General features: G+C 43.5%; 3 protein-coding genes, 1 long non-coding RNA gene, 1 other non-coding gene and 1 pseudogene across 12 annotated transcripts; 3 read left to right on the top strand and 3 right to left on the bottom strand.

Moving 5' to 3' along the window:
• Window positions 1–8,801: 8,801 nt before the first annotated feature.
• Window positions 8,802–33,477, bottom strand: LOC103350544 (V-set domain-containing T-cell activation inhibitor 1). 3 transcript variants are annotated; one of them, XM_008266867.5, is made up of 5 exons: window positions 31,882–33,477; window positions 28,859–28,911; window positions 24,767–25,174; window positions 23,242–23,526; window positions 8,802–9,111 (listed from the first exon to the last, which is right to left on the bottom strand). In XM_008266867.5, the coding sequence occupies exons 2-5, from the start codon at window positions 28,908–28,910 to the stop codon at window positions 9,077–9,079; spliced, it is 780 nt and encodes a 259-aa protein (XP_008265089.1). In that variant the 5' UTR covers window position 28,911; window positions 31,882–33,477; the 3' UTR covers window positions 8,802–9,076. The 3 variants fall into 3 exon arrangements, with proteins under 3 accessions (XP_008265089.1, XP_051674954.1, XP_089187885.1); XM_051818994.3 differs by lacking the exon at window positions 31,882–33,477 and adding an exon at window positions 30,284–30,355; XM_089331759.1 differs by lacking the exons at window positions 24,767–25,174; window positions 28,859–28,911; window positions 31,882–33,477 and adding an exon at window positions 23,629–23,973.
• Window positions 33,478–38,538: 5,061 nt separating this feature from the next.
• Window positions 38,539–62,544, top strand: LRRC58 (leucine rich repeat containing 58). 2 transcript variants are annotated; one of them, XM_002716657.6, is made up of 4 exons: window positions 38,539–39,310; window positions 51,322–51,450; window positions 52,775–53,052; window positions 56,755–62,544. In XM_002716657.6, the coding sequence occupies exons 1-4, from the start codon at window positions 38,811–38,813 to the stop codon at window positions 56,961–56,963; spliced, it is 1,116 nt and encodes a 371-aa protein (XP_002716703.1). In that variant the 5' UTR covers window positions 38,539–38,810; the 3' UTR covers window positions 56,964–62,544. The 2 variants fall into 2 exon arrangements, with proteins under 2 accessions (XP_002716703.1, XP_089187884.1); XM_089331758.1 differs by lacking the exons at window positions 51,322–51,450; window positions 52,775–53,052; window positions 56,755–62,544 and adding an exon at window positions 39,583–39,860 and having other exon boundaries at window positions 38,676–39,310.
• A 17,042-nt stretch (window positions 62,545–79,586) lies between these two features.
• LOC138849291 (uncharacterized) lies at window positions 79,587–93,635 on the bottom strand. 2 transcript variants are annotated; one of them, XR_016233127.1, is made up of 3 exons: window positions 93,424–93,588; window positions 92,354–92,450; window positions 79,587–79,914 (listed from the first exon to the last, which is right to left on the bottom strand). It is a non-coding gene; the product is annotated as an uncharacterized LOC138849291 (long non-coding RNA). The 2 variants fall into 2 exon arrangements; XR_011387910.2 differs by lacking the exons at window positions 79,587–79,914; window positions 92,354–92,450 and adding an exon at window positions 84,883–85,313 and having other exon boundaries at window positions 93,424–93,635.
• A 453-nt stretch (window positions 93,636–94,088) lies between these two features.
• On the top strand, window positions 94,089–208,733 carry GPR156 (G protein-coupled receptor 156). Of its 2 annotated transcripts, XM_002716658.6 has the most exons (10): window positions 94,089–94,478; window positions 142,790–143,239; window positions 143,419–143,555; window positions 179,101–179,230; window positions 179,514–179,624; window positions 188,017–188,142; window positions 189,089–189,184; window positions 192,345–192,581; window positions 200,055–200,213; window positions 205,772–208,733. In XM_002716658.6, the coding sequence occupies exons 2-10, from the start codon at window positions 143,144–143,146 to the stop codon at window positions 207,083–207,085; spliced, it is 2,406 nt and encodes an 801-aa protein (XP_002716704.3). In that variant the 5' UTR covers window positions 94,089–94,478; window positions 142,790–143,143; the 3' UTR covers window positions 207,086–208,733. The 2 variants fall into 2 exon arrangements, with proteins under 2 accessions (XP_002716704.3, XP_008265094.3); XM_008266872.5 differs by lacking the exons at window positions 94,089–94,478; window positions 142,790–143,239 and adding an exon at window positions 163,907–163,989 and having other exon boundaries at window positions 143,437–143,555.
• On the top strand, window positions 109,480–110,247 carry LOC127482825 (transcription initiation factor TFIID subunit 12 pseudogene; annotated as a pseudogene). The gene has a single exon (XR_016232099.1). The product of XR_016232099.1 is annotated as a transcription initiation factor TFIID subunit 12 pseudogene (transcript).
• Window positions 208,734–233,880: 25,147 nt separating the features above from the next.
• LOC103350545 (uncharacterized) lies at window positions 233,881–287,734 on the bottom strand. Of its 2 annotated transcripts, none has more exons than XR_016233126.1 (3): window positions 287,208–287,734; window positions 286,823–286,932; window positions 233,881–234,009 (listed from the first exon to the last, which is right to left on the bottom strand). It is a non-coding gene; the product is annotated as an uncharacterized LOC103350545 (transcript). The 2 variants fall into 2 exon arrangements; XR_016233125.1 differs by lacking the exon at window positions 233,881–234,009 and adding an exon at window positions 278,406–278,544 and having other exon boundaries at window positions 287,208–287,519.
• Between the last annotated feature and the right edge of the window lie 624 nt (window positions 287,735–288,358).

The following is a 288,358-nucleotide window of genomic DNA, read 5'->3' as shown; positions in this document are numbered from 1 at the left end:
TTTAACACTTTTGGAATGGAAGAAGTAATATGTAATATTATAATACATACACTCAGTAAAAAAGAAATCCAAGTTGTATCAAAGAATATATAAGAATAAACTCTCTTAGAGGGGATGTACATTTATGAATCTGCTTATAATTGCCAATTATAAAAGAGGTTGTACCATTAAATACTCCCACCAGAAGTACATATACAGAGCGTGTCTGTTGCCCTACAGTTTTGCAAACAGTGTGCATCCAAAACTTTTATTGCCTCCAACAGAGGAAAAATTATTAACTCTTTGCTGCTTTTAAAAACATTTAGTTTATTATTCTCTTCATGACATTGAGCATCTTCCTATAAATTATCAGATCTTATCTTTCCCTTTCATTTCCTTCGACTGTTCTTCTGTTGGTTGTTGACCTTTTCTTAGGCTTGATTTGTAAGAAGCCTTCATTAGTACATCATTAGCCTACTGTCTGCATGAGTGTGGTGAATATTTTCCCCAAGTTTTCTCCCCCTTTGACTTTATTGTTGGTATTCTTTGCCTTGTAGAAAACTTCACTATTTATATAAAGCAATTTATCCCTCTTTTTCCTCCTGTCTTTAGGACAAAAGAACTTTCAGATCTGTGCCATTGTCAAAGCATAGGACAGAAAGCTGATTGTCAGGGGCAACCTCTGAACCTGTCAGACAAAGAGTGCAGAGAATGTCCACTCCAGAAAAGGACTGAGCCTGGCCCAGTGCAGTCATTGCTGAAGTTAGGGAGTGTCCAAGCCAGACCAAAGGTTGTAAGGAAGGATGTATCCCAGGACAGATCATCCAATCAGTAGACTATTCCAACCAGAGAGAGTACAAACCTGACCACAATCATTCTATGATCCATTCTGTTCTATGATTGGTTAAGGGTGATTTCCAGTTCTTTTTGTGAAAGAAAAGTAGAAACTGAGATCAATACCATTAATATTAATTCAGAAAATATTTTTTGTTTCCCTGCTATGTTCCAGGCATTTTTCTAAAGTGCTTGGAAAAAAAGATAATGACTTCAGCCATTGTTCAGCTTACATTCTAGCAGAGAGAGATTGACAATAGACATAAGAAATAAGTAAAGTTTATGATGTGTGAGAAGGTGATCAGAGCTATGTATGGCAAGAGAGGGATTGGGAAAGTGTGGAGTGAGAGTCTCCATTTGCAATTTCAGATTCATTGAGAATGTGAACAAAGACTTGAGCCTGAGGGAATCAGCTGTGTGATGTGGAAACAAGGGCATTCCAGGTGACATAGGTGTGCAGGAGAGTCAGTTTGGCAGGGCTACAGTGAATGAGGGAGAGAGCACAGAATACCAGGGCAAAGAGGAGATGGGGCAGGGAAACCGACTGAGTGTGTTTTGTGTTCCTAAAAGGCCACACCAGGACTTTGACTTTTACACTGAGTAAGTGAGGTGGAGGTGTTTCTAGGTTGTTATATGAAAATATGCAGAGTAAACCCTAGGTGATTCTCATTCTGCAAGTGTGCCCAATCATTCTCCAAAACTTCTTCAATACGTTTATGACAGCTGAATTCTACCCTCTCTAATACGTTGGTTTATACAGCCACCCACTTTAGGTTTTATCAAGATTCTGATACACCATAGACAAAAAAGAGTTGTTTCCTGTAATGCATGTATGGAAGAGCTTTAGGTATGTAAATACCATCAATGTCTGTGAGCAAAAAATATTGATACATATCCTGTTAACAGGTGAGACCAAGGAAGTCCAAATACATGAAGTGAGCGTGTAGGATGGAACAGACATTTACTGAGGATTGAGTGCCAGGTCCTGGCAAAGGGAACTAGGACTGGAATTGAACTTGGTCTCCCGAGGAGACAGACACAGCAGTCTGTATGGTATCTACTGATTATACCACCACGAGACAAGAGACAAGCACAAGCTGAAATTTGCACAATAGAGTTTACCTAGTCAAAGTCCACTGGGAGGGAGTAGTGCGTGCTGAGATGCAGGCAAGTGGGAGAGGGAAAACAAGCTTCAGGTCCAGACCTACATCTGAAGGCTCCTCGCTTACTTGTTGTACAGCCTGGAGTAACTCAGAGTCTCTGTACGTGTATTTCCCCATCTGTAAAATGGAAGCAATCAGAATTTGTATTTCACAGCATTGATATAGGAAAGAAATGAATGAAAGAACATATTTTAAAGGGGTAGATGTGCTAAGTGTTAGCCTTTGTTGTTGCTGTTGCTCTTCTTGTCCACCGAATGGAGGTAGCAATAATCCTTCATAACATTGCTGTGTAGATTAAATGAAGTAAATGTAGAGTGACTACTCAATAAAAAGCAATTGCTGTTGGCCCTGTCACATATATTGATGACCTTACACAGACTGTATCCTAAAGACAATAGAGGGCTAATGAAGATTTAATGGAGGAGAAAGCCATGATCAGATTCAGTTTAAGAAGAAATCTTCAATTCTGACGCAGCACAGGAAGGAGCAAGACCCAGCAGTAACTCAGTTAGGAGGCTGTATCAGGAATGAGGCAAGAAGTAATGGGGATTTGAATCGAGATAATGCAGTGGGGTTGACAGAAGGTTAAGGAAGCAGCATTGACAGGAATGGTTCTTGACTGGTTAATAGGAGTTAAGATGGAAGCAATGATCAAGAATGACTCGAGGGCCAGTGTTGTGGCATAGCGGGTTAAGCTGCCACCTGTAACACCAGCATCCCATATGGGTGCCTGGTTTGAATCCCAGCTACTCTTCAGATCCAGCTCCCTGCTAATGTGCCTAGGAAAGCTACAGAGGAGGGCCTAGGTGCTTTGAGTGCCTGCACCCACATAGGTGGTCTGGAAGAAGCTCTTGGCTCCTGACTTCAACCCGGCCCAGCCCCAGCCATTGCGGCCATTTGGGGGGTGAACCAGCAGATCTCTTTCTCTCTCTCTCTCTCTCTCTCTCTCTCTCTGTAACTCTACTTTTCAAATAAATAAAATTTTTTAAAAGATTTATTTATTTATTTGGCAGGTAGAGTTACAGACAATGAGAGAGAGAGACAGAGAAAGGTCTTCCTTCCATTGGTTCACTCCCCAGATGGCTGCTGCGGCTGGCACTGCGCTGATCCGAAGCCAGGAGCCAGGTGCTTCCTCCTGGTCTCCCATGCGCGTGCAGGAGCCCAAGCACTTGGGCCATCCTCCACTGCCTTCCCAGGCCACAGCAGAGAGCGGGAAGAGGAGCAACCAGGACTAGAAATCGGCGCCCATATGGGATGCTGGCGCCGCAGGCGGAGGATTAGCCAAGTGAGCCATGGCGCCGGGCCCGAAATAAATAAATCTTAAGAAAAAAAAAAAAGAAGAATGACTCCAAAGGTCTGTCTTGGACAACTTTATAGATAGTGGTGTTGTTTTCTGGGTGCGGGAAAAGAACAGGAGAAGTCAGTTGGCTGAGGGAGGAAGGAATGGAAGACAATAAATTCAGTTTTTCAGCTTGAATGTGAGTTGCCATGAGACATCCAAATGGAGATGTCTCGTGTACAGTTGGACAGAAAGTTTTTGGAAGAGATATGAGTTGGTGAGATAGATCTGGAAATAGACAATGTACAGATGGTATTCCTGCGTGGGGACACGTGGCCCGTGGAGAATGTATGAAGTACAAAAAAGGGGGAAAATGTTGTGTAGTTGGTCATAAAGAAAAGCCTTGTCAGAAACTCTGGGTGTATGTGTTTCTCTGGTTTCTTCATGGCACCATTAACCAAAAGGGTACACAGATAGAAAACAATGGCACAATGTGTTGGGTTTGTCTATGAGAGCAAAACATGTGGAGAATCCAGAGGAGAAATGACACTGTAGGTTCCATCTAGAAGTTGAAACTTATAAGGAACAACCCACATATAGAATGCAGAAAGGTAACTCATTGGAATATAGGTCAAATGAAGTTAGGAGGAGAACAAGAAGTGCACCCTGATGCTTACCTCTGGAATGCACAGGCCTTATCTGGTGGCCTTTGGTGATTAGATAACAAACCTACAGAAACTTGACAGTGCTGGGGCTGAAAAGAATGGACAGGGTCAGTGTTGTGGTGCAGCAGGTTAAGCCACCACTTGCAACACAAACATCCCATATTGGAGTGCTGGTTCAAATCCTGGCTGCTCCACTTCTGACCCAGCTCTCTGCTAATGCACTTGAGAAGGTATGCATGATGGCCCAAGTACTTGGGCCCCTGTCATCCATGTGGGACACCCAGATAGAGTTCCTGGCTCCTGGTTTCTGCTTTGCCCAGTCCTGGCTGTTGTGACCATTTGGGGATTGAACTAGAAGTTATCATCCATTTGTACATCCCTATCAATCTATCTATCATCAATCTAATCCTCTTCCTGTCATTCTTTCAAATAAATAAATAGAAAAATAAATAAATAGAATGGACAAGTATTGCCAGAAAAATAAGAAAGTCAAGATTGAAATAAAAATATTTAGTCAGAAAATTTGTACAAAATTGTTAAGAAAATGCAATGTTTGGAAGTAAATTTTTGTCTACAAAAGAAAAACTTTATCTTTCTAGGTCCTGGCATAGATTTAAGTTGCACACATGACTCAGGCATTTGGCACAGTGGTTAAGATATCACTCAGACACTCACTTCCCATATCGGGGTAGCAGGGTTCAAGTCCTAGCTCTACTCCCAATTCTTCTTTCCTACTAATGTGCACTCTCGGAGGCAGCAGATGGTAGTGTTAGTACTTGGGTTACCCATGTTGGAGATCCAGATTGAGTTCCCAGCTCCTGACCACCCGACCCAGCCCCAGTGGTTGTGGGTATTTAGGGAGTGAATCAGTGATGTAAGATCTCTGTGTGTGTGTGTGTGTGTGTGTGTACATGTGTCTATCTCTACCTATCCCCTTCTCTACTTTTCAGGTGAAATTAAAACAAATTTTTTAAAAATTTGAATTATACACTGTTGCTGTGGATTTGTTATGAGAGGAGGAGCATGGTGGGGACAAGAGATGTGGAGTCACCACACAGACCCTGCGAGTCAGGTGAAAGAGGGCCAGAAGCGAGTAGCCCTCAAACTCATTTATTTCAGTTGGTACAGCAGCTTATATAGCCAAGGCAGCCAATCCAGTCAAGGGGCAGTTTATGCCCTAACCAATCACAGCCTGCTGCCAGGCAGTTTCCGAAGCCATCCAATCAAAGCCTATTGCCAGGCAGGCTCCGTTGCCAGCGGCCATCTTGGCATGGCTTTCTCATTCCACCACAATACTCATTAGAAGAATTTGTTCTTTTCCAAGGACCTGGGACAATTCAAGACAAAATCTGTTTGCTTGTCGCTCCCCCTCTTCGCGGAGGAACGACACTAGACCCTGCGCTGTTCTTTTGTCTGCTCGGCCCTTCCCGGGTTTGCTGCTGGTCCTTCCCGGGTTGGCTGCCGATCCCTCCACCTCCGTGGAGGGGTGGCTCCCCCTGCCACTTTCCCCACTTCCGCGGGGGAGTGGCACACCGCCAGCTGGCTCTCTCGGGGGCTGCTCAGATGTTATCCGGATGTTCCTGGTGCATGTTGTCTCTCTCCTCCTTTATAGTCCTCTTCCACCAATCCCAACTCTGCTGCCCACATGCCGAGCACGCTGCTCTCCTCCAGTCAGGAGCAGCTCCTGCAGCTTGTCAAGTTGGTGAGAGGCAGCTGTGTAGAAGTTGTTTACTCCTCTCCCAGCGCCATATTGTGGGAGAGCAGATGCATAGAATAAGTCTTAATTCCAGTAATTTAGTCTAGTCTGCGTTGCTCCCCACATTTGCTCCAAAATTTTTCTATAAGACTTCACAAAGTTGGTAACCAGCGACCTTTATATCCTCACATATTCTTTGTTTTTCATAAATACCGGTCATTTTAATTTTACATTTCAGTATCTTCCTAACTCATCTGCATTGAGACAGCATTCTTTTTTTTTTTTTTTAGATTTATTTATTTATTTGAAAGTTTGAGTTACACAGAGAGAGAAGGAGAGGCAGAAAGAGAGAGAGAGAGAGGTCTTCTGTCCACTGGTTCACTCCAAAATCAGTCACAATGGCCAGATCTGCGCCAATCCAAAGCCAGGAGCCAGGAGCTTCCTCCAGGTCTCCCACGCGGGTGTAGGGGCCAAGGACTGGGGCCATCTTCTACTGCTTTCCCTGGCCATAGCAGAGAGCTGGATTGGAAGTGGAGTAGCTGGGACTTGAACTGGTACCCATATGGGATGTCGGCACTGCAGGCAGTGGCTTTACCCGCCACACCACAGCTCCAGTCCTGGGACATCATTCTTACTGTGATTGAAAATACACTGAGAGATAATATATTGTAGTGCTTAAGAACTAAGCTTACTAGGTTTAAACCCTGGCTGTGTTCCTACCCTTTATGCTTCTGAAAGATACTTAATTTCTCTGTGCAATTTTCCCTTTAATGTGGCACAATAATAGTATCTACCTCATTTTTTCTCAAGATTAAATAGGCTAACGTATGTAATTTTTTTCAAACACTTTCTGGCACATAGAAAGTTCTATGCAACTGTCAAGTCATCATTATTATTACTAATTACATTTTCATCTATTATGTATTCTCCCAGTTCTTACAGTTACCCTGTGAAACAGATATTTATAAATAAGGAACACACAAATCATAAAATTTAAGGAACTTTTCCAGGACTACACACCTAGCAATATACAGAGTCATGATTCAAAGCCGATTCCTTTCATGTTCATGCTCCATTGTCACCATGTTCCCTTTGATTTTACACTTGATCTTAACCAAAAGATCGAGAAGTGATTCTTTTATTTTCAATATCATCACTTCAATGTGAGCCATTAATTCCTAGGCAATGTTCTCTATGATGTTAATTGCTCAATACACATAATTAATCAATACGTTGCTCCACGTAGTTCTAATCGTCTGTGCATCCTCCTGCTTTAAGTAGTTAATGTTGAGTGAAGCTCAGGCCAGGTTTCTGTGATTCTCTGAAACGTTAGCCCCAGTCCAACTTGGTCTCCCCAGAAATGCTACCTCTAAGAGTCCTGCCAGCCAGTATGGTTTCCCTATAAACCTTTAGAACACACCTCAAGGGTTCAGCTTGGTGAAAATTTATCCCAGGAATGCAGATTTCAGGTTTGCACAACTGCACACATCTCCCTGGCGTGCTCCTTCTTCCTGTGATGTGCTATGTGGAAGTTTTAGAAACATACAAATGCTGTATTCCCACTGAAATGATTTCATCCTCTGAATCCAATAATGCAAAAAACAAAGTAGGTTTTGAGTCCATTAAAATCTCTAATTCCTGGACAGTTGTTTTTCTTCTCCCTCATTTTACAATTACCTTTTTCTCCTTTCTTCTATAACCTAAGCTTGATACCTAGCAGCCAGAAAAGACATTGTCCCCCAGAACTCCCAAGAAGGAACACAGAAGGATGTCTTGGTCAGTTTGTGCTTCTACCTCAAAATACCATCGTCGGAGCGGTTCATAAGCAAAAATGCATGGCTCACAATTCTTGGAGCTATGAAGTCCAAGATCAGGGTGCTGACAGACTGAGTCTCTGATAAGGGCCCCCTTGTTGCTTCATACATGGCAGCTTCTCCCTGAGCTTTCAGTGGCAGAGAGGACAGGAGACCTCTCAGGCCTCACTAGCGAGGTCACTAATCCCATTCATGAGGGCTCCACCCTCACAAACGAATCATTTCCCAAAGCCTCCTCCTCCTCCTACCATCACTTAGGAAATTAGAATTTCAACATATGAATTCGAGGGAGTCTCAAACATTTGGATCCCAGCAGATGAGAATCTATGTGCAGAAATAAAAGACATAGGAGAGGTGTGGCAGGCAAGGTATAGGAAAAATAGACTTTAACATCAATTGGGCAAATCAGAAAAGTTCAAAGGTTAGTCTTGCCTTCTTTGAATTTACAGGATTTCCACAGCCTTTGTCCAGTAATGTCCAGAGAAGACTTAAACAGATATAATTTATATCCATAATTGTTTTTAAATTATCTATTTATTTATGTATCTTAGAGGCATAATGAGAGACTGAGAACTCCCATTGGCTAGTTCACTCCCCAAATGTCTAGTGCTGGAGCTGGGCCAGGCTGAAGCCAGGAGCCTGGAATTCTATCCAGGTCTTCCAGGTGGGTGACAGAGACCCAAGTACTAGATCCATCACCTATACCTCCTAGGGTGTACATTAGCAGAAAACTGGAATCAGGTGCAGAGTTGGAACTTGAACCAAGCACCTGATATTGGATGTGTGTATCCCAAGCAGTGTCTTAACTGCTACAACAAATGCTCACCCCATAATGTTTCTGGGGTCAGTGTCGTGGCACAGTGGGTTAAGCCACCTGCTATGATGCTGGCATCTTATATGAGCACTCTCCCGGCTGCTCTACTTCCAATCCAGCTCCCTGCTAATGCACCTGGGGAAATCAGTAGACAATGGCTCAAGTGCTCAGCCCCTGCCACCCATGTGGGAGACCTGGATGAAGCTCCTGGCTCCTGGCTTCAGCCTGGCTCAGCCTGGATATTGCAGCCATTTGGGGAATGAACCAGCACATGGAAGATCTCTCCATCTGTCTGTGCCTTTCAAATAAATTTTTCCTTGTGTCAGTAAGGTGCCCATATACCATCATTACCAGAAACAAGAACAAAAGGCCTGGTTTTGGGACAGCCTATAGCAGGTTTCCCTGCTCTGAACTCCCCAACCAGGCACCCATCACTGAAGTATCACCCCAATGAAAAACACACAAAGTAGACCATTTATCAGGCTTTTAATCTGCTTTCACTTTGCAGTTAAGATTTTTGAATTTTACTCAGAATTTAACACATGAGAGGCATAAGGTCAAATAAAAACATGAACTTTATTAATAAAACAGAGAAATAGTGATAAAGAAACAGACTTCAACACACAAACCTAGGACAGGCAAAATACAGGAACTCTAATTATTTCACAGTACACAGGTAACATCCAGCAGACTGGGTCTGTTTCTTCCTTCGTTTCTTTTGTTTATGACAGGATGAGTGTCTAGGATAAAAAGAGACTCATCCACAAGAGAAAACTGGGACTCCGGGGGCTCAAGGCAAGACAGGCCCTTGGGCAGACGTTACTCAGATGTCTCAATAGTAGTCATACGTATGGGGATACTTTCTCTCTGTTTAAAAAAAAAAAGGAAACACAGTAGATTAGTTTTGCATTAGCGGGCAAACCCTGTGTCCAGTTTCAATGCATTTCTTGAAAGTCACACAGAAAAGAATGATCATGAACAATGAATTCTTTGGCCCCCACTGAAAGTGGTAGCCATTGGGTAACTCATTCACCTTCGTTTACAAGATGCCATCCTAACTCACCCTCCTACAAGGCCAGCAATTAGCGTTTGGAAAACCATTATAGAAGAGCAAACAGAAAAGGGAAGTGAGTGGGCTTATATTTCTGACAGAGAAGGGAAACAGGAGAAGCACAGAACCAGGGCCATAGCATGGCTGTCCTGTGTCGGTTGGGCTTGTGGGCCTAAGACACCCAGAAGAGACGCTGATGTCATCAGGTCAGCAAATGCCACCGCATTCCAGGGTGTTCCAGCAGGAAATCAGCCCAGGTAAGAGAAGGGCTGCAGAGCTTGTTTGATAGTTTGTGTGTTGTGGGGTAGGAAGGAGGAGGATATTCCCAATGGACCCTAAGACAACGAATCAAAAGGATATGCATTCTCACTTCACGGCTCTACATTATTTTGCATTTCTAGGGACAGGATGATTAGACTTGAAAGTTAAGAGCTAACAGCTACTGTGAGTACCGAGTATCTGTCAGGACCCAGAAAAGAGGAAAATTCTGTCCCTGCTCATGATTCACAGTCTTGTGACAAGGTGAATAATCTTCTGTTGTCCATATTCCCCCTCCCACCATTCAGTGATGTTAGCTGTTGGCTCTGTCCTAATTTTGGTGTCACTATCTCATACATGATCCATCTTTTGACTTCTTTGGGCCCTGATCTCTACTCTTCCAAAGATCTTTTCCTCCATCTCAGAACTTAGATGATATCACTAGGAACAATCAAAACCTCTCCACTACCTCAATTTCAAGCATATTACCCTTCAGCCACTACCTTCTATTCTTCCAACTCATTCTCTCTAGTACCCCAACTCTAACAACTCTCTGGCTGCCTTCAGGACCCAGAATCCAATAATCCTACCACTTTTTTTTGCCATCCTCCTCCTACTCTGCATCCTTTATCCTTTTCACCCCAGCTTAAAGTCCATGGCTGATCATTATAGTCATTTGAGAGCATGCATCCGTCTTCTTTGTCATGCATGGGTGGCAAAACCCTAACATCTGGTTAACCAAACCCTCTTGCCATCCTATGCCTATGTCAGGCAGCTAAATGAAGCTGCTGAGTGTTCTCACTTTCAATTCATGACCATGAACCTCAAGAATGCCTTTCATACCTAACCACAAATCCTGTTCCACAAGCATTTCTTTAGTTATTTTCTCTTGCTCTCCTAGATGACTATGTCACCCCTTCTCCTCAACATCGTCATGCCCATCCTCACGGTCAGCTGATGACTTGCTTCCTATTTCACCAGGAAAGTTAAAAGCAAGTACAAGAAAATTTCCACAAACTCCCCCTACTGCACTACCTACCTTTCGGCATCTATGCCCACATACCTTGTCTCACCTCCTTTTACGTGCTCTTGCCTAAGACAAACACTCTAATTGTGTACTAGACCCCATCCTTCTGCCTATGAAAAGACATTACTCAGCAGTTCTTCCCCTTCTCCTAGACAAGTTGTGACTGGTTGCAGTGGGGAGAAGGGTTGGATGCTGGAGCGAATTTTGTGAGTTCTTTGCCTCAACTTAGTATAGAAATAAAAAGCCAGGAAACATTTTGAGAAGAGGCAGAAACTTATTTGGCAGAAAAGAAACTTTTAACTGATTGGCAAGCAACAGAGAAAGCATCTGATCAAGGAGGAGACTAGGCAGAGTGCCTGAGCAGGACACTGGCATTGAGGAAGTGCCCTGGGTTTTTAAGACACTGCTGTTTTGTTTTGTTTTGTTTTTTCCATTGGGTCATTCAGGGGTGGGGGGTGCTCGTTGGATGGGGATTTAACATACTATATGTTGACTGGCTTAGGGCTTATGGAGATAGTGGGTATCTCCTGGAGACAGTCTGTCTCCTTAGGGGCTCAGCCCCCTCCTCTGTCAGCTCTGCACCCACCCTGGAGGTGCGATTTAAAGCCACAAGGTCACACCTGCAGCACAAGAAGCTCTTAGCGGGGGAGATGCCAGTCGGTCTGTAAACAAGCTTTCCAGCCGCAGCTGGCAGCGGGCTTGTGAAGCACACTCCACCTATGTCTGAGGGGCCCCCGGACCCCCGGCCCCACTGGACGGCCTCACAAGTCTATTCTCTCTCTTGTTCATTACCAATGTGCAAGCATGCTATTATCTCTGTCATCTAAAGGGTGGAGGATGGGACACTACAACTTCTCCAGTTAATACACATTTCTCTGCTGTCCCTTTTGAAGCAAAATGTCCTTTCTTTTAGGGCTTCAGGGATCTGTTCTCAGTTCCCAAAAGTTGTCCATATTCCTTCTTTCAAATGATCTATTCCCAGTCCTCACCTTTCTTGACCCATCAATAACTCTCAACACAGTCAAAACCAGATCCTTCCTGGAACACTTGCTTCGTTTGGTTCCCAGGTCCTGACACTCTCTTAGTCTCCTTTCTACTTTACTGCCCACTTCTTGCTGTCCTCCTTCTCTGGCTTCTCTTCATCTCCTGAACCTACAAATGCCAGAGGTCCCAGGATTAGTTCCTTAGTTCTCCATCTATACCTCCTCCTTTGTTGATCCCAGCCAGTCTCATAATTTGAAATACTATCTATAGGCTGACACTCCCAGGTTCCCGTTTTAAGCCTGGACCTCTTTCCTAAACTACAACTTCATACTCTACCCCCTACTTAACATTTCCCCTCAAACATCTCACAAGGGCATCTCCAACTTCACATATTCCCAACCCAAACTCCAGCGCTGCCTACACAGAGCACTTGCTGATTCCAGCCTTCCAGCTGCTCAGGGGAAAAGTCTCAGGCATCAAAGATTCCTCTCTTTCCCTTCTATCCATGGTCTCATGTGCCCGCAAACCCTAGTTGCTCTACCTTCACACACACACACATGAAACCCAGTCCTTCCTCACTGTACACTACTAACACCTTGTGCCAGGCCTCCATCTTCTCTTTCCTGGATTCCTACTGGGCACCCTCCTCTTACCCTTGCCTCTCTTGGGTCTATTCTCAAGAGTAACTAGAAAGGAAAGCCCCCTCTCCAATATGTTAGATCATTTAACTCTGGAATTTTAAACTCTCTTATGGCTTTCCATCTCTTTCCACAGTGTGAGCAAAAACCCAAAGCCTTACAATGGCTTATCAGGCACCACACAATCAAGCCTATGGTTATCTTTCTGCTACCAGAGCACCCCTTCCAGCCCCAAGGAACGGCTCCCTAACCGCCTTCAAATCCTTGTTAAAATTTAACCACTCAATGAGGCTTTCTCTGGACAGCCTATTTAAAATTACAATCATCCCCCCTCTCACTTTAGTTTCCTTCCCTACCTTATTTTTTCTCCCTACATAACTATTCACCATCTGATACACTACATACATTTTATTTTATACTGAAAGCACACATATAGAAACATATATGCTAAGTGTCCAACTCAATTAATTTTCACAAACTCAATAGAACCCTATAACCAGGACAAATATCATGAAAGAGACCAACACCTTAGGAGTCTCCTTATGTTCTCTTCTAATCACTATTGTCCCGTACCTCAGTAGAGATGAATGTTTCCTGTTTTTGTATTTCATCCAAATGGACTCATGCGGTGACACACTATATATTTTAATGCTCTATTTACTGTCTATTTTCCCTATAACTGGCATATAAAATTTAAGATGTCAGGAATTTGTTTTATTCACTGCTGCCTTTCCAGGATCTAAAAGAGTACTTGGCATAGCACTACAACCTAACTATTGTTCAATGAGTGAATGAATGAAATATTGTATGAATTGAAATGAGAGTAAGAGTGTATCAGGGCTTAAAGTCTGGGCCAAATCTGGAAGGAAGAGCAGGAGTTCAAGAAGCAGAACAAGAAAACAAAGGCATTCCAAGAAGACCAGTTTGTCAAAGGTCTGGCCCAGTGCATCAGAGCAAAGAGCAATGGCCATGTGCTGAAAAACAGGCAGATGCCAGATCTTGTACAAATAAGTACAAGAGAAGGGGTAAAGAAAAATAAAATACAGGGCCTTTCAGGCATTTCTAGGACTTTTTTTTAAAGGTGTTGAAATTTTAAGGGGATAAGAAACAGAGGTTTCTTTGAATTCAGTTAATTAGTTACATATCTTAGAGTTCTCAGAAGAGAGTCTGAGGCCCCCGGTATTCTGTTCAAAGACCTCTAAATTACTCCTGAATATGTGGGAGAGACTGAAAAGTCTGGGGATGGAAACCCCTCTTTTCTGTCCTTGGAAGGAACGGCCAACTCAAATGGGAAACTTAAATTTATGAGTCTATCTGGTTAGTCTTGTTTTACTGGACTGGGGCAAGGAGCCAAGAGCTCTGCCTTCCTCACCTGCTGGACGCGGCTTTGAGGAGAGGCTACCCCCATCCACACAGGGAGAGATAGGACAGAGGTGCTCTGGGTGTCTTCACTCCCCCAAAAGCCGACACCTTTCATCTGTACTTCTCAAACTTGAGAGCAGATTAAACACTCAGCGGCCTTGTTAAATCACAAATTGCCAGGTCCACTCCTGGAGATTTTCATTCAGTAGGTCTCGGGCGAGCCCTGAGAGTTTGCATTTCCACAAACTCCCAAGTGGTGTCGATGTCGCTGACCGTGGCAATGTGTGCAGAGGCACTACTCTATGCAATGCTAGCCTGCTAGGCCAGGTGAGCAAGCCCTGCTGCACCCAGTTTCTCGCCACCATTACTCTTCTCGCTCTGCAGTGCTCCCTCATTTAGTTCAGACTGACTGCCCCAGAAGGTAGGAGTTATATCTATCTCACTCATGTCCATGTTGAAGTGCCTCTATCTGATACTGCCAAGGCATTCTACCAGTATTTGCTGAGTTAATAAATGATGACTCCAGTTGGCTTCCAAAAAGCACAGAGCAATAGGAAAGGGAGTGGCCACTAAGGCCATGGTTCTGGCTCCTTTCTTCTACACATAAGCATGGAAAATATGAGGGAGTTCTTTAGTTTCTTCTTTCTGCTCTCAGAGAGGTTTGAATGCTTTGCTCACCACCTTTGAGATTCTACTTTCCCATCAATTAAATGTAGGATTGCCAGATAAAATATAGGACACCCCGTTAAATATGAGTTCCATATAAATGACAATTTTAGTATACAAATATAGTGATATTGGCTTAGTTGAAATTCAAACTTAAATAGGCAACCTGTATATTTCCTAAATCTGGAAAAACTACTTATATGTAAATAGTAATATTACTTACCTCATGGTGCCCCTACAAGGGTTAAATAAAGCCTTAGACTAGCAAATAGAACCAAATAAGAGCTCTATCTAAGCAGTTGCTATTATTTTTATTATCCCATACAACCCCCACACAACACAGAATCCTGGCTGGATATTCAACACTCTTTTTCAGAAACCTATTTCAGTTTTGAAAACCTTTTTCATGATATTTAGAATTCGTGTTTAAATTTATGCTTATTCCATTTTAGTCTCATGAAGAGCTAGCTAATCACCTACTACATCAAGAGCCTTTAAATATCTAAGCTCAAAATAAAGTAATCTCTTAATCTTTTCTTCTTAGGATAAAGTCCCAATTATTTGATCCTTCAGTATAATGAAGCTGTTTATCATCTCTGAAGTCTTTTCTAATTCCTTATATTATATTTTTCTTTAAGTAGAAAAATATATGTTTATTATAAAAAACTATTAAAAAGGTGAAAGACTATTCTTTCTTCTTGCAGCATTATCAGAATTTTCCACAATCAGTGTGTTTATAAAATAGCACTGCTTTTTTTTCTATTTAGAATTTCCTTTCCTCATTTTTGTCATTTTATACTTAGCCAATTATGCCTGGTCAACTTATTTAAATAACTTTCATGACTTATTGGTAATTTTGTCCATTATTAGTCAATTATTTTATGATTCTGGATCATAAACACCATAATCTGTTTTCCCATCCTCTAAAGACAAGTGCTCATAAATCATAAAATACTGGAATAACAAAAGTAATAATGAGGACATTATTAATGATGACGGTATCTAACATTTACTTAGTATACTATGTTCCAAGAACTATGTTCAGAACTTTAACTTTATGAAGTCTTTTAATCTCCAGCAATGCCATGAGGAAAACAGTGTTATTACCAACCCACAATCTTTTCTGCTCTGGTTGTTGGACAGTTGCTCCAGCGGGAGTTCTTGCTAAGGTCATGAGAGATCTGCAAGTCACTCAATGACATAAACATTTTCTGTCTATATCTAACTTGGCCAACATATATTGCAACTTCTTCCAGTCTTCTCTTATTTCCTCTTCCTTATTTTTTTTCTTTTCTCTTTATCTGTCTTACAGTAAGGTGAGTCTGAACCATTACACCCTTCAAAACTACAACAGTCGAAAAATTAATACTAAAGTTGACTTCACTTCTTTTGTTTGTGTCACATACCTGCTCTTTTCTCTCCAAGCTCACTTAATCTCAGGGTCTCCACATTTTATTTTGCATTTTCTTAAAAGTGTAGCATTTTTTTAAAAAAAATCATTTATTTATTTATTCGAAAGGGTTACAGAGAGAGAGGGAGAGATGACAGACTGAGAGAGTTCTTCTATCTACTGGCTCACTCTCCAAATGGCTGTAATGGCCTAGGCTGACATCAGGAGCCCAGAATTCCATTCAAGTCTCCCACATGAGTGGCAGGAACCCAAGCACTTGAGTCATCTTCCACTGACTTCTCAGGGGCATTAGCATGCAGCTGGATCAGAAGCAGAACTCTGTGCTCACATGGGATGCCAGCATCACAGGAGGGGGTTTAACCTGCTGCACCACAACACTGCCCCCCAAAAGTGTAGCTTTGAGTAGGAAGACAACATGTGCTCATGGGTTAAAATAACCCATGTTATTAAACCCATGGTTTTAAAGATGGCAATGCTAATCTGAAAGATATTATACTTAGTGAAATAAGCCAGTCCCAAAGGGACAAATACCATATGTTCTCCCTGATCTGTGACAACTAACAGAGCACCTAAAAGGAAACCTGTAGAAGTGAAACTGACACTATGAAAAACAGCTCTTGTCTTGACTGTTGAGTTTATTATTTCATTTTAGTTATTTTTTATTATTTTTTTCTCTACTTAATAACATTAGTTGAACTCCTTCCTTACTTAACATAGAATTAATCATAAATGTTGAAAATAGATCCCTCTTAAAAACAGAGTGGGAAAGAGAGAGGGAGGAGCTGTACACATCGGCACACATTCCTACAGACTTACCACTAAGGGTGAAGCTAAAAACTTGCCATGAGACTCCAAATCCCATTTAGCTGGGTGGCACTAATCCCATCTTATGTGATAAAGTGATCGTATTAAGTATGGAATGGATCATATGGATAGGACCATAAGTCAAAGGGATCACATAAATAACACCAAGTGCTTGGTAATAACAATAGATAGAATTACAAAGGAGAGAAAGTTCCAACATAGCAGACTCATAGAGTGACAAATGCCCTAAACAGCACTCTGACCTCAGAATCAGCCCCTATGGCATTCAGATCTGACAGTATTTCAGGCATGGAAAGCCAAGACATAGTGGCAAAAACGGTTCTGCATGAAAGATCTGTGAGACCCCAGTGGAAAGAAGGGCCATCAAAGAAGGATGTACTTTTCTCTGAAGGGAGGAGAGAACTTCCACTTTGCATATGGCCCTGTCTAAAAACCTACGGAGTTTGTGAACTCAAAAGGCTTCCATAGCCTTGACAGCTCATGTCAAGAGCCTTGAATGATCACTGATGTCATAAATAAGAGTGTCAGTTGTTAAATCAACAACAGGATGGCAACTCATGACAAGAGCCTCGGGTGATAACTGACGCCATAAATAAGAGTGTCAATTGTTAAATCAACAACAGGAGTTACTGTGCACTTACTCCCCATGTAGGATCTCTGTCCTTAATGTGTTGTACTATGTGAATTAACGGTATAACTAGTACTCAAACAGTACTTTATACTTTGTGTTTCTGTGTGGGTGCAAACTGTTGAAATCTTTACTTAGTATATACTAAACTGATCTTCTATATTTATAAAGGTAATTGAAAATGTATTTTGATGTGAATGGGATGGGAGAGGGAATGGGAGATGGCATGGTTGCTGGTGGGAGGGAGGTTATGGGGGGAAAAAGCTGCTACAATCCAAAAGTTGTACTTTGGAAATTTATATTTATTCAATAAAAGTTTTAAAAAATCAACAATAGGAATCATTTTGCATTTGTTCCCCATGTTGGACCTCTGTCTTTAATGAGGTGCACTATGAGAATTAACAGTAAAACTTGTCTTCAAACTGTACTTTATACTTTGTGTGTCTGTGTGGGTGCAAATAGTTGAAATCTCTACTTAGTATAGAGTTGGTTTTATGAATATAAAGTCAATTAAAAATGAATCTTAATGAAAAAATGGAATGAGAGAAGGAGTGGGAGGTGAGATGGGAGTGGGGATGGGAGGGTGGCGGGAATGGGAGGAACACTATATCCCTAAAAGCTGTACATATGAAATTTGTATTCATTAAATAAAAACCTGTAAAAAGTTAAAAAAATATACAGATGGCAATGCTACCAAAATTGATCTACAGATTCAGCTTGATCCCTATCAAAATTTCAACTTACTTTTAACTAAAAGTTGATAACGACCCCTATCATAATATTCATATGGAAATGTAAGGGCTACAGAATACCAAAACATTTTTGAAAAAGAATAAAACTGAAGGAGTCACATTTCTAATGATCAAAACTTAACAATAATGAGCTGAAAACAGAACTCAGTAATGGGGTGGGCCTTTTACCTGGCAGTTAAAATGTAGGTTGAGATTCCCACATCCCATGTCAGAGTGCCTGCATTTGAGTTCTGACTCTGGTCCTAATTCTGGTTTCCTGCTAACGCACAACTTGGGAGGCAGCAGCAGATGGCTCAGGTACTTGGGTCCCTGCCACCCACATGGAGACCTATGGATTGTGTTCCCAGCTCCCAACTTCAGCATGTCCCATCCCAGCTGTTGCAGGCATCTGGGGACTGAACCAGTAGATGTAAGCTTCTAAGTAAATTAAAAAAAAAAAATTAAAAATAAATCAACAGAATGAAATTTAGGAAACAACAAATATTTGGGAATTAAACAACACACTCCTAAATAACCAAAAGATTAAAGAAAAAACATCAAGAGGTATTAAAAATACTTTAAGATGAAATAAAACATAGCAAAACTTATAGCTAAATCATTGCCAGAATGGAAATTTACCATTGTAAAAGCCCATATAAAATGGAAGAAAATTCACAAATCAGTAACCTAAACTTCCAACCTAAGTTACTAGAAAAAAAGAAAATAAGGGGGACAGTGTTGTGGCATAGCAGTTTCTTTTTAAAAAGATTTATTTTATTTATTTGAAAGACAGAGTTACAGAGAGAGGAGGAGCCAGAGAGAAAGAGAGAGAGAGTGAGAGAGAGAAAGGTCTTCCATCTGCTAGTTCACTCCCCAAATGACTGCAATGGCCAAAGCTGATCCAAAGCCAAGAGCCAGGAGCTGCCTCTGGGTCTCTCACGCAGGTATAGGGGCCCAAGGACTTGGGCCATCCTCTACTGCTTTCTAAGGCCATAGCAGAGAGCTGGATCAGAAGTGGAGCAGTTGGGTCTTGAACCGGCACCCCAATGGGATGGGGACGCTGCAGGGCAGGCTTTAACCCTCTGCACCATAGCGCCAGCCCCATGGCATAGCAGTTTGAGCTACCACATGCAATGCCAGAATTCCATCGCATAGTGCTAGTTTGAGTACTGGTTACTGTGTTTCCAGTCCAGCTTCCTGCAAAGTACTTGGACCTTTGCCATGGCTCCCGGCTTGAGCCTGGCATAGCTCTAGCTGTTGCAGCCATCTGGGGAGTGAACCAGTGGTTGGAAGATCTCTCTCTCTCTCTCTCTCTCTCTCTTTCTCTCCCCGTCTCTCTCTCAACTTCATCAAAATCAGGAACTTTTCTGCTTCAAAGGACATTATCAGGACTGGCGTTGTGATGCAGTGAGCTAAGCTGCCTCCAGCAATGCTGACATCCCATATGAGCACCAGTTCAAGTCACAGCTGCTCTACTTCTGATCCAGCCCCCTACTAATGCACCTGAGAAGATGGCCCAAGTGCTTGGGCCCCTGCATCCACATGGGAGACCTGGATGAAGTTCCAGGCTCCTGACTCTGGCCTGGCCATTGCAGCCATTTGGGGAATGAACCAGTGGATGGAAGATCTCTCTCTCTCTCTCTCTCTCTCTCTCTCTAACTCTGCCTTTCAAATAAATAAATAAATAAATAAATCTTTAAAAAAGGACATTATCACAGGAGGGAAGAAAATACCTGTAAGTCATATATTTGCAATGAATTAGTATTAAAAATATATATGAACTCTTTTCATTAAGAAAAAGACAAATAACCTACTATAATGGGCACTTCTATAAACAGACACTTCAAATAAGATATACAAATCACCAATAGGCAAATGAAAAGATGATAAACGTCATTTGCCACCAGAGAGAAGTAACTCAAAACTACAAACACCACTCATACCTATCAGGACGGCTACCATGGCAAAGACAGATAACAGTGAGAGCTGGCAAGGATGTTAAGAAATCACCCTTTGCTGAACTCATATATTGCTGGTGGGGATTTAAAATTGTGCAGACACTTAGAAAGCTTAGCAGTTTTTCAAAAGGTTAAAAAGTAGTATGACTCAAATCTACTCCTAGGTATAAACCCAAGATAAGTGAAATTCCAGAGAAAAGCTGTACACAAATGTTCATAGCAGTATCTTTCAATCCAATGAATTTTCAAAAAGTGTAATACCTGAATCTCTACCAACTGATGATAGATAAATAAAATATGGTATATCCATCCAAATGGAGCAATAAAAGGGAAGAAGTATTCTTGTATGCTACAACATGGGCAAACATTGAAAACATTATACTCAGTGAGAGAAGCTAGTTACTAAAGACCACATATCATATATGATTCCATGTATTTGAAAGGCCAAAACAGGCAAACCTAGATAGTTAGAAAGTAGTTAGTGGTGGCTTAGGACCGGGAGACATGGTAGAGGGAATGGAGAGTGACTGCAAAGGTACAGGGCTTCTTTTAGGGTGAGGAACATATTGTAAAATTATAAAGTGATGGTTGCACAACTTCCTGAATGCACTAAAACAATTGTACTCTTCATATGTGTGAATTTTATTGCATGTGAATTATATTTCATAAAGTTGTTAAAAATCATTTTTTAAAGTACAGCCTTTTTGCAGACTATAAAAATAATCATATTCATTACAGCATTTACACTAAAGAAACAAGTACAAAGATGAAAATAAAATTGCCTATAATTCTATCATGCAGAAGTAGCAGGAAATTATTGTTAATAATTATGATTATAATAATAATTCCTATATTTTTAATCTGCATATAAACAACCCGGGCTCATGTTATACACATCAACTTATAGTCTGCCTTTAAAACTTTTACCATTGCTGGGTCTCCGCTGTGGCACAGCCGGTTAAGCCACAGCTTGTGAAACCAGCATCTCATCTTGGAGTGCTGGTTCAAGACCTCACTGCTCTGCTTCTGATCCAGCTCCCTGCTAATGCACTGGAGAAGGCAGCAGAAAATGACCTAAGTGTTTGAGCTCCTGCCACCCACATTGAAAATTGGGATAGAGTTCCTGGCTCCTGGCTTCGGCTTGACCTAGCCCCAGCTGTTGCAGTCATTTGAGGAGTGAACCAGTAGATGGAGGAAATCTCTCTCTGTGTCTCTCTGTAATTACCTTCAAGTAAATAAAACATATCTTTTTTAAAAATGCTAACATTGTGAGCCTTTTCCCATGTCATTAAAAGTACAAAATGAATACTTTCAACAGCTGTATAATATTCACAGCTGGTTACTGGGAGATCCAAGATTGCAATAGCGTCTTGAATGTTTTGATTAGGTTACAGGTCCACACAGACTACACCTCAAAGCTGACCAACTGGCCTCGCCATGAAGCCAACGCCCTTAACACTTCTTGTGCAGAGGCTGTACGACCTTGGACAGCACTCTCACCTCTATGGACTTCTGCTTTCTCCTCCCAAGAACTGTGGCTGGCAGAAGATGATGGCTAAAGTACCCGCCACATCTAACCCTCCCCCACCCTGGGTCTTGGTAAGGATCTCTGTCAGGACACAAGAAGGGAGGAATTACTTTAGGCAGGAAGTTTGTTCATCAGCATCACTCTCTCCTTGATGAGGAGACAGGCGGAGTCACTGTGGCACCACAGATCACTGACCATGGCCTGAGGCTGTGGACACTGTAAAACCAGGAATATAAGGCCTCTGCATCCACCAAGCTGCAGTGGAAAACACCGAGGCCTTTCTGAGGGTCAGACCTGGGGTAAAGTCCTGGATTCTAACGCTATCCGCTGTGCAGCCTCTGACCAATAATCCACCTTCTCTCAGCCTGTTTCTTCCTCTGCTAAGTGGGATAATTTAAGTATCTAACTCAGAGATCACTGTGTGGTTAAGTGTGGCAGGCAAGACCACCTCAGTCCACACTGGCATATGGGACACATTCAGTCAACACTGGTTCTTTTTCTTACGTGCTTCAGCAAGTCCCTGAGTACAGACAGTTAAGAAGAAATACATAGCTCTATAAAAATTATCCATCAGATTTTCTCCCAAGGACCTTGTCATGGGACTGCAGGGGGCCACAGCACATAGTTATAGGCCTCTGACAGGGCCACATCAGGACTGCCCAGGGTGTGTGGTGGAAGCAGTAACCTCATTTCTTGCCTCATGACTCATCACACAGGGTCACCCCTTCTCCACACAGATACGGCTTAGATCTACTCAGGTATCAATGAACCCAGTGGGGGATAAAAAAAAATCAATAAAACTCAGCTGGCGCCGTGGCTCACTTGGTTAATCCTCCACCTGCGGTGCCGGCATCCCATATGGGCGCCGGGTTCTAGTCCCGGTTGCTCTCTTCCAATCCAGCTCTCTACTGTGGCCTGGGAGGGCAGTGGAGGATGGCTCAAGTGCTTGGGTCCCTGCACCCCATGGGAGACCAGGAAGAAGCATCTGGTTCCTGGCTTCAGATCAGGGCAGTGCCGGCCGTAGCGGCCATTTGGGGAATGAACCAACGGAAGATGACCTTTCGCTCTGTCTCTCTCTCTCACTGTCTATAACTCTGTCAAATAAATTTTTTAAAAAATCAATAAAGCTCAAAAGCTTTGGATTCAGAAAGAATGGGTTTGGGGCCAGCACTGTGGCACAGCAGGTAAAGCTGCCACCTGAAGTGCTGGCATCCCATATCAGCACTGGTTCAAGTCCTGGCTGTGCCTCCACTTCTGATCCAGCTCTCTGCTATGGCCTGGGAAAGCAGTGGAAGATGGCCCAAGTCTTTGGGCCCCTGCACCTGTGTGGGAGACCTGGAAGAAGCTCCTGGCTTCAGATTGGCACAGCTGTGGCCATTGTGGCCATCTGGGGGAGTGAACCAACGAATGGAAGACCTCTCTCTCTCTTAGCCTCTGCCTCTCTATAACTCTGCCTTTCAAATAAAATAAATAACTCTTAAAAAAATAGATTAAAACAAAAAGAATGGGTTTGAATGCTGACTCTTGTGCTTCCTCACATAGCAGGGAGACAGTCATGCCAATCACTGCTCAGAGCTGAGGAAGGTCAGGCACATGGTGACAGAGGCTCTCAGTGGCCGCCGGACCTCTCAGCCTGTCACATCACAAAGCCGATGCTCCTAGCAGAAGCCCCGCGCACGGTCACAGCCCTGTGTGTCAGGGTGAAAGCTGCCGGTCCCTGAGACACGGCCATTTCTCCAACCCAGAGAGATTCCACCTCGTCCCCTTTTCCAGCCCTGGGCCACCAACTGGTGTTCCTGAGGCTTCTGGACATCCCCAAGGTGCCCAGGAGTGCCTGACACACTTGGCGTTGAGTAAATATTAATGAGAGATGACCTCTTGGTGATGAAGCGTACCCCCCCTCCCGCTCCTCTTTCAGCCGTGCACTTACTTGGGTACTTGCGGATGATTCTGAAGGGCTGGTTGTTCACATCTGTCTCTGTAATGTAGCAGACGTATTTCTCATTTAACTTGACGGGGAATTTCAGGACAGAGAAGACCCTGTAGAAGCCGTTCATCTGCTCCTCCAGAACCTCCACGGTACTGTGGTTGCTCAGGTCCCTCTCTGCGCGGTCCAGCCAAGTCACATTGGGTGCGAGATACCAGCCCTTGGACATGCACGTGGCCACGTCCTCATCGTCCACTTTAGCAAACTGCACCTGGGGCATTTCAGAGTCTGGTTGGAAAAAAATAACAAAACAATTAGTTCCTTTCTTTCAGTCCCAGGAGTCTCAGGCTGGCATAGATCTTGCCCTAGGTTTTTAGATTAACCCCTTACTTAAGCAACACATCGTGAGGCTCCCCATGCCTAAAGTCCCGGTCCAAACAGAGTGAGAGAAGAACAGGAAACTTGCATGCCCTGGCCTTCCATGTCTCATCTATTCCTGCTGTTTTGGGGTCTTCCCTCCTCTGGGTTAGTGCACTTCAGTCTCTGGGTTGGCCTCAGATACTCTGCTGAGGCCCATGATGACTGACTCTCACCACCACCTTTCCCATCTCTCCCAGCTCTCATCCTGGAGGAATTCTGCCATGCTTTCCCCAAACCCCATCAGATCCCCCATGGGAAGAAGACAGCTCTTCATGCAACCCTGTGAAGTGTAGGGATCCTTGGGGCACCATGGAGAGCCTCTGATCCGGTCCAACCTGTATTTTTTAGTGAGAAAAGCTGAATGAGCTACTGCTCAAAGTCATCCAGAATTAGAACCTGGGCCTCGTGACTCCTAAAGCAGGGCTCTGCTCACTAAACTACACGTCACACCTGAGTTTTCATGCAGATTTATTGTATCATATTTTGGGGATTAACTCATTTGCAGAGTCTAGAATCAGACTAGTGCTTTTTTTATCCTTGCTTTTTTTAAAAATGTTATGTTTGTATGAATGAATGACATGTACAGGTACAAATACAGCACCTTTTGTTCAGCGGGATATCTTTTTGAAATGTTTATTTGTTTTTATTCATTTGAAAGGCAGAGTACCAGAGAATGAGAAGGAGAAAGAGAGAGAGAGAGAGAGAGAGAGAGAGAGAATGAGATCTTCCATCTGCTGGTTCACTCTCCAAATGCCTGCAATAGCCAGGAGCCTACAACTCCACCTGGGTTTCCCAAATGGGTGGTAGGGGCTGCCTTCCAGGATGTACGCTGGCAGGAAGCTGAACTGGAAGCAGAGAAACTGGGACTCCAACAAGGCACCCTGATAGGGAAGCAGGCATCCCGAGTGGCAGCTTATCGTGTTGTCCCCCTCCCCCAACAATATCTTAGCTAAGAACTGACATTCCAAACCCCTGTCATTGTGAGGGCAAGAAGAACCTATAACAATGCGAGTAACAGAGAAAAAGTAAGAACAGCCAAAAATGGACAGCTCATCCTTAGGAACAGAGGCAGAGCTTGAAACCAAATTTGCCCAAATAGTTCCCTTACCTTCTACTATTAGCTTAATTCTACTTTCACCTCTTCCATCTGGTGTGACAGCTGAGCACTTGTAGACAGCTTCATCCAAGAAATCCACATTTCTTAGTAAAAGTGACAGAGTCCCCTCGGAAATTTCATCTCGATCCACAGAGACTCTTCCTTCATACAAGGAGTTCTGGTCTTCCAGTTGCTCTGTGTTATTGTGAAAATGGTAAACCAACTTCGAAAAAACTTCAAAAAAATCATAGTACCTGTAAAAGCGGTAATATTCTTTATCATCCTCTACCTCATATTCTTCTCTGATGTCTTCTCTTTCCCAAGAAAATTCAAGATTTTCTGTGTCCTCCACAAAGGAGAAATGGCAAGAGAGGGTAACATCAGTGAATGGGTGGGCCCGCAACTCCTCTTCTGTAGACACTGAGAACGTCAAAGGAGTGAAGTTAGTCAAGACCAACCAACACTGCATCAGGCAAGGCTTGACCACAAAGAAACGAAACCACTCATGCTGTTTCAAGCAGAAGGTGATTTAGGACAGGGAACTACACACTGAAGGCCAGAAGATTGGGCCCACAGAAGGACATGGAAGGTGTGATGCGCAACGCGTGTGTTCTGTTCTCCCCATTATGCATGGCAGAGAAGAACCCCTACACAGCTGGTCTGCCTCTGCCTTACTAGGAATCTGCTGAATCAGGAAGTCATCACCACAGGTGTTGCTTCCAGAGCCAAACTGCACTTGTTGGATTCACACTAGCAAAAGGCAGGATGCTTCAATCACCATCATCTTTCTCCCCACTTCAATCGGTTGTCAACTGAATCAATGAACAAGTGTATCTGATTGGCAGAGTCCAAGTCACTCCTAGAACCCTAACTGCAAATGAGTCTCAGAAATGTTGGTTTTGTTTGTTTGTTTCTTTTTTACTCTCCAGCTTCAGTGATAAGGAAAGCAGGTAAGAAAGTCAGAAATGGATGCCCAGTCCTTCAATCTGCTCTGCTGGCCATATAAGCTAACCATACTGGGCAGGGTTAGCAAGAGGAAGAGCTGAAGGAAGTGGAGAATAGATCTGTGCACTATGTACTTTTCATAAAATCATGACATGATTCAATATTTCAAACTGTTGTCCCCAGATGTCGCCACTAATGGCCAGGTAAAGACCGAATCAGTAGCTCTCGCCTTTCACTTCAATCAGAATAATCCCTCTCTAATTTACTTTATCAATTAAGCGCCGAAATCAGAATTCTTTTGTCAAATGACTGTTACTGAAATACAAAACTGATTCCCAGGAAGAAAAATTGTCCACAGTCATAAGATCAGACACTGGTAGCACACAGAAAGAAATAAGACCTCCTAGAAATTAAAAAAGATATTTAGGACATAGTTAGCAAGTTTTTGAGCCTAAAAGACTAATGAAACCCCCGATTTGAGCAAGAGTAATGAGACAAGCCTACAAAAGTAGGTTTTCTAATAAGAAGGCAATTTTTTTTTCTCCTAGAGATACTGCAGGTGACAAGCAGTGGAAAGGAGTGTGAGCACAGTAAGGTTACTGTTTGATGTCACCGGGAAAGAGGAAACAAAAGAAAAATCTATGTGGAGCACCAAGAGTAAACCCCAACAATATGTTAGATGAGGAAGCTTGCAAGCCACCAGCCCAGCAAGGAGCAGCTGAGACACCGCCAGTAGGGGGCATTCTAGCTGAATAGCAGATTCAATTCCAGCGGCTGCAATCACAGGCCTGTTGGAGGGATCATGTGGTTATGTGGCCATGCATCATTCTGGGTGCATCTGTGAGGGTATTCGGGATGAAATTAACATTTGAATGGGTAGATCCAGGAAAGCAGATCCCCTCTAATGTGAGTGGCCCTTGTCTACTCAGCTGAAGTCCTCAAGTGGATAAGAAGGTGGGTCCTCCTACAAGTAAGGTGGAACTCTTCCTGTTGCATTGCTTGCGCTTTCTTTTCCTGTGTGCAGACTCCAGCTGGAACATGGGCTCTTGGAACTTGAGCCTTTGGGCTCAGAACTCCACCATGGGCTCTCTGGGGCCTCCAGCTCGCTGAATGCAGGCCTTGGTACTTCTCGGCCTCCATATTGCACAGGCCGATTCCTTATGATCAGTTTCTCCCTTTCCCATCCCCTCAGGTTTTTCTGTTTCTCTGCAGAATCCTGACTGTGTCAGGTAACATCTACCTAAAATGTGTGAAACATATTCTAAGAGATTTTCTGGCACTAATGCATTTCATCTGCATGCTGACAAAGAGGTGGTTACTATTAGTATCCCTGGCTTACTACTGAAAGAACCAAGGTCACGGTGGGCTGAAGTGAACCGCTCAAGGACACACAGCTAGTGAGCAGCAAGGCTTTGTTTCAAACCCAGGTACCCTGGCTCCGAACATGCTCTTTCAGCTCCTAATCACAGGCCCTCATTCTAACTTTGACAAATGAATCAATGATGCATTAGAAGAATGAATGAATATAAGGAAGACAGGATGGAAGGAAGCAGACAAGGAGAAGCTATTTGTATAAACTGTATAAGAATGGATTTGCAAATTAAAAAAAAAAGTGTTTTCTTGCTCAGATCATTGTGATTTTTCTGATGCAACTATCATCAACTATTTTATTTTTTTTAATCCTGGTCTGCAGAATTGTAAATTCAAGTTCTAGTTTCAAGTACCGCCTTCCTCATGTTTTGTGTTCTCTGTGAGTTACAGTTTCCTCATGTGTAATTAGGAAAATAACACCTGCCCCAGGGTTGTTATGAAATACCTTGGGATCCTTTTTCATGTTCAGGGACTGTTTTTATCTGACACGGCTGAGTCATTTTTCCAGAGCGTCAGAAGGAGCAAAGTGAAGTGCCCCTTCTCCCAACCACTTAAGCTGGTCCTTGATTCTACTCAGGTGGTCTAGCTACAGCTGTACCCTTTCTGGCCCCAGAGGAAAGTCCTGATTTAGGAATGCAAGCCAATGAATCATGAAACGCGATCTACTGCTGATGTAACTGGAAATACAAAAGCCAGCTTCTGACTGTCTGCAGATGGTCCTACTTGAATCTGAATAACTCCTTTGTGTATTGCAATTCATGTTATTTCTAGACCATTGTATCTCTACTTACCCAAGCCCTAAGGGGCTGCGGCAAAAGCTTGGTAAAAACCTAATAATATAGGAAAATACAGGGAGAACCGTAGAAAGATACTAGGCTAAAGCACGTACTATGGGATCTGGCACATAGGAATAGGTTGTCAATATTGCTGTGAGATGTTAAGATATTATTACAAGTAACAGACATACCCTTTTGTTTCTCACCTACATACTTTCCTTTCATTTATTTGATTAGGTTTTCCCTGAGTGGATTACCACCTCACTTAGCCTTGGTGGACAAGGGCTTGCTCTAATCCCTGAGCAGATCCGCCCTCTTTAAGGGACTGGCAGAGCAAACTGTCACAGGTCCCTGAGAGATGGCACATGATTGAAGGCTGTCCATATGTTTGGTCACTTTGCAGAATAGTTATACTGCAGGGTTTGAGTACATCATATTTTCTTTTCTCTTTTTTTCTTTTTAGAAATGTTTACTTAAATACTTTTGTTTTTCAGAATTACATGAACATTTCCAACACCTATATATTGTTCATCACTAAGCATTTTGAAGAACTGAACATCAAGAGTTACATAGACCCTGTGTTGACTGCCCATACGGATTTTTCTGAATTGATCTGATATTCTGCAAATATATTCTTAAAAATCAGCACTTGTCAAGAGTCACTTGAAGGAGTTTAGTTTTGGTTTTTTGTTTTTTGCTGCTTGGGGAGTTCATACTGTAGATGTGAAGAAGATTAGTCATCAAGATTTGGCTTCAAATGGACAAATCAAATGGGGGGCGGTGAGGTAGGAACTTTTCTTACATTAAAAAAAAAAGAGAAAGAGAGTAGAATAAACAATGAGCTTTACAATACGTGTCTGCTACTTTCCTGCACTCTTTACCAGTCCTGTGTAGAGAATGTAGTAGGTGTTTGTCATTCCCATTTAACAAATGAAAAGACTGAGTTTGGAGGGATTAAGTGATTTGCTTTCTGGCCTCTAAACCACCGTTTTCCTCACTAAAAGTGACTCACCTGCACCATGAACAAGTAGAAGTATGCTGACAGTCACCACAAAGAAAGACATTCTGTAAGGAACAAAAAGAAAGGCAAAATGTAATTTAAGGCCTTCCACAATGAACAGTTCACTGTATTCCCTGGGTTTTTTTTTATACAAAGTTTGCAATATATGATTTGGTTAAAATAATTTGTTATAAAAATTCTGCTTACAAATTAAACTATAGAAGTATCCAAAGTCTAGAAAGAAAAGCAGAAAATCTGCAGCAGCCAAGAAAGAATGTGGTCCCCAGAGTCACCTGCTACAGGCTCAAAGGACGTCTCAATACAGGTGATACCTCTAGACCGCAGCCTGCTGTTCACTCAGGCTGACCTCAGGCTGACCCTGTGCAGGTCTGTATGTCCTACTATACAAATCTAGTGTTCTATTTCTATAATGTGCCAAATCTTGCTCTAAGTAAGCTGCGCTGAATTCATTTGGATCCACAGTCATCCCTGAAGGCCCAGTGACAGCTTCCCAAGCAATGATCACTGGCCTCTCTACGTGTTGCTGGGCCAAGGTGAAGGTGGAGGAGATGTGAGCAGTAAATATACAAATGGACCTGGAAAGTTATGGAGCCATGCTTCCAAATGGAGAATAATAACCAAGAGATGGCAGCAACCCAGTTCACCCAGCCTGGGTTGTATTTTGACAGGAGTGACATTAATGGACCTAGGACAGTTATGACAGCTCCGGAAGGGCCAGGAGAAAGGGCCCAAGGAAGGCTCAGGCCCTTCTAGAAGCTCTGACTTAATACACACTACACACAGGTAAAGCCTCTAATACTCACAAGTTGAATCCAGCCTACCTCTCTAGCCCCGTCTTTCACTACTCCCTCACATTTTAAGTTCCACAAGCAGCATCCCAAAGTCATGGTGCTGTCTAAACCCTCTGTGCCTGGCACAGTCCCCATCAACACTGCCTTCAACCCATTTTCCATTACTCAAACCTCTGCCCAAATAGCACTTTCCAAAGCTCTCCCCAGCCCCTTATCCAGTTAATGATTCCTTCTTTGTCTTGAACACACTTTTATGGTTCCATGAATCACATTATATGGCCATTTTTTCTTCACATGTTCTTTCCTCACTTACTAACTCAAAGGAAGAAAGGTAGCTGTTATCTATGAAGGAGAAAACCCCACCACAATCCTTCAGTCTACAATACAACATAAAGTAGTGTCTGTATTGCAAGTGCTTGCAAAGACTCAGTTTAATCGTCAAGATAAGCCTAGGAAGCAGGTGCTATTATTCCCATTTTATGGGTGAGAAAAGTAAGGCATAGGGAGCATAAGCAATTCATCCAGGGTCACACAGAACCAAGACTCTCACCCTTTAGATTAGCTGAAGCCTGGGCATTCCACCTCAACTCTGTCCTCACAAACCTCTCCAAATGTGACCACAAACCTAAAGAAGCCCCATCACCCAGGACATCCGCCAAGGGGCCAGGAATTTCATGGGCCAATGAAGCAGATGGCTGTGCAGTATTACAATAAGTCATTTTCCTAGAGACCTATTCAGCCCTGGAAAATATTTGCTCTGTGGGTTGAATATTAACAGACACAGAAGTCCTCAGATGAAGAGCAGGTTAAAGCAGCAGCCCTTGCCAGCCAATAACTCTTCTGGGGTTAGTAGAACAAGTGGAAAGATTCATTGCCAAATCAATACACTCTAACTAGGAACATGGCTAGTGATTGACATCATCTACTGATTTCAAGAGTTCTTCTTTGTGGTAGACATTGAACAAAAATTTTCATGTACCTAAAATAATATAAAATGTAAAAGAGAATATGGCAGATAACCACTGCTAGTGCTATATATAGTGTAATCTAACATGAATTTTCAACTCAATAAAACATAATTATGGATTTCTAAGAGACAAACATTTTTAATCATTAGGAGACATAAATCCTTAAGCCTTCCAGATCCTCCCCCCAACCAAGATGTAATATATATTTGCTCCTCTGCACTTCCACTGCTTTTGTACTGCTTTGTACTGCTCTCATTCCTTCAATAAAGCTTATTTTTAGTGACTCTACTATGAGGGCACTTAAAAAAGTTCATGGGGAATGGAATTAAAAGATAGGTTCATTTTAGTGCAAAAAAATCCATGCATATGAGAAGTCTTCAGCAAATTCTCTGAAAATCCATATTCTGGAACAACTAGGCATGAATTTCAAGAATTTTTTTGCACCCAAACAAATTTCTTTTAATTCAATTTCCCCACAAACATTGTGAAGTATACTATTAATATATGTTCATCATAGAAGTTGCTTTAAAAATAGAAAGGAATAGAGAATATAAAATTACTTTTAGTTCACTCAGACAACCACTATTATCATTTTGGAGTATTCTTTTCAGTATTTTATATGTGGACTTTCTGATACACCTAAGTTTGTATATTCAATTTAATGCCCAGTTTAATTTTCCTCATCACACTATTTTGTGTTTCTCCATCATTAAATAATAGTTTAACCTGAACTATTTAGTCTTCTAGTTATTTATTTGCTTATCTTATCATCCCTACTAGGCTGTAAGGTTTGTAAGGTTCTCCTGGTCTTTCACATATCATCTTGGTGTTCCATACATCATGGGTACCCAACAAGTGTTTCTTGAATTATCTGAATCAAACTGAAGTCTGGTGTAAAATTCTTATAAAGTTTCACTATATATAATAGGAAAAAGTAAAAAAAGACACATGAACAAAAAGACACAAAAGAAATTCACATGCTACTAAAGACGAGCATAAATTATGCCAAAACAGAAAATCCTAACAGTACGCCTAGGTCTTAGGTCCAGGGCTTGTGCTCTTGTCACCTCTGGTTTGCGGAAAAACAATAAGAAGTCTGAAGCAGCTCTATGTGGTGACACAGCATAGAGGGACCAGGCACAATGCGAATAGATACCTGAACACTCCAGTGCATGACTGGTCATTAGGTTTTCCGGTTCACCATATGGCCAACAATTATTCCCAAATAAATAGTCCCTTTATCCACAGAGCTTACCTGTATCACTGCTGGTCCCTCTGATCAGCGGGGTGAAGGCAAGTGAGGCGGAGTCAGCGCATCTTTGAAGGGACCGTTGCGTTGCGTAGCAATCCCCAGGGAGAGGGCTTGGCTATAATCAAGCTGTTACTGCAAGGGCTCAGCAAAGTGCTCTGTGAGACTTAATATTTCTACAGCTATATTTATTGGCCTGAGAAGTGTTTGTAAGAATTCTGGTAGAAGAATGGAACTAAAAGAACACCATAATTTCTGATGTTGCGGAATTACTTACTTTGCACTCATTTTCTAAAAATCACATTTTCAGAGGATAATAAAATAACATAGGAAAATGCTCACTATACAGCTTTCGGTAAAAAAAAAAAAAATACAAAACTTTACACACATACACACACACAATGGGGTACAAAGAATGAGAGTACAAGAAGAAGAGAGCAATAGGAATTTATCCTTTGTATCTCCCGTTTGATGTCATTTCCATCAGCCGTTAGGCTGCAGTTCCACAGTGGCCAGTTCTTTATCAGGAAGCCTTGTCCTCTGCCCTCCCACAGCACGTGCACTACCATCTGGATCTGAATGGGCTGACCTGGTCCTGGTACTCAGCAGGTGACGGCTTGAGGTCCATTGCTCTTGGTCAGTAGAGGGTTCCTCACCCTGCCTTTCTGTGAATGACGCACTTAGTGCCCGGCCTGGGTCTGCAGAACCTCAAGGTTCCTCCAATTACCTTCAGTGGCTGAGCGAAGGAGAAACACCTCTGCAATTTCAACATAAGGTGAATGCTACATCCACGAACATGAACAGTTGAGGGCTTTTTGTTCTTGTTTAGCTTCTGCAGCACCCTGTATAAATGTTTTTACATAGTAGGCCCTCACTAAAATAACTAAAGAATGGAATATAGTGGAGAGGCATGAAATAACTGTGACCACTGTGTGTCACTTCTCTCCTTTCTGCTACAGAGCCTGAGGCTTGACCTACATTTCTTTCATTCTGAGGCCCAGGAGGAGCATCCTAACGTGACCACAATGTTAAGAAAGTGTGAAGAGTGTTTTGTCCTCAGATATAAGGCTACTTCTACAGGCATCACATCCCACAGACTCTCCCAAGCTGTACTGCCTTTTAATGGGCCACTAAGGGCATGGGGCCTGGAACTCCCAACAAGAGAAGAACCAGAGGCAACAACCTTACCTGGTTTTCATTACCTGTCTATCCACAGGGCATAGACAAATCGTCATTTCAAAGTTTACCCCCCTTCTCCTCTGGGCCATATTATAACACATACCTTTGACTTCTGAGGCAAAGTTAAGATTTTAAATATTTTCTGCCATTATTCTCTGAAACGTGGCCATACTTGGCCATTGTAACCACCAGTAGAAAGCATGCCAGTCAAACCAGACCCTTCATAACTTCCTATATAGGTACTGTAATTTTCTCCTTGTCTTTGTCATTCTTTCTCAAGAAATACCATTCTTTCCATCAGTTTCATATCCTCATCCCATCTCTGCCAATATCCTACCACCCCCTGAAGGCTGAATGTGTGTTTTGCCTTTGAACTTTGATGGCATTTTGTCATGCCTTTGTATTAACAGTTACCAAATGCTACTTTTTTTTTTTTTTTTTTTTTTTTTTTTTTTTTTTTAATTTTTGACAGGCAGAGTGGACAGTGAGAGAGAGAGACAGAGAGAGAAAGGTCTTCCTTTGCCGTTGGTTCACCCTCCAATGGCCGCCGCTGCAGCCGGCGCACCGCGCTGATCCGATGGCAGGAGCCAGGAGCCAGGTGCTTTTCCTGGTCTCCCATGGGGTGCAGGGCCCAAGCACCTGGGCCATCCTCCACTGCACTCCCTGGCCATAGCAGAGAGCTGGCCTGGAAGAGGGGCAACCGGGACAGAATCCGGCGCCCCAACCGGGACTAGAACCCGGTGTGCCGGCGCCGCAAGGTGGAGGATTAGCCTATTGAGCCACGGCGCCGGCTACCAAATGCTACTTTAATATTTTAATTACTTTGGTGTTATTTTAAAAAATAACTGGATTGTAACATAATTCATCAAATGAGTGCACAATTCAATGGCTGATAGTATTTCAAAGGCTTGCAATGGCTCTTTAAGATATAGAATATACGTAACAGTGTGGATGATGAAATCAATGTGCAGAGAAATTAAGCAACAAAATTAAGTAAAGAGAAATTTGATTTCTACAGGTGTGTTTTGAAACTTTGAACTGGTAAAGGCAAAGTCCACTCTTCTAACCACATACCCATATTCTGCCTCCCAGCCAGCATGGTTATGAAAGCGTTCTCCCTTCAGATCACTTACTGGGTTTTCAGCAGTCAATAGGTCAATAGGGTACATCTAAAGTAGGTATGCCAAAATTATTCATGTGTTTTATTTCATTCACTCACGATTTACTGAATGCCTACTCTGTCTCACAGGATGTAATTCGAAACAGACACATCTCCCGCCTGCTGGGAGCCCAGCCCAGGTGGCTGAAGGAGAGGGACATTCGTTTGGTCGCCTACCTTTTCCCAATAACTTCTAGTTGGGATACTTATCCTGAGATGTTTTCCATTTGACCAAGCATATACAGCATAATGGTCAACTTTTGCCAAGTGGAGAAACAGGCCAAGCACTTTTCCACCTCCCTGTAATCCCGGGTCCTTTCCCCAGGTAATGCATCATGTGGTCTCCTGGGACCCTCAAGTACCCCAGCAGACTTTCAGCTAGCAACAGATGGACCCCATTGTCAGCAGGATCCACAGGCTCCCAAAGCTGGCTCACCTCCCAGAAGGTCGTCACGACACTGCAGCTGATTGGATGGTTTCAAGGAACACCGCAGGTTTGGTGTGTGCTGCTTGCCCGAGGCTCATCTCAAAGCACTGAAGAAAGACAGTTCTGCGGTAGCTCAAAGAGGGCTTCTTACAATGAGCAATAAGGAAACTCTCACGTTAACCCAGTTGTTAGCAAAGCTAGCCTCGGAGAAGCTGTACTTAGAGTGTCATTCTGGACATAAGGCAGCCTGAGTCCTCGGCAGTGGTATTTTATGAATCTGCACTTACGAGGAGTCTACAAAAATTTTGCGGAAAAGTCACATTATTAAAAAACTGTGCATGGATTTCAAAACTTTCCTGCAATAAATGTGTATTATAGCTCCATTTTCCAAGGACTTTTTGAGGTACCTTTGTATGTTCCACAATCAATAAAAATTAGCAGCTCTGTATGTGTCTACTTCTTTCTGATCTGCTACCAATTAGGATTCCCTCTAAGTTCTTTAAATTCCTGGGAAAGAATGTAGGAAAAAATGACCTCTGCTTTTATCCATTTGGGCAGTGTCTTAAAACCAATAAGCCACCTGCCAGTCTGCCAACAGGCTTACCTCGTCAGATAGATCCACCACGGTTCTAAACGGTGGTGGTCCTGGAGCAGGGCCATGTGATATAATTTTCTATGATAAATTTCATTTGATTCATATGCCTCTCATCCAAGTGCCCTACTCCAGTTTTGTGTCAGAGGCCCACAAAACTCCCAACCCCAAACAAATACCCTACAATCCTAACAGTTCCAGTACTTTGAAGTACCATAAATAGATGAATTCCATTTGTTATACTGATCACACTCTATTTGCAAATCTTATAATTGCTTTGAATCATTTTTTTAAAGATTACGCTGGGTGCAAGAGAACAGTGTGGTGCAATGGAAGGATCATGGACTCTGGAGCCCTGTGGACCCAAGGCTGAACTGCTACCAGGCCTCTTACTCTCTGCGTGATGCCAGTTACCCAGCACTTCTGAGCCTCAGCTTCCTTGTCTCTAACACAGGGAAACAAATTTCCTTTTGATAAATTTGATGCGGTCAATAAAATTGCATTTAAAATTCTTGATAATATAGGTGCTTTATAAATATAACTTCAACTAAAACAGTATTTATAAATACATTCAGCTATTCAAAAGATAGAGTATCTACTTCGAACCAGACATGTGTTACAGATGGAAGACAGAGTAGTGAGAAAAGCAGTTTCTCTCTACGAGGATCTTACAATCCAATCTAATTATTTAAAAAAAAAAAAAAAAAAGAAGAGTTAACTAGGACACTGAATACAATCAATTCAAATTATCTGCAATAAATCATCCGAGGTAGTGGTAGGGTATGTGCTACTTATGGGGTAGAATACAAAAATGAATAAAGATATATAGATAGATAATTTGGATCAGAGATAAGCATTTTTTACTGAAATTTATAGTTTTCTTACCAATTGTTTCAAAAAGCCAGACACTGTAACTTTCAGAAGATGGTTTCTGAGTTTTTTTTCTGTCAATAATCTCGTTACATTTATCTTAAATTCAATAACTAGATAGTTGAGTCTTCATTATAGCAAAATAGTTCATACTACAGCTCAGCAAGCAGTAGGCTTTCAAAATCTATCAGTTCACTTACTTCTTTCCTGTACACCAGCTTTATTCTTGCAACTTCCGTAGTTACTGTCCTGAAGTATTCAACTTTCTCCCCAGGAGGCATCTTTATTACTAGGAATATCTTTTCCCCTTTAATTTCAATGATTTGTAAACTTAATAATTCTATTTTTGAATCACATTCAAATTATTTTCCTCATTTTACATTATTCTTTATCACATTCTCAAATCATAGAACTTTATTATTATTATCATTAAAGGTTTATTTATTTAAAAGGCAGTTACAGGCCGGCACCGTGGCTCACTAGGCTAATCCTCTGCCTTGCGGCACCGGCACACCGGGTTCTAGTCCCGGTTGGGGGGCCGGATTCTGTTCCGGTTGCTCCTCTTCCAGGCCAGTTCTCTGCTGTGGCCTGGGAGTGCAGTGGAGGATGGCCCAAGTGCTTGGGCCCTGCACCCTATGGGAGACCAGGAGAAGCACCTGGCTCCTGGCATCGGATCAGCGCGGTACGCCGGCCGCAGCGCGCCGGCCATGGCGGCCATTGGAGGGTGAACAAATGGCAAAGGAAGACCTTTCTCTCTGTCTCTCTCTCTCTCTCACTGTCCACTCTGCCTGTCAAAAAAAAAAAAAAAAAAAAAAAAAAAAAAAGCAGTTACAGAGAAGCAGAGGCAGAAGAGAGAGAGGGAGAGAGAGGGAGAGTCTTCCATCTGCTGGTTCACTCCCCAAGTGGCTGCTCAATGGCCAGAGCTGGGCTGACCCGAAGCCAGGAGCCAGAGCTTTTTCTGGGTCTCCCATGCAGATGCAGGGTTCCAAGGACTTGGGTCATCCTCTACTGCTTTCCCAGGCCATAGCACAGAGCTGGATCAGAAGTGGAGCAGCTGGGACTCGAAGCAGCGTCCATATGGGGTATGGACACTGCAGGTGGCGGCTTTACCCACTAGGCCAAAGCACTGGCCCCTATTTATTGCTATTAATATTATTTATTTTAAAGAGTTACAGAGAAAGGAAAGAGAGAAAGAGATCTTCCAAGTGCTGGTTCACTTCCCAAATGGCCACAACAGCCAGGGCTGGGTTTGGCCGGAGCCAGGAGCTTCTTCCGGGTCTCCCATATGGGTGCAGGGGCCCAGGGACTGCTGCTTTCCCAGGCTCACTAGAGCAGGGATCTGGATCGGAAGTGGAGCAACCAGGACTGGAACCAGTGCCAACTTGGGATACCGTAAGTGCAGGTAGTGGCTTAACCTGCTGAGTCACAGTGCTGGCCCCAGAACACTATTAGTTTAAAATCATTGCAGTTTTCACATACTAGGGCAACTGCCAGAATGTTAGCTTGATCCAAAACAAGGCCTATTTTATAAAGGACTCTTTCAAGCAGGAGACTCCAGAATGTAGGTTTTACAAACATTCCACCCTTGGATTAAATTGAGTTTATCCTCCAGTGACTACAATTCAACCAGAAGTGAAAGTTAGGTTCTGGCTAAGAGACATAACATTTCTCAAATGACTGGCAAGAAAAACTTTTATCCTTCTTTCTTTAGGAGAAAAGCAACTTAATGTCATTGATTACAACCAATCATTTAAGTTTCTTATGCATACACTTTGCTAGAAAATGAAAAAGCGCAGTATTTTTCTCATTCCTACTCATGACTTGTAAACATTATAAAAACTAATTTCAGAAAACACTGAGTTTGGAACAAAGATGAAAATATATCACTTAAAATTACCAAATTAAAGCCAGTTAGGATTTTTCCACCACGATTGTCAGATTCATTCTTAATCACAATTTAGAGCAACGACCAGAGGTGCAAGTACAATTAGGACAGGCAAAACGTCCTTACTTGCCATATCTCTAGACTTTTTTCGTTTTAAAACAATCCTTTACCGCAAGTAGCCTAGGTATTACCCGTATTTTATGGCTGGAATCTCTGAAATCAAAACCCTCGTCCAAAGCCACCAGGCTATTTAATAACAGGGTTCTGATTTCTAGCCCAGCTATTGCCCTTTGTTAATTCCCAGACTTCTAATGCCTTGGGTTGGCTGTGACCAAGTTGAACCACACGAAATTCCTGCGTTCTCAAAGAACCCTGCAGTCCAGGGGCCCCAGTCCGCACGGGGCGACCGAGTGGGCGGCGCGCCCATGACGCGCGGACCCACAGGCCAGATAACCAGTCTCCTGCGGCTGTTTACAGGGGCGGTCCTGGCGCCTGGGGGCAGGGCAGCAGCCTCCAGCCCCTATAAAGCCGAGCCGCCCGGGCCGGCCCCCAGCCAAAGGACAACGGAGCGGGCCCGGGACGGCTCCCCCAGCGCCGCGCGCCCCCACGCCGCCCTGATCTCAGGCCGCCCGCGCCGTGCGCCACGTGAGGCGGAGCCCGCCCCCGAGCAGCGCGCGCACCGCGGCGCCTCGCGTCGCGTGACTCGGCCAGGGCGCGCGGGGTTAGCGGCCGCCCGCGCCACTTCCGACGCAGCCGTCGGTTCAGGTTCCGGGGCGCAGCGGCGCGCCAGGCCTGGGGATCGCCGCGCAGGGCGGTGGCCAGGATGGAGGAGGCCGGAGCGGGGGTGGCCACGAACGGGGAAGCAGAACTGAACTGGTCCCGCCTCAGCGTGTCTCTCGAGACGCTCGAGTCGGAGCTGGAGGCGCGGGGCGAGGAGCGGCGGGGCACGCGGGAGGCGCTGCTGCGGCTGCTGCTGCCCCACAACCGTCTGGTGTCGCTGCCGCGGGCGCTGGGCAGCGGCTTTCCGCACCTCCAGCTGCTGGACGTGAGCGGCAACGCGTTGACCGCGCTCGGGCCGGAGCTGCTGGCGCTGCGCGGCCTGCGCACGCTGCTGGCCAGGAACAACCGCCTCGGCGGGCCTGGTGCGTTGCCCAAGGGCCTGGCCCAGTCCCCGCTCCGCCACAGCCTCCAGGTGCTCAACCTCAGCGGCAACTGCTTCCAGGAGGTGCCCCCCTCGCTGCTGGAGCTGCGCGCGCTGCAGACCCTCAGCCTGGGCGGCAACCAGCTGCAGAGCATCCCTGCCGAGATCGAGAACTTGCAGAGGTGAGCGGGGGCCCTGCCAGGGGCCGGGTGAGGGTGGGGGCTAGGAGAGCCTGGGGCGGGGTCTGGGGACCCCGTGACCCCGAGCCTGGGCGCCCTGCGTCTGTCATTAACTCTTCTTCCAGGCTCTCTTTTACCTGTTGGGTGGTCAGTCAAGCCCGACCGGCCCAGCAAATTGCAGTAAAGGTATCCTAAGATTGCGTTTGCAACACCGTTTGCTTGTTGCTTTTGATCTAAGCAGATTTGCGAAGCAGTTTTTTTCTCTTCTTCCTTAGGTGTGGAGAGTGATCTGAACTGCTACTCCAGATGGTGTAAATCTTACTTGCTCAAAAGCCTCGCTACCTATAGGTCAAAGGACATGCCCCTTAGCATGACCTGACTTTCCATTGCATTGCCAATTCTCTCTTCCCTGTAGCAAGAGAAGCACTGTTCGTTTGTGGAGCTCAGTGAGCCATGCACGTTCTCAGCATATAGGGGAAGCTGCCCGCAGGCACCCGGTGGCACCTAGTGGGTACTAAATAAGTATGTATGGAATAGATGCATTGTCTCTGCATGTGCTGTTCGCTTTGCCTGGAATGAGTTTTTTTGCTTGGCAAACTCCTATTCATCTTTCAGAACCTGTCTCAAGGGTCACCTCCGTGATTTCCTCCTTTAATGCTCCCTGGACAACTATTCCCTAAAGTGTGCTTCTGTACCTCATTCATCCCACCATTACCTTTACCTTACTGAATATTATTCCTTGTCTTTGGAGGCTGCCTGCCTCAACCTTACTGGATTTTTCAGTTAATGGAAGGAGGCAGAGACGCAAGATAAGAAAAGTCGCTAAAAGGTGCCCCAAGCGGGAGAGTGAAAACCGAAGGGTCTTCTGCTTTTAAAACATTTTCATACCCTTTCTTGAATTTTCAACAACAACAGGATCTTATCTCTGAATGAGACCTCAGAGTTAAGTGTAATGAGAAGACCATTGGTCTGGGAATAAGAACTCTTGGTGTCCCAGCCTTGGGCAAATCACTTAACATAGCCTACCATGGCTTCCTAATCTGCAAATGAGGCACTTGGACAAGATGTCCTTTTGTTCACCTTTCGGCAGATGCTGATGGAGTTGCTGGAGTTGCTGGAGTTGCTGACAGGTGTCGGGCACTGTCCCAGGTGCTGGGGGTGTGGTGGTGGACATGGTCTTCCCCTCATGGAGCTAACAAACCAGTGGAGAAGACGGACATTCAACAACTGACTATAAGCCTAATTATAATTACAATGGCTATAAGTTCTAGAAGACATGTAAGATGTCTTGAAACAAAATAGCAGGGAAACCTGACATATTTTGGTCCTTGAACAAGTGACATTTGAATTAAGCTTTTGAAGGGAGGCTAAGAATAACTGGGGGTGGCAGACATAGGGATCAGCCCTGTTGGAAGGAACAGCATATGTGAAAGCTCAGAGGCAAGAAGGAGAGTAGCCAAAAATCTGAAGGGTAGACATGGGACATACTAGGAAGTGATCTAGAGAGAAAGTGGCCAGTCAGGCCATGGTAGGTCCTGAGGGAGGTGGTGAAGTTTGGATTTTATTTCAAGTGCACACGGAAGAGTTCTAAGCACCTGTGTCTTGTTGCTGTGCAAGACTGAAGTAGGGAGAGGGTGGTGAGATGAGAGACAGTCGAGGCCATCCATTAGGGTGAGAGATGATGGCTTATGCCAGGATGATATCTGGAGAGATGGTAAGACAGAAAAGTGGGAGAGAGCTTTAGAGATAAAAGTGATAGGCCTTGGTTCCTTTGGATTTTAGTGTTAGGTGTTTCCAACCTTCTCAATTTGAATTTTCTCAATAGAAGAGGAACCCAGGGCAAGTGTTAGTTCCATGACATGGTTAAAAAGGTAGATAGGCAAATGATGCAGCAGGCTGTCATAGGTGCTCTAAATATATTTTTCCTGCCTTATTATTTTATAGGATATTATCTTTTTTTGAAGTGATATGTATTTTTATTTATTTCTTATTACCAAGAAGCCTTCTATTTAAGGAATACAAACATCATGCATTTCATATATACAGATTCAGGAACATAGTGATTCTTCCCACCCTACCCTCCTGCCCACCCATGCTCCCGCCCTTCTTCCTCCTCCCTCTCCTATTCCCATTCTTACTTTTTACAAAGATCTATTTTCAGTTAACTTTATACTCCTAAGATTAACCCTACACTAAGTAAAGAGTTAAAGAGTTCAACAAATAGAATGAAAAAAAAAAAAAAGACACTGTTCCTCAACAGTTGAGACAAGGGCTATTCAAAATCATCTCATCTCAAAGTATTGATTTCACTTCTATAGATTACCTTTTGGGTGCTCTATTAGTTACCACAGATCAGAGAGAATATAGAATATTCGTCTTTTTGGGACTGGCTTCTAAATATCCTTTTAATTCTCACAATGGTCTATGAGATAACATACACCCCTCCCCGCCTTTGAGAGGAAGAATTTGAGGCTCAGAGAAACAAAGTCACAAGATGGCAAATGTGTAGTAAGTGGTAGGACTAAATTTGGCCTCTGGAGTCTCTGACTGCAAGCCATGAATTTTCCACAGTGGCAGAGGAGGACTGGAGCCTGAATCTTTGAGCGACTGCTGTGCACTAAATGCAATCAGGGGCATTGATCACAGCATTGGTACGGCCTGCTTACCCCTGTTTTCTGAGCTGACAGCTGTGTACCTGTGTTTATTGATCATTGTGCCTTTGGCTCTAGGAATGTGGGATCTTTGTTATCAGTTTTTTCATTTTTCAGCTTTATGCTCTTATTGTTTTTTAGTGATAAAAACATTAGGAGTTTAGCCCATAAAGGGTCATGTAGAAATGTACTCCAAGAGATAGAAACAGCCTTGGTGATAGTCTGATTCAAACCCTGCCTCTGCACCCCTTCTTTTTATGGGTGATTGTTTCATCATTTATTATTGGTGACTTGCTTGAGGCCAGATAGCCACAGAGTTAGCTGATTCAATCCTCAAAGACTGCTAAATATTCACTACTAAAATACAGCATCAAAGTTTCAAAATGTAGAAGTAGGGGTTCAGTTATTTAAACCACGGGGTAACTGTTCAAGAACTCCATCTTCTCGAAGAAGATACATGAGTTCTCTAAGCCTCATTGGTGGGAGTTCTGATGTGTGGTATACCATGTTCATTCTTAAACCGGGTCTAGTGTTTTGGCAAATAAGAAGCTACCTGTCCTCTTTAAGAGCCATTGTTGGGGGCTGGCACTGTGGCATAGTGGATTAAAGCCATGGTCTACAGTGCCAGCATCCCATGTGGGTACTAGTTCAAGTGCTGGCTGTTTCACTTCTGATCCAGCTCTCTGCTAATGCACCTGGAAAAGCAGCAGGGGATGACCCAAGTCCTTGGGCCTCTGCACCCAAGTGGGAGACCTGGAAAAAGCTCCTGGTTTTTGGCTTGGTCCAGCTTGGTTGTTGAAGCCACTGGAAGAGTGAACCAGTGGATAGAAGATCTCTCTGTCTTTCCTCTTTCTCTGTAACTCTTGTTTTTCAAATAAATAAATAAATCTATTTTTAAAAAGCAATTTTTAAAAGAATGAGTAATAGATAATACAGGGACACTGACCTTTTTCTCCTATCCTTCATTTTTCCAGGAAGGAATAACAGATAAATGTTCTTGGTTTAACTGATGTCATTGATCTCTGCAGATTTAGCAGGATGTCTTTAGTTGTGGGGTTGGTTTTGCTTTTTTGGGGAGGGTACCTTGGTTTTTTAAAAAATTTTTATTTTTTTATTTACTTGAGAGGTAAGAGTTACAGACAGTGAGAGGAAGAGACAGAGAGTAAGGTCTTCCTTCCGTTGGTTCACTCCCCAAATAGCCGCAATGGCTGGAGCTGTGCCAATCCGAAACCAGAATCCAGGAGCTTCTTCCCGGTCTCCCTTGCGGGTGCAGGGGCCCAAGCACTTGAGCCATCTTCTTCTACTTTCCCAGGCCACAGCAGAGAGCTGGATTGGAAGAGGAGCAGCCGGGATTCGAAACAGTGCCCATATGGGATGCCGGCACTTCAGGCAGAGGATTAACCTACTATGCCACAGCGCCGGCCCCTGGTACCTTGTTGATATTTTCCCGTAGTGGCAAAACCTTAAAAAAAAAGAAAAAAGTTTCTGAAAGTTTACTTTTGAGGTATATCACACATGTAGTTTTTAAAAATAATAAACTTCATATCTTCTGGAGTAAATTAGGTTTTCAGTGTGAACTATAATGTTCTGAATCTAGATTCTATCCATCAAACTGAGTTATTCTTCGGCAAATGTAGTAAATGCAACTGTTTGGTATATGGGTAAACTTGCTGTTTTATAATGCTAAAAATTGTTATAATTTGTATTTTGACCATTTCTTCCTCTGAATTCTTACTCTTCATTATTCTTAACTCAGATATTAATTGAGGAAGAGCTTAGTAACTTATCACCCAATGAATAATAGACTTTATTCTTATCTATTTACTTATATATTTGGGAGGAAGACAGAGAACTCCCCATCTGCTGGTTCTCTCCCCAAATGCCTGCAACACTTGGGGCTGGGCTGGGACTGGACCAGAAGCCAGGAATTTAATCCAGGTCTCCTATGTGGGTGTCAGAGACCCAATCGCTTGAGGCATCACATCTGTGTCTTCCAGGGTTTGCACTGGTGGAAAGCTGGGGTCAGGGGTAGGAGCTGGGAGTCAAACCCAGGCATTTCGATGTAAGAAAGAGTTACCTTAACCAGTGGGCTAAGTGCTGCTTCATTGGTCAAGTTTTTATGAAAGAAAGGTAAGGCTGGTCTGTTCACACCAAACAGATAGGAAAGAAGTCATTCCATAAATGTGGTGAATGATTTTTCTGTACTTGTCAAACACCAAAAGAATAGAATTGTTCCAACCCTAATTAACAGAGGTGCAATGTTGGCAGATTACAGTTTTGCTTAAAATTCAACGATAGTTTCCTTCCTCCTTACAGAAAGTATGTTTGGAAATAGGAGCATATATTTTAGAAATCTCATTCTCACAAATCATTGAAAGATTTCAAGGCTCTAGAACTTTCGACATTACTTGAGTTTTAAATAAGTCTCAGAGTGTAACTTTAGTATTCTAGTTGTGTAATCTGGTTATTGATACCCATCAATTGCAAAACAAGTCTTAGGGTACATAATTTCAAAATTGTGTACTTGCTTTTATGTTTTAGAACTTTGGATCTTTCTCTGCCAAAGTCATAGCTACTTTTTGGAATCCTTTCTGTCTGTGTACTTTCTCTGCCCATTCCCATGGAGAGAAGACATTAAGTAGCAACTGACCACTAGAGACCAGTTTCTGTTCTTGTGTCTCAGCAAGTTTAGACTGCTATACAAAATAATAAACTGGGTGATTTATAAACAACAGGAATTTATTCTTAACAGTTCTAGAGGCTGGGAATTCCAAGATAGGAGTACTGGTAGGTTCCATGTCTAATGAGGGCTTACTTCTCCCTGTATCCTCATATGACAGAGAGGAAGCAGGCTCTCAGGATTACTACAAAGACACGAATCTCATTCACGAGGGTCTATCCTTGTAATCTCATTTAATACTAGGCACCTTCCAAAGACCCCACTTTGTAATACCACATTAAGGGGTAAAGTTTTGATTTGAATTTTGTGAGGACATATATGTTGACTCTATAACATTGGCCTAAGTACATAGAAAGGACACTCTTCCCTTCTTCACTTCAATTGTCATTGTTCCCCCAATAAACTATTTTGCAAGTTGTTTATCAGATCCTTTATTGAAACAACTTTCAAGTTTGTTAAACTTTTTTCCTCCAGTTAGTGTTCTTACTACCCTTTTTCTAGGATAGTTTCTGTGATTTAAACTCCAAATCATTCTATTCTATTCTATTCTATTCATTTTCATCATTGAAAAATAGGAACTTCTGAATAACTGAGCATTAGCTTATTCCATCTTCAATAGAGTCAAAAAGCCTTGCCTAGGAACTTTTTTTCACCCAGTGTTTAAGCCCTTACATAGAGGAGAATTCATGCAGTCAGTTGATGCTTGCTTGCTACAAGGTAGTCTTTGAAAGAGAAAAGGTAATATATCAAAAGTAACATATCAAATTAAAGTTGTCTGCTTACTTTTTCTGTTAAGTCTAAGAAGAGAAATGCAGTGTTGAAAAGTTTGTGCATAATCAGAAATGGGAAAAATCTATTAACAAAAAGAAGAACTTCAGATTCAAGTTGGCTTTGTCAGTCACCATAAATCAAGGAAGGTTATGAAAAATAGAAGAATTAATAACTAAAAGAATTAATAACTGAGAAAATAACTATTATAACAGTTCATAAAGGACTTTTCAAAGTATATTTCCTAACTTCAGAGAAGTAAAGGAAGGAAATTCATCAGTGAACCAAGAATAGGAAGTTTTAAAACAGACATTCATGAAAGGCTCAATTAGAATTCCTAGAAATGAGAAAACATACAGCAGTCTCCCCTTACCTGACATTTCATTTTCTTTGGTTCCCATTCCCTGTGATCAGCTGCAGTCTAAAAATAGTAAATGTAAAATGCCAGGAATAAGAAATATCTAGGATTGAAATTCTGTCATACTGAGTAGTATGATGAAATCTTGTGCCATCCTGCTCCAACCCCCCAAGGTGGGAACTGTCCAGTGTGTACCCTGGATACACCACCCATCAGTCACTTAGTAGCCATGTTGGGATCAGACCAGCTGTCACACTATCCATGCTTGTGTTCAAGTAACTTATTTTATAATTACCTGAAAACACAAGAGCAGTGATGCTGCCAATTCAAATAAGCCAAAGTGAAATCAGTGTTTCCTTTAGGAGAGAATGTGGAAGTTCTCAACTTAATGAAAGAAAACAGTTATTGCAAATAGCTGTGTAAGAACAAATCCATAAAACTGAAGAAGGAAAAAAATTTTTGCTAGTTTTGCTGTCACACCTCAGATGCTGAAGTTATTGCCACAGTGCATGGTGAAAGCTTAGTTGTGGAAAAGGTATAAAATTACAGAGTTCAGTCCTATGTGCAGTTTCAGGCAAGACTGGGTATCTTGGAACACATCTCCTGCTGATAAGGGAGGAGCTACTGAGATGATTTCACCAAAAGGGCTGATTGGTGGACTGAAATCATCTGAAGAGGGAATTCATAAGCTGAAAGCGCTTACCGAGGCGTCCTCCAGAATGCAGCACAAATGGGTAACTACAGAAGAGTTGAGATACGGAGGGTGCATTCTGACATTCAGACTGCTGAGAGCAATTCTAGAAAGAAAACAGAGACAATGAAATACAGTGTATGAAGTAAGTAATATTGGCTCAGATTTCCCACAATTAAAGAATGATTCTCTAGTCTGGTTATTTTGACAAATCATAGTATAGCTTTAGAATCGTAAAGCTAAGTAGAGAAAAATATGCTCAGCATTCCTAATGAGAACTGAGCAGATTATTGCATTTACGGAGGAAGAGTTGTACTAGTAAGATCATGAAGTAGCTAAAGAAAAGTGACTGCCAACCTAGAATTTTATGTCCAACTAAACTATTAGTAATAGCTGGCAGAGGGATAAAAAACAAACAGACAAAGGACTCAAAGATGGACACTGATGACTGCTAGCTGAAAGAACCACTAAAGGGTATACTTCAAGGAAAATGAACTTTAAAAGAAATAGCAAGAAACAAGGTGCAGAAACAAAGGTGAACAAGTAAATTGGCAAAAACACATTGATAAGTCCGAATAGTTATCTACTGGAAGTTATTTCCGGTCAATAAATTGCTAGAAAATCAAGGTAGAACTGATTGTAAAGATGATATGAAGAGAAGGACAGAGTGGATCATGGGTAAGTTTGAAAGTAAAAGAACACTCAAGCAAAATTGATGTGGGTAGCTGCTAGCAAAATAGAAATGCATGAACAGTTCAGAACAGTAGATGAGATGCAGACATTTGGCCCCACTGTTAAGATACCCACATCCCACATTGGGGTGCTTGGGTCCCAGTTCCAGCTCTGGCTTGTAATTGCAGCTTACTGCTGATGCAGACCCTGGAAGGCAGTAGTGATGACTCAAATATTTGAATTACTGCCACTCAAATGGGAGACATGGATTGAGTTCCTGACTCCCAGCTCTGGCCCAGCCCCAGCCAACTCAAGCATTTGGCGAACAGAGACTTAAATAGTTAAGCCATTACCTGCTGCCTCTCAGAATGTGCAGAAAGCTGCATCAGAAGCAGAGAAACCAGGACTGAAACCATACCCCCCAGTAAAGGATATGGGCGTCCCAAGTGCAGTCTAACTGCTGCACCAAATGCCACCTCCCAGTCCCAGTATTTATCCTGTTAAATGGTAGAATTGGGATTGAGGGGAATAAATAGCAAAAATAAAATTGGTAGGCAGTATTGAAAATCAGAGGAAACATTTCAGGGAAAATGGCCTAATTTAAAGGAACAAAGGAATGCTTTATATGAATTAAAGAACAGTTAAGATGTTTTAGTAGTCATGGGCTTGAATGTCTTTGTAATATAGCTTCTATTGAGTGAGAAGAGAGCAACACTTGACGGAACTCTGAGGGAAGAAGAAAGACCATGATTATGGTAGGAGACTAACCAGCAACACAAGAAGGCAAAATAATAATAAGAGAAACAAAAATGAATTGCTCAGCTTACAAGCTTGATGCTAGTAGCTATACATCCTTTTAATACATTTAAAACATGAACAAACACAGACCTTGTTTATGCCACAAAGGAACAAAGTTATGCAGACTATGTATTGACAACAGAGCTCCCAACAAATTCATGAGAAAATGCTGAGTAACCCATGAGGAAAATGGGTAAGTGATGTGAACAGGCAGTTCTCTGAAGAAAACATGTGAAAAATGCTGACCTTCACTAATAACAATGAAAAACTGCATATTGAAAGAACAGAGTAATACTATTTGGGGGAGTGCTATATTATGGCACAGAGGATTTCTCCACTTCCAATCCAGCTTTCTGCTAATGTGCAACCTGGGAGGCCACAGATGATGGCCCAGTACTTGGGTCCATGCCACGCAGTTAGGAGACCTGGATGATGGAGTTCCTGGCTTCTGATTTTACCTGGTCCAGTCTCAGTTATTGTGGGTATTTGGGAAGTGAACCAGTGCACAGAAGATCTCTCCCTTTTCCCCTCCTTTATCACTCTGTATTTTAAATTATGTATCTATTTATATTTTTTAAAAGAATGATACCACCAAGTACCTAAAAAAATTAAAGTGGGTGATAATAGTAAGTTTTGACAAAGTTACAGGTTTAAGGAATGCTCTTAAATGCTAACTAGGAGTTGTACATAGCTTCAGTTCTTCACGGCAACTTGGCTTTATCTACTAAAATTACATATTGTACTCCAGAGGCTGCCACTTCAGAGGGCGCTTCCCCTGAACCCTAGATTTTAAAGCTTTAAAGTTATCCCAGGTAATATACTGTGGAATTTTGGGTAATAGTTTAATAAACTTTTTTTTTTTTCACATGCAAAGATATTTTGAAAGTGATGGCTCTACTGAGTTAGCAGATTTAGCAGGAGGACCAAAGCAATATAGTCATGGAAAAGCTCTCTATATATGTGTGTATACATTTTATTTATTTGTATGTGGTGTAAGAGCTGAGTCTACAACTCCCTGCTAAACTATGTTAACTTATTGTTGGCAAGCAGGCTAATTACCTGTAACTTTTTTTAAAATTTTTTTTTATTTGACAGAGTTAGAGACAGAGAAAGGTCTTCCTTCCGTTGGTTCACCCCCAAAATGGCCACTATGGCCGGCGTGCTGCGCTGATCCAAAGCCAGGAGCCAGGTGCTTCCTCCTGGTCTCCCAGGCGGGTGCAGGCGCCCAAGCACTTGGGCCATCCTCCACTGCCTTCCTGGGCCACAGCAGAGAGATGAACTGGAAGAGGAGCAACCGAGATTAGAACCCGGGGCCCATATGGGATGCCAGCACCGCAGGCGGAGGTTTAACCAAGTGAGCCATGGCTCTGGTCCCCCTGTAACTTTTTTTAAAATGTTCTTGTTTGCATTTTTAAAAAAATATTTTATTTATTTATTTGAGAGGTAGAGTTACAGACAGAGAGGGAGAGACACTTTGCAAGTGGCCACAATGGCGAGAGCTGGGCCAATCCGAAGCCAGGAACCAGGAGCTTCCTCCAGGTCTCCCACGTGGGTACAGGGATCCAAGCTCTTGGGCCATCTTCTTCTGCTTTCGCAGGCCATAGCAGAGAGCTGGATCAGAAGAGGAGCAGCTGGGACTAGAACCAGCACCATATAGGATGTCAGCACTGCAGGTGGAGGCTTAGCCCATTATGTCACCGCGTTGCCCCTCTTTGCCTTTTTTTTTTTTTTTTTTTTAGATTTTTAAAATTTATTTGAAAGGCAGTATTACAGAGAGAGAAGGAGAGATGGAGATCTTCTATCCACTGATTCACTCCCCAAATGGCCACAATGACTAGGGCTGGGCCAGGCCAAAGCCAGGAGCTAGGAGTTCCTTCCTGGTCTTCCCTGTGGGTGCCAAGGCCCAAGGACTTGGGCCATCTGCTACTGCTTTCCTAAGCACATTATCAAGGAGCTGGATCAGAAATGGAACAGTCGGGATTCAAACCAGTGTCTATATAAGATGCTGGCACTACAGACAGTGGCTTAACCTGCTGCACCAATGCGCCAGCCCCTACCTGTAACTTCAATTCTACAGTAGTGGCCAATTTCACATATGAGGGTGCTTCAGAAGTTTCATGAAAAATGAAATTAAAGGACAATGTATGTTTTCCATGAACCTTTTGAAGATCTCTTATAATTTATTTAGACAGCCTCTGAAAAATGCCTTTACTAAGAGCAAAGAAGAAATATAGAGCTCTCAGAGGTGTTTTTCCATTTCCTGTCAGTGCATCGGAACCCAAGCATACCAGCATGGAATCCAGGATTCCTGTAATGTGTCCTTTCCAGTTTTGTACTGGATTCCTCAAGAATTGTCTGCTTCTGTTAAAAGGTGTATTCACTATCCATTAGAAGTTCTCTCCTCCAACCTGAAGTGTCCTCTCTTATTAACATGGGTTAAGGTCAACACCCAACTGTCTTTTCCAAGCAGTAATTCTGTGACCTTTTTTTCCTTCTCTTTTTTTGATTTCTGTATCATTTATTGATTCTTTCTCTTATTTTGGTAGTTTAGTCATGTGTATTGCTTATTTTTAGACTTTTTTTTTTTTAGGTTTTGTAATTTATTCAGTGAGAGAAATACCCAGGAAAGTGAGGGCTTTATTTAAGAGAAGGAGGAGTTTAGAAACTTAAGTTGGGTCCATACCAAGAAGAGAACAGGCCAGGAGCCAGGTGCGAGAAATCCACTGGCCAGAACCTTGCGGTGCAAAGCGAGTTGTTAGAAGTAGCCACAGGTAGCATAGTGGGTGGGCAGGAAAGCAGAGAGAGACGGCCCAGAGATGCAAGATGACAAGGGAGGGGCCCAGCCCACTCTACACCTTTTATGGGCTTCTAAAAGGAGAGTGGTTACAAAATCTAATCAGCAGGTGGGCATACACAGGTGGGGGCATTGTTTTCCAGCTCATGAATCTAATTGATTTAATCCTATCTGCCTGCCTATATCATCCCCCTCTCAGAGATTCCAGACCTTAATCTTAAGGGATGCTAAAGGGTGTAGAATCATCATATCTTCTATGGCTGCTTCCTGCTGATCAAGAGTGTCGGCTGTGCCTGTCCTGGGTCCGGAGACCCTCCCCATCTCATCTAACGAATTCTTTTCACAAGCTGTAGTGCTCTCGGGCACCACCAATAGCTGCTGGACTCATTTTATGTTTAACACTGACGTTGGTGTATTCTTCCTGCTTTGCTATAGAACAAGCTTCCTGAAGATTCCACTGTTTCTCTAGAGACTGGAAAAACCTAGTAAATCCTAAGCAAATGTTTGTTGAATGAATAGATGAAATGTGTTCATTGCAATAGATAATGAACTATCTTGTCCAACTTTATTTATTCATTTTGGTTTTCATTTATTTTTTTCAGTTTAGAATGTTTATATCTTGGAGGAAACTTCATCAAAGAAATCCCACCTGAATTAGCAAATTTGCCTTCTCTGAATTACTTGGTATTGTGTGACAACAAAATCCAAAGTGTGCCTCCTCAACTTTCACAGTGAGTAGTTTCAGACGATGTACATTCACACAGACATCCATGATTAGAAGTTATTATCCTGGATTCACTTGGTTTTTTTAAACATTTATTTTCTGAGAGGTGGGAGAGAGAGGGAGAGACAGAAAGGTCTTCCATCCTCTGGTTCACTCCCCAAATGGCTGCAGCTACTGGAACTAGACTGATCCAGAGTCAGGAGCTTCTTCCAGGTCCCCCACATGGGTAGAAGCATCTTCCACTGCTTTCCCCAGCCATAGGCAGAGAGTTGGATAGGAAGAGGAGCAGCCAGGACCCAAACTGGCACCCATATGGGATGCTGGTGCCATAGGTAGAGACAGCCTATCACGAAACAGTGCCCGCCCCTCCTGGATTTAATTTGTAAATGTAGAAAAGAGTTAGGTATTCTCAAGGTCAGTGATACATTATAATTACAGTTCTATGGTAAGCTGGGTTATTTATTTTTAATTTTACTTTCAAATGCCCTGATTCTTTCCTTGGAATATTTATTCAGCCTGTTTTCTATAACCAAAAAATAGAGTATCAGTTTGATGTAGATTTCTCTAGGTTTTGTGCAATTTTTCCCCTTTTTTTTTTCAAAATATTTATTTATTTATTTATTTGAAAGGTGGTGTTACAGAGGCAGAGGCAGAGAGAGAAAGAGTCTTGCATCTGCTGGTTCACTCCCCAAATGGCTGCAATGGCTGGATCTATGCCTATCTGAAGCCAGGAGCCAGGAGCTTCTTTCAGGTCTCCCACATGGGTGCAGGGGCCCAAAGACTTGGGCCATCTTTCACTGCTTTCCCAGGCAATAGTAGAGAGCTGGATTGGAGTGGAGCAGCCAGGACTCAAACCGGTGGTGGCTTTACCCACTACGCCACAGTGCCAGCCCCAATTTTTTTTTATTTTATAATTAATCAGAAGCACTTTTGTCTTAAAGGAGGCTTTATAATGTGAAAAATCTTCAGTTTTGTTATACCTGAAATCTTTGTTGTTTTTTAGTTCTCAGAATGATAAAGCATATCTCTCCAAAGTCTTTAAATTTGGCATTTACTTGTATATCAGCTAGCACATCAGAATAGTGTCAGTATTCGAAATTCTTTATGATTCCATGGGCTGCAGTCTTGCATGACATTTACAGATGTGTGCTCTGGACTAGTTTCAGTGCCTTTTAAGTTTACTTTCATTGACCTTACTCTTCATTTCTTGGTCTTATGGGGAAATCAAGCTCTGTACATCCATGCATACACACACATACATATATATGAACTTAGCTCCCTTGGTAGTATGTTGCTTACTGCCATTGATTTTTGAACTTTGTCCTTTCTAGGTTGCATTCACTTCGTTCCCTCAGTCTCCACAATAACTTGCTGACTTACCTGCCTCGAGAGATCTTAAACCTTATTCATTTGGAAGAATTGAGTTTACGAGGAAATCCATTGGTTGTTCGTTTTGTTAGAGATTTAACCTATGACCCTCCAACTCTCCTGGAATTAGCTGCACGGACCATTAAAATCCGAAATATTTCCTATACTCCCTATGATCTTCCTGGGAATCTTCTTAGGTACTTGAGTTCAGCCAGCAACTGTCCAAACCCAAAGTGTGGAGGTAAGTTAAGTTAGTGTTCCTGTTTCCTACTCAAAACTGTTTAAAAATTCGATGATGTAAGTATTGCTTTAACTGAGTCTTCTTTCAGAGAAAGTGGCTCTGTTTCTGTTCCCTCATCCTTTAACCATTTTCCCCAAAAGTGACACATTTCAGCCTCTGTGGATTTCTTTTTGAATTCTTGTCACAGTATTTTAGAATACATATACAAGAAAAATAGCCACAAAGTCTCATCCTGTCCCAGAACTGTCACAGATAATAAAGGGAGATGGGAAAATGGGAGGAAACACAAAGGAAGCATAAACGGTCCTAATTGTGTGAAAAGAATCTGAAATGTTGGCCACCCTTCACATTTATTTTAAGAACATTTTCTTAGACTCACCGTTCTGTGTATTGGACATAACAGGGTCCAATTAATTTATGATGTGTGAGAGTGGGCTGAGTGGGTGCCAGTTTCAGGATATACTTTAGAACTTTATATTCTTTTAAATCCATTTTTTCACAATATCTTGAGTTTGAGGCATTTGGGGAGTTAAACAAGTTATTTACTTATTTATTTATTTATTTTTTAACAGGCAGAGTGGACAGTGAGAGAGAGAGACAGAGAGAAAGGTCTTCCTTTTGCCGTTGGTTCACCCTCCAATGGCCACCGCGCTGATCCGATGGCAGGAGCCAGGAGCCAGGTGCTTTTCCTGGTCTCCCATGGGGTGCAGGGCCCAAGCACCTGGGCCATCCTCCACTGCACTCCCTGGCCACAGCAGAGAGCTGGCCTGGAAGAGGGGCAACCGGGACAGAATCCGGCGCCCCAGCCGGGACTAGAACCTGGTGTGCCGGCGCTGCTAGGTGGAGGATTAGCCTAGTGAGCCGCGGCACCGGCCTAAACAAGTTATGTAATGTAAGGCAGAGTGAAAGAAGTATCCCAAGGAGTTCAAAATTCTGTTGACTATCTGCAGAGGGAGAAAATGTATTTAATTGGATTTGAAAAAGATGAGAAGATTGTTGCGGTTTGGGATAGATTTTGATAGGATCAGATTGACAAAGGAAGCTTCTCGGGGAGATGACAAAGTAGAGCTACAACATATGGTGCAGAATGTTGGATGGGTGATAATTTGGCTCAAATGTATAGTTAAGTAGGTAATGGGAGACAAGAGTGAGTAGATAAATTGAGTCCAACTTGTACAGGGCCTGAAGTGCCAAGGTGTATGGGTGAGAACTGGTGCTGATAACAACTCATGTTATTTTGGTTTCTTCATAAAAGACAGCTTTGAAAGGGAAAGACCAGTTTGAAAGGGATAGAGAAAGGTTTTACTGTTGAAAGGTAAATGTAGGTAGTGAGAAAATGCTGCGTAATGACAGTCAAAACCAGATGAGATGTTTCCTGAGTCTTGTCTTGTCTTGAAACTGTTATAAGGTTAGAAGCGAAGAAAATTATTAAGTAAAAGATAAAGACACTTACGGGTTAAAAAAGAAAAAAGGCACTCCTCACCACCTGCTCTGGGAAGTGGAAGCTGGGCTGCTGTGCCTGCACGGGAGTGTGCAGCGTTTCTCTGCAGTCCTCTCCTGAGTGACTTTGACAGTGGCAGGAGAACAAGCCGGATGGCGTCTACGCCAGACTCTCAGGACAGATAGTCTAAATCTAATCTCTGCTTTTAATTCATCCTTTCCTGGAAAAAGACCACTGCAAGAATTTTCCTTTCTCTCATAAATGATTTCTTTTTTTTTTTTTTTTTTTTTTTTTTTTTTGACAGGCAGAGTGGACAGTGAGAGAGAGAGAGACAGAGAGAAAGGTCTTCCTTTGCCGTTGGTTCACCCTCCAATGGCTGCCACGTACTGCACTGATCCGATGGCAGGAGCCAGGTACTTCTCCTGGTCTCCCATGGGGTGCAGGGCCCAAGCACCTGGGCCATCCTCCACTGCACTCCCTGGCCACAGCAGAGAGCTGGCCTGGAAGAGGGGCAACCGGGACAGAATCCGGCGCCCCGACCAGGACTAGAACCCAGTGTGCTGGCGCCGCAAGGCGGAGGATTAGCCTAGTGAGCCGCGGCGCCGGCCGTCTCATAAATGATTTCTTTATTGTACTGATATATCTTAGGAACAAAAATGCTTTTTTTTTAAAGATTTATTTTATTTATTTGAGAGAGTTACAGAGAGAGGTAGAGACAGAGAGAGGTCTTCCATCTGCTGGTTCACTCCCCAGATAGTCACAACAGCTGGAGCTGCGCCGATCCGAAGCCAGGAGCCAGGAGCTTCTTCCAGGTCTCCCACGCGGGTGCAGGGGCCAAGGACTTGGGCCATCTTCTTCTGCTATCCCAGGCCAAGCAGAGAGCTGGATCGGAAGAGGAGCAGCCAAGACAAGAACCGGCGCCCATATGGGATGCCGGCATTTCAGGCCAGGGCTTTAACCCGTTGCACCACAGTGCTGGCCCCCAAAAATGCTTTAAAAGTTACCAGTTTAAAATTTTAGAGAATACATAGAATGAACCATCAGAGACATTTTCATTAAATGAGAGTAATGTATTTTGTAAGATGTTTTCTCTTTGTGTAGGCTGAGATCTTACAGATGACTAGCTAGTATTACGCTGTTGAAGCTCACAGTAACTCCACAGTTATTTCTTCCATCTGTTTTTTGGAAGCCTACACATTTTAGGATATTTACTATCAGTCTATTGAGTGACCATTTTATTGAATTTATTTACTTCCCTAATTTGTTCAAAGTAATGTAGCAGGAATTTTCCCTTTCAAACCAAGAGTTAATACCAGGATCAGAAAACTACGAGGTTAATTGAGAAGGATCGGTGGCTGCATTGGGGTTGGGGAGAATAGAAATCGCTGTTTCTCCTTTGCTTGGACCACCTTGTTGTTTTGGTCCTTTGCGTGATAAACACACAGAAATTGGGAAACGTAGTTAGAATATAAAGGTTGAAATTCCTCTCCAGAGAGGCGACAGGACCCGGAGTTCTAGATGGAGGTATTTCAGAGATGCGCGGTACCTTCACAACCAGCTGGGACCAGGCGCACAGCAGCTGCCCTTTCCCTTAGCGGAGGGCCGCGGTTCTGGGATCAGGAGAGTTGAATACTAGTTTCTGTCTGCCTGACAGTATGTAATTTTGTGAAAGTCAAGGGACATGATGTGTGAAACAGCTTTGAAGCCTGTAGATTTAGAGCCTCAGGAAATTAAGAGGAATTTTGTTTGTTTCAAGTTTTCCTTCCCACTGTGCAAGAGCCGGAGAATTAAGAACCATCTCTTTTCTGCAGATTTTGTGTAGAATAATTCCTTGCAATAGTATTAAAAGAGTTTATGTTTTTATTTTGTTTTATTTTAGTTTCCTGACTGTAGGGTGGTACCAAAGGGGTGCCTTGGGGGAAGAAGGGAGGGTACTTTAGGTATCCTATGATCTCTGTCAGCCACTGCTCCCACCCCCGTCACCCAGAGAACAGAAGCCAAGTAAACAGTGTGCTTTCTGTTCCAGCTCCCTTTAAGATAAATCCCCTTGACCTTTTCTTTGCAGCCTTTTCTTTGTAGCAAAATTGCTACCCCACGATCTTCCAATTTTTGTGTACTCAGCTATGGGAACAACTACTGCTTCTGCTTAAGATTCACAAGGGGGAACACTCTATGTGACATTTCTCCACAGTGATGGAGAAAGGCCTGACAAACTGTGGCTCTTTGCTTTGTAATGATTACCTTGCATTCCTTCTCTCTAGGAGTCTACTTTGACTGCTGTGTCAGACAAATTAAGTTTGTGGACTTCTGCGGGAAATACCGCCTCCCACTGATGCACTACTTGTGTTCGCCAGAATGCTCGTCCCCTTGCAGTTCTGCCTCTCACAGCTCCACGTCCCAGAGCGAGTCCGACTCAGAGGATGAAGCTGGCGTCGCTGCACACAGGATGCAGAAAGTTCTTCTTGGCTGAAAGGGGGAGCGGCGTGGTGTGAAACGCAGGACACTGACGAAAGGCGGGGAGAAAAACTGGAGCTGGAAGTCCACTGGAACCCTTTCCTTCATCCTGAGTGTCTGTGACAGAGGCGGGCATGTTGTGAAAGAGTCTGGGTGTCGTCTGCATATTCAGCAGGAACAAGTCCATTCCATGGATGGATTCTTGGGATGTAATTCCCTGTGAATGGCAGTTCCAAATCTGGCTGGTTACAGTTTTGACTCGAGTTTTGAATGACCCAGGCAGAAGGGTACATTCTGCAGAGCATTGCTAACCTAAGCCGTGAATTCTATAAATTGTTGCAGTAGAGATGAAGAAATTATCGGCTATTAGAGTTCCCCTGGGGTTTAGCTTGAACACCATACCACAAACAGGATTCACCCTCTTATTTTGCCCATAGGTATAGAGTACAGAGCTGTTCAGATAAGCTCAGAGATAGTTACATAGGACTGAAACCTTTCGACCAACCAACTCATGAAGTAAGGAATAGAACTTCTAAATGGGCTGTTAAAATTCTTCAGTGCTTCTCTGTTGTTCTGTGTGATTGTTACTAGTCTTATGTAATTCAGCAGTGACTTTTATAGTGCCTTAATCCCAGCAAGAGTATTAGCAGTTTCTTCAAGAAATAATGCCAGAGCAACCTGTACCCTGACATACTATGCAAGACACTGTACAATATGCTTTAACAGAATACGTAAACTGTGTTTAGCAGCTAAGCTCATAGCCAGCTTAACTTCATTTTTGTTTGTTTAAGCTTGCAGTGCCCCCTTTTAAGCATTCTACTTTTACATTTAATGGAAGGCCACAGTCTTGACAATGTGTTCATTGTAACATAGAAGATTTTGACAGAAAAATTTAGAAGAGATGTGAGCTAGGAAAACTGCTTTATGTATTGCATTAAATAAGTGGGGAAAAGATTTAACAGTCAAATATTACTCCTTTGTCTCACATACTGAACTATAGCTGTCTTTAAAAGAAAAACTAATACATCTAGAAAAATAAGACAAGCCAAATACATTTGGGAGCAGAAGCCGTTTTGTGTTTAGACACAGTAGAACAGTTTCCAAAACTAGCTTAGTCATGGAATGAAAATAAAGTACTTGTAAAACAGAAAAAAATATTAACTATATGATACCCTTAAAGTATAGCAGAAAAATAGTTCTACAGATTAGTTTTAGAAATTAAAGGTTTACTAACTAGTTTAATACTCAGTAAAATTGAATAATAGTATAACTATAAGTTGGAATTATAAAATACACAAGCTTTCTAGTAGTCATTAAGTAGCCAGCTTGCAATAACACGATGGTTGTTGGTAAATGTTAAATACACAGGTCAGATGTGCACCAGAACATCAGATAATCTCTTTTCTGATGACTGTGCACATCATTTCTTAAAAGCAGATTGTTGTATAATAATGATATATACTTAGGTTGTATTCACACATGTTACTTTTTAGAACATATAGTGTAGAGTAGTTCAGGGTTTATGTGTTTATTTGTATGTTCATTCATGAAACATCATGAAAGTTTCATGAACTGCAGTTATGAAACGCTGCTATAGTGAATCCCTTCACCTTTACCCTGTTACAATGTAGGAAGATTCTTTTTTCCTGTTGATTTAGAATTTTCTGAATATGTCTATAAGAAGTCTAGACTGTTTCTAGTGCCTAGCAAAGTAGTTCATGAAAGTAAGTCTTTGCTTACTTCTTCCCCATGTGAGCTGCAACAACCTGCACACTGCACAATTTATGAAAAGTAAAGATGACTTAGGCATGCTTAAGTGGTTAACCTAAATTTTTTGTAAGTAAGTGACTTAAAAATATATATTACATTTTCACAAAACATGAATGTATTTGTAGTAAAATACTCAAATTGAAGACCAAATTTTTCTGACTTAATTGCCTCTACTAATTGCTTTTCGGATGATTACCAGCTTGGCCTAAGTAGCAGCTTAAATAATGTTCAAAGAGTTGATCAATGTAAAATAAATGAGTAGATATGTAAATGCAGCACTTACATGCCCTTCCCAGCTTCCTAGAAAGAAGAGGGATTACTTAATCTTTTACAGATGAAAGTAAGCGTGCCAGAAACAGTTTCTAGTCTTTGCCATTATAATTTAGATATATACCATAGTGTTCTCTCAACAAAATATTTGTTGTTTTTTAATATGTCTAGTTGAAAAATCTATGATCAGTGTGTACCTACCAATTTTTAAGTTTTAGTGAAATTTACATTGTACTTTAATTTTGTCTTTTTAAAATCTTTGGTCTTTTACAAGAGCTGCTAATAATTTCTAAGGTTGTTTCTTTACTGTCTTTTTTCATAATTGATGATTATAGGAATTAATGAGAAGATGAGATCCAAGGGTCCGGATCTTTTAGAAACTAGATGATCAGCTGCCAAGTCAGCTAGCTATGTGTTTAAAATGATAGACTGTCTTTTTAGTTGCTTAGTCACGTTTGTGTTTAACCATAAATAATAAACTTTCATTGTTTTTTTAACAAATTCACAAAATCAGCAGTCTAATTTTCAAAATGAAAAAAGGTTTTGATGTGGCTACAGTTGGACAATTGATGCCCAAAGTTTCTGTGGCTAAAATGACTCAAAGATTAATGTACTCAGAATGGTAATATTTGAAATTCAAATAGATATATTATACATTCTTAGTAATCCTTATTCCTGGCATCTAGTTCTGTCAGCATTATCAGAATGATTTTGACAGATAACCCTAAGATTTTAGGAAGTAGGAAGATTAGCTAGTGTGTTATTTTGATTCCATGGTGCTGAGGATTGGCTGATGCAATAAGCAGCTGTCAGAGTTCTCAGTCTTCCCTGCGTCTGAGTAGTAGTGATAAAACCAAAAATATTATTTTACTGAAGGTGTCTTATTCCAGAATTCTTGCTATTTAGAACTTTAAATTGTCCACCTTTAAAGCAAACACTTGCATTGTATACTGTGCCTTAACCTTGAGAGATTTTGTGTTGGTGTAAAGGAAGATGAAAGGTTGTCCACAGTGGTCCAGTGTAAGCAGCAGACCTGTGCAGTCAGACTTTGTTAAATAGCAAGTGCGAACAAAAGATGAGTAGGAAAAGGCTGATTGTTAGAGTAGTCATCGAAATAAGTTTTTAAAAACAACAAAAAGGAATAGAAGAATCCCCAGATACCCAGACTTATTCCTGAGTCAACCTTGAAGTAATAGTGAAATGTTTTACAATTAAGTTATTAGCTAGCTGATTGATTGCCATCCAAAAGCCTGTCACTAAATTTTATTTGGAGACAAATTTATGTGGAGATAGTCCACATCTCTGTAGTGAAGAGCCAACAGATAATAGGATTTTCATACAGCCAACCTTGGTCTTCCCAAAGGGAGAAAGGAATACCTCATATACCTGGAATTTGCGGTCCAGCAAGTAGACTTGGTTAATGTTCACCTGTTGCTGTGTAAAAAAGAAAAAAAAATACACTAAACAAATGATACAAATAAATTTTATCTTTTAAAGCATTTTAGTAGTAGCTATTAATATAAAAACTGATGGTTATTATTCCTAAATCTTTACAAGACTCCTTGTAGAAAAAACTTTAGAGTGTATACATAAAACGCTAAGTTGCATTTAGTTAAAAATACTAATTTTTACCTGAACGATCCCCCATCTTCCCATCTAAAAGTCACGATTTTATTGTGTCATTATAAATACTAGTCTGCATTTAGCCCAAATAATGAGCTTTTAAGTTGTGCTGGGCATTTAACAATGGTAAAGGCTATTATGTAGGTTTTTAGCCCCATAACCTGTAATACATAGTTCTAATTCTATCTGTATTGAAAAAAAGTTCTTGACCTTCATTATCCCTAATATAAACACTATAACCTGTATAAACATGAGTTTAATAGTATGCAATTTTGTATTTTCATTGTAATCATGATTAAAATAACATTGTCTTTAGTTGCAGTCACAATCTACGTGCCTTAAATCCTCTTCTCTAGACCCAAAGTTTGTGGAACTGTATCACTGAGTAACTTGTTTGTGCCTCATGGCCTTGTACATTTGACTTGAGGGATACTGTGATCCTGAGAGATCATTTTCCCTAAAACTGGGGCCTCGTGTGTTGGAGTCAAAGACGTCCCACTGGAGGGGGAAACTCTATCAAGTGTATTGTTAGAGGAGGTCAAAGCCATAAGGATCAGGGTACCCTGAAATGAAATCAGTGAAAAGACATATTCCTTATAAATTAGTCTATTTTAAAAATTTATATGATGCCATCAAAGGCTGACGACAGTTCCTGACGAACTTCGTATTAATAGTATCATGTGAAGATACTAGGGAGGCCTCGTATATTTTGCCACTGGTTTTCTTTGTAATATAAGCTGAAAGGCAGGTATGTTTTAGTATTTGTCCATGTAAATATCTCCATTTGTTTTCTGTTTAGCCTTGGTCTATATTTGCTAAGATTTAATGTTAACAATAACCCACTGACAACCATTACACATTATTGAACACTCACAGGGTAATACTGATTTGGGTGCTACTAGACTTTTACCTAGCATTGGTCAGTCTCAGTCTTGTAAGGGACAGTATTCAATCTAGTAAATATTAAAATCTGTTAGATTAATGAAGGTTATTTATATACTGTCTTACCAAAAGCCATGGTGAAGAGACCATCTGCATTCATTAGAACTTAACTTTGTTCCTTTGGCTGTGAATAATTTGGATAAAAATGTCTTATTCTGAATTCCAGCTATTGGGAGAAATGGGATAAAATTCATGTTGCTGTTGCTGATATTGCAAACACATTATTAAATACATTAATTCTGTCTACAACTGTTGTTTAAGAGACTTTTTATACTAAGTTATCTGGTTAACATTGATGTGTTGTGAGAAAGATATTAACCTCAATAGTCACACTACAGCATGTACCTATAGCTGAGGTTTGTTGCATTCCTGAGCCCACTTTGTATTCATGAAAAACAAAAAACATGATGGTAGAAAATTTTAGGATAACGAATAAATAGGGTTTGGGACTTCAAAGAATCAACAAAGAATACTGAAAATATATTGACACTTACTTTGGTCAGATTACTTTTTATGATCTGATTTCTTCATTTTCTGTATTTGAGATCTTATGAATTTATATCTGTACACATAGATAATTAAAAATAGCAAGAAATGTAATTCAGCATGATTCAGAAATTAAGTTTTATTTTCAGGATACGATAGCTTATTGTACCAAATTGATATAATAGTAAATGCTCAAAATATAATAAGCTACTTCAATTCTAGTACCTCCTTTCCCTATATTCTTTCCCTGGACTTGGAGAAGAATGTGATCTTATATTTAACTAACAATGTGTATGACTTATGCCTTTTCAAACATTGTGCCTTATTAAAAGTTTTCTTGAAAGCCAATTTTATATTTTCGAAAAACAGTATTTCAATATTAATTGACAAGCATTTCCTTTTAAAGAAATCTAAAATCCTTATAATGTTTGTATTTACCTGATTACTTGTTATATCATTGCTTATCTGTTTATTGACTTTATTCAATACAAGAATTTGTACATTAAGCATGTATTAGTGTTTACTCTCTGTGCTAGATGCAAGGGATAAAAGATGAGGTAGACCAGACCCCTCTCTGCTAGTGCTCCTGTATATACAGTCTCCACACAATAAGGGATGCCTACTGTAGTAAGTTGGTGAGGTCATCTTGCCAAGGCCAGTTACTTCATGCATGTAATCGAGAATCCTGCAGTCTTAATCCGGAGTAATACAGCACTAACTGAGCACAGTGATACTACGACACTTCACACTGTCATTCTCTACTGCCGTTTGGTGACCTTAGGACACTTGAATCTGGTTTCCAGAGTATGTGGTTGGTTATGAGTTGGGGTAAATGGGTTGGGTATGAAGGATATATTCTTTGAAAAATAGCTCGTTTCAAATTTGCTGAGAAAAAGCTCCGAATTTCCCTGTTAGTATATAAGAAGACTTCTTAGTGAAGATAGGACCAGAAAATTGAGGAGCAAGAGAAACAACAGAGCATAACTGATCTCTCTTCATTTTCAAAGGAAGAAACTACTCCAGCCCACACAATTCTCTTTAGAATTAGTACTACAAGGAAATTTTATTCAGTGATTTGCCTGTCTCACTGAAGATACCAAATAGAAGGCTGGAACATTTTATGGGATGTCTGAGATTAGGGCATGCCCCATCCATCACACTGGTCACTACCAGCTTTGTGAATAATTCATCAGCATTCACTAGAGTGTTAGAAGAATCCTTTGAAGTCTAAAATTGATGTACATGTTTGAGAAATGGAAAAATTCAAAAACAAGCTTGACCAAGACTCCCGATGACAATCTTTAACCCAGGCCTCTGGATTCTCACTTCAACACTGTTTCCCTTATATAAGTAATGACAGGAAATCAATAAGCTTATCAATACTCTTATTGTATAGTTATTATGTAGTTGTTAAGTGGTATATTGAGCCTACCAGCATTGAGGTGATGCTGGCTGCACTATATCTCAGTGTGCCCAGAGTTTAAGACCAGGTGGGAGGCCTTGGGTAAGAACAGATATCTGGGTAACTCTACAAAGAACACTCAAGAGCTCACCTTTTTAATTTTCATGACACTATTGAGGAAGTACTAGATTTGGTAAAGCTTGTTAGTATGGTTAGTCAAAGCCTTCCCCTTTCTCCTTAGAGTTTGAAATCAGTCAGGAAATTGTCATAGATCTGAGAAGTCTAAATGTCAGCTTTATCATCAGGATTCAGCTTATATTCCTCCATTAAATTGACTGTAACCAACCACAAACACATGCCTCCTACATACCATTCTCCCAGGCACACAGAACACAGCACTTTGGGTGAGTAAATGCAAAGAATAGGTCAAATCTTAAACCCCTTAGTGATGGCCAGTAGAGAAACCTGGACCAATTATCTTTAGACCCTGGCCATGCAGGCAGACCACAAGGAGAAGAAAGCTCCTCTGGGCAGCTGTCTCAACCCTGGCTACTCATCAGAATCACCAGGGTGGGCGTTGTAGCACAACAGTTAACACACCACTCGGGATACCTGCATCCTATATCAGTGAGTTTGAATCCTTGCTCCACTCTGATCCAGCTTTCTGCTAACGCACACCCTGGGTTCCTGGCCCAGCCGTGGTTGTTGCAGGCATTTGGGGAGTAAACAAGCAGATGGAAGATTGTCTTTATCTCTGTGTTGATCCACTTGAAAATATATTTTAAAAAATAATCACCTACGTAGCTTTCAAAATATGCAGATGCAGGGACTTTATCCCCTGACAAATGATCTTGAAAGATGGATTCCAGGTTTCCATAGTTATAGGGGCTCCTTTAGGTGACTCAGTTGCCCAGTGAGGGTGATCATGCTTTAATAAGAGTTCCCTTAAGGTAGCCTAAGGTTGGTGGAGTAAGATTTTTTCAACAGGTGAATACATGGGACCGAAGTTATGAAGTAACTTGTCCAAGTTATCTTAGATACATAGTCACAGATCTGGGGCTAGAATCTACTTATCTTAAAAAAAAAAATGTTGTTAATTGCCTGCCTACTTTAGTACAGGCACTGATTGCTAATCTAGTGTTTTTTGCTTCTCCCTTCAATCACTTCTTTTTTTTTTTTTTAAATGAAAGTGTTTTGCAGGCATAAAATGGTATATTCAAGAGGGTTGGCCAGAGTGAAATCAACTGCAACTAAGGCAGAATGCTGAGTTGAAAGCAAATAGATGAGCTTAGCCAGAAACATTTGTGAAAACATGGTTTGGTCAAGCATTTCAAGTTACAGCCACGAGGCAGGAGACATCATTCCACGCACGAGGAAGACCTTGCCAAGACATGCGCTGGTCCTTGTGACTTCAGAGGAACACATGACTAACATCTTAAACAACAGTGATAAATAGTACGACATTCCCAGGAAAGGTTAAAACGTAGACATCTGACAAGAAGATCACACTAGCTTATCCATAAACAGATCCCAAAGATAGGAAACAGCAAAGTACAACTAAAGTATACACTCTGATTTGTATGTTTGGAATTTTTTGAAGGTTAATATAGTGTTAATTATTCAGAACAGAACAGGAATGACCTAGGCCCAGGAAAGATGAGGCCAGCAACTTTTAATGAGTCTTGGGTGGTCAAACTCTAGTCAGAATTTATGTATTCAGGGGGCCAGCGCTGTGGCGCAACAGGTTAACACCCTGGCCTGAAGCACTGGCATCCTATATGGGCGCTGGTTCTAGTCCTGGCTGCTCTCTGCTGTGACCTGGGAAGGCAGTGGAAGATGGCCCAAGTCCTTGGGCCCCTGCACCCACATGGGAGACCAGGAAGAAGCTCCTGGCTCCTGGCTTCAGATCAGCGCAGTTCTGGCAGTTGCAGCCAATTGGGGAGTGAACCATTGGATAGAAGACCTCTCTCTCTCTCTCTCTCTCTCTCTCTCTCTCTCTGCCTCTCCTCTCGGTGTAACTTTGACTCTCAAGTGAAAAATAAATAAATTTAAAAAAAGAATTTATGTATTCCGTGACAGTAGACTTTTTGTTGCTACTCAGTGAACATACACTGGGGCTTAGCTCCAAAAAGGTAAGCGTTAGGTGAGCAGAAGTAAAATCTGTCACAAGTGGGAGGTTACTTTCTTAGAATATGGTAGGTTATAATCTTCACTGAGGCTACTGAGTAATTTTAAGGATTTTTCTGAGACTGCATAGATGACAAAGGATCTTTGCAAGGTGAACTTTGGATGGCTAAGATGAAACCCACCCTGTGTGCACATCACTCAAGTCAAATTGGACCTGGTGGGTAAGATCAAGAGCTCTGTCTGGACACTCATCAGGTCTCCATATCTGTGTTTCTCTGGAATGCTTTGCAGCCTGTTGTAGGGGCAGTAGGTTCTCAATATAATGAAGAAATACAGAAACATCTCCCCCCCTAAAAATTTTTTTGAAAGATTTATCTATTTACTTGAAAGTCACAGTTACATAGAGAGAGAAGGAGAGGCCGAGAGGGGGAGAGAGAGGTCTGGTTCACTCCCCAATAGGCCACAATGGCCTGAGCTGTGCTGATCTGAAGCCTGGAGCCAGGAGCTTCTTCCAGGTCTCCCACGTGGGTGCAGGGGCCCAAGGACTTGGGCCATCTTCTACTGCTTTCCCAGGCCATGGCAGAGAGCTGGATTGGAAGAGGAGCAGCTGGGACTAGAACTGGCGTTCATACGGGATGTGGGAGTTGCAGGCGGAGGATTAACCTACTGTGCCACAGTGCCAACCCCCCCCCCCAATTTTTTTAATTAGAGGGAATCAGGATGGCTGGGCCAGCGACAGAGTAGTCACAGGTAAAATGTGGATTAGTGCCTTTCACTCCCAACACCAGAGGTGGGGTCCCTTGGTTGTCTCTTCACTCCACTTCCTGGTTCCTGGATCCTGACACAAAATGAGGTTAGGGCTCAGCAAATGATACCCCAAAGAGAAGATCTCAGAAGCAAAGCTTCCCCGCGACTTCTGCTGCCCTCCTGCCTCTCACTCCCCCATCACCTTCCTCCCCCCAGGCCAGCCAGAAAAACTAAAATGTGTCTTTCCAACGCAGCAACCAGAAACCAGAACTGCCAGCCAGAAGCCCCAAAGGCTGGACTCCTCCCTTCCCCTGCCTTTCTTTGTGGGAGGCCATGAAGATGTGGAGCCGCTCCTGCCAGGGGCTCCAGCCCCACGTCCATGAGGAGGAAGCATGACAACAGAGGAGCTGCTGCCCTCCCGGGGTGGCATCGAGCATCCCTGACAGACCGCCTGAGCGGGTGAGACAGGTGCACTCCACTAGGGTGTCCCTCCGCGGAGATGAGGGTGCTTTCCTGATGGATTCATGGCCTGAGGCAGAGAGGAGTGGAGGGGTGTGGGTGGGCACATTGACTGACTGGTGATGCCCTCTGTACTGTAGCGTGTGGTTGCTGATGCGTATGACACTGCTGCCAAACGCGTTTCACAAGCTCTTGCCTGGTATGGGTCCTGCCCGGATCCGTAGCCTCTTCACCACTCCCATGTGGGTGGGTCTCTCTGTTTCTCTCTCTCTCTCTCAGGGTAAGGTTCTAAATGTTCTGAGCCCAACAGACTTGGCCTTGCCTGCAGGAATGCTAACCCCAGAAAAGGATGATCCAAGGGGAATCTGGACCAGGCCAGTCTACAGACCGCTGATCATGCTCCTTAGACCATATTATATAAGCACTGTGTGTAATTTCTGTTTCTTTTAGGTCTAGCTATGAGGCTATATGATTTGTTCCCTCTTAAATCTGAATAGTATATATACTAGTATGTATATATACTAGTATACATATATATACACTATACTTATATACTAGTATATATATATACTAGTATATATAATGTATATATATACTTATATATATAATATATACTATATATAATGTATATATACTTATATATATACTATATATATACTATACTTATATACTAGTATATATATACACTAGTGTATATATATAAGTACAATATGTACAATAGTGTATATAAGTACAATAATATACTTATATACTAGTATATATATATAATAGTGTATATATATATACTAGTATATAAGTATAGTGTATATATATATACTATATATATATTTTTTTAATTTGGGAAAGAGCGAGCGAGCATGCACTGTTATCTATTTGTTCACTCTTCAAATGTCCAGATTTTTAAGATTTACTGTATTTATTTGAAAGACAGAGTTACAGTGAGAGGGAGAGGCAGAGAGAGAGGTCCTCCATCCACTGGTTCACTCCCCAGATGGCCACAATGGCTGGAGCTGCACTGATCAGATACCAGGAGCCAGGAGCTTCTTCCTTGTCTCCCACGTGGATGTAGGGGCCCAAGGATTTGGGTCATATTCCACTGCTTTCCCAGGCCATAGCAGAGAACTGGATCGGAAGAGGAGCAGCCAGGACTAGAACAGGCGCCCATATGGGATGCTGGCACTTCAGGCCAGGGCTTTAACCTGCTGCACCACAATGCTGGCCCCCGCAGTAGTCTTAAATGTTGTTATAAGTATTTCTCCCTACAAATAAAGAATGAGTTTCAAATGTTGTTTTGGGGGTTTTAGAAGCTGAACTAGATGAAGATATGTGAAATAAGCTTAACTCCTTGGTAATTTATCTTATTTTACAGCTAGAAACTACAATTTTATGATTTTTTTGGTCGTTTATTTTTTTTAAAGATTTATTTATTTATTTGAAAGTGAGAGTTACACAGAGAGAATGAGAGGCAGAGAGAGGTAGGGAGGGTCTTCCACCCGATGATCCACTCCCCAATTGGCCGCAACAGCCAGAGCTGGGCCGATCTGAAGCCAGGAGCCAGGAGCTTCTTCCGGGTCTCCCACGCAGGTGCAGGGGCCCAAGGACTTGGGCCATCTTCCACTGCTTTCCCAGGCCATAGCAGAGAGCTGGATTGGAAGTGGAGCAGCCGGGTCTTGAACCAGCGCCTATGTGGGATGCCAACGCTTCAGGCCAGGGTGTTAACCCACTGTGCCACAGGTGGCACTGGCCTGGTCGTTAATTTTAACCCCTTTGTAACCCTGACAATGATCTCTGAAATTCTTCCTAACTTTGTCAACAATTATCTCTATTCAAAACTCCTTTCCATTTTTTTAGTTCTCAATCATTTGTAAATTCTTTTATCACCCACCATACCCTTTTTAGTCATCTCTTTTAATCTTTCCTGCTAAGCCAAGCACACCCAGCCCAGGGCAGAGTTAGTGAGGGTAATGAGAACTTTACCCAGTCTGCAGTGAAATCCACCCTGCATATCACTTCCAGGGTTTCTGGTGGTAGTTGACTGGTATCAGTAGTCATCTCTGAAACAAATATTCTTAGTTTTGTTTTGTTTTTTTTTTTTTTTTTTTTAATTTCTACTGAGGATAGCGTCCCATAAAAGAACAGTATGTGTGCTATTGACCAATGGTTGAAAATGAATCAGATTACCTATGGCTTAAGCTGTGGCATAATTGTAATTACATTTTAAACCCTAGCCTGCTATAGGAATTTCAGTCTAGTTGTAAGCAATCACAGAATCAAAAGTTTAACAGTAAGAGTTTGAGAAGTCATTTTCACACCACTTTATGCAAAAGGACAACTTAACCCTCGGGTTTCAATATCTCTGAGAGGAGTGTGTTCAGCATTTCTGAAGCTTAGCAATAACTAGTGGTGGAAGCATTTCCCAAGGTTCTTGTAATTTGTGCTAGCCGAATTAGATATGAAAGCAACTTTTAAATTATTTATGCCTGCAGACAGGCACAATGACAATGATAAGACAAAGTGTTTACTCCTATGAGATTTTGGCGTGCGCATGTACAGACATATGCACATGTCCATGACATTCTGAGAGAATGCCAAAATGTTTGTGGAAAGTGAAAGTAAAAGATAAGTTTATTTTGGTGCAAAGTATTTTTTAAATTTGATTTTTTAGACCTAAGTAAAAAATAATAATGGAAATAGGAGAGGGAGGAGGAAGAAGGGTGGGAGTGCAGGTGGGAGAGTTGGTAGAGTGGGAAGAATCACTATGTTCCTAAATTTGTATTTATGAAATGCATGAAGTTTGTATACCTTAAATAAAGGCTTCTGATGAAAATTTTTATTTATATCTGGCACATAAAATTGTACATATTTATGGGGTTCCATGTGCTATTTCTATACATGCAGATACTGCATAATGCCCATCAAGGTAAACATATCTAGCTCCTCAAACACTTACCATTTAACATTTCTTTATGGTGAAATATTCAGAATATATCCTTCTAGCTATTATATTTTAGAGAACTATTATACTTATCTATAGTTATCCTACTTTGCAATAGAACATCCAAACTTCTTACTTCTGTATAACTCTAACTTGGTACCAGTTAATCAGTCTTAACCTTAATCCCACCTCCCTCCATCTCCCCAACCATTAGTAGCCACAATTATACTCTTAACTTCCTTGGGATCAATTTTCTTATATTCCACATACATGTGAGATCCAGCAGTACTTGTTTTGTTGTTCATGATTTATTTCATTTAACATAACAACTTCCAGTTTCATCCATATTTTTGCAAAAGACACGTCGCCTTCTGTATGGCTGAGTGGTATACAACTGTGTGTATGTTACACATCTTCTTTATCCATTCATCCATGGATGGACATTTAGCTTGCTTCCGTTTCTTGGCTTTTGTGAGTAGTGCTACAGTAAGCAGGGAGTATAGATGTCTCTTCCACAGATGATTTCATTTCCTTGAAGGTATACCCAGTAGTGGTGTTTCTGGATCATATGGTAGTTCTATTCTTAGTTTTTTGAGGAACCTCCATACTGCTTTCCACCATAGCTTCACTAATTTACCTTCCTACTAACAGAGTACAAGGGTTCACTTTTCTCCACATCCTCAACCAGTGCTTCTTATCTTTCTTTTTTAAACAACGAATCTAACTGGAATGAAGTGGTATGTCATTGTGGCTTTGATATGTTATTTCCCTATGACTAGTGATGTGGAGCATTTTTCATGTACCTGTTGGCCATTTGTATGTCTTCCTTTGACAAATGTCTGTTTAGAATTCCTAACAAATTTGTAATTGGATAGCTTTTCATTGAGTTGTTTCAGTTTCTCTTATATTCTGGTTATTAACTCTTTGTCAGATGTGTAACTTGCCAATTTTTTCTCTGATTCTGCAGACTGTCTCCCTACCCTGTTGATTGCTTCCTTTTCTGTGCATAAGGTCTTTAGTGTGAGGAGCTCCCATTTGTCTATTTTTGCTTTTGTTTCCTGTGCTTTTCGTTCTGATCCCCCAAAAAATCTTTGCCCATTCCAATATCCTGAAGCAGCTCCCCAATATTTTCTTCTGTAGTTTTAAAGTTTCAGGATTTCCATTTAGGGATATAATCCTTTTTCAATTGATTTTTGTAAATGGGTCTGGCTTCATTCTTCCACATGTGTATATCCAGTTTCCCTAGCACCTATTCTTGAAATGACTATAATTTTTCCAATTGTGTTTTTAGCACCTTTGTCAAAGATCAGTTGGCTGTAGATTTTTAGGTTTACTTCTAGGATCTCTATTAGGTTCCATTGGTGTATTTGGTAATATGTCAATGTCATGGTGTTTTTTTTTTTTTTTTAAGATTGATTTATTTGACAGGCAGAGTCACAGAGAGACAGAGGTAGAGAGAGAGAGAGAGACTGAGAGAGAGAGAAAGAGAGAGAGTCTTCCATCTACTGGTTCACTCCCCATATGGCCGCAATGGCCAGAGCTGCACTAATCCAAAGCCAGAAGCCAGTAGCTTCTTCTGGGTCTCCCACGCAGGTGGAGAGGCCCAAGGACCTGGGCTGCCTTTTACTGCTTTCCCAGGCCATAGCAGAGAGCTGGATTGGAAGTGGAGCAGCCGGGATTCAAACCGGTGCCCATATGGGATGCCAACACTGTAGACGGCAGCTTTACCTGCTACACCACAGCGCTGGCCCCCCATGGTGTTTTAATTACTGTAGTTTTATAGTATATTTTAAGGTAAGATAATATAATGTGTCCTCCATTGTTCTCTTTGCTCAAGACTGTTTTGGCTATTTGAGCACTTTTGTGGTTCCACCCAAATTTAGCAATTTTTTTCTAGTTCTGTGAAAATATTATTGATATTTGATAGGGATTGTGTTGAATTTGTAAGTTGCATGGGGTAGTTTGGATGTTTTCATGACACCAATTCTAATATATGAACAGGGGATGTCTTCCAATTTCTTTGTGTTCTCTTCAATTTCTTTTATCAATATTCTATCGTTTTCATTGTAGAGATCTTTCACTTTGGTTAAATTTATTCTCAGGTTTTTTTTTTATTTTTTGATAGCTATTGGAAATGGGATTTTTTATTTCTTCTTCAGATAATTTGTTATTGATGTATAGTAATGCTACTGATTTTTTTAAAAGATGTATTTATTTGAAAGGCAGAGTTACAGAGAGAGGGAGAAGGAGAGACAGAGAGATAGACATCTTCCATGTGGCTACTCCCTAGATGGCCACAATGGCCAGGGCCGGACCAGGCTGAAGCCAGGAGCCAGGAGCCAGGTATTTCATCCAGGTCTCCCATGTGGATGCAGGGACCCAAGCACTTGGACCATCTTCTGCTGCCTTCCCAGGTACATTAACAGGGAGCTGGATCAGAAGTGGAGCAGCCAGGACTCAAACTAACCCCCTTATGTTGGCATTGCAAGTGGCAGCTTAACAATCTACAACATAATGCCACCCCACAATGCTACTGATATTTATAATCGACTTTGTATCTTCCAACTTAGAGTAACACTTTCAATAGTTGTTGGTTTGTTTTTTTTTTTTTTGGGGGGGGGGGCCCAGGTGTAGTCTTGGCATTTAATTAATTCTACTACAAGTAGTGACAATTTAACTTCCTCCTTTCCATTTTGGATGCTATTTCTTTCTTTCTCTCCTCTAATTGCTCTGGCTAGTAGACCTCCTGTACCACAATGGATAAAAGTGCTGAAAGTGGCCATTCTTATCTTGTTCCAGATCTTGGAAAGAAAGTCCTCAGTTTTTCTCCATTCAGTATGATTTTAGTTATTGGCTTGTTGTATGTGACCCTTATTGTGTTGAGATATGTTCATTCTATACCTAATTTGTTCAGTTTTTATCATGAAGGGGTGTTATGTTGTATCAAATGCCTTTTCTATATATATTGAAATAATAATAACTTTTTTTTTGACAGGCAGAGTGGACAGTGAGAGAGAGAGACAGAGAGAAAGGTCTTCCTTTTGCCCTTGGTTCACCCTCCAATGGCCGCTGCGGCCGGCGCGCTGCGGCCGGTGCATCGCGCTGATCCGATGGCAGGAGCCAGGTACTTATCCTGGTCTCCCATGGGGTGCAGGGCCCAAGTACTTGGGCTATCCTCTATTATACTCCCTGGCCACAGCAGAGAGCTGGCCTGGAAGAGGGGCAACCAGGACAGAATCCGGTGCCCCGACCGGGACTATAACCCGGTGTGCTGGCGCCGCAAGGCGGAGAATTAGCCTAGTGAGCCACAGCGCCAGCATAACATGTTTTTTTATCTTTCATGTGGTTGATGTGCTGTGTCACACTTCTTGATTTGCATATGTTAAGCCATTTTTGCATTCCTGGGATGAATTCCACTTTCTCATGATGAATAGTCTCTTTAATCTGCTGTTGGATTTGGTTGCTGGCATTTTGTGGAGGATTTTATATGTATTTCATCAAGAATATTGGCCTGTAACTTTCTTTTTTATTGCTGTGTTCTTGTCTGCTTTTAGTATGAAAGCAATGGTGACCTTGTAAAAATGAGTTTGGAAGTATTTCCTCTTCAACTTTTTGGAATAATTTAAGAATAATTAGTGTTAATTCTTCTTTAAATATTTGGTATAGTTCAGCAATGAATCCCTCTGGTCCTGGCCTTTTCTTTGATGGAAGGCTTTTTATTACCAATTCAATCTTGCTACTCATTCTGGGGCTGCCTAGATATTCTATTTCTTCATGATTCAATCTTGGTAAAGTATATATGTATAGGAATTTATCCATTGCTTTCAGATTATCAAAATTGTTGCTAGGTAACAATCTTTTGTATGTCTGTAATGTCAGTTGTAATCTCACCCTTTTTTCATCTCTGATTTTGTGTACTTGAATCTTTTTTTTTTAGTTTAACTAAGGGTTTGTGAATTTTGTTAATCTTTTCAAAGAACCAGCTTTTCATTCCATTGATGTGTGTGTATGTGTCTGTGTGTGTGTTTAGTCTTGTGCTCTGAATTTTATTATTTCTTCCAGTCTACCAATTGTTTGATTTGTTCTTGTTTTTCTAGTTCCTTGAGGTATAGCAATAAATTATTTATTTAAAATCTTTCTGCTTTTTAAAATGTAGGCATTAATTGCCACAATATCCTTTCTAAGTACTGGTTTCGCTATATTCCATAGGTTTTGGTATGTTGTGCTTCCATTTTCATTTGTTTCAAGAAATGTTTAAACTTCCTCCTTGATCCATTACTTGTTTAGGAGTAAGTTGTTTAATTTCCATGTATTTATGTAGCTTCCAAAGTTTCTCTTATTATGGAATTTTAAGTTTATTGCACTGTGGTCTGAAAAAGTACCAATATGATCTCTAAAATTTGTTGAAACGTATTTTGTGATCTATATGATCCATCCAGGAGAATGTTGCACGTGCTACTGAGAAGAATGTGTATTCTGCAGCTGTTGAACAGCATGTTCTGTAGATGTCTGTTAGTTAGGTCTAATTGATCTTGGGTGCGATTTAACTCCACTGTTTGTTTGTTAATTTTATTTCAGGATGATTTGCCCATTTCTGAAAGTGGACTGTTAAAGGCCCCTCCTCTTATTGTATTGGAAATTTTCTCTCCCTTTAATCGATTAATATTTGTTTTATGTATTTGGGTGCTCTGATATTGGTGTATATATACTTATAGGTGTTATTTCCTCTTGCTGAATTGAACCCTTTATCATTACATAATGATCTTCCTTGTCTCCTTTACTGCTTTTGACTTAAATTCTATTTTATTTAATAAAAGTGTGGCTACTGATGCTTTCTTTTGAATTTCTTATTCTTATTTCTTATTGCATCCTTTTACTTTCAGTCTTTGTGTGTCTTAGAGGTGAATGAGTTTCTTGTCAGCAGCTTATAGTTGAGTCTTACTATTTTATCTGTTTGGTCACTTGATATTGTTAAGTTAGAGAATTGAGTCCATTTATACTTAAAATGATAATTGATAGGTAAGATTTTACTACTGACATTTTGATAGTTGTTTTCTTTCTTTTCTTTTAAAGATTAGAGAAATCTTCATCTGATGGTTCACTCTTCAAATGACTATAACAGCCAGGGCTGGGCCAGGCCAAAGTGAGGGACTTCATCCAGGCCTCCCACATGGATGACAGGAAACTATGCACGTGGGCCATAATCTGCTGCCTTCCTGCTGCATTAGGAAGAAGCTGGAGCAGAGGCAGGGGTAGAATTCAATCCTAGGCATTCAGCCTCTGTTTATCTGAGAATGTCTTTATGTCTCTCTCATATCTAAAGGATAACTTTGCTGACTATTTTTTTAAAAAGATTTATTTATTTATTTGAAATACATAATTATATATAAGAGAGGGAGATGGGGGGGAGGGGAGAGGGAAAGAGAGAGAGAGAGAGAGAGAACTCTTCCATCCACTGGTTCATTCCCCAAATTGCCTCAATGGCCAGGGCTGGGCCAGGCCAAAGCAAAGATCCAGGAGCTTCATCTGGGTCTCCCACATGGGTGGCAGGATTCCAAGGGCTTGGGCCATCTTCTGCTGCTTCCCCGGATGCATTAGCAGGGAGATGGATCAGAAGAGCAGCTGGAACTCAAACTGGTACCCATATAGGATGTTGGCACTGCAGGCTGCAACTCAACCTGCTGTACCACAGCACCAGCCCCTTGGGCACTGATTTTATTGTTGACACTGGGTTTCAAGTCTAATATCTGTGCTTAATTTCCTCTCCTCCCAAGAAGGAGGCAAGGTGTCTCTCTCTACACTGCACTACCTGCAGCTGAGGGGAGAGGGGACAAGGACAACTCTCCTTCTGTGTTCTTCATCTCTTTTTATCGTTACACCAAACCATGCATGCCAGTCTCTCTTGTGAAGGTGACAGTGCATGAAGAGCTGTTCAAATTTGTGTCTCTGTAGAGAGCTGATCACCCAAGTATCTTACTCCATGAAACCTTGATAAAAAGAAATTTTGAAATTCATCCAGTCTTTTCTCTTTTTCTGAAATATTTATTTCATTTATTTGAAAGGCAAAGTTGCAGAAAGAGAGAGAGGGAGAGAGAGAAGGGGATGAGAAAGAGAGAGAGAGAGAGAGAGATACAGAGAGACAGAGAGACAAAGAGAGTTTTCCCAGGTCTCCCACGTGGGCTCAGGGGCCCAAGCATGTGGGTCATCCTCTACAGCTTTCCCAGGCACATTAGCAGAGAGCTGGATTGGAAGTGGAGCAGCCAATATTCAAACTGGTGCCCATATGGAATGCTGGCATTGCAGGAGGCAGCTTAAGCTGTTACACCACAATGCTGGCCCCCCAATATTTTCATAGTAAACATTTTCCTTGAACTTTCTGAAAACACCTCATATATATATTTTCAAATAATTTTTTGCACCAAAATGTTCTTATCTTTTAATTCCACTTTCCGTGAACATCTTGAAATAATTGTGCATTCTTTTTGCATCTTTGTCTGGCTTCCCCCTTCCTTTCCTTGCTTATTCTCCATGCAAAACTCTACACCACTCCAGACATTCAACACCCATCAGAGTCATTCTTCCAATAGTTACTACATTGCAAGTGTTTGTGCAACGCCCAGTAGGAAGAGAAAATGAGAGAAAACAGAATCTGAGGTCCAAGCTATTGGGGCAAAAATCCAATAATAAAAGGATTGGACAACAGACTATGCTAAATGGAGAGAGCAGAAATTTGATAGTGAAACCTTCAACCTTGACACTAAGTAGCAGCCGGACTAATATGGATACAGAAGTTGATGTATCCAGCAGGAGGAAAGAAAGATAAGATACTTCCCAGATAAGATACATCTGCTTATCACTATTGGCTAAGCCGATGTCTCCCGGCTGCCTCACTGAGGAAGGTTGGTGGTTAACACCTGAATTGCAGTGAAGTTACATCTTCAAATGATTTATAAATCATCATTTAAATGCATGTGTAGTGTTTGTAAGCTTATCTCAAAGAAAAGATCCATTCATTTACTTATTCTTGGTATTCTTATGAACTGTCAAGTAGTAGGTGTACAATCTCTTCAAGGTACTATTAAGTAGAGGAAATTGCATTGGGCCTCATAACTATCTATATTTAGATAAGCCCAAATCTTTATGCAGTCTCCATACACCTACACACCTAGCTACTCCATGCAAATACACACATATACACACCTGAGACTTAAGTCAGACCGCTGAACACAGAGCAGAATGTGTCTTTCACTCTCGCCTGACCACGTGGCTCAGAAAGGAGCACATGAGCCACGAGGTGACGTGGATGCAGCGCTGGGCCCACTGTGTGCTGGGATTGCTTTGCTTAACCCCTGGAGAGATGTAAGGTCAAATGTTCTTAGAGCAAAAGGCCAATAGTTGATCTGACAAAGCAGATGTCTCTTCTCAAATCAAGATTTGGAGACATTTCCTCACCATTAATGAGTCTGTTACACTGATGAGGGTGATTTCTTCTTCTTTTTTTTTCTTTTCAAAGAGAACACCATGTTTTCAAACTCAATACTGTCTCTCTCTCTCTCAAGATTTATTTATTTATTATTTGAAAGGCAGAGTTACAGAGAGGCAGAGACAGAGAGAGAGAGAGAGAGGTCTTCGATCTGCTGGTTCACTCCTCAGATGGCCGCAGTGGCCGGAGCTGTGCAGATCCGAAGCCAGGAGCTTCTTCCAGGTCTCCCATGCTGGTGCAGGGCCTCAAGGACTTGGGCCATCTTCTACTGCTTTCCCAGACCACAGCAGACACCTGGATCAGAAGTGAAGCAGGTGGGTCTCAAACTGGCACCCATATGGGATGCCAGCACTGCAGGCAGCAGCTTCACCCGCTACGCCACAGCACGGGCCAATGAGGGTGATTTCTTGCATGTACCTTTTAGCTACAGGTACCCAGCATCTCATCTCTTTTGAAATGCAAGCTAAATTCCTAAACTAACAGATCCAGAAATACAGACCTCCTAAGGGCACATTCTCATAAAATTGGCCAGTTAGGAAGGTGAGAAGGTTATGTTAGGGGCAAGTTCTGATTTAAGGAAATCCCTTGGAGTTAAGAAACAATCTTCAGGGCCGGCACTGTGGGTAGTAGGCTAGAACTCCACCTGCAGGCCAGCATCCCAATATGGGTGCCCTTTCGTGTGCCGGCTGCTTCACTTCCCATCCAGCTCCCTGCTATGGCCTGGGAAAGCAGTAGAAGATGGTCCAAGTCCTTGGGCCCCTGCACCCACGTGGGAGACATGGAAGAAGCTCCTGGCTCTTTGCTTTGGATTGGCTATTTGGGGAGTGAACAGTGGATAGAAGACCTTTATCTCTGTCTCTCCCTCTCTGCCTGTAACTCTGCCTCTCAAGTAAAGTAATAAATAAAATCTTAAAAAAATTAACCACCCTTCAAAAGGCAACAGCGCTGGGGCCAGTGATGTGTCATAGTCGGTAAAGCTGCCTGGGACATTGGCATCCCATATGGGCACCAGTTTGAATCCTGGCTGCTCCACTTCTGATCCAGCTCCCTGCTAGAGCAGTAGAAGATGGTTGAGGTACTTGGGCCCCTTCCACCCATGTGAGAAAAGAAGCTCTTGGTACCTGGCTTTGGCTGGCCCAGCCCCAGCCATTGCGACAATCTGAGGAGTGAACCAGCAGGAGGAAGATCTCTGTCTCTGTCTTTCCCTCTCTGTTACTCTGACTTTCTTTAAATCTTAAAAAAACAAACAAACAAACAAAAAAACAGCAGCACCACTGAAGATTTTTGGCACTGTTATCTTGCTTTCCTTTTTTTTTCTTCTCATTCTCTTACTCTCCTCCCCTTCCTCTTTCTATTCTTCTCCTTCTAAGATGCCAATATTGGTCAAATTCACATTATTTTATAAACTCTTAGAAAAGTACTTTTCTAGCCTTAAAATTTTTGGTTTAGATTTACTAAAAGTGCTACTTTAGGCATTTATGTTTATCATGCATCATCCTGTGCAGCCATAACACAGGAAATGCCTTTATACTCAGAGCCATGACCTCTTGAATCAATTTTCTATTCCAAATTGGTAATGTCAGTGGTTTTCAATAGTTTTTTCACTATACCATCAAAAGCATCAGTAACATGGCCTCTTCCAAAATAAGGGCCCGTTAGTGTTTTGGGATTTTTTCCCAATGTGCTGTGGCATTCCCTTGGCAACTTTTAATGCCAACAGGTGTCAATGAAAGGTTTCAGTCAGGTTTGCACAGGCACGGGCACAAGCAGTGACAGCTGTGTCATGACTTGGGCTTAGCCAATGGCAATTGTCAGGCCACATCTTAATTTTACAGACACTAAAATGTGAAAAAATAGCTATCAGAGAATTGGTGAAATATTGTAGTATAAACACAGAAAACTGTAGACTTGTCTCACTTAGGGAATATAGGCACAAACATTCTAGATAACTTGTTAGCAACCAGAATCATGCAATGCAGCTAAACAATAATAACCAAACGCCAGACTCTCAAGTCTGAGAAGTAGTTGGGCAATTGACAGGATGAGAAATCAGGGGAAGGTAGTTAAGCAGTGTCTAAGAGTGCTGGTGTGGTCTTTTTAAAAATCTTTAATTTTTGACAAAGCAGTACTTACTCAAGACCTGGAGCCCCAAGCCATGAAACCTACTTAAGTCATTTACCAGCTGTGTGACTTGGAGCAGTTCAAGTCATTCTCGTTCTCAGTGTCCTTGAGTGAAAGGAGACCATATCCACCGCCCTTTTCAGCTCTGACATTCCAGTGGCCCGTGAGTCTAGGTCACTTTCTCATCCCCCAGGAATCCAGCCCTGGTTTTGCATAGGATCTTGTACAAGCCAAATCCTGGTTACTCAGTGAGAAAACTGGTCACACTGCTCAATAAATCCTCCTGCTCTTTAATTTCACACAACAGTGTGGAGTCTAATCACAACTCAGATGGAAATAAAAAGTTGCCAGGTTCCCCTCCCCAACTTATTCCAGACAAATGTCCATGGGCTGGCTCTTTCTGAGCCCCTCATAAAAGCCTGGGTAGGCCTCCTACGCAGCCGCCTCAGTGAGACTCACAGGACCAGCCCAGCCGCTGCACTTGCTCTGACTGCACCTCAGAGCCACTCACGTGCGCAGAGACTCTTCCTTCCCGCAGCTCCTCAGTCTCCTCTGGATATTTCTTTTCTTTAAAATGAACTCACGTATTTTTATTTGCTTTTCTGTGGAAAAATGCAAAAGAAAATTTACCATTTTAACCATTTTGAAGTATACAGTTCAGGAGCACATCACATAACTGTGCAACCTACTAATTTCCTTTTTACATAAAAAAAATCACAGGCCTTAGTAATAAATTCAAACAGCACCTAAAGGTATAAAGTAATAAGGGAAAGTCTCCCAGTCATTCTTTCCAAAGAATATTCTTAAGCTTCTCCTGGAAACTTCCAGAAATATATTGAATGTACGTGTCTATATATATGTGTACTTTTATATTTCTATAGAATAAGCAAGTTTTTTATTTTTAAAGATTTATTGTGCTGTCCCTTGCTTTTTTCATTTAATAAAATGTTGTAGGAAGCAATATCTTGACATTGTTTCTATGTCAGCACATAAACCCCACCTCATTCTTGTTGTTTTAATTTTATTTATTTATTTATTTACTTATTTATTGAGAGAGAGTCAGATAAACTGAGAGATCTCCCATCTGCTGGTTCACTCCCCAATGGCTGCAACAGCTGGGGCTGGGCCAGGCCAAAGCCAGGAGTTCAGAATTAATCCAGGTCTCCCACGCAGGTGGCAGGGACTCAAGTACTGAGCCACTGCCTGCTGGGTTCCCAGGGTACACACTAAAAGGAAGCTAAAAATGGAAGCAGAGCCAGGACTTCAACTGAGACATTCTGATCAAGGATGTGAGCATCCCAAATGGAGTATTAACCACTATGCCAAATAATTGGTCCTTTTTGTTGCTTTTAAACATATGATATGAGATAGTTGACTTAACCAGTATCCTATTGATGACATGATTTCCAATTTGTTTTTGCCTTTGTTTTTTCCTTGCTGCTACTGTTGCTTTTGCTATTACAAATGTTCTCATAGTATATATAATTTGTCACACAGTAGCTCAGTTCTGTAGTCTCAATTTCTCACTGTGGAATTGTAGAATTAAAGGGAATGTGCATGTGACTGCTTTATTTTAAAGACCCTTTTCGATGGTGTATAAACACCATCGAAAAAAAAGTTTGCTTTTCAGTCATTGCTTTGAACTATGTTATATTGAATATTCTCCAGGCTCTTAAGGGTATCTTGAAAAGATTCCATAACTTTCCAGTGCTTTTAAAACTTCAAAGCTGATTCAGTGCTCTCCTCTACCCTTCAGAGACTTGAAGGGGCTCCTTCAGTGATGGATACAGGTAGGAGGAATGGAGGTTTGGAGAAAGGCAAACACCTCTTGACTTCTAACGTTTCTTGTTGACCAGGCTGCTTCTCTGGCCAACACAGGTTGTTGTCACTTGCATGTCAAGCATCAGGATTTTGAGTTCTTTGGTGAGTGGGAGTTCTGGTGAGGTTTCCCTCTGTTGAAGAGTTCCCAAATCTTAATTCCAGTTCGGTTTCTTCCAGCCCACTGAACCACTGGAGTCTACCTCACAGCTGTTGCTCCTGCATGGGTGAACTTCTTGGGTGGGTACTGGGAATTAAACCAAACCCAGACACTTTCTGCAGGGTTTTCCAACCCTCTCAACAAGCAAGTGTTATTGTCCTACCAAGGGGTATAAAGCAGGCAACTCTGCCCTTTCTCCAATTCTTTTCCCCACATCAGGCAGTCACGGGTGTGCCTATATAGCCTTCCATTAGGTAGTGAAACGTCTATCTCACTTTCTAGTTGGTATCTCTAACATAAACATATGTTGGTCAAAGGCCTCGAGAATCATCCATCTTAAGTTTAAAAAAAAAAAAAAATAGACCAGACTAAAACAATGAAGAAGGAAAAGAGATATGATAAAAGTTCATGAAGTCGGCCGGCGCCGCGGCTCACTAGGCTAATCCTCCGCCTAGCGGCGCCGGCACACCGGGTTCTAGTCCCGGTCGGGGCGCCGGATTCTGTCCCGGTTGCCCCTCTTCCAGGCCAGCCCTCTGCTGTGGCCAGGGAGTGCAGCAGAGGATGGCCCAGGTGCTTGGGCCCTGCACCCCATGGGAGACCAGGAAAAGCACCTGGCTCCTGGCTCCTGCCATCGGATCAGCGCGGTGCGCCAGCCGTAGCGCGCCGGCCGCGGCGGCCATTGGAGGGTGAACCAATGGCAAAGGAAGACCTTTCTCTCTGTCTCTCTCTCTCACTGTCCACTCTGCCTGTCCAAAAAAAAAAAAAAAAAAAAAAGTTCATGAAGTCATGGTTATAGAGATGGTAACCAGTGAGGACTTACCCTCCATCAAATTTCTAAGTATTTAAATCTTGAAGGAGGAAAATTTAACACAAGCAATACGTACAATAGGTCAAATCCATTTGAGAGAATCTACTAAAAAATAATGCAAGCTGAAATATCAAAAAGATTTGAAGGAAACCGAAGGAAGATACATCAACATCGACCTTCTTCTTAAGGAAGAATAAACTTGAGGGACTTTATTGTAACTTTCTGAGGCTATGGAACAGAGCCAATACACACTGTGTGCTTTGGATTCGCTCTGGAGGTACAGCCCTCAGTTGAGATAAATGGAGATGACTCAGTTTAATGTCTCAAAGGAGGGGACCCAATTACACCAGACCTGGCTAGCCTGCTTAGGATTCTCTGGGTCTCCTTCTGTTGCCCAATCACTCTTTGACCTGCTGCTACTGAGTCTCTGACAAACTTCCATTTCTTTCTCTTTTTCAAAAAGTTTATTAATTTATTTGAAAAACAGATGACAGAGACAGGCAGAGAGAGAGAATCTTCTATCTGTTGGTTTACCCCCCAAATGCCCACAACAGCCAAAGCTGGGCTAGGTTGAAGCTAGAAGGCAGGAACTCCATCCAGGTTCCTGTAGGGGTGAGAGGAATCTCTGTACTTGGGCTGTCATCTGCTGCCTCACAGGAGCATAAACAGGATCAGAAGTGGAGGAGCTGGGATTCAAATGGGCACAACACGCATCCTAAGCTTCCATTTCTACTAGTACTCTTGCATACTCAGGTGGAAGAGATACCTGACAAATCCTGGCAATTTGTTATTATTCTCAGAGGAGTCTAGCTCCAGACTGAAATCCAATGTGTGATTTTTTTTTGGCTGACCACTGGCAATTTCAAGGCTTAGTCCAGCAGGCCTTGTGGAGGAGGAGCTGTCTCCTCACACCACACTTGATGCAGGGCCAGTGTCTTGCAGTTTCCTGGAAGGGGTACTGGTTAGCACTCAGACGTTTTTCTCCTTCTGAAACGAGCCATGCTCATATAGATAAATGCAGGTGGCTCCATTCAGAGGCCTCCTCTTGCAGCTTTGCTAGGCGCTTTCTTCCATTCCTAGCCCTTCTCTTTTCTCTCCAGCCCCCTGGCCTTGGATCCATTAAGAGGCAGGAGCTTTATGTTCAAGGGTTGTTGACGGTGAAATGACTCCCTGCATATGCATTGCAAAACTGAAAAGTTTTCCAAAATATGAACATTCATAGCCTGAATGCCCAGGAGTAAGAACAGAACAAGTAAAATTTGATACACCTAGAAGATAAAATATTATGCAAATATTTAGAGTGATAATGAACATAAATTTAAAAGTGTGTTATAAATAATTCCAAGTAGTGTGTACTCCACGTTTGCATTCATATAAAAAAGTGTTAATATAAGAGTTACCAGTGGTTACTGCTATAATCCAAAAGTTGTACCTATGAAATTTATATTTATTAAATAAACCCTTTCTTTTAAAAAAAGAAAAAGTAAAGAGTTACCAGTGGTTATCTCCACTATGCTACCAATAAGTGAAGTTACACATGCTTGACTTTCTTGCCTATGTATATTTTTTAATCTAGGATGACCATTATTTCTTTAATAAGAAAAAAATTTAAAGTTATTATATTTAATATGTATCCTCCTTGAATGAGAAATTATGTATCTAGGAATTCATCTTAAGGATATAATTTTAAGCACACATGTAAATATTTAGATATGGTAAAGTTTATTATAAATCTATTTATAATAGTGACAATTTAGAAATAATTCAATATCTAGTGTTGAAGACTGGGAAGGCACATTTCAACATATTCATAAATTGCAAAATTATGTAGTCAAATAAAATATTTAATGATCTGTGAAAAGTTTCACAATATATTGAGAGGTTAAAAAATCAGGTTACACAACAGTGTATTTTCATACCTTTGACCCAGCAATTCTACTTTTAGGAAATTCTAGCACAAAAAAACAAGTATAAATATCTTGGTTGCATCATCTCAGTAAAAAGTTAGAATCCACACAAATTTTATCAATGGAGAGTGCTGAGACAAATAACTACACTCACATAATGGATTACTAACAACTATTAAAAAGAATTAAATAAATCACTAAGTAAAACTGTTAAAGTGAATGAAAGAAATAGAAAATGGCATAGCATAGTCAAGATTTGTACGAGATTATGAAGTATGTTTTTATACTATTTCAATAGCTTTACTATAAGCACCTATAAATTTTGTTATAAGAAAAAGAATTATATGGCCAGCGCTGCAGCTCACTTGGCTAATCCTCCGCCTGCAGCGCCGGCACCCCTGGTTCTAGTCCCAGTTGGGGCGCTGGTTCTGTCCCGGTTGCTCCTCTTTCAGTCCAGCTCTCTGCTGTGGCCCAGGAGTGCAGTGGAGGATGGCCCAAGTGCTTGGACCCTGCACCCGCATGGGAGACCAGGAGGAAGCACCTGGCTCCTGGCTTCGGATCGGTGCAGTGCGCCAGCCATGGTGACCATTTGGGGGGTGAACCAATGGAAGGAAGACCTTTCTCTCTGTCTTTCTCTCTCTCTCTAACTCTGCCTGTCAAAAAAAAGGATTTTAAAATATATGCAATATTATCTATTGTATGTGTGTGTATGATGTGCATAGCAAAAACTCTGAAAGAATATTTATTAAAATATTTGAAATGGTTATTTATGGGTGATAGGATCAGTTGATTTTATTTATTATTTTTGTTATTTTAATCTGAAATTTTTATATTTTTTATAGTAAGAAATTATTTGTTTAAAAAACTTCCATTTAGCTTTTTTAAAGATTTTTTTTTTTATTTATTGAAAGACAGAGCTACAGAGAGAGGTAGAGACAGAGAGGTCTTCCATCCTCTGGTTCATTCTCTCAATGGCCACAATGGCTGGAGCTGAACCCATCTGAAGCCAGGAGCCAGGAGCTTCTTCCAGGTCTCCCATGTGAGTACAGGCCCAAACACTTAAGCCATCCTCAGTTGCTTTCCCAGGCTCATCAGCAGGGAGCTGGATCAGAAGTGGAGCAGCCAGGACTCGAACCAGTGCTCATATGAGATGCAGGCACTTCAGGCCAAGACTTTAACCCACCAAACCACAGCACTGGCTCCTGTTTTTCATTCCTAATGATGTCAAATTCCCTGCCCAGAGTCTTTCCACAGCTCCTGGGTTCCTCCTGCAGAAATGCAGCTTCTCACAGGCAAGAGGCAACTTAGCTAAAGGCAAAAAAGACAACAAAACCCAGTCATGGAAAACCACATATTTATGGTTCCAGTGGTATGAGAGCCCAGAACAGGGAAACCTATAGATACAGAAAGTAAATTAGTGATTTCTAGGGCTTGGGTGGGGCAGGGAGGCAGGGACTGGAAGGTGCTAGCTGAAGAGTATGGGAGTTTTCAAAACCTACCTCCTTTTATGCTTTATGGCATCTTATGTTGGGGAGTACGTGCTGCAGTGGTCTAAAAAATTTTAGATTTAAAGAAAGCTCCACACTCTCAAAGCCGTGCTGCTTTATTGTTCCCATTTTCCAGATGAGGACATTGAGGGAATGAGAAGAGGGTGTGTTGGCTGCAAGGCTTGCAGTGGAGGGGAGAAGCCTGCCTGTCTTGCAGTCCATGTCCATTCTGCCCTGCTGCTGTGGGGATTTCGGATATGTTGGAGACTGGGTATAACTAATCTTTCTTCTCAACAACTTCTTTTTAAAAATTATTTATTTATTTGCCAGGCAGACAGGCCAAGAAAGAGCCTTGGGTCTGTGCCAGGACCAAAGCAGGGAGCTGGGAATTCAATCTAGGTCTCCCATGTGGGTGGCAGGAACCCACTTGACTGAGTCATTACCACTGCCTCCCAGGGTCTGCTTTGGCAGGAAGCTGGAGTCAGGAGCTCTAGTTCGGAATTGAATCCAGGCACTCTAAGGCAGGATATAGGTGTCTTTTTAAAAAAAAAATTTTTAATTTGACAAATAGAGTTAGACAGTGAGAGACAGAGACAGGGAGAAAGGTCTTCCTTCCGTTGGTTCACCCCCCAAATGGCCGCCATGGCCAGAGCTATGCCGATCCGAAGCCAGGAGCCAGGTGCTTCCTCCTGGTCTCCCATGCGGTTGCAGGGGCCCAAGCACTTGGGCCATCCTCCACTGCCTCCCAGGCCACAGCAGAGAGCTGGACTGGAAGAGGAGCAACCGGGACTAGAACTGGCACCCATATGGGATGCCAGCGCTGCAGGCAGAGGAGTAACCAAGCGAGCCAGGGCACCGGCCCCATGGATATAGGTGTCATAACCACTAGGCTAAATGTGCACCACCACACCATCCCTAAGTAGCCTGTTTATGGTATTCTTTTTAAAAAATAAAATGTGGTAAATTATAAGTAACAAAATTTGCCATTTTACTAATTTGTAAGTGCACAGTTCTATGGCATCATGTAGTTCATATTGTCATGCAACCACCACCACCATCCAACTCCAGAGTCTTTTCATCTTCCCCAGCTGAGGCTCTATGTCCATTAAACACTCCCATTCTCCCCCCCTTGAGGCCCTAGAAACCACCACTCTACCCTTTTTCTATATGATTTTGATAACTCAAGGGAAGTGGAATCAGAGAATATTTAACCTTTTGTGATTGGCTTGTTTCTGTTAGCAAAATGTCTTCAAAATTCATCCATGTTCTTGTGAACATCAGAAATCCCTTTCTTTTAAAGGCTGAATAATATTCCAATGTACACTTAAGTCACATTTTGTTTACCCATGAATCTATTAATAGATACTTAGGTTGCTTCCAAGTTTTGGCTGTTGTAAATGGTGGTGCTATGAACACAGATGTGTAAATATCTCTTAAAGTCATTGCTTTATTTTTTATTTTTTTATTTTTTTTTTATTTTGACAGGTAGAGTTAAAGACAGTGAGACAGGTCCTCCTTCCATTGGTTCACTCCCCATTGCACCGGCCCAAAGCCAGGAGCCAGGTGCTTCCTCCTGGTCTCCCATGCGGGTACAGGAGCCCAAGCACTTAGGCCATCCTCCACTGCCTTCCCGGGCCACAGCAGAGATCTGGACTGGAAGAGGAGCAACCGGGACTAGAAGTCGGTGCCCATATGGGATGTTGGTGCCGCAGGCATAGGATTAGCCAAGTGAGCCACAGCACCGGCCCCGTAAAGTCACTGCTTTCAATTTGTCTGGACATATACCCAGAGTTAGAATTACTGGATCTTATACCAACTCCATGTGTAATTTTCCTGAGGAACCACCATACTGTTTTCCACAGTGGTTGCACCAATTTACTTTCTCACCAGCTAATGCTTCTTTTTTATTCTTTTAAGCATAAAATTATTCTAAAATTAACTATGGTGAGGTTTGCACATTTCTGTGAATACACCAAAAAACACTGACCTGTAACTTTTAAATTGATTACTTGTATGTTATATGAATACATAAACAAAACTTTTAAAAAAGGCCAGACAGACATTTGCTTCAGAGTACTGAGGCTGGGGCCAGCGTTGTGGAGTAGTAGGTTAAGCCTTCGCCTGTAACTCTGGCATCCTATATGGATGGCAATTTGAGTCCTGGCTGCTTCATTTCCAGTCCAGTTCCCTGCTAATGCACCTGGGAAAGCAGTGGAAGGTATCCCAAATACTTGGGCCCCTGCACCCACTTGGGAGATTTGGATGAAGCTCATGGCTTCTGTTTGCCCCCTACCCTGTCCGTTGTGGCCATCTGGGGAGTGAACCAGCAAATGGAAGATATCTCTCTTTCTCTCCTTCTTTCTCTACCTCTCCCTCTCTCTAACTCTGCCTTTCAAATAAATAAAATAAATCTTTAAAAACAAAAACTAAGCCTTTCTTGATTCCATCTCCAAGAAGGGCTGCACACCAGCAAGCTCCCCAGATTCAAAGGACTGAGTTTCCATCAAATGTGTTGGATCCTAGACCTCTGGCTTCAGGATTTATTTTATTTTATTTTATTTTATTTAAAAGGCAGAGACATACAGGGATCTTACATCTACTTTTTCACTCCCCAAATGCCCACAATAGCCAGGACTGGACCAGACCAACGCCAGGAGCCTGGAACTTAATCTGGGTTTCCCACATGGGTGGCAGGGACCCAAGTACTTGGGTTATCACCCACTGCCTCCCAGGATGTGCATTAGCAGGAAGCTGGAATTGAAAGTGTGTCTAGGACTCTAACTCAGGCACTCCAACATGGAAGGCAGGCATCCCAACCAATGTTGTAACTGCTATGTCAAACTGCACATCTGATTTTGTGGCGTCTGATGTGCTTGTTACATGGGGCCATAGCATATCAAATATTTGATGATGAAAGTGGGCTGCTTAATATCCACTTTATTAACTTAATTATCCTTAATATAATGTTGACCTACGTTCCCCACAGCTGTTCCCTGCTGTATCTTGTTGTTGCCCACCCCGTGGAATTCACGGCCTGACAAGTGAAGCCTAGCAGACAGCCAGCCTGCTAAGATCAAAATGGTAACACTTTCCAGTGACCTCCCATTCATCCCAACAAGCACCAACAAAAGATGCCTCTTACCTTTTCAAAGCCTTGCTTTGAAAGTTAACCAGAAGAGTCATTTAGGTGCATGACTGTAACATTAAAAAAAACACCCAACAATAAACTACTAATTACTGTGACTCAATGCCTTTGGTTCACACAGGGCTGGTATCCACACATGTAAGGACCAGCACTGTCCCACTTGCTTTATGGAAAACTACTTGATTTGTGCTCCTGAAACAATTCTTCCCCCTGTTATTGGACTCCTGGAGGGCATCTGCCCTTTTTCTTCAAATATCATACTGTTGATGCCTTTATTTCCTGGGATGGACTGCTCACACTGACATCATATTTAATTTTCTGAGACATGCAGCTGGTATTCAAACGAATATTCACTTCATCTCACTAGCTGTTTTTTCTTTATAAAATGAGGAGATTGAACTAGAATATCTTTAAGATTTTTTTGACACTCTCTATAGTCTGTGACTGTATACCAAATAAATTTTTGAGGAAGGTATTTATTTGGGGGTATTTTTCGTTTTCTTAACAATTTAGCCTGTTGTGGGACCCTTGTTCTCTATTCAGGGTCACCAACACTAACCATAAAGCTCTTCTGCCTTAGAAATCAATCAAGAAACTATTCAGTCTAGTCACAACCTATCTGTCCAATAATTTTCCATTACTCCCTTGTAAGAGCCCTCTGGTTCCATCTGAATATTCTTGCCTTCCTGTTCATACTCAAGTTCTTTCCTCTACTTGAATATCTTACCCTTCTCAGACCAGTTCAAGTGCCCTTTTCTCTACGAAGATGTATCCCTAAGGTCCTTGACTGAAGAGGCCATGACTTATCTATCATCAGCACTTATCACAAATCCTTAAACTAGAAAATTATTCTAAAATATTTGGTGATAATATTTCCACTTGAATTGTCATTATTTATGTTAATATCTTATCTCTACTATAAAACTACAGATTTCTTGAGGGTACAGTCCATGTACATAAATTTTTTTGACTTACCCATAGCTTCCAGCCATAACTTGCACAAAGTAAACATCAATAATCAGAGTTTGAGAATGAGAATCATATCTATCTTGCCTTGGGTTCTGAACAATACCACATCAATCCAGGAATCAGATAATTCAAGTGTTTTACGGTGATGCTAGATTTGAGAACACAGCTGGGCTTAAAAGTCAAAAGGAGCTTCATATTCCTTCCCCCCAAATTGAATTTGGCCACCCAAGCACAGGCAGGACTTGTCCAAACATAGCCCATCCATAAAAATAGGGTCTATTATGGTCTACCGTATAAGGAAGAGAATACTACATAGATCCTGTGGACAGGATCATTCCAAAGAAAGTCAAAGAGGGATGTCGCCATGTGTATGCATTGGTCCTTTTTCTAAAACAATTATGCAAACCACTTTCTCTCCCATAAGAGAAACAAATGGGAGGTAAAATCAAGGAGGACTGAAGCTTTCTCCCTAACACATCTGAGAAAGCGAAATAACTGTTTTTGGACCAAAGTTAAAAAAAAAAAAAAAAGGAAAGGAAGAGGTTTGTATTCCCTATACTTTATAAATATTTGTTGAAAAAATAATAACAAAAGAATGAATATCCTTCTGACACTAGTTAATTCTTAGAATGTTCTGTGAGGCCGGTGCTGTGACAACGTATCAGGTAAAGATGCTGCCTGCAGTGCCAGCATCCCATATAGGCACTTGTTCCAGACCCAGCTGCTCCACTTCCGATCCAGCTCTCTGCTATGACCTGGGAAAGCAGTAGATGGCCCAAGTCCTTGGGCCCCTGCACAATTCTGTGGGAGACCGAGAAGAACCTCCTGGCTCCTGGATTCAGATTGTTGCAGCTCCAGCCATTGCAGGCAATTGGGGAGTGAACCAGCAGATGGAAGACCTCTCTCTCTCTCTTTGCTGCTTCTTCTCTCTGTGTGTGTAACTCTGCCTTTCAAATAAATAAATAAATCTTAAAAAAAAAAAAAGAATGTTCTACTCACAATTTAGCCACAGCACTCTAGGTACCAGTGGAAGTTGGGGCCAGTCTAAGGAGTTCAATTTGAGGCCAAGCAGGGAAAATTCAGGAACCTGAGCTACAACTAAACCTCAACTTCTGATGCCACCAATTGATTAAGAAGAGCAAGGCCTGGAGATTCTTATGCAGTTCCAGGTCAGTTTCAAGATACAAATTCTGGAGCTTTAGTTTCAATTCCAAGTGGAACAAAATGAAAAGGTAATCAGGATGAGAAGAGAGTGGAGAACAGAGGTCATCTTTTTCCTGGGAAGGGTCAGCATGGGTGACTGGAAGCAAAACACTATAGGCCTTCACCTGGTCAGGGTTCATGAACTAACTTGATTCAGTGCTTTGATCTCACTTACTGGAATGGCTAAAACTGTGCCTGGAAGATTGTTATAATCTTGGAGATGGCAACTTATTAACAATCCAAATAGACCAATCTCATATCTGATCATCAGTCTGACAGAAATTAGAGTACTGGAGCATTTGGATATACATAGGATATATATTGTAACATTGATGTCAGTGATTTTTTTAATTAAAAGAAGTTGAATGTCATGGACAGGGGAACTCTAGAATAAATTTTAATATATTTATATTGCAGAACATTATGAAGAATCTAAAATAAAAGAGTAAATTAGAATCTTACCAGTTGAATTGAATTTTATCACTTATTATTTAATGAAAAACACAAGAAGCAGAAAAGTATATTTAATACGATAGTCCAACTTTAAACAGCCCTTGTCTCAACTGTTGAGGAACAGTTTTTTGTTTTTTGTTTTTTTAAGCAAATTGTTGAACTCTTTACTTAGTATTCAGTTGGTCTTCTGTGTATAAAGTTAACTGAAAATGGATCTTAGTGGAGAATGGAACTAGGAATGGGAGAGGCAGGAGAAGGAGGGGTGAATTGTGGGTATGGTGGAAAGAATCACTGTGTTCCTAAAGTTGTACTTACAAAATGAATTAAGTTTGTATTCCTTAAATAAAAGGTTTCTTTGGGGGAAAATAAACATGATATTCCATTTTGTAAAACAAACTAGAATAAAAATTCAGAGAGAATATATAGATATAGATATAAGTTTGGGAAAATTAAGGAAAACTATAAATTGCTTTTGACTTTTAAGTAGTTGGAAGTAAGAGAAAGTAGTGAGGGGGCAAGACAGGAAGAAAAGATTAGAATGGATTCAGAGGTTAAGATGCCCACATCCCATGCTGGATATATAGAATAATGCTTGGCTTCTGCTCCCAATTCCAGTATCCTGCTAATGTGCATCCTGGGAGACAGTAAGTGATATCTCAAGTATTTTGATCTCTGTCACTCATGTGAGAGACCTAGATTGTATTCTTGGCTTTTGGCTTCAGCCTAGCCCAACCCTGGCTGCTGCAGGCATTTGGGGGAGATCTCTATTTGTTTCTCTCTCTCTCTCTGCCTGTCAAATAAAAATAAAGACCAGAAAAGAAGGAATCGAAACAAAAGACAGAATGCATAAAATGATTCCATGTGTGCATACATGTACGGACAAGTGCATAAAGAAGGCATGAAAATATGATCACTGAAATATTAACAGTGGCTATTGCAGGATGTGGAGATTTATTCTCTTCCTTATACTTTTATGTATTTGATTTTTTAAAATAATAAGCACACAGGTTTTATACAACCAAAGAAAAGCTATTTGTTTGGAAATGTGTGTGGTCAATTGCTCTGAGGATGAAGATGAGTCAGAAACATACCTTGCCTTGCAGGCCCTGACAGTTGGTGGGGAGACAGGATGACCCAGCAGCTGTAACACAGTGGACTTCCTGAAAGCTGTCTCAGAGGCATGGAGTGCTGGGAAAGAGACATTAGCTGATCTCGCAGGTCCTACTGGGAAGGCATGGACGGACACGGGTAAAGGAGTAGGCACTTGAGATGGGTCATGAACATTTAGGAACAGTTCATTAGGTAAAGGTGGAGAAAAAGAAATCCAGGATAAAGGAACAGAGCAAAATAAACAGAGGCATTAAAAACCCAGGGAGGGTGGTATTTGGCCCAGCTTGGTATAACTGGAACCCGGGCAGTGAGTGAACAGAAAGTTGGAGAGACAAACTGGATTCCAATTGTGAAAATTAAGACCTCAACTCCAATTACACAGGGAGTTATGGCAGGTTTTAAGGCGAGAGGGAAGGTGTTTGTTTTCTTTGGTCACAAAAGTGACGTTAAGTCTGTTGGTGGTGAAGACAAACAGGAGGCAAGAAAACCACTCAGGCAGCCATTAAAAAAATTCAGCTACCGCTACAATCCAAAAGTTGTACTTAGGAAATTTGTATTCATTAAATAAAAGCTTTCTATTAAAAAAAAATCAGCCAAGGCAACCCAATCTAGCCAGAGCAAGCAGTGTGGGGACTGCAGAGGAGGCGACCCTTTCCAGAAACACTTCTGAGGTCAGTATAGCAAGAAAGACGAACACTTTTGTGCCTGGCACCTGAGAAGTTGGGTATACTCCAATCTGAGGTGGGGGCCAAGCTGGGAGAAAAATTCCACGTCTTGCAGAATCCAGAGAGGGGCGATGGGAATGATGGATTCAGAATCTAGAGGAATTCTGGAGCAAAACCAGAAGGGCAAGCATCCCCCATCTAGGCCCACAGAACCGAAGATCTGGTTCTGGGCTGTGAAGTCCGCCGCCAGGGGAAAGATGGACGCCCAGCCTCCCGCCCGCTCCCCCCAGAGAAAGCGCCTGGCTGTGCACACTGAGGCCCGGAAGGACCCCCTGGGGAAAAACCCCACCCAGAATCCAGACTCCTGGGGAGCCAGCTCTGCTCACCGCCTGGAGGAAACCGTGGCTATCCCTTCTTCCTCCGTTTTCCTCCTCAGTAGAAGCCTTTCTAAGAAGCCTTGGGGTGACACCGTGTGTAAAACATCCAAGAACGTCGTTCCCTCTCGTCCCCGAGTGGGGGCGGCTCTGCCCGGCTCCCCCCCCCGCCCCCCCCCCCAAAGCCAAGGGCGTCCTCGAGGCAGACGAGAAAACTGTGGGATTTCCCGACAAGCGTAAATAGGTTTGATGTTTTAAACGAAAAAGAAAAGGAAACGTCTAGAAGGGTTCCCAGGATCCTTTGGGCCCTCTCTGACTTAGCTCCTTTTCCTTCTCTTCCCTCACAGCGTGAGCGGCTGAGGGGACTGCAGACAGGGCGTCTTGCTCGCCGCCGCCTTTAGCATTCCTGCAACAATATCCTCGGCTTTCCGGTTTTAAAATAAATACAAACCCAACGTAAAGAATCTAGAAGCCCCCGAGAATATAAAAGGAAACGATTCAGTAACCCCGCCCCAGAAACAAAAATGAGCCTTTGCGTGGAACGCTTCCAGTCCCGCCACCGGGGCTCGTGTGTGGGACCCGCACCTGGGGCTCCACGGCCCGGGGCCAGCTCCTCCCGCAGCCGCTGGCCCCAAGCCCGGGAAGGGGCGCCGGAGGCGGGGCTGCCCCAGGGCGCCAGGCGGCTGAGTGAGGAGCTAGACGCCGGCAGCCGGACGGGCGGCGCGGCGCCTGGGGTCTGCGGGTGCCTGGTGGTCCGCACCGCCGAGCGCGGGTCCGAGAGCACCACGTGGGACGGCGCCAGGCGAGCCCCTGGAGCAGCGGCCGAGCCCCTGCCGCGACCCGAGGCGGCTCCGTCAGGGCACCGCACGCGGCAGACGTGGGCGCCACCCTCCGGCCGCCCCCACGCCCGACTGCCCTGGCGGCGATGGGCGCGGGTCCCTGCCTCTGCCCTGCCCGCCTATCCTGGTCCATTCCAGCCCCACCAACCCGCGAGAGACCCGGGGACTGCGGGCGTCCCGCGAACAGCCGCGAGCTGGGCGCATCGCGACCGTCGAGGACCCGGTGAGGTGAGCGCCGCGCCCCTGGGGAATCACCGGTTAGGGGTTTTGTTTGCAGGACCCTTCTGTGGACAAAACATCAGACAATGATAGTGCACGGGAAAGAGAGGGCCTTTCTCTCATCTCCAGAATCTGGGCCGAAACTTGCCAACGCCACCTTGTCACCCGTCAGGACAGCGAGCAGCACTGTTGGAAGAAGCGAGGGGCGAGTGCTGGGGTTCGGGGGCGGGGGGGAACAGGAAGAGCGACAGACCGCTGCCCTTGAGAGACCCGGCTCAGTGTCCCACCGCCTGGAGACTTCCCAGAGCCTTGTAGCAGAGCCTGCCGCCAGTCTGCCTCTCGCAAGGGGCAAGGTGATGCCCCAGGGTGCAGGGTGGCCGACGGGATGGGCGTCCCCGCAGGGCCTGTGAGGCCCTGGAAAGAGAACGTTTAATTGCCCGGCGGTCTGCCCGAGGGCTTTGCTCCTGGGCACAGGGGAGCCTTGCTCTGCCGCACGCTGCCAACCTCTTGTTAGAGCTCAAGGTACACGTGGGTTACTGCAGAGCACGAGCCGGGAGATCTTTCTTTAAAATCAAGTTTTGTTGTTCCCATTTAGGAATAGGCATCTCTAAATAGACGTTTGGAGATAGAAATCTGCGCGGAGACAAGTCTTGGCCTGGCCTACTCTTAGCACTTTGCTGGTTTTCTGGGTACTCGCATGCGTAACAGGGAATTACAGCCTAGAATGAAATGCTTTTGCCCAGGATGAAGAAGATAGCCTTGCATTTCTGCATCCCCAGGCAAAAGAGAGAGATGTTCAGGTGGGGGTTAAAACCTGGACAGCCTTGTAGATATAGTTGTACGAGTGTGAGGAGGCAGCCGGCCCATGGAGAAACTGGTTTTCTCCACGATGGCTGAGTTGTGTACAGAGGGTCTCCCAACAGGCTGGTTAGCGGCTGGGCTTGCAAAGCAGCTGTAGCTCCTTGGGCGGCTGCAGGTGGAGACACAGCTGGGGAAGCGCTTGCATGTGGATGAAGGCAATTTGAGTCTGAAGAACAAACTGCTCTCATAGGTGACCTAGGGACCTGGTGGGAGGGCCGGGAATGGCTCTCTGGGCCCCATTTTGGCAGCCTGATGCCACTTCAAGGCCACCACTATCTCTGGAATGTCCCCTGTGTTTCCACTTCTCTCTCACCTCCAGCTGTTAGCTTCTCCCTGCTCCCCAGAAAAGAGAGGAAGAGTTATGGGGACAGAGAACTTCCAGTCTGGTGAAGGCAGAGATGTAAAGGAGGAGAAGCCCCAGGGGTGTGTGGAATGAAGCATCTTGCAGCCTTTCAGAGAGTGGGAGAATAATGACCACAGGAAAGAAATTCTCTGCAAGGGAGACTAGGCACCGGTCAGTTTGTTTCCTGTTGAGGGTTGGAGTATTTCCTTCTTGTGTTTTTTTGGCCATAAGGACATTTCCAGAGGGGATTGGAGGACGATGTGGCCTTCTCTGAAAAGTGACCCTTCTCCCTGAATTCTCATTTTATTCCAGTCCTTTATAAGTTTTCAGAGAGTAATTGGGAGCAGGAAGAGAGAGGGAAAAAGTTCTGAGGCTCTGACACGGCACTTCATGCAATAAGGACGGAAGAGGGCAGAGAGGTGGAACTGAGAATTGAAAGGGTGTTTTACATTTAGTCCAAAGCCAGAGCCGATATTCTTCAGGAAGATAAACCACAATCTTTGTATTTTGTCACTGATGAATTTTGCCAGATAAAGAGTGCAAAACCCACCTCCCTGTTTCCTCCCCTGTCATTTTGTTATGAAAAATGTCAGATGTGTAGAGAAGTTACCTACATCTCTTTTTATAAAAACATCAACTTGTTAACAAAGAGCAAAGTTTAGAATCCAGATACATGTGATCTGGCCTTGGACTGAGCTGGAATCCACAGGGTTGGTTAAGAAGTAGATGTGTGAAGGATATTAACATCTTGAGATTTTTCTGATCTAAAGCAGCCCTTTGTCCTCCAACCCTGCTTTCTCTTTCTTCGTGGCACTTATCAGTACCTGTCCTTCTATAGTCTGTTTCTTTCATTTTTTTTAAGATTTATTTATTTATTTGAAAGTCAGAGTTACACAGAGAGAGGAGAGGCAGAGAGAGAGAGAGGTCTTCCATCCAATGGTTTACTCTCCAGCTGGCCGCAACAGCCAGAGCTGCATCGATCCAAAGCCAGGAGCCAGGAGCTTCTTTCGGGTCTCTCACTTGGGTGCAGGGGCCCAAAGACTTGGGCCATCTTCCACTGCTTCCCCAGGCCATAGCAGAGAGCTGGATTGGAAGTGGAGCAGCTGGGTCTCCAACTAGCGCCCATATGGGATGCCGGCACTTCAGGCCAGGGCGTTAACCAACGCTGCGCCCCTATCTGTTTCTTTCTTAATTGTGCATATTCCCTCCACTCAAATGCAAATCCAGAAGGAGAAGACATTTTTGTTTTATTTATGACAGTGCTCCTGTTGGCACATCCTAAGTAATAAATAATTATAGAATTAATCAGTGAAATTACACAAACAAGGCATTGGCTCCCAAAAGGGTTGTGAGACTCTTGGTAGAGCACTAGAAGTCCTTTCAGGTAATTTAGGCTAATCAATATTTTATAGGTAAGTGGTGATCCTGGAGATCAGTGGCTTCTTCTCTCCTCACTGTGCTGCTAAGCTGATTCCTGTGCTAGAGGCTGAGCCAGTTTTGAGAAACCCACAACACAAACAAGCTATAAAAATGTTCAGTCCTGGAAATTTTCCCTAGGCCCCATATAGTAACCTGCACCATCAAGAATCAGCCTTTGCTATGATTTCTGTTATACTGTTGGTTTTGCTGGTTACTGAACTTGATATAAATGCAGTTTCCCAGGGTATACTTTTGTGTCTGGATTTTTTGCTCAGCACAGAGTTTATGGGATTCATTCATATCAAGTGTGTCAGTAGTTCATTTCCTTTTATTCCAAGGTAATAGTCATGGTGTGACTATCATGTGTTTATCCATTCTCTTACTGAGAGACACAGGTTATTTCCAATTTGGGGCTATTTTATTTTATTTATTTATTTTATTGAATAAAACTGCCATGGCCATCTTTGCAGTACCCGCCTCATTTTGAGTTCTATGTGTGTTATTTGAACATGTACCTCATGTCACCAGTGCGGATAGAAGTAGGGCAAGAATGTGGGGGCTGGGATGGATGAGGCAGCCTAACTGCACCCCAGCCGGCTGCAGGGGGCCCAGCTGTGGAGGGTCCCTCCAGTGCACTGGAAGTGTTTGTAGATCATTGAAAGAGACCCTGTAGGGTGCCTGCTGCCATCTCCATTGTGTTCCACACCCCTCCCCTCACAGCCTCCCCAGCCTCCAAGTGCTGCTGAGTTTAAACATTAATGAGTAAGAGTCTTGTTCAGAGCCTGATGAAATATTAATGTGTTTCCATGGGGGCATTGGTTTCCATCTAGACTTCTCAAGGCATTTATTTCTCTCAGCTGCTGGTCATCATCATAAAGTACTCAGAGACAGATGATCAGGCCTGAGCACACCTGTGGGATTGAACCCTCCCTTGCAGAGCCCCTGCTTTCCAGGGGTGGGAGAGAAGGAGCACACAGAAAATCAGGCAGTAATGTCTGGGTCAGAAGAAGGACCACATGTGCTGATGAAAATGGCTTGAGGAAAGAAGAGCCAGTTTATGTCGTGCTGTGAAGGTGTGGATTCAGAGTAGATAGTGAGAGGAACTTGCTGGAATGGTGAGGAATTCATTCAGGCAGGATGCCTGAATTCCAAATGGAAGCCTAGAGGCATTGCCGTTGTAAGAGGCACAGTTACACTGACACTGAGGTGGTCAAGGGCTACACATACAACTAAGCTGAGAGCTCTAATTAAGTTATCACAACTTGCTGTGAATCTGCAGGCAGCGGGGAAGGCCAGCCAGGGCTCCCAGCTGGAGGATGGAGCACTCTTCCAGGAGAAATCATTAGTTTCCTCCAAAGAAAAAGGGGCTTTTGAGTCAGATTTTGAAGGAGGTGTGCCTGTTTGACTGGCAGGCGTGGTGTCAAAGGGCGTTTCCAGTTAGAACCCTTGAGCAGGTATTTGTGTCTGGAGCAAAGTGCAGGTGTGGTTTGAGTAGGGTAGAAGGGAGAGGGGGGAGGATCAGAGCAGACTTGCAATAAGAGATAAAGCCGGGAGCTAAAGGCTGGTTGATGAAGGGCACAGGAGTACGGACTTTAGTCTGTTTGTCCTAGGGAACCAGATGACTTTTGACCACACCAGAGATTGGCTCAAAATTTGAGCAAATTCCAGCACCAGCAAGGCCTTGAGGTATGTTTATGTACACTGCACTTCCAGAATATTCTGCCGTGTCCAGCCCAGGTGAGAGACTCTCAGTGGTGTTCTCTAAGGGAGGTGAATAGGAGGGTGTTAGATGGACTCTGCACCCCTAGGACTGACCTGAAGCAGATCGGGAAATCAGAATGCCTCAAGTCGCACTGCATTCCCAGGCTGCACGCTGCATCCTTTGATCTCCTTGGGACTGCTTCACCTCAGGGAGGGAGCTGAGAACGTCTAAGGGTCTTTTTCTCACCTGAACCCAAATCTGAGCCATTGTACTGGTGATGTGGGTTGCCAGGCAACAGAGGAAGTGCTGATGCTGGCTGGGCCAGGAAGCTGAGCTGAGAGAGGAGATGGCTCAGGGGCTTGAGGTAATGCAGATCCGGGGTCCATGGACAGGACCGCTGGAGCCCTCCATGTGTGTTCTTCCCTTCAGGTTGCAGGGTCCTATTCAGAACTGCCCATGATGAAAGCAGTGAAGTAGAGAGGGTGTTAGCCTGCCAGACATCTGTACCCTGTGCTTCTGATCAGAAAGACATTACTGTGGAGGTAATGGCCCTGGGGAAGTCAGTCTTCAGTGAAGAGCTTTGCCCGAATACTTGCTTCTCTGTGCCCATCGGGGGATGGTTCCAAGATTCCCTATGGACACCAAAATCTGCCAGTGCTGAAGTCCCTTATGTATTTGCATATTAACCTATGCATATCCTCCCAGATATAAATAATCACTAGATTACTTACAGTAGCTAGTACAATGTAAATGCTATGTAAAATAGTTGTTTTACTGTGTTGTTTAGGGAATAATGAGAAAAAATACTGTACATATTTGGTACACAATTTTTTTTTTAATATTTTTTTTTTTTTTTTTTTTTGGACAGGCAGAGTGGACAGTGAGAGAGAGACAGAGAGAAAGGTCTTCCTTTGTCGTTGGTTCACCCTCCAATGGCCGCTGCGGCCAGCGCGCTGCGGCCGGCGCACCGTGCTGATCCGATGGCAGGAGCCAGGAGTCAGGTGCTTTTCCTGGTCTCCCATGGGGTGCAGGGCCCAAGCACCTGGGCCATCCTCCACTGCACTCCCTGGCCACGGCAGAGGGCTGGCCTGGAAGAGGGGCAACCGGGACAGAATCCGGTGCCCCGACCGGGACTAGAACCCGGTGTGCCGGCGCCGCAAGGCGGAGGATTAGCCTAGTGAGCCGCGGCGCCGGCCTGGTACACAATTTTTTTTAATATTTTTGATCCACAGTTGATTGAATCACAGATACAGAGGGCCACGTTTATATAGACTCTATATAGAAACATCTGGAGGCCGGCGCCGCGGCTCAATAGGTTAATCCTCCGCCTGTGGCGCCGGCTCCCTGGGTTCTAGTCCCGGTTGCTCCTCTTCCAGTCCAGGTCTCTGCTGTGGCCCGGGAGTGCAGTGGAGGATGGCCCAGGTCCTTGGGCCCTGCACCTGCATGGGAGACCAGGAGGAAGCACCTGGATCCTGGCTTCGGACTGGTACAGTGCCAGCTGTAGCGGCTGTTTGGGGAGTGAACCAATGGAAGGAAGACCTTTCTCTCTGTCTCTCTCTCTCTCATTGTCTAACTGCCTGTCAAAAAAAAAAATCTGGAGTTCTGATGGGGAGAGATTTCTTGGGGTAAGGGTAGGAAAGAACATGGCAAGGCTTCTGGAAACTTTGTGATTCTGCTGAGGACACTGCTGGTTGAAATCGCTCTGCCTCTCTCTCATAGGATCTTGGGAGCACCCAGGAATGTATACTCTGGGCCTTCCCATTGTTGTCTGCCTATGCTGGAATGTCCAGCTATCATTGGGCATGCCCAGCTCACCATCTGCTTTTCCAAGGGTAATTGGGAAGACCTTGAGAAAGAAAGAAGGCAGAAGTGAATTTTTTTTTTTTCAGGCAGAGTGGACAGTGAGAGAGAGAGAGAGAAAGGTCTTCCTTTTGCCGTTGGTTCACCCTCCAATGGCCGCCGCGGCTGGCGTGCTGCGGCCGGCACACCGCGCCTATCCGAAGGCAGGAGCCAGGTGCTTCTCCTGGTCCCCCATGGGGTGCAGGGCCCAAGCACCTGGGCCATCCTCCACTGCACTCCCGGACCATAGCAGAGAGCTGGCCTGGAAGAGGGGCAACCGGGAAAGAATCCAGCACCCCGACTGGGACTAGAACCCGGTGTGCCGGCGCTGCTAGGCGGAGGATTAGCCTATTGAGCCATGGCACCGGCCAAGAAGTGAATTCTTAACTAGGGGAATGCTGAGGACCTGATGGCGTGGTCTGGGCTGAGGCATGGTAAAAGCCTGAAGTTGATAGTTTGGCAAGACCCCAGACCAACCAGGCCTTTCTTAGCTCTAATCTAAAATATTCCTGATGTTATGTGGGATGGGGTCTCTCCGGGGCCACATTAGCTGCAGTCTTTCCTCTGAACGGGAGAACAGAGTGCATGCTTAATTGAATGCCTTTTCTAGACAGACATTTCAGTGATTCTGCAATTGTGCCTGAGCCATTGACAGTTGCCTGCTTTTGGATGCTGCTGGGATAAATCCAGTAAATCAGAATAAAGAGAGAGAAAGGAAAAGATAATGGTAGGAGTCAGAAAAGAGAACAGTGGTGACCTGCTGGGGTCACAGGTACCCAATCATCTGTAAGTGAGAAACTGTAATGGAAGAAGATCAAATAACCACTCTTGGGAATCGTCACGTGCACAAATTTCTGACTTCTAAGGCAACTGTGAGGAGGAAAGAAGGGAGGAGACATGAAGGCTGCTGTCTGAGGAATATTAGCACAGACTTGTCACTGGGAAACATGTGGCCACAGCACATCAGGGGAGGGGGCAGCGGAAATGCTCTGACCAAAGCCCCTTTCACACTTACAGCCTGTCGTATTTATTCATAGACAATGGTACTTCTAAAAATTCATGGAAATGGAATTAAAAGATAAGTTTATTTTGCTGCAAAAAATATTTGAAATCAATGCACAGTTTTCCTGTTAGATATACTTTCCATGGACTTTTTCTTGAGATTAATTTGTTTGAAAGGCAGAGTGACACACAGAGGGCAGGGGATGAAGAGAGAGAGAGGGAGGGAGGGAGAGATTTTCTATCCACTGGTTCACACTCCAAATGGCCACAACAGTGAGGGCTGGGCCAGGCTGAAGCCAAGAGCATGGAATTCCATCTGAGTCTCTCATGTAGATTACAGGGGCCCAAGCACTTGGGCCATTGTCTGCTGCTTTTCTCAGGTGCACGATCAGAGAGCTGGATGGGAACTGGAGCATCTGGGACTCCAACCTGGGCTCTGATATGGGGTACCAGCGTCACAGGCAGCAGCTTAACTCGCTACACCACAGTGCTGGTCCCTCCATGAACTTTTTGAAGGCCTTTCTTATGCATGAATTAAAAAAATTTTTTGCAGTTAAATAAACTTTTTTTTTTTTAATTTTTTTGACAGGCAGAGTGGACAGTGAGAGAGAGAGACAGAGAGAGAAAGGTCTTCCTTTGCCGTTGGATCACCCTCCAATGGCCGCCGCTGCAGCCGGCGCACCGCACTGATCCGATGGCAGGAGCCAGGATCCAGGTGCTTTTCCTGGTCTCCCATGGGGTGCAGGGCCCAAGCACCTGGGCCATCCTCCACTGCACTCCCTGGCCATAGCAGAGAGCTGGCCTGGAAGAGGGGCAACCGGGACAGAATCCGGCGCCCCAACCGGGACTAGAACCCGGTGTGCCGGCGCCGCAAGGTGGAGGATTAGCCTATTGAGCCACGGCGCCGGCTAATAAACTTATTTTTTAATTCCATTTTTTCCATGAACTGTCTGAAGTTCCCTCCTGTGTGAGATATTCATCTGTGTTTGCAAAGATACACAAATGCACAACACTAAAAGGGGTAAACTATTCCAAAATGTTGGTGAAATTATGAAAGGTTATTTTTCTTTTTTCAAGTCATCTATGTTTTCCATGATTATTATAGTCGTGCCTGTCTATGATGATCAGGAGAACAAGAAAGATAAACCTATTAAAGAGGCTCAGAGGCAGCAAGAGGCATGAGTATGGGATGATAGGATTGTGGAAGGAGAAAAAAGGATATTTGGAAGACAATTTAAAAAGTCAACTCTTCACAGATTGCTAGCTTCTGTATATCTTTTCTTCATTACTGAGTGTCATTTGTCCATTTACTCCAGAAGATCTGGAGGTATCTGCATGAAAACAAACAGCAAAAACTGAGCCAAGTGTTACACATCCAAGGCCATTGCCTTGCCAGTGCCATTCTGTAGGTGACAATTGGAAGGCCGTGGGTGGCTTCCAATGGAGGTCAAAGTGTCTTCCACCAAGTGCCAACACAGAACGCAGCTCAGGCAGTATCTTCTCTCCCACCGAGTTTAATATTTACCCCTGCAGAGGCTGGGCCAGCTTTGTACTTCTCATCTCGGAAGCCCAGAACAGGAGCCAACAAAGCCTGTCGACACTGGGAATAGTGGGATTTTCCCAGACAGAAGCCGGTGCTATTCACGTCCACACCTTTGCTGGCTGCTCACTGCTCAGGCAGCTGCCAGGGAAGCTCTGTGGCTGAGGTTTTGGGAAACTAAGTGTAGTTTTCATTTCACAACCACCAGCTTTTTACAGGGCACTGTCAATTCTGTGCTTTAATTGGCATCTGTTGAATCATGCAGGCTGAGCCTTCTCTCCCGGAGCAGACGTTTCTGTCTGTCTGTAGCCGCTAGGATGAATTTAAAACACCTGCAAGGAGCCGCATACCCCACTGAGCTTCAGGCTCTGGCATTACTTGTAATTATACAGTCTTAATAAATCCGTTTTTGTATTTCGACTGCATTGCATTTTTCAGCTATGCAAGGTACACACACTCACTGTTGCAAGTCTAAGACAGCAGTGCATAAAGAAAATGCTGCTACTCTCTACATTCTCTCCCCTCTATTGTCCTGACAAAACCATTATTAAAAGTTTAGTGTGGCCGGCGCTGAGGCTCACTAGGCTAATCCTCCGCCTTGCGGCGCCGGCACACCAGGTTCTAGTCCCGGTCAGGGTGCCGGATTCTGTCCCAGTTGCCCCTCTTCCAGGCCAGCTCTCTGCTGTGGCCAGGGAGTGCAGTGGAGGATGGCCCAAATGCTTGGGCCCTGCACCCCATGGGAGACCAGGAGAAGTACCTGGCTCTTGCCATTGGATCAGTGTGGTGCGCCGGCCGCAGCGTGCCGGCTGCAGCGTGCTGGCCGCGGCGGCCATTGGAGGGTGAACCAACGGTAAAGGAAGACCTTTCTCTCTGTCTGTCTCACTGTCCACTCTGCCTATCAAAAAATAATAAAAAATTTAAAAAAAAGTTTAGTGTGAAAACCTTCACTGCTTTTCTATGTTCAAACATATGTAGAATTGTTTTCTATCTTGTATATAAACAGAATCATTTAATACCAGTCACTGTTGTTTCATTTTATTATGTACATTATTCTATATTAATACATATAATTGATCATACACATTAATATTCTATATTAATAAATACAATTATTATTTTAAAGATGTATTTATCCAAAAGGCAGAGTTACAAAGAGGGGGAACAGAGAGAGAAAAAGAAAGAGATCTTTCACCTGCTGGTTTACTCCCCAGATGGCTGGGGCTGGGCCATTTGGAACTCCTTCCTGGTCTCCCATGTTGGTGGCAAGGAGCCAAGCACTTGGGCCATCACCTGCTGCCTCCAAGACCCATTAGCCTGGAGCTAGGTGAGAAGTGGAGTAGCTGGGACTTGATCCGGTGCTCATATGGGATGTTAGCATTGCAGGCTGCAGCAGCTTAAGCCACTGAACCACAATGCTGGCCCCCAATTTATTATTTTTTTAATAGCTTCCTAATATTGTAGGAAATTCCAGGTTTTCTCACTATTTCTCTGCTGACCGATATTTATGTTGTTCCTCCATCTTTTTTACATAACAAATGATATCACAATAAACATTCTACATTCATGCTTTCAGTTTGCATTTTATTTCCTAGGAGATATTTCCAAAATTGGCATGCTGAGTCAAAGGGAATCCACACAATTTTAATTCTCGCTGTGGGTCTTCCCTATAGCAGTTGCTTCCCTCCCTTCTTTTGCCTTCCCTCCCATCTTCCACTCCTGGAAAGCCTGTATGTTTAGAAAGGAGAGCTTGCAGTGAGAACTCGTCTGTGCCAAGTGTGGATTATCTCAGCTCAGTAGGGAACAGGGCTGCAGGATCTCGGCTGCATTGTGTCTCTCTTTTGCTTTTGGTTAGCCAGGTTGTTTATGATCCCTTTGCTCATTTATTCCATACTGTGAAATTAAACATGGTTTACATCTGAGGGTAGTGTATGCTTTCAGAGAGAATAGGCTAAGTCATATTGCTTTTCCTCAAAGCCATAACTGGGACAGTTTTTGTATGTCCTTTCTTTAATAGTTGGATTGAGATGATTCCCATCTCAATCTTCTTCCTTCATTTTGAGAACTTGGGGTTTGGGGAGTTTTGTGAGTATAAAATCAATCAACTGTGAGTATTTGACAAGAGGATAATTAGTTTAGAAGGTAGGGGTCTTGGAGCTTAAGGATCAGTGCCAAGCAACAGATGTGAACACTTTTAAACAAATGATCTTAACAAACTTGATGTGAGGGGCAAACTTCACAGGAGTACTTGGCTTTCATCTTAAGTCTAGCTCTTATTGGGTTGTAAAACTTGTCTAGTCCACCAGACTAGAAAGGAGTAGGATTCCCCAGGACACCAGGACTGGAGAAGATATCAGAGAAGCATTAAGAGAAGCTGGAGAGTACACAAATAAAATATGAACAACAAAATCTGTGCTGTGACCAGTGGGCCCTAGAAGGAAATCTGTGATCTCTAATCCACATTAGAAACCCCAGTGTGAGTCTGTGTTCAGAAAGCGAACATTAACTAAGCAGGGGGGAAGAAATCTCAAGTCCTGTTGGCAAATATTTTGTTGTTAGCTTCTATCACACATGCTGCAATTTTTAATAGCTTTAGAATGGATTTCCATGTCCTAGAGTGAAACCTAATTACAAGATAGTTGTTATTACAATTAATAACTAAGGAGAAACTTTAAACTTCAATTTGCTATGTTTATACCTGTAGAATAAGCATTACCCTTAGTGTTAATGCATTCTTTTACACAAATGTCTAATTTTCAAGTATGCACTAAGAAGTAATGATAGTAGAACTAGTTTATATAATAGGTTAGTCTTGTATAACTAAGAGATCCTATAGTGAATCTTAGTTGATATCACAGTTAATAGTAGGGGTAGTTATACTCTTTCCACTATCATTTGTGTTTGTGAAAATCATATTTGGAAGACATTCAACATCTGCTTCTGGCAATAATGAATTATCTAGTAGTATAGACTGGTGTTCCCATGGAAGATATCTAGAAAAGCTGGACTTTAATAATCTATCTGGGGGATAGTATTTGACCAGCAGTCAAGATTCTGGTTAAAACACTGCACCTATTACAGAGTTTCCAAGCTGACTCCAGCTTCCTAATACAGACCCTGAGAGGCAGAAGGTGGTGACTCAAATAACAGGGTTCCTGTCCTGGATATGGGAGACCTGGACTAAGTTCCCGGGTCCTAGTTTCAACCTGACCCATCCCCAATCATTGCAGAAATTTAGTAAGTAAACCAGTAGATGGGAACTCTGTCTGCCCTTCAAATAAATAAATAAAAATTTATTAAAAATATTTGAAGTCATGGAAGACCTACTAAGGCAACTAGGATTTGAGAACTAAGGCTCAGAAAGAAGAGAAAGTCGGGGTTGGCATTGTGGCGTGGAGGGTTAGGCTGCCCCCTGCAGCGCCAGCATCCCATATGGGTGCCAATTCATGTCCCAGCTGCTCCGCTTCTGATCCAACTCCCTGCTAATGCACCTGGGAAAGCAGAAGAGGATGGTCCAATTGCTTGGGCCCCTGCCACCCATGTGGGAGACCTGGAGGAAGCTCCTGGCTTCAGCCTGGCTCAGCCCCAGATGTTGCGGCCATCTGGGGAGTGAACCAAGAGATGGACGATCTCTCTCCTTCTTTCCCTATATCTCTGCCTTTCAAATAAATCAGAGAGAGAGAGAGAGAGAGAGAGAGAGATACTAATTGAGTGCCCACCCATTCTAGGTTGTTTTTCCCCTTGAGACATTTACCATTTATTAAGTTGCACGTGAGGAGAAACAAAGAACCAATGAACAACTGCTTGCTAACAGAGAAGCTAAGCAGAATATTCTGCAGTCTCATAGGATTGGGGAGGAAAAACAAATGGAATTCAAAGCTATCAAATGAGCCAGTACATGAGAGACCATGATTATAGAAAGAAAATAGATGCACAGAAATCAGCCCAGTAGTCTAAAGCAGTTTTTCTTCAGAGTCATTCACTGATTTGTAAGTAGCACAGATCGAGAGGTAAGAAAATCCAGACAGAAAGCATGTGCTAAACACTTGAGAAGCCAGTCAGAGCTACTTGCTGGGAAGATAAGAATTGGAGTGTAGGGAGCACCTGAAAAACACCCACAGCTTTTCACTGGGACTCCTGGAGGATTATGCCTGAGCAATTAGGGGAAACAAGAATTGGAACCTGGTTTTATTCCATTTCAGAATGCAGTTCCCAATCAGCTCAGCCATTGATTGTATTAAAGTGATCTGTTTTTATTTTAATACCCTAGCAGACTCTGGCCTCAGAATCAGCCCTTAAGGCATTCAGATCTGGCTGAAGAGCCCATGAGAGTATTGCAGGCATGGAAAGCCAAGACACTCTGGAAAAAAAAAAAAAAAAAAACTCAGTGAGTGAGATCCCAGTAGAGAGAACGGGCCATCAGAGAAGGAGGTGCCCTTCTCTGAAGGGAGAACTTCCACTTTGACTATGATCTTGTCTAAATAAGATCGAAGTCAGCGAACTCAAGAGGCTTCCATAGCCTTGGAAACTCATGACTAGAGCCTAGGGAGATTTCTGACGCCATAAACAAGAGTGTCAAATTGTTAAGTCAACAACAGGAGTCACTGTGTGCTTACTCTTATGTGGGATCTCTGTCCTTAATGTGTTGTTCAATGTGAATTAATGCTATAACTAGTACTCAAACAGTATTTTACACTTTATGTTCTGTGTAGGTACAAACTGATGAAATCTTTACTTAATACATACTAAATCGATCTTCTGTATATAAAGATAATTGAAAATGAATCTTGATGTGAATGGAATGGGAGAGGGAGCGGGAGATGGGAGGGTTGTGGGTGGGAGGGAAGTTATGGGGGGGGAGCCATTGTAATCCATAAACTGTACTTTGGAAATTATATTTACTAAATAAATGTTAAAAAAAAAACCCTAGCAGAAGCCTTCTCTATAATTTTTGGAGAAGATAAAGATGATCCAGAGCATCTTTATTTGTAAATGCAGAGTTTGCCTTATTTGGTGAAATAAAACAAAGCGAAAACAGGCATTCTAAGACACAGTTTCCACAATATGGTACAAAGAAGGAGAGCTGAAACTCCCTGAGTCAAGAACACAAAGCTTCAAGTCTAGGGAGACGAAGGCAGCTAAAGTTTGCAGGACAGAGTATTGGAGAGAAGAAAGCTGTAGAGAACTCCAGAGAACCTCACAGTGTAGATCTCAAATATAAAGCTGAATACAGATCAGTACATGCATATGAGGAAACTACCTAGGGATGGAGAAAGAATCACCCGAAAGGATTAGAGGGGACAGTACTCTGTTCACACAAAGCTGGGAACAGTGCCTGTTCCTAACAGCCAGACTAGAGAGAGCTTGTAATTCTTGAGGTGTTGGGTATTATGCTCTGAAAGGCTATGTCTTATTAGGGAGGAATGCGTAGCCCTATACCTGACAATACTCTGATGCTGCCTAATGGATCTTAAAAGTACACTTGAAAAAACCAAATGGTTCTCGAATTAACTATATCTCAGAACAAAGCTCAACACTATTTAGAGGTATTTAAGGCAGCAATATTAGTATCAGATGAAGTATATTGCAAAGCAAAGACTATGACCAGGGATAAAGAAAGTCATTTCATAATGATGAAGGAGTCAGTTCATCAGAAAGACATAACAATACTAAACATTTATGCATCCAATAACAGAACTTCAAAACACATGGAGTAGAAATTGATAGTACTTCAAGGAGAAATAGACAAATCCATAATTGTAATACAAAATTTCATTATCCTTCTCTCAGTAAATGATAAAACAAGAAGACAGAAAATAATTAAGGATATAAAAGAGAGTAACAATACCATCAACCAACTTGGCCTCATTGATTTTTATAGGACACTCTACCCAACAACAGCTAAATACACATTCCTTTCAAGTGTGTGTGAAACATTCATCAGAATAAACCATATTCTGGAATATAAAACAAGTCTCAATAAATTTAAAAGGATTGAGCTCATTCAAAATATATCATTGACTGGTGGAATTAATTAAGAAATCAGTAACAGGAATCTTCAAATATTTGGTAACTAACATGCTTCAGAATATTCATGAGTCGAAGAGGGAGTCAAAAGGAAAATGAGAATTTATTTGGGACTGAATGAAAGTGAAGAGTCACTTAAGAAAAGCATTACTTGGGTGGAATTTATAGCATTAAAGGCTTATAAAACCAAAAGTTCCAGATCAATTTACATATTAAGAAACTAAAACCAAAAAGAGCAAATGAAACTCAAAGTAAACAGAAGAAAGAAAAGAATGAGAGCGGTCGCGCAGTCGGACCGGCTGCTGAGACGAACGCTTCACTGGGGCAGTCTCCGCATATCATGGGGAGACAGACGCTGCTGCCTTTGATTGGCCTTGGTCCTCACAGCTCCAAAAAGAAACAAGATCTTGATAAGCTCTATGAGCTGAAGTCCAAAGCTCGGCAGATTATGAACCAGTGTGGTCCCTCAGCCCTAATCAACCTCTCCAATTTCTCATCCATAAAACCGGAACCAGCCAGCACCCCTCCACAAGGATCCATGGCCAATAGCACTACAGTGGTAAAGATACCAGACACTCCTGGGACAGGAGGTCGTCTTAGCCCTGAAAACAATCAGGTATTGACCAAGAAGAAATTGCAAGACCTAGTGAGAGAAGTGGATCCTAATGAGCAGTTGGATGAAGATGTGGAGGAGACGCTGCTGCAGATTGCTGATGATTTTATCGAGAGTGTGGTGACAGCAGCCTGTCAACTTGCTCGACATCGCAAGTCCAGCACCCTGGAGGTGAAAGATGTCCAGCTTCATCTAGAGCGCCAGTGGAACATGTGGATCCCGGGGTTCGGCTCTGAGGAAATCCGACCCTACAAGAAAGCCTGCACCGCAGAAGCTCACAAACAGAGAATGGCATTGATCCGGAAAACAACGAAGAAATAACACACAGAAAGGTCAGGGAATGGACAACATTTAAATGTATTTGGAGATACTTGAGCTGAGACCTCAGCCATCTCATCCTTGGAATTTTTTTTAATGCTTTATAGAGAAGCATATATTTTTATTAACAATGCAGCAATATCGTGAGATCCCAGTGGAAAGAACAGGTCTTCAAAGAAGGAGGTACCTTTCTCTGAAGGGAGGAGAGAACCTCCTCTTTGACTATTTACAGGATTTCCTCAGAGCCGAACCCCGGGATCCACATGTTCCACTGGCGCTCTAGATGAAGCTGGACATCTTTCACCTCCAGGGTGCTGGACTTGCGATGTCGAGCAAGTTGACAGGCTGCTGTCACCACACTCTCGATAAAATCATCAGCAATCTGCAGCAGCGTCTCCTCCACATCTTCATCCAACTGCTATGACCTTGTCTAAACAAGTCAAGAGTTGGAGAACTGAAAAGGCTTCCATAGCCTTGGAAACTCATGACTGGAGCATAGGGAGATTACTGATGCCATAAACAGGAGTGTCAATTTGTAAAGTCAACAACAGGAGTCACTGTGCACTTACTCCTCATGTAGGACCTCTGTCCTTAATGTGCTGTACATTGAGATTTAATGCTATAACGAGTACTCAAACAGTATATTTCATTTTGTGTTTCTATGGGGGTGCAAACTGTTGAAATCTTTACTTAATGTATACTAAACTGATCTTCTGTAAAAAAAAAAAAAAGAAATTATCAATTCCCAACTTGACTCTCACTGGGATTAAACATGACGATAGGTCTGATCTGATTTCATTGTCATTTAAAAAATCATCGATTATTTTTCACTTTATGTTTCTGTGTGGGAGCAAACAGTTGAAATCTTTATGCTAAACTGATCTTCTGTATATAAAGACAATTGAAAATGAATCTTGATGTGAATGGAAGGGGAGAGGGAGTGGGAAAGGGGAGGGTTGCGGGTAGGAGGGACGTTATGGGGGGGAAGCCATTGTAATCCATAAGCTGTACTTTGGAAATTTATATTCATTAAATAAAAGTTAAAAAAATAAAAAAATAAAATAAAAAACAGTGCAGCAATATCTATAATGACTGAGAGGATCTGACAAGAGAAGAAAGCCTCCTAGCCCAACTTCTGGTCCCTTTTCCCTGCCATCTCAGAGGAGCAGTGTATCTTCCAGAGAAGATTTTATTTGTGGTTTATTCTATAAGTGATTGAACATGGGACAGAGCAAATGGTCTTGTTGAGTGAGACCGTATTAGCAGGATTTGTAGCGGGTTTTGTCCCCTTCTCCTTTCTCCCTTTCCCTGTACTTTGTAACGTCAGTGTTTATATGACTATGACTTTCATTTGCTTTTCCAGAATAAAGAAGTTATTAATCAAAATAAAGAATGAGAGCATAAATCAATAAAAATTGATTTAAAAACTAAAGAAAACTAATAAAAGCCAGTGCTGGTTCATCAAGAATATCAATAAAATGGATAAACCTCTAGACAGACTGATGAGAAAAAAATGGGAGTAGACACAATCTAACATCAAGAATGAGGTGACATCACCATACATTCTGCAGATATTAAAGGATAATAAAGGACTGTTGTAAACAGCTTTATTCTAATGATTTCAGCAACTTAGATGAAGTGAACTATTTACTTGAATAATACAAACTACCAAAGTTCACTCAAATTTTCAAGAATATTAAAGCCCAGATCTATTAAACATAAAGTCTGAACAAATTAGTAATAGAACTTCTCTAACCCGATAAAGGGAATTTAGCGAAACCTGTGTCTAATACCAAATATTGGCAAGAAACTAAATACTTTCTCCCTAATATCAGAAACAGACAAACGATTGCATTCTCACTACTCCTATTCAATATTGTAGGTTTCTAGCTAATATAATAAGAGAAAGAAATGAAAGACATCCAACCAGGAAAGGAAATAGTAAAACCATCTTCATTTTTCCTATGTAGACTTGATCATCTCTATAGAAAATTCAGTGGAGTTTACAAAAGAGTTACCAGAACAAATTGAGTGAGTTTAGTATGGTTGTGAAATAAAATACCAGTATACAAATATCAGTTGTATGTCTCTATACTCAATGTTGAATAATTGGAATTCAAAGTTTAAAACATTTCTAACAGCATATAAAGTATGAAAAACTTACAGATAAATCTAGCAAAGATGTACAAAATTAACACACTGAAAACCCTAAAATGTTTCTGAGATATTTTAAAGACCAAAATAAATAGAGAGATAGTCCTTTTCACGAGTTAGAAAACTCATTATTGCTAAAATGTTAAAATGTCCTCCCTGATTCATCTATAGAATTATAGATCACTTTATATAGAAACTGATAGGGCTGGCTTCATGGCATCCCATATAGCTGTGGATTCGAGTCCTGGCTGCTGCATTTCTGAACCAACTCCTTGCTAATGTGCCTGGGAAAGCAGTGGAAGATGACCCAAGTCCTTGGGCCCCAGTGGAAAACCTGGAAGGAGCTCCTGGCTTCTGGCTTCTGGTTCCAGACCAGCCTAGCTCCTGCTGTTGTGCCCAGTTAGGGAGTGAACCAGTGGATGGAAGATTCTCTCTCTAACTCTCCCTCTTTTTCTCCATGAACTCTACCTTTCAAATAAATAAATAAATCTTTAAAAAAAAAAAAACCGAGAACTGAAAAATTCATATAAAATTGTATATTACCTAGAATAGTGAGTTTTTTTTATAAAAGAACATAGCTGGAGGACTGTCACTTGTATGTACATTATTTTGAACTTAAAAATGGATTCCTGGGTGTTTATGTGTGTCAACACTTAGGAAATTGACACTTTAAATATGCATGGTTTATTTTATATCATTTATACCTCAGTGGAGCTGGCTTTCCTATTGGGAAATGGAATAGTAGAAAATACAAAAAAAAAAAAAAAACAGAGCAGATTGTATAAATAAAACAGAGTAATATAATAGATTTTCTCTAATGCCTCAACTGTTAATTGCTCTATCAAAAGATAGAGATTGTGAGACTAGAGAATAATTGTATTCAAAATAATTATTTAAATCTTCTACTTGGTGACAGTTTGTTATAGCCTTTATCATCTTAATGTACCATGCTTTATTAATGGTAGCCACAAGGAAATACTTACATTTATGAGAATGCCATAAGGAATAATTTAATAAACAGTATTTTTATCCCTGGCTTCAGCTGAATTGTGGTTTGAAATGAGGCTTTTTCCTAGGGATGTTTGGGCTTTACAAGGGGATTGATGGGTAGCCTATGGTTCCCCCACTCTTAATCTTATATGTAAAATACTGCATATTTGTATACTTGTCCAGGAAAGAGTCTATGGCTTTCATTAGTATCTCATAAATAAAATATATGTAAGAATCATAATTTAAGAATGGGAGAAGTAAGTGCTGTTCTACATATTTAATTTCTTGATAGTACATCCCTAAAATTGATTTCTAGAGAATGATTCTGATGAGTTGATCTGTATGTGTTTGAGTGTCATCACTGTAACCTGGAGCAACAACTTAAATGTTATTCCGAGGCTTTGTGTGGTTCAAACTCCGATAAAATCCCCTTATTTCTTACTGCTGCGCCAGGATTCTCATGGTGCGCTTCCCATATCAGCAGTAGCAGCAGCAGCTGGGAACTTGCTAGAAATGCGTTTTCTCAGGCCCAGTGCAGACCTTTAGGATCAGAAGGTCTGGAGGTGGGGACCAGCAATCAGTGTTGTTTAAGGAGCTCTCCAAGTGATTCTGGTGTGCCCTAAAGTTTGATAACCATCAGATTAGACTACACTTACAAATTCATATCTCCTTCCCTGGTTCAAGGCTAAGTTTAGAACCATTCGCTAAGAAAATGGCTACAAAATGACCAGGCTAACATTGATGGCTTACATTTTCCATCTCTTTGTCCTCAAAGAGCCCAAATCGCTCTCACACAAGTGTCTTGGGTTGCACAGCAACATTGAGCAACAGTTTAGAGAAACCAGTGTCCAGCTGAAACTGAATTTGGAGACACAGCATGAGTCCACTCTTAAAAATTCTGACCAGGCGGCTTTTCAGGGATGGGCCCAGCAATTCCAAGGGCCTTGGCTTTCAGCCTCCTTTGAAGAGTAGAACATTCAGACTCTGAGACACACTGAGCCCCAGGAATGAAGTCTTATTTATCCCCTTCTAGCCATGTGGTACCCTCAAATGCCCTTTCATGCAGTGCTAAGGGTCCCCATGCTCCATCTGCAAAGTAACTTTATTAATTCACTCAGCCTATGTTCAGAGAACCAACGGGAAAAAGGTGTCAACATAAAACTTGAGCCATCCAAAACCAGCCTCTGAAAGCTTCAACTGATCATTCTTTCTGGTCCTCCTGTTGGCTGAAGCTTGATTTGTTATGGCACCTTACTGTTCTGCTGACAGGAAATAGCCTAGGGTGCGTCACGCAGCTCTCATTAAAGGAGAGCAGCCAAGTGGAATTCATTCTTGGCTCTTAGCAGTTTTCAAATGAGAATTTTATTGCATATTAATGAGCCCTAATTGACATTTGTGACTGGTTTTTATGGAAATCATGCACGTATAATTTGCATAATAGTACCTAAGTGCTTTTAGATAACAGGAACTCTGGGACATTGGTAAGAGCTTTTGTTTTGTTTTGTTTTGTTTTCCTATTCCCAAACCCTGGCCTCTGGAATAGTGTGGAATATTACCAGGTTTCTAGGATTTGCTATGAAGCCCAGTTTGTCTGGTTGTTCCAGCTTGTACCCATGAGTCAGAAGAACATAGCAGGGCTCCTGTCTGGAAGGCGGAGGTTCTCCTGTGGTAGTCAGGGGAGATGTCCCAACCCTCGCTGTACTTTCATGAACTGACTCTCATGCTTCTCCTAGGTGGTAGGAGTATCTAGTCAGTCCCAAGGATTGTTCCTGGGATTTGGTGCTATGTAATGTTTTCTTTTTTAAAAAAATTATTTATTCATTCAAAAGGCAGAGGGACAGGGTGAGAGAGAGAGAGAGAGAGAGAGAGAGAGAGAAAGAGAGAGAGAGAGAGGTCTTCCCTCCACTGGCTTGCTCTCCAAATGACCACAATGGCCAGGTCTGGGCCAGGCTAAAGCCAGGAGCACCATCTGGGTCTCCCACATGGGTGGTAGAGATTCAGTAACTTGGGCCATCCTCTGCTGCCTTCCTAGGTACATTAGCAGGAAGCTGGATTGGAAGGGGAGTAGACAGGACGGCAGCCTACACTCTGATATGGGATGCCAACATTAAGCAATGACTTAACCCATTGCACCACAATTCCTACCTCTATATAATGTTTTCCAAATATCTCTGGGTCATGTAAACAAACAGGTATTGGTTACCTACTGTGAACCAGGCACTGTGCTAGGTGCTAGAGCAAGACCTCACTGCTACGTCCCTGGCTCTTAACATTATGACTAGTGGGCAGCAGCTATCAATCAATGTTTATTGAATTAATAAATTTGATCTCTGCCCTCAGGAATCTAGAGTTCATTATTCTTACAAAATCTGTTTTAAGTACAATATAAAGAGCATTGCTCTTCAAGTTAGAAAAAATTTTAATGATTCAAAACTTGGGAATTCTTTCAGGAACTGTAGAGAAACAAGATGAATAAGCTGTGTGCCCCAAGTCTTCTGTATAGATGGCTCTACTAAATAGTAGAAATGAAAGAAGCCAATGTTTTTCTGAAGACCTATTATAAATCAGTTTCTTTTGCATATCATCACAAAACCTGTGAGGTAGAGATAGTATTATCCCCATTTCATTGAGCAGGTACCTAAGAATTGGAGAAGTAATTAACCTAAGGTACTACAGATAGAAAATTATGGATCTGAGACTTAAATTCAGGCTATGGTTTGCCTTTTGCACTGCCACTTACTACATTAGATGATCCTAGGATATGTGAAGTGAGGCTGCACTCCAAGTACTGGGATGGAGGGGTGAAGTGGCCTGAAGCCCTGGGTATGCTGTGCATTCTGCTGATGTACTGTGTATAGTAAACCTACTGTTTTCAAGTTTCCTGGATCCTGTGGGGACCCAAAGCATAGCCAATCTGCATCACTATAATTCTGCCAAACAGCCAGGAACATTTAAATACTGTGTAGGAAGGGGATAAATCAAGGTTTAATAGAAGAAAAGTTGCAAGTAAGGTAAAACTTAAAGGTTGATTGTAGTCTTCAATAGTGCTGAGCAAGACTGTTCTCCAGATTGTGGAAAGATCACTGTGGGCTAGGAAGGACATGAGGGGAGAGGATTTGAAGCACTGGGATTAGAAGGGAGTGGCGGTACAGTTCAAGAATTCATCCAAAGTCCCCTGGCATCCCGAAGAATTGTTTTTACTGAGATTCATGCTAGACTAAGGGAGTCAGTTCCACTCCCCTCCACCCTGCCCCTTCCCACCCGCCAGAGGACACCCAATGGTCCCTCTTCTGCTTGTAGAATCCTCTAAGAAGGGTATGTTTGGGGTGACCATCTCCTCCCTCTGCCCTTCCATCTGATGAATCAGGATACCCCATGCAAGCCCTGCCCTGGGGTCCTTGAGGTGATTATTCAGAAATCAAGAAAGTCTGTGAAAATCTTAGCTGGAGGCTTTAAAAGAGAAACTGTATCATTTATTGCTCTTTTGTAAGGCAAATCTGAGTTTTTTGAGAAGCAGATTAATTCAGTCCACTTTACGTTAATGGGGAGAAAGCATAGGAGTCCCAGCACTTAGTCCTTTGCCCTTCTGTTATATACCTTTTCCCCTTGGACTTGCTTCATGAGTTTCTAACCACAGTCCTAGAAATATTACCCCTCCATGACCCACCTGTTCCAGTTGTCTCCACTGGCCTTGGACCACTCTGTATACTCAAATCAAAACTAGTCACCACACTCACACAGCACCCCTGCCCAGACACATGGTGTCCGCTTTCCTTCCTCAAGTCCAGGCCTTTACTGCAGCTGCCCCAAATGTGTGAAAGGCCAACTTTGCCTCTTCCCTTGAAGGCCATTTAAAGTAGTATAGAAAGACCTCTGAACGTGGAAGTCTAAATTCTGTTCTCAAGCTCAGTGTGTGATCCCAAGCCTCTCATTTAACCTCAAAGCTCAAGTGGAGCTCAAGTTTCCTCACCTATGAAAAAGGAACAGATTGGATTTCATGATATCTAAGGTCGCTTCCAGCTCCAACATTCTGTGGCTCTTCACCTACTGTCCCTGACTAAGCTGTTCTTGTATATGCAACATTTTCCTACCTCTTCTTATGCTCCTGGCCCCTTAGAAAGTAGTTATGACCATGAGCTGTCTTCTGTGTTGAGTGTCTGTGTGGCAGGTGGTCTTTGGAGGAGATTTATTTTTTTTTAGTCTTCATTTCACTTTATTTTTTTAAAACTTTCATTTAGTAAATATAATTTCCAAAGTACAGTTTATGGATTACAATGGCTCCCCCCCACACAACTTCCCTCCTACTCGCACCCCTCCGATTTCCCGCTCCCTCTCCCATTCCATTCACATCAACATTCATTTTCAATTACCTTTATATACAGAAGATTGATTTAGTATGTATTAAGTAAAGATTTCATCAGTTTATACCTACACAGAACATAAAGTGTAAAATACTGTTTGAGTACTAGCTATAGCATTAATTCACATTGGACAACACATTAAGGACAGAGATCCAACATGAGGAGTAAGTACACAGTGACTCCTGTTGTTGACTTAACAATTTGACACTCTTGTTTATGGCATCAGAAATCTCCCTAGGCTCTAGTCATGAGTTTCCAAGGCTATGGAAGCCTCTTGAGTTCGCTGACTTTGATCTTATTTAGACAAGGTCATAGTCAAAGTGGAAGTTCTCTCCTCCCTTCAGAGAAGAGTACCTCCTTCTTTGATGGCCGGTTCTTTCTACTGGGATCTCACTCGCAGAGATCTTTCATTTAGGTTTTTTTTTTTTTTCTTCCAGAGTGTCTTGGCTTTCCATGCCTGAAATACTCTCATGGGCTCTTCAGCCAGATCTGAATGCCTTAAGGGCTGATTCTGAGTCCAGAGTGCTGTTTAGGACATCTGCCATTCTATGAGTCTGCTGTGTATCCTGCTTCCCATGTTGGATCATTCTCTCCCTTTTTTATTCTATCAGTTAGTATTAGCAGACACTAATCTTGTTTGTGTGATCCCTTTGACTCTTAGACCTATCAATGTGATCAGTTGTGAACTGAAATTGATCACTTGGACTAGTGAGATAGCATTGGTACATGCAATCTTGATGGGATTGTATTGGAATGCCCTGGCACATTTCTAACTCCACCATTTGGGGTAAGTCTGATTGAGCATGTCCCAAATTGTACATCTCCTCCCTCTCTTATTCTGGGGAAGATTTTTATTCCCCTCTACTATGCCGACCTCTTCCCTGCTGCCCCCATGAGCAGCAATGTATGCTTGGAGAAGAAAGTGAATTTTACTATTGGAATAGTGACCCATATTCAGGATGTTTGTAAATTGGCTACCAAAACATAACATAATGCATTCAAAGGTAATTGGAAAATGCATTTTATCTTTCCTAATATTTAGAATTAGCCATGTATGAGCTGCCTATACTGATGTAATGAATGGAGAGCTAAGAATCAGACAATCTTGGTACCAGAAAGAAATCTAATAAATGCTGTCATTGCTGTTCATTTCAAAATGAATATACTTCAAATTGTTCATGAAGGGGCTGACACTGTAGTGTAGCAGGTTAAGCTGCCACTTGTAATACCTACACCCCATGTCAAAATACGAGTCCTAGCTGTTCTGCATGTGATCCAGCTCCTGCTAGTGCACCCCAGAAAGCAGTGGAAGAGGCCCAAGGGACTGGGCTGCTGCCACCCCCCCCCCATACACACACACACACACACAAACACACAGAGAGAGAGAGAGAGAGAGAGAGAGATCTTCCATCTGCTGGGTCACTACCCAAATGGCTGCATCAACCAGGACTGGGCCAGGCTAAAGCCAGGAGCCTGGACCTCTATCTGGGTCCCCACATGGGTGACAGAGGCCCAAGGATTTGGACCATCTTGTGCTGCATTAGCAGGCACATTACCACAGAGCTGAACTGGAAGTAAAGCAGCTAGGACAAGAAATAGTGCTCATTTGGAACGCTAGCATTGCGGCTTAACCTGTGTCACATTGCTACCTCTCAAATAATTCTTTTTTTAAGTTAATGAAAAATAGTACAGCAAGTTTTAAATCCATGTATTGTTTTTCAATAATACTTTTTTCCATGAACTTTTAAAAAAAACCCATCATATACATGTTTTTGCTTGAATTTGCATATAAGTCTATCTTTTCTCTGTTAGTAGATAACCCAAGGCTCAAGTACTTCAAATAATGTATCTATTTATTCATATTTGGTAGGAACACTTATAATACTCTAATTGTCCCCTCTGTTTTTTTTTTTTTGTATAAAGCATGTAGTGAGATGAAAGATAAAAAGGTGAAGAAATCAGGACTAAAGAAAAATGATCACTAGATATAAAATGAGCCAGAGATGCCCAAGACTGCATAGTCACTGTGTCACACAATTTTTTAAAGATTTATTTGAAAGTCAGTTACAGGGAAGAAAGAGAAGGGGTGGGGGAGAGAGAGAGAGAGATCGAGAGATCTTTCATCTGCTGGTTCACTCTCCAGATGGCTATAATGACCAGTGCTGGACCAGGCTGAAGCTAGGATCCAGGAGCTTCATCCATGTCTCCTGTGTGGGTGGCAGGAGCCCAAGGACTTGGTCTGTCCTCTGCTGCTTTTCCAGGCACATTAGCAGCATGCTGGCTTGGAAGTAGAAGAGCTAGGATGTGAACCAGTGCCCATATAGGATGCCAGCATCTTAGGCAGAGGCTTTACCCATTGTGTCACAGTGCCGGCCCCAGGCTGCATGTTTGATTCCAACCTTCTCAGTGGCCACACAACATAGGAATATGGTGTTATCTTGACATTAAAATGCTGTTCTGTTTCTTTGGATTTGAGAAGAAGAGAAATTTATGCTATGGATTCTCATGAGGTCGAAGTTGTAGACCATTAAGTCAAAGTTACAGACTACACTCTCATCAAAATCCTGGCTGGTGCCATGGCTCACTTGGCTAATCCTCCACTTGTGGCGCCGGCACCCCAGGTTCTAGTCCTGGTTGGGGCGCCGGTTCTGTCCCAGTTGCTCTTCTTCCAGTCCAGCTCTCTGCTGTGGCCTGGGAAGGCAGTGGAGGATGGCCCAAGTGCTTGGGCCCTGCACCCACATGGGAGACCAGGAGGAAGCATCTGGCTCCTGGCTTTGGATCGGTGCAGCGCGCCGGCCGTAGCAGCCACTTGGGGGGTGAACCAACGGAAAAGGAAGACCTTTCTCTCTGTCTGTCTCTCTCTGTCTAACTCTGCCTGTCAAAAAAAAATCCTATGAATAACTATAATGCTAAATTTATTCATTCAGTTAGTAAGCATTTCTTGGGTGTTTATTGTATGTCATGGGTATTTCAGAGCATTGCAGTAACTGTTCTTTTTGATCTTCTAATTATTCTATTGTTGGCCAGTAGAGCCCATTAAGTTGACTCTGGCCTCCTTTTGAAATGATTCTGTAGTTTCTGATGTTTGTTTCTAGTATGACAAGATGTTCCAGGCTCATCTTATAAATTTCTGCTCCTAACTCAAATCAGCCATTTTGCTAGGCAAGCTTTATTTCTTTTAGTGAAAACTAGTTACATAGAACACAATCTGGGCACTTGGAGTGTTTATTGTTATTGGGTTGTCATAAATCTAGTGAATGGTGTGCATATTTGGTGCAGTGGCTAAATTACTGCTTGGGACATGTGCATCCCATATTGGAGTGCCTGGTTCAACCCCAGCCACTTTGCTTCAGATCCGAATTCCTACTAACATGCACCTTAGGAGGCAGATGATGGTTCTGGGCTCCTAGATTTGGCTTGACTCTTGCTGTTGTGATCATTTGAGGAGTAAACCAGCAAATTGAAGATATCTCTCTTTCATGGGCCGGCACCGCGGCTCACTTGGCTAATCCTCTGCCTGCAACGCCGGCATCCCATATGGGTGCCGGATTCTGTACCGGTTGTTCCTCTTCCAGTCTAGCTCTCTGCTGTGGCCAGAGAAGGCAGTGGAGGATGGCCTAAGTGCTTGGGCCCTGCACCCGCATGGGAGACCAGGAGAAAGCACCTGGCTCCTGGCTTCGGATCAGCACAGTGCGTGGCTGTAGCAGCCATTTGGGGGGTGAACCAATGGAAGGAAGACCTTTCTCTCTCTCTCTCTCTCACTGTCTAATTCTGCCTGTCACACACACAAAAAAGATATCTCTCTCTCTTCTCTGTCTTTTGCTGTGTGTGTGTGTGTTCCTGTCTCCCTCTTTCCCTGTCCCTCTGCCTTTAAAATAAAAGGGAAAATTTAAGAATTTTAAAAGACTCAGTCAAAACATTAGGAAATAAGAATGTTTTAGAAAAGAAATTCCTGAATCCACATTAATATTTTCCAGTTAAATTAAAGATGAAAAGGTTTTCACTTAACTTACTTTATATGTGTAGCTCTTTTCTTTTGATTTGAAATCTTGGCTCCCAGTGACATGAACATAGTTACTTATTTGCTTTATCCTAATAGATACATACGCCTATATGTATGTATGCATGGGTACCTCTATATACAGAACAGGAAAAACATCCACATAATGTGATCTATGACTTCTTTATCAATATTTTTGTCCTTCAGATACTTAATTGTAACTTGAAATAATTCTTTTGGGGTGGGCACTTGGTGCAGTAGTTAAGATGCTGCTTGGATGGATCCAGCATTGTGGCGGAGCAGGTAAAGTCACTGCCTGTGTTGCCAGCATCTCATGGTCACTGGTTCGAGTCTGGGCTGCTCCACTTCCAGTCCAGCTCCCTGCTAATGTGACTGGGAAAGCAGCAGAGGATAGCTCAAGTGCTTGGGCCCCTGCACCCATGTTAGAGACCCAGAAGAATCTTCTGGCTCTTGGCTTTGGACCAGTTCAGCTCCAACCAGCCATTGTGGCCATTTTGGGAGAGAACCAACAGATGGAAGATCTCGATCTCTCTCTCTGTCTCTCTCTCTAACTCTACCTTTCAAATAAATAAATAATTTTTAAAAAATGATACTGCTTGGGATATCTACATCCCCTGTCAGAGTCCCTGGGTTCAAGTCTTGGCTTCCCATCCAGATTCCAGTTAACATACACCCTGGGAGACATGAGGTGTTGGCTCAAGTGCTTGTATAGCTGCCATGCATGTGGGAGACCCAGAATGAGTTCAGGCTCCTGACAGGTTCCAGGCCCTGGCTGTTGCAAGCATTTAAGAAGTGAAGCAACAGACAGAAGAGCAAACACTCTCTCTCTGCCTCCTGCCTTTAAAATAAGTAACATTTTAAAATCTGTTAAAATTATTTTCTTTTTTTTTTTAATTTTTTGACAGGCAGAGTAGACAGTGAGAGAGAGAGATACAGAGAGAAAGGTCTTCCTTTTGCCGTTGGTTCACCCTCCAGTGGCCGCCGTGGCTGGCGCGCTGCGACCGGCGCACCACGCTGATCCGATGGCAGGAGCCAGGTGCTTCTCCTGGTCTCCCATGGGGTGCAGGGCCCAAGGACTTGGGCCATCCTCCACTGCACTCCCTGGCCACAGCAGAGAGCTGGCCTGGAAGAGGGGCAACCGGGACAGAATCCAGCGCCCCGACCGGGACTAGAACCCGGTGTGCCCGCACCGCAAGGCGGAGGATTAGCCTAGAGAGCTGTGGCACCGGCCAAAATTATTTTCTGACATAAAATTTATTTAATTTTTAGGGGTTGATTTTCTTTTTGATTTAATTTTGTCTAAGTTTTGTAAAGTAGTGTTTTGGGTTGAATCAAAACTATAAACATTGGGCAGTCTATTTTGTCTGCCTGTCCCTTTCCTCTTGTTATGTTACTTCCCTATTCTTCCATATACTTTTTAAAAGTAAGCCAATGACCTATATGTATCCTGTGCACTTTTTCCAAAAAATGTACCATATTATATACATGTTTTGCATCTTGCTTTTTTTGAGAGTTTTTTTTTTAAAGTGTATATTTGAGAGACAGAGCTCCAATCATCTGGTTCACTCTCCAAATGCTCACAATGGCCAGGACTAAGTTGAACCAAAGCCTGGAACTAGGATCTCAATCCAGATATCTCACATGAGTGACAAGAACCCGATTACTTGCCAATATTGCTTACATCCCAGGATCTGCATTAGCAGGAAGCTAGAGTCACAGCTGGAACTGGTGTCAAATCCAGATACGCTAATATAGGATATAAGCATCCCTACTTGCATCTCAACTTTGGGCCAAATGTTCACCCCAGCATCTTGCTTTTGTTGTTGTTAACAACTTATGCTGGAAAATCATAGCTGTGTATAGCTATTTCCTTGTAATTTTAATTTTTAAAAATGATTTATTTATTTGAAAGTCAAAATTACAGAGAGAGAGGGAAACAGAGAGAGAGGTCTTCCATCCGCTGGTTCACTCCCCCAAATGGCTGCAGTGACCGGAGCTAAGCCAGTTCAAATCCAGGTGCCGGGAGTTTCTCTCATGTCTCCCATGTGGGTACAGGGACCCAAAGACTTATGCCACCTTCCACTGCTTTCCCAGGCACATTAGCATGGAGCTGGATAGGAAGTGGAGCAGCTGGGATATGGATTGCTGACATAGCAGGCAGCAGCTTTACCCGTTATGCCACAGTGCCAGTCCCTCCTTGTCCTTTTTTTTTTTTTTTTGAGTTAAGATATTCCTCACTCTTTTTGAATCACATGTTATTTATTTAAAATAAACACTAAAGGGGCTAGCGCTATGTCATAATGGGTAAAACCGCCACCTGTAGTGCCGTAATACTATATGGGCTCCAGTTCGAGTCCTGGTGGCTCCACTTCCAATTTTGCTCTCTGCTATGGCCTGGGAAAGCAGTAGAAGATGGCCCAAGTCCTTGGGTCCCTGCACCCACATGGGAGACCTGGAAGAAGCCCCTGGCTCCTGGCTCCAAATTGGCCTAGCTCCAGCCATTGCAACCATTTGGGGAGTGAACCAGCAGATGGAAGCCTTCTCTCTCTCTCTCTCTGTCTCTCTCTCTAACTCTGCCTTTCAGATAAATAAATAATTCTTAAAAAAATAAACAGTAGAGTGATTTTTCTTGGAGGGGACACTGTGGGTAATTGGGAGTGGGTAATCTGGAAGGAGTATGCTAATGTATTAATGATTAATTTTGAATGCTTGTTATTCTCATTTTCTGAGTTTTAAGAACAGCTACAAATTTAAATACAATCTAAAGCACAACGGCATGCCAAGACAACAAATTCAGGAATCACTGAAACGTGAAAATCAAATGGGATTAGATCAGAGAGGGGACTTTCAAGTGAGGGTGCTCATGGAAAGGTTCTGTGGAAGGTGAAGCTGAGCCTAAGCAGTCTAGGTACTCTGTGAAGGATACCAGAAATGTGAGAACTGCTGTAGAAAAGGCCTCCCCAAAGTTAGTTTGCTTAGCTGACAATTGTCAGTGGACTTTGAGTAGATTACTCTTTTATCATCAATGCTGATAGCATCAATGCCAATTCCCTTTGCTAATGAAAGAAAGATTGTTGTGGAAAGCTGTAATAACTTTTTCTATAGAATCACTGTTTGACATTTTAGGTTTATGAGGACAAATCGGACAACCTCTGTTAAAATGACTCCACACCTCTTGATCTTCCCACATGCTCTTTCCCTGAGCAGCCTTTCCTTCATTGTCCTCAATACCTTTTAACATGTCATTGCATTCATTTATGTGTTGTCTCCACTGATTATTGTTTGTCTCCCCCAACGGAATACAAATTCTTTTAAAGTTAGAGATCTTTCTTTTCTTTATTTTTTAAAAAATATTGTATTTATTTGTTTGAGAAGAATAGTTACAGACAGTGAGATGGCGAGACTGAGAGAGAAGTCTTTCAACCGCAGGTCCACTCCCCAAATGGCTGCATCAGCTGGAGCTGGGCCAATCTGAAGCCAGGAGTCAGGAGCTTCTTCCAGGTCTCCCACACAGGTGCAGAGGCCCAAGCAGTTGGGCCACCTTCCACTGCTTTCCTAGGCCATAAGCAGAGAGCTGGATGGGAAGTGGAGCAGCCAGGACAGGAACCAGCACCCATATGGGATGCTGGCATCACAGGCAGAGGCTTAGTCTACTAGGCCACAGTCCGGGATCTTTAATTTCTTAACCAGTGTATTCAGTGACTACAACAGAGCCTGTCACATTGTTGCTACTCAGAATTATTTTTGATAAGTGAATGAATACCAGCAGCAACAGAGTTTTGGGAAAAAAGGGAATGTGTAATTACACAGAAATATATTAATGTATAAAAATTCTTCCCTTACACATTCATCACATCAGTTACTAGCCCTGAAACTCCATCATCATTCAGCTTTGTTGCTGGTAATTCAGGATCCAACTCAAGGAGAACACGACCCCAGGCAATTGTGTTTAAAAAATGAAAGGCTATGTGATATGGGTGAAATGAGAATTCATTGTGTTATTTTACCAATAAGTACATGCTTATGAGCATAGCTTTTAAAAATAACAAAAGCGATTTTTTTACACTTGCTCACATTTATCTTTTATATAACTCTGAATTCCTTTGAATAGATCCATATTTGCAACTAGTACCATTTTACTTCTATTTTAAGAATTACCTCTAACATGTCTTATAGTGCAAGTCTCTAAGATATTTTTCTCTGAAAATATATTTGACCTTCATTTCAGAAAGATATTTTCAGTGGGTATTATATTCCGAGTTGTCATTTTTGGGGGGTATCACTCTAAAGATAATCATTCCATTCTCTCTGGCTTGCATAATTTCTTGTTGTAACTACTTCTTTTTTAAAATCTTTATTAGTAGTATTAGTATTATTACTTATTTATTTGAAAGTCAGAGTTACAGAGAGAGAGAGAGAGAGAGAGAGAGAGATCGATCTTGCATCTGCTGGTTCACTCCCCAAATGTCTGAAACAGCTGGGGCTGGGCCAGGCCAAAACCAAGAGCCAGGAGCTTCTTCCAGATCCCCCACATAGGTGCAGGGGCCCAAGCACTTGGGCCATCTTCTGCTGCTTTTCCCAGGCCATTAGCAGGGAGCCAGATTGGAAGTGGGTGGAGCAACGGGGAAGCCAACTGGCACTCCTATGGGATGCCGATGTCACAGGCAACAGATTCAGCTGCATAGACCACAACACCAGCTCTTATTCTAAATATTTCTATTATTCCTCTGTATGTAATCTGGTTTCTCCAAAAATTTCACCTTTATCACCAGTTTTCAGCAATTACAGTTTGTGTTTGTGTATGTGTGTTTTCTGTATGTAGTTAGTTGAGGCTGAATCTATGGTTTTAGCCTTTATATCAGACATGAAAATGTTTGGTTATTAGTTCTTTCAAGTATTTTTTTCCTACTCCAAATGCCTCCATTTTCGCCAAAGCTCCAATTACATGTATGGTAGACCACTGCTGTTGTTCTGTGCATCACTGAGGTTATGTTCGTTTTTATTGATTATTTTTTCCTCTGTTGTTTTTTTGGATAAGTTCTATTGATGTGCCTTTAAGTTAACCAATATTGGGGCTGGCAGTGTGGTATCGTGGGTAAAGCCATTGCCTACATTGCCAGCATCCCATATGGGCGCTGGCTCTAGTCCTGGCTGCTCCACTTTCTTTTTTTTAATGTTTATTTAATAAATATGAATTTCCAAAGTACAGCTTTTGGATTACAGTCGATTTCCCCCCCATAATTTCCCTCCCACTCACACCCCTCCCATCTCCTGCTCCGTCTCCCATTCCATTCACATCAAGATTCATTTTCAATTATCTTTCTATACAGAAATTCAATTTAGTATATATTAAGTAAAGATTTCAACAGTTTGCACCCACACAGAAACACACAGTGTAAAATAATGTTTGAGTACTAGTTATAGCATTAATTCACATTGGACAACACATTAAGGACAGAAATCCTACATGGGGAGTAAGTGCACAATGAATCCTGTTGTTGACTTAACAAATTGACACTCTTGTTTATGGCATCAGTAATCACCTGAGGCTCTAGTCATGAGTTGCCAAGGCTATGTAAGCCTTTTGAGTTTCTCGACTTCGATCTTATTCAGACAAGGTCATAGTCAAAGTGGAAATTCTCTCCTCCCTTCAGAGAAAGGTACCTCCTTCTTTGATGGCCCATTCTTTGACTAGTATCTCACTCGAAGATATCTTTCATTTAGTGGTGTGTGGTTTTTTTTTTTTTTTTTTTTTTTTTTTTTTGCCAGAGTGTCTTGGCTTTCCATGCCTAAAATACTCTCATGGAAACAGTGACTTGATCAGCCCTTGACCTGACTGTTGATTTACAATTTAATACTTTATCCCTTTTAGTATTTTTTTCATTCTAGTTAATACTATTGGTTGAACTCTGTGATTAACACACAATTATTCTTAGGTGTTTAAATTTCACTGAAAAGTGATCCCTGTTAAATATAAGAGTGGGAATAAGAGAGGGAGGAGATGTACAATTTGGGACATGCTCAATCAGACTTACCCCAAATGGTGGAGTTAGAAATGTGCCAGGGCATTCCAATACAATCCCATCAAGATTGCATGTACCAATGCTATCTCACTAGTCCAAGTGATCAATTTCAGCTCACAATTATCACACTGATAGGCCTAAGAGTCAAAGGGATCACACAAACAAGATTAGTGTCTGCTAATACTAACTGATAGAATAAAAAAGGGAGAGAATGATCCAACATGGGAAGCAGGATACACAGCAGACTCATAGAATGGCAGATGTCCTAAACAGCACTCTGGACTCAGAATCAGCCCTTAAGGCATTCAGATCTGGCTGAAGAGCCCATGAGAGTATTTCAGGCATGGAAAGCCAAGACACTCTGGAAAAAAAAAAAAAAACCTAAATGAAAGATCTCTGCGAGTGAGATCCCAGTAGAAAGAACCGGCCATCAAAGAAGGAGGTACCTTTCTCTGAAGGAAGCAGAGAACTTCCACTTTGACTATGACCCTGTCGGAATAAGATCGAAGTCGGCGAACTCAAAAGGCTTCCATAGCCTTGGAAACTCATGACTAGAGCCTAGGGAGATTACTAACGCCATAAACAAGAGTGTCAAATTGTTAAGACAACAACAGGAGTCACTGTGTACTTACTCTTATGTGGGATCTCTGTCCTTAATGTGTTGTCCAATGTGAATTAATGCTGTAACTAGTACTCAAACAGTATTTTACACATTATGTTCTGTGTGGGTACAAACTGATGAAATCTTTACTTAATATATACTAAACTGATCTTCTGTATATAAAGACAATTGAAAATGAATCTTGATGTGAATGGAATGGGAGAGGGAGCAGAAGATGGGAGGGGTGCGAGTAGGAGGGAAGTTGTGTGGGGGGGGAGCCATTGTAATCCATAAACTGTACTTTGGAAATTTATATTTACTAAATAAAAGTTTTAAAAAAGTTATACTAACATAAAAATAAAATAAAATAAAATACTCTCATGGGCTCTTCAGCCAGATCTGAATGCCTTAAGTGCTGATTCTGGGTCCAGAGTGCTGTTTAGGACATCTTCCATTCTATGAGTCTGTTCTGTATTCCACTTCCCATGTTGGATCGTTCTCTCCTTTTTAACTCTATCAGTTAATATTAGCAGACATTAGTCTTGTGTATGTGATCCCTTTGACTCTTACTCCTATCATTATGATCAATTGTGAACTGAAATTGATCACTTGGACTAGTGAGTTGGCATTGGTACATGCAACCTTGATGGGATTGAATTGGAATCCCCTGGCACGTTTCTAACTCTACCGTTTGGGGCCAGTCCGATTGAGCATGTCCCAAATTGTACATCTCCTCCCTTATTCCTACTCTTATATTTAACAGGGATCACTTTTCAGTGAAATTTAAACACCTAAGAATAATTGTGTGTTAATCACAGAGTTCAACCAATAGTATTGTTGCCTCTTCACTTTCCTGACTGTTTCTTTTGAAGTACAGAAACTTCTCAATTTGATGCAATCCCAATAGTTAATTTTGGCTTTGACTCCCTGTGCTTCTGGGGTATTTTCCAAGAAGTCTTTGCCAGTACCTATACCTTGCAGAGTTTCTCCAATGCTCTCTAATAATTTGATGGTGTCGGGTCATAGATTTAAGTCTTTAATCCATGTTGAGTGAATTTTTGTGTAAGGTGAAAGGTAGGGGTCTTGCTTCATGGTTCTGTACGTGGAAATCCAATTTTCCCAGCACCATTTATTGAATAGACTGTCCTTACTCCAGGAATTGGTTTTGGATCCTTGATCAAATATAAGTTGGCTGTAGATGTTTGGATTGATTTCTGGTGTTTCTATTCTGTTCCATTGATCTATCCATCTGTTTCTGTGCCAGTACCATGCTCTTTTGATTACAACTGCCCTGTAGTATGTCTTGAAATCTGGTATTGTGATGCCTCTGGCTTTGTTTTTGTTGTACAAGATTACTTTAGCTATTTGAGGTCTCCTGTTCCTTCATATGAATTTCAGCATCATTTTTTCCAGGTCTGAGAAGAATGTCTTCGGTATTTTGATTGGCATTGCATTGAATCTGTAAATTGCTTTTGGGAGAATGGACATTTTGATGATATTGATTCTTCCAATCCATGAGCCTGGAAGATTTTTCCATTTTTTCATATCCTTTTCTATTTCTTTCTTTAAGGTTTTGTAATTCTCATCATAGAGATCCTTAATGTCCTTGGTTAAGTTTATGCCAAGGTATTTGTTTTTGTGGCTATTGTGAATGGGATTGATCTTAGAAGTTCTTTCTCAGCTGTGGTGTTGCCTGTGTATACAAAGGCTGTTGATTTAGGTGTATTGATTTTATATCCTGCTACTTTGCCAAACTCTTCTATGAATTCCCATATCATGTGCAATAGTTTGACTTCTTCCTTCCCAATTTGTATCCCTTTAATTTCTTTTTCTTGCCTAATGGCTCTGGCTAAAACTTCCAGAACTGTATTGAATAGCAGTGGTGAGAGTGGGCATCCCTCTCTCGTACCAGATCTCAGTGGAAATGTTTCCAACTTTTCCCCATTCAATAGGATGCTGGCCATGCGTTTTTCATAAATTGCTTTGATTGTCTTGAGGAATGTTCCTTCTATACCCAATTTGCTTAGAGTTTTCATCATGAAAGGGTGTTGTATTTTATTGAATGCTCTCTCTGCATCTATTGAGATAATCATGTGGTTTTTCTTCTGCACTTTGTTAATGTGGTGTATCACATTGATTGATTTGTGAACATTGAACCATCCCTGCATACCAGGGATAAATCCCACTTGGTCTGGGTGGATGATCTTTCTGATGTGTTGTTGCATTCTATTGGCCAGAATTTTATTCAGGATTTTTGCATCTATGTTCATAAGGGATATTGGTCTGTAATTTTCTTTCAATGCTGCATCTTTTTCAGGCTTAGGGATTAAGGTGATGCTGGCTTCATAGAAAGAATTTGGGAAAATTCCTTCTTTTTCGATTGTTCTGAATAGTTTGAGAAGATTTGGGGTTAAATGTCTGGTAGAGTTCAGCAGTGAATCCATCTGGTCCTGGGCTTTGCTTTGTTGAGAGGGCCTTTATTACTGTTTCAATTTCTGTCTCAGCTATGGGTCTTTTTAGGTTTTCTGTGTCTTCATGGTTCAATTTAGGTAGGTTGCATGTGTCCAGGAATCTATCCATTTCTAATAGATTTCCCTGTTTGCTGGCATACAACTCTTTGTAGTAATTTCTGTTGATTCTTTTTATTTCTGTGGTTTCTGTTGTTATATTTCCTTTTTCATCTCTGATTTTATTGATTTGGGTCTTTTCTTTCTTTCTTTCTTTCTTTTTTTTTTTTTTTTTTTGACAGGCAGAGGGGACAGTGAGAGAGAGAGACAGAGAGAAAGGTCTTCCTTTTTCCGTTGGTTCACCCCCCAGTGGCCACTGTGACCAGCACGCTGTGGCCAGCACACCACGCTGATCTGAAGCCAGGAGCCAGGTGCTTCTCCTGGTCTCTCATGCAGGTGCAGGGCCCAAGGACTTGGGCCATCCTCCACTGCACTCCAGGGCCACAGCAGAGAGCTGGACTGGAAGAGGGGCAACTGGGACAGAATCCGGCACCCCGACCGGGACTAGAACCCAGGATACTGGCGCTGCAGGCGGAGGATTAGCCTATTGAGCCATGGCGCCGGCCTTCTCTTCTTTTTTAGTTAGTTGGGCCAATGGTGTGTCAACTTTGTTTATTTTTTCAAAAAACCAGCTCTTCATTTGGCTGATCTTTTGTAATTTTTTTTGATTCAATCCTGTTGATTTCTTCTCTGAGTTTGTTTCTCTTCTCCTACTAGTTTTGGGTCTGGTCTGCTGCAGTTTTCTAGATCCTTGAGATGCATTGAAAGCTCATTTACTTGGTGCCTTTCCAATTTCTTGATGTAGGCACCTATTGATATAAACTTTCTTCTTAACACTGCTTTTGCTGTATCCAATAAGTTTTGATATGTTGTGTTGTTATCCTCATTTACTTCCAGAAAGTTTTTGATTTCTCTTTTGATTTCTTCTATGACCCAGTGTTCATTCAGGAGCATGTTGTTCAGTCTCCATGTGTTTGCATATGCTCTAGGGATTTCTGAGCTGATAATTTCCACCTTCATTCCACTGTGGTCTGAGAAGCTGCATGGTATGATTCTAATTCTTTTGAATTTGCAGAGACTTGCTTTATTGCCTAGTATGTGGTCAATCCTAGAATAGGTTCCATGCACTGCTGAGAAGAATGTAAATTCCTTAAATGTAGGATTGAAAGTTCTGTAGATATCTGTTAAATCCATTTGTGCTTTAGTGTCGATTAAATTTGCTGTCTCCAAGTTGATCTTCTGTCCGGTTGATCTGTCTGAGTGGAGTATTGAAGTCCCCTATTACTATTGTATTGGAATCTAATTCTCCCTTTAAGTCCCTTAGGAAATCTTTTAAATAAACCGGTGCCCTGTAATTAGGTGCATATACATTTATAATAGTTACATCTTCCTGTTGAATTGAACCGTTAATCATTATATAGTGCCCCTCTTTGTCTCTCTTAACAGTTTTTGTGTTAAAGTTTATTTTGTCTGATATTAATATGGCTATGCCAGCTCTTTCTTGGTTTCTTTTGGCATGGAATATCTTTTTCCAACCTTTCACTTGCAGTCTGCATGCATCTTTGTCAGAAAGCTGTGTTTTTTGTAAGCAGCAAATAGATGGGTTTTGTTCCTTAATCCATTCAGCCAGTCTGTGCCTTTTAACTGGAGAGTTGAGGCCATTAACGTTGAATGTGACTATTGATAAGTAGTGACTTTGCCCTGCTTTTTTCCCAAAGATATTTCTAATATATGCTTTGAACTTCCTATGACCTTTTACTGGGAGGTTTTCTTCCTTTACCTTCTTTCATATTGATGGCCATGTTTCTGTGTTTCTGTATGTAATACATCTTTAAGCCTCTTTTGCAGGACTGGATGAGTTTTGACAAATTCAATTTCTGCTTGCTATGAAAAGTCTTTATTTCACCTTCATTCACAAATGAGAGCTTTGCAGGATATAATGTTCTGGGCTGGCAGTTTTTCTCTCTTAGTACCTGGGCAATATCTCGCCATTCCCTCCTAGCCTATAAGGGTTCTGATGAGAAGTCAGCTGAGTCTAATTGGAGATCCTCTGAGAGTAATCTGACATTTATCTCTTGCACATTTTAGGATCTTTTCTTTATGTTTCACTGTGGTGAATTTAATTACAACGTGTCGTGGTGAGGATCTCTTTTGGTCATGTTTATTAGGGGTTCTATGAGCTTCCTGTACTTGGAAGTCTCTGTCCTTCTCCAAACCTGGGAAGTTTTCTGCTAGTATCTCACTAAAAAGACCTTCTAATCCTTTCTCTATCTCAACTATCTCTGTATCTCTCTATCTCTATCTCAGGAACTCCTAGAACTTGAATGTTGGTTTTTTTAATAGTATCCTGTAGATTCCCAACAATATTTTTTAGATTTCTAATTTCTTCTTCTTTTCTTTGGTTTGACTGTATACTTTCCTGTGCTCTGTTTCTAAGTCCGATATTCTCTCTTCTGTTTCACTGACTCTGTTTTTAAGGCTCTCAAATGCGTTTGTCATTTGTTCTGTTGAATTCTTCATTTCATTATGATTTCTCTTCACTATCACAATTTCATGTTCTGCTAGTTTCTTCATTTCATTTTGATTCCTCCTTAAGATTTCATTTTCATGAGAGATTTTCTACCCTGTCCAGTAATGATTTCTGTAGTACAAGAATTTGTTTTTGAGAACTTCTAGATATTCTTATCATAAATTTTTTGAAATCCATATCTTGTATTTCTTCTATCTCATCATCTTCATAATCTTGAGTTGGAGTGTCTTTTCATTTGGGGGCATCATAATGTCTTCCTTATTCTTATTTCCTTGGTTTCTGTGTTTGTTGCTTGGCATTGTGGAGATATTATTTGGTTTCTTCCTCTTTTTTTTTTTCCTTGTTGTGGTGGCTTTTCTCGTTATACTGTGACTCTAGATTAAGTGGACTGTCTACTTTTGGTGGATCATCAGAGGCTTGTGATGGGTGTGGCCAGAGAGCTCTGTTCAGTTCTTCCGGGTTAAAGGTGTACCAAAAGTGACATATCAAGGTTAGGTGTGGTAAATCTCTCTCTTTCTCTTTCCTTAATTCAGAAGGGAAGTAATTCTGCACAGCTGAGTGGAATTGAAGGCAGTCAGTGTCTGAGCTCTGGTCCCTGTGGATATAATATTCGTCTGCTCTGTCCCAAGGACCACACAAAAGATCTGTGCAGTGCTCAGTGTAAGCTCTGATTCCCCTGCAATTTCCCACCGGGTTGCCAAGGTTACCGAGTTTGTGGCTTCTCCCATCTAGTACTCACGTCTCAGGGACTCCATGAGTTCTCTCACACACCCTCAGTTGTTGTTTTTTTTTTTCACAGTCTCAGTTACTAACCTCCACACCTGTTATTTCTCCCCACCAGAGTCAGGTTTTTCTGCTTGGCTGAGGGCGGGCACAGCCCTGAGGTGGCACGGCTTTTACGTATGTCCAAAATGGTACCTGTTCTTTGTCTTGCTCACCTTTGTAAGGTGAGTGGAGAGAGAGAGAGATTCGTGTCCGTACCGGTCCCTTTTATTATTTATTTATTTTTTCTGTCCTCCAGTTAGCCTGGTGACCTTTCCCCCATGGGGCTTCAGGCCTCGTTGCCTCTAGGCTCTTCCTGCCACTTTCCTGCCAGTTTGTCTGGCTGAGGTTTCACCTTACCTCCCTTTCGAGCGCTGGTGCATAGACTCAGCAGCTGGAGTCCCAAGCTGTGGGCACCCATGCCCTCCACGTAGGTCCACTGTGTCCCATTAGTTCCAGAAGAGTTTCCTCTGCAATTTTTTTCCCTAACTCTTCCCTGAAACTACAGTATCTCCACTTTTATTTATTTTTTTATTTAGTAAATATAAATTTCCAAAGTACAGCTTTTGGATAACAATGGCTTCCCCCCATAATTTCCCTCCCACTCACACCCCTCCCATCTCCTGCTCCCTCTCCCATTCCATTCACATCAAGATTCATTTTCAATTATCTTTCTATACAGAAATTCAATTTAGTATATATTAAGTAAAGATTTCAAGAGTTTGCACCCACACAGAAACACAATGTGTAAAATACTGTTTCAGTACTATTTATAGCATTACTTCACATTGGACAACACACTAAGGACAGATCCCACATGAGAAGTAAGTACACAGTGATTCCTGTTGTTGACTTAACAATTTGACACTCTTGTTTATGGCATCAGAAATCTCCCTAGGCTCTAGTCATGAGTTGCCAAAGCTATGGAAGCCTTTTGAGTTTGCCGACTTCGATCTTATTCCGACAGGGTCATAGTCAAAGTGGAAGTTCTTTCCTCCCTTCAGAGAAAGGTACCTCCTTTGATGGCCCCATTCTTTCCACTGGGATCTCACTTGCAGAGATCTTCCATTTAGGTCTTCCTTTTTTTTTCCAGGGTGTCTTGGCTTTCCATGCCTAAAATACTCTCATGGGCTCTTCAGCCAGATCTGAATGCCTTAAGGGCTGATTCTGAGTCCAGAGTGCTGTTTAGGACATCTGCCATTCTATGAGTCTGCTGTGTATCCTGCTTCCCATGTTGGATCATTCTCTCCCTTTTTTATTCTATCAGTTAGTATTAGCAGACACTAATCTTGTTTGTGTGATCCCTTTGACTCTTAGGCCTATCAGTGTGATAATTGTGAGCTGAAATTGATCACTTGGACTAGTGAGATGGCATTGGTACATGCAATCTTGATGGGATTGTATTGGGATCCCCTGGCATGATTCTACTCCACCATTTGGGGTAAGTCCGATTGAGCATGTCCCAAATTGTACATCTCCTCCCTCTCTTATTCCCACTCTTATATTTAACAGGGATCATTTTTTCAGTTAAAATTTAAACACCTAAGAATAATTGTGTGTTAATCACAGAGTTCAACCAATAGTACTAGAACAAAACAAAGAGAAAATACTGAAATGGATAAATATTACATTGTACATCAACAGTCAGGACAAGAGCTGATCAAGTCACTGTTTCTCATAGTGTCCATTTCACTTCAACAGGTTGCCCCTTTGGTGCTCAGTTAGTTGTCACTGATCAGGGAGAACATATGATATTTGTCCCTTTGGGACTGGCTTAATTCACTCAGCATAATGTTTTCCAAATTCCTCCATCTTGTTGCAAATGACTGGATTTCATTGTTTTTGAATGCTGTATAGTATTCTATAGAGTACATATCCCATAATTTCTTTATCCAGTCTACTGTTGATGGGCATTTGGGTTGGTTCCAGGTCTTAGCTATTGTGAATTGAGCTGCAATAAACATTAATGTGCAGACAGCTTGTTTGTTTGCCAATTTCATTTCCTTTGGGTAAATTTCAAGGAGTGGGATGTCTGGGTTGAATGGTAGGGTTATATTCAGGTTTCTGAGGAATCTCCAGACTGACTTCCATAGTGGTTTAACCAGTTTGCAGTCCCACCAACAGTGGGTTAGTGTCCCTTTTTCCCCACATCCTCTCCAGCATCTATTGTTGGTAGATTTCTGAATGTGAGCCATTCTAACTGGGGTGAGATGAAACCTCATTGTGGTTTTGATTTGCATTTCCCTGATTGCTAGTGATCTTGAACATTTTTTTCATGTGTCTGTTGGCCCTTTGGATTTCCTCTTTTGAAAAATGTCTATTGAGGTCCTTGGCCCATCTCTTAAGTGGGTTGTTTGTTTTGATGTTGTGGAGTTTCTTAATTTCTTTGTAGATTCTGGTTATCAACCCTTTGTCTGTTGCATAGTTTGTGAATATTTTTTCCCATTCTGTCGGTTGCCTCTTCACTTTCCTGACTGTTTCTTTTGAAGTACAGAAACTTCTCAATTTGATGCAATCCCAATAGTTAATTTTGGCTTTGACTCCCTGTGCTTCTGGGGTATTTTCCAAGAAGTCTTTGCCAGTACCTATACCTTGCAGAGTTTCTCCAATGCTCTCTAATAATTTGATGGTGTCGGGTCATAGATTTAAGTCTTTAATCCATGTTGAGTGAATTTTTGTGTAAGGTGAAAGGTAGGGGTCTTGCTTCATGGTTCTGTACGTGGAAATCCAATTTTCCCAGCACCATTTATTGAATAGACTGTCCTTACTCCAGGAATTGGTTTTGGATCCTTGATCAAATATAAGTTGGCTGTAGATGTTTGGATTGATTTCTGGTGTTTCTATTCTGTTCCATTGATCTATCCATCTGTTTCTGTGCCAGTACCATGCTCTTTTGATTACAACTGCCCTGTAGTATGTCTTGAAATCTGGTATTGTGATGCCTCTGGCTTTGTTTTTGTTGTACAAGATTACTTTAGCTATTTGAGGTCTCCTGTTCCTTCATATGAATTTCAGCATCATTTTTTCCAGGTCTGAGAAGAATGTCTTCGGTATTTTGATTGGCATTGCATTGAATCTGTAAATTGCTTTTGGGAGAATGGACATTTTGATGATATTGATTCTTCCAATCCATGAGCCTGGAAGATTTTTCCATTTTTTCATATCCTTTTCTATTTCTTTCTTTAAGGTTTTGTAATTTTCATCATAGAGATCCTTAATGTCCTTGGTTAAGTTTATTCCAAGGTATTTGATTGTTTTTGTAGCTATTGTGAATGGGATTAGTATTTCCACTTTTATTAAACTATCTTTTCCCAGACTATCAGTATGCTCCCTCCCTATTCCGCCATCTTGGAGGACTCCTCCACTTTCAGTCAGCTCTCTGCTATGGCCTGGGAAAGTAGTGGAATATGGCCCATGTCCTTGGGCCCCTGCACCCACCTGGGAGACCTAGAAGAAGCTTCTGGCCCCTGGCTTTGGATTGGCTCCACTCTGGCCATTACAGTCATTTGGGGAGTGAACCAGCAGATGGAGGATATCTCTCTCTCTCTGCCTCTGCCTTTGCCTCTCTGTAACTCTGCCTTTCAAATAAATAAACACATCTTTAAAAAAAATTTATTTAAGTTAGCCAGTATTTGTTCTGATGTATAAGTGGTATTTTCAGATTATATTTTTATCTCTAAAAGTTCCATTTGGGTCTTCTTATTTTTCATTTCTCTCCTAATTCTGTTTGTGTTTTTGCTTTATATCCTAGAACACATTTATAGTAATTGTTTTAAAGTCTTTGTGTGCTAGTTATATCATTTTTATTATTTCTGGGTTTTTAAAACATATAGATCACTTTCTTGCCTCTGTGAATACATGCTAATTCTATATTGGATGTTGGACATTTGGATTTTATGTTGTTGAATTATAGATCTTGTTATATCCTTAAGAGTATTTTTGATTGTGTTCTAGAATGCTGTTGAGTTCTTTGTGGATGACTTTGATCCTTTTGAAACTTTCTTCTGAGCATTATTGGGAAAGCTCTAGAGTAGCTTCTGATTTAGGGTTTAGTTCTAATAATGAGACATGGCTTTTCTGAGGATTCTACCCAATGCCCTGTATATTATATGGTCTCTCTACTCTGGTTGATGGGAACATAGGTATTTCCAGCCCCACGTGAACTCTGGGAATTGCTCAGCTACTGCCTACCAGGAGCTATTTCTTCAACTTTGAGTAGGTTTTTCTTTCTAATGGTGTGATCAATACTCAGGAAAACACCATAGAAACTGCCTGCATATTCCCAAAGTACTTCCTCTCTCTTTCTCTCTCTCTCTCTCTCTCTTTCTCTCTCTTTCTCTCTCTCTCTCTCTTTCTCTCTCTCTCTCCCTCTCTTCCTCCCTCCCTCCCTCCCTCTCTAGCTCTTTGTTTTTCTTTCTCCCTCCCTGCTTCCATCCCTCCCTCCCTCCTGCCTTCCCTCTCTCTTCACCATTACTCACACAATTTCCACACACCTCAACTACTCCATGCTTCAATTTGTTCTTCAAACATCAGCAAGACTTCTAGATTTCTGTCACTTTTCCCACTATGTGCTGTGGTCCAGAAACTGCCTCTAGACAGGGTTTCTTAGGAACCGCATTCCTATAATATACATGATCCAATGCCTGCAAAGAGCTGTTTCATATGCTTTGTCTGGTTTTCAATCTCTTTGTGGACAGAAAGTATTTCCAATACCAGGCAGTTTTTCATGGGATGAAGTAGAAATCATACCCACTGCAAAAAAGCTGTTATAAGACAGTTGATGTATGACTAGTTTTTCAATGGCCATAAAAAAATGGAATATAAGAACAGGGAAGATTTTGTGGAAATTCAGGGGGCTGTTGAGAATTGTGAACCTGTGAAAGACCATCTTGCACTTGGGAACAGTGTACCCAATGCAGCATCGATTTTTATGATTCTAATCACTGGAAGGATTTTGTAATGTCTGTCAAGTAAATTTCAGTTACTACCATACATGGCCTTGGGTCTACTACTGTGTGCAACATAGATGGCTTATCCCTAGTGACTTTGTGTTGGGGACATGTCAGGAGGGTTGTTTTTGGAAGGGACTGGAAGACCTTTCTCTTTATGTATTAGATTCTGAATTTTTTTTTCCATTGAATACTGCAGATTAAATTCTAATTAAAGTAAAGTTACTCATTTGGAGTGACTATTGAAATATTTTCTTTTTTTAACTTTTATTTAATGAATTTAAATTTCCAAAGTACAGCTTATGGATTACAATGGCTTCCCCCCCCATAACTTCCCTCCCACCCGCAACCCTCCCCTTTCCCGCTCCCTCTCCCCTTCCATTCACATCAAGAATCATTTTCAATTCTCTTTATATACAGAAGATCAGTTTAGCATATATTAAGTAAAGATTTCAACAGTTTGCACCCACATAGAAACAGAAAGTGAACAGTACTGTTTAAGTACTAGTTATAGCATTAAATCACAATGTACAGCACATTAAGGACAGAGATCCCACATAAGAGTAAGCACACAGTGACTCCTGTTGTTGACTTAACAATTTGACACTCTTGTTTATGGCATCAGTAATCACCCTAGGTTCTAGTCATGAGTTTCCAAGGCTATGGAAGCCTTTTGAGTTCGCTGACTTCGATCTTGTTCAGACAAGGTCATAGTCAAAGTGGAAGTTCTCTCCTCCCTTCAGAGAAAGGTACCTCCTTCTTTGATGACCTGTTCTTTCCACTGGGATCTCACTTGCAGAGATCTTTCATTTAGTGTTTGGGTTTTTTTTTTTTTTTTTTGCCAGAGTGTCCTGGCTTTCCATGCCTGAAATACTCTCATGGGCTCTTCAGCCAGATCTGAATGCCTTAAGGGCTGATTCTGAGGCCAGAGTGCTGTTTAGGACATCTGCCATTCTATGAGTCTGCTGAGTATCCTGCTTCCCATGTTGGATCGTTCTCTCCTTTTTTTATTCTATCAATTAGTATTTGCAGACACTAGTCTTATTTATGTGATCCCTTTGGTTCTTAGTCCTATCACTATGATCAATTGTGGACAGAAATTGATCACTGGGACTAGTGAGATGGCATTGGTACATGCAATCTTGATGGGATTGAATTGGAATCCCCTGGTATGTTTCTAACTCTACTGTTTGGGGCAAGTCTAGATTCTGAATTTTATCTTGTAATCAGATGCTTCACCTTTATTCTCTAAGTGCCACCCACTTTCCCAGTTATGCAATATTTTGACACCATTCAACATTCAACTCTCTCTTCTCAATTACTGAGTCATTTTCTGTTTTACCAACTCCTCATGTGTAGGCCTCTGTGACAATATGTAGTTGGAGCTGAATGGCTACCCTGCATGGGAGCCCAATATCATGTTATATAAAGTTCCTACACAGGATATCCTTGGAGTGGAGGAGGGTCTAGCATTCAAACTTCCAAGCCAATAGATTAATTTTGTCAAAGGGGAGCTGTGGAATGTAGTCAGAAATGTATCCCAAGTCAGATTTGCATCCCACAGAACTTTATGGTCAGATAGACAATCTCATCTTGTTCATAGACTCTCAAAGATGATTTGGGCTTATTGTTGTCAGTCCTTCTGGGATCCATAAACTTTCTCAATCTTAGCATTGTTGACACCTGGTATGAGATAATTCTTTGTTGTTTCAAGCATACTGTGAATTGTAGGATGTGTACTCACATTCCTGGCTTCTGCCTACTGCATCTTGGCGGTACCAGCTTCCCATTTTGACAACCACAAATGTCTCCAACATTGCCAAGTGTCCCCTGGGATGTAAAATTGTCCCAGTTGAGAAGCACTGGTACTGATGCACTATGGTGTGCCATGCTCCAGGGGATTTACAGAAGTGCAGCTCTGGGAACAAAACCTGGAGAAACCCAACAAGCAATTGATACTAGGAAAGTCAGTCCAGAGTGTATGCCCCATGTAGAGTGTATACTGGGAAGACGTTGACCTTGGAATATAAATCCCTGGATTCAGGTTCTTCCTCTGCAGATTTGGAGCAAGTTTCTCCACTTCTCTGCTCTTCACATTTTCTTATTTGAAAATATGTTTATATCACACAACACTACAGAAGTAAAAACTAAAAAAAAATAAAGTGAAAGCTAAATTAGATTTTATATTTACACAACCATACATATATAGTCTCACTTCTCCAATACGATATAAGGATACATTAACATAGACTTCATAGTTCAAATACAAGTGTACTTACTCACCAGTATGACTAAAAAGGCCATGGTAGGAAAAAAATCGTCTTCCAGTCTCTCATGTGGAATAGTCCTCCCTGTGGTTTGTGATATTGCTTTATGCTAGAGGGCTCAACAGGAGATATCTAATTTTTAAGAAAAGGAAAAACAAAAAAAATGCTCTTTTGCCATGAGTTGAAATCTCACCTAAATTAGAATGCAGATAGTCAAGATTTTATATTTGCTTATTAATTTCACATTCAGTAATCTGACTCCACAAGAATTTAAATGTCTTGGTGGGAGATGGTGGCTTTTAATTCTTCTGGGATTTCATTGTAATAAACGTGGTAAATAATTCAGGAACATTTGAGAGGCCAATGAATGGGCAGCACCTGGTGCTGTATTGTTCATGCCCAAGCACACAGAATCCAAAGCTGGCATTCTATACCTGTCAGTATTGTTCTGGCTTAAAAGTAGGTCCTATGGTCAGTGCTTATTGGAATTATAGTAGTTGATATCTTTTTCCTTGTCCAAGTTTCCTCCACAATCAAAGAAAACTATGCAGTTTCAAGAACCTAAACTAGAAGTAGCATTCTTTTTAAAATTCCAATTAGTAAAATTTCAACTCTATTTTCTCTATTAAAGAATGGATTGCTTCAAAGAATTATGATTGTGTTTGCCCTTTCTGCTGGTGCTAATTTGAACTTTTACTTCTCTGCTTTTGTCCCCCAAGGTTGAACTTCTTTTTAGATCATAGTATTCATATTGCAAGCATCATCTGAGAAAAATAACCCCATCCTCTGGCCACAGACTCTAGGTATTCCTACTTCCCTCAGTTTCTCTCCCTGTTACCTGGATAACCTGTCTTACTTCTGTTAGTCTAACAGTTTGATAAAGGACTTGGGTACCCTTCTGTGACCCCAGCTGATGGGACATAGAATTTTCTTCCACTCACTGAGAGAATGGAGACAGCATGGGGCACTTGAGCCCAGTGCCACCCAGAAGCACAGCCTAAGCCATGAGCTGCACAGAGATCTTGGAATGGCAGGGAGTTTCCCAGTAGGACAAAAAGGACAGCGTGCCCAAGTCTAAACTAAAGTTCTTATGGTGCTGGGCCATAAGGGACTGAAGAGAAACTGCAGAGTCAAACCAAGAAATTGTTAAAGATGTTTTCCCTTTGTCTTTAAAATGCTGCTTAATGATTTTTGAATACATTTCAAACCTTTATGGTCTATATAAGTGTATACAAATCTATGATAATACTTCAAAAAGTTCAATGAAAATATGTTATAAGAATGCATGATTTTCAAAATATTTTGTACCAAAATAAACTCATCTTTTAATTCAACTTTTTGAAGTACTTCATATATAGTAAAAATATGGCTACATATAATTAAAATATGTGAAATGTTAGACCTTTGTGATAAATCATCTGTGTTACGTATGTGTTGTGTTGTGTGTGTGTGTGTGTGTGTGTGTAACAAATTTTATTGCTTTCCTTTCTTCAGGGCTCAGGGTGCGAGTACTTGGAGCAGTGACTGCCATCTGGTGGCAAGCCAGAATCGTCGCTTTGTGGAAGCAGATGGTTGCGAAGTGGTCCTCTCTGGACTCCCCGGCAGCAGGGGACCCGTTAGACAATGTCTGATGCTGGAGGGCATCTGATGAAGCAGCCTCATGAAATAACCCTTCGCTTCCACGTGAATGGGTGTTTCCTCCTGGATTCTGAGCCAGGAGCCAGCTCCAATATGGGGCCTCTGAAGAAAAGATTTGAGTTGCTCTTGTGTTTGCGTCAAAGAGCTGCATCCCTCCCGATGGGTAACCAAGACTGTGAGTAAGTGCACACCATAGCAGCGCATGGTGACATGGAGTCTGAAATAAACTGCTCTGACTTGTGTGACAGTGTTCCTGGCCAGGAGTTGGATAGGAGACCCCTGCACGATCTCTGCGGGACGACAATTGTGAGTGAGACCTGTTGTTGGTGTTGGTAGTGCTGTCGGTGGTGGCGGCCGTGGGGTGGGGGCAGAGGAACCAGTCATGCAGGACATACTGTTTCCCAGCTCTGGTGATGACGGGGTATTTATGTTTGGTCCACGCAAGATCCTTCCGTCCTAACCATTTTCCTTTCTTCTGTCCTCAGACCTCTTCGCACCATAGCAGTAAGAGCCTCCCTTCATTATCTCCTGCCCTCTTGGGTGTTGTGTGGACTTTGCTCAGCTGTGGCCTTCTTCTGATGCTCTTTTTTCTTGCCTTCACCATTCGCTGCAGGAAGAACAGGTAAGCAGCCCCATGCCTAGTTTCTTATTCCCCATAAATCAAATCCTGAAACCCCCAAGCTGCTAGCCAGAATCAGCCAACTCGTCTCCCCCTCTCATGCACGAGTTCTGCCTGAAACTGGCCTGATGTGGCAGTACAGTTCCCTCATGAGAAGGAGAAAGGTCTAGCCTGGGATTGTACTAACAGCCTCAGGGGTACCCAGCAAAGAGAAGGGAGTGTCTTTTGCCCCACAAAGGAGGGTGCAGTGCAGTCCCTGAGAAGATGAGATGTTTGTATTTGTATGTAATACAAACACACAAAAAAAGACCATGTGGAGAAAAGTTTCTGAATGACAAGCCACTCTGGGTGGGTTAAGGCTACTGCCAAAGCCCTACTGCACAGCTGTTCTGCTGGACAGTTCTGGCTGGCTGTAAAGTCACTGGCTCACCGGGGTAAGTATCCAGGGTTCAGGGCTGACCACAGAAGCAAAATGATGACTTCATCTGAAGGGGCTCGCAGAACCCTGCTGTTGCTGATATTGGAGCTTCCCTCAGGGCCGCCCTGTCTCTCCACCCCAGCACGCCATGCCTGCATGTGGGCAGCTGCCTCCTGAGAAACCCTGCTGCAGCCCCCTCCGCTGGCCCACAGCCCACTTCTGCATGGTGCCTACAGTCGGAATGCAGCAACTCCCTCCCAGACCCAACTCATCCAGCCCCATTCCAGTCTCACACCTTGTGGCCAGCAAGTGTGCTGTGCTCTGTTGCCTATGAATTTGGCACTTAAGTGAGGATCAGCCAGCTGTAGTTGTCTGGCAGGCCTTCTGGCATTTTAGGTACAGAGGATGGCTGATGGTTAAGCAGCAGAGACTTGGTTGCATGGCATATGTACATGCACTCTGACCTGAGTATACCCGAGGCTTCCCCAGTCACTTTTCATTTGGTTCCTCCAACACTCTAAGCTTACTCCCATCTCATGGTTTGGTACTTCCTGTCCCCTGTGGTTCCTTTTGCCTGGCAGTCTTCCCCAGGTCTGCCCATGACTGGCACCCTCGCATCTTCTAGTTCTTGGCCCCCATGTCACCTCAGTGAAGGCTTCGCTGACCAGGTATCTAAAGTAACATCTCTACCCAGTGGTCTCGTTCCGTGCCCCATTATCCTTTTTAATTTTCTCGATACAAGGTACAAAAAGTAATAGATATTTACTTAGTAATTGTATTTTAGCTGGGATAATTATCATTGTATTAGTACTCTGGTTACGGCACATCATGTTTTTTCCTGTCCCCATTATTTTTATATTCAATATTGCAACAAGCAAGCTTTGTCAAGCATTTATACATCCTGTAAAGACAGGAATCGCTGTAAACAGCATTGAAGTAGAAACACCTATATTTGCTTCATTCTCTTAAAGATTTTTCAGCTTGTTTTGTTTGCCATGGGAGCATGACTTGGCATAAGGAATAAAATAATAAACACTGTGAATGAAAATACATTTTGCAGTTAAGTAGCTTACAAGGTCAAACAAGGAAAGATAAAATAACCACTTTGAAAATGCTTTGCTGAACAGTGGAACTTGTCCAGAGTGCAGCATCCCCATCAGATGCTCATTTCATTTCAGTTCCACAGCCTCGAAATCCATGGCTGTGTGCGTGCACGTGCATGTGTGTTTGGATGCCAGGTGAATAACAATATTTTAACAATTTAATAATAGTTAGATCCAGTTGCAGATTTGCGTTTTTGATAAAAATTTTTAAATGTAGCCTACCAGAAAAAAATCCATAAAGATAGAAAACTTGAACAACGCTCTCAACAGTCTTGGCCTAATTGACATTTATATAACTCTGCACTCAACAACAGCAGCATACACATTCTTCTCAAGTACATGTGGGACATTTAACAAGACAGATAGCATTCTAGGCCACATAAAAAATCTCATTAAATTTAAAAGGCTGCAAGTCATCCGAAGTATATTTTCTGAACACAATGGAATTAAATAAGAAATCAGTTACAGAAAAGTCTCTGGGAAATTATAAAATAATCAGAAACTAAACAAAACACTTCCAAATTTCTTACAATTAAACAGTTAATCAAGGGGATGGCGTTGTTGTGCAGTGGGTTAAGCCACTGTTTGCTATGCTGGCCTCCCATATTGGAGGGCTGGTTCAAGTCCTGGCTGCTCTGCTTCCAATCCAGCTTCCTGCTAAGGTACCTGGGAAGGCAGCACAGATGATGGCTGAAGTACCTGGTCACCCACGACCCATGTAGCAGACTTGGATGAAGTCCCCAGTTTCTGGCTGCAGCCTAGCCCAGCTCTGACTGTTGAAGTCATTTAGGGGAGTGAATGAAAAATACCTGTCTGTTTCTCTCTCCCTCCCTCTCTCTTCCCTTACTTCCTCCCTCTCTGTTGCTCTGCCTTTCAAATAAATCTTAAATAATAAATCAAAAGAATCTAGAAAGTCTTTTGAACTGAATGAAAATGAACATATAACATATCAAAGTTGTGGAATTTAGAGTACTAAACTCCATATTAGAAAAAAAGAATGATCCCTTATCAATGACTCCAGCTTCTACTTCATGAAAAGAGGGGGAAAAAAAAGCAAATGAGCCCTTCAAGTAAGTAGTAGAAGGAAATGATGAAGATCAGAGTAGAAATTGGTAAAATGAAAAATAGAAAAACAGTGGAAAAAAAGTCAGTGAACCCAAAAGCTGTCTCTTTATGAAGATAATAAAATTGACCAATCTTGAGGCAAAGAGATCAGGGAAAAAAGAGATACAACTACTCAAATAACGAATGAAAGAGATGATATCTTTTTAAATTCTATAGATATTAGTATAATAAGATAGTGTTGGTTGCAGAAGGGCTGGTTGGTAAAATCTCTCTCTCTCTCCCTCTCCCTTTCTCTCTGTCTCTTTCAGTATCTTGTCTCAGCCATTTGGAATGTGCAGCTGAGGACCTTTCTCAAGCAGCAGACATTCCACTATCCTTTAGATTATCTGTGCCCAGTTTTGGTTTGGGGATTCGAGGCCTCAGTGGCCTGACAGGTCCTAACAGAGGCAGGCAGGCGCGGCCATACCAACCGGCCAAAGCACACCTCCCACCATCGTGGCTGTTTTCCTTACTGCCTGTCTCTACCCTAGCCAAACTGCTTTCTTTGACTGCCAGAGGCCCCGACAGACCAGACTAAACCACAGTGGGGTCACTTGTGCAGGTGCCATGCAAGTAAACTAAACCGAGATATCGGACAGTTTACCAAAAAAAAAAAAAATAGTGCTATGTTTAATTATGGTAGGAAGCCTCTAAAATGTTTTCCAACAATTCCTACCTCCTTGTCGTCATACTCTTGTGCAGTCTCCTCTCCTTGAGTATGAACTAGACTCCCTGACTCTTATAAATTCTATGTCACTTTTGATATTAAGCCACAGAAAGACTATGGCTTCCATCCTGGGTCTCTCTCACTCTTCCACCTGCTTACTCTGAGGAAAGACAACTGCCCTTGTATGGCTACCCTGTGGAAAGTCACTGATATTTCCAGTCAGCATCCAGAGAGTGCCTGGGACTTACAGCCAACTGAGTGAATTTCAGATCTTCTGAGGCCTGCCGTCAGCAGTGTGCATGAACTTGTTAGAAGAAACTCTCCTGTCAGCCCATGGAATACTATAGCCATGGCTGATGCCTGGACTGTATTCTTATGTGAGACCCTGAGCCAGAGGCACCCAGCTAGCTGTGCCTGTATTGTGGTATAAATATTGCCAGTTCAGCTCAAACTCTTCTTTAAAAACTTAAAATGGGGAAGTACTTCCTAATTCATTTGGTGTAGATGGCATTATCTTGAGGTCAAAACCTAACAAAGACAGAAGAAGAAGGGGTGGGGAGATAGGAAAATTATGAAAATAGACCCAAAATTCTAAACAAATTTTTTTTCAATTAAGTAAAAAAAGTTAAAAGGATAATGTATCACTATAAAGTGAAGTTTATTCCAGGATGTAAGGTTGGTTTAACATTCAAAGGTCAGTTAATCTAGTATAACATATTTACTAACTTAAAAAGCCCCATATTAGCCTCTGAATGGATATAGGGAAGCATTTGAGAAGTTTGAGCATCTTTTCCAATAAAATCACAACAACCAAGAAATAGAAATGAACCTCTTCAACCTGATAAAATGCCTGTATGAAAAACCTACAGTGAACATTGTTTTTAATGATAAGAGGCTGAATGCTTTCTCATAAAGATTAGAAGGAAGACAAGATATTTGTTTTCACTACTTTTATTCAGTTTTTAGGCAGTGCAATAAGGCAAGAAAAAGAGACAAAAGGTGACTATATTTTTTTTAAAGATTTACTTATTTATTTGAGAGGTAGAGTTACATACAGAGAAAGGGAGAGACAGAAAGGCCTTCCATCCACTGGTTCACTCCCTAAATGGCCCAATGGCTGGAGCTGGACTGATCTGAAGCCAGGAGCCAGGATCTTCCTCTGGGTCTCCCACATGAGTGTAGGGGCCCAAGGACTTGGGCCATCTTCAACTGCTTTCCCAGGCAATAGCAGAGAGCTACATTGGAAGTGGAGCATCCGGAACTCAAACCAGTGCCCATATGAGATGCTGGCACTGCAGGCGGAGGATTTACCTGCTGCACCACAGTGCAGGCCCCAATAAGCCTATCTTTTAGTTTCACTTTCCATGAACATTTTGAAGCACCTTCATATATGAAGAACTCTTAAAAACTCAATGATAAGAAAAAAATGCAAAGTTTTAAATGAGTGAAAGATTTAAGCAGATATTTCACCAAAAAGATAGATGGTAAATAAAGATATGAAAAGATATTTAATTCCATTAGTTATTAGAGAAATACAAATTAAAATGACAATAAATTACCACTACCCATTAGTACCTATTAGAATGACTAAAATGTAGAAAGACTAAATCAAGTCTTGGCTTACACTACTGGTGGTAATACAGTACAACCACTGTAGAAAAAAGTCTGACATTTTCTTTAAAAGTTAATTGTCAGGTACCCTATGATCCAGCCATTCTACTCCTAGATTTTTTTTTTTTCCCAAGAAAAATGAAACAAAATGAGGGATCTTCAGAAACTTCATGGTAAATTTGCATTATCTTTCAATAGCATTCTTCCACAAACTTTTTAAAGTATCCACAGACATCTATACAAAGACTTATATAACAGTAATCCTAACAGCTTTATTTGGAATGCCAAAAACTGGAAATAGCACAAATAACCATCAACTGTAAGTGAGTAAATAAATTATACATACAGTATATACAATAGAATAGTACTCAGCGATAGAAGCAATTAATTATTAATACTTGGAGCAACATGGATAAATCTCAAAATAATTAAGCTGAGGGAAGGAAACAGTGCAGAAATTTCATACCATCTAATTTCAGCTATAGAAAACTCTAGAAAATTAAACTAATCTATTGTTAACTAGTCTGAAGTGACAGAACGCAGATTAATGATCACCTGCAGGTAACGGGATTGGTGGAAAGAGGCAGGAAGGAGGAATTGCAAAGGACACATGGGAACTCCTAGGGGTGATGAATATGTTCATTACCTTGACTGTGGTAAGTATTTCCCTGGTGCATACATGTTTCAAAATTTACCAAATCATGTACTTTATGAGCAATTTATTGTATGTCAGTTATATATTGCATACTCTTCCAAAGGCCCCTACTAGCTGACCTAAAGCCATCTGATAACTTTGCTAGATATTAATGATTAATATGAGGGAACTTTTTTTAATAAGAACTGTAATAACTTAATTCTTGGGGCAAAGCAAATAACTAAGGCCCAGAAAGAAGCTCCCCTTGTGCTTCTGCAAAATTTATAAAATAAGGGCAGTGTTGCAAATCACTTGTGATAATGATTGCAGATGGTAGTGTGATTTACATATTGCTACTTCTCATAATTAAAGGTAGCATTTTCACAATAACCCCCAGTGTTTGGGATTTTACTTTCTGTGAAATCAGAAAGTTTGAGTAACAAGAATTGAGTAGAGTATGAGCTTTTATCCTACATTCAAATTAACAAGTTAGCTTATTTACTGTATCATGGATATTAGTAAAATATATGAGACTCCCGGACAGAAATAAAGTACTTCATTACTTATGCCAAAAGCGGGAATCAGAGCTTTATGCTGGGCTTGTGCTGGTTCCCCATCCCTGCCCTCCATGCCCCATGAGGACAATGAAAGGCCTACTATGGGGCCGGCGCCGCGGCTCACTAGGCTAATCCTCCGCCTTGCGGCGCCGGCACACCGGGTTCTAGTCCCGGTTGGGGCGCCGGATTCTGTCCCGGTTGCCCCTCTTCCAGGCCAGCTCTCTGCTGTGGCCAGGGAGTGCAGTGGAGGATGGCCCAGGTGCTTGGGCCCTGCACCCCATGGGAGACCAGGAAAAGCACCTGGCTCCTGGCTCCTGCCATTGGATCAGCGCGGTGCGCTGGCCGCAGCGCGCTGGCCGCGGCGGCCATTGGAGGGTGAACCAACGGCAAAGGAAGACCTTTCTCTCTGTCTCTCTCTCTCTCACTGTCCACTCTGCCTGTCCAAAAAAAAAAAAAAAAAAAAAAAAAGAAAGGCCTACTATGGATGTTTGCACTCACGGTGGACTCCTTTCAAGGAGAAGAGCCTAGAACCTGGCAGGTTGACCACTTTTAGAGTGAGTTGTTCCCTCAAGATTACTCAACTGCAAACATAATCCTAAGAAATAGCTGAGTAGAGAACATTTAGGCCTTGCCTCTTTGGTGTACCCAGCAAAAATGTACAGAGTTGCTCAGGGCCCATGGCAGATTACCTCTGCCAACACTGAGGATTGTGCATGGAGGCAACTGCCGCCTCTACTTGCACCCTGGACTGGAGTGGCAGGTGGAGACTCGGACACTGGTGAATGGTAGAATTGTATCCATCCCTGTGGTCTCCTCACGGCACTGTAACTTCCTTCCTGATGAAGGTCATTGTGCAGGCCCTCTGCCTGCATCTGACAGAGTTGTCTTACATATTGTAATGTCCCCCTGCTGTGTTCATTTTCTCCGCCTTCGGAAAATCTGACATACTGCATGAGTCATGGTTCTCAAGCATGTTATTGCCATTCCCTCTGAGAATCTCATTATTTTTTGTTATTATAAAAGTCCTTGAGACCTCCATGCTTTTGAGGAGGATTGTACTCATTTTTTTCTTTATTCTTTTCTGATGACTCTTATTACCCAACTGAAGTTTATCCAGCAATATCAGCAAATACATATTTACTGAGCTGAACACAGACTGTGCTCAGAATACTGTATAAATATAATCTCAGGGGTTCCTAGCAGCTGCAAATGCATCATCTTGGAGGGAAACAGGAGCAAGTCAAAAAAGTACATTCTGGGTTTTTAAAACTAGCTTTTCAAAAAATAGTGCCTTGCTGCAGGAAAAAGAGCTGTGCTCGTTTCACATTGGTTGTTTCAGTTCTGTCCTTTTTTGTGGTTTGAGTAATTAGAGCTGACAATAATTAATTATTAGAATTAATAAGTGTCAAGGCACTATTCCTGCAATACTGATGTGCAACCTAAGAGGCAGCAGGTGATCCCCAAGTAGATGGGGATCCCCCAGTAGATGATCCCCAAGTAGATGCCACCCATGTGGGGGACTTGTATTGAGTTTTCTGTGTGTCTATAGGTCCATCTGTCTCTATTTCTCTCTGCCTTTCAATAAGGTAAATAAATTAAATTTTAAAAATAAAAGTAAAATAATAAGTGGCAAGGGGCTCTGGGAAGATAGCAGTGACAGCATAGACTTTAGATCTTCCTGAAGCTCCACATGGAAACAGAGCAAGTAGACCGAAAAGACAAAAACACAATGGGCAACAAAACAAAACACATTTATAAGAAAACTTGATGACATGGTATTGCTCTGGGAACAGATCACCTGTGGCCACTGAACTGTGCTGTTTGTGTCTGTGGGAGAGAAAAGCAAGGAACATCTGACAGATCTGAGGACAGAGAACCAAAATAGCCCAGAGGTAGTCACTGAAAATTGTGAGTGGGGCAGTTTGAGATCTAGATCTACTAGCAGACTGAATATTGTATAGATGTCATTTCTCCCCAGATTGATGTATGGATTCAATGCAATTGCAGTAGAAATTCCAACAGCTTTGTGTGTGTGTATGAAACTCCACAAGCTGATCCTCATATGTATATGGAAATTCAAAGGACCAAAAATAGTCTGAGGGGGAGAAACAGCAAAGTGACAGGATTTCCTCTTTTAGATATCAAGTTTATTATAAAGCTGGTAATTGGGACATGCTACATATGCTGTTGAGGGAAAAAGAGACAAACCAATGAAACAGAATAGGGAGAAATCCAGCAAGAGTTGAGCAAAGACTTTTTTTTAAAGATTTATTTATTTATTTATTTGAAAGAGTTACACAGAGAGAGAAGGAGAGGCAGAGAGAGAGCGAGAGAGAGAGAGAGAGGTCTTCCTTCCGCTGGCTCACTCCCAAATTGGCCGCAATGGCTGGAGCTGAGCTGATCTGAAGCCAGGAGCCAGGAGCTTCTCCTGGGTCTCCCATGCAGGTGCAGGGGCCCAAGGACTTGGGCCATCCTCCACTGCTTTCCTAGTCCATAGCAGAGAGATGGATCAGAAATGGTGCAGCAGGGACTTGAGCTGGTACTCACATGGGATGCCGGCACTGCAGACGATGGCTTTACCCGCTACGCCACAGCACCAGCCCCTAGCATAAACTTTTTAAAATAAATGGTATATGGTCAATTGGCTATACACAGGTAAAAAATGTGACAAATCATTTGTAGATAAACTATAAAATGGCAAAACCATTAAGCTTCAGAAAAATAGAGGAGGATGTATTCATGAACCTGGAACAGGAAAAGATGTCAAACAGAGAAGAAAAGGCATTATTCATAAAGGAAAAGATTGTTAAACTGTGCTGCATTAAAATTGAGGAATTCTGTTTACTGAAGACCTCACTAACAGAGGAAAAAGGCAAACTAAAGGTTGGGAGGATACATTCACAAAGTGTATATCATCAAATAATTTTATCCAGAATAAAGAATTATGAATCAATAAATAAAACACAGAGCCCAGTCTTTTAACTTCATTAGTGGCTAACTTCATTAGTCATCAGAAAAATGCAAATAAATGCCACAATGAGATAACACAGTACTCACCTGAATGTCTACATTAAAACTAGGCTGACAAAAGCAAGTGTTGATAAGGACAGGGAGCAGTGGGAATTCTCATGCATTGTTGTAAGGCTATACATGTATACAGTCACTTTAGAAATCTGTGTAGCACTATTTACTAAACCTGCAATTAATTCCTACTCTATGTCCCAATAATTCTAGCAAAATTGCATACACATAGAGTCATTCATTGGTATCCACAGGAGATTGGTTCAGGGACACCCTATGCCCAAATTGTGGATGCACAAGTCCCTTATATAAAAACATAGTTCTTGCATATAATCAGTGCACATCCTCCTGTATACTTTCAGTCAACTCGAGATTCCTTACAATACTTAATATAATGTACATGCTGTTCACACAGTTGTTTTACTCCATAGTTTGGGGAATAATGACCAAAAATCTGTACATGTTCAATACAAACAATTTTTTTCATGTACTTTCTATCTGGAGTGGGTTCAGTCCACAGATGTAAAACCCAAGGATATAGAAGGCCAATGGTATTTATCAAAATACATGTATTAGAATATACTTAGCAGCATTATTATTTCCAGCCAAGCTGGAAACTTTTCAGTTGTTCATTAGCAGTTAATATTTGAATTCATCTCAATGATCGGGTCCCACACAACAATGAGAATAAACAATCAACTGCATGCCGCAATATGGATGACTCACACAAAAAGATTGTTGAAGACAGGAAACTAGATGCAAAGATCATACCTTATATGAGACCATGCTCATGAAGCACAAAAGCAGGCAAGGCCAATGTAAGATGTAAGAAGTCAGAATAGTAGTTAGGCTGGAAGTCAGGAGGAAGGGGAAAGGGTGATCAGAAGAGAGCGGGGTGGGGGGGTGGGGGGGGGCTTCTGTTGCACAGGTGATGTCACTTTCTAGACCTGAATGCAGTTTGCACAGGTGTGTCAGCTTTTGAAAATTCAGTGAATGTTACTTGTATGTGTTTTATTTATGTTTATTTTTCTTCAACAAAGGTTTAAAAAATTATCTTTGGGTTTCCTGACAAGAGAAAAAGAAAACATCCAAAAGGCTACAAGTCAGCTTATTAATGGAGACAAAAATTTTTTAGATATTATTTTCTGAAAAAATTTCTCACCCACAACTTTAGATTATGGATATTAAAAGATGAAATGTATATTTTTACTATAAATGCAAGAGTAGATTTTATATAACATGACATAATTGGTAATAGTAAAAAAAGTTAATAACTTATGTCTATCAAAAGACAGTTAAATGACACTAAGATCACAGAATCAAAAGGAAAAATAGGTTCATTCAGTAACATCAAAATTAAAAACTTCTGTGCCTGAAACAACACCATCAAGAAAGTGAAAAGAGCCCATATAATGAAGAAAGTGTTATCAAAGCATATGTGTGATAAGGGGCTTGTGTCAACATATACCAAGAATGCTTACGACTCCATAATAAAAAGACAAATAAACCAATTTTAAAATAGACTAGCATCTGAATAGACCTCTCTCCAAAGAAGAGACACAAATGGCCACTAGGCACATCACCCATGAGGGAAGTTCAAATCCATACCACTTTACACTCACTAGGATGGCTATAATAAAAAAAAATTAACAAGTGTTTGGAGGATAGGGTGAAATTAGAACCCTCATGTACTGCTGTGATACTGAAAAATGCTGTGGCCTCTGTAGAAATAGGCTGCCAGTTCCTCCAGTGTTAAATGTAAAACTACCATGGGACCTAATGATAAAGTCCTGGCTGCTTCACTTCCAATCCAGATCCCTGCTAATGGCCTGGGAAAACAGTAGAAGATGGCCCAAGTGCTTGGGCCCCTGCACCTATGTGGGAGACATGGATGAAGCTCCTGGCTTCAGCCTGGTCCAACTCTGGCCATTGTGGCCAGCTGGGGAATGAACCAAGAGGATGGAAGATCTCTTCCTCTCTCTGTAACTCTTTCAAATAAATAAAATAAATCTTAAAAATAAAACAAAAGCATGTCCAAACTAAACTCTGTATGTGAATATTCATAGGAGCATTATTCATCCCAAAAGTAGAAGCAACCCAAATATCCATCAACTGATGAATGGATAAATGGAATGTGCATAGTCATACAGTAAATATTATTCAGCAATAAAATCGATACACTGATTCATGCTACAATGTGGGTAAAACTTGAAAACAGTATGTTAAGTGAAAGAAGTTGGAGCCGGTGCCATGGTGAAGAAGGTTAAGCCTCTGCCTGCTGCGTCGGCATCCCATATGATCGCCAGTTCAAGTCCTGGCTGCTCCACTTCTGATCCAGCTCCCTGCTAATGGCCTAGGAAAGCAGTGTAAGATGGCCCAAATCCTTGGGCCCCTGCACTACAGGGAGGTGGGAGACAGGGAAGAAGCTCCTGGCTCCTGGCTTCAGATCAGTGCAGCTCCGGCCATTGTGGCCATCTGGGGAGAGAACCTGTCGCTCCCCCTCTTCATGGAGGAACGACACTAAACCCTGCCTAGGCTTCATATCCGAGTCACGGCACCATTATGTCGCTCCCCCTCTTCGTGGAGGAACGACACTAAGCCCTGCCTAGGCTTCATATCTGAGTCACGGCACCATTATGTCGCTCCCCCTCCTCGTGGAGGAACGACACAGGACCCTGCGCTGTTCTTTCGTCTGCTCGGCCCTCCCCGGGTTTGCTGCTGGTTCTTCCCGGGTTGGCTACTATCCCTTCCACCTCCGTGGAAGGGCAGTTCCCCCTGGCCACATTCCCCACTTCCGCAGGGGAGCGGCACACCGCCGGCCGGCTCTTCTCGGGGGCTGCACAGGTGTTCCTTCAGCTAGATGTTCCCCTTAAATGTTCCTGGTGCATGCCGTCTCTCTCCTCCTTTATAGTCCTCCTCCGCCAATCCTAACTCGGCTGCCCACACGCCGAGTACGCTGCTCTCCTCCAATCAGGAGCAAGTCCTACAGTTTATTAGTTGAACTGGAGGCAGCTGTGCGGAAGCTGTTTACTTCTCTCCCAGCGCCATATTGTGGGAGAGCAGATGCATAGAATAAGTCTTAATTCCAGTAACTCAGTCTAGTCCGGTTTGCTCCCCACAAGAACCAGCAGATGGAAGCTCTCTCTCTCTCTCCCTTTCTCTGTCTGTAACTCTGCCTTTCAAATAAATAAATACATCTTTAAAAAATAAATAAAAATAAAAAAGAAAGGAGCCAATCATAAAAGACCACAGGTTATAGGATCGCATTTATATGAATTATCAAGAATAGACAAACTTATAGAGATAGAATTAGATTAGTGATTGTATAGGGATGGAAAGATGCAAAGTAAAACTACAACGAGATATATAATAAGAGCTTATATTTTTAAAGATAATGTTGAGATAAAGATGTGAGGCTATGAAAGTCTGACCTACTTGTGTGCATGTACATGATGCAACCACTTTGGAAACATAGCCTCTAAAATTAATACATATACCTTGTGACCAGCAAATCTTCTAAATTATACTCAGTTTAACTATGTACACATTTATAGCAGGGTATGTAGAAAAATTCTTAGTTGCATTGTTTGTCATCACCCAAAAGTCATCATTTGATTTGTAGAAGGATAAATTAATTGTGGTGTGGTCCTGCAATGGAATATAATAATATATCAGTGAAAATGAGCAAGCTACAGCTTTACCTAGCAACACGGATGTATCTCACAAAGAAGCCCACTGCGAAGCAGCAAGTCCTGTATGATCCTCCTTTATAAAGTTCAAAAAGCTGGCATAACTAACCATTGTTTAAAAAGTTAATACAGTAGTTTGCCTTTAGGGGGAAGGAAAAGGGTCATAATTACAAGGTGGGATTTTAGGGTATGGTAGTGTTCTCTTAGTAGAATTGGGTTGTAGTTATATAGATGGTTGTGATATTTCTCTGAGCTATAATTTATCATTTGTGAACTTAAAAATACCTTTTCTAGCCCAAGATTTCTTTTAAATGGCAATCTGCCAGGGATCTACCATTGTAGGAGTCATGAATAGGAAGAAGCAATGACTTCAGGGGACTACTGAACGTGAGAACAAATAGTCAACTTCCAGATGCCTTCTTTACATGATACCACATGTTATGGACTGCATGTGTTCCCCCGAAATTCATCTGCTGTAGCCCTAACCCCCATGTGATTATATTTGGAGATAGGGCCTTTGGGGAGATAATTAAGACTAAATGAGATAGTAAGGGTAGAGCCCTAATTCAGTAGGGTTGGTGTCTTTACAAGAAGAGGAAGAGAATTAGATCTCTCTCCACGCTTGCCCAGAAAAAGGGCCACGGGAAGGCACAGTGAGAAGACAGCGATCTACAAGTCACAAAGAGATCTTACCAGCACCACTGCTGACCACTCCTTAATATTGGACTTCCAGCCTCAAAAACTGTGAGAAAATAAATTTCTGCTGTTTAAGCCACCCAGCCTGCAGTGTTTTGTTACGGCAGCCCAAATAAGCTAATCTACCAAATGTTCACATGTGTTCAACTGCCTCATCATGATAGCTTTCCATCCTTTGATCAAATCACTACATCAGGATTTGTTCTTTAATTTGCTGTTCTCATTGCTTTTGTAAATATAGCTGAGCACCCAAATCTCGCTCCGTTGGGATGCTAACAAGATTAGACAGCAATCTGACGTTCATCACTGCCGGATCCTATCCTGTAGCTTCTTCCATCACCATCCTGCTAAGGAGCTTGCTTTTTCTTTGTCCCTTTCGGTCAGATAGTAAACATTTTTCAAGCATTTTGAATTTTGCTATTGTTAGGGGTGAAGGATTGTGTGTGTGGGGGGGTGGTGATCAGGATGCTAATCTATGCACAGTGACCTTTGTTTCTGTCTGGCTGAGCAGATGTAGGAATTAATCATTGTCACTCCTGGATGGTGCGGCTGCAGCTGTCCCCCGCTGCCTTTCTGCCCCTGATAGATTTATTACTGCTTTTTGTTTGCTGGAAAACATGCTTCAGCACAAAAGAAGTACCAAATTAGAGAAGCTTATCGGTAAGAATAATTTTCTAGAAACGTATTATTTCTACACCTCTGTACTTATCGACTATGAACTCTTTTTTTTTTTTAAAGGAGGAGGAAAGAAAAATTGAATACAAATATTGTCTCTGTAACATCTGAACCATGATTTCCCAACCTGAGAATTTTCATGTTGGATCAGTGTCATGCCAGCCAGCCTAGGATTGCAAAGACCCGATTGTCTTCTAACCTCCATGTCCTTCTTTGTGCAACTGACCCCCTTAATCTGAACTATCAGTTTAGTCCCTCCTACCAGAACCTGAGAATACTTTGGCACTAGGCACAAGAAAATAAGTGATGTGGGTTTACGTAGTGTTCAGTTTATTTAACAGTAAGCCCCACTACAACCTCAGACCATAAATAACAGTTTCTGGGCCCCAAGCATCCCTGCTATGCAGATTTCCCTGCAACCTCACTAAATCCAATTCATGGTGACAGCAACACCAGCCTGGATGGAAATCAAAGTAGCCACATCCCTTTGGATGTTGAGAATCAACCCCAAAGTCCTTTGCAAGTTTCCTGAACCTGTTTTATTTTCATTCTTCCTCCACCTGGCACTCCAAATCAGGTCCCCATTCCCTGGAGCAGAGGTTAAAGAGAAGTAGCCAGTGCCTATTGAGAGCCTGCTCTCTCCTTTCTGGTGATCCACTGCCTGCCCCAAATCCTAGACAGTCACTGGTGAGCCCCATGCTACCACCTTTCTAGTTACACCCCCCTCACTCATGGGGAGCTCTGAGAATTTGCTGTACTCCCTGATACCCTGTGATTCTCATTCATGGCTTTCTCTTTTGCTGACGCTGTATTTCTTTCCCTCTGAATCATCTGGTTTCAAATACCCTTGCATGTCTGAGCCCTAAATCATCCCTGCTTGTCTTTAACTTTCATGTTTCTAACATCTGGTACACGGGTCCTAACCTTATGGGTCCACCTGGACTCCTGAATTTAAAACTCCTGGTATAAACTCTTCAACCATGATTTGAGCTTCAACTCTGACAGCTTTTATGCCTTTGATAATGATGTCAAGTGTATGAGAAGGCAGGTTAATCCTCCAAATGTCAAGTTTAGTGTTTAAGACCATCTCCCCAAAAGAGAGAAAGAAAAACTCCTACTAACTAATTGGACAAATAATCGATTATGGGACCATTTTCTTAAAGTGGTATTTTGTAGCCTGCATCATCTCTTGGGGGATAATGATCATGCTTAAATTATTTAGTGTCTTGTGAAGTTTGTACTTCATTTTTTATGTCCTAAACTTGTATATCAGAACCTGTAAACGGTATCTTTTCTTCCATGTATTCTGGGATTCATTCTACTGTACTCAAGATCTCTTTGTGATTTGCTAGGTTTGTGTGGGTTTCTCTCTCTCTCTCTCTCTCCCTTTTTTTTTTTTTTTTTTTTTTTTTACAGTCAGAGTGGGCAGTGAGAGAGAGAGACAGAGAGACAGAGAGAAAGGTCTCCCTTTACCATTGGTTCACCCTCCAATGGCCGCCGCGGCCGGCGCGCTGCAGCCAGCGTACCACGCTGATCCGAAGGCAGGAGCCAGGTGCTTCTCCTGGTCTCCCATTCGGGAGACTTGGGCCATCCTCCACTGCACTCCCGGGCCACAGCAGAGAGCTGGACTGGAAGAGGAGCAACTGGGACAGAACAGGCACCCTCACTGGGACTCGAACCCAGAGTACCAGCGCCACAGGTGGAGGAGTGAGCCGCGTTGACAGCCTGTGTGGGTTTCTCTTTTTCAGACTGCAGAATGGTTTGTCTTGGTTTAATAATGACCCTCCTGCTCTAGTTTTCCTTTGCTAGAATTAGTTTATTTCCTTGTATCCTTTTGTGTAAAGGTGACTGCAGCCAGATGTTTCATTGTGGCACACTGCAAGGCTTTTGCAGGGCACTAAACTCTCAAAAGAAAAGAGATGAGGGAACCTGGTGTTGAGAGAATAAGATATGAAGGAAGCAGTACTAAACTAGAAATGTTATTGGTGAGAAGAGTCTTTCTCAAATATCTGTGAGTAATAATTCCTCATAGAACAATACGTCCCTTTTTTTATTTTGCGATATTATTCACATATATGAAACTCACCTTTTTAAAGTTTAAATTATTTTTAGTATATTTACAAGGTTGGATAATCACTGCTAATTCCAGAACTGTACTTATTAACAGTCTCCTTATTGTTCCTCCAACCACCGGTCTAGTCTCTCTCTAAAGATTGTCCTACTCCGGCATGTCAAATGAATAGAGTCATATAAACAAAGGGCCTTCTGTGCCTGACTTCTGCCATTTAGTAAAATCTTAGCATAATGTTTACAAGGTTCACCTATGTTGTAGCGTGGAGCAGTGCTTGATTCCCTTTTATGGCTAGATAATACACTATTCTATAGACATTCCACAGTTTTTATCCATTCATCAGTTGATGGATATTTAGTTCTTTCTGATTTTGGCTATTATGAATAACATGCTGCTGTGAACATTTGTGTGCAAGTTTTATATGCACATACGTTTGTGTTTGTCTTGGCTATATACTTAAGTGTGGAATTTCTGGGCCAAATGGTGACTTTGTGTTCAACATAAATCCAGAACTGTTTTCCAAAGGTGCTACACTATCTGACCATCCCTCCAAAAATGTATGAGGCTCGCAATTTCACCACTTCATTGCTAATAATTGTTATTATCTATATTTGTAGTTCCAGTCATCTTAGTGACTTTTATTTGCATGATGTTGAGTGTCTCTTCGTGTAGTTATTGGCCATGTGTCTGTCTTCTTTGGAGAAATATCTATTCAAGTCATTCAACAGTTTTTAATATTTGATTCTTAGAAATATACTTAAAGCAGTGCTTCTCAAACTTGATGATGCCCAAGCTTCACCCTAGATCAATTGAACTAGAGTATCTAGGGTTAGGACCCATGCAGCAGTTTAAAAAAAAAAAAAAAAACTCTAGTTACTAATGTTTAAGAATCATTGCTATTGGCTAGATAAATTGATGATATTGATATAGAAAAATCAAAGACTTAGAAACTTTGAAATCATGGCAGGCATTAAAAATGAAAGACTTGACCTAAATGTGAATTATAAAATACTTAATCAGATCAAGAGTTAGAAGTGAGTTTTTTAGTAAAGGTTTTTTTATAAGATGGATTTTCCTGTAACAGGAAGTTTCAACTCACCTAGAGTTAGAGAAAATCTGCTGGTTGTGGTTCTTGCCCTGTGACTAGGAGTTGGTTTTATGAGATAATCCTGGGTACACCAATAAATATGAGTATCACAATGCAATTAAATTCATAAGCCCAGAAAATTTATCAGATATTCAGTGGTCACTAAGGAAGCTGAAAAAATATGAGTATTAGCTAGGAGAAAATTGAAAGGTAGGCTTTGGGGGCGGGTGTTTACCACAGGTAGTGCCATTATGGAGCCTACATCCCATATCAGAGTGCCATGTCTGAGTCCTGACTCCACTTTCAGATTCCAGCTTCCTGTTAATCAGCATCCTGGGAGGCAGCCGATGATGATTCAAGTACTCAAGTCCCTGCTACCACACGGGAGACCCAGATTGCCTTTCAGGTTCCTGGCTTCAGCCCACCCAGCCCCAGCTGTTGCAGGCATTCTGGGAGTGAACCAGTGGATAGAATTAGTCTCTTTCTCTTTCTCTCTCTCTCTCTCTCTCTCTCTCTCTCTCTCTTCCTCTTCCTCTTCCCTCCCTTTCAAATAAAATGAAAATAAACTTTTAAAAAATTTTTCAAAAGAAAGGCAGGCTCTTGAACATCATAGAAATATAGAAATTATGAAGAAAGCCTTACTGAAAGTATAGGGGGATAGTAACTGAGATTTTTTTTAACTCAAACACATAAAAATATGACAGTCACAGTGGTTATTGTAGAGGGAAAATGACATCTCTCAAAGAATGTAGAAAGCTGCCCAGAGGAGACCAGGAAGCCCACAGAGTGTGTCGGGTTAGGTACAAAATAGGTATTAAAAAAAAATCAGAAGCATCTTTGAAGGAAGTCTAGAACATACAAAAGGATTATTTAAAAATCTATTGAAAGAGTCTTTTGCTGCTAATACTAGAGCAAAAGCAGTGCTCAGGCACCAAAAGACAATTGACTAAATTAGTTATGTGCCTCTTGCCTCTGCATTTATTGAGGAAGATGTCAAAGTGATTATCACACTCATGGCTGCCAATGAATGGATAGTTGATCAAAGAGTTTTCTGTGTTTTCCATATTTCAAGTCAGGTGGAGGGAATAAATGCTGATTAATCTCCAGAAACTATTGCTGTTCCTCTTGAAACTTTTGAAGTCCTCCAGAAGGAACACTTCCCTTAGTCATGCCTTTCTCTGAAGCTGTTGCCCCAATCCTCTCCCACCTATTCCCACTAACCCTCTTTAAAGAGTTCTGTTCAGTACTATTCACTAACCAGCTCCACTGCCTCATCTCCAATTCACTCTTCAACTCATTGTTCTGACTCCATTGAAAGGTCATGAAATCTGACTCATGGATAAGGTCATTACATCAACCACTCTTTCAGACTTTATCTTTTTCAGCTATTAAGACATATAACACCATTAACTATCTCCTGTTCCTCCCTTCTAAAAACTTACTTTTTCTTAAATTCTGCTATATGTGAATGCCCTAGTCTTCTTCCCTCTCTCATTCTATTTTATTTTTAATGCTTTTTTAGTCAAAAGAATGAAGGGGGGGGCAGTTTCTCTCTCTCTCTCTTTCTTTCTCTCTCTCTCTCTCTCACACACACACACATACACACACAGATCTATCTTGTAGGTCACTTCCCAAATGCTGCAACAGCCAGGGCTGGGGTAAGGAGCTGGGAATTCAATCCAGTCCTCCCACATGGGTGGCAAGGACTCAGGGACTTGAGCTATCTTGTGCTAACTACCAGGATACACAGTAGCAGGAAACTGGGCCAGAGCACAACAGCCAAGACTTGAACCAAGCACTCCAATGGGGAATGCAAACATCCCAAGCAGCAGCTTAAACATGGGGCCTTCCCCAACCCCTGCTTACCAGCTGCTTTCACTGGTTTCAGAATTCCACCTACCCGTTTAATTTTGGTATCACTCTGGGTTCTAGTTTTGATTCACTTTTTTTTTTTTAAGATTTATTTATTTACTTGAGCTGGCACCGTGCCTTAATAGGCTAATCCTCCGCCTGTGGCACCGGCACACCGGGTTCTAGTCCCAGTCGGGGCGCCAGATTCTGTCCCAGTAGCCCCTCTTCCAGGCCAGCTCTCTGCTGTGGCCAGGGAGTGCAGTGGAGGATGGCCCAAGTGCTTGGACCCTGCACCCCAAGGGAGACCAGGAGAAGCACCTGGCTCCTGGCTTCGGATCAGCGCGGTGCGCCGGCTGCAGTGCACCGGCCACGGTGGCCATTGGAGGGTGAACCAACAGCAAAGGAAGACCTTTCTCTCTGTCTCTCTCTCTCACTGTCCACTCTGCCTGTCAAAAAAAAAAAAGATTTATTTATTTACTTGAAAGTCAAAGTTACTCAGAGAGAGGAGAGGCAGAGAGAGAGAGAGATCCTCCATCCACTGGTTCACTCCCCAATTGGCTGCAACGGTTGGAGCTGCACCGATCTGAAGCCAGGATCCAGGAGCTTCTTCCGGGTCTCCCACGTGGGTGCAGGACCCAAGAGGTTGGGCCATCCGCCATTGCCTTCCCAGTCCACAGCAGAGATCTGGATGGGAAGTGGAGCAGCTGGGACTTGAACCGGCACGCATATGGGATGCCGGCACTGCAGGCAGCAGCGCCGGCCCCTGATTCACTTCTTATACTATACCTTTGATTGTTTTTCATCTCTCCCAGGACAAATCCTCAGCCTTGCCTCTCTCTAACCCCACTTTCTAGCTTCATAGTTAGTATAGCCATAGAGATTTTCCATTGTTCATCCAGATTTAGTACCAAAACCAGGGTCATATCTTGATCTCCATCCATGTAATTCCTGTCTTGGTTGATAGTGCTGCCGCCATTCATCCATTTCGCATTCTGGATACCTTTGTCTCCTGCCACATCTAGGCAATCACCAAGTCTTAGATATTTAACCTGGGAAATGCCTCACCATCCCATCTTGCGCTGCCATCTCTATTGCCCAGGTGTAGACTTCATTTGTTTCTCATCTGGACGATTGCAGTAGTCCTCTAACTGGTCTTGCCCACTTTTTCAGCTACTGCCTTCTTGACAGCATTTTGTTTTCAAACACAACCTGGTTTTCAAACACAGACTTCTACTGCCTGTGCAACTCCTTAGGTAAGTATTTAAGCTCTTTTTATAATCTGGCTTTAACACACAATTTCTACTTTTTTCCCTTTAAATTAAGTTGTACTCTGACTATATACAGAGAAATGGCCATTCCTCAGTCACAACATGCACATTCATCACCATGTCTTGTTCATGCTCTTCCTTATGTCATAACTCTTCTCTTTTCTCACCTGAAAAACTCCTAGTTAACCTGTAGGACAAATCCTCTTTCTCAAAATGTGGACCCTGGGCCAGAAGCAGCAGGATTACCTGGGAACTTGTTAGCAATGCAACTTTTCAGAGCCTCACCTTGGTCCCTACTTAACCCAAAACTCTGGAGAATGAAGATCAGCAACTTGTATTTTAATGAGCTGTTCGGGTTATGCTGATGCATTCCAGTATTTAAGAACTACTGTTCTGGGGCCAGCGCCGTGGCGCACTAGGTTAATCCTCTTCCTGAAGCGCTGGCATCCCACATGTGTGCCGGGTTCTAGTCCTAGTTGCTCCTTTTCTAGTCCAGCCCTCTGCTGTGGCCTGGGAGGGCAGTGGAGGATGGCCCGGGTGCTTGGGCCCTGCATCCCTGTGGCCATTCGGGGAGTGAACCAGCAGAAGGAAGACCTTTCTTTCTGTCTCTCTCACTGTCTGTAACTCTACCTGTCAAATAAATAAATAAAAATCTTAAAAAAAAAAAAAAAAACTACTGTTCTAAGGCAGAATTCCTCATCAATGCCCATAGCCCTGTATCACCTACTGCATTATTTTATAATCATGTTTGCTTACTCACTAATCCATCCCTCTGCTAAATTTTTGGGTCTTCAAGGTCAAATAAAATATTTTTGAATTTTAGCACTTGTTATAGTTTCTGGCACATTGGAGGTGGTTAATAAGAATTCAGCATACTAGAGGCAGGCATTTGGCCTAGCAGTTGCTTTAATTAAGATGCCCACATCCCAGACACTGTATATCACTGGGTTTGATTTCTGGCTGCAGCTTCCAGTTCCACCTCCCACCAGTGAAAACCCTGAGAGACAGCAGATGATAGCTCAAATAACTAGGTTCCTGCCACCCATGTGGGAGACCTGGATTGCATTCCCCACTTGACTCTACCTCCAGTCCAGCCCTGGCCATTGCAGGCATTTAGGGACTGAACCAGCAGATAGGAGCTCACTTGCTTTGTGTGTGTGTGTGTGTGTGTGTGTGTGTGAGCATGCACATACACTCTCTGTTTCTCTCTTTATCTGCCTTAAAAATAAAAACAGAATTCACCATACTAAAATTCTTCATGTCCTCTCCAGGATTTAGTCTAGAGTACAAACAAATACACACTGATGATCAAATGTTCTCCATTGTTGCTTTGTGCCATATAAACCCAAAGTAAACACATCAGCAATACCAAATGTGAGCAAGGATGCAAGAAATAGAATCTTCATACATTGCTATACATCTGCTCTGGAAAAGGTAGGCAGTTTCTTAGAATATTAATCATACACTCACTGTGTGATTCAGCAGTTGGACTCCTGGGTAGTAACCCTAGAGAAATGAAAATGTATGTTCACAGAAAAGCCTGTATACAAACGTTTACAGCAGCTTTATTTATAATAGGCAAAAACTGAAAACACTAACAATGCACTCTTTGAAAAAGAAATAAAAATAATCCACATTTATAATAACATTAAGAAATCAAAAGTTAGAAATAAACTTAAACAAGGAGGCAAAAGATCTGTACACTGAAAACCATAAAACACTGACAAAGGAAATTGAAGAAGACAAAAATAAATGGCAAGACATCTCATCTCATAATTGGAAGATTAGATATTATTAAAATACCCAAATGATATATAGATCCAGTGCAATCCCTACCAAAAATCCAGTGGCATTTTTTTATAAAAATAGAAAAAAATTCTTAAAAGACCCTAAATATCCAAAGCAAGCTTAAGCAAAAAAGAACAATACTGGAAGAATCACATTACCTGGTTTCAAAATCTGCTGCAGAGTTATAGCATCAAAACAGCATAATACTGGCGTGAAAATATACTATGAATCAATGGAACAGATTAGAGAACCCAGAAATAAATCAACAGATTTACAGTTCACTGTTTTTCAGCAAAGGTGCCAGGAAGACATGAAGAAAAAAGGACAGTTTCTTTAATAAATAAGTAAATTGGATATTCACATGTAGAAGAATGAAATTGATCCTTTTCTCACAGCATAACAAAGATCAACTCAAATGGTTTAAAGAGTTAAATGTAAAATCTGATACTGTAAAATTACTAAAAGAAAACATGAGAGAAATATGTATTATCTTGACTACACAGTATTTTTAATATGATCCCAAAAGCATAGGCAACAAAAACTAAAATAGACAAATGATATTACATCAAACTAAAAAGCTTTAGCTCAACCAAGGAAACAACAGGGTAAGAGACAACTTGCAGAATGGGAGAAAGTATTTGCAAACTATAATCTGATAAGAAACCAATATCCAAGAATAAATAAAGAACTCAGCTCAATAACAAGAAAACAAGTGATATATAGATATGGGCAAAGGCATTTAATAGGCATTTCTCAGAAAAAGACATACATACAAATGAGCAACAGGTATATGAAAAAATGCTCAACATCACTAATCATGAAAATGGAAATTAAAACTGCAATGAGATATCACCTCTCACTTGTGAGAATGGCTTTTACCGAATGGATGAAAAATAAATGTTGCTAAGGATATGGAAATTGTACAATGTTGGTGGGACTATAAATTAGTAAAGTCATTAGGGAAAACAATATGAGGTTCCTCAAAAAATTAAAAACAGAACTACCATATGATCCAATAATCCCACCTCTGTGTATGTATTTAAAGGAAATGAAATCTGTGTGTGGAAGAGATGTCTGCACTCCTATATTCATTGCAGAATTATTCACAATAGGCAAGATATGGAACTACCTTAAGTGTCTATTTACAAAAGAATAGATAAAGAAAATGTGTTGGCCAGCGCCCCGGCTCACTTGCCTAATCCTCCGCCTGCAGCGCCAGCACCCCAGGTTCTAGTCCCGGTTGGGGCACCAGGTTCTGTCCCGGTTGCTCCTCTTCCAGGCCAGCTCTCTGCTGTGGCCCCAGAAGGCAGTGGAGGATGGCCCAAGTGCTTGAGCCCTGCACCCACATGGGAGACCAGGAGGAAACACCTGGCTCCTGGCTTCGGATTGGCGCAGCGCACTGGCCGTTGTGGCCATTTGGGGGGTGAACCAACGGAAGGAAGACCTCTCTCTCTCTCTCTCTCTGGCTGTCTAACTCTGCCTGGCAAAAAAAAAAAAAAATGTATTATATGTTTATAATGTAAAAAAAAAAATTTAAAGCAGGAAATCCCATCATTTGTGGCAACATGAATGAACCTGGAGGACATTATGTTCAGTAAAATAAGTGAGACACAAAAACAAATACTATGTGATCTAAAAGAGTTTTTACTCAGAAGCAGAGTGGAATGGTGAATACCAAGTTTTGGCAGGGGTTGTGGGTGGAAATGAGGAGATGCTGATCATGTCAAAAGCTAGAAAGTTTCAGTTAGGCTAAGTTTTGGAGAGCTGTTGGATTAATGTACACTTGAAGAAGGCTAAGAGATCAGATCTTAAACATTCTCACCATAAAAGAACGATAAGTATGTGAGCTGATAGATATATTAACAGCTTGATTTTATTGTTTTGCAATGTATACATATATCAAAGTATCACATTATACACAATAAATATATAATATTTGTCAATTATACCTTTATAAATCTGAGGGGGAAAACTAAGAGCAAACGAGATGTCTCTCAACAGGTGAATTGATAAACTATGGGGGCATCCTACAATGGAATATTACCCTGCCATAAAAATGGAACAAAATATTGATGCATGCATACATAATGCTAGATGTAAAAGAGCCTATCTCAAAAGCTTAAACACTGTGTGATTCCATTTATATAACACTCTCAAAAAACAAATTTGTAGTGATGGAGAAAAGATGATTGTCAGGAGTTAGGGTTGGCAGAAGAGTATGACTATAAAGAGGCAATGTGAGGGAGTTGTGTGAGTAGTGGGGGAGGTAGTGGGTGGATATGTGTGACAGTTCAGGATCCTGATTATAGAGGTGGTTCCATTAATCTATACATGTGATAAACTTCACAGAACTACACACACAAGTGTGAAGTGTGCATGTAAAAACTGGTGAAATTCTGAAGGTCTAGAGTTCAGATAGTAGTGTTACACCAGTTTCTACTTCCTGATTTTGCTTGTGTGTTCTGATTATGTAAGATAGTACTCTGTAAAGCTGGGTGAAGGGTACACAGCACCTCCCTGTGCTGTTATTGCAACTTCTTGTGAGTCTTAAATAATTTCAAAATAAAGAGAGCCCAGGGATGCCTGGTGAAGGCTAAATTAGCATGGGCTGCTCCTGACTGCTTGCCCCTGCATGGGGAGGAGTGAGTGCGGGAATGGAGAGAGGAGAGTATCCTGCTAGCAGATTTATTGGATGGTCTGTGCAGAGTACTTTGCAACTGCTAGCACATACTTAACATGTAATTAATGCTGGCTACTCTAATATTGTTCTATATCGTCAACAATATGCATTCTAAGAGGTAGGAAAGAATGCACTCAGATGATTCTGACTACATGAAATGTTTCACGACTCAATGGTGCTTCAGAATCCTTCAGTACTTCAGACTCACAAAATCAGCATTTAGTCCATAGATGCCTTAATTCAATTTAACTTAAAATTAATAGTTACTTCCAGTGTTGACTATTTATGTCTCTTATTGTGTCTTTGTACATGTGCTGCTGAAGCGAGCACTCCTGTTGTGTCTTTGTGTTCTGTCTTTTAAATGCATTATCTCCAACCTTGGAAGCATACAGGATAAATAGTATTTCCCTCATTTTCAGGTGAAGAAAACTGCCTCAGAGAGGTGAGGCAATTCACCTAACTCACACCCCCAGTAAATCTAGCTGTTCTGATTTCAAAGCCCATGCTCTCTCCACTACACTATGTTACCACAGTCCACAAAAGATGCCTAAACACACACCCGCACACATTGTGTATTAGTTATTCCTTTAATGTCAGATTACAAGACAGAATAACTAATTCATGTCACAGCCCAGGGTAGATCCTTGCAGGCCACTGCTGGGGCCAGGACTGAGAGACACTAGACAATGACAGAAACCAAGAACCCAAAGTGGGTTGCAATAAGAATTCAGTTTGGAGTTCCAGCCAGTAGACAGATCCAAGAGACATAATGGAAACTCTGCCAAAATCCAAGGTCCAAGCCAGCAAGCAAAATCTTAAGGGGCAGGCAAAACCCGGCAGAAGGCACTGCAGCCCAGAGCACTTGACTCCTTCTGAGTCCCCTCTTGATGACACTGCCCGCCAAAGGAGGCCTTTTGTGGGTCCTCCATTTAGGGGGCAGGCAATACCCTTGGACCTATCAGCACTACCTCAGAGCATTCAAATCTAGGGCCAGGAGAGTCCTTGGCCAATGTCCATTTAGCAGTGCAATAACCGCAGGGTGCCAGGGAGCTGCAGTAACCAGGGGGAAGTGAAAGGAACTGGAGGAATCCAGGAGTCAGCACATCTGGATCAGCTGCGCCAACATAGTCTGTCTGGCCCTAAGACCCTGTGCAAGTCCCTTCATCCTACACTGAGGGTGTCAGAGCAGCTTACAGGATTCATTTGTCCTCCTCAGAGCCCCAGGCCCCAGGTCTCTGATCCTGCCTAGGGTGTTGATGGGACAGTGATGGGGTCAAGTGGGAGGCCCTGCCTTTCCAATCTCTTCCTTTTAGCTACCCAAGATCCCTCTCATTTTAATGATTTTTCCTGTTTAACAAACATTTAATAAGTTTCTGCTAGCTTCAGGACCCCAAAGAAGGTGTTGAGAAAGCTGAGTCAAACCCAGTCCCAGAAACACAAATTCCCAGACTCTGGCTGGCGGGGAATGATTCCAGCAGCTGTAGGATTGTTCAGAATTCTGCTCAGATTCTAAGATAGACCTAAGCCCAAAGTTCTCTCGCTGCAAAGTTAAGGATGAGAAAGAGGGTAGGGAAACTCCCCTACTATGTCAGGACATCTTTTGTGCCTGAAAGAGATCAACTGCTGTGTCACCTGGCAGCTGGTGCATTCTGGTTTAGCAGCATTCTCCCTGCGATTGGACGTTTCGCACGGCCAATTGTGCCTGTGCTTTATGCCCTACTTAAAATCAGGGCATCTGCTCTGTCCTTTTGGAAGTGCTGCAAGTCTCCTGGTAGGAAATGTGCAAAGCCTTGTCCCGCAGCTACAGAGAGGCAGCAAGTTGCCAGCACTGCCTTATAAATATCAACACATGTCTGGGTTGTAACCTTAGGGTCTGAGGTTCTAGAAGGAGGACAACAAAAGGCTTTTTTGTGTTTCTGGTGCTTTTCACCCTCGCATTTTAGAGCAGATTAAAAAATATTACAATTGTGTGAGATGTGACAAAAATGCACTTGAAAACCAGATTTTTAAAATAATGTGAACGTGGCCATAATATTACTAGGTGAAGCTGCACAGGCTTCTTTTCCAGGAGGTTTATCCTTTGGGTCTCTTTTTCTTCCTTACATCCAGTTTATCTTGAATTTATCAGTATGCTTTTTCACTAAACTGGAGCCCTTATAATGAATTAATGGGCCTATGGTCTTATATCTAGATTTCTGCATTTCAGCCTTTACTATAGTTGCAAGAATGCCATTTTAAACTGATCCTCAGGCTTGCTTGTCATTCAGGAAAGCTATGAATTCAGAAATGTATATACTATAAATTTATATTCACATTCACACAGTGATATATAATATACATTTATGTACATAAATTTTGTTAATGGCCTAGTGTATACTGAGAAGACAACTTTCATCATTAAATTAAAACTTTACTCTATTTTGAGGCCAGCTCTGTGGCATAGAAGGTTAAGCCTCCACCTGCAGTACAGGCATCCCATATGGGCGCCTGTTCAAGTCCCAGCTGCTCCACTTCCCATCTAGCTCCCTGCTAATGCACCTGGGAAAGGCAGCAGAAGATGGCCCCCAATTACATGAGGCCCTGCACCTGTGTGGAAGACGTAAAAGAAGCTCCTGGCTCCTGGTTTCGGCCTGGCCCAGCCCCCACCATTGCGGCCATTTGGGGAGTAAACCAATGGGTGAAGAGTCTCTTTCTTCTCTCTATATATAATTTCTAATAAATAAATAAATAGGCCAGCGCCGCGGCTCAATAGGCTAATCCTCTACCTGCGGCACCGGCACACGGTTTCTAGTCCCAGTTGGGGCACCGGATTCTGTCCCGGTTGCCCCTCTTCCAGGCCAGCTCTCTGCTGTGGCCTGGGAGTGCAGTGGAGGATGACCCAAGTGCTTGGGCCCTGCACCCGCATGGGAGACTAGGAGAAGCACCTGGCTCCCGGCTTCAGATCAGCGCGGTGCACCGGCCGCAGCGCGCCGGCCGCGGTGGCCATTGGAGGGTAAACCAACAGCAAAGGAAGACCTTTCTCTGTCTCTCACTGTCCACTCTGCCTGTCAAAAAATGAAATAATAAAATAAATAAATATTTTTTTAAAATTACTCTAGTTTAAAAGAGGGAAAGAAAGAATAAGAAAAATGTCCTTTTAGTGAAAAAGTTAGAAACCAAGGAGGCTGTGACCTAATGACCTGAGAGCAAAGATTATGTCTCATTTGCCCTCCTGTCTCCAGTTTTTAAAAACTTGACAAGTTGATATTTAGGACTTGTTGAATTACTGTTTGACGCAAGAAGATCATTAAAGAGATAATTAATGAAGTGTGGGAGCACTTATGCTAAAGAAGAATTTAGGGCAGGATATTTGATATGTTTTCTTTTGTGCTAATAGCTAAATGTTTTGTTTGGTTGGTTGATCAATTGGGATGTAAATTCTACTGCATCTCTCAGAACCAGCTCAGCCTGATGATGCTGATTAAGGAAGAGAGGCAGAAATGCAGGTCTGACCAGCTTATCAATAAGTCAGCAGTAGGGGAAAGACACCTCGGGGAGAGAAGAGCTGGAAGGGACCTTAGATCTCATCATGTCCTGCCAGTACTGAGCATGGAGGGCAGAATGGCTTTGTTCTCCCAGGTCCTCCAGCTTCAGCAGCTATAGGGCTGAACTGACAGAATGGTAAGGCGTTCACCCTCTCCATGAAAACAAAGCTATGCAAGCACTTAGGAGCACTGGACAGAATTTAGAAAGGCTGGGCCCACCCAGCACAACAGGCAGTGCTGACTGTTTCAGCTTATGACAAAATATCATTTACTGGCTTTAGGATATAAAAAGAAGGCATGATTGCTAGCCCAGCTGCAAGCAGCAGATCAGGCCAAGATTGTCTGAAGCCCAGGAGTAGGATGCATGTGGTTAACCTGTGATGCAGATGTCAGCTGAGAGTCGGTAATCTGTGTGGTCATGAGGATGAAGACTCATCATCCATCAAATACTCAACAAGGGTTGTCAGAGCTCTGGGTCTCTGCGGCCCTCAGCACAAGCTGTAGATGGGTTTTTGGACAAAAGCATTTCCTGGGGGAACTCTCCAGGAAAATTTCAGGCAAGAGAAAAAGGAACCCTTCAAGTGGCCTGATCTCATCGAAGACAAATAAACATGTACGTTCCTGTGTGGCTGTGAGTACGCATTGCCCCAGGAGGCTGCGTTTTCCTACAACCAAAGAGAAAGGGAAAGCAGGAAGCTTCACAAGCATTCTGTTGAGATCCTTTCTCTCTTGTATGTTTAGATTCCCTTCAGCAGTAGGCTGAGATGGGAAGCAAAGGAGGGGCTCAACCACGGGATGAGGTTTTTCAGTGAGAGTCTGGGGTGTGGGGTTTGCCAGGCGGTCAGTATCCAGTGTCTGTGGAAGTCCGTGGCACTCAGAATGCCCAAAATCTCTCTGACCGTTTCATGTTCAGTAATAGGATTTCTCAGTCAATCCCACAGGGACCACAGGATCTTCCTGAAAGCACTCCCATTACCCAGAATGTGCCTCTCTTGACCTAACACACAGGCATTGACCCAGCTCCAACTCCCAGGGATCTCTGGCACTTGCCATCCATTTGGCTGGCCTGCCTATCCCTTGCACTTCCACCTCACAGGGGAGAGCTTTACTAGGGAAAAATGAGATTAGTGAAGAGGCCAAGGAAAGGAAGGTGGGCCTTCCATATCTTAATGAAATCGTTCATTCATTCAACAAATGGTTATGGAATGTTTTCCAAAGACCACTAGAGGATGAGTTATAGATAAATCAGAAACAGCAAGACTTTTGCAGAGTAGAAATTGCCCGGTGAGACAAACATAGAAAGGCTGTATTATAACATGACAGTTGTATTGATACATGTACTTATATACCCTGGAGTATTACAGGAACATAGCAGGTGACACCAAACCTAGACTGAAAACATCATCCAGACAGCTACATGCCCTTATTTCTTTGAATCCAGTGAAATAAGTCACTCACAAAGAAAATGTCAAGAAATACCTCACAGAACAAGTAGGAAGATTGGCAGCAGCACAGTAATTTGACTGACTGATGTTGGAGCCCACATGTTTGGGTGGCAACAATCTGCAAGACTGTATAATTTTCTCCTGCAACACTCAGCTACCTACAGGTAACAGCACACAACAGATGCTAATTCTTACCTGAGTTAACTGGGCAGATGTAGCAAAAGTTTGAAAGGAAATTAGGTGTTTTAAGAGAAGAGTTTGGATGACCAACCAGGGAACTGAAATTGGGTGGATAAAGGAAGAGAGATGTAATAGACCGAGAGGAAGCAAAAGAACCAAGGAAATGTCGGTGTGTGGGCTGTCGGTGAGCAAGTGTGTTGAGAGTATCATTCATTTATTCACCCTGTGTTTATCAAGTGCCATCAATGTCCAGGTAGTGTTCTAGTGCTAGGAGTACATCATGAACAATTCTAATTGGGAAGAAAAGACAAAAAAAAAAAAAAGCCCAATAGTAGTAATAAATTATGTAATATGTTAAAAGGTAGTAAGTACTGGGGCTGGCGCTGTGGCACAGTGGGTTAAAGCCCTGGCCCAAAGTGCCGGCATCCCATATGGGCGCCGGTTCTAGTCCTGGCTGCTCCTCTTCTGATCCAGCTCTCTGCTATGGCCTGGGAAAACAGTTGAAGATGGCCCAAGTCCTTGGGCCCCTGCATCCACATGGGAGACCTGGAAGAAGCTCCTGACTCCTGGCTTCAGATCAGAGCAGCTCTGGCCGTTGTGGCCATCTGGGGGAGTGAACCAGCGGATAGAAGACCTCTCTCTGTGTCTCTACCTTTCTCTTTAATTCTCTTTCAAATAAATAAAATAAATCTTTAATTTAAAAAAAAAGGTAGTAAGTACTGTGGAGGCAGAGAGAGAATAGAGAAAGATAAGAAAGACTTGGAATTCTAGGACAAGGGAATAATTTTAAATGGGGTTGTCATTGTAACCCTGGTTGAGAAAGTAACATTTGAACAAGATGTGAAGGGAGAAAGGGAGCAGCTATGCAGATACATGGATTTAAATATTCCAGGCCAGAAAACATCCACCTCAAAGCCTTGGAGTGTGTGAATGTGTAGTGTTTTCAAGGAATGACAAGGAGGCCTGTGAGGCTCAAGTGTGGAGGGGAAGGGGAAGAAGAAGGAGATGAAGTCGTGAGAGGAAAGGGTCCAAATGCGTAAGTGTCGTAGACCCGGGGAAAGACCAGCTTTTCTGCTGGCAATGGAGAGCTACTGAAGATCTTTGAACAGAGAATTGAGCTGATCTTACTTACCTTTAGTGGATCTCTCTGCCTGCTATATTGAAAATAGACCATAGGGCAGTTCCAGGATAGAAGCAGCGAGACCAGGTAGGAGGCTCTTGCAAGGAAGACTTAGATAGGCGGTGGCATCAGATGTGGAGAAAAAAAGTTAGATTCTGGATGTATGTTAAGGAAAGAGCCAACAACATCTCATGACAGATTGGATGTGGGTGGTGAGCAAAAGTCAAGGATGACTCCCAAGTTTTTGGTCCAAGCCACTGGAAGGATGGAGTTCCGATTATCTGAACTAGGGAAGAATGTAGGAGGAACATATTGAAGGAGAAGACTAGGAGTTTAATTTTGGATGACTAGTGGCCAAAAAGGGGCTACCGATGTTTAAAATTCCTGCCGTGTAACAATTCTGACTGAGCATAAGATGCGTGGTGTAACCCTGGGGATGGCGTCTGAACTGGAATAAAATGAAGTCATCATGATTATAGAATTTATAACTCTGGTAGTTGAAAGTTAATGAAATCTCCTGGGATGGTGGCCCGGGAAGAAGGAGCAAGGCCAGCTCTTATGCTACGAAGTTTAAATATAAATGATTAGAGGTCACAGTAATAATAGCTTGAGGTATGCATAATTTGAATTGGGTTGAGCTTGACTGATACATTAGACACAAGAACAATAGCAAATTTGCTGGAACACATCAGATATCATTAGGATATAATTCTTTGGAACTTTAAATGACCTAGAAGTATTTATAATTCCATTGTGACATGGATTAAAAACCAAACTGAAAAAGAAACTCAATAGATTTTCACAAATTTTTTAAAAATATTTTTAAGACATTCATGTTTGGTTCTGCATGTGTTAAAAGTCACTGATACAATTTTTGTAAACTCCTCGAACATTTGAGAAAGCATGGCCCTGTGACATCTGAGGAGAATTTTCTTACAGTCACAGTGTGCCCAGAGGTACCTTATATCTCATTTTCAGGTGATGTCTCCTGACTCAGTAACTCCAAATTTTGTAAACTTCCACATGCTGAAACCAGTATTTGATGAAGACTTTTAAAACACCACACTTGTGAGCTGGTGATTATCACTTCAGCATCTGAATTCATGAAAGACTATTGAGTTGATAATGCAGGATTGTACAGGCTCTGCAGGTGTAGATGAATACATGTAATGAGACCTTACTTGAGAATAAAAAAAAAATCAAAAAAGCCCGTGCCTTACATTTCTAGTCAATAAATGAAGAAGAAGAGATGATGAGATAGACATCTAATCCCTTAAAAGTAAACAAAAAGCCAAAAATACCACCTCCTTGTTTCTGACGGCCAGTCACCCAGGCTAGGCTTTTAATTCTTCATAACGGGACATCATAATCTAGATGGCACTGGCTAGTCACAATGTAGTATGCAATATTTAAATCTACTTGCCTTGTGGAAATCATGTGTGCTTGTGGCTGAATGAAAATATTCATCTACATAAGCTTCATCTTTCAGTTCTACAGAAAGGTAAAAATGACAAATGACGCTGGTAGTTGAATTCCTATGAAAATGACAAATACACTTCCCAGACATACATAATTCACTGGCTGAATTGAAGATGATTCACCTTTCAGTGAGTTCACAGTTGCTCATTTGGCCAAACAAAATAGGGAAATCATGTTATATTCAATTTTTTTCCTTTGGGCAAGTTTTCAGTAAAATTATTCAAAATATACATAATGCCGATATAAGTTCATAGCATGTCTAATTAAACAATGAATTTGCACCAGCATCAGAGATGTGACAATGTAATGTCTATTTTGTAGAAACTAAATTGAGGGGCTGGCATTGTGTTGCAAAGGATTAAACTGCTACTTACAATGCCAGCAGCCCACATCACAGTGCCAGTTCAAATCCTGGCTGCTCCATTTCTGTGCCAGCTCCCTGCTAATGCTTAGGGAAAAGCAACAGTGATGGCCCAAGTGGAAGCCTCCCACTTGGGGAGACCTGATGGAGTTCCTGGCTCCTGACTTTGGCCTGGCCCAGCCCAGGCTGATGCAGCCATTTGGGGAATGATCCAAAGGATGAGATCTCTCTCTCTCTCTCTCTCTCTCTCTGCCTTTACCAACTAATTAACTAATAATAAATAAATATTTCTTTAAAAGCTAACTAAATTGAGTTCCTCCTAACTAAAGCAGCAAGGAGAGGAAGTCCAAATCAGGATTTTATGCACTCAGAGAAGATCTGATTAGACAACGGTTTTCAAATAAAATGGATTCAGAGACGAATTAAGCGAGAAACCTACCTTTTAGGGATCTAAACAAAATAGATACATCATTGTGGGACCCAGGCTGGTGCTTTGTGAGGAGACAACCATAAGGTCTTTTGTAAATGTTTTACTTATTTGTTTGTTTGCTTCCATTTTATTTGACAAGTAAAGAGACAGAGATCTTCCATCTGCTGGTCCATTCCCCAACAGCTAGAAATTGGCTTGGCCAAAGCCAGGAACCTGGAAACTCAATCCAAGTGTGTGGGAATGGCAGAGACCCAATTAATTTCTCTTTCTTTTTTTTTTTAAAGATCTATTTTATTTATTTGAAAGGCAGAGTTACAGAGAGGCAGAGGTGGAGAGAGAGAGAAAGAGAGAGAGAGACAGAGAGAGAGAGAGGTCTTCCATCCTCTGGTTCACTCCCCAAATGGCTGCAATGACTGGAGCTGAGCCAACCCTAAGCCAGGAGCCAGGAGCTTCCTCCAGGTCACCCATGTGGGTACAGGGACCCAAGGACTTGAACTATTCTCCACTGCTTTCCCGAGCCATAGCAGAGAGCTGGATTGGAAATGGAGCAGCTGGGACTTGAACCGGTGCCCATATAGGATGCCAGCACTTCAGGCCAGGGCTTTAACCCACTGCGCCACAGCACTGGCCCACCAATTGCTTTCTTGAGCCATTACCTGGTTCTCCCAGTGTGCACACAGAGTCATGATTTGGGAAGCCACTGGTTAGCATTGTTCTTACTCTGTAGTTCATATTCACCATGAATTCTTACAGCTTACACGGAGAGGCAAAGAAACTCAGGAAGATCATGCTCCGTAAGTCCACAATTGAAGACATGCAGACTGAGGAGACAGACCTGAATAAGTAGAGGATAGGGCGAGACCTCGAATTTGGTTATAGGAGATTTAAAATAGGCTCACAAGGAGGATGGTTTTGTGTTGGCTTTAAGGTGGTAGCAGGTAATCAAGAGACAGAGCAAAGAATGCTTTCCTCCTCTTTTTTTTTTTTTATTTTTTTTATTTTAAAATGGTAGAGGTAGGTGTCTTTAAGACACTGCTTGGGACTCTTGCATCCCATATTCAGGTCCCAATGTTACTCTCAATTCCAGCCTCCTGGGAGGCTTTGTAGCAACGATTCAGGTAACTGGGTCTCGGTAACTGGGTCCCTGCCATGTGTGTGGGAGACCGGGACTGAGTTTCAGACGGGGCAAGCCCCAGCTGTGGCAGGCATTTGAGGGCTGAACCAGTGAATGTGATCTCTTTGTCTCACTTCCTCTCTCCCTCCCTTCCTCCTACTCTCTTTCATGTAAATCTTTTTTAAGTATAATTAAATGTAATTATCACCTGGCTCTTAGTAGAAATATTCCGTTTAAGTAGAATATACTATTTAGGCTAAGTCTTAAATACAATTACATTCCTACTTGTTACTTTTACTTGTTTGTGATCAATCACTCCAATAGGCCTGGTTTTCTTTTTAGATTAACCAAGTCGTGTCCTGAAGCCCTGTTGGTGCCCAGGATTTGTCCACATCTCCCAGTAACCTCCAAACTGCTCTCTAACCTCCTTTTAAAACTACTGCAGAAAATACCTTCCCAAATTTCCTGCGTTTGATCCCTGCTTCCTCTTTCTCTCTTGATCATGTAGAAAAAGTTTGCATATCAAATAAAGTAAATAGTGTATGAAAAAAATTCCCAAACCTCTTTCCGATTACTGATTTATCTTACAGCTCATTTCTACATGTTCCGCCCGCCTCTGTGGGTATCTATACCTGCCAGCTGTTTATTCATACCTGCATGTAGAGCAGTCCCTTAGCAACCGCAAGCTTCACAGAGAAAATCCTAACTCTGACACCACCTGTTTGTAGGTAGTCAGCCTTCTTTTAAAAGACTTGGAATTATACAAGGGAGAAGTGTCAGGATTTAGTTCTTTTTGAAAATAAATTTAAATAAATCTTAAGTTTTCACAGGGCTGTGAAGTGCTTTCTTCCCACAGGGGCCCCTCGTCTGGGACTGCCTTGGAGATTAAACTGGTCGGGAAGCTTTGGGGTCTTGCGGGCCCCTGACCCCAGGGCAGAGGGTCATGGCTGTGTCTTCCCTCCCAATCCACTCTAGGATTGTGAAGATGTCCAGCCCCAATCTGAACATTGTGACCTTACTGGGCAGTTGTCTGACCTACAGCAGTGCTTACCTCTTTGGGATTCAAGATGTTTTAGTGGGGACCTCAATGGAAACTCTCATTCAGGTAGGTGATGTTTTAAAAAATTGTTTTGAATGTAATCTTAAAGTTTTGATACATTTTTAAACCAGCTGCTCCTCTGGATGGTGGTTCCCTTTTTCTTTGTAGAACACTGCTTCCTTTTTCACAAATAGCTTTACTGAGGTATAATGGTATAATGTCAAGGGGTTCCTGGGACACTTAGTTGGGGAGGTCCAGCTTCTACCCCCTGCCCTCTGTAGGTCTGAGGCTTTGCAGGTCAAGATGCGTGGAGACTGACAGTTTCCTGCTGGGACTCTTCCACCTGTAGATCCGACTGTCCATGCTGTGCATTGGAACCTCCCTTGTGTTTGGTCCCATTCTGGGGAAGAGCTGGCGACTCTACAAGGTGTTTACCCAGAGAGTTCCGGACAAGAGAGTGGTGAGTAGGCGTCAAGTCCACAGTGCATGGCTGCAGATGGTGGCTCCACCGTGCATACAGTTGCAGAAGCTTGTGTGGATTTCTGGGCCTAGCCAGTCTTCAGAACTTTAAGGGATCTGACGTTCTTGGAAGTCATGTGGCCTCAGAAAGGCCCAGGCCTAGAAGGCTGTGAGTCAGTGCTATTGGGAGCTAGGTCTTTGAACAAGGCCTCTGCTTCATGTGCAGCTCGGGCCCTGTGAGGACGTGTGAGCTGGCCGCTACCTGGCACCAGTGTGAGGGAGAACTAGAAGCCCAGAGACTGTGGGTTGGTGCACATGTGAGCTAGAAAAGGAAGCAGAGTGTGGTGACAGAGAAGCTGTAGCAAGGGAGTTACTGTCTTTCCTGGAGCCCAATTCTGTTCTATGTAGAAAGCAGTTCCCTGTGCTGAAATGAGTGTGGTTAGAGGAGACAGCAAGGTAGAGACACCTAGAAGCAGCCTAGAGGCTATGTGGCAGCCAGGTCACATACGTGCCCCTCATATCAGGCACCATCTGAACCACATTCCCCCATTTTACCAGGTTCTGTGACAGGACTCCCCAGACTTCACAGCCTGATCATCTACCTCTGTGCCTGTAGGCCCTGCCCCAACCCTAAAATATCATCCAGCAGGAGTTTGCTTCTCCAGAATGATGGGAATTTTTTTAAGCAAATGTTATTGAATCATGTTGAATATTTGTCAAGAGCTCAGTTGAAAGTAACCATGAAAATGAAGAAGATTGCCTAGACACAAAAAAATTGATCCATCACTGTAGAACAGTAATTCCTTTTTCACAAATAGCTTTACTGAGGTATAATGGGCATGCAATAAGCAACACATATTTAATACATACGATTCAGTAAGTTTTGACAAATGTATTCACCCATGAAACATAATTTGTAATGAACACATCCATCATCCCAACAGCTTCCTCAGTCTCCTTATTATCTTCCTCTCCTAACCAATCCTTATGTCCCCTATCCCTATGCTCAGAAAACCATTGATTTGCTTTCTGTCTGTGTAGTTTAGTTTACATTTTCCAGAGTGTTATAGCGGGAAAGTCATATAGTATGTACTCTTTTTGTCAGATTTTTTTTTTTTTTTGACAGGCAGAGTTAGGCAATGAGAGAGAGCGAGAGAGAGACAGAAAGAAAGGTCTTCCTTCCGTTGGTTCATCTCAGAAATGGCCACTACAGCCGGCGCACTGCGCCGATCCGAAGCCAGGAGCCAGGTGCTTCCTCCTGGTCTCCCATGCGGGTGCAGGGCCAAGCACTTGGGCCATCCTCCACTGCCCTCCTGGACTACAGCAGAGAGCTGGCCTGGAAGAGGAGCAACCGGGACAGAACCTGGCACCCCAATTGGGTGTACAGAACTTGGGGTACCGGCACCACAGACAGAGGATTAGCCTAGTGAGCTGTGGTGCTGGCCCTGTTAGATATATTTTACTTACTTATTTAATTTAAAAGACTTATTCATTTGATAGAGTTACAGAGAGTTCTGGTTCATCTGCTGGTTCACTGCTGGTTCACTCCCCAAATGGCCACAACAGCTAGAGCTGGGCCATTTGAAGCCAGGAGCCAGGAGCTTCTTGTGGGTCTCCCATGTGGGTGCAGGGTATCAAGCACTTGAGCCTTCTTTCACTGCTTTCTCAGGCACATTAGCAGGGATCTGGATCAGAAGTGGAGCAGCCAGGACTTGAACTGGTGCCCATTTGGGATACCAGATGTCAGCATTGCAGGCAGCAGCTTTACCTGCTATACCACAGCAATGGCCCCAATTTGGTCTTTTTTATTTTAATAATTCTAGCAGGTTGTATAATAATGTTTATAGTAGTATCTCATTGTGATTTTAATTTATATTTCCCTAATGCAATTTTGAATATATTTTTCTATGCTTATTTGCTATCCATATATTTTATCTAGTGGAGAGTATGTTCAGATCTTTCACCATTTTTAAAAATTGGATTTTTTTTTGTTTCTTTACGATTGAGTTGATAGAGTTCTTTTTGTATCTGAATATGAGTTCTTGCTTTGGTACACATATGATTTGCAAAGATATTCTTCCAGTTTGTGCCTTTCCCTTTCATTCACTAAGAGTACCTTTCAGGGGCTGGCATTGTGGTACTGTGGGTTAAACTGCCACCTACAATGCTGGCATCCCACATGGGTACCAGTTTGTGTCCTGGCTGTTCCACTTCTGACCCAGCTCCCTGGGAAGGCAGCAGTAGAAGGCCCAAGTATTTCTGCCCCTGCCATCCATGTGGGAGACCCAGAAGAAGCTCCTGGCTCCCGGCTTCAGCTCACCTAGCCCTGGCTGTTGCAGCCAAATGGGGGAATGAATCAGCAAGTGGAAGATTCTCTCTCTCTCTCTCTGTAACTCTGACTTTCAAATACGTAAATCTTTGTTTTTTAAGAAAGAATACCTTTTGGGGCCGTCGCTGTGGCACAGCAGGTTAACGCCCTGGCCTGAAGCGCCAGCATCCCATATGGGCGCTGGTTCGAGACCTGGCTGCTCCACTTTTGCTCCAGCTCTCTGTTATGGCCTGGGAAAGCGGTAGAAGATGGCCCAAGTCCTTGCGCCCCTGCACTCACGTGGGAGACCTGAAAGAAGCTCCTGGCTCCTGGCTTTGGATCAGTGCAGCTCCAGCCGTTGTGGCCAATTGGGGAGTGAACCAGCAGATGGAAGACCTCTCTCTATCTCTCTCTATCTCTCTCTCTCTGCCTCTCCTTCTCTCTGTGTGTAACTCTGACTTTCAAATAAATAAATAAATAAATCTTTAAAAAAATAAAAAGAGTACCTTTCAAAGAGAAGGTGTTTCTAATTTTGATGAAATCCAGAGTTTTGATATCATAACTAAACATAATTTGCCTAAATTAAGGATCCAAATGGTTTTCTCTTATATTTATCACTAGAAATTTTAGAGTTTTAGTTTTTACCTTTAGGCCTGTAATCCATTTTTAGTCAATTGTGGAATATGATGTGATGTATCAATTTGAAATTCATGTTTTTACATGTGGGTAACCTATTCTTCCAATTGTTGAAAACACTGTCCTTCCTTCAATGAATTATATCTGTGCCCTTATTAAAAATAGATATGAAGATCTATTTCTTGACTTTCCACCCTGTCTCATTGATGTGTTTGTTTATATTGACTATTATACTATACTACCTTGATTTCTATAACTTTATATGAAATGTTGAAATCAGGGAGTATTAGTTCTCCAACTTTGTTCTCTTTCAATGTTGTTTTGGTTAATCAAATCCTTTGAATTTCCACATGAAGTTTGAGTCAGTCTGCTAATTTCTATAATAATCCTGTTGGGATTTTGATTGAGATTGCATTGAATCTAAAGATCAAATTATAGATAGTTGATTCCTTAATAATATTGTATTTGTCTTTTAATCCAAGAATGCAGTATCTCTCTCCATTTATCTAGGTCTTTAATTTCTCTCAGCAATTTTTTGTAATTTTCAATATGAGTCTTTCTTATCTTTTGTCATATTTATTCTATGTTATTGCACAGGTAATTTTTTATTTTTCACTTTAAGATTGGTTGTTGCTAAAATAGAAACATATAATTTTTTTAAGATTTATTTATTTAAAATGCAGAGTTACAGAGAGGCAGAGGTGGAAACAGAGAGAAAGAGAGGTCTTCCACCTGCAGGTTCACTCCCCAGATGACCACAACCACCGGAGCTGCACCAATCCAAAGCCAGGAGCCAAGAGCTTACTCCAGGTCTCCCACATTGGTGCAGGGGCCCAAGGATCTGGGCCATCTTCTGCTGTTTTCCCAGGCCATGACAGAGAGCTGGATCAGAAGTGGAACAGCTGGGACTCGAACCGGTGCCCACATGGGATGCCAGCACTGCAAGGGGAGCTTTACCCACCATGCCATAGCACCGGGCCCTATTTGATTCTTTTAGGCTGATCTTGTATGCATCAGCCTTGCTAAACTACATATTAGTTCTAGTAGCCTTTCTGTGGATTTCATTGGGTTTTCTACAAAAAGATGATCATATTTGCAAATAAAGATAACTTTTTTCTAATGTGTTGTCTGATGGCACTGGCTAGAAAGAAAAGAAACAATCTTGAATGCCAAAAGTGAAAACATATATTCTTAAGTTATTCTTGGACTTACTGGGGAAGCATTCAGCCTTTTAAACCTAAGCCTGATGTCAGTGGTTTTATTGTAGAAACTGTTTATCCAGTTGGGAAAGTTCCCATCTAATCTTACTTTACTTAGTGTTTTTGTCAAGCTTTTTGAGTTTCGTCAAATACTTTTTATGTGTCTATTGAGATGATTGTATGTTTTTTTCTTTTTTAGTTTGTTCAATGGAGGATTACATTAAATAATCTTAGAATGCCATTTGCATTCCTGGGATAAATTCTACTTGGTCATGATGTATTATCCTCTGTGTGTATTATTGCATTCTTTTTTTTTAAATATATTTATTTATTTGAGAGGTAAAGTTACAAACAGAGAGAGGCAGAGGCAGAGAGAGATGTCTTCCATCCACTGGTTCACTCCCCAAATGGCCATAACGGCCAGAGCTGAGCTGATCCGAAGCCAAGAACTAGGAGCTTCTTCTGGGTCTCCCATGAAAGTGCAGAGGCCCAAGGACTTGGGCCATCTTCTACTGCTTTCCCAGGCCACAGCAGAGAGCTGGATCGGAAGAGTAACAGCCGGGACATGAACTAGCGACCCTATAGGATGCTGGCACTGCAGACAGCGGCTTAGCCCACTATGCCACAGCCCCGGCCCCTATATTCATTTTTAGAAGAATTTTGCTTACCACTTTTGTACTCATGTTCTTAATGGGTATTGCTGTGTAATTTTCTTTTCTTGCAATATTTTTCTAGTTGTGGTATTAGGATAATACTGTCCTTAAATGAGTTGGGAAGTATTCCCTCTTTCAATTTTTGGAAAGGTTTGTATATAATTGTATAATTGGCACTCACAAAGAGTTTAAGTACTTTACAGTAATTATTTTCATCTCTTCCCATTTCAATCATTGTCATTGTTTTTGCTTTTACACATATTGTAAGCCCCTTATAATTTATTATTTTTGTTTAAAAATCAATTATCTTTAAAAATATTTAAATTAATAAAAATAGACAATCTGATTTTCCATGTCCTGACCATTTGAAGTGCTCTGAATTTCCTCTGTAGTTCCACATTTTCATTCACCTGGTATCATTTTTCTTTGACCTCAAGAATATCTAACATCCTAGTGTGTGTTAGCGATGATTTCTTTCAGCTTTTATATATCTGAAAGTCTTTATTTTGCCTTTGTTTCTGAAAGATGTATTGATGGCTAGAGAATTCTAGATTAAGGCTTCCTTTTCTTCTTTCAGTTCTTTGAAGGTGATTTTCCACTGTCTTCTCCTGTGCTCTTGTGCCGGATAAGTCTCTTTTCTTCCTTCTCTTTGTTCCTGCACACATAGTGTGTCTTTTCTCAGTAGTTATTCTGAAGGTTTTCTCTTTATCACTGCTTTTGAGCAATTTGTTTAGGCAGCGGATTTGTATTTCCCTCACAAGTACCTGGAACCACCTGATTGTGCTTATTTTCTTGGGGGTGGCCAAAAGCTCAGATCCACATTTCTTTTTTTTTTTTTTTTTTAAGATTTATTTATTTACTTGAAAGTCAGAGTTACACAGAGAGAGAAGGAGAGGTAGAGAGGGAGAGAGGGAGAGAGCAAGAGAGAGAGAGAGGTCTTCCATCCACTGATTCACCCCCCAGATGGCCGCAACGGCCAGAGCTGCGCTGATAAGAAGCCAGGAGCCAGGAGTCTCTCCCGGGCCCCCCACACGGGTGCAGGGGCCCAGGCAGTTGGGCCATCCCCTACTGCATTCCCAGGCCATAGCAGAGAGGTGGATTGGAAGAGGAGTAGCAGAGAGGTGGATCGGAAGAGGAGCAGCCGAGACTCGAACTGGCGCCCACATGGGATGCCGGCACCGCAGGTGGTGGCTTCACCTGCCATGCCACAGCACCGGCCCCAGATCCACATTTCTTTTTTTTATTTTTTATTTATTTATTTTTTGACAGGCAGAGTGGACAGTGAGAGAGAGTGCCGTTGGTTCACCCTCCAATGGCTGCCGCGGCCGGTGCGCTGCAGCCGGCGCACCGCGCTGATCCGATGGCAGGAGCCAGGTGCTTCTCCTGGTCTCCCATGGGGCGCAGGGCCCAAGCACCTGGGCCATCCTCCACTGCACTCCCTGGCCACAGCAGAGAGCTGGCCTGGAAGAGGAGCAACCGGGACAGAATCCGGCACCCCAACCGGGACTAGAACCCGGTATGCTGGCGCTGCAAGGTGGAGGATTAGCCTAGTGAGCCGCGGCGCTGGCCCAGATCCACATTTCTATATCACTTTATGTGTGCTGTGTACACTGCTGGCCTGAGCCTTAATCATACTTCTTATTTTCTCTTTCCTGCTATTTTTCAGCATTTTCATCCTGTCACAGCATCTATATTTTCTGCTTCATGTTTACAATCACAAAAGTAGCACATTGTCTTCATATTAACTCTAATAGTTCGTATGTACATGAAGAAAATCCTGGTAATTTCTCCTGTGCCCGCCTCTTTTCTCAATACCATTCTATGAGTTAATAGTTACCAAGGGCCGGTGCCGCGGCTCAGTAGGCTAATCCTCCGCCTGCGGCGCCAGCACCCCGGGGTTCTAGTCCCGGTCGGGGCGCTGGATTCTGTCCCGGTTGCTCCTCTGCTGTGGCCTGGGAAGGCAATGGAGGATGGTCCAAGTCCTTGGGCCCTGCACCCGCATGGGAGACCAGGGAAGCACCTGGCTCCTGGCTTCAGATCAGTGTGGTGTGCCAGCTGCAGTGCGCCGGCCACAGCAGCCATTGGGAGGTGAACCAATGGAAAAGGAAGACCTTTCTCTTTGTCTCTCTCTCTCACTGTCCACTCTGCCTGTCAAAAAAAAAAAAGAAGTTACCAAAAGTGGCAGGTGTTGTGCAGGGAGTTAAGCTGCCCCCTGGGATGCTGACATCCCACATCAGAATGCTGATTCAAGTCCCAGCTGCTCTGCTTCTGATCCATCTTCCTGCTAATGCAACTGGGGCAGGGGAAGGGGGTGGGAAGCCAATGATGCCTCAGCTATTTGGGCCCCTATCACCTACATAGGAGGCTTAGATGGAGTTGGCTAGGCCGGCGCCGCGGCTCACTAGGCTAATCCTCCGCCTAGCGGCGCCGGCACACCGGGTTCTAGTCCCGGTCGGGGCGCCGGATTCTGTCCCAGTTGCCCCTCTTCCAGGCCAGCCCTCTGCTGTGGCCCGGGAGTGCAGTGGAGGATGGCCCAGGTGCTTGGGCCCTGCACCCCATGGGAGACCAGGAAAAGCACCTGGCTCCTGGCTCCTGCCATCGGATCAGCGCGGTGCGCCGGCCACATCGCACTGGCCACGGCGGCCATTGGAGGGTGAACCAACGGCAAAGGAAGACCTTTCTCTCTGTCTCTCTCTCTCTCACTGTCCACTCTGCCTGTCAAAAAATAAAAATAAAAAAAAAAATAAATAAAATAAAAAATAAAAAAAAGATGGAGTTGGCTTAGATGGAGTTCCTGATCCAGCTCCAGCCATTGCAGACATACTGGGAGTGAACCAGTAAATGAAAACTATCTTTCCCACCCTTGCTCTGCCTTTCAAGTTAAATAAAACTAAATAAACATTTTTAAAAAGTATCACAATGATTTGATGTGAAAGCTGCCACATCTCTATGTGCTCATATAAACATCTAGAAATATAAGTGTATTTATTTTATAAGACTCCTTGAATCCCTGGAGCAAAGGGAGGATATGAAAAAGTTAAACAGTGGTAAGGTTAATTGGGATAATGATGCTATCCGTATAGAAGTCCCAGCGAGTGTTCAGCATCTGCTTCATCTTTTTTTTTTTTTTTTTTTGCATATTTTTTTTGACAGGCAGAGTGGACAGTGAGAGAGAGAGAGAGAGACAGAGAGAAAGGTCCTCCTTTTCCGTTGGTTCACCCCTCAATGGCCGCTGCAGCTGGCACACCGTGCTGATCCCAAGCCAGGAGCCAGGTGCTTTTCCTGGTCTCCCATGCAGGTGCAGGGCCCAAGGACCTGGGCCATCCTCCACTGCCTTCCCGGGCCACAGCAGAGAGCTGACCTGGAAGAGGGGCAGCCGGGACAGAATCCGGCGCCCGGACCGGGACTAGAACCCAGTGTGCCGGCGACACAGGCGGAGGATTAGCCTAGTGAGCCACGCTTCATCTCTGATGACTGGACTTGAAGCTCCCCAGGAGGGCTGACCCTGGAGCCCAGCTCAGCGCACATGGGACACTTTAGCCCCGGTGTTGTGTGGTCAGCAAGCAAAGGGAAGTTTTAACCTTGACTCTTTTGCAGATTATCAAAGACCTGCAGTTGCTGGGGTTGGTGGCTGCCCTGGTGATGGCCGATGTGATCTTGCTTGTGACGTGGGTGCTGACGGATCCCATCCAGTGCCTGCAGATCCTGGGTGTCAGTATGACGGTGAGGGACCCGGTCCCTGGGTGTGTGCTGCACGTGTGTACTCGACAGGCTCTGTGGAGACACAGGGATCATCTCCTAGCAACATTCACTGTGTGGTCATCTTGTAACAAGAAGATAAAGGGCCCAGAGAGGAAGAGTCAGGGGCTGTAGCTGCCAGGAAGGCCTTGTCCCTTCTGCCGGGCGTGCTGCCTTCCACTCTGCGCCCGTGGCCCCAGGGGTCTTGTCGTGGGCGTCCACTGGGACGTCAGCACACTGCAGTCTACCTGGCAGTTGTCTCCGCTTCCGCATCAGCAATGATGGGAAATGCCGGCTACAGGAAGTTGCCTTCCCCTAGCTGTTGAGAGGCAGAGGTTATATTTGGAGGTGGTCTTTGGTGTTAGTCAACCCTGGCTCAAATCCCAGTTCTACCAGGCTCACCAGTGTTGTGGGCTTGGGTAAATTATTTAACCTAAGTCTGTGTTTCCTCACAGGGAAAAAGGAGGTATATTATCTGTTTCTCAGGACTAAGGTGGAGGTTAAATGAAACAATTCAGGTAAAGGACTTAGCTGTGCTGGTACTTAGTGTTCAATTAATAGGAAGTATTGCAGGGCAGAGGGATATGGTAGAATAATGACAACCCGAACTGAACTGGATTCAGGTGCTTGCCAATAGAAGGTCCCTGGAGTGAACAGACTTGTCATTTGGCTGAGGCTCGCACTTGAGTGGCGGTGGCAGAAAAGCACATCACTAAGGGGCAGGCCGTGCCACCAGGACTTCTTCACTGTCTCCTCCCACTCAGGGTCACTCCCCGCTGAGTTCCGGTGAGGGCACTGGAGCTCACAGTTTGTACATAGTGCAGGGGCAGTTGTGTGCGGGAGAGGAGCTCCCACTACAGCATGCTCACGGAGCTCTGCTGTGTCCCTGGTAACCGTGGTGGTGTCCATCCTGACTCTGTGTCCCTCCTAGGTGACAGGGAGAGACGTGTCCTGCTCTTTGACCAACACACACTTCTGTGCTTCCCGGTACCCCGATGTCTGGATCACTCTTGTTTTGGGATGCAAGGTTGGTAGCCACATCTCCTCCGGATGAATCTGTCACCCACAAAATGGCTATGGAGAAGGAACCACAGTAGTTAATGGGGTCTGCTGATTGAGGAGTTGGGCAATGAACTTTGACTTCACAGGAGACTGCTGTCGATGCGCAAGTCTCACGGTCACGACCTTTTTCATTTCCATGCATTTTCTATAGTTAGAGGTCACTCGGGGCTCCTTCATTCAGTCTCCCCTGGACCACCTGGAAACCACCTACTTTCTCCCATGGCTTGACTGGGTTTTGTAATTGCTTTGGCAGCACCATTTTTCTCCCCTGCTCCCCTGCAAGGGAGATTATGGGAAAACATCCTACCCACTGTTTGGCCTCCTAAGTGCCCTTATCACGCCTCTTGTGTCTCTCTTCAAGATTTGAGTCAGAGTACCCTGCTGCCTTTCACCCACCTGACTGCCTCACGCTGGCTGGAGGCAAAGCTGGCTCTAGACCACATCTGTGGTTTCTTTTAAGGGGTTCCAGCTGCCTCAGAGGGTCCCCCATACTGTCCCACAACGCCCTGTGGGGGAGGAGCCTGCATGCTGGCCGCGGGGGGCAGAGAGGCCTGCTTGCCTGAGAGCAGACAGGGCAGAGGGGCCTTCTGTAGAAGGTGGCGTACTGTAAAGGTCACTTTTCCTGCCTCCACCCCCGGGACAGCACTCAGATGGTTGCTTCTGAGTCAGGCCTGGGAGCAGGCAGGGCTGGGACAAGAAATGGTGCTTTTTAACCATGTTATTTTGATAGAAATATTATCATGTTGCTAGAAATATTTTATAAAGGAGCTTCCAGGAAGTGACCAGGTCTGAGCCTCGAGGATCTTGCTGATGTTTAAGGTCATGGACAGAATCGAGTTTGAATTCGGACTCGGCCCCTTCCTAGCTAGCCTGGAGACTCACTTACCGTCTCTGAGCGGTTCCAGGTTTCTGGAGAGCTCACGCGTGTTGCGAGTTTCCAGGTGTTCCTGGCCCGTAGCAGAAGCTCCAGAGATGTCAGGTACTGCTGTTCTTCCACTGCCTCCGGACACACAGAGCCTCTCCCGGCTCCTTGAGTCCCTGTAGCAGAGCGTGTCCTGCCCAGCCCTGCTCCCCACCTTGCCTTGTATGTGTTTCCATTTCCACCTGCTTCACCATAATATCTTTCTGCAGGACAAAGACAGAAATGGGGGAAGATGCTGGACATCAGGAAGCTGAGCCAGACCCCCATAGGCCGACTCTCCTGAGCAGGACCCCAATCTCCACATTCAGTTCCAGGACTCCCCGCCTGAGCCTGTCGCCAACACTGTACCCCTTCCTTCTCAGTGAAAGTGAATAACACAAAGATCAGCCGTGATTCACTCAAACAGGAGCCATGATGTATAAAGCCCTATTTATACTAACCTCCCTTTTAGCAAAAATTTTAATAGAATTAAAATATTTTAATAGAATCGTATTTGAACATTTCAGAATCACAGAATTCTTTTTGTTAAAGTTTTATGGATTTATTTATTTGAAAGGCACAACATCAGCGATGGAGCAGGGGGGAGGAGACTGATTGATTGATCAATCTCCCCATCTGCTGGTTCACTCCCCAAATGCCCACAATAGCCAGATCTGGGCCAGGCTGAAGCCAGGAGCCAGTAACTGCATCCTGGTCTCCCACATAGGTAGTAGAAGCCCAAGCACTTGGGCCATCTTCCGCTGCCTTCCCAGGCACATTAGCAGGGAGCTGGATCAGAAGTGGAGCAGCCGGGACTTAGACTGGCGCCCTGATACAGGATGCTGGTGTCATAGGCAGCTAGGTAACCTGCTGGGCTACAATGCCGGCCCCTTTCATTCATTTTTTATTACATTACTGACTCAGCTCTACCAAATGTCACCTGATAGCATCAGTCACTCAAAAGTCAGGCCCCACTGGCATCCTGATTTCTGTGTCCTTTAGCCAGTGATGATCTCACATGGACACATTTGGCCCCTGCGGCCTCATGTGGGACCCTGGACATTAGGGACCCCTAGAAGGCATCTCGGCCCTGCCGACTCCTTCTCTACTGGCACAACCAGTCCTCCAAAAAATTATCTATAGAGCCATCTGTGCAGGTGGAGTTGGCCAGATCATGTGATCCCAGAGTCACCGGGAGGTGTCTTGTAGACACCTGACTGTAACTTTATTATCAGTTCTCCCTCTGGGCACCCATCCCTCTCCTCACTCCATCTCCCATTCTGTGATATAAACCTGGGCATTAGTGTGCTCCCGTGAAATCTCCCTACCACACAGGGAACTTGGAAAGCCAGGCCCATGCCTTCTTCTTCCCTACACTGTTGTTTTCTGCCCTGTGCCTGGTACAGCACCTTGCACAGTCAGAAAGGGCTTTTTTATTGATGAAAGCTTTGATCTCTGTTTATATGCAGCTCCTTCTGGGAGAAGCAGCCCTTGACAGTGCTGTGAGTTATCTTCTCCTTAGCAAAGACGAGAAATCTGAGAGCAGGCTTCTATTCATGGGAAGAGGAAAGAATAGGGCTCTGGGTTCCTTGTGTGGGGGCAGGGAATGTCACGGAGCGAGTGGAAAGTGTAGCTGGAGCATTCGCTGCCAGTGCCACCCCTCCCCTCAGCCGTGCCCAGGTGCCAGCCTGCCTTTGTTCTCTTTTTCCACCCTGCATCTCCCATGAACACCCACTGGCACAGAGCCGCTGCTAGCCTAGAGAGACGCTTTGTGTAGGGTGGAAAAAGGCATCCCTTCTAGGCAGACGCAGTCTCGCAGGTGCAGAGCTTGGCAAGCAGATGGTGCCTGTGGGCAAATTAGGAAAAAGAGCCCGTTCCCCTGGGCCCTGGCCCTGCTGGGACACGTGACTGGACACGCAGACCGCAGGTCAGTCTCAGCTTCCACGTGCCCCTCAGCTTTGTGCGGTAGCTCCCGCCACCAGCAGCACCGAGTGCCCACTGCCCTCCCTGTAGGAGAGGAAAAGCACATTTCTTAAGAACCTACCAGCTAGAGGCGGCCGCTCTCAGAGTGTTCCTGTGCACGCTCTTTGTGAACCGGAGCAGCAGCCGTGTAAGGCAGGTGGTGTCGTCCCTGGTTTACAGAGGACGCCAACGGCCCTAAGCCCCATGGCTCCTTCACCCGCTGCCCTTCCTCCCTGAGCCACGGGTTCTCTCTCACTTTCAGGGTCTGCTCCTGCTGTGTGGCGCCTACCTGGCCGGCCTGACCGACCACGTCAGCTCGCCTCCCGTCAATCAGTCCCTAACAATCATGGTGGGGGTCAACCTCCTGCTCTTGGCTGCTGGGCTGCTTTTGGTGGTCACCAGATACCTGCAGTCCTGGCCCAACCTGGTCTTTGGGCTCACATCTGGAGGCATCTTTGTTTGCACAACCACCATCAACTGCTTCATCTTCGTCCCCCAGGTATGCTCGTGGGACTAGGGGCACGGGGTGGAGCGGGGCAGGGCCAGTGTGTCAGAACAGCCCTCAGCCACTCCACTGTTTGCTCCGGGCGTGAGATGGCTCATTTTGTTTTCTGCCGTTTTTTAGAGTTAGAAGAAAGGAGGGGATCCTAATGAGCTGGGCCCCCTCCGTCGCTCCTCCCAGTCCTGGAGGGGGACAGCCCTGTCCCACCCCCACCCCCCCACCCCCCCACCCCCGGCCAGCGCGGCCCAGCCGCAGCAGCTGCCCCATTCCACCCTGACACTTTAAGTGCCTGCTCCTTGGTGGCTGCCTCCCAGACCTGCTTTTCCACCCACTCCCTGCCCCTCCCCCACTCTGCTTCACTCACTCCCCATCCCCCCTCGGCCCCAGCTAGTCCGGAAATGAGGAGCCAGTATTTCTTTCCAATCAGGGATTGCAAATTCACAATGAAAAATCCATTTGGAATTTTTTGATTCAAGACCCTTTCTTTTTTATTGAAGGAAAATGTAGAACATTCCTTTTCCTTGTACACCAAGGAGAAATAAAAAATGTGTTTCAGATTATGGGGATTAAGAAAGAAACCAACGAGGGAGGAAGCTAGAAGCAGAAATATCCAGACAGCAAAGAGGAAGAATGGGAGTCCGAGGGGAAGGCCAAGGGTTCCATAGGCTCGGGAAGGAGGGTGATTGCGCTCGTTCATGTCGTGCCCCAGGGACGCTGAACAACACATCCAAGTTCATGAACTTGGCAGTGGGCACTTTCCTCTCTCCTTCCTGGTTTGCCTTTCCTTCCCCCGTGAACCCTCCTTCATCCCACTCTCCTGCTGAGATCCCATTCCGATTCCCATTGCAACTACTAGTTCACCATGAGCTACTTCCTCATGAAAGAGCTAATCAGTGACTTACTTGTGTGGGCTTTGGTGTATTTAAAAAAAAGAAAAATGCACTTTGAGACATGATGGTGTGACACACGCATAGACCCTTTTCTCTTCGTCCTGTTCACAAGTTTTCATGAGAATACTCAACAGAATAGCAAAATATAGAAAAATCTACAGCAGTAGCACTAGAAACCAAGGATGGGTATTACGTCTGTGGCAGAAACTAGAGAAATTGTTGCCGAATGTGAATGAATGTTCTAAGAACAGATTGAAAGCAGCCCTTGTGAGCTTGTTTGTCTCAGACGTAATAGACAAGGCCATAAGAAGCAGCTTTACTTACTCCCCATAAGGGCTGTTCCTTCCTGGGAGATGGGAGAAAGGGAGTGGGGAGGGGTCTTTTGGGAGGCCCACCTCTTAGGCCCTGTGACCAAAATTGTTGGCTGGTACCCTCTTCACCAACCCCTTCTAGTCTTGCTTGCCTCCACTATATAAGCTAAAAGAGCAAAAACACTTCCTCCATCAGCCCTTTTTATAGCCTCTTTGAAATGGGACAGCATTTTACATACTAGAAATTTCTTTGGGAAGTCTTTGGGAAAGCTTTTGCCTTCCCTTGACTCCCCAAAAAAGTGATAAGTATGGCTGGCATCACATCTTTTACTTTATATATATATATAGTGTGTGTGTGTGTATATATATATATAGTATAAATAAATAAATGTGATTATATATATATAAAAGATTTATGTATTTATTTGAAAGGCAGCATGACAGAGTGAGGAGAGAGACTGGGACCCTCTGGTTCAGTCCCCAGATGTCCACAAAAGCTGGGACTGGGCTAGGCCAAAGCTGGGAGTCAGCAACTCCATCTGCAGTTGCCATGTGGGTGTCAGGAACTCAAGTTCTTGGTCCATCATCCACTGCTTCCCTAGTACATTGCCAGGAAGCTGGATTGCAAGCAGAGTAACCAGGACTCGACCCAGCACTCCAATATGTGATGTGGATATTCCAACAGGCAGCTTATACCTACCCCACCCCTTTTATCTTCTTTCTGCCTTCAATGTTTGTGATCCTGGAACAGCTGCAGCCATCTTGTGACCATGAGGGAAAGACTAAGAGAATAAACACACACACACACACACACACATAAAATATAGCTTTTCCCATGGAGGAATATAAATTCATGGGGAAAAGACCTGTGAAGAGAGTCTGAGGTCCACAAAAAGAGGACCACAAGTGTCTGAATATTGGCAGAAATCTCCTTCCTCTGAAATATACATTTTTAGAAGGCATCTGGTTTGTTTTATCAGTAAGATTCAAAGGATGTTGCCTCTCTTCAATGACAACAAGCACCGTACAAAGGACAAAATCTTAGATAATGTAATATTGAATAAGAATGAAAGATATGGTACTAAATTTAAACCCTCAACAGAAGCTTTGAATAGGCAATGGGTCACTACAACAATATCCAGCTACTAAGTAATTCAAGGAAACAAAGCAAGACTAGCAGAGATGAGAGACTAAGTAAGAAATATAGAGAGCAGATCTATAAATAGAATTTAGAGTGAAAGGAGTCTCTGAAAGAGAACACTGTCACTGGGACAGAAGCAACCATCAAGGAACTATTAGAAGAAAGCCTCCTTGATCTGAAACACGATTGCCGTCTGGGAGTGGAGTAAACCAGCAACTACGGGCACAGCCTTGCTCATGCTCCTCTCTCTACCCTCTCCTCTCCCCACTGCCCGCTTGTCCCCGAGGCCTCGCCTCCTGACATCCGCTTCCTCTGGGTCTGAATCTCAGCCCTAGGACAATAGGGCTTTCTTGGTGTACTCCCACAGCACACAGACACAAAAATGCAGGGCCAAGTGTGGCTTGAACTCTGACTTCCAGGTCTGAATTAAGCACCAACAAGCTGTTGATTTGGGGTGGGGGAGGGGGTACAGGACCTGGGGAATACACAGAGCTCGCCTTTCTCACTCCCTCTCTCTGCCTGGCTTCTACTTTTCCTCCATGGCTTGCTTTCTCTTACTCCACCCTTTCTCTGTCCATTCTCATAATTCTTTTCCTTTTGAGTTGAGCTTGATGTAAAACTAAAAAACACATCTTACAGTCTGCTGTATGTTGGTGTAGGATGCAAGTTCCTTTTCAATATGTGAACGTGTCACTGTGGTTTGTCCCTTTATTGATTTGCCCCTCTGGCTCGGAGGACTTTGATATAGAAGAGCAGTTCTCCCTGTGAGCCTTGCACTGTGTATTCCCAAAAAAGTAGGACACTGGGTAAATTTGGAAACACGTGCAAGGAGAGCTATGTGGAGGGCTGGGGCGGTGGTTTGCAGTGAGGCGGACTCCTTGCCCCAGAGCCCTCAGACTGCACTGTGATGGGAGGGGTTTGTAAAAGCAAAGGCATGGATACCCCCCAGGACAGCTAGGCGGTGCTAGAGAGCTGGGTGAAATGGATGACAATGCAGCAAGTGGACCACTCAGGAAATGCCTAAGTGTTTATGCCAAGCGCTGAGGTCATCCCAGCAATCAGGCCGCCTCTGCTCTTTAAACCTGAGTGTGACCCATACCTCCACCCGCCACTCCCTCTCAGAGGCAGCAGGGTCCTGAGGCAGGCTGTTGCTTTCTCCTCTAACCCCTAAAGTGTTTTCACTGGCTCCTCCATGAACTCAGGGCTTTTCACCTTGCCTAATGGCAATGGATGTGCCAGCACCCCTACCAGACCAGTGAGCTTTTTAAAGCTCATTTGTTCATTTGCCCTTCCACCCATCCATTAATTGCTGGCTATGTGCAGCTAAACCCATGGCCCCACCTCTAAGTCACAATACACGTGTTCAGTGCTACACAAGGCCAAGAAGAGTGCAGCCAGACTCCCTGGGAACTGGGGTGTTTGAGGTCAGCCTGGAAGGGCTAACGAGAGTTCAGTGAGCACGTGGAGGGAGGACAGCGGGTGGAAGAGCAGGTGGGACAGCACCGCAACCAGCAGCAGAGAGGGCTGGGGGCGGCCTGTTATGAATGCGTGCTTGGAGACCACAAGTCTGCTGAGCTTGAAGCACAGAGGGAAATAAGGGGGGATTGGCAGAAGAGGAGGGGGCTCCTGCAGTGAGCCTCCTGTCCGTGTGCCCCGCTAAGGACTTCATATTTAGTCTATGGCATCAGTGTCCCATGGCTGCCGCCCAGACTCGGGGGCTTAGCACAGCACGTATCTATCGTCTTTCAGTTCTGGAGGTCAGAGTCTGGAATGGACAAAGGCCTGCCCCCCTTCAGAAGACGCTAGGGGAAAGCCCGGTCCTTGTCTCTCCCAGCTTCTGGAGAACTCCTGCGTCTGTCGGCTCACTGCCCCCTCCTCCACCTTCTGAGCCAGCCAAGTGGCATGTTCACATCTCTCTCTCTCTCTCTCTCTCTCTCTCTCTCTCTCTGGGGCCTGTTCCCATTGTCACACCTCCTCCGACTCTGACCCTCCTGCCTCCCTCTTCTAAGCACTACTCTGGCTAATCCAGAGTAGCCGCCCCATCTCACCACCCTTAACTTAATCCTGCTTACACCATTCCTTTGACTGTGTGAGATAATGCATTCCCAGAGCCCCAGAATCAGGAGGTGAGCGAGCATCTTTCAGGCCATTACTCATCCTATCTCGCCCACAGAGCTCACAGGCTGTGAAAACAAGAACCTGCCGGTCCCTCTAGAGAGGCCCTGGACATGGTACAGGAGGGTCATGTAGGTCTGTATCCCAGAAACACTGAAGGGTCCAGTCTCAGGAGCCAGGATCTTCCCCCAGCTAGGAATTAAGGGAGGCTGGGGATGAGGGGCAAATTCAGTCCAGGGGTGCCTTGGCTCCCGCTACCAGCTCAGGGAGAGATGGACCAAAAGTCTTGGAGGTACCCTTAACCTGTGTTGTGCCCTTACACGCATTTTGGGCAGGTCCTCCAGGGGCCTGGCAGAGGGGGCTCGCTGGGAGGAAAAGGAGAACCTGTACACTCAGGGAGATCAGGGCGACACTCCAGGGTCGCTGCTAAGAGAATAACCCCTCGAGGTCAGCCTCAGCCGCCTAAGACCAGCGAGTGATGGTGACCCTGGCTGTGGGTGCCATCCCGAGTGGGGTGATGAGCCTATGGGCTCCATCTGTAAGGAGAGAGCCTCCTGAGAGGGGGTGCTCCTGTGGCGGCGCAGGCCATGCGGACTCTTGGTGCCATGCAGACTCACACTGAGTCAACGGAGGACTCCAGAGGGCCTGGGTGACAGGACGAGGTGGCGTTGACCTTGATAAGGAGATTCAGAATCCCATCTGAGATTTACGAAACCTAGATCACACGGCACAGTCAGAGCTTCAGGGTTTGAAGAGTGAATCGCAGCAGTTCAGATGCCCTGGACGCATATGCATAGCCATCTCATCGTGGTTCCCAGAACAAAGGTGCCAGTGTCCACAGCACCCATCACGGGAAGACTCTTTATGGGGATTCCCTGGGCACTGGGGATGCCTCCACCCCCACGGCACTGGCACTGAGCAGGTAGACCAGTGTCCCAAAGGCTGCAGAACAGAAGCGCCTGCTGTGAATGTTCTGGGTCCAGCCCCAGCCCTATTCAGTTAACCTGCCTGCGCTTCTGCAGGTTGTTTCCCCAGACTGGCTTCTGCTGAGGAACCTGCCTAGGACCCCTGTAGCCAGTGGCCTCTCTCTTCACCAGCTGTGTGAGGGCCCACGGAGTGGCCTGGTGCCCCGGTCACAGCTGTGGTTCTGCTGCAGACTGGCTGTGTGAACTTAGGTCACACTCCTTCTGAGTCCCTCCTCACTTGTCAAGGAGAGAAGTGGCCTCGTCTCAGACCTGGCGTCCTGTCATTTCTGTTGCCGTGTTGGTTTTCTGTCTGCCTGAGCCTTGATTATTCATTGTATTGGGCATTCACCAACAAGGAACTGAGTTTCCTTTTTAAAAAACTTATTTTATTTATTTGAAAGGCAGAGTTACAGAAAGAGAAAGGGAGGGAAGGAAAGAGGGAGGGAGGGAGAGAGAGATGTTCCACCTGCTTGTTTACTCCCCAAATGGCAACAATGGCCAGGGTTGGGCCAGGTCAAAGGTCAAAGCCAGGACCCAGAAGCTTCATCTGGTGTCCCACGTGGTTGCAGGGGTCCAACCACTTGGGCCATCTTCTGTTTTTCCAGGTGTATTAGCATGGAACTGGATTAGTAGAGCAGCCAGGACTGGAACCAGTGCCCATATGGGATGTCAGCATTGCAGGCGGTGGCTTAACCTGCTACTCCACAATGCTGGCCCCAGAACTGAATTTTCAGTATCAGCAAACACACCTTTAGTTAACAAATAAAAAATAATTAAGAACAGCTATGGGCCGGCGCCGCGGCTCACTAGGCTAATCCTCCGCCTAGCGGCGCCGGCACACTGGGTTCTAGTCCCGGTTGGGGTGCCGGATTCTGTCCCGGTTGCCCCTCTTCCAGGCCAGCTCTCTGCTGTGGCCAGGGAGTGCAGTGGAGGATGGCCCAGGTGCTTGGGCCCTGCACCCGCATGGGATACCAGAATAAGTACCTGGCTCCTGCCATCGGATCAGCGCGGTGCGCCAGCCGCAGCGCACCGGCCGCGGCAGCCATTGGAGGGTGAACCAATGGCAAAGGAAGACCTTTCTCTCTGTCTCTTCCTAGAAGTCTGCTTCAACTCTGGTTTTCTTTGGTCAGTTTAGTGATAGGTAGGTAGGTAGGCAAAGGCTTTTCTATTTTTTAAAAATGATTTGTTTATTTATTTGAAAGGCAGAGTGACATAAAGAGAGGAAGAGAGAAAGAGAGAGAGAGGGATCTTCCATCTGCTGTTCACTCTCCAAATGGCTACAAGGGCCAGGAGCCAGGAGCTCCATTCAGGTCTCCCACATGGTGGCAGGGAAGTACGTGGGTAGTGATCTCCTGCTTTCTTGGGTGCATCAGCGGGAAGCTAGATGGGAAGTTGAGTAGCTGGTATTGAAACCAGCGCTCCCATATGGGATTCCAATGTTGCAAGTGGCAGATTAACCTGCTGTGCCACTACACCCACCTATTTCACCTGCCACATTCTCCCTTTGATATTTTTTAAATATTTATTTATTTATTTATATGAAAGTCAGAGTTACACAGAGAGAAGAAGAGGCAGAGAGAGAGAGAGGTCTTCCATCCGCTAGTTCACTCCCCAATTGGCTGCAATGACCAAAGCTGTGCCAGTCCAAAGCCAGGAGCCAGGAGCATCTTCTAGGTCTCCCACATGGGTGCAGGAGCCTAAGGACTTGAGCCATCTTCTACTGCTTTCCCAGGCCACAGCAGAGAGTTGGATAGGAAGTGGAGCAGCCAGGACATGAACCAGCACCCACATGGGATACCGGCACTGCAGGTGGCAGCCTCACTTGCTACATCACAGTGCAGGACCCCTTTGATGTTTTTAAAGTGAAATAACCTTAACGTCATTCCTGTCTGCAAGTCATGCAGAGTGAAGAACACTTTGAGGAGAGAATAGTTTGTGCGTGTGTGTATCTGTGACAGTGTCATTCCTTGGTGTTTATGAGAAAGAGTGAGGGAATGTGTTTCTGGGTATGCAATTAAATAAATAACACGTGTCCTTTTATCTAACAGCTGAAGCGATGGAAGGCATTTGAAGAGGAAAACCAAACAATCAGAGGCATGGCCAAATATTTCAGCACTCCCAGCAAAGGCGCCCGTGCCCAGTATGTTGAGGAACAGAACTGCCACCCGAGAGGCGAGAAGAGCTCCATGGAGAGGCTCCTCACAGAAGTAAGCCACACCCCTGCCTGGCGGACTCCCTAGAGGGAGGAGCTCCCATCATGCACCAGGGCGGCACCTGCCCTCATTGATAGTGCTCTCTATTCCTCCCATTCTTCCACTCCCCTGACAGCAAGCAGAACCTCCGAGTTCCCAGGGATCCGCATGTACTTCATTCATTCAATGAACACATGTATACTGAGTCACAAGCATCGTGTTAAGTGTGATAAGCAAAGTGAATATAGTTCCTACCCTCACAGATCTCTCACAGTCTAGTGTGGGGAACACATTGACCAGCTATGAGGTGGAAAATGGGGCCAGCCTTGTGGTTCACTGGGTTAATCCACTTCCTGGGACACTAGTATCCCATTTAAGCACCAATTCAAGTCCTGGCTGCTCTGTCTCCCATCCAGCTCACTGCTAATGCACTTGGGAAAACAGCAGAAGATGATCCAGGTGCTTGGATCCCTGCCACCCACATGGGAGACCTGAATGGAGTTCTAGGCTCCTGATTTCAGCCTGGCCCAGGCTGGCCCTAGCTGCTATTTGGGGAGTGAACCAGTGGATGGAATCTCTCTCCCTCCTTCCCTCCCTCCTTCCCTCCCTCCCTCCCTCCTTCTGTCTCTGTAACTCTGCCTTTCAAATATAGTAAATAAATCTTTTTTAAAATGTGGAAAATGGAATTAAAAGCTACATTTATTTTGATGCAAAAAATTTCAAAATCCCAGCATGTGAAGGAGCCTTCAGAAATGCATTTTATGAATGGATTTCAAATATTTTTGCACTGAAATAAGCACACACACACACACACACACATATATTTGAGAGGCAGAGAGGGGGTGGGGGAACTCCCATGTACCCACTGGTTTACTCTCCCAAATGCCCAAAGTGGCCAGGGGGAGGGGGCCCGGGGCAGGGGCAAGAGCCAGGGAACTCATTTCAGGTCTCCCACATAGGCATCAGGGGCCTAATTATGTGAGCCATCCCTAGGCCTCCCAGGGCCTGCATTAGCAGGAAGCTGGAATCCAGGGCCCAAGCTGGGAGTTGAGCCCATGTACTCTGATGTGAGACACAGGCATCTTAACTGGTAGGCCAAGTGCCCACCTCTAAACTCTGCTTTTATCCATTTTCCACAAACTTTTTGAAGCTCCTTCATAAGCATGTAATCATACATTGTAATGAGAGTTAGAAAGGAAAAATTCAAGGTAGTAAGGGCAAAGGAACCAAACTTAGAGCAGTCAGAATAGACTCTTAGCAAAGAAACTGAAGGTAAAATACAAATTAAGCAGGCAAAAAGTTTTGAGAAAAGTATTCCAAGCAGAGGAAACAGTAATATAATGGCCTGGATTGTAGTGGATAGTGGGGTCTGTGTGATACGTTCCTTCCCTACAGATGAGGACACTTCAAAAAGTTCGTGGAAAATGAATAGAAAGCTAAGTGTATTTTGGTACAAATTATTTCAAAATCCAAGGACAGTTTTTCATGATGTACACTTCCCCTGAACTTCGTGAAGAACCCGCGTATATGTGGATTTCAGAGTGTTTTGCACATAAATGAACTCAGCTTTTAATTCTGTTTCCCATGACCTTTTCCGAGTACCCTCACAGAGTAGCGTTGTCTGGTCCAAGATCTTAAGAGGCCCTCGCTGTCTGTCCCAGGTACCAGCAACTGATCTCCACCCCCATCAACCTGGACAGGCTGACACGTGTACGGATGGGGACAGGGACTAGCCGGGGCCTCTGAACGCCACTGAGGCACTGGGGTGGGCAGCCCTCGGCCGTTCTTGTGTTCCCTGAGCCGAGCCGGCCCCTCCCATAGACTTGGGCCAAGCTAGGGAAGCCTGAAGAGAGCGCTTGGCTGCGCAAAGCCTGCGCTCCTCTCCTGGGGAGAGGGCACTAGCCCGGGGATCAGTCCGCACATGGACTGCAGCTGAGTGACGTGCTGCATTGGTTTCAGTACAGAACGTACCTGCATAGGTGCTCCTTGGAAACAGCCTTCTACCTCGGAACTTCCACTGGGCATTCCCAGTTCCTAGTGAGGGGACTGAGTCTGCAAAGGTAGCACCGTGCACACCCCCAGCTCCCCTGCACCTTCCTGGCCGTCTGGACCTCTGTTGCGCATCAGCGTGGAAGCGTCTGTTTCTTTACTCTTTTTTTTTTTTTTTTTTTTTTTTTGACAGGCAGAGTGGACAGTGAGAGAGAGAGACAGAGAGAAAGGTCTTCCTTTTGCCGTTGGTTCACCCTCCAATGGCCGCCGCGGCCGGCGCGCCGCGGCCGGCGCGCCGCGCTGATCCGATGGCAGGAGCCAGGAGCCAGGTGCTTTTCCTGGTCTCCCATGCAGGTGCAGGGCCCAAGCACCTGGGCCATCCTCCACTGCACTCCCTGGCCACAGCAGAGGGCTGGCCTGGAAGAGGGGCAACCGGGACAGAATCCGGCGCCCTGACCGGGGCGGGACTAGAACCCGGTGTGCCGGCGCCGCAAGGCGGAGGATTAGCCTAGTGAGCCGCGGCGCCGGCCTGTTTCTTTACTCTTTATGAAGCGCTCGGAACGTTATTTCAAAGCCAGCCCTCTTCCCACCTGGCAAGGGAGTAGCAGTGCCTTTGATACTCTGGGAAGCCTTCAAAGAAGCTTTTCTTTCTTTCTTTTCACTAAACAGAAGGCCAGAAACTTGGCTAGAACATCCACGATGGTTTCCATTCACAATCAGCTAAGGCTGGAACAGCCAAGTGGACTGGGAACCCGTGACGTGCTTTTTGTACTTGGGCCGTGCTACGCGCTTTCCCGAACAGTGCCTGACTCTGCTCTCTCTGAAGGAATGCCGGGGCCTGCAGAGGAAGGGCCCCACACAGGTGCAGCTGCAGAGGCAGGAAAAGCTGGCCTCGGCCGCCCACACCGCACCTGGCACACCTTGGCCAGGACAGGCCTGCGAACCAGCAGCAATGCGGGCCTGTGGCAGGCTGAGAAGGGGTCCATGGCCACACACCCAGCTCTGCAGCGCTCCTTAGGTAAACACAAGCCTACCTCCTGCACGAGGCCCGCCTCTGCCTTCCCAGAGTCCGTCTGTGGCTCGCTTCCACACGGCCCCCTCTGCTGCCCGGAGCCTCTCTCTTACCTGGCCATGATCTTCTCGTTCCTGCCCCTCTTGCCCATGTGACTGGGGGTTCACAGGAAGCCGTTGGGGGCAGCATCTGTCACGGATTTCCCAGTCTGTGTGAAGAACAGGAGCTAGAAGCTTCCAAGAGCTTGAAGAGTCCCCCTTCTGAACTCTGCAGCAGAGAAAACTCACCTTGTGCCTTCGTTCCTTGAAGCACCGAAACCAGAAGTTGATTCCATTTCTCCTACTGCCCGCACCCTGCGAAACGCGGCGGAGGGTTCTTGGCTGCCCCTGGTTTGCCCAAAGTAATGATTCACAAGCTCATGTGAATGCAGCTGCCAGGCTCCCGCAGGCTTTGCTCCCACAATGGCAGAGCCTCGCACTATGCCTCTAATTAGCATGCAGCCATGAGGACAACAGAGTCCCACTGCCTTTTCTGGAAGAAGGGAAATGCGCTGTGCAGGCCGAGGGGTCTACATCTGTCAGCAGGCAGCGTCAGAGATTGCGTTTGCTGAGAGTGGAGTACTCTTCGGCGGTCACTGTTTATACTGATTTGCTATATGCAGAGGGGTTTGTGGGTAAGGCACAAAAAGACAGCGTCCACAATGCACCCACTGCAGTGGCTGTCACCGGCTAAGGCGTCTCCTTAATTCTGTGAGGGGCTCGGGCCCCCTGAAGCCAGCATGAGAATGTGCAGGGTGGGCTTCAGGAGGAGGGGCTGGTAGAAGAAAGAGAAGAAGATCGGGGTCCTCCTGTGCAGCCATCATAGTGAGACCTTTAGAGAGAGAGAGAGAGAGAGAGAGAGAGAGAGAGATCTGGCACAGCCCAGATATGGAGAGCCTGGATGCCTCGCTGTTACTTATCCCCTCTGCTCCTGGTGAGTCCTTGAGTCATGCCCACGTACCCAGCAATGCCCAGACTCCACCACTCTGCAGGACAGGAGCGGGGAGAACAGGCAGGCAGGTGCTTAGCTGAAAGCCCCCTGCCTTATTCACAGTCGTTTCCTGGCCCTGGCCTCTGTCCTGACGGCGAAAGCAGTAGGCTACGCCAGGGTGAAACGGGGAGTAGTGAAAGCATCAGAACTCATCTTCCTGCTGTCGACAGGAAGCAGCGGGTTAGCCTTGTGGCTGCTCCGGATGTAGGGCTGTTGTACTCCCATTGCTCTCCCACTTGTGCACAGCTCTCCCATGTGAGCTTGAGAAGAAACCACAGGTCCCGTCCCTAGGCTGGGAATGTGCTTTGGTGTCCAGAGCATGCCCAGTGAATACCCAGATGCTCATGCCCGGCTTCTAAAGGGTGTGGTAGCAGGGAAACAGCCTTCTGGTGTTCAGGCAAGCACTTCCTGGAACTTAAGGTCTGGTTACTGCCTTCCCCAAACCCTCAACCCAGTGCCGTCTGCCCCGGGACCTCCAGTTGCCCCTGAAGATCTCACCTCTGCTCCTCTGCCTCTGAGTGCCAGGGGTTCCCAAAAGTCCAGGTAGGGTCTGAGCATCAGCTGCCGCAGCAAAGGTGCAGGGCGTAGCTGTGCCCTGGACCCCACCACTCAGCTGCCACCCCTACCTCATGCCCCGTGCTCTTGTACTCAGAACTGGCACATCTCTGCGGCTCCCGCCTGCCAGCCCCGCTGCGCACTGCCTGGCTGTGCAGCACGAGGGCCGTTCAGCGGCTGCTGTGCCCCAGCCCCATTCATCTTCTGGGCTGCACACTAGATCTACTGGATCAAAAACCTAGGCCCCCTAATCCTTCTTTGCCCATTTTTTTTTTTTTTTTTTTTTGAGCTTCTCCGATGACTCCGATGCACACACTTCTTTGAGAGGTACTGACAACTGCTACTGCCACTGGCTTTGGCCTTTCACCTGCAGAGGTTCAGCCTGGGCAGGTGATGATGCCAGCCCGAGATTCTCATTGGCCCTCCCCGGATCTGCTCTTACCCCTTCGACCTGGGCGTCTCCGCCTTCCTCCCTGTCTTTCCCATGTCTAGGCTCCGTAGCCAGAGGCAAATGCTGGTTGCCCTGCGTGTTCATCCTCTGGGGATGTGTTCAGATTCGTCTGTACTCTATGAAAGTGTGGTAAACCCAGGACTGACCCATCCCAAACTATTCAGGCTAGTGGCCTGCTGAGTAAGCTGGCGGTCTCAGTTCTGGGGAAGATGAGAGGGGGTTCAGCGGCCAGCACAGAGCCAGAATGTGTCTTCCGCCTCCTCACAGACAGTGTCACACAGACTGGGGACAACACGGGGAGACGAAGGTCACACGCATCAGTGGTGGCTAGCCTTACCGAGTGCCGCAGGTCGGTCACTGTGCCAAGCGCTCCATGTGCCTCAGCTCCGTCCCCGATGGAGGAGCCGCCTCACAGGTTCCCCCCCCCCCCCCCGGCCCAGACATTGGAAGAACTGGGATTTGACCCCAGGTCTTCTGGGAAATGGTGTGGAACCCCCAACAGCATCTTTCACTGATGGTTTTGCTTTTATTTTACAGAAAAATGCGGTGATTGAAAGCCTGCAGGAACAAGTAAACAATGCCAAAGAGAAGCTGGTGAGGCTGATGGCAGCTGAGTGCAGCTATGACCCCGCCGAGGGTGCAGTCCCCCCTGCCTTTTCCCAGAGCGAGGGCGGCCTGCAGGTGGCCTCTGCCCAAGGCCTGCCAGCTCAGGGACCTTCAGACTGCCCCCCTGGCGGCAGCACGGCTGCCCAGGGCTCCCAGTGTACCGCAGTGCCTTCGCCCCCAGTGCAGAGCCACCAGCAGCCTGGGCGAGACAGCAGCCCCTCCCCGGGGCAGAAGGAGAAGACACCCGACGTGAAAGACTTCTCTCACCCTGTGGACTTGGTTTGCAGACAGAGTCCAGAAAGAGGGGCCCAGGGACCCGCGGCCGCTAGCCAGAGCGTCACGCCGGGCAGGGGGAGCTCTGATCCCCAGAGACTGAAGCAGCCAGAGACCTTGGAAGAGCCCGCGAGGCGGCTGCCCAGAGTGAACTCGGTGATCAGGGAGAAGCTGCAGGAAGTCTTAGAGGACCTGGGCCTGGGCCCCGGGGCGCCCCTCCCCAGCCCCCCGCCTTGTCCTCAGCAGCTCTGGAAGAACAGTGCCGCCCCCAGCCCCCAGAAGATGCCCCTCCGCAGGGAGCTGGGCTTCAGCCCGTACCTGGTGAGGAGAAGGCGGGCGGCGCCTCGCGCTCGCTCGCTCGGTTCTGGCTCCGTGCCCTCATTTGTGGGGCACCGGGTAAACAGCACTCTTTCTGGGGCACACAGTGGGCTGAAGGTGCAGAATGGGGACAGCCCCAGGCCGGACCCCCAGTGTGCTGATTCCAGGGTACCTAGGCCCTCTTCCAGGAAGCCTTTACTGCTCCCCGATCCTCGGGGCAGGTTGGGCACCCTGGAGGGCAGCAAACAATGCCAGCCAGAGCCTGGGGGCGCGGGAGGGGGCAGTGCTGCCTTTCCTCACCAGTCCTCGGCTTCTGGCCGAGCACCAAGTCCCACTACTCCACACCCACCCGGGGCCTCCACCGACCTCCCTGAGCAGTGGCCGCTGCAGCCTCCGCGGTCCCCAGGGTGCCCCTCCCTGTCTTCTCGGTGCACCTACCTTGACACCGAGTCCAGCAGCTCAGATGAGTTCTTCTGCCGCTGCCACCGGCCCTACTGTGAAATCTGCTTCCAGAGCTCCTCCGGCTCCAGTGACAGCGGCACCTCAGACTCTGACCCTGAACCTGCTGTGGGGCTGGCCTCCTGGGAAAAGCTGTGGGCTCGCTCCAAGCCGATCGTGAACTTCAAAGATGATCTGAAACCCACGCTGGTCTGAAGAGCCGCAGAGCTGGTCTGGACAGAGTCCAGGACAACGGCCCCGAGGCCTGTGGGAGGAGAGCCGGTTTCTGGTCTTCAGGGACCGGCCCAGTGGCCTGCATTTGACCAGCCCTTACCGTGTTGCAGCCACACTCACTGTGCTACTTGGGGCACCTCTTGATCTATAAAAAGAGCGGTGCTTCCTGTCTTGTTACTACCTCACATCATTACTATAAAAGACTGCAGTTGGGTAACTGTAAAAGATACTGACTCCTTGAATGAACCGGTGCTAAGTGAGTGCATAGGGTTTCTGCCCAGGTCAGCCTGCATTCTACAAAGCTCTCCATGTACACAGATGGATGGACAGACAAGGTGGAAATGGACGGGAAGCATCCGCAGATCCTGAGCTGTGGACTGTGACCTATCAAACTGGCTTTTTGGTGGACAGGCCTACCCAGAAGATAAGTCTCCATTGTCCTTGGGCCTCCCATCCTGGAAGGGTGTGCATGGTTGGTGCTAAAGGTTGTGAACAGCATCACCCCCGGCTTTCCAGCCTCTGGCCGGACTCAACTGAGAGCCGCTTCTGTACCACTATTCCTTGTTGTCTTTCTGCCAGCCCAGCCCCTCTCGCACCATCATCCCTGAGTGTCAGGTCTCCATGTGCCCACAGGCCTCCCACAGCTCTCTCCTGGGCTCAGCTGGTACCCGGTCTTGTGGCCCACACCCTGACCATCCCAGTGGTGCAGAGCTGCACTAGGGGGAGCACATACCAGCAATCTCTGTTGCATTAAAAGGGAGGCCTACTGGTCAAGAGACTTGGTGCCATTGGGGTTACATGACCGGCAACACTCACACAGATGAGAAAATAGGAAGAATTGGGGGACAGAAAGAGGGAAGAAAACAAGTTTTGAGTTTGGCATGGTGCTTATAATATCTAACTTCAGAAGTTCCTTATGATAACCATGGGAGTAGACACTGTGACCTCTACAGATGGGAAATAGGTGGTTTAGAGAAGGGAGGTGACTCCTAGCATCGTACTGCTGGGCAGTGGCTGAGGGAGCTCTCGCTCTCAGCCCCTGGGCCTCTAATTTGGTGGATTTCCCGGAGTACACACGTCTTCATTCACTCTTCTGTGAGTGACAGGTGAGGCTTGGCAGGCCAGACAGTAGAGTAAGGGCAGTGTAGAGAAATTGAGATGTGCTCCCCCTGCAGTCCAGGATAGCGAGACTGGGTCCCTCGCCCCAGGAGCAATCCTCCCCTTCCTCACTGCTGCAGAGGTGCCAGGGAGTTGCCCGCCACCAAAGCCACAGGGAGAGCGCTGCTGGGTCCGCTTTGCTTGTTACTGAGCTGCTGGTCATTTACAGGCTGTCCCCTGCACCTGCTCCGCTCCCGTGTGTGCATCTGTGGGCGTGCACAGGTTTATGGGAGAGAGTTTGGGCCTTGTGAGGCTGGCTCTAAATGTGTCACAGATCCATCCTAGACTCTCGCGGACTGCGACACCTTGTGACTCTTCAGATCTGGACAAGGAGGTTCCCCTGGTGGCACAGCTTTCTTCTATCGACTCTGTTAAATACAAATTTCGTAATTTATTCTGCGTGTGCGTTTGTAGTTTCTGCTTGTGCTGTTGGCATGTCCAAGTGGTATCTGAATAAAAGAGAGATGAAGGCAAGTCTCTTCAGCAGTTGTAGTCTTGAGCCGGGGAGAGGGACTGGGGAAGACTGAACCCCCCAAAGGAGGGGAGGCGCAGAAGCTGTCAGACTTGCTGCTCTGGGTTCCAAGAGGATCTTCTACCAAACATCCACTGGGAGCAGATTTGTCTGTGGTCTCTGTTCCATCCTGGAACCACTCCCCCAGTGGGAGGAGGAAACACTGCAGAGCCTGGGCTCCTCCTACCTCCCGGGGCGGGGGCTGGGGCTGGGCTTCATCTCCTTGAACTCCCTTGCTGCCTGAGTGCCACCAGCAGCAGCCCCGTTCATCCATGTGGAACGTACAGGCTCTCGGCCTGGCCCCGCTTCAAGCGTTCGTACTCTGCCGCTAGACCCTCAGTCCCAGCCTCCACGCCCTCCGACCCATCCATCCTTCTACCCTGCGTTTCTTTCCCCACCGTGTGCGTCTTGTGAAGTAGCTGTGCTTCTACGTTCAGCTGGAGCGCCCCTCCCTTCTCAGCCTCTCCTAAACAGACCCAAGTAAACCTGAGGCTTCCGCTGCCCATCTTACCTCGAACAACTTTATAACCCTTGCCAGGCCTTGCTGAAACATGGAGAATCCACCCCAAGTTGTTCATTTGGTTCAAAACCCATGTGCCAAATACCACAACTGCCGGCCCGAAAATGTCCCCAGATCTATTATTTGTTCTGTGCACACCCCACACCCCCGATCTGTGCCAACTCCTTTCCTAAATTGTTTGCCCGAAACCAGCGAATCCAGTGATGAAATCCTTCGAGGGGTGAGTGTGCCTTGACTTCTGGCATGTCTTGGTTGTTATGCTGTTGAAGGAAGGGCAGTAAATTGTGCGGAGGAATCCTGCAGAAGTAAACATCGCCTCTGCTGCCGTCATCCCGGCTCTTTCTGTCTCTGTTGGTCCTGAGCATGGCACGGAGCCAGGCCTGCTCCTGACTCCAGCATTTGTTCTCTGCTGATTGAAAATCTCAGGGTGGAAGGTGTCCACACTAACCCCAAAGTCTGCCCCTTTGCCTCCCAGCCTGTCCCAAACCCACTTTCCTGAAAGGATCATCTTGGCCTTCCCAGAGTTCCTAAAGAGAACACAAAGCATCAGATGTAGGAGGCGTGTTGTTTTTCAAGAAGCCCGGCACTTGGCGGGTGGTGAAGAGAAAGGTCAGTGCACATTCCACGGAACCTCATCTGGGTCTGCATTTATCATGTTCCATCCAGACGCGTCTCCTGCACAGACTGAAAGTTCCTGGAGGCACCGAGTTGCCTCCTTCATCTTTGTGTTCCTCGGAGTAGCCATCAGAGAGATTTGTCCAAGCTGTAAGCCCAACAAATGCTTACTGGGTGCATAAGTGGGTGCAGCAGAGGAAGGCAAAGACCCCACTCGGGCTGCAGGAGGGCACAGAAGGCAGACTGACTGCACTCTTTCCAATGAGTTCAGAGCATGAAACAGCATCAATAACAGATCCGGACGTAACCAAATTCTGAAAATGACGGGGCTTTAGGTCTCTTAGGAACAGCGATGGAGTTAATGGAGGAGAAGTAAGTTCTTTCAATAAAGGGCTTCCCCTCAAGATGTGTTCTTCACAGGCCTGCTAGTGGGTAAGAAGCAGGAATAGCAGAACAGTCTGTTCATCTTCATCACCATCAGCTTCCTGAGTCTCCTCTCCCAGAGCCCCACATAAAGCAGTCTCCCTGTTGCCTCTGGCTGCTGCGTGTTCCTGGTGACACTCTCCAGGCCCTGTAGGGGAGGTTCCAATGCAGCGATGGTGCTCAGGAGGCCCAGCGCAGGACAGAGCTCGCCCCTTTGTCCTCAGACTGTGCTAAGCCTCACCTCCGCTACCCACTCTGATGTGTTTTCATCCAGAAGTCTGTCTGACTTCAGCATCCCCTACCAAACTGCGCTTGAATTAGGCAACATCTTGAGATATTCAGTTCACTGTTGAGGTCCCAGGCAGACAGGAAAGGCCAGTGTCGGGAGGCAAAGTAACCTGTCGTGAGTGTGGCAAGACCTGGGTCGGGCTTTCCCAAGTCACGCAGGCCCAGAGAGTAAGAGCTGGGGAGAGGCCCTGGGGAGGCCTGCAGGTGACAAAGAGAAAAGCAGAGGACAGGGCAAAAGAAGAGGAAAGAGGAGAAGTCCAAAGAGCAAGGAGAGACGGAGAGGCGGTGGAGGAGGGAGTCAGGCAAACAACCAACCATTCTGCGTGGCCTGCTCAGCGGACACGGAGCGGCCGCTAAGAAACACGCTGGCTCCGGTTCTGAGTTGAGACACAGCAAGGCTCACTTCCTCAGGGAAGGCAGAGAGACCCAGCAGCGTCCTTTCTGTAGCATGTGTGTCGCCGCCGGTCCATTTCCTCACTTTCCCCGCTGGACTGTGAGCTCCATGAGCCAAGCATTTGTTACAATTGGCTTGGTTTCTGTTGCACCTAGCACAGAGCCTGGCCCCTGAATGATGGCCAGCACATGTCAGTCGAAAGAAACAAATCAAAGGAGGAAGAGTGGCCAGGCCGGTCTCCAGAGGCACCCCGGTAAGGCCGCTTGCCAGTGTTCACCTGGGAAGCAGCCCTTGGGTGAGGGGTGACGGCGTTACTGATTCACCCAAGTTTAACCCCCCTGTGAGAATAGCTGATCTCATCATCAAAAGAAGGTATTTTGGATGGGCTTTCCTTTCCATTAAAATTTTTTTTTGGTTGTTTCTTTGAGTGGTAGAGAGAGAAAGAGAGAGAGCACTCGTCTACTGGTTCACTCCCCAAACACCCACAACAGCCAGGACTAGGCCAGGCCAAAGCTGGGAGCTGGGAATGCAGTCCAGATCTCCCACGTGTGTGGTGGGGATCCGAGTGCTTGAGCCATCACCATTGCCTCCCAGGGACTACATGAGAAGGAAGCCAGAGTCAGGAGCTGGAGGTGGGCGTCAAACCAGACTCTCCAGTAAGGGACAGGGGCCTCTTAACCACTAGGCTACACATCTGCCCCTCCACTCATTTCTGTACGAAAATCTTCTGCCCTCCCTGCAATGCCTAGACCTAAAGTCACCCACACACGTGTGTGGCTTTCAGCAAGTTGCGTCATCTTCCTGTGCCTCACTTGCCCCAGTTGTAAACTGGGCTGAGAACACCTGCCTCCTAAGGTTGCCATGAGGGCTGAGTGACTGTTTCTAAACTAATTAGAACCGTGACTGGCACACAGCAAGTGCTTGTTAACTAAATACACTCCACGCCTTAGAAAGGCACCTGGAAAACACAGATTTATAATCAGAAATCCTCTTGATGCTTCTCTGCTTTAAACCTAAATTTCCCATTTTTGTCTTCACTTTGTTCCAGAGAGAAAAGATCTGTTGAAGTGAGGGTGGGCCTTTGGGTCCGTTGACTTTGGGGGCGACAGAGTCTTCCCCCCCCGCTCCTCTCATGCACAGAGTGCGTGGGGAGTGCACACATTTGTAGGACTCAGAACCCAGGGTTGGGCCAGAGGGGAAGGTGCAGTTGGAAAAGTCAGGCAATGGAATTTTTATTTTTTCAGGGGGCGCCAAAAGTCACAATCAATTTCCTTTGCAGAAACGTTATGTACTTTGGAGTAGAGAAAAATAGATACCTACTATGTGCCACTTAATGCTTGTCTCGTTTGAACTTCTAACCACCTCATAAAGGCGGTTATTGCCCGCTTCACAGATGAGGAAACCTTAAGTGGAGGAAGTTAGGGAATTTGTGGATGGTCCCGAAGCTGGCTAGAAGCAGAGCCAGAGTGCAGAGCGGGCTCACGCCCTAAAGAACTCTCGACCTTGAAGCTCAAAGCAACAGGGCCTATAAAAGCAAAAACCACAAGGAGGGGAGGAGAACACATGGTTACTAGGGTCAAGCTGACCTAAGGCCTATGCAAAATCAGTATCAATCACAATCTTGACAATAGACAAATTACAATCTTAACATTAATCCAGGTGCAGCTTATCTGTTTTAAGGGATTTGATTCCAAATCCCTCTTTGGCCTCCGCAGCACACCAAGGTTACGCAGCACGTGCTGCAGGCGTGCAACCAGAGCAGAGAAGGAATTTCAAGCCAGCGGGGGCAGGGACCCAGGCTGAGGTTTCCTTAGGACACCAAGGTTTCCTTGGGAAAAGCAAGCTGGTCTGGTTCTGCAAGTGGATTGCAAAACCTCCCATTGCTGAGTCATTGAATCAGCCTCCTGGAGGCTGGGAGGGAGCTTGCTAAAGCTACCTGCTACTCAACCTGTAGTCTGTGTTTAAAATGACTACAGTCCGTCCCCTGAAAACTTTTTCAAGTGGCGCAAAGAGGTGATAGTGGGGGGCCGGTGCTGTAGAGCAGTGGATAAAGCTGCAGCCCACAGTGCTGGCATCCCTTATGGACTCCGGGTTCAAGTCTCGGCTGCTCCACTTCTGATCCAGCCCCTGGGAAAGCAGTGGAAGATGGTCTAACTGCTTGGGCCCCTGCACCCATGTGGGAGACCCTGAAGAAGCTCCAAGCTCCAGGCTACTGGCTTTGGATCCACTCAGCTCCAGCCGTTGCAGCCATTTGAGGAATGAACCAGTAGGTGGAAGGCCTCTCTTTGCCTCTTCCTCTCTGTAATTCTGCCTTTCAAATAAACAAATAAAAAAAATGCAATGCTGGGCAAGAGACCGGAAGAGCCCCTGAGAGCTGGCAATGTGCAGACCTTGGACCTGCTGAGGCCACGGAAGAACCGTGGAACCTGCCTCCTCCCCGTTCATCTCAGCATGGCTGGGAAACCTTTATTGCTCCCCTGTCCTGCCGGATGAAACCTGCCCGCGGCTCAGGATTTGAGATCCTCCATGATGGAGCTCCACCCTCTCCCATTAGTAACTTAACCTACAATGCGCTTTGCTCCTGCCGGGCGGGTTCGCATCTGCCTCCCCAGCATATCCACATGTGTGCTCACACCAGCCCCTCTCCCCTGCCTTCTAACTCCCTTGGGCTGGAGTAGCCTCCCCTTCTGTCCAATTCCAACTCTCCTCAGATTTATTAGGTTTATTAAATAATGTACTCCTGATGCCCCTCCCCCCCCAACAGTCCTACTGTTGTCTCAGGCTGTTATATAAATCTTTTATTGTTAACTTTTCTCATGCTCTCATCTTGCCTCTCAAATAGACCATCAGAGACTGGAAGGCAAGAGCTGTGTTTAATTTCTCCTCGTGTTTCCACATGCCTGATACCGGGTAGATCTTAACAAACATCTAGTTTTAGTTTGAAGATGGGCCAGCTCCCTCTTTGCCCCCACATTTCCGTTTGTACCTAATGTATCCCGAGCAGCTAAAGAGGGGTTGGGTGGTATTTTTCGCACTGACAGTCCTTGAAGGTTAGCATTTCTGAGACTCTGCGACCTTGTTGGAAAGGAGGGGAGCACACACGTGCTGCGGCCCACTCTGTGCTGAGAACTGGGAGAGGGGCTTGCACACTTGCTGGAAGAAAGGGAGCTGGTGGCGCCCTGGGAGGAAGGCCCCTGGCTCTGTCTATTGCTGCTGTAATTGGCTAGCACAGAGTGGGAAGTCAGTAAAGCACAGACAGGCACTTCTCACGGTTGAGGAGGCTGAAGGTTTGAAATTCAAGTTGCTGACACGGGCTGCAGCCTCTGGAGGGGAGGAAGGCAGTGTCCTGGCGTGGCCGAGAGCAGAAGGGTCAGGGAGTCTCTCTCCCAAGGGGCTTTCCAAAAGTTCGTGGAAACTTAGGTTATGAAAATACTATGCATAGATTTCAAAATTCTTTGCACCAAAATAACCTTTTTTAATTCTATTTTTCCATGAACAATTTTAAAGTCCTCTAGTATAAGGCCTTAATCGCCTTCACAAGGGAATTGCTACCTTTTTTGTTTAAAAAATATTTATTTATTTGAAAAGCAGAGTTAAAGATTCTCTCTTCTGGGGAGAGAGAGAGCAAGAGCGAGAGCGAGAGAGAAAAAGAGGGAATCTTCCATCCCCTGGTTCACTCCCCAAATGGCAACAATGGCCCGGACTGGGCCAGGCAGAAGCCAGGAGCCAGGAGCTTCTTCCAAGTCTCCCATGTGAGTACAGGCGGCCAAGGACTTGGGCCATCTCTGCTGCTTTCCAAGGTGCATTAGCAGGGAGCTGGATTGGAAGTGGAGCAGCTGGGACTCAAACCAGTGTCCATATGGGATGCTGGCGATGCAGACCGTGCCTTCTACCTGCTGGTCCACAGCGTCAGCCTCCTAACTATCTCTTAAAGGTCCCATCTCATAATGCTGGCACACTGGCAACTCCTGAATCTTGGTACAACATTCAAACCACAGCAGTCCCTAAAACATGTACCCAATTTCCCCAATATCTTCAGCAAACAAAAAATAAGCACAGCACAAGCATCTCTCTGTTTGGTTTCTGCCCATGAAGAGCCCCAGGGAGAGGAAGGGGCCTCAGAAGGTGGGACAGCAGGTTCATCTTGCTGCTGTTGCTACTGCTCCTGGTGTAACATGCAGAAAAATTGGAAACAAGATGAGATCTGTCAACACATTCTTCTGGTGTCACAAGCATGCACTTTCACCCTCAGGAAAAGGAGGCCCTGCTGGTGGAATGCAGCCAGATGTCTTGTTTCCAGCAGTCATCTTCACTGCATGAGCTGCAGGCACCCCGAGCCTGGGCCCGCTGGAGGGGCCTGGGCCTTGCAGTCAGAAGGCAGTGCTGTCAGCCCGCCTCCTAAAGGGACTGCTGCTCTCTGAAGTCCTGCCAGCATTCTTGGGATATCCACAGTCAAAGCAGGGGCTCGACCCTAGCACTACTGAAGTTTCCAAGGCGACTGTAACAAGCAGTCAAAGTTGAGAACTTCTGACTTTGACCTCCTGAGATGCCAGAATGAAGCTTCTGGGTTCTGACCATCATCTTCGTGTATAGGCCTGGGGCAATCCCACTCCTCCCTAAATGCAGACCCTAGGTGGGAAGGCAACGGATCATGAGTATGTTACTCCTGTATACTCTCCTGCTCTCTCTTTTCAGCTCAAGTGCAGGCGCTTTCTCTGTGAGCCTCTCCTTACACTGCCGAGCCTCCCTCAGCACACTGTGCCCTTCGGCAGCAGTGACAGAGCAGAGAGGACCCAATGCCTGGGGCCGGCACTGTGGTAGCAGATAAAGCCACTGCCTGTGGTGCCTGCATCCTATATGACTGCCATTGTAAGTCCTGGCTGCTCCACTTCTGGTCCAGCTCCATGCTGGTGGCCTAGGAAAAGCAGCGGAGGACGGCCCAAGTGGTACCCAAGATCCAGTTCTTATACCTCTTTATGTTCTGACAGCAACAGTCATGGGATACTGTGCACACGGGAAACATAAGAGGTGCTTATGTATTGAATAGAGGGAGCGAAGGCAGGAAACAAGAAAGGATAAATTTTTATTCAACAACTATTCCTCGCAGTATTGATGATGAAGGTAGTGGAGAAACAACAGACCAGTAAACAAAACACAAAATGAGTTCTCAGAGAGCTATGGGTACAATTTAAAATGATAATAATAAACCAGGGAAAGTATGTAGGAAATTGACACATGAATAAATGAATTTATCAAATATGCAGTAAATGCAAACTACACAGTATGTAAGTTATGCCCATCCAGTGTTTTTCCCATCACGTCATACAAGAGCAAGAGGGAGCCGCTGAATATCTGTAATAGTTTGCAGGCACTGTCAGAACAAAACACTTACAGCCTGGGCGCCTTAAAGAACAGAAATAAATGGTCTCACAGTCCTGAAGGCTGGAAATGAAAGCTCAAGGTGTCAGCAGAACTGATTCCTTCGGAGAGCTGTAGCCATCTTCTCCAGGGCTGCCTCTATGGCTTGCCACTGGCGGGTTTTCTCCTATGTCTTTTCCCGTTGTCTCCCCTCCATGCTTAGCTCTCTGTGCAAATGTCCCCTTAGCCGAATGACCTCACTTGAACATGACCACCTCAGTAAAGACCCTGTCTCCAAATCAAGTCATATCCTGAGACACTAAGGGTTGGGACTTCAACAAATGCATTTTGGAGAGACACAACTCAAACCAGTGTCCAAAGTTTTCAGGTTTCCATCAGGATCCACGGACCATTCAGGGTTTCCCTTATATGCAACTGCAAACTCCATGAGGGCAAGAACTGTAACCGTTCACTCCCATTTCTGGAGCCGCTCGGACGAATCACGCCTCGTCCATGGAGGGCACTTTTGTAAATGATAGATTGAATTCACTTTTGTCCAAGAAAACACAGGGCAAAGGGTGAAGCTGTTTAACCCAGGAAACAAAGAAAGGTTCATAGCCTGCAGCAATTCCTGGAACTCTCTGAGTCAAAGGAAATTATATCTCCATGACACAGAATCTGACTCTGGCTTCCTTAATTAGGGGTATTTGCTTGATGCGAGGAGACTTGTTTCTGAGTAGTCATGGCTCTCCTCTCAAATCAATGGTTGCTGCCTCTGCTGCCGGAATTATCTCTACGGCAACTATGTGACTCACTGAAAGAGGGTTTGGCTCTTGGGAATGAACAGCAGGAAGGGCCGACAGCATGTTCGGATAGGGACTCTACCAGGATGCACCGGAGAACAGGAGGGCCCGCGGCTTGGCTTCTCAATGACCAGGTGCAACAGAGCCTTCAGCCAAGGGTCTCCCTACCCTCAGGAGACGCTGCTCTACTTCCCTTCCAGCTGCTTGGTACAGGTTCCCAAAGCCCCACACCGTCCAGGCCCCCTGCCCACAGCATCCCCCCCTCCCCGGTGAGAAGCCCAGCCCTGGATGGTGCACCTGCACCCTGCCATTTCGAGATCACCGAAACCGAGACAGCACGTGGTTACGCAGCAAAAGCGTCCCAGGCTCCCCTTTTTCCCCACTGGCAGCCTGCCGCAGGTGCCCAGTCCTCTAGATCAGACAGCCAACAAGACGCTCAGGACTCTGGGAAGATAATCCCCAACCCCGAGGCGTGTCAGCCACCGCTTCAGACAAAAATAAAGATCACCTTTCTCCTTGTACTGCCATAAAGAGGCTGCTGCAGAACCACAAGGCAGTTGAAAATGGTTAAAAACAATTAGGAGCTTTTAGCAGTGTCTCTGGGGGAAAGATGCAGAGGTGGCCAAGACCAAATCCTTGAACTACCGCATCCCAGGGGAGCTCCGGGGAGAGGACTCTCGCAGCAAATGCATACTGCCGGTGACTACGGCATTTGGGGCTTCTGCCCCAGGAAACGGGGCTGGACCATGGAAGGGCTGGGAGGGTATGCCTTGTCCCCGTGTTCTAAGACTTAGCTGGGTGTTTGTCCAATGGGGAGATATTTTCAGGAATCTGTAAAAGATCTTTCTGAGAAGTTTTGGAAATCTGGCTTTTTCCTTGGATGGCACTATAAAAATTCTTAGCTTGTTTGGAAGTATCTGGATTACTGCCCTAAAACCCTTTCTGAAATGTCAGTGCTTAAGGTTGTGCCTGTGGATGTTTTCACAGTGATTGAAGCTCGAATGACGTCAAGGCCTACTGTATAAGTGAGAATTTTGAAATGGTTTAAATGCAAAAAAAAAAAAAAAAAAAGTGGTGGGAGAATTGAATCATCACATGGCAGATGGTAAATGTGGCGGATTTTGTTTTCCGAAAAATGAGCTCAACTATATTCCTCCTCCTCTGTGCTCCTTCAGAACCCAGTCACCGCCTCATCAGGCGGTGGAGCCTGCGCTGGCTCCCCTCTGCCTGGGTGGGCATTTGCAACGGCCTCAGCAAGTAACACAGTACCAGCGAGGCCTCGTGACTTCTCGGGCCGGGTTGTTAATAAAGAAGCAGCTTCTGCCTGGCTGTTTCTGAGACACAGGTCTCTGTTGCGAGGAAGTTCAGGCCCGCGGAGAGGCCATGTGGTCAGGCGTTCTGACCAGAAGACCCAGATAAGGTCCCAGCCAACAGCCATAATCAACTGCCAGACTTGTGAGTGAGCAAACTTGTAGATCAGAGGTTGGCAGATTTTGGCCTGTGGGCCAAATCCAGCCCATGGCTGCTTTTTAATATATAAAGCTTTATTGGAATACAACCATCCCCATTTCTTTATCTCTGCCTGCTTTTGCATTGCAACAGCAGAATTTGCTAACAATAGGAACTGCATGGTCCACAACACAAAAGTCATGTATTATCCTTTATAGGATATCCTTTTGGTCTTTTACAGAAGTTTGCTGATTTCTCCATTAAATGACTTTAGCCCCAATCTCTGAGTCGCCTAGGTAGAGCCTGGTGGAGCAGAGATAAACTTCTGATTCCACAAGGCTCCTGCTCAAATCATAGATTTGTGAGTCAAACATTGTTGTACTAAGTTTTGGAATGGCTTTTTTTCACAGCAATCTGAATAGCTTTGTAAGGATGCTGACGTCAAGTGACCTCGGCCATAGCTGATAATTTTGTATTCAGATTCTATTTCTTAGAACTTATCTCTTCTTAAAAAAATATTTACTTTATTTGAAAGGTAGAGTTACAGAGAGAGAGAGAGAGAGAGAGAGAGAGAGAGAGAGAGAGAAAGAGAGAAAGAGAGGTCTTCCATCCACTGGTTCGCTCCCCAAACGGTTGCAACAGCTGGGGCTGGGCCAGGCTGAAGCCAGGAGCCAGGAGCTTCTCCAGGTCTCCCTCATGGGTACAGAGGCCCAGTGACTTGGCCCATCTTCTGCTCTTTCCCAGGCACATTAGCAGGGAGTGGGACAGAAAGTGGAGCAGCTGGGACTTAAACTGGCACCCACATGGCACGCTGGTGCCACAGGTGGTGGCCTAACCTACTATGCCACAACAACAGCCCCTGGAGCTTATCTTTATATGTGCCAACTAGCAACAGCTCACTAGCAGCAACTGTAGTAGGTAATCACTAAAATATGTTTCTGTTCCCAGTTCTAACAAGAATTAGATTAGGTGCCTGTTTAATTCAGATTTCAATAACACCACAGTGCTAATCTTATCTCCAAGAAAAATAATTTTACATTATTATCTAGTAACACTTCATTAAAATAGGTGTCCAAGAACCGCTTGCTGGCAGTGTTATGGTTAAGTGTGTGGTCTGATGATTCTACACTGGCAAACAATGCTTTGATGTTCCTAGTAACGTTTTCTATAACATACATATACAGTTGTTCTTTGCATTAAAATAATTACAGCCAAAATTTAAGCACAAATTAAATATAGAACCAGAACCAAAACTATTTATATTATTAAACGACTCTGGGATTTTGTTTCAGCAAAACATCACGTCTCACGTCATACTTAATTATATAAAGTTTGCAGATTTTTAAGTTTAGTTTGATAAATTGGTTCTATAATTGTATAAAGTGTAAGTACAGCTGTAAGCTTGGGATTTTACACCTCCTATACCCATGCGCAGGCAACATCACAACATCGCAGAGCAAATCTGTAATACACAATTTTTTCCTGAAAAAGAGGCCTGCATACTATACAAAAGGACAAAAGGATCACAAAATATTTTATGATTCCACTTGTAGGAGTCCCTAGACTTCTCTAAGACAGAAAGAAGACTAACAGTCAGGAAGCGCTGGGGGAACGAGAGTCCGTGTTTAATAGGCATGAAGTGTCGGCGTGGAATGAGAAGAATGCTCTGGAGACAGCAGCCATGGTTGCACAACGCGAATGCACTTATTGCTCTGGAACTTTACACTTAAAAATGGTTAGAATGCTACATTTTACAATATGACTGTTTCTCCACAACACAAAAAAGAGGATTGTTGTTCCCCAGATACGAGGAATCCCAGCCCAGGCTAACAGCAGGCCTAGCTGCCTACCTAACCTACACCTTCGAGATGTCAACACTCAGATGCTGAAAAGAACCCCTTGGGAAAAGGGAACCAGAGAATTGATCCTCAGGGGAAGAGCAGCTCGCTCTCTCTCTCTCTCTCTCACTCAGACCCAGCTCAGAGCCAGCCCCAGCCTCCCCTCTCCGGCTTGGGTAAGTGGTCCCTTGGTAGCCCCTGCGTGTGGGAAGGAGGATGTGATTCTGAACAGACACGGCTCTCTACCTGCAAGCACAAACGCTCAGTGCCTTTTGGCAACTCAGAAACTGCATCATGAATATAGCTCTTCCTTGTGGTTTTGTTTCACCCCAAACGAAAACTCCGCGTCAGCCATGCTGGAGATTGGGGTGCACTTCCGATGGGCAGGAGGGAGGCTCAGGGAAGGAAGAGGGGTGTGGAGGAGGGACATGTGCATGCAGTGCCCAAAAGGACTGACAGCACCCACCTGGGGCCGAAGCCTGGGCTTTCCACACTTTATCCTCTAAATTCTTCATATTCTTTATCGCCTCTCAGTCTTCCCAGGTGAATGGAGAAGAAACTGAGCCAGGAGAGATTAGCCACCTTGCCTGATTTGTCATCCCGTCTGGGTCTGTGTGGCTGTGCGGGTCCTGGCCCCTGCCTGTTTGCCTCCCTGCTGGACCAAGCCTGGCCCCTTGCTTACTCTGGCCTGCTCTGTAGTGACTCTGCCTGGCCACACCTCAGCCTCCTTCTCAGAAAACACCTTTTTCACAGCCCACAAGGGGCACTGGAGCTCCTTTTGAGGAACACATGAGCTTGGTAGATAATAAGGGACCCTGGAGGGACCAGCGGTGGGGTGCAGCTGGTTAAGCCACAGCATGTGAAGCTGGCATCCCTTCTCAGTGCACCGGTTCCTATCCCAGCTGCTTGGCTTCCTGCTAATGTGCCTGGGGGGCGGGGGAAGGGCAGTACAAGGTGGCCCTAGTCCTTGGGCCCCTCCCAACCACATGGGAGACCTGGATGACATTCCTGACCCCTGGTTTCGGTCTAGCCCAGACCTGATCATTGCAGCCATTTGGGGAGTGAACTATTGGGTGGAATCTCAATCTCTCTCTCTCTCTCTCTCTAATTCCTGCATCTCTGTTTCTCTGACTTTCAAATAAATAAATAAGCAATTAAAAAAAATGGGTAGGAGGATTGGAGTCCAGTGGGAAAACAGTGAAATGTCTCAGACCCACCCCTGCCCCCCCAGCTAGGAACCAGCCATGCCAGGGCCCCTCACGCTGCCAAAGGCGTCACTAAGCATCACCCAGTGGGCACTGGCGAAGCATGTCTTTCTCCTCAGTGCTTAATTCAACATGCGCTGCATATAGGAAAAAGCTGTTCTCTAACAAAGTGAGCCATGTGAAACTGTCTTCCCAGCAAAGCTGCGCCACAGCCCTGCCCAGCCACGCTCATTGAAAATAGCTCCAAAAATAATGTCGCCAGCAACTTCTATTTGCCCTTTGCTAGCAGAAGATAAACAACGCAGCTGAAAGGCAGCCGCCAGCCAGCCGCCTCCTCCTGTGTTTGTTCCTTCTCTCAGGGACAGCCCAGTCTCCACCCCACCCCGTTCCTCCTGCTCTCCCTTTTGCCCACGAGTGTCTCTCCTCCACCAAGTTACACGCCGAGGCAACATCAGTCCAGACAGTTCTTTAGAAATAGGTATTGTTTCCTATACATTTTGTCTATTTTTGAAAAATTTATTTGAAGGGCAGAGAGAGAGAGAGAGAGAGAGCCAGAGACCTTCTATCCACTGGTTCATTCCCCAAATGCCTGCAACAGTTGGTGCTGGACCAAGCCAAAGCCAGGCATCTGAAACTCAACTGAGGTCTCTCCCACATGGGGGGGCATGGACCCGAGTACTTCAGCCATCACTGCTGCTTCCCAGGGTATGCATTAGCAGGAGGCTGGAATTAGAAACAGAGATACAGAGAAGGGGGGCGGCATTGTGGTGTAATGGGTTGAGCTATAGCCTGTAATGCAGGCATCCCATATGGTTCAAGTTTCACTGGTTCAAGTCCCAACTGCTCCATTCCAATCCAGTTCCCTGCTAGTGGCCTGGGAAAGCAGTGGAAGATGGCCCAAGTGCTTGGGCCCCTGCATCCATGTAGGAGACCCAGGTGAAGCTCCTGGCCCCTGGCTTTCATCTGACCCAGCCCTGGCCATTGTGGCCATTTGAGAAGTGAACCAGAGAATAAAAGATCTCTCTCTGTCTCTCACCCTGCCCCCCATATCATAACTCTGCTTTTCAAATGAATAAAACAAAAATATTGACCAACAAGAAAAAGATAATGCCCAAGCAGTGGTTTAACTGCTGTGCCAAATGCCTGCTCATTTTTTTTAGTAATTCTTTATGATTTTTACAATAGTGTGAAATAATTCAATACTGCCCATTTGATATTTTCTTTTAAAAAAAAAAAGATTGATTGATTTGAAGGTTAGAGTTACAAAGAAGGAGAGAGAGAGAGAGCACACTTCCTCTTGGTCTCCCACATGGGTGCAGGGGCCCAAGCACTTGGGCCATCTTCCTCTGCTTTCCCAGTCACATTAGCAGGGAGCTGGATCAGAAGTGGAACAGCCAGGACTCAAATCAGTGCCCATATGGGATGCCGGTGTCACAGGCAGCTGCTTTACCCACTATGCCATAGCACTGACCCCATCTGATAATTTCAAAGTGGCTCAGTATGTCCAGTGATCACAGTAAGGGGCCACTACTGGAAAAGAATAAACTTGTCTAGGCCATGATATTTCCATACCTGAAGAGATAACAGATGCCAAGAATGAGCTCACACTGTGGGTTTGGGCCACTGGCTGGCAATTATGCCCCTGGGTACAGTTGCACCTGGCTTTCAGCAACAGGATCTGACTGGGTCTCTCTCTGGTACAGAGATCTTTGAGAAGCTCACAAACACCCCTTTCATTACAGCAATCTACACTTTATGGTCTACCTTTCACCTGACTAGAAATATTATAAAATCACTATAGGAGACAAGAAGTGAACAGAGAAAACTTCCATACCTCAGTAAGAGTTCCTCTGACCAAACATTTATCTAAAACTCAGCAAGAGCCTTTGGTCTACTTGCAATCATCTTCCTTATGTCACGTGCTTGGCTTGGAACACCTCCACCGTGGTGATTCCTCTGTGGAGCTGCTCTCTCTTCCTAGCGCTTCCCTGAAGGAAGTTTACCAGGAAGCACTGCTTAGAACACTCTTCTGTGCCTCCTTCTCTACCTGGAGAAGTGCCAGGCCTTCTCTAAATCCTTTCTCAAGTCTCCTCCTCTACCCCCGCACAAGGTACATTCAGTAGAGGTATTTGGCATGAGCCTATTGAAGAGTTAACACATGGTTCTATTACTATTTTCCCACAGCTGTCTCCCTCACTAGATGGTAAGTATCCAGACAGCAGGGGTAAGGTCTGATTTATGTATTTCTGACGTCCATCGTGCCCAGCCTCATGGTTGGCAACTACCACTTGGATAGCAGGTAGAAACTGAAGAGAAGAGAACCCTATTACCATCTCTGGAACTGTCAGCTGTGCACTGAGAAATTTCACATGCCCCCTTCTGTCCTATCCTATGGCCTGGGACAATCAGCATTGCCACATGGATGAGTAAGGACTGAGTGTTGGAGGGATTTCCAAGTTTGTGGAAAATGAAATTAAAAGGTGAGTTTAATTTGGTGCAAAAAATTTTGAAACCCACGCATAGTTGTTTTTTTTTTTAATAAGATGCATTTTCCATGAACCCTTTTGTACATGCATAGTGGGGTAGAAATATCTAGGTTTCTCTTGAGCACTAATTGGTTCCCTTATTTCAGCTAGCTCACAAAGAAATGTCATTTTCCTAGTGGAGATGACGAAACCAAAAGGACAAAGGCATTTCTGTTTGTCTCAAAGGTGCTTGGATGAAGGTCACTGCCATTGTCCTAGAAGTGCCTTCCTTTGCAAGAAAATCATATCCATAGAAGGGAATCTGAACTCTGAGATGTTTTTCATCTGTTTCCTGCAGAGTCTTGCTACTCAGAGTGTGGTCCTCGGGCCAACAGTGTTAATATTTCTCAGGAACTTATTGGAGATGTGGACTCTCAGGTTCTATCCAGATCTGCTGAATTAGGGTCCACATTTTTATGAAATCCCCAGATGACTCACATGCACATGGAAGTACAAGAAAACTGATCCAGAGCACACCTTGAGGACACAGGTGGGTGTGGCGTCTCTGTAACCACTGGGGTGTTCTGTCTGGCCCCAGTGAAATTGGCCACATTCTGGCAGGCTTTAGGTGTTCAGCAGAAAGCCCGTTATTTGGTAATGTTGGGGCATTAAACAGCCCTAAATCTTTTTCAAGATATTAGGATTTAACCATTAAGACCTCAATTGATGTAAAGATGGACCCCAGACTGGGGTGTTGTCAGGCTATTGGAAATTTTCTCCATTTTCGCCAAGCTATGAATACCCGAAGTCACCTGGGGTAAGATATAAGCCAAAGACAAAATGAAGAATTTCCCACAGACTCTGCAGAACTATGGTATTCTCGGTGGTGTTTTCTTGGTACAGGTATGGGACAAGTCTGTGAATAATCAAGACGTTCAGAGTGCGGTGCAGAGGTTGTATAACCCATGGTGGGCAGCCATAGCCTGGGATTATTTGAAAGATTTTCCCAAAGTCTGAAGAGGCCACAAGGTTAAACCACAGCAAGCCCCAGAAATCTTCCACAGGTGAATAGGCCCAGCAAGGTTAACCTGGGGCTGACCTTAGTTACACAATGCTTTCTTTAAATGAGGCAGGGCACTGTTCCCCAGCCTTCCTAAGGTCAGATGCATATGGGTAAGAGCAGAGCATGTTCCCAGTGAACCCTGGGAAAGCAGCTCATGCTATGAAACTGCACAGGTTACTGGGGTCTATTCCAAAGCTTATTCCTGGTAGGTGTGTGTATACAGGGTAAGACAGCAGCTGGCAGCCTGTGTGTTCATGGCCAGCAGTATGTGTGTGGTTCCACAACCCCCAGTTAGCATGTGAAAATACAGCAGGAACCCGTGCTCAGGAACACAGAAGCAGAAAATGTGCTCTTAGGCCAAGAAAGTTCCAAGAAACAGAACTAGGCAAGGCAAAGAAATGAAGCTTTAATCAAGATATGAAGAAGAAATGAGTGAAAATGAGGTCCAAGGAGACAAAAAGGAGGTGGGTTTGGCACTGGAGACGCATTCTGTGCACAACCCAAGCTTCTCCTGAGCCGACTCTGATGTCTGGAGAGTACAAATTGTTCACTTTCTTCTTTCATCTTTTCCTTGTTGTGCACAAAGTGACCCCTTGTCTGCCTTCTCATTCAAGCCCTAGTAGAACCCTTAACTCCTCTGTCTCCAGATGCGTGGGCTTTTCCTGCCAGAATCTGAAGGGGGCCAGGGATCTCCTATGTAGAAACCTTCACTGGGGCCGGCGCTGTGGCATAGTGGGTAAAGCTGCCACCTGCAATGCTGGTATTCCATGAGCACCAGTTCAAGTCCTGGCTGCTCCACTTGCAGCTCCTTGCTAATGTGCCTGGGAAAGTAGTAGAAGATGACCCAAATCTTTGGGCCCCTGTGCCCACGTGGGAGACCCAGAAGCTGCGGGCTCCTGGTTTCGGATCAACCCAGACCCAGCCATTAGGGTCATCTGGGGAATGAACCAGGGGATGAAAGACCTCTCTCTCTCTCTCTCTCTCTCTCTCTATCTGCTCTGTAATCCCACCTTTCAAATAAATAAATACATAAATCCTAAAAAAAAAAAAAAAAAAAAGAAACCATCACTGACCCAGTGTCCAGTCAGAACTGGTTCCCAGACCAAAGGGAACAATTGGTGCCTTTAGCTCTTTCTCTCTCTCACTCTCTCTCCCTCTCTCTCTCTCTCTCTCTATATATATATATACACACACACACACAGGTATAAACATAGCATACATATATATATACACATGTATATATACATAGATACACAATATATAAAATTTTGTGGTGATAATTTGACATTTTAGTATTTATAATATTTGTTAATTTTATGGTAACAGTCTGATAATAACCATATATATTTGCTGTTAAACTTATAACCCATGCATCTAAGTGTGACTATTTTTATCTCTATGTCATTCCTATGTGCCTCAAAATGACAAATAAACATATCTGAATATAACTCATGTTGTTCCAGGCCACACCTGTCTGAAATAAAATAAAGTCACAGTAATGGTAAAAATGGCATGTCTCTCTGCTGTCACCTTCAAGTGTGGGACATCTAACCACGCTCAAACACCACCCAACTATTTCTGGCAGTCCCTAAGCCGGGGTAGGGGAGGGGGTAGTTCCCTGTGCTTTCCCAAATGAGGCTTTTCCAGCCACATGGTGACTACAGCTTTGTCACCTCCCGAATGTCTCTACAGTCAAATTCTAATTCCTTCCCCAATGTTCCTACCCCACTGGTAACTGCTGCAGCCACTAGGCTCATTATAGACTTAGCGTCAGCTCCAGGGTCCTCCCCTTTCCTAGGTCCCTGCACAGGGCCTCCCAGTGTCTGAGAAGTCTCTAGTGCCCCAGCGTGTACCACCCTGCCTGGACTGCAGACCGAGCCCAGTGAGCAATGGCACGCCACGCTTGTAGTCCTAGGGGATGCATTCCCAGGCAGGCCCCAGGTCAGGAGCCCTTGCCAGGGTGTAGCCAACAGCTGCTGGTGGTTGTGGCAGAGAATCTTAAAAATGCTTCAATTCACTAATTACGCTAACATTCATACTCTCTTCCTCTCATGGTTAGGGGGCACCACTGCTGACACGTTTCTCAACCTACAATGCCAGGGGCTTGGAAAGCTGGATGTTTTTGCTTTTGTTACCCACAGAATTGACTCAGCTGAGGGGCTGAGATGTCTTCTCATGGAACAGGGATCTGAACCTGGCTTGGATGCATTAGTAAAGTGTGTGTGATAGAGCTGGTGAAAGTGTTTCAGATGGAGAAGATGCTAAGAACAGGGCACAGCACCAAGCAAGCACACGGCTTGCTCAGTGACCCGCCCGGCTGGATCCACCACTCAGCCAGTGAAGCTTCACGCTGGAAGGGGCAGGCTACTGCCACGAAGAGAATCTTAGTGCCAGCTCAGGAGTCTGAAATTTTTTTTTCAAGATTTATTTTATTTATTTGAAAGGTAGTTGCAGAGACAGAAAGAAAAAGGGAGAGACAAAGAGAGATCTTCCATATACTGTTCACTCCGCAGATGGCCACCTAGGCTGGAGCAGGCCAGGCTCCTAAAGCCAGAAGCCAGGAGGGTCTTCCCAGTCTCTCACATGGGTGTAGGCCCCAAGCACTTGGGCCATCTTCCACTGCTTTCCCAGGCCATAGCAGGGAGCTGGATCTGAAGTATGGTAGCCTGGATTTGAACCAGTACACACATGAGATGCCTCCATCATATGCATTGGCATAACCCATTTTGCCACAATGCTGCCCAACACCTTTTTCTTGAAACATTTATTTTACTTATTTGAAATAAAAAATTGAGAGAGAGAGAGAGAGAGGAGTCTGAATTTTTCCTAGAGGCACAGAAAGAAACTGAAACACTTTGAGCACATGAATGACATGATAAAACTGGCATTATAAAGAAAATCGTTTTGGTATTTATATTCAGAAAACATAGGAAAGAAAATTCACAGGTGATAAAAGTAAATATACTGAATTGTACCTATGCCTTTTGTTTAAGATTTTTTTTTTATTTGAAAGCCAGAGTTACAGGAAGAAAAGGAGAGGGAGGAACAGACAAAGAGAGAGGTATTTGATTTGCTGGTTTACTCCCCAGGTGGCTACAACAGCCGGGGCTGAGCCAGGCCAAAGCTAGGAGCCAGGAGCTTCTTTTGGATCTCCCATGTGGCTACAGGGGACCAAGCACTCAGGCCATCTTCCACTGCTTTTCCCGGGCTATTAGCAGGGAGCTAGATTGGAAGTGGAGCAGCCGGAACTTGAATCAGCACTCATATGGAATGCCTGGATCACAGGCAGTGGTTTTACTGTGCTAAAACTCAGGCTCCTTTTGTATTTCTTTGAATTGTGTTCTAAATTGCTTATTTAAATATAGGGTTTTTTTTTTTAAAGATTTATTTATTTATTTGAAAGGCAGAGTTACAGAGAGGCAGAGGCAGAAGTAGAGAGAGAGTTCTTCCATCCGCTGGTTCGCTCCCCAAATGGCTGCAATGCAATGGCCAGAGCTGTGCTGATTCAAAGCCAAGAGCTTCTTCTGGGTCTCCCATGTGGGTGCAGGGGCCCAAAGACTTGAGCCATCTTCCACTGCTTTCCCAGGCCATAGCAGAGAGCTGGATCAGAAGTGGAGCAGCCAGGACCCAAACCAGCAACCACGAATGCTGGCACTGCAGGCAGCGGCTTTACTTCCTATGCCACAGGGCTGGCCCCTTATTGCTGTGCCTTTCAAATAAATTAATCATTTTAAAATTATATTATTGATAGCAAAATTATATAACTGAGTGCAGAACAATTTTACTGTTCAATTCACCAAGTTTTTAGGAAGTTTGGCTGCTTTAAATATCAGATTGTATCAGATTTATTTATAATATTTTATATCTGTCAGTACATTAGAAAAAAATAGCTTCTAGTGAAAACAGTTTCATCAAAGATATAAACAGATGACAGGTATTCTGAATCAAATTTTTGGCTAGAAAACTAGAAAATGTGAGATGAGTAAGTTTCAAATATGAAAGGCACGTAAGTTCAGATGACTTAGTAAAATTTTTCCCAGATGTATCTAATATGTGTGCATCTATTTTTCCTATTTTTGAGGTAGGCACTGTGTAGTAGGTTGAGCTTCCTCCTTTGGTGCTGGCATCCTATATGGATGCCAGTTAGAGTCCCGGCAGCTCCGCTTCCAATCCAGCTCACTGCTAATGGCCTGGGAAAAGCAGCGGAAGCTGTCCCAAGTGTTTGGGCTCCTGCACTCACGTGAGAGACCTGGAAGAAGCTCCTGGCTTCCAATCGGACCAGCTCCAGCTAATGCAGCCATTTGGGGAGTGAACCAGGGGATGGAAGACTCTCTACCTCTCCTTGTTTCTCTCTGTAACTGCCTCTCAAATAATTAATTAAATCTTTAAAAAATTTCATCTTTCTTAAAGTGTTTACATTGATGTTAGATTTTTGTGTTGGTTTGGGGTGGGTTGGATTTTTTTCTTTTGTTCTGCTCTATTATTTTTTAAAAAAACATTACAAGGGTAAGGGCAAGTTTTAACTTTTGCTTTGATTTCTGTATTTGGAGAGCTCCCTACCTTGGGAGCCTTGGTGGGAACAGATCTTTCCTTGCAATCTAGAAACTGCAGTTCAAATGATCACTTTCCTATCTCCTTAGTCCTTGGGTATGGGACCATGTCCTGAACTCAAACAAATGTGCACTTCCTGGACTATTGTCACTGAAAGGCAAGCTTCCATTTTTCATGACAGGTGAACGCAAGACAGGCAGCAACACTGAGTTTTCCAGTCAGCAGCAGTGGTATCCAGAATAAGTGCAGGGAGTCACGTGAGCAGTGGTGGCAGGGAGAAGGGAAGATGGCTAAGGGTGAGTGACAGCAGAAGTATTGTCAGTTAGCACACTTCTGGGTGTGGTTTGAGGGGTCCCTTTTTACTGCCTTCCTTCCAGACCTGGTTTTGCAGACTGCCACGTGGTTTTGTGAGTTCCCACTGTCTTTTCCATAAATTCCTCTTCCATTTAATAAGCTTGCTCATCTTCTATTGCTTGTAAGAACCTTAACTAGTACAAGTTCATTGTAAAAAAAAAATAGTAGTAGTTAATTTGGTCTGGCACAGCCCTGGTCATGCAGCTATTTGGGGAATGAACCAGGAGATGGAACATCTGTGTGTGTGTGTGTGTGTGTGTGTGTGTCTCCCTCTCTCTCTGTAACTCTGCTTTCAAACAAATAAAATCTTTTTTAAAAATTTAAAATATAGACAAGGCAAAAAATAATATCATTCATAATCTCTTTACCCAAATAATAATATTGATAATTTTGTTTATGTAGCCTTTCAGAATTTTTTTCAACACTTAAAGTTCACAAACAATTAGTTAGCATCCTTTCAGCTTCAAGGATTCAACCTATTGAAATCTTTACTTAATGTATACTAAACTGATCTTCTGTATATTAAGAGAATCGAAAATGAATCTTGATGTGAATGGAAGGGGAGAGGGAGTGGGAAAGGGGAGGGTTGCGGGTGAGAGGGACGTTATGGGGGGGAAGCCATTGTAATCCATAAGCCGTACTTTGGAAATTTATATTCATTAAATAAAAGTTAAAAAAAAAGGATTCAACCTATAATGCAGGTGCTGTTAGCAGCATCCTCACCTTTAACCTTAACCAGGGCTCGTAGACCTTAGAGTACAGACTGACTTCCTGGCTACCTTTAATAATCCTGGCTTGCCTGAGCCTACTTTGAGTCTATCAATTTTGAGTCTACAATGGGATCCTGCACTCCACTAACTACTACACCCGCCTCCTGACTGCCTGTGGCAGCAGAAACTAACTGCAAACCTCCAGGTGTCGTGAGTCAGCAGAGATCACAACAACAGGTGGGCCCTGAGGATGCCCAGAAGAGCTCCACTGTAGCAAACACTTCCGGGATGACATCATCTGGATCTATGGCACATCCACTCCCGATTCTTTCCCTGGCCTCTCTGCAACCCCTTCTGTTTAGATCAAAATTTTCCCTCTGACCTTGATTCTTACACTTGTCCTTTCTTCAGACTGACATCTTCTGTGGTTGTTGTGAAATCCGGACGTGGGCCACTTTTAATTCCACCCATTGCTGGTGGACTTTTCCACCTTTAGTTGTTCCATTGCCTTACCTTAGTCAGCTTCTGATTTGTAATTGGTTTCAGGTCCCACCACTGCACCCAGGTTGGAAACTTGATCCCTGAAGCTGGTGCCAGGAACCGGGTAATGGTACCATTCTTCCTTTTTTCTTTTTTCTTTTTTTTTTTTTAAATTTTTTTTGACAGGCAGAGTGGACAGTGAGAGAGAGAGATACAGAGAGAAAGGTCTTCCTTTGCTGTTGGTTCACCTTCCAATGGCCGCCGCGGCCAGCGCGCTGCGGCCGGCGCACCGCGCTGATTCGATGGCAGGAGCCAGGTACTTATCCTGGTCTCCATGGGGTGCAGGGCCCAAGGACTTGGGCCATCCTCCACTGCACTCCCTGGCCACAGCAGAGAGCTGGCCTGGAAGAGAGGCAACCGGGACAGAATCCGGTGCCCCGACTGGGACTAGAACCCGGTGTGCCAGCACCGCAAGGCGGAGGATTAGCCTAGTGAGCCGCGGCTATTACCAGTGAGTTTCCCATAGTTCTGGCAAACACAGAAAATTAAAGCATCATAAAAATATTCAATGGGGCTGGTGCTGTGGTTTAGTAGGCTAAGCCTCCACCAGCGCCACCAGCATCCCCTGTGGGTGCCAGTTCTAGTCCCGGCTGCTCCCCTTCCTATCCAGCTCTCTGCTTAAGAGCTAGGAAAGCAGCGGAAGATGGCCCAGGTTCTTGGGCCCCTGCACCCCCGTGGAAGACCTGGAAGAAGTTCCCAGCTCTGGTCATTGTGGCCATTAGGAGAGTGAACCAGCAGATGGAAGATCTCTCTCTGTCTCCATCTCTCTGTCTGCAACTCTATCTCTCAAATAAATAAATGAATCTTTAAAAAATCCAAAGTCTAGAGATTATATTGACAGAAGCAATCTGGGGAAATTACAGGCCAATTTTTAAAATTTTTCTCTTGTTGCTTTTAAGGATTGTGATGATTTTGACTGCGTATTAACAAATAGCTGTATTAGAATAATGATTTTTAGAGTATATTTTAAACTCAGTTGATGATGGGTTTTGTTTTCTTGTTTTCCAGTTCAAGAGAATGGCATACATTTTTGAAACTGGCACAAGAAAAAAAGAAAAATTGATAGGTCAAAGTGTCTACGAGTTACTGCAGTGAGCTAGAGTTAGGGGTCCTTCTGTTTTAGCAGGGAACTTGCATGAGTCTAACTGCATAAAGATAAGCACCAACATGTCCCATACCCCAAGCTCAGGGTTAAAGAACCAACGGGAGGGGAGGAAGGGATGAAGAAAAAGTGGAATTTAAGGTCTACATAAACCTCCACGTCATCTCTAGTCTTCAGTGAGCCTGAATGCATACTCAGTTATCACATGGGTGATTTGGAAGGCAAGGAAGGGAAGAAGGGCATCATCCCCCTCCTCGCAAAAGAGGAGCCCAGAGAAGAAAGAGCTGCCAAAGTGATATGCAAATGAGAGAGACGACACAGGAATTGGGAGTGTGCTTTTGGCCTAGTGGTGAAGCCACAATGTCCACATTCCACATCAGAATGCCAGGGTTCAAGTCCTGACTCTGCTCCTCATTCTAGCTTCCTTCTAATGCATAACCTGGAAGACAGCAGATGATGGCTCAAGTAGTTGAGTCCCTGTCACCACAAGGGACACCAGATTGGGTTCCCAGCTCCTGGCTTTGGCCTGGCCCAATCACAACCATTGCACTCGTTTGGGAAGTCAACCAGTGGATAGGAGCGCTCTCTGCCTGCCTGTTTCTCTCTGTCTCTCAAATAAATAAACAAACATTGTTTTTTTTTTAATAACTAAAAATAAAAGGCATCATTAAGGTTTACTTAAAAAAAATCTGGCAAAAGACTAGAAAACTATGTCATTTTCCCACTGATGAAATAAATGATTGTACTTCCATACAATGGAAAACTATGCTGTTGATAAAACGAATGAAGCAAAACTTTATGTAAAATTAGGAACCCTCTTAAAGAATATTGTTAAAAGAAAAACATGAGTTTCAGAACAACGCATCCATTGTGCTATAGTTACCCCTTGTCCTGATGCCCTGCCACTCCACCTCCAGCTCCTATATTTGTAGACTATTTCTGAAAGGAGACACTAGAAGCTAGTAACAGTGGTCACCTCTGGGTTTGGGACTTGGTTGACTGAGGTTACAGTGAGTAGTTAATAGTATAGGTTGACTTTTCATCACACACCTTGGTGTGTATACCTTTTTAAATAATAAAACAAAAATAAATAGGTATTAAAGGAATTCCAGTCTACCTGTATTTCATCCATTAATAACTGTTGCTGAATTATCTCAGATGTCAACCCCATCTAAGCTTGATTTGTAGGCTTCATTAAACTCACTGCTTGGTTTCCAGCACTGCTGTGTTGCTCTTTCTTCACTGTTCAACTCTTAAAGAATTGTTTGTCTTATTTTCTCTCTGAGAATGTATCTGTTTCTGTGTCTTGGAGCCTTCTCATTGCAGCTACCTGGAGCTTCCTGGTGGTGTAAACAGGAAGAGAAGACGCCTTTGTTCTCTTTCCACTGCCCTAAAGACGTCAGAGAAACACCCACCAAAACAAACACATACCCAAGAGCGCAACACCATCAGCATGCTCAGCGCCATCTTTTCTTGTGGTCTTCTCCAATCAGGGCTTTCTTTTAACAACCATACTTTTCCAGCAGGATTCTCTAATCCTTGCAAGTACAAATATTTCCCTGCAATGGAATTTCTCTATTTAGAAGTCAAGTTTTGAAGATTTACAATGAATTTGCTGCTAAATATTCCCTGGAAAAAAATTTCAAGAGGACATTTTAAACACATTTTCAACCTAGTTCTTAAAAAAATTAAGTCTTTTGGTTTACTGCATGTAACAATGTGAAAAAAAGCATTCAAATCAAGGTCTGTTTATAATCTCCCTTCTAGAAAGGAGCTTCTTCAGCTTGAGATGATCACAGAATCACTATAGCCATAAGAGAACTATAGGGATCAACTAGTTCCTTCTTCCACTGAAGATGAAAATCACTGTGCATTATTCACAGCCTGTGGCTCTCAGGAAGTTTTAGAAAGGCTCTTTCTCCAAAGGCAACTGTTTCCATTTTTCTCTTCCTTTAAACTATTTCCATTAATTTCTTTATTTTTTTAAAAGGTTTACTTATTATTTGAAAGAATTACAGAGAGAGAGGGAGACACAGAGAGAGACAGAGGGAACTAGCAAGCTTTCGTCCACTGGTTCACCCTCCAAATGGCCTGGGGCTGGGCCAGAGTGAAGCCAGAAACTCCATCCAATACTCCCACTTGGGTGTAGTGGCCAAAGCGCTGCTTCCCAGACCATTAGCAGGTGGTTCAGAAAAGGAGCAGATGGGACACAAACCAGTGCCCATGTGGGATGCCAGCACTGCAGGTGGAGGCTTAGCCGTACTATGCCAAAGTGCTGACCCCTCCATTTCTTAATGGTTATTACCATTAGAATTCTTTTTTTTTATGCCAAGTTCTGTCATATATTCTATCATTCCTCTTTATTCTTATTGCCTTCTGGATAGGGAAAACACTGATATGATACTAATAGGCAACAGATGGTACCTTCAAAATGGAAGACTCAGGGCCAGTATTGTGGTGCAGTGAGTTAAGTGAGGTATGGCTCACTATGATAGCACTGCATATCAGAGTGCCAGTTCTTTTTTTTTTAAAGATTTTATTTATTTATTTGAAAGTCAGAGTTACACACACAGAGAAGGAGAGGTAGAGAGAGACAGATTGAGAGAGACAGAGAGACAGAGAGATCTTTCATCGATGGTCCACTCCCCAGTTGGCCGCAACGACTGGAGCTTCACCAATCTGAAGCCAAGAGCCAGGAGCTTCCTCCGGGTCTCCCATGTGGGTGCAGGGGCCCAAGGACTTGGGCCATTCTCTACTGCTTTCTCAGGCCATAGCAGAGAGCTGGATCGGAAGTGGAGCAGCCAGGTCTCGAACTGACACCCATCTGGGATGCCAGCACTTCAGGCCAGGGCATCAATCCACTGCGCCACAGCGCCGGCCCCCAGAGTGCCAGTTCTTGTGCCAGCTGCTCTGCTTCTGATCCAGCTTCCTGCTCATGCACCTGGGAAGGTGGTGGAAGATGGCTCAAGCATTTAGGCCCCTACCACCCGTGTGGGAGACCCAGATGGAGTTCCTGGCTCCTGGTGTCAACCTGAACCAACTCTGGCTCTTGAAGTCATTTGGGAATGAACCAGATGATGGAAGGTCTTTCTGTTTCTTCACCTCTCTGTCGCTATATCTTTCTGAATGAATGAATAAATAAATAAATAAATTTTTCTTTAAAAACTGGATGATTAATGAGAGGTTGATAAAAGGACTATTAATAAAGTTATTTTTTAATTCTATTTTCATAAGCTTTTTTGAAGTCCCTTTGAATTTTTCTTCCCATCCCCCTATTATTTTTCAAGAATTCCAATTACATGGATATTAGATGTCTTAAAATTGTCTCACAACTCACTTATGCACCACATTTTTATTTTCAATTCTCTTTTCTCTCTTTATTTAAATTTGGACAGCTTAAATTATATTAAATTAACTAATCAAGTAATTTTATTTTAAAAGTAAAGAGAGAAAGAGCTTGCATCTGGTGATTCACTCCCTAAATGCCTAGAACAGCCAGAGCTGGACCACGGTGAAGCCAGGAACCTGGAACACCATCTGGGTCTCCCAAATGGGTGACAGGGACCTAAATACTTGAGCCACCACCAGCTGTGTCCTGGGGTACACATGAGCAGAAAGTTGTATTGGAAGTGAAGCAGGGACTCAAACCTAGGGATTCCAATATAGGATATGGATAGCCCAAGCAATATCTTACATACTGCATCTAATGCCTTCCCCTAATTTTGAATATCTTTTATTGCTATATCTTCCAGTTCACTAATCCTTTCTTCTGCAATGTCTAATCAGCTGTTAAGCATATCCATTGTATTTTTCATCTCACACAGTGTGTGTTTTTTTAAAGATTTATTTATTTATTTGAGAGTCAGAGTTACACAGATAGGAGAGAAAAAGAGAGAGGTCTTCCATCTGCTGGTTCACTCCTCAATTGGCCACAATGGCTGGGACTGCCCAGATCCGAAGCCAGGAGCCAGGAACTTCTTCTGGGTTTCCCACGCAGGTGCAGGGTCCCAAGGATTTGGGCCACCTTCTACTGCTTTCTCTGGCCATAGCAGAGAGCTGGATCAGAAGTGGAGCAGCCAGGACTAGAACCGGCGCCCGTATGGGATACCTGTGCTTTAGACCAGGGTGTTAACCCACTGTGCCACAGCATTGGCCCCCACAGTGTGATTTTATCTTTAAAGTTTGGATTTGAGGAATTTCTTTACCTTCTATATCTCTACTTATATTTTTGAACCTGGAATACCATTTTAATATTTTTATCTAATAGTTATCTACATCCATGCTTGTTTGATGTTCATTGATTGATATATCTGCTTACTGTGGGCTAACTTTCCTGCTTTTTTGTATGCCTGGTAATTTTTTAAAATTAATAACGGACTTTAAGAAGAATAATGACATGATAACACACTACACAATACACACACAAACACACACACATGCAGACTGTTGTGACACAATTCTCTGAGATATTACAATATCTATTATCTAGGGTTTTTTGTGGTTTGTATACATAGAGTTTTTAAGTCGGACCTTGTTATGGGTGGTTTCATTTTTCCAATAATGTTGAAAGGAATTAAATATTTCTTTTTTAGGAGAGGGTCTTTTTTTCCCAAAGAAACCTTTTATTTAATGAGAACAAATTTCATAATTACAACTACAGGAATATAGTGATTCTTCCCATCATACCCACCCTCCCACCCCCACTCCCATCTTAACTTCTCCACCCTCTCCCATTCCCAGTCCCATTCTCCATTAAGATTCATTTTAAATTAACTTTATACACAGAAGACTAAGTAAAGATTTTTTTTTTTGACAGGCAGAGTGGACAGTGAGAGAGAGAGAGAGAGAGAAAGGTCTTTCTTTGCCGTTGGTTCACCCTCCAATGGCCGCCGCGGCCGGCGCACTGCAGCCGGCACACCGTGCTGATCCAATGGCAGGAGCCAGGAGCCAGGTGCTTTTCCTGGTCTCCCATGGGGTGCAGGGCCCAAGCACCTGGGCCATCCTCCACTGCACTCCCTGTCCACAGCAGAGAGCTGGCCTGGAAGAGGGGCAACCGGGACAGAATCCGGTGCCCCGACCGGGACTAGAACCCGGTGTGCTGGCGCCGCTAGGCGGAGGATTAGCCTAGTGAGCCGCGGCGCCGGCCCAGAAGACTAAGTAAAGATTTTAACAATTTGCGCGTGCACACACACACACACACACAACTGGGAACAAGTTTTACAGTTAATTCTCGTAATACAACTCACTGAGGATAGAGGCACTGCATGGGAAGTGCACAGTGACTTCTGAGGTTAATTTAAGAATTAACACTCTATGTATGATGTCAGTGATCGCCCAAAGCTCTTGACATCAGCTGCCAAGGCTATGGAAGCCTTTTGAATCTACAATCTCAGTATTTAGACAAGGCCATAAGCAGAGTGAGTGTTCTTCTCCCCTCAAAGAAAAGTGCATCCTTCTTTGATGGCCACTTCTTTCCACTGGGGTCTCACTCACAGAGATCCTTCATGTAGGACATATTTTTGCCATAGTGTCTTGGCTTTCCATTCCTGAAATTCTCTCACAACCTTCTCAGCCAGAACAGAATGCCTTAAGAGCTGGTTCTAAAGTCAGAATGCTATTTAAAGTTTTTGTCATTCTATGAGTCTGCTGTGTGTACTGCTTCCCACGTTGGAACATTCTCTCCTTTTTAATTCTATTATTATTACCAGACACTTGATCTTATTTATATGATCCTTTTAACACTTAATCCTATCTATATGATCACTTTAACACTTAATATAATTACTTTAACATTTAGGATGGCATTTATGCCAACCAACTTAATGAGATTTAGGGTCCCATGGCAAGTTTTTAAACTATACCCTTAGAAGAAAGTCCATAGGAATGAATGCAGAACTATACAGCTTTACAGTAACAAACTTTCCCCTCTCTCTCTTATTCCCACTATTATTTTGTACTGAGGCCTATTTACAATTGACTTTATAAACATATGATTAACTTTGTTAAGTAAAGAGTTCAACAAGTAGTATGAAGAAAAAAGAAACTGTTCCTCAACAGTCAAGATAAAGGCTGTTCAAGTCATTGCTTCTCAAAGTGCCAATTTTACTTCTATAGATTTCTGTTTAGGTACTCTATCCGTTCTCAGAGAGCTGGGAGAACATATGATATTTGTCCCTTTGGGACTGGCTTATTTCACTAAGTATGATGTTTTCCATATTCATCCATTTTGTTGCAAATGACTAGATTTCATTTTTTTTTTACCACTGTGTAGTATTTCATAGAGTACTTATCCCATAATTTCTTTATCCAGTCCTCAGTTGATGGGCATTTAGGTTGATTCTATGTCTTAGCTAATGTGAATTGAGCTGCAATAAACATGGGGGTACAGATAACTCATTTATTTACTGATTTCATTCACCTTGGGTAAATTCCCAGGAGTAGGATGACTGGGTCATATGGTAGGTCTACATTCCAATTTCTGAGGTATCTCCAAATTGTCTTCCATAGTGGTTTTACCAGTTTACATTCCCACAAACAGTAGATTAGGGTACCTTTTTCCCCACATCCTCTCCAGCATTTGTTGTTTTTGAATTTCTGTATGAAGTCATTCTAACTGGGGTTAGGTGAAACCTCATTGTGGTTTTGATTTGTATTTCCCTGAAGGCTAGTGATCCTGAACATTTTTTTCATGTGTTTGTTGGCCATTGGATTTCCTCTTTTGGAAAATTTCTCTTTAATTCCTTTGCCCATTTCATAACTGGGGTTGTTTATTTTGTTGTTGTGGAGTTTCTTGATCTCATTATATATTATGGATATTAATCTTCTGTCAGTTGCAGAGTTTGAAAATAATTTCTTCCATTATGTTGGTTGCCTTTTCACTTTCCTGACTGTTTCTTTTGTACAGAAACTCCTCAATTTGATATAATCTCAGTTGTTAATTTTGGCTTTGTCTATGCCTTCTGGGGTCTGTTCCAAGAACTCTTTACTTGTGCCAATGTCTTGCAGGATTTCACCAATATTCTATAATAATTTGAAAGTATCAGGTCATAGATTTAGGTTTTAATCCATTTGAGTGGATTTTTGTGTAAGGTGTAAGGTAGGGACCCTGATTCATACTTCTGTATGTGGAAATCCAGTTTTCCCAGCATGATTTGTTGAAGAGACTGTCTTTGCTCCAGGGATTCGTTTTAGTTCCTTGTTAAATATAAGTTAGTTGTAGCTGCTTGGATTGATTTCTGGCGACTCTATTCTGTTCCATTGGTCTATCCATCGGTTTTTATACCAATACCAGGTTGTTTTGATTATAACTGCCCTGTAGTATATCTTGAAATCTGGTATTGTGATACCTCCAGCTTTGTTTTTGTTGTGTAAAATTGCTTTAGTTATTCGAGGTCTCCTGTGTTTCCATATGAATTTTAGCATCATTTTTTTCTAGATCTGAGAAGAATGTCTTCAGTATTTTGATTGGTATCACATTGAATCTATAAATTGCTTTTGGGAGAATGGACATTTTGATGATATTGATTCTTCCAATCCATTAACATGGAAGATTTTTTCATTTTTTGTATCTTCTTCTATTTCTTTCTTTAATGTTTTGTGATTCTCATCATACAGATCTTTGACATCCTTGGTAAATTTATTCCAAGGTATTTGATTTTTTTAAGCTATAGTGAATGGGATTGATCTTAGAAGTTCTTTCTCAGTCATGGCATTGTCTGTGAATACAAAGGCTGTTGATTTTTGTGGATTGATTTTTTATTCTGCTACTTTACTCTTATATGAGTTCCAAAAGTCCTTTGGTGGAACCTTTTAGATCCCCTCTATATAAAATCATGTCATTTGCAAATAGGGATAGTTTGACTTCTTCTTCCCCAATTTGAATCCCTTTGATTTTTTTTCTTGCCTAATGGCTTGGGCTAAAACTTTAAGAGTTATATTGAATAGCAGTGGTAAGAGTGGGCTTCCTTGTCTGGTTCTGGATCTTAGAGAGAATGCTTCCAACTTTTCCCCATTCAATAGGATGCTGGCTGTGTGTTTGTTATAAATTATCTTGATTGTGTTAAGGAATCAACACAATATATCTATACCCAATTTGCTTAGAGTTTTCATCATGAAAGGGTGCTGTATTTTATCAAATGCTTTCTTTACATCTGTTGGGATAATCATATGGTTTTTGTTCTTCAGTTTGTTAATTTGGTGTATCACATTGATTGATTTGTGAATATTGAACCATACCTACATATCAGGGATAAATCTCACTTGGTCCAGGTAAATGATCTTTTTGATGTGTTGTTGGATTCCATTGGCCAGAATTTTGTTGAGGATTTTTGCATCTATTTTCATTAGGGAAACTGGTCTCTAGTTCTCTTTCGCTGTTGCATCTTTTCTAAGTTTAGGAATTAAGGTGATGCTGACTTCTAGAACGAATTTGGGAGGATTCCCTCTCTTTCAATTGTTTTGAATAATTTGAAAAGAATTGAAGTTAGTTCTTTAAATGTCTGGTAAAATACAGCAGTGAATCCATCTGGTTCTGTCTTGTGTGTGTGTGTGTGTGTGTGTGTGAGGAGGGTCTTTATTACTGAATCAATTAATGGGTCTGTTTAGGTTTTCAATGTCTTAATGGCTCAGTTAGATAGGTTGTATGTGTCCAGGAATCTATGCATTTCTTCTAGGTTTCCCAGTTTGTTGGCATCTAGCTCTTAGTACTAATTTCTGATGATTCTTTTTATTTCTGTGGTGTCTGTTGTTACATTCTCTTTTTCATCTCTAATTTTATTTATTTGGGTCATGTCTCTCCTTTTTTTTTGGTTAGTTGGGCCCATGGTGTGTCAATTTTGTTTATTTTTTTCTAAAAAATCAGCTATTAATTTTACTGATCTTCTGTATTGCTTTTTTGTATCAATTTTGTTTATTTCTTCTCTAATTTTAATTATTTCTTTTCTCCTATTACTTTTGGGTTTGGTTTGCTGTTGTTTTTCCAGATCCTTGATATGCATTGATAGCTCATTTAACTGGTGCCTTTCCAATTTATTGATGTTGGCACCAATTGCTATAAACTTTTCTCTTAACACTGCTTTTTGCGATATCCCATAAGTTTTGATATGTTGTAATGTTGTCTTTATTTGTCTCTGGAAGTTTTTTGATTTCTTCTATGGCCCACTGTTAATTCAGGAGCATGGGGCTGGCACTGTGGCGTAGTTGGTAAAGCTGCTGCCTGTAGTGCCAGCATCCCACATGGGCGCTGGTTTGAGACCCGACTGCTCCAATTCTGATTAAGCTCTCTGCTATGGCCTGGGAAAGCAGTGGAATATGGCCCAAGCCCTTGGGCCCCTGCATCTACATGGGAGACCCAGAAGAAGTTCTAGCTCCTGGCCTTCAGATTGGCTTAGCTCTCGCTGATGCAGCCACCTGGGGAGTGAACCAACAGATGGAAGACTTCTCTTTCTCTCTCTGCCTCTCCTTCTCTCTCTGTGTAACTCTGACTTTCAAGTAAATAAATAAATATTTTTTAAAAATTCAGGAGCATGCTGTTCAGTCTCCATGTGTTTGCATATGTTCTAGAGACTCCTAAGTTGCTGATTTCCATCTTCATTGCATTGTGGTTTGAGAAGATGCATGGTATGATTTTGATTTTTTTGTTACTTTGCTGAGACTTGCTTTATAGCCTAGCATATGGTCAATCCTAAAAAAAGTTCAATGTACTGGTGAGAAAAATGTGTATTCTGTAGCTATAGGGTGGACAGCTCTGTAGATATCTGTTAGGTCCATTTGGTCTCTAGTGTCGATTAACTCCATCGTTTCCTTGTTGATTTTTCTGTCTGATTGATCTGCCCATTGCTGAAAGTGGGGTATTGAAATTCCCTATTACTATTGTATTTTAGTCTATGTCGCCCTTTAGATCATTTAACATTTTTTAAGTCACCAGGTGCCCGGTAATTAGGTGTATATATGTTTATAACAGTTACATCTTCCTGTTGAATTTATCCCTTAATCATTACATATTATTCTTGTCTCTTTTAACAGTTTGTGTGTTAAAGTTTATTTTGTCTGTTATTACTATGGCTACACCAGCTCTTTTTTGGTTTTTGTTAGCATGGAATATCTCTTTCCATCATTTCACTTTTCTGCCTGCATGCATCTTTGTTGGAGAGATGTGTTTCTTGGTAAGCAGTAAATAGATGGTTTTTTTTTAATCCATTAAGCCAGTCTATGTCTTTAACTGGAGAGTTGAGGCTATTTACATTCAAAGTGACTACTGATAAGTTACAACTTTGCCCTGCCATTTTCCCATAAATATTCCTATTTTTTTTTTACTTTGGATTTCCTTTGCATTTTTACTGGGAAATTTTCTTCCTTTACCTTCTTTCTTAGTGATATGTTTCTGTGTGTAGCACATCCTTTAGCATCTTTTGCAAGGCTGGACAGGTGGTGACAAATTCAATTTCTGTTTGTTATGGAGGATCTTTATTTCACCTTCATTCATAAATTAGAGCTTTGCAGGTACAGTATTCTGAGTTGACAGTTTTTTTCTCTTAAGACTTGGAATATATTTTGGCATTCTCTCCTAGCCTGTAGGGTTTCTGATGAGAAGTCCACTGTGAGTCTAATTGGAGATCCTCTGAACGTAATCTGACATTTCTCTCATGCCCATTTTAGAATCTTTTCTTTATGTTTTACTGTGGTGAGTTTGATTGTTATGTGTTGTGGTGAAGATATTTTCTGGTCATGTCTATTAGGAGTTCTACATGCTTCCTGTACTTGGATGTCCTTTTCTTTCTTCAAATTGGGAAAATTTTTATTATTTCACTAAACAGATCTTCTAATCCTTTCTCTCTTTACCCACCTTCAGGAACTCCTGTAACCCATATGTTGGGTCATTTGATAGTATCCTGTAGATTACCAACAGTGTTTTTTAATTTTCTAATTTCTTCTCCTTGTGTTTGGTCTGACTATATAATTTCCTGTGCTTTGTCTTCTAAGTCAGATATTTTTTCTTCTGCTTCACTGATTCTGTTGTTAAGGCTTTACACTACTTTTTTTTTTTTTTTGACAGGCAGAGTTAGTGAGAGAGAGCAAGACAGAAAGAAAGGTCTTCCTTCCGTTGGTTCCACCCCCCCAAATGACCACTACAGCTAATCTGAAGCCAGGAGCCAGGTGCTTCCTCCTGGTCTCCCATGCAGGTGCAGGGCCCAAGGACTTGGGCCATCCTCCACTACCTTCCCGGGCCACAGTAGAGAGCTGGCCTGGAAGAGGGGCAACCGGGACAGAACCTGGCACCCCAACCGGGACTAGAACCAGAGGTACTGGTGCCACAGGTGGAGGATTAGTCTACTGAGCTGCGGTGCCGGCCTACACTACATTTTTAACTTTGTTCTATTGAATTCTTCATTTCCATGGTTTCATTTTGCTTTCTCCCTAAGATCTGAAATTCAAGGGAGTTTTCTTTCATGTCATGTATGGATTTCTTCAGTTCATACATTTGCTTCTGATTACTTATAAGTAATCCTATGATCATTTTTTGAATTACATTTCTGGAATTTCTTCAATCCCATCATCTTCACAATCTAGTTCTGTTGTGTTCTTTTTGGGGCATCATATTGTCTTTCTTATTCTTGTTTCTTGAATTGGTGTGTTTGTTATTCAATATTTATGGAGATACTCGTTGGTTTCTTTATTTTTTCACCATGGCAGTTTTTATCTTTGGACTAAGTCTGTGTGGACTGGTGGAGTGTCTGCTTTCAGGGAATACCTAGAGGTGTGGTGGGTGTGGTCAGGGAGCTCCGTTCAGTGCTCCAGCATGAAGGGCATGTCTGAGGTGCCACACCCAGGTTTGGCTTGGTAAATTTCCTATTTATTTATTTATTTATTTTTATTTTTATCAGAGGGGAGGTTTGTTCTTTTCTGTTGGTGTAGACTCAGCTGAACTCCTATCCTTGAAGGAGACCAGTGCCTTGGAGCTAGCCCCAGTGGGTACATTATTTGTCTGCTCTGCCACAAGGACCACACAAAGGATCTGTGCAGTCCTCAGTGTAGGCTCAGATTCCGCAGCAATGGCCCTTGCCAGTTAATCAGGCAGCCCTGAGTATGTGGAGCCTCCCACAGTGACTGCCCAAAGTCCCAGGCACAACCTGAGTCCTCCCATGCAGCCTCAGTGTTTCCACAGTCCTGGCACACACAGTTTCCAACAGTCACAAGCACCCAGCTCCCTGTCTGTTTTCCCCACCAGATGCAGGAGTTTCTGCTTGGCTAGTTGCTGGGTGTGGACACAAGCTGGTACAGCTCTTATGTATGTCCAAAATGGCACCTTCTCTCTGTTAGCTTGTTACAGGATGCTGTGGCAGGGTGACTGGGGATAGAGAAAACATGCCCCCTCTTTGTTTTTTCTCTTCTAGTTTGGCAGGTACAACATCCCCCATGGGGCTCCAAGACGGATTCCCTCTAGGCTCTTCGTGAAGCTTTTCTGCCAGTAGCTTGGGCTGCTGCAGTCTGGTCTCACCTCACTCTCCCAGTGCTGGTGCAGAGGCTCTAGGCTGCTGTGTCCTGAGTTGTGTGTGTCTACACCCCTCATGTAGGTCCACTGTGTCCCTTCAATTTGTGTAGAGTTTCCTCTGCTGTTTCCTCCCTTACTCTTACCTGACACTTTATTCTTTTCACTTCTTAAAAACTGTCTGCTCCTAGACTAGAGCAGTAAGTTTCACCATCTTAATCCAATTCACATATTTCTTTTTAAAATCAAAAAAAGTCATGAGATGAGATTCCAGATTTCTTTCTGTGCTCAACTGATTGATAAATGACCAGGATGGGACCAACCTTTTATACTTTAGGGAAATCTGGCTGTTTTCTTAATTGATTATTTTTACATGCTTTCATATTACTTTCTTGAAGTAGTTCCTTGCTTGTAGCAATAGGTTAACAAGCTGATAACTTTTTCATCCTTCTGCATGGCCACCTGAAATTGGTAAACAGTTTGTGAGGACAATTTCCAATAGACTTAACCTATCTGATCTTCACTTTGCTTATGAACAATGAAGGGAATATTAAGACTTAGCTCACAAGGGTGTGTGAGGACTATAAGTGATATAGCAAGGGAGAACCTGCCAAGAAGAAGGTGTGGTGTTTAGAAGGTCTGCCATGAATGTGAGTTCCTTTACTTGGGGGTGGGGAGCATTTGGTGGATGCAGTTAAATTTGACTCTGTGTTTTCCTAATTGTGGTCTTTTTTCTTCTAATTCTGGTCCAATCTTGGAGTATTTTATATCAGATTAAAAACCTATCTGAGAAAGGAGATATAATTCTGCCTTTGTACCTGTTACATATCTTTTGCTGCTTAGCTCTTAGCTCCAGAAATGAAAGGGCCATGTGAACAAACCAGACATTAGATGGGAGCACCTGTTCTAAAGGTGAGGTTCTGAGACTAACAGCATAAGGATCATCTGAAAACTTGTTAAAAATGTAACCTTTTGGAGCCAGCATTCTGGCATAGCAGGTTAAGCAGCTGCTTGCGACACTGGCATTACATATCAGAATGCCTGTTTGAGTGCCAGCTGCTCCACTTTCGATCCAGTTCCCGGCTAATGTGCCTGGTTAAGCAGCAGAGGATGGCCCAGGTACTTGGACCCCTGTCACCCACATAGAAGACCTGACCCAACCCTGGCTTTGTGGCCGTTTGGGCAATGAACCAGTGAATGGAACACTTGTGTGTGTGTGTGTGTGTGTGTGTGTGTCCCTCTCTCTCCGTGTAACTCTTTTGAATAAATAAAAATAGATCTTTTTCTAAAAAAAAAGTTAAGCATCCTTCTTTAACAACATCTTTTCATGCAATTCAACATATCAACTAATCTGAATTATTTGGGACATTTCTTTAAAAAAATGCAACTTTTGGGCCCTACTCCAGACATCCTGGAGGAGAAACTCTAGGGGAGGGAACCACTAACCTGTGCTTTATTAGGCCCTCCAGCTAATTCAAGTTCATGCTAAAGCTTGAGGATTTCCTTTGAAGCACTAAATGAAGAAGCCCTGTCTGCTAATGGTCAGAGCAACTTCAAAAGTGGCTAATAACTCTGTGGCAGGAAAAATGAAAAGGTCAGAAGGAAACGCAGCTGTGTTTGTGTATGCAAAGGGAAGGAGCTGAAAAAGGTAAAGTATAAGCACACAGGGCTTGGAGCAAAAGAAATTCCCCTAAAAGGCAGAGGAAGAGAATGTGGGGTGGAGCATGTGGGGTCAGAGGAAGACGACTCAAAGCCCTGGAATACTGTGTGTGTGTACATGTACACATGGATGAGTTGTGTGTGCAAGTATGCATTAGTGTGCATGTGTGCATGCAAAGGTGTGTGTGCGCACATGAACATGAGTGTGCATATGTAGACATGCGTGTGTGTGCAAGCATGCATTAGTGCACATATGTGCATGCAAAGGTGTGTGTGTGTGCCAATGAACATGAGTGTGTATGTGTGTGCATGTGTCTGTGTATTTCTACTCTTTGAGAACCAAAAAGGGCAAGGTCTCCCTCAGCCAGGGACCAGAATAAGACTTAGACAGTTGTGGACCTCTGCAGGGTTGTTTAAGCAGAGTTCTTTTTCAAACAATTTTGAAAAATTATGTTCTTTTAATATGTTTAAGGTTGATATTTAAATTTTTCATCATAAACAAAGAATTGGAAGGATACAATTTCCAGTACATTGTAAGCAAATCTATTTCATCACTTTCGTAATTCTCCAATAACATCTGAATACCAGAGTATCTTGATAGCCACCAAATCCATTTTACAACAGATTTTGCTTTCACAGCTGAGACTTCTTTGGTTTTTTTCTCCTTGAATTTGTGTTCCCATTCCACTTCTTCCACAGATTTTAATCTAAAATGCTGTATTTCTACGCATGAAATATTTTATTATTATTTGAATAACAAAGAGAGAGAGACAGTTCATCCATCCACTGGTTCATTTCCCAAATGCTGACTAGAACTTGGTCAGGCTGCAGCCAAAGGCCTGGAACTCCAATGTGGATGGCAGGGACCCAGTACTTGAGCCATCACCTGCTGCCTCCCAGGGTGTGCATTAGCAAAAGCTAGACCAGAAGCAAAGTAGCCAGGACTCAAGACGAGGGACTTTGATATGGGATGCAGGTGTCCCAAGCAACAACTTTCCCATTGCACCAAATGCCAGCCTGAATGCTTGAAGTCTTTCATTGATCAATCTGTTAGTCAACAAAAATATATACATGTGTAAAATGAAAGTTAAAAAAGAATTCTGTGACCATAAATATATGCTACACAACTGAGCAAAATAGGCTCCATCATCAAAAATTCTAATAACTTATTAAACTTTAAAAGTAAAAGCAAGATAGGGCTGGAATTGTGTCATAGCAGGTTAAGCTGCCACTTGCAACATGGGCATCCCATATTGGAGTGCCGGTTCAAATTCTGTCAACTCTGCTTCTGATCCAGCTTCCTGCTAATGTCCCTGGGAAGGCAGCAGAAGAGAGCCCAATTACTTAGGCCCTGACACTCCTGTGGGAGACCAGGACAGAGTTCCTGGCTTCAGCCTTGCCCAGCCCTTGCTATTGCAACCTTTTAGGAAGTGAATCAGCGGCTGGAAGACCTCTCCTTTTCTTTCTGTCACTTTGTCAAATAAGTAAATATATCTTTATCTGAAAAGTTTTAAAAATTTTATTTATTGAGAGGCAGAGGGAGAGAGAAAGAGAGAGCACTCCCATCCACTGGTTCACACCCCAAATGCCTGCAATGACAAGGCTTGAAGCTGAGAACCAGCAACTCAATACAGGTATCCCACATGGGTAGAAGGAACCCAATTATTTGAGTCATCACTGCTGCCTCTCAGATGCATATTAGCAGGAAGCTAGAATCAGGAGTGGAGCCAGGAAGGGAACCCAGGCATTGTGATATGGTGCTTTCACACTTGCTTCATTCAGTATGCACAGCAAAGACTCATATAAAAGGCAGGGGTGATGATCATTAGTTTTTTTAAACTTTTATTTAATAAATATAAATTTCCAAAGTACAACTTTTGGATTATAGCAGCTTTTTCCCCCCATAACCTCCGTCCCACCCACAACCATCCCATCTCCCACTCCCTCTCCCATCCCATTCTTCATCAAGATTTATTTTCAATTATCTTTATATACAGAAGATCAATTTAGTATATACTAAATAAAGATTTCAACAGCTTGCACCCAGCACAAAAACACAGAGTGTAAAGTACTGTTTGAGTACTAGTTACACCGTTAATTCACATAGAACAACACATTAAGGACAGAGATCCTACATGGGGAGTAAGTGCACAGTGACTCCTGTTGTTGATTTAACAATTGCATTAGTATTATTTTTATTTCATTTATTTTTAAAGAGTTATTTATTTATTTGAAAGGCAAAGTTTCAGAAAGAAGGTGGCGGGGGGAGGAAGGGGAGAGAGAGAGAAAGGGAGAGAGCCAGAAAGATTGATCTTCTATCTGCCAGTTCACTCCCCAAATGGCTGCAACAGCCAGGTCTAGGCCAGGTTGAAGCCAAGAGCCACAAACTTCATCCAGGTCTCCCACATGGGTGGTAGGGAACCAAGTACTTGGGCCATCTTCTGTTACCTTCTCAGGTCATTAGCAGAGAGCTGGATCAGTAGTGGAGTAGATGAGATGGGACTTGAACCAGTGCTTTATTATGGGATGCCAGTGTTACAGGCAGCACCTTAATTCACTATACCACACAACATCTGCCCCATAGTGTTTCTTTTTATTTTTTAAAGTTTTAAAGATTTACTTATTTATTTGAAAGGCAGAATAAGAGAGAGAGAGAGAGAGAGAGAAAATCTTCTATCCACTGGTTGATTCCCCAAATGGCTGTAATGGCTGGGGCTGGGCCAGGCAGAAGCCAGGAGCCAGGAGCTTCTTCCAGGTCACCCACAAGGGTGGCAGGGGCCCAAGGACTTAGGCCATCTTCTGCTGCTTTCCCAGGTGCTTTAGCAGGGAGCTGAATTGGAAGTGGAGCAGCCGGGATACAAATGAGTACCCATATGGGATGCTGGTGTCATGACAGCAACTTCACCCACTATGTCACAGTGCTGGTCCCAATAGTGTTATTTTTAAACAGGAAAGCTGAGGCACAGCAGGTGAAGAGCCTAGGCTAGTGTCACACAACACATCAGAATGGATCCAGGATTCAACCCCAGCTCCACCCCCAAAGCTCATGCTGCAATGACTCTGCAACAATGCTTCCTTGAACAAATCATTTTCCCACTAAGGGCCTCGGGCATTCACCCATAAAATTACGGGAGATGAGTTGGAAGAACCTGAAAGTCACTTTTGTATTTGGCATCTGATGAATGTTTGAGTGGTAAAGGCCCATGTTGGAGGTAAAAAGGACTTCACAGAGATTCGCAGTCCAAGTGATTCAGAGTGATTTTAAGAAATCCAGAAATTCATTACCCTAAGTGAGTGGTGATTCCAAGAGAATCTTAGAGTCTAAAGAATTTGACCTGGCATTCAATCCAGACATAAACTCAGAACTGATGTGAAAGACAATGACTAGGCATCTAATGACTGGATAATGGAAAGAGAATGGGGTGGGAGGGAAGCAAGACAATACATGTAGCCCTTTTTAGGTTCACTGAAATTTATCTATAAAAATGTATTTCAATTTTTTCCCTCTTTTATGTAGTGAGATCTTTTGAATAATTGGCACAGTCATAAGACTTATAAAGTAACTAATTCTAGAGTCAGTTACAAATTGCAGTGAAGTAATAATTAACCTCATCTTATATTTTACAATAGCTGGATCATGTGGATTTTCTTCTTTTTACTTTACATTGATGAGCTGTATAATCTTCTCAAATTAGCAGTCTACATTTATTACCTTAACTTCATTGCTATGATTTACTCTTAAATTTATTTCTTAACTAGTTGTAATCTAGCTCTAAAGCATCACTGGAATTATTTTCTCCAAGGCTATTAAACTATTTCACTGAAAAACTCAGGAGTATCATTAAAATTTTTATTCTCTAGGAACTTCCTACAGCATTTAATGTGACTTGTTTTTTAAACTACTTCTTTTTTTGTTTTTAGCTACACATAGTAATTGTACAGAATACGGGGTTACATGTATTGACATTTCAACACATATTCAACATATTTCAACACATATATATACTGTGTAATGATCAGATCATCACGGTAATTGGCATTATCTATCACCTCAAACATCTACCATTTCTCTGTATTGGGAACACTGAAGAATTCACTTTGTTAGCTGCTTGGAAATATTCAATTAACTGTTGTCCACCACAGTTATATTGTGTTATAGAATATCAAAAGTAAGGCTGGTGATGTGGCATAGTGTGTAAAACTGCCGTTTCAGGCCGGCGCCGCGGCTCACTAGGCTAATCCTCCGCCTTGCGGCGCCGGCACACCGGGTTCTAGTCCCGGTAGGGGCTCCGGATTCTGTCCCGGTTGCTCCTCTTCCAGGCCAGCCCTCTGCTGTGGCCAGGGAGTGCAGTGGAGGATGGCCCAGGTGCTTGGGCCCTGTACCCCATGGGAGACCAGGAAAAGCACCTGGCTCCTGGCTCCTGCCATCGGATCAGCGCAGCGCGCCGGCCGCGGCGGCCATTGGAGGGTGAACCAACGGCAAAGGAAGACCTTTCTCTCTGTCTCTCTCTCACTGTCCACTCTGCCTGTCAAAAAAAAACAAAAAACAAAAAACAAAAAAACAAAAAAAAAAAACTGCCGTTTCAGTGCTGGCATCCCATATGGGCACTGGTTCAAGTCTTGGCTGCTCCACTTTGAACCCAGCTCTCTGCTAGGACCTGAGAAAGCAGCGGAAGACGGTCCAAGCACTTGGGCCCCTGCACCCATGTGGGAGACCCAGAAGAAGCTCCTGGATCCTAGTTTTGGATCAGCCCAGCTCCAGCCATTGTGGCCATTTGGGGAGTGAATCAGCAGATGGACGATCTCTCTCTCTTTCTCTCTGCCTCTGCCTTTGCTGCTCTGTAACTCTGCCTTTCAAATAAATTAAAAAAAAAAATTTTTTTTAAAAAGAATATTGGCCAGCACCGTGGCTCAATAGGCTAATCCTCCACCTGTGGCTCCAACACACCGGGTTCTAGTCCTGGTTGAGGCGTCGGATTCTGTCCCGGTTGCCCCTCTTCTAGTCCAGCTCTCTGCTGTGGCCCGGGAGTGCAGTGGAGGATGGCCCAGGTCCTTGGGCCCTGCACCCCATGGGAGACCAGGAGAAGCACCTGGCTCCTGGCTTCGGATCGGTGCAGTGCGCCGGCTGCAGCATGCCGGCCGCAGCAGCCATTGGGGGGTGAACCAACGGAAAAAAGGAAGACCTTTCTCTCTGTCTCTCTCTCTCACTGTCCACTCTGCCTGTCAAAAAAATATATATATATCAAAAGTTTCTCCTCCTATCCAGCTGTACCCCTATACCGTCCTTTCTTATCCCTCCTCCCTCACACCTTTCCCAGAGTCTAGCAACCACTACTCCATTCTCTATCTTTGTGAGATCAACTTATTAATTTCCACATGTAAGTGAGAACATGTGGTCTTTGGCATTCTGTTCATAATTTATTTCACTTAACATAGTGTCCTCCAGTTCCATCCATGTCACTGCAAATGACAGAATTTTATTTTTTATGGCTGAATAATATTCCAACATTTATAGATGCCATATTTTCTTTATCTATTCATCCATCAACAACACCTAGGTTAATTCCTTGCCTTGGTTGTTGTGTATAGTGCTGCAATCAACATGCAAGTGCAGATGCTTCTTTGACATGCCAATTTCAATTCCTTTGATTATATGACAGCTCTATTTCTAGGGCTTTGGTGTTTGAGAAAACACCAAACTGTTTTCCACAATGGCTACACTAACTTGCATTCTCACCAACAGTTAGAGTTTTCCTTTCTCTACATCCTCACCAGAATGTTACTTTTTATCTTTTGGATAATAGCCATTTGGGGCTGGTGGTGTGGTGTAACAGGTAAAGCCACCACCTATGACACCAGCTTCCCATATGCGTGCCAGTTTGAGTTCCAGCTGCCCCACTTGCAGTCCAGCTCCCTGCTGATGATGCACCTGGGGAAACAGCGGAACATGGCCTAAGTGCTTGGGCCCCTGCACCCATGTGGGAGACCCAGAGAAGCTCCTAGCCCCTGGCTTCAAATGTGCCCAGTCCCAGCCATTGTGGCCATTTGGAGAGTAAACCAGCAGATGGAAGATCACTCTCTGTCTCTGTCTCTCTTTCTGTAACTGTGTCTTTCAAATAAAAAAAAATTTTAAAAAGATAATAGCCATTTTAACTGGAGTGAGATGATATCTCATTGTGATTTGATCTGCATTTTCCTGATGATTAGTGATGTTGAGCATTTTTCATACACTCATTGGCCATTTATATATTTTCTTTCAAGAAATGTCTATTCAGGTCATTTTCCCATTTGCCCATTTTTGAATTGGAATACTATATTTTTATTTTGTTTCAGTTCTTTATATTATCTGGATACCAGTCTCTGAGGAATGAATAGTTCACAAATATGTTCACACATTTTGTAGGTTGTTTCTTCACTCCATTGATTGTTTTCTTTATTGCACAGAAGCTTTTAGGTTTGGTGCCTTCCTATTTGTCAATTTTTGCTTTTTTGCCTTGCTCTGGGGTAATATCCAAAAACTTCTGCACAGGCCAATGTCCTGAAGCATCTCCCCTATATTTTCTTCTAGTAGTTTCATAATTTCAGGTCTTACATTTATCTGATACTTTCTGACTTGATTTTTTAATTTATGGGAGTGAGATAGGGATCCAGTTTCTTTCTTCTGTATATGGAGATTCAGTTTTTTCAGTACTGTTTATTGAAGAAACATTCATTCTTGCTGTCTTTGTCAAAAGTATGAGAATTTATTTTTTGGGTTCCCTATTCTGCTACATTCATATATTTTATACCAGTACTATGCTGTTGTGGTTACTTCAGCCTTGTAGTATGTTTTTGAAGTCATATGTTGTAATGCCCCAGCTTTATTCTTTTTGTTGAACAAAGGATGATTTGGCCATTGTGGTTCTGTACAAATTTTAGGAGTGGTTTTCCTACTTCTGCAGAGACTGTCATCAGAAATTGCACTGAGTATGTACATTGTATAAGATGATGTGGGGCCAGCGCCACGGCTCAGTAGACTAATCCTCCACCTTGTGGCGCCGCACACCAGGTTCTAGTCCCGGTCGGGGCACCAGATTCTGTCCCGGTTGCCCCTCTTCCAGGCCAGCTCTCTGCTGTGGCCAGGGAGTGCAGTGGAGGATGGCCCAAGTGCTTGGGCCCTGCACCCCATGGGAGACTAGGATAAGCGCCTGGCTCCTGCCTTCGGAACAGCGCGGTGTGCCGGCTGCGGCGGCCATTGGAGGGAGAACCAACGGCAAAGGAAGACCTTTCTCTCTGTCTCTCTCTCTCTCACTGTCCACTCTGCCTGTCAAAAAAAAAAAAAAATAGATGATGTGGACATTTTAACAATATTAACGCTTACAACCCATGAACATAGGATGTCTTTCCTTTTTCCTTTTTTGATATCCTCTTTAATTTCTTTCATCAGTATTTCATATTTTTAAGTGTCCAGATCTTTCACTTTGTGGGCTAAATTTATTTCAAGTTTTTTTTGTAGCTACTTTGAATGAGATTGCTTTCTTGATTTCTTTCTCAACGATTTTGTTTCTGGTGTATAAAAAATTACTGATTTTATATGTTGATTTTGCATCCTACAACATCACTGAGTTTGTTTATAAATTCTTACAGCTTTTTGGTGGCATCTTTAGGTTATTCTACATATACAATCAAGTATTATGCAAAACGGGATAATTTGGCATCCTCTTTTCTTATGTGGATGCTCCTTATTTATTCTCTCTGCCTTATTGCGCCAAGACTTCCCATAGTATACTGAATAAGTGATAAAAGTGGATGTCTTTGTCTTCTTCCTGGTCATAGAGGAAATGATTTCTGACTTTCCCCTCAGTATGATATGAGCTATGGGTTTGTCATACATAGCTTTATTGTGTTGATGTAATTCCTTTTATACCCAATTTTTTGAGGGCTTTTTGCTCTTTATCACGAAAGCATGTTGAATTTTATCAAAGGCTTTTCTGTATCTATTACAATTTTCTATGGTTTTTGTCCCTCATTTTGTTGATGTGATACAGTATGTATATTCATTTACATATATTGAAACATCCTTGCATCTCTGAGATAAATTGAATTTTTTTGATAAATTGAATTTGACCATGGTATTTAATCTTTTTGATGTGCTACTGGATTCAATTTGCTAGTATTTTATTGAGAATTTTGGTATTTACGTTCATCAAGGATATTGGTGTATAGTTTTCTATTTTTTTGTTATGTTGTTGTCTGGTTTTGATAACTGGTTAATGCTGGCCTTATAGGATGAGTTTGGAAAGGTCCTCTCTCTTCTAATTCTGGCAACAGTATGAGATGAATTGCTGTTATTTTATCTCTAGAGATTTGGCAATACTAAGCAGTGAAGCCACTCAGTCCTAGGTTTTCTTTGTTGAGAGACTGTATTATTGATTCAATCTTGCTATTTGTTATTGATCTATTAAAGTTTTCTAGTTCTCATGGTGCAATTTTAGTAGGTTATATATGTTCAGATGTTCATCCATTTCTTCTAAGTATTCCAACTTGTTGGTATATATAGTTGTTCAGTATATAGCTGTTCATAACAGTTCCTAATAATTCTTTACATTTCTGTAGTATCATTTGTAATGTCTCCTTTTTCATCCCTGACTTTATGTGGATCTTCTCTTTTTCTAGGTTAGTCTAGGTAAAGGTTGTCAATTTTGTTTATCTTTTAAAAATCATGTCTTCCTTTTATTTGTTATCTTTTATATTTTTAAGTCTCTTTTATTTACTTCTGCTCTGAAATCTTTGTTATTTCTTTCTACTAATTTTGAGTTTGGCTTGTTTGCTCTTGCTTTTCTAGATCTATGAGTGGCATTGTTAGGTTATTTATTAAAAGTTTTTCTATTTTTTTGTAGGCATTTATTTCTATAAACTTCCCTCTTGGTATTTTTCTGTATCCATATGTTTGGGTATGTTGTGTTTCAATTTTCATTTGCTTTAAGAATATTTTACATTTCCTATTTACTTTATTCATTGACCCACTGGTAATTCAAGGTAATGTTGTTTAATTTCCATGTTTTTAAAATTTCTGAAGTTCCTCTTATTGATTTTTAGCTTTATTTTGTTATGGTCAGAAAAAACACTTGCTATGATTTTGGTTTTTTGCATTTGTTGACAGCTGTTTTGTGCCCAATTTATGTTCTGAGAAAATGTTTCATGTGCTAATAAAAAGAATGTGTATTCTGCAGCTGTTGCACGAAATGTTATATAAATGTCTTTTAGTGGGCTGGCATTGTGGTATAGTGGGTAGAGCTGCTGCTTGCAAGGCCAGCATCCCATATTGGTGACAGTTCGAGTCCTGGCTGCACCATTTCTGATCCAGCTCCCTGCTAATGTGCCTGGGAAAGCAACACATTAGAAAAAGTGCCCAAGTGCTCGGGCCCCTGCATCAATGTGGAAGACCTGAAGCCATGGCAGTTGGGACCATTTAAAGAGTGAATGAACAGTTGAAAGATCTCTCTCTCTCCCTCTCTCCTACTGTGCCTTTCAAAGGTTCACTTGGTCTATAGTATAGTGTAACACTGATGTCTCTTTGTTGACTTTTTTGTCTGAATGACCTTTATTGATTAAAGTAGTGTTTTGAAATCCCCAAATATTAGTGTATTAAAGTCTCTAGGTTTACTTTTAGAGCTAATAATATTTGCTTCATGCAATTGAGTACTCTAGCATTAGGTGCATATATGTTTACAATTGTGCTTTCCTCTGGTTGAATTTGTTCAATTTCTTTTTTAAAGATTTATTTATTTATTTGAAAGTCAGAGTTATACAGTGAGAGAATTAGAAGGAGAGAGAGAGAGGGAGAGAGAGGTTCTCCATCCACTGGTTCACTCCCCAGTTGGCCACAATGGCTGGAGCTTCATCAATCCAAAGCCAGAGCCATTTTCTCCAGGTCTCCCCCGCGGGTGCAGAGGCCCAAGGACTTAGACCATCTTCCACTGCCCAGGATAGAGCAACCGGGATACGAACCAGCACCCACATGAGATGCCAGCACTTCAGGCGGTGGCTTTACCTGCTATGCGACAGCGCCAGTCCTTGAATTGGTTCTTATATTACTATATAGTGCCTTTCTTTGCCTCTTTTTGACTGAAAGTTTATTTTGTTTGATGTAAGTGTAGCTACTCCTGCTTACTTTTGATTTTTGTTTGCATGGTATATCTTTTTCCATTTTCACCTTCAGTCTATGGATCTCCTTACTGGTGAAGTGAGTTTCTTGTAGATACCACATTGTTGTGCCTTATTATTTTTATCCAGCCAGCCAGTCTATAAAAATTTTATGGAAAGGCTTATATAGTAAGGTTTTTTGTTTTTTTTTTTTTGGCAATGTTTCCTAGGGCATTGTTTAGGTAGGCTGTATTGGCTTTGGTTTCACGTGTTTATTTTACTAAAGTGTCTGTGTAGCTTCTTTTTATAAATAACATTTATTCATTCATTTATTTTCAAATTTTATTTTATATGTCAGAATCTGGCAAGGAAATACCCAGAATGATGGCAGTGCACTTTATTTCTTTTTGTAAAATATTTATTTCATTTATTTGAAAGCCAGTGTGACAAGGAGTGAGGGAGAGAGCGTGAGAGTGAGCATGATCTTATTCCGCTGGTTCACTCCTCAAATGGTCACAACTTGCAGGGATGGGCCAGGCTGAAGCCAGGAGACTAGAGCTCCATTCTCGTCTCTCACATGGGTGCAGGGGCCCAGGCATTTGGGCCAACTTCGCTGCTTTCCCAGACACATTAGGAGGGAGCTACATTAGAAGTGGAGTAGATGTCACTCACATGGCATGCTGGCATCACAGGTGGTGACACAACACTGGCCCCTATTTATTTATTTGTTTGTTTGAGAGACAGAAAGAGAAACAGGGAGAGAGAAAGAGAAAGAGAGCTCTCACCCTCTGGTTTACTTCCCAAATGCCCACAATAGTTGAGGTTAGACGAGGCCAAAGCTGGGGAGCCAGGCACGTAATACAGGTCTCCCATGTGAGTGGCAGAGACTCAACTATGTGAGTCATCACCCACTCTTCCCAGGGTGCACATTAGCAGGAAACTTGTCTATTTCCTGGGGTTCTTGTGGACAGAGATGCTTAAGGTCAGTTTCCCAGATGCTTCCCGTGGCCATGGATTGGGGTGGGGGATAGGGCCACCCAACGGGTTTGCAGAGCTGGTCAGGCAAGTTACTGAGGGCAGCTGAAGACCAGCTCCACAGGGACTTGGTGGGCAGGGCCTCAGGATGGCTCCATGCAGCAGGAATCTGAACAGAGAAGGGCTCGGCAGGGCTTCGCCTTTTCTCCAGGACAATGCAGTGGAGTGGGAAGCTGGCAGCTCTTCAAACTGCCTTCAAGGTCTGTGAGGGCTGTAGGTTTCTCCAGCAGCAAATGCATCAGGTACCTGTGGCATGCGTGGAGACTTTTGGAGGCCTCATGCTCACCCTTCCCCAGTAAACAAAGGCCCTTTTGGTTTAGGGTTGATTTCTAGAGATGGGACAGTAGATGCTGTGTGCTCCGTTCCCTTTTTGATGGGGCCATTATGAATCTCCGTGCTCTGTGGAGTGTCTGCCTCATCCCCACTGCACACTGACATTCACCTCAAACCTTCCGTGATGTAGCCATTGTTTCTTCCTTGTTCTGCACCTTTGTTGTGGGGGGAAGCATGCCAGGCCCCTCTAGTCAACCATCAAGCTCCTGGTGTGAGAGATTTATCTTCGTTTTGCAATAATGTCCAGCTTTGGCTGATCTAATATTAAAATCATCGAGTTTTCCTCATACCTTCTGAGCACTCCTCTCTTTCTGGGAGATTCCTCCAAACATCCATTGTTTACGCCAATTGCTCCAGGTTTTGTTCTTAGCCTTGTCTTTTCTCTTTTCAGAATGTTTATTTTGTTTATTCGAAAGGCAGTGACAGAGGACACACACACACACACACACACACACACACCGATCTTCCATCTGCTGGTTCATTCCCAGTCAGAAGCCAGGAGCCTAGAAATCCATTTGGGTCTCCCACATGGATGGCAGGTCCCAAGGACTTGGACCATCTTCCACTGCTTTCCCAGGTGCATTAGCAGGGAGCTGGATCAGAAGCGCATCAGCCAGTGGAACTAGCACTCCCATATGGGATGCCAGTGTTGCAGGTTGTGGCTTACCCTGCTACAACACACTGCCAGCTCCCTTAGCCTTGTCTTTTTTCATTCTCATCCTGTGGGTAAAGCACCAATGATTTCTGTTGACAACATATATTTCAGTTTTGTCCTTCAGACCAAAATACTAAAAAATTTCTAACTCCTCAAGCTTCAAATTCAACATGTCACAAGCTAGGGCTTCATTTTCACTTTAGGCCCTGCTCCTCCTCTTGCACTTCTTGCATCTGTAATAGGACTTACCTTCCTTTCAGTCATCCAGGATAGGAATCTCGCTGCCTTTGACTTTATTGATTATGTTTCTAGGTAGTAACTAGGAAAAATATATAAAAGACTTAAAAAGAGTTGTATCCCTGCTTCAAGGGCAGATAGATATGGAGAAGCTGGGAATTTACTCCTAATTTATAAGTGGTCTGGAGGAGAGGCACCTCCCAAGAAATATGCTGGCAGCCACTGGATCTCATTGCCAGTGCCTCAGGTATGTCGCTCTTTTGGTCTCATCCTTTCTGGCTGCATTGTTCTAATTCAGTATCTTATGCTTTTCACCCTGGATTATTGTAATAGCTTTTAAACTTGAAGCCTTGGGCTTGGTTTTCAAAATCTAATTGGACAAGTCAAGACAGGAAAGCTGTGAGCAAGCAGTAGAACACAGCAAAGGGCGGAAGGAGTAGAAAGGCAAGTGGTTAGCTGCCCATTGGAGAAATACAAGGCAACTGTGTGAAGTCAGCCTCAACAGAGTTAGTGCTGCCTTGGGTTACAAGATCTAGGACAAGCAACATGATAGGACCTAACTAGAGGGTGTCACAAAGTTGGAGTACTATCTTCAGTTCTTGCAGCAACACATTAAAATAAATAAGGACAAAATTAGAGTTTATTTGAGAGTGTAATCAGAATAGTGAATGAGCCCAAAGTTTTTTATTTTTTCAGTGAGAAATTGTTGACTAACTGGATATTAAACTTGGAGAAGGTATGAAAGGGATAGTACAGTTGTCTTCATTCATGTAAAATACTGTCTTGTGGAAATTAACTAAGAATTTCCTAAACATCAGAGTTGTCCTGAGATAGAATTTATTAATTCCAACTAACATTTATTGTGTGCCTACTCTGCACCAGGCCTTGGGGTTATGTGATACAAGACAGTCTCTGCCTTCAGAGAACTTGGATTCTAGTCTGGCAGAGCAACAACAAGCAAATAAACAAAAGAGTAAAAGAATTTCAGAAAGTGATGGGGCCAGCTGCCATAGGAGATAATAATGTATTTGATGCTGGAGTTTTTGAGCCTAGCTTTGACAATCACTCTGTAGGGAAGTTTTAGAAGAGACTTAGACAGTGGATGGGTTATTGGATTAAATGACTTTTGGGGACCCTTTCAGTTCCTATATTTCATGATTTTTGCCTTCTTACTATCATCTTCCAAATTAGGACTTCCTTCCAGATGCTCTAAGGCTTGGAAACTCCAACCCCCTTGCTATTCCAGGAACAAGAGGTTCCTGAGGTTAGTGACTCAATAGTGACTCAGGGTGAGAATTTGCCCATGTGGTTCCCTTGCCTAGAATGTCTTTCCCGCACTTCTCTGCTTCTCAAAAATTCAACTTGTTCATAAAAGCTCGACTGAGAGATGAACTTTTTCATTAAGCCTCCTGGATATCACTGAAATGTGTTGTTTCCCTTTGGGCCCAGTGGCCCTTAGCTTGGAGCACTATTAAAGCACTCAGTGTATTTTATTTCTAGTGAAGTTCATTATTTCTCAATTTCCCAACTAGCTTATGATTTTTTTGAAGGCAAGGATCAGGTTTTTCTCTTTTCATAATCAAGCATATTGCAAGTCTCCTCTTGGAGGGAGCTTCATACCCAGAAGATACTCAACAATCCCATGGATGTCACACAAGGCAACACGTTCATTATCATCTGGAGTGAATTAGAATGACCACTGCTGGAAGTAAGAAAGAATAACCTAATGGCTTAATTAAGAACTTCTGGGGCCAGCGCTGTGGCATAGTGGGTTAAGCCTCTGCATGCAGTGGTACCAGCATCCCATATGGGCACTGGTTTGAATCCTGGCTGTTTCACTTCCAATCCAGCTCCCTGCTAATGTGCCTGGGAAAGCAGCGGAAAATGGATCAAGTGTTTAGGCCCCTGTACCCATATGGGAGACCCAGATGGAGCTCCTGGCTCCTGGCTTTGGCCTGGCCCAGCCCCAGACATTGCAGCCATTTGTGGAGTGAACCAGTGGATGGAAGATTCTCTCTCTCTCTCTCTCACTCTTGACTTTCAAATAAATAAAATAAAATAAATCTTTGGAGCCAGTACTGTGGCACAGCGGGTTAAGCCACTGCCTGAGGCAGCACCAGCATCCCATATTGGCACCAGTTTGAGCCCCAGCTGCTGCACTTCTGATCCAGCTCCCTGCTAATGGCCTAGGAAAGCAGCAGAGGATAGTCCAAGTCCTTGGGACCCTGAGTCCATGTGAGAGACCTGGAAGAAACTCCTGGCTCCTGGCTTCGAATCGGCCCAGCTCCGGATGTTGCAGCCACTGGGGAGTGAACCAGCGGATAGAAGACTTCTCTCTCTGTCTCTCCCTCTATCTGTAACTTTGCCTCTAAAATAAATAAATCTTTTTTTAAAAAAAGGAAAAAGAGGCCAGCGCCGCGGCTCACTAGGCTAATCCTCCGCCTTGCGGCGCCGGCACACGGGGATCTAGTCCCGGTCGGGGCACCGGATTCTGTCCCGGTTGCCCCTCTTCCAGGCCAGCTCTCTGCTGTGGACAGGGAGTGCAGTGGAGGATGGCCCAAGTACTTGGGCCCTGCACTCCATGGGAGACCAGGATAAGTACCTGGCTCCTGCCATCGGATCAGTGCGGTGCGCCGGCTGCAGCGTGCCGGCCACGGCGGCCATTGGAGGGTGAACCAACGGCAAAGGAAGACCTTTCTCTCTGTCTCTCACTGTCCACTCTGCCTGTCAAAAAAAAAAAAAAAAAAAAGGGAAAAAGAATAAATCTTTGAAAAAAAAATAACTTTCTTATTTCTGCTTACTATCTCTATTTACTAAGCTGAATGAGTCTGGGAAAGTTATCTAAAATCTTTATATCTTGCTTTCTTCACCTGTACAATACCAATATCTATTGTTTAGAAATATGAAAAAATAAAAAATATTTGAACAGAAATAACAAAAGAAGACAGAATAGTGATATTGTTAGGTAATGTTTCTATCATCACATCAAAGATAATTTGAGACATAAAATTAAGAGTGAAGCCTTTACTTTCATTCAACTTAAAAATAAAAATAGCATCATATAAATACTGAATATAGACACTATCAATAGTCTCTGTAATGCATGGAAACTGGAGACAATCATCCCTTGACAGTAAGGAAACAGACAGTGCAGAGAGGCAATTCTGAAAAATTTCCAAAAACCTGATGTGCTCAAGGCCACACAGCTAAGGGTCAGCTTGGGGAGATCAGCCTTAACTTTCCAACTCTGGCTCTCTATTTGCCACTCTCCCTACTACAATCTGTTGCTTCACAGTTGCATGGCTGAAGTCAACATAGATTAGAGGGACTGGCTCTGTGGCGTAGCAGGTAAAGCCGTCGCCTGCAGTGCCGGCATCCCATATGGGCACCAGTTCAATTCCCAGCTGTTCCACTTCCAATCCAGCTCTCTGCTATGGCCTGGGAAAGCAGCAGAAGATGGCCTAAGCCTTGGGCCCCTGCACCCACGTGGGAGACCCAGAAGAAGCTCCTGGTTTAGGATTGGAGCAGCTCCTGTCATTGTGGCCATCTGGAGAGTGAACCAGCAGATGGAAATATCTCTCTTTCTCTCTCTCTCTCTTTCTGCCTCTCCTCACTCTGTGTAACTCTTTCAAATAAAATGAAGAAATCTTTTTAAAAAAAGCATAGATTAGTCAGCACCGCGGCTCACTAGGCTAATCCTCCGCCTAGCGGCGCCGGCACACGGGTTCTAGTCCCGGTCAGGGCGCCGGATTCTGTCCCGGTTGCCCCTCTTCCAGGCCAGCTCTCTGCTATGGCCAGGGAGTGCAGTGGAGGATGGCCCAAGTGCTTGGGCCCTGCACCCCATGGGAGACCAGGAGAAGTACCTGGCTCCTGCCATCGGATCAGCACGGTGCGCCGGCCGCGGCGGCCACTGGGGGGGTGAACCAACGGCAAAAGGAAGACCTTTCTCTCTGTCTCTCTCTCTCTCTCTCACTGTCCACTCTGCCTGTCAAAAAAAAAAAAAAAAAAAGCATAGATTAGAGATGCTGTCACTCCAAAAAACCAAAAAACCAAAACCCATTGCTAGCACACTATGGGGCAGCAAGACTATTTCAAACTGTTGGAACTGAAGTTGCTGGTACTCTTTTGGCCTCAGGCAGAACTGTCTCCCAGGATAAGGCAGGCAGGGACCTGCAGGTGGAGGTTACCTGAGGTTCCATCTGTGAAGGGCTGGGGACAGGATAAAGGTAGAAAGTCCAAGGATTTCTGATAGGTGTGTAACCCAGGAGAAGAAAGAGCACTGCATGGGTTTTCATTTGATTTGTCAGGAAGACAAGTCCTAGAATAGATACACGCTTCCCCAAAGTGCCAAAGCCAAACAAAATGGATTTTCAAACTCTGTTCAGAGCAAGAACAAAAAAAGTATGAATGGATAGCCCTTACCCTCTTGCTCTTTGAGAATGTGTGTAAGCTTAATAAAGAATGGAAAGCGGCAGAGGAACTATGATCTGAGATAAGGGAATGGTATTCAACTGGACAGATTAGAATAAACACAGGGAAAAAACTGAAGCTCTTCTGAAGCCGGCTGCTTTCCCTAGGTCTTAGGCTTAAAAGGATTATATGTCAAAGAAATGCCTAACACTGATGTTCTTATTTAACCCATTATATTTATGTAAGGCTCTTCTGTTTCAAAGGGTTGATGTTTCAACAGTCAACAAATTCAATTTAATAAACATTTATTGAACTTTTCTCACATACAGAGCACAGCTACTTCCCCCCAAATCAAATGGGATGACATGACCTCCAAAAGTATCTATTCTAAACACAACTCAAGCACATTCTGTTTCTCACCCTGGCTTACACTCTGTGTACCCCTGCCATGTGCCAGTAAAGCAGAAAGCCATGGGTGATATGGAGTATCTCCCTAAAGACTCAGTTATTTGAAGATATGTATGTGGGTCTGTGGGTACACTTCTATAGTAAACAAACATCTATTTGTGGAGGAGAGGACAAAGTTTGCTTTATTGGGCTGTTTTGGGTTTTGTTACAGAAAGAAGGATAGTTTTCTAGTTGAAAACTTTGAAAAGTGGTAAATCTTAACCTGGCCTCTCAGACTAATGCATTAATTTGCAAGTATATTAAAAACTCATGTGCCAGCGCTCACTAGGCTAATCCTCTGCCTGCGGCACCGGCACACTGGGTTCTAGTCCCAGTCGGGGCGCTGGATTCTGTCCCGGTTGCTCCTCTTCCAGTCCAGCTCCCTGCTGTGGCCCGGGAGTGCAGTGGAGGATGCCCAGGTCCTTGGGCCCTGCACCTGCATGGTAGACCAGGGGAAGCACCTGGCTCCTGGCTTTGGATCAGCGCGATGCGCTGGCCGCAGCGGCCATTGGGGGGTGAACCAACGGCAAAAGGAAGACCTTTCTCTCTGTCTCTCTCTCTCTCTCACTGTCCACTCTGCCTGTCAAAAAACAAAAACAAAAACCTCATTAGGGGCAGCCTATATGGGCACTGGTTTGTGTCGCAGCTGCTGCACTTCAGATCCAGCTCCCTGTCAATGCGCCTGAGAAAGCAGTGGAGGATGACCGATGTGGGAGACCCAGATGAAGCACCTGGCTCCTGGTTTTAGTCTGCCCAGCCCTGGCAATTGCAGCCATTTGGGGAGTGAACTTTCTGATGGAAGACTTTCTCTGCTTCTGCTTCTCCTTTTTTGTAATTCTGCTTTTCAAATAAATGAATAAATCTTTAAAAAAAAAAAAAAAAAGCCTCAGGGCCGGCGCCGCGGCTCAATAGGCTAATCCTCCGCCTAGCGGCGCCGGCACACCGGGTTCTAGTCCCGGTCGGGGCGCCGGATTCTGTCCCGGTTGCCCCTCTTCCAGGCCAGCTCTCTGCTGTGGACAGGGAGTGCAGTGGAGGATGGCCCAGGTGCTTGGGCCCTGCACCCCATGGGAGACCAGGAAAAGCACCTGGCTCCTGGCTCCTGCCATCGGATCAGCGCGGTGCGCCGGCCGCAGCGCGCTGGCCGCGGCGGCCATTGGAGGGTGAACCAACGGCAAAGGAAGACTTTCTCTCTGTCCCTCTCTCACTATCTATACCTCTACCTGTCAAATAAATTAAAAAAAAAAAAGCCTCATTAATTCTGGTTCTATTTGTAACTTACAATAATTGGAATGAGTAATGTAGTTGGTATATAGTCATAATATTAAAATTATGATGAGATTTTAAAATTTTCAGTTCTGTGGTGATTATTTAAATAACAAAGAAAACTAAAAAAAAACCTTAACACATTACAAGCAGTAATTTATATTCAACTATTTAATACACAAATTGTAAGTATTCTTACCTACTCATCAAAGTAGAAGCTGAAATTTTGTCATTTTTTTAAAGATTTATTTAGTATTTATCTGAAAGGCAGAGTTACAGAGGCAGCGGTAGAGAGAGAGACTTTCTATCTGCTGGTTCAATCCCCAAATGGCTGCAAGGACCAGAGCTGGGCCCATCCAAAGCTAGGAGCCTGGAGCACTTGGGCCACCTTCCACTGCTTTATCAGGCCATAGCAGACAGCTGGATGGAAAGTGGAGTAGCCGGGACTTGAACTAGCACCCATATAGGGTGCTGGTGACACAGGAGATGTTTTAACTTTCTACGCCATAGTGCCAACCCCTGATCAATATTGTTTAGAATTACATTATGTAACTGAATACTCATACTTCGATTTGTTTTACAATATTCTTAGAATAAAGGCTTTCCTTTTTTCCCCCTTTCTTGCCATTTCTGATAATCTCTAAGCTTTAAATCACTAACCACCTCCCATTTTCTACCACATAAACTTTCTAAAGAAAATGTGGTTCCCTACCTTGTAGCTGGGCAAGTTGTAACCAGATCATTGCATTGAGGTTTCCTAATATTATCCTTGAAATGACCTTGTTAGCTTCTATTCATTGGAAAACAAGTGGCAAACAAAAATAATGCAAAAAATAATGGGCCGTTCTCTAGGGATACCCTGACATACCTTTAATTATTGCTAACTCTGAATAATATACTCTATTTAGGTAGAAGACAACTGTCATAGTGTCATTGTTATGGTACAATGGATTAAGCCCCTGCTTTCTATACAAGCTTCCTATATTGGAACTCTGGGTCAGGTCCCAGATGCTCTGTTTCTGCTCAAGCTCCCTACTAATGTGTCCGGGAAAGTAGTGGAAGATGGCCCAAATGGTTGTGACCCTGCCATCCATATGGGAGATTCAGATGCAATTCTGGGTCAGTCCTGGCTGTTATGGTCATTTGGGGAGTGAACCAGTAGATGGAAAATCTCTCTCTCTCTCTCCCTTCCTCCATCTCTCTATTGTTCTGCTTTTCAAATAAATAAATAATTTTTTTTTTAAAAAGAAGACAATCGTCAAAAAATTTCCCTTCCAAAGTCCATTGAACAAAAGTTTGCAAGTTCATTCCCAGTTTTATTGAATTCTCTAAGAGGGTGGCAAATTCAACATAGAGGTCATTTGCTGCAAATACAGCATGTTGCAAGCACAGTGGCATTTTAAGTTCTCAATATTGCTTCATCTATCATTTACCCCATGCCATCCCGGTCCCTGGGCACTAGTTTTATACACCCTGTCCCAGTGCTGAGGACCAGAGGAACAAGTTATAAGTGGAATGCAAAGCATATTATCATGGCCACAGTGTAAAGGCTGTGTGTTGTCTTGGGAATATCACCCAATCTCTCTGGCTTTCATTTTTTCCAACCATGAGATGTAAGAGTTGAACAAGCACCAGTTTTTGTTAGGCCTGCGAGCTCCAACCGTACTTGCTTCTAAATGTGGAGCACAAAGAGCTGGCACTGGAAAGATGGTGGAGGCTGGTGATTGAGTGGCAGGGATGGATAGCTGAAGGAGGACTTTGAATGCAAGACTGAAGAGCTTAGGTTTTCTGCAGCAGACATCAGAATCAATTTAGGTTCCCGAGAGGCAGGGTGAAGTGATGACAGTGGCATGAGAGTAAGATCAATCTGACGAATGTGTAAGATGTGCTAGAGCAGATTTGGGGATGTCACATACACAGCAACAGCAAAGTCAAGGCAAATATTCTTGTTATTTTTGCCTCCCAGAAGGGAAAAGATTCCACTCCAGTCCTCTTGAAAAGACCTAATTAAATAAGAAATAGTAAGCCCAAGGGGAGATTCAGGATGGAGGCCTTACCTTTTTATCTCCTGGTAATCATCCTCATTCACACACCCGACCCCCGCATGAGTACAGATCTTTAAAGTTTTCAAACAATTTTCTTTTTCTTTTTTTAACTTTTATTTAATGAATATAAATTTCCAAAGTACAGCTTATGGATTACAATGGCTTCCCCCCCATAACTTCCCTCCCACCCGCAACCCTCCCCTTTCCCGCTCCCTCTCCGCTTCCATTCACATCAAGATTCATTGTCAATTCTCTTTATATACAGAAGATCAGTTTAGCATATATTAAGTAAAGATTTCAACAGTTTGCACCCACATAGAAACACAAAGTGAACAATACTGTTTGAGTACTAGTTATAGCATTAAATCACAATGTACAGCACATTAAGGACAGAGATCCTACATGAGGAGTAAGTGCACAGTGACTCCTGTTGTTGACTTAACAAATTGACACTCTTGTTTATGGCATCAGTAATCACCCTAGGCTCTTGTCAGGAGTTGCCAAGGCTATGGAAGCCTTTTCAGTTTGCCGACTCTGATCATATTTAGACAAGGTTGTAGTCAGAGTAGAAGTTCTCTCCTCCCTTCAGAGAAAGGTACCTCTGTGGGGAGCAACCCGGACTGGACTGAGTTACTGGAATTAAGACTTATTCTATGCATCTGCTCTCCCACAATATGGCGCTGGGAGAGGAGAAAACAGCTTCTACGCAGCTGCCTCTTGCCAACTTGAGTGATGACCTCCAGGAGCTGATCCTGCTCCTGATTGGAGGAGAGCAGCATACTCGGCGTGTGGGCAGCCGAGTTGGGATTGGCGGAAGAGGACTATAAGGGAGGAGAGAGACAGCATGCACCAGGAACATCTAAGAGGAACACCTGTGCAGCCCCCGAGAGAGCTGGCCGGCGGTGTGCTGCTCCCCCGCGGAAGTGGGGAAAGTAGCCAGGGGGAACCGCCCTTCCACGGAGGTGGAAGGGTCGGTAGCCAACCCGGGAAGAACCAGCAGCAAACCCGGGGAGGGCCGAGCAGACAAAAGAACAGCGCAGGGTCCTGTGTCGTTCCTCCACGAAGACGGGGAGCGACATAATGGTGCCGTGACTTGGATAAGAAAACCTAGGAGGGAAGAAATGGGAAGAAGTGGAAAATACCGGAGAGAGAGACTAGCAAAGAGCCTAGGGAAAAGCCGGACAGAAAAGGTGCCGGAAGAAGCTATCGAAAGCCTAGGCATAGACTCAGATATGGACTGTGGGAAAGAAGTTAGGATTTAAAGTGAAAGCAAGAAGAAACTTAGACTCAGATACGGACTGCAGGTTGAAAGTGAAAGTGAAACCTATAAGAAACTTAGACTTGGATACAGACTGTGGGGAGAGGCCAGGAGAAATGAGGGAGGAATATTGTTGGAAGAAAACTTAGGGAAACATACCAGGTAGAGAAAAATATTAGGGAGGATGAAGCCGCGAGTGCAGGCCGAGGCGGAGACGGAAGCCATCTTGGAATTCTTCAAGTCAGCCCGGGGAGCAAAAGGCAAAAATCTGGAACCAGAGGCAGAGAAGTGGGCTGCCAGGTTGGAATTCGCCAGGTTAGTCCGGGGAACTTGGACTGAATACCGGTGGTGGTGGAAACGTGAGCTGGGGCTGTGTGATTCGCAGAAGCTGCCGTGTGCAGAGAGAGCACGGGGCGTGAGTAGATAGGGAACGTGGGGCTAGCGCGAGGCCGTGGTGCGGACGCGAAGGGCGTGGAGACCGCGGAGTGTGCGCACGAAGCCGAGCCGCGCAGAGCCGGGAGCCCGCCGCAGGGCGGGTGCTGGGAGGCCGCGCAGATGAGAGAAGCGCGGGCTGAAGCGGCGCAGAGCCGTGAAGCAGCCTCGGGGCGAGGCCCCGAGAAGCAGCCTCGGGGCGGGCGCCGGGAAGCCGCGGGAAGTTTAGAAGTAAAATGAGAGAAATAGGAATGCTGGCAGATAGAAGTAAAATAGGAGAAATAGGAATGCCCGGAGATGGAGAAGTAGAGAAAAGTAAGGCCTCCCCACAACACGGCAATGAGAGAGCTTGGATTCGGTCTGCCTGATTAGGACGATAAGCACCTGCGGGCGGCTAGCAGCTTATGCGCCGCAGGTCACCGAAGACAGGCACGAATTAACATCAATAAGTCTCCCCACAATACCGCAATGAGAAGGCTTAGATTCGGTCTGCCTGATTAGTAAGGCGGTAAGCACCAGCAGGCGGCTCGACCAGAGTATGAGCTGCAGGTCACCGAAGACAGGCACGAACCAACACTAATAAGTCTCCCCACAAGACGGCAATGAGAGGGCTTGGATTCGGTTTGCCTGATACGGCTTGTAAGCACCTGCATGCAGTTCTAGCAGAGCAGAGCATGCGCTGCAGGGCACCGAACTCAGGCACGCATCAGCGCCTAAAAACCTCCTCACAACATGGCGAAGAGAGGACCCGGATTCGGTTTGCCTGATTGATAGGACTTGTAAGCACCTGTGGGCAACTCTAGCAAGCAGAGCAGAGTGTGTGCCGCAGGGCACCGAAGACAGGCGCGTATCAACACCAAAAAATAAAAAGAAAGGGGGATCTGTGGGGAGCAACCCGGACTGGACTGAGTTACTGGAATTAAGACTTATTCTATGCATCTGCTCTCCCACAATATGGCGCTGGGAGAGGAGAAAACAGCTTCTACGCAGCTGCCTCTTGCCAACTTGAGTGATGACCTCCAGGAGCTGATCCTGCTCCTGATTGGAGGAGAGCAGCATACTCGGCGTGTGGGCAGCCGAGTTGGGATTGGCGGAAGAGGACTATAAGGGAGGAGAGAGACAGCATGCACCAGGAACATCTAAGAGGAACACCTGTGCAGCCCCCGAGAGAGCTGGCCGGCGGTGTGCTGCTCCCCCGCGTAAGTGGGGAATGTGGCAGGGGGAACCGCCCTTCCACGGAGGTGGAAGGGTCGGTAGCCAACCCGGGAAGAACCAGCAGCAAACCCGGGGAGGGCCGAGCAGACAAAAGAACAGCGCAGGGTCCTGTGTCGTTCCTCCGCGAAGAGGGGGAGCGACAACCTCCTTCTTTGATGACCTGTTCTTTCCACTGGGATCTCACTCACGGAGATCTTTCATTTAGGTTTTTTTTTTTTCCCCAGAGTGTCTTGGCTTTCCATGCCTGAAATACTCTCATGGGCTTTTCAGCCGGATCCACATGCCTTAAGGGCTGATTCTGAGGCCAGAGTGCTGTCAAACAATTTTCACAAGTGCTGTCTCATTGCATCCCCTTAAGAATAAAGCATTTTCCAACAACAGAAACAGTCTTAAGCCAGCACCAAGAACTAACTTACTATAGATTCTTTTAGGCAACTAGCCACTTGAATATTTCTTTACGGAATGATTCACTCAGCTGATGGCTACTTGGTGCAGTACTTTGGGGAAGTGGACCATTAGTATTAAAGCATAGAAATCCACCTCCAGGAGCCAACTGAATGGCAAGTGGGTCCCTGACCTGGACATCCTCATAGTATACACTGACTCAGTTATGCTGCCCAGTATTTTAGGAGATGAGATTCCCTCCCATCACCAAATGATTTTCAGGCCTGCTAACCTCTCATCTTATGGTAGATCAGGTCTATGTCACATGGGAACTATTCATAGTCAAGGAAAGAGGTTTAAAATGATCTGAAAATTCCCAGTGGTGGTAAGTTGTTATCGAAAGTGCTGTGTTGATTAAGAAAGATCCTGATTAGTTATGTTATCTGCATCTGCTGTGGATACAGAAGGGAAGAATGGTAGCAAAAGTCCTCATTCTTGTCATTCCTCCCCTGGGTCTTAACACTGAAGTCTTAAACCTCTTATTCAAAGATTTCCCTTTACCAAGGGGGTTTCCAATTTGCCTGGTCATTAAAATAAAGAAATGCCCAGTTACCTCTACTTTGATTTCAGTACAGCCTTCAGCAAGTTCTTTGTTAACAATCTGTAAGGTCTTCTCTAATGTAGGCTACCTTTCCCTTTCTGGGTTATGCTCCTTGGTCATTCATGATGGAGTTTGGTTTCTTCTTTATTTTTATTTTTTTAGCAAACCATCATTTGACTGTCACCATAGTATGCATCCTCTAAGTAATCCTGATTTTGGCAAGGAACACTTTGTTTCTTTAGGGAGCATGATGAGGCTTCTTTTATACATTTTCCTATGAATGCCACTAGATTATAGCATCAACACAGGAGCCCAAGTCAAGAGTCCAATCATTCTTTTAAATGTGAACCTGGCAAAAACACAGAAGTTTGTCCCTAGATTCACTGGATCCTGGGCTGCTTTCCAGAGAGGGAGAAAATCTATTAGACTGCTTGGGGAGGCTTCAGCCAGTCTCTAAAATTGGCAACTTTTGACTTATTAGCTTTGGAGAAAAACTGTAGTGTGCTATTGACAAAATCCTATAGATTACCAATGTCCTTGCAAATATACAAAATATCAATGCAGATGATCTCAATTTAACTTGCAATTTTTCCATTTGGGAGATTTTAAACCACTGTTCAATTTTCTGTTTTATTAGTGAGTAACACAAATCTGAATTTAGGTAGAAGAGTACATGTCTGTGTCAATTCTTGCCTTCCAGAGTGATCATTATACTCACCTTCCAAGATAGTGTGTGTGTGTGTGTGTGTGTGTGCATAAAATGGTGGAAGGCGGTGGTTCAGGACAATTTCTGTTTCATTTCCAAGAAAAACATCAATATTGCCATATCTTTTACTGTACTATTACCTACTTCTAGCTCTTTAATTCCTGCAGTGAAGTATTTTTTTATCTATTCAAATTGGTCCTGCAATGTGACCTCAGCTTTATAATTCTGACTCTACATGGTTCTAGATGCCTCTCAAGGCTACTTAGTGGTGAATTTAATATTCTTTTGCAGTCTTTAAAAAAAGTTGATATAACGGTTTACTGCTTGCCTTCTTTGCCTGTTCTACTGTTTTCATATCTTCACAATTCTTGAAAGTGAGGCAGTCATCATCTCAACTCTGTTTACTTTTTTTAAAAAGATTTTATTTATTTATTTGAAAGAGTAATACAGAGAGAGAAGGAGATGCAGACAGAGAGAAAGAGATCTTCCATCCTCTGATTCACTCCCCAGTTGGCTGCAATGGCTGGAGCTGCACCGATCTGAAGCCAGGAGCCAGGAGTTTTTTTCAGATCTCCCATGCAGGTGCGGGGCCCAAGGACTCCACTGCTTTCCCAGGCCATAGCAGAGAGCTGGATCGGAAGTGCAGTGGCAGGGACATGAGCCTGTGTTCTTATGGGATGCTGGCACTGGAGCTCAAGGCTTAACCTACTATGCCGGAGCACTGACCCCTATTTTATGCAGTTATCTTATACCAATCACTAAAATACATAAGGGAATAAATAGGACAATGAGAAAAAGAAGGACATGGAGGAAAAAAAAATGATGTCACATTATAAGCTACTTTCGTTTTATGAGATGGTTCTCTTGTCTGATCAGAGCATACTTTCATGCCTTTTCTTTAATATTACTCCAAGAAGATAGCAAATTCCATATACCTGTGACTACTCAAAAAATACTTATTGATTAATGTAATAAAGTTGAGCCATAAAATGTAATTATAGTTTTCTCTGCCATGTTTTATCTGTAAAATGGGAAAAATACCAGTGTTTTGCCCACCCTGTATGTCTCAAACCTATATCTAATACTATAATGTTCATTAAAAACTACTGAACACTATATGAAATGCAAAACCCTGGAATTTCCTCTTCAGCAAGCTTTAGATTCTTAAAATAGCATTCTAGCTGCAAATCATATACTTTCAAAATTACCTTTTAAAAGACTAGACAGATTTTTCCCACAAATATTGGAACATTTATCAGTTTCTTAACCTAACAGCAGATTAACCATATTTAACTTGCATTTGTGGATCATATTGTGGAAAAAAAATGCACTGCATTAAAAAAAAAAAGAAGGAGCAGTAATCTCGGCTCAGTGATATGATCACACAAATAAAACCTGGGTGGGGGGTTGGCATTGTGGTAGAGAGGGTAAAGCCGCTGCCTGAATGCAGTGCTGGCATCCCATATGGGCACTGGTTTGAATCCCGGCTGCTCCACTTACAATCCAGCTCTCTGCTATGGCCTGGGAAAGCAGTAGAAGATGCCCATGTCCTTGGGCTCCTGCACCCACATGGTAAGACCTCGAGGAAGTCCCTGGCTCCTGGCTTCGGATCAGCACAGCTCCGGCCATTGAGGCCAACTGGGGAGTGAACCAACAGATGGAAGACCTTTCTCTCTTTCTGCCTCTCCTTCACTTCCTGTGTAACTCTGACTTTCAAATAAATAAAAAATAAATCTTAAAAAAAAAAAAACAAAAAAAAACCTGCGACCCTGGGGACCAAGTGAGGAAACAGATTTACTTCTCAACAGCTCATGTTCTTTATCAGGTAAAAAAAGCAGTTGATGGTTTTGTAATCCATATTTCATTGGTTCCTGCCATTGCCTGCTGATGCTGGTGATGTTGGACTTCAGCTCCTTGCAAAGTCCCCTGTCCAAAATTTCTGAGAGCCCATGGGTTCCTGCTACCCACGTGGGAGATTGGACTGAGTTCTTGGTTCCCAGCTTTTGCCTTGGACCAGACCTGGCTGTTGCAGATACTTGGGGAATGAACCCTTCTGTCTCATGGGCAAATAAATAAATAAATAAGAAGCCTTATCTGTAGCCACATGGATATCTGCTGCTGAGGTTTCCATTGTCTGGCACTCATCAGTGAGACAGCCCCGTGAAACCAGGTCACCACTACCTTCTGTTGGAAATCCATCTCCTGATCTCCCATGTGACCCTCGAGTAATCAAAATGCTTCTGTGTTTACTGAAGTCTGCAAAATCATACCATATTTTCTGCACAAGTGGCCACAAGATGCAATCATTCAACTTTGGATTATATTTTGTGATGCAATAAATATTTTAGTGCTCTTATTTCTGTTTTTGATGTTCTCCAAGGGGAGTCCTTGGGGTTTGCATTACTGTATGAATCTTCAAGATACATAAGGAAGGGTGACATTCAGAACAGGTTAACAACTGGTATGATGTGAGTACTGAACAACTGGGACACTGGCTGGTGACTGAGGCAGTGCAAATTGAAGAACAGTGTGGCCAACCTCCCCTCACCTCTGGCACCAACCCTTCCTGGCAGTCTTTCTACCAAAACCCTTATTTAAACCACCTGTTGGCAGCCTGCGCCTACTAATTTGCCAGATATGCCAAGACATGTTTGAAGGCCAGTAGCGAACACAGCTTTGTTCTACATTGTGATTCTTTTTTAATATTTCAATGTATTTAATTTTTAAAAATTGACACCCAAAGCATATTATAGCAACAATACCGGAAATTTTTTTAATGTAAGGAAAACATTCAGAAAACCAAAAAAATTAATGAAGCAAATGTTTTTCTTTGGGGGCATTCCTGCTGAGTGCTTCCTTATATACAAAAACTTTATAAAACTGTAATTTTAATGGTTATAACTAGGCCTCATTTTCCAATTATAATCACCTACTCGTTTTGCAAACATTTACTGAGTTGCTACTACGTGTAACTGAGATCAAAAGAAATCCTTCATATATTCATGTAATTCTATCTAATGAGGAAGAAACTTAGATATAAAGGCAAATCATGTATGTGTTGTGCTTTCTGGCAACTCCCTGTTGATGAATTTTTTTCCTACTCAGTGGTTTCCCTTGTATTTAGAAGTACTTCACATTAACTCCTCTGATGCTAGATTAAAAGCTTAACCTCCACAAAATAGTTTACTCAGAGTTCCAGTTGACAAAGCTCTATAAGAGATTTGCTTTTAATTTTGAAAGAACCCATACCCGTTTCACACTGGAAATATTTAAAAAATGCAGTTGAATAAACTATAGTGAGGTTTTAAAAACATATCAGCAGTTTTCTCAAATACAGGCATATGTGTTTCCTACCACAAGTGACACAGTTTTGAGCTTACAGTAAGTAGATACACAGTGAGCACTTCCTGGTGTAATAAGGATACATTGTTTTTATCTTTTCTTGTATTTTTCAACACTGATCAATGTTTATGAAATCTTATACAACCACAAAGTGTTTCATGATTAAAAACTAAAATAATGGGAGTACTTCTGATAAGAAAACTAACAATTAAAACTGTATTCAAATTGTATTCTTTTTTTAATTTATTTATTTATTTTTGACAGGCAGAGTGGACAGTGAGAGAGACAGAGAGAAAGGTCTTCCTTTTGCCGTTGGTTCACCCCCCAATGGCCACTGTGGCCAGTGCACTGTGCTGATCTGAAGCCAGGAGCCAGGTGCTTCCTCCTGGTCTCCCATGCGGGTGCGGGGCCCAAGGACCTGGGCCATCCTCCACTGCACTCCCGGACCACATCAGAGCTGGACTGGAAGAGGAGCGAACGGGAGAGAATCCGGCGCCCCCACCGGGACTAGAACCCAGTGTGCTGGCGCTGCAGGCAGAGGATTAGCCTAGTGAGCCATGGCGCCGGCCAAATTGTATTCTTAAAAATGGTTAGAGAGTGTTCCAGTGTTGTGGTGGGTTAAGCCACCACCTGCAATGCTGGTATCCCATATACAAGCACCAGTCTGAGTCCCAGTGTTTTGTTTCTGATCCAGCTCTCTTCTAATGTACCTGGGAAGGCAGAGGAAGATGGTCCAAGTACTTGGTTTCCTGCCATTTATGTGGGAGACTTGAATAGAGCAACTGGTTCCTGGCTTTGGCCTGGCCCAGCCCCAACCATTATGGCCATTTGAGGAGTAAACCAACAGATGGAAATCTCCCTCTCTTTCATTTTTTTTTTTTCTAATTTATTTGACAGGTAGATATATAGACAGTGAGAGAGAGAGAGAGACAGAGAGAAAGGTCTTCCCTCTGTTGGTTCATCCCCGTATGGCCACCACGGCCGGTGCTGCACCGATCCAAAGCCAGGAGCCAGGTACCTCCTCCTGGTCTCCCATGTGGGTGCAGGGGCCCAAGCACCTGGGCCATCCTCCACTGCCCTTTTGGGCCACAGCAGAGAGCTGGACTGGAAGAGGAGCAACCGGGACTAGAACCCAGTGCTCACATGGGATGCTGGCACCACAGGCAGAGGATTAAGTGAGCCATGGCGCCGGCCCTCATCTCCCTCTCTCTCTGTCTCTCATTCTGCCTTTTCAATAAATAAATAGATCTTTAAAAGAAAACTGGTTAGAGAAAGTAGAAATGTACTGAGAGAAAAATGTAATTAGCTATCTCAGGCTGATTCCCTAAAAAGAAAAAAAATCTAAATTGTTGTTTTCCTGAGATTCCCAAATGCTCTTAAAAGGGAAATAAAAGTCATTTTGGGAAATATAGTTATTATTTTTATAAATTATTATTCTAATCTTCAAGTACTGGACACTACTAATACATATTAATTATAAAAATAATGACTGGGTTAATGGGCTTCCAAAATGGGAATATAAACTGGTTGTAGCCACTGCGGAAGACAGTATGGAAATACCTCAGAAATCTGAATATAGACCTACCATGTGACCTACCCATCCCACTCCTGGGAATTTATCCAAAGCAAAAGAAATCAGTATTTGAAACAGTTATTTGCACCCCCATGTTCACTGCAACACAATTCATAATAGCTAAGATAGGGAATCAGCCCTGAACTGCAAAAACCCTCTCCCGTAAGAATCCTTTCTTTTCCATAGTATCTAGCACTTTCCACTACTGTCTGATCTGATGTTACATTCCTCAGAGCTTTTCACATTCCCTCCCATTTGCTCTTAGAATTCCGTCCTGCAGGGCACAGTAATGAAGTTACAGCGATGATGCATCTTGTTGGCCACAATCCAAGAGACTCTGGCCTTACTGGGGGAAATAGGCCGTATGCATTTTGGAATTGGTCTTTGGATAATCCAGGGGACTTCATTTTTTCCCCAACTTTTTTTTTCTTTCCTTACCCTTAAAAAATTCAATAGTTAAAAATGAAATGCCAATTTTCTTGTAGCTTTCACATCTACATAATATAAGGAGAAGTACTTTTATTCTGTTATGAGAGATGTGAATCTTATTCCCTTGTGAAGAAAATCTGACCATTTCTGATTTACAGCTGACTATTAAGGTACTAAAATATTTGTTCTGAGAATTTCTCAGACTTGTATTTATTACCTCCCTCTCTCTCCTCCTTTCTTTCTTAGTTGGGTTGCAGGAATCCAAATACTTGAGCCATCACCTGCTGCCTATCACAGGCACATTAGCAGGAAATTGGAATCAAGAGCAGGGCCAGAACTTGAACCTAGGTATTCCAATATGGGATGTAGGCATCTTAAAAGTGGTATCTTTTTTTTTTTTTGACAGGCAGAGTGGACAGTGAGAGAGAGAGACAGAGAGAAAGGTCTTCCTTTTGCCGTTGGTTCACCCTCCAATGGCCGCCGCGGCCAGCGCGCTGCGGCCGGCGCACCGTGCTGATCCGATGGCAGGAGCCAGGAGCCAGGTGCTTTTCCTGGTCTCCCATGGGGTGCAGGGCCCAAGCACCTGAGCCATCCTCCACTGCACTCCCTGTCCACAGCAGAGAGCTGGCCTGGAAGAGGGGCAACCGGGACAGAATCCGGCACCCGACCGGGACTAGAACCCGGTGTGCCAGCGCCACTAGGCAGAGGATTAGCCTAGTGAGCCGCGGCACCGGCCAAAAGTGGTATCTTAACCACTTTGTCAAACCCCTGCCCCTACTTATTATATTTCAATGCATATGAAAACAAACCTGAATTGTCTAGAATTTGCTGTAAAAAAGTATGCCTAGGGATGGACATTAGGAGCATCTGTGAATATGTGGTTTGGGATGCTGGCAGCCCATCTTGGAGTGCTGTGTTGAAGTCCCTAGGGCCTCCACTTGATTCCAGCTTCTTGCTAATGCATACTTTGGGAAGCAACAGATGGTGGCTCAAGTCCCTACCACCAATGAGGGAGATTCAGATTGGGTTCTAGGCTTCTGGCTACTGCCTGTTCCAGCTCAAGCTGTTGTGGGCATTTGGGGTGTGAATCAGAGGGTGGAAGATATCCATCTTTCTGTCTCTGTCTCTTTCAAATAAAGTGAAAATAAAGTTTTTAAAAAATTTAATTGATCCACACTTTTAAAATCAACAACAACAAACAATCCACTTAAGAAATGGGCAAAGAACGTGAATAGGCATTTTTCAAGAGAGGCGATACAAATGGTCAACAGACACATAAGAAAATGCTCAGGATCATTAAACACCAGGGAAATGCAAATCAAAACCACAATGAGGTTTCACCTCACTACAGTTAGAATAGCTCCCATACAGAAATCAACAAGTAACAAATGCTGGTGAGGATGTATGGGAAAAGGTACTCAGGTCCGCTGTCAGTGGGAATATAAACTGGTGTAGCCACTGCGGAAGACAGTATGGAAATACCTCAGAAATCTGAATATAGACCTACCATGTGACCCAGCCATCCCACTCCTGGGAATTTATCCACAGCAAAAGAAATCAGTATTTGAGTTATCTGCACTCCCATGTTCACTGTAACACAATTCATAATAGCTAAGATAGGGAATCAGCCCAGATGTCCAACAACTGTTGACTGGATAAAGGAATTATAGTATATATACACTACAGAGTACTATCAGCTGTAAAAAAAAAAAAATGAATCCTGTCTTATGCCATAAGATGGACGCAACTGGAAACCATTACACTTTGTGAGATAAACCAATCTGAAAAAGACAGATATCATATGTGTTCCCTGATCTGAGGTAACTAATAGAGTACCTGAAATGCCATGTATTGGAGTGAAATAGACATTGTGAGATTCAGTGATCATTTATAGCCCTTGTCTTTTCCATTGAAGAACAGTGTTTTTGTTTTTTTTTTTTTTCTCTTCATACTATTTTTTGAACTTTTTATTTAGAGTAGAGTTAACTATATGATCATTAAGCATACTGAAAATAGATGTTTGCAAAAAGAGTGGGGATGTGAGAGAAGGGGGAGGAAAGCTTGATGCATGTGCTGGAGGGAGAGTAGAGGAGGAAGTGCCACTATGTTCCTAAATCTGTATATATGAAATATATGGAACTTGTATAACTTAAATAAAAATTTAAAAAATTAAAGAAAATGGTGTACTAGATACTTTAACACTTTGTATTGGAGAGTACAGTAATGTAAAACCTAAAAGCATTGTTACATCTTGACATAATAAATGAATGTCCAAAGTGCTTCAATATATAGACTACTCCAGATAATTTTGCTACTTTGCTACTTGTAGCTTATTGTATTTTTTTAAAGAAACTCAAGGTCATTATCATTGTATCACACAAAATAAGTGCTTTAATTGGTACAGCTATATAGTTTTTTGATTTTTGAAAAACCCATAGAGACAGCATTCTTGTCCTTAAAATATGATAGTCCTTTCAGTATAATGTCTTAAAGTCTTTGCCTTTAAAATCCGTTGGATGGAAATATGCAGACTTTTCAAATCTCCTTATGTTTATTTTTTGTTTACATAGGGAACAATGTTTATGGTTTTGTGTACAGTAGGGGTCTACAATAGGAAGAGCATATTTTCAAATAATTTTTAATGATTTAGTATTTTTATAAATCATTTTTGTCTTCTTCTGCTGTAAATTCTGTGAATCCCTTGCTTACTCATGCATAAGTGTACTTGCAAAGTGTACCAAATATACAGGTTTAGTTCCTTTGCCTGCTAGTTATTGTTTCACATGTGTAGTATTTTAATTGAGATGTTAAATGGTGGACAAGTACTGTGGATGTGAATGTGGGAAGTAATTTTAATCATACGCCATTGGTCATAAGACCTAATTTCTAGTAATCATTGCTGTTTTATTTAACAATGCCTTGTTGCTTTGTATGCATTAACATTTCAGTGTAAAGACTGTGTGTTTATCCAACAAGGAAATACAGTATTTAAACTGACCAACCTAATATCACAAGTACTTTGAGATTGCCAAATGTAAACTAATAGCCTTAATTAAAATGATGCAGTTTTATATAACTTAGCATCAATAGTTCAATAAATCTGTATTGGCATAAAAGTATGCTTAGATCAAAGTATTTAATCAACACATCCTGATTTTAGTTCATGTGAATTCATTTACTTAACTCAGTATGAAAATATTTGCACTTTTATCTAAAAAAGCTCTCGAGGAAATGCAAGTAGAAATGGAATAAAATAAATAAAATAAAAGTAGTGTGAGATAATGTAATCAGTTCAATAAGATAATAAACTTATGGTGGCCAGTGCTGTGGCGTAGGGGGTAAAGCCACCACCTGCAGCGCCGGCATCACCTATGGGCCCCAGTTCAAGTCCCAGATTCTCCACTTCCTGTCCAGCTCTCTGCTATGGCCTGGGAAAGCAGTTGAAGAGGACTCAACTACTTGGGCCCCTGTACCCACGTGGGAAATCCCAAAGATGCTCCTGGTTTTGCATCGGCCCAGCTTTGTTGTTGTGGCCATTTGGGGAGTGAACCAGTGGATGGAAGAACTCTCTTTGCCCTCTCTGTGACTCTGCTTTCCAAATAAATAAATAAATCTTTTTACAAAACTTATGATTATACTGTCAGAAGCAAAAAATGTGATAAGCATAAACAACTAAAAGGATTCCTCAAGGCTTTGCTTTTATCTTAGTACCAGCTGTCTTTGACAATTAAGAGTATTTGGGACAGTTTTGTGTAGCTATTAAAATACTGCTTGAGATGCCCCTGTTTCATATTGAAGTGCCCAGATTTGAATCTCAGTTTGGCTTCTGATTCCAGCTTCTTGTTAATGCACATCTAGGAAGCAGTAAATGATGGCTCAAGTACTTGGATCCTTGCCACCAACATGGGAGACCATGATTAAGTTTCTGGTTACTTGAGGATAAGAGTAACAACCATACTTATGTTGGCAAATTACACTGTTTGACAACTTTCTGATGAACTCAAAATATAACTTTTAGAATTTATTATTTAACTTTTCATGTAGTTGTTCTCGAAAGGGTTAATAAAGCTCCCTAAGAGCATAGGACCATTCATGTATTTCTTTGTATCAGATGCCTACCAGATACCTTGCATTTGTATGTACTTAATAAATATTGCCTGGTTTTCTGAATTCAATTCATGACAAAAGAATTATCAGTAAAAACTTGGTTGGAAGGCTCTGCTGAGATTTGGAGTTTTTGTTAAAACTTCCATTGTATTCAGAGGCTGCTGAGGTACGTGTGAATTACAGTGAAGAGATGTGTTATTTTGAGAGCCAATTCCTTTTAAAATCAAGAAAATAGAAATTTATTACAAAAATACTAAACAAAAACATTTGGAGTGAATATTTCCATGTATAATTAAACATGAAAATATACTAACAAAATTATTTTGTTTTTCTTTTCAATCTTCACCTAAATGTATTTATATTTTGCAGAATTGGAAATATGGTACATATATATATATATATATATATGAGTATAATCTGCAGTCTGCATTTTTCAAATAGTATTGTTTCCTAAATATATTTTTTAGTTGCCTTTAGTCCTTGCTGGCTACCTACTATGGAGCTAAGATAGCATAGCTTAGTTCACTGCTCTTCTATTATCCATTATTGGCTTCTTTATTTTCTCTTGGTTCTAATATTTTTTTTTAAAGATTTATTTATTTATTTGAAACAGTTACAGAGAGACAGAGACACAGAGAGGTTTTCCATCTGCTGGTTCATTCCCTAAATGGCCACAATGGCTGGAGCTGGGCTGATCCAAAGCCAGGAGCCAGGAGCTTCTTCCAGGTCTTCCATGTGGGTGCAGGGGTCCAAGCACTTGGGACACCTTCCATTGTTTTCCCAAGCCATAGCAGAGAGCTGGATCATAAGTGGAGCAGCTGGGACTTGAACTGGTACTGAAGGTAGCTTTATCTGCTATGCCACAGTGCTGGCACCTGGTTCAAATCTTATATGCTACATTAATTTCACAGTACCTTTAGGTTTCTGAATATCTTGTTACATGTATTTCTGTCATTGCATATCCTCTTGTCTTTGCCTGGAGTGTTCTTCCCTTTCTTACCCATCTGGACAACTAATTTTATGTAAGCTAGTTGTCAACAAACTTTTTTATCTTAATCTTGAACTAATATAGTATGTATATTATGATATATACAAAAATAAAAAGGAAGAAAGTATAATAAAGAACATTTTAAAAATAATAAGATCCTAAATCTTTTTTTTTTAATATTTACTTTACATATTTGTTTGAAAGAGTTACAGAGAGAGGTAGAGACAGAGAAAGAGGTCCTCCCTCCACTAGTTCACTCCCCATATGGCTGCAATGGCTGGAGCTGTGCCGATCTGAAGCCAGGAGCCAGGAGCTTCTTCCCGGTCTCCATGTAGGTGCAGGGCCCAAGGACTTGGGCCATCTTCTACTGCTTTCCCAGGCCATAACAGAGAACTGGATCGGAAGAGGAGCAGCTGGGAGTAGAACCAGCGCCCATATGGGATGCCAGCGCTTCAAGACAGGGCTTTAACCTGCTGCACCACAGTGTTGTCCCGTATTTTATGTATTTGAGAGAGAGAGAAAGAGAGAGAGAGAGAGATCTTCCATCTGCTGGTTCACTTCCCAAATAGCTGTGATGGTCAGGGCCATGCCAGGCCAAAGCCAGGAGCCAGTAGCTTTACCCAGGCCAGGTCTCCCACATGGGTGGCATGGGATCAAGAACTCCAGCCATTTTCTGATGCCTTCCCAGGCATGTTAGCAGGGAGTTGCACTGGATGTAGAGCAGCTGGTGCTTTAACTGGCGCTCTAATATGGATGCTGGTGTGGCAGGCAGTTAACCTGAAGTACCACAATGCCAGACCCAAGACCCTAAACCTTTTTGTTCTCCAATTACTCCCTTCCCCTTTAAAAACACTATTAACACTGTCCCAGATGCTGAGTTTTTAAACATTTTGGTAATCGTGAAGACTTCATGCTAGCATAACTACAGCTCCATCATACTTCAATTTAGGATAAGGTTTGACTCTAATAATAGTAGACAGTAGGAGCTGGCCCTGTGGCAGAACGGGGTGAGCCACTGCCTGCAGTGCAGGCATCCCATATGAGTGCAGGTTTGAGTCCCGGCTGCATCTCTCCCAATCCAGCTCTCTGCTATGGCCTGGGAAAGTGGAAGATGGCTCAAGTCCTTGGGCCTCTGCATCTGTGTGGGAGACCTGGAAGAAGCTCCTGCTTTGAATCTGCCCAGCTCTGGCTATTGTAGTCACTTGTGGAGTGAAGCAGTGGATAGAAGACCTCTCCCTCTGTAACTCTGCCTTTCAAACAAATAAATAAAAATCTTCTAAAAAAATAGTAGTAACTTCTATTACAAAAATTTTTATTAGGAATTTCAGAAATTTGAGGATTTCCTCCTGTCAAATTTGATTAGCATATTATTATTTTTACCCAGTGATGTGGCTGATTAAGAGCTCTTACCAAGAGAATGTCAGTGTCATTTTGTTTGTTCTTGAACAACTAATAAAATCTGTAATCTATACTTATTTGCAGAAATCATTTTTCGTCACCTATGGGAGTCAATTTAGTTAAAACCAAGTAATGATCTAGAAATGCACTTAAAAATGCGGCTCACTAGGCTAATCCTCCGCCTGCAGCGCCAGCACCCTGGGTTCTAGTCCTGGTTGGGGCGCCGGATTCTGTCCTGGTCGCTCCTTTTCCAGTCTAGCTCTCTGCTGTGGCCTGGGAAGGCAGTGGAAGATGGCCCAAGTGCTTGGGCCCTGCACCCTCATGGGAGACCAGGAGGAAGCACCTGGCTTCTGGCTTCGGATCAGCACAGCGTGCCGGCCGTAGCAGCCATTTGGGGGTGAACCAACGGAAGGAAGACCTTTCTCTCTGTCTCTCTCTCACAGTCTAACTCTGCCTGTCAAAAAAAAAGAGAGAGAAAGAAAGAACGAACGAACGAACGAATGAACAACGTTGCTGAACATTTCAAAAAGCAGGGCACCTCACTGTGGGATTTGCCCACTTCCCTCAGGATAGTTATATTGTAGACCATGTAACATCTGCTTCTTTGATGTAGGAACTAAGGCTGGGGCCAGTGTCAACAAATAAATTAACCATTGTAAAGGTAATTTTTTTAAAGATCTATACATCTTATTTGAAAGACAAAGTGACAGAGAAGGAGAGACAGATTTTGTTGTTGTTGTGCAGGCTTGCTTGATTTATTCTGATTATTTAATATAAAATGATGCAACTGTGACCCCAAAGTGTACAAAGTAAAAATGCAGCTGCAAGAAGGGGGCAGGAACAGGGCTCTGGGGATTTTGGCATGTCAGGAAGTGAGGCAGACTCCTCCCCAGGGCCAGGGCAGGAGCTTGACAAGCTGGGCCCAGGGGGAACTTTGTGCAAGGAAGGGGAGAAAGACCTCCCCTGGCCTAGTCAGGAGCCCAGAAGTGCCACATGGAGCCAGGAGAGTACCATTTCCTGGGATGGAGCAGGGAGGGAGTGCTCTTGTAGTAGAAGCTAGGAGGGGCAGCCTGCCCAGGAGATGCGAGCTAGGTCACAGCAGCCAGAAATGCCTGAGGAAGGCACAGTGCCTGAGAACCTGGCTGGCAGGGCTCATGGGGGAGCTGAAGGGGCAACCCAGGGCAACCTGGCCCAGAAGGATGCCCAGTAAGGGTCTGCAGACTCCTTGGGGCTGCCCTTCTTAAAAAGAGAAAATCTTCTGTCTGATGCTTCACTCCCCAAATGCCTGCCAACAGCTGGGGTCAGTCCAGGTTGAACCCAGGGACTCCATCTGAGTCTCCCACATGGATGGGAGGAACCCACATACTTGGGCCATCATCCATTATCTGCTGGCTCCCAGGCCCACTAGCAGGAAGCTGTACTGGAAGAATGAAATAGCTGGGACTCGACTCCTGCCTTTTAAAAAATTTGAGGCAGAGAGACATACACTCAGAGATGGACAAGGAAACAGAGAGAGACAGAGAGTGCCCATTCCCACTGGTTCACTTCCCATATGTCTACAACATCTGGTCCTGGGGTCAAAGCCAGGAGGCAGAACACAATCCAGGTTTCCCTTATGGGTGGCAGGAATTCAGTCACTTGAGCCATCATCACTGTCTTTGGGTCTGTGTGGGCAAGAACCTGGAGTCAGGAGCTAGGGCAAGGTATCTGATATGGGGATCTTAACCCTTCCTGTTAATCTTCACATTGGTCCTGCTATTGGTGGGCTTTCCTAGGGTTTATCACTTAACAATTCTTTCCATCTCATTGTATCTCACTGCAAGTACCTGGAGCAGAGTGAATATCCTATTACATTTTAAGCACCCAATAACATTTAGGTGTTTGATTCATATTGGCCAAATAAGTGAAATCCTGGGAAGAGTTGGCTCACATTCTGTTGGGAATGGTTCACTCTGGCTTCAACAAAATAAAGTGTACCTTATAATCTATGTGTTCCTTTATTATTAATCCCGCCTTCAGGGGCCAGTGTTGTGGTGCAGGTTAAGCTGTGACTTTCGACACCCGCAGAGAGGTGAGGACTATGTACAAGAAAGAGGTATGTGAACCTTGGTTCTGCATTTTAGTTTTGTGAACCTTGGGTAAGTTAGTGAACCTTTACTGCGCCTCAGTTTCCACATGCAAAAATTGCAAGTGATAACAGTACTTAACTTCACAGGATTATTTTAAAGTTTAAGAGGGTTATGCACAAGGAACTGAAGAGCGCATTGGAACACTGATACACTGTAAACAATAAATATTAACTGTTAAAATTATTATGACTTTTTATGTGATTAACAGCATATGACAGGTAGAGTAGGTTTGAAAGTTCAGAGAAAATGACAGAATGTTGTTTTCAATAGTTCTGTATTCTCACACAAACTTTGTCCTCAAGTCCTAATTTTAGACTGAAATACACCCTTTTTTCTCCTATAAAATTTCCCCCACTTGGTCAAGTCTTTAAACAATATCAGTTCAAAATATTGGAAGGCAGGACAGCAAAACTAATTATAACCTTAGAGTAGACTACTTTTGTATTTATATACAAACAACCGTGTTTCCAATTTGTATAATTAAACATTTGTTATTTATTTTCCTGCTGGTGTAACTGAACAGGGATGGGAAGTACAGAAGGAGGCAGGATTTAAAGCTTTGCATCACAGGACATTCAGGAAACAGTGGCAAAGGTCTTTCATAATAGCATGGAGAGGCACGATTAAGATGACAGAGTTGCCAAGCACTGAGTTTGCTTTTAACATTCTTTACCCTCCCCCATAGCATCCATGACCTCATGTTCTCTTTTAATTGCAAAGAACAAGAGTCTCTACTGCTATAAAAATGCAATCTTAGGTTTGAGATTACAAATTGATTGCCTATTGGTCACATCTAGCCTGAGATGTTTTTAGTTTGGCCTGCAGGGTTTTAAAATGCTAGTAGCCAATACTTAAAAAATCCAGAGACTTTGCACAAAAATCCAACTTCAAGGTTTCTTTTGGAATAAAACCGAGTGTCTCTGAACAGAACCAACATTTTGCAAGGGCAACAACCCGCTCGCACTCAGCAGCTAGTCCCTTTAGTTAAGCATGTAAGCTCCAATTTGTCATATTCCCTATCATCCCCCACTGTCTTGCACCAGGCCAGTCTCATTTGTTTTCCTGCAAGCCCTATCTAGACTTTCCTGTCTCCCATCAAAGGTTACTTCCTTACCTCTCAAGCCCTTCATTAGTTCTGCAAAGCAGCAGCCAGGTAATCTGATCAAGTATGGGTTCTTTCACAGGTGCTTTCTGGAGATAGCATCTTAACAGAAAGGGATGACTCTGCAGGTGGAAATGACAGGCGCCACTGGATTACAGTCGGGATGGCAACTGCCCCCTCTACGTTCTCTGCTGTCCTAACACAGCCCCACCTTACTGGACGAAAGGAACTGCTTCTCTGGCAGAACAATAGACACTGGTTTATGTATGAGGCCTTCTCCGAAACCACTTCTATAGTTCAGTGAGGCTCCCAAAGACCCAAAGCTACTATGGGCTCTTCCGACTCCCCGTTGCCTCGGAGGCTTCAGGAAATCCGGCTTGACCGCATTTCCCCTCACCTGCTTTCGGGGCCAGTTCTGAGCCGGGCGGTCGCGCCCAAGGAGCGCGCGCATCCAGCATGAGCTCATCTTTCGGGGGGCGTTTCCAGAAGGCCCGGCCCGGGCGCGCGCACCAACCACAGTGAACCCCACTCTGTCAATGGCCCCGGACAGGGCGAGGCGCGGCCGCCCATAGGCGCTGCCTCTCTGGAAGCTTTGTTCGTACTTTAGCATCTGAGGGCTCGCACCCCGCTGGGGAGACCCCTTCGGCCGTCAGGCCCTTTCAGGAAAGACGCCGCTGACACTCGGCAGGCGCGATCTCGGGCTGAGGGCAGAGCCAGCCGCGCCCCGCGGAGAGCCTCTCGTGGGCGGGGGGAGCCCCTGGACCCTCTGCTCATTTGAGCGCGCCTCAGAAACCGGCCCCGCCGACCGCAGCAGTTTCGGACGGCTGAGGGGAGGGCTCGTGCTTCCTTAACTGCGGTTTCCACACCGGTCGGGAGCAGCCACAAGCGAGCCCGACACACAAGTCCGCCCCAGCCCAGTCAAGCTTCTCTCAGCTCCTGGGACCGCCGCCGAAGGCCAAACGCCAATCACGCTGCAGCTAGGTCTTGCGATTGGATGGCAGTCAGGGCCCATTGGCCACCGCTAAGGGTTTCGGCCTCCCTCCCTTTCTCTTTCGCCACCCCTCCCGGCTCCAAAGCTTCCGGCCAATGAGACGGCACCTTATAGACATCCTCCCTCCGCTTTCCTCGCCCCACCTTGGCGAGGGGGGAGGTCTTCTGACTGGCCACATGTCCTCGGAAGCCCCCTGCCCTTCGCCAATCATCGAGGGAGGTTCACTCCCAGCGGAGTTTTCCAGCCAATTACGAAGCAGCCCCAACTCGCAGCCCTGCAGCTTCACCAGCGACTCTGGGTTTCACCGTCCTTAACTCTTTAATGCTTATTCGCGAGGGCGACGACTGTGATTGGCCCCTGTTGCCCTCGTCGAATTTGTCCTCCAGCCAGCCACAGAACAAGCCGAATCCACCTTCTTTCCGTTCGGATGCCTTCGGCATTTTCCGCTCTCTAGGCGAGGCTTCCCGGGGGCCCTTTCTAATTGGCTCTTCAGGCCGATCGGCTTTTTCCGGGAGGAGCCGCAAAGAAACGACGCCCGTGATTGGCTTCGCTGGGGG

This window comes from Oryctolagus cuniculus, chromosome 4 (assembly GCF_051225735.1).
Source record: "Oryctolagus cuniculus isolate XC-2025 breed Fujian yellow rabbit chromosome 4, ASM5122573v1, whole genome shotgun sequence".
Lineage (NCBI taxonomy): Eukaryota > Metazoa > Chordata > Mammalia > Lagomorpha > Leporidae > Oryctolagus > Oryctolagus cuniculus.
The sequence above is the reverse complement of the archived record's forward strand: the minus strand, read 5'-3'. Positions and strand labels throughout refer to the sequence as shown.

Excerpts from the sequence above, each read along its gene's own strand:
- GPR156 (XM_002716658.6), top strand. The coding sequence starts at position 143,144 with ATGGAGTCTGAAATAAACTGCTCTGACTTGTGTGACAGTGTTCCTGGC. Across the intron at positions 143,556-179,100 it reads ATTCGCTGCAGGAAGAACAG|GATTGTGAAGATGTCCAGCC; the intron begins GTAAGCAGCCCC and ends AATCCACTCTAG. Across the intron at positions 179,231-179,513 it reads CAATGGAAACTCTCATTCAG|ATCCGACTGTCCATGCTGTG; the intron begins GTAGGTGATGTT and ends TTCCACCTGTAG.
- LRRC58 (XM_002716657.6), top strand. The coding sequence starts at position 38,811 with ATGGAGGAGGCCGGAGCGGGGGTGGCCACGAACGGGGAAGCAGAACTG. Across the intron at positions 39,311-51,321 it reads GAGATCGAGAACTTGCAGAG|TTTAGAATGTTTATATCTTG; the intron begins GTGAGCGGGGGC and ends TATTTTTTTCAG. Across the intron at positions 53,053-56,754 it reads TCCAAACCCAAAGTGTGGAG|GAGTCTACTTTGACTGCTGT; the intron begins GTAAGTTAAGTT and ends CCTTCTCTCTAG.
- LOC103350544 (XM_008266867.5), bottom strand. The coding sequence starts at position 28,910 with ATGTCTTTCTTTGTGGTGACTGTCAGCATACTTCTACTTGTTCATGGT. Across the intron at positions 25,175-28,858 it reads TCTACTTGTTCATGGTGCAG|TGTCTACAGAAGAGGAGTTG; the intron begins GTGAGTCACTTT and ends TGACGTTCTCAG. Across the intron at positions 9,112-23,241 it reads AATCATCCGCAAGTACCCAA|AGAGAAAGTATCCCCATACG; the intron begins GTAAGTGCACGG and ends TTTTTTAAACAG.